Raw genomic sequence first — 283,985 nt, 5'->3', positions numbered from 1 at the left:
ACTGGATTCTTGCCAGGTTAATATTTTAACCACTCCTCTGGGGAGCCCAGTTTACGCTCCCTGTGGGCCAATGAACCCAACCCTTCCACACAGAGCAGCACAGAACTCAGCAGGAGGGACTGGCAAGTGCTCCAGCTGCTCAACTGCACATGGCTTAATGGATGGGAAGGGATGGGTTTCCTCAGCAGCAAAAGGACTTTGGCATGGTGTTACCCATCCTTGATGGATGCTCTAAGGCATGTAAAAGGACAGAAAAGACGGCACCACCAAGTCTGGTTTTGAAAGAAAAAGAAATTTTATTTTAAAACTGAGCAGATGTTTTAGGGCTCCCAAATCTGGAGGTAGACATCTACATCTGTCCCACTTCATATATTAGCTAAATAATTTTTCTGCAACCATATCAGAGCGCCTTTCTCAGACCTAGAGCTGATTTTACTTGTCTTCAATATATAGCATTACTAGTCCTTTAGTTTCTGCTGAGTGAAATTTGGGAAATAGTTTTAACCTACTACAGCAGTTTTCTCTCTGAAATGCTTTTCAGGCAGCTTGTAGAGTTCCTGGATTGCTTTAGTCTTATGCTCTTAATTCCTTCCTTCCTTTCCTTCCTTTCCTTTCTCTGACCCTCTCCAGCAACTTCTGCGTTCATCTTCCCAGCACTACCTTTTCTTTTTTTGTTAATTTTCCTACCAAATATGGCATTAAGATGAGCAAGTAGAAATATTTTGGCAAGACTGTATGCATGTATGTATGAGAAAGCAAATGGAATAAATAGTCTATTACAATGTAGGAATGCTTCAATTAGTGTGATTTAGCTACTCAAGGGCAAGTTCATGCCCTTTGTTTAAACCTTTTCAAATTAAACTTAGGAGCAAATTAATTGCAGTTATCACAGCTATCATATGTTTGACCTTTAGGGCATATTTATTAACCCTTTCATCAGTATTCTATATGTAGTGATGTTGAGTTGTTTTGTATTTTAGGACACAGTATTTCAAATTAACCTCACTGGAGTATTTTACACATTCAGTAAAGCCCAGGGTTTAATAGTATTACTTACCTGAATGACAGTAGGCAGAATTGCAACCCTGAGTCTTGTAAAGAATGTAAATCTGATAGTTACAATACTTCTATTGTAGAATAGTTTGTTGAAATTTAAAAAGAACCCACTGTATTAAACAAAAAGCTGTATATCTGATCTGTTGTCTTGGTTCTAATTCAGGTGGATAACGCTTTAGAGGAGGGTAATTTGCAATCATTGTGAATTGTCCATAGGAAGAATCATAAATGTTGTTCCTTATCGGTTTTTATTCCAGCTAGTGTAATTATTCAGGATAGCATTCACAGAAACATCTAATCATTTCTGAATCCCACTAAGCCCTGTTACTAAGGCTGTTTTTGCAAACTACTGCAGATTAGTTATGAGTTGCCAATAAATATATTTCCCTTATCTGCTGGAAATTCTTACCGGGACTTTAATTTCATTGCAACAGCCAACTGCTCTCCAATTAAAAAAATGCACCAGGAATAACTTGGTATCTTTTGTAAATATATTGGTATTTCTGGGGGCTTGTTTTTCATATTTTCAAAGAAATTCATCACTAGTTGCTCAGAGTTATCCCGTGATTCACTGTACAGCTGGTTTAGCACTTGGATCTTTTTGTTCTCAGAATAGGTTCCTACACTGTAGGCAATACTGTATTTGTTTTGGGCTCCAATTACATGGGTTTTTACTTTTAATATTAAATGCGATTTCATTCCAGCCTATTAAGACAATTCAGTTTTCCTTCTGATCTCTTTCATACTGGTAATACTTACCTACTTCAGCTTATGGGCAAACAGAGCAACTCAACAGGAGTAGGTCTGTGCTTGGTGCCAAGGGCCTGTTTCCCATACTGGTTGCATTTCAGAAGGTTTGTTTGACTAGGTCCCACCTGGGCCAGTTGGACTGAACATCCACTGGCAACTAGAATGTGTTATATGCTCCTGGAGGACATCTCCCCTTTTATTTTCCTCTGAAGGGAGTCCAGTGTGTGCTATGAGATTGCTCTTTGACATGAACTGAAGTGTGGTACACAAGGCTGACCTGGTTTGTTTCAAAGGAACACCTCCAACCTGGAAAAAAGGTGCTTCTTTAGCCACACCTGTAGTGATTTCTGAGAATTGCATCAGCACGAATGTACATTTTTCTTAAACCTGATAATAAATGCTATTTGGTAAGATTAGTTTCATGTCAGATCCTTGAAAAACTCTACTAATCTGAAGCCTTATACATCCCCTACCAGCCCAACTTGTCACCTCTTCATTTGATGCTTAAAAATCAGCATATTTTTCCTCCTGATTCTCTTCTCCAGCTTGGCTAGTAATTGCACATGTGCTACTGTATGAAATAACTTTGCTGAAGTCAGAGCAGATGAGATCTAATGCATATTTTGTCTAGAAGATTATTATTTCAAAAAGACATGTCAGTTCAGTGTGGTGTGATCTGTCTTTGCCACATCTACTCAGCAGCTTATCCTGTTTCCCATTTCCATTCTTATGTTTAGTGCCTTGAAATTTTTTTTTCTTCTGAAGTTTTCCATATTACCTGGATCTTACTGACATGATTCAAGTGGACAGGTAATTCCTTCTTTCCTTCTTTCTGGCATTTCAAAAATACAGTTTAAAAGATTACAAAGCTGGGAGGAGTGGCTGATGCAGCAGAAGGCTGTGCTGCCATTCAGCGAGACCTGGACAGGCTGGAGAGCTGGGGGTGAGGAACCTCAGGAAGTTCCATAAAGGCACGTGCAGGGTCCTGCACCTGGGGAGGGACAGCCCCACGCACCAGTACAGGCTGGGGGCTGACTTGCTGGGAGGCAGCTCTGCGGAGAAGGACCTGAGAGTTCTGGTGGGCACAGCAAGTTGCCCATGAGCCAGCAGTGTGTCCTGGTGGCCAAGAAGGCTGGTGGGATCCTGGGGTGCATTAGGAGGAATGTGGCCAGCAGGTCGAGGGAGGTGATCCTCCCCTGCTACTCTGCCCTGCTGGGGCTGCATCTGGAGTGCTGTGTCCAGTTCTGGGCTCTCCAGTTCCAGAGAGACGGGGAACTGCTGGAGAGGGTCCAGCGGAGGGCTACAGAGATGATGAGGGAAATGGAGCATCTCCCTTACAAGGAAAGGTTGAGAGAGCCGGGCCTCCTTAGCCTGGAGAAGAGAAGACTGAGAGGGGACCTTATCAATGCCTACAAATATCTTGGGGGTGAGTGTCAGGAGGATGTGTCTGGGCTCTTTTCAGTGGTGCCCAGCAACAGGAAAAGGGGCAATGGGCACAAAATGGAAAACACAGAAAGTTCCACCTGAACAGGAGGAAAAACTTCTTTACCTTGAGGGTGACAGAGCCCTGGCACAGGCTGCCCAGAGAGGCTGTGGGTCCTACTTCTCTGGAGACATTCAAAACCTGCCTGAATGTGACTCTGCAACCTGCTGTAGGTGAACCTGCTTTGGCAGGGGGTTGGACTAGATGATCTCCAGAGGTGCCTTCCAACCCTCACCATTCTGTGATCCTGCGGTCACTACTCTTAATACTCATTGCCTTCCCTCTCTCTGTCAGCTCAGTAGATTTATCGAGATGCCTTGCTATGATGTGTTTCACATGCCAATATTTTCAGGTTACTATAACGGAGATTATGTGCCCCCATGCTGTGACAGCATTAAGGGCTTGAATTTAGCTTTTTCATTGGCGAGGATTTACAGCTTCCATTTTCACACTTTCTTTCTTTCATTTTCCACACTTTATCTCCCATTTCCAGATTTTTTTCTTTTTCTACTAGTCACCTTACCTTTCCCCTGTTTCTAATATAGTTAACTTAGCTGAAAAATGAGGCAAAGTATTCACTTAGTATATAGGCTTAATCTGGAATGAACCCGTCACTTTTAGTGGGTTTCAGGGGGGTGTTTAATTTTAAAATGGGTTAAAGGGAGCTGAATGTGACACCACACTTCACAGTGTGTTCCCACATTCACTCTCTGCTCCATTACATATGATTCCCCACAGTGTTGTCTCGTTTGTGGGGGTTTTTAATTTTGTTTTGGTGATGCTGTCATTAATCCAGCTGGGTCTGAAATTATCTCCAGAAGCTTCATACAGTCGAGGTACACGTTTTTTTTGTGCTTTGGTTTATAAAAAAGGTCTGCCGTACCTGAAAGTGAAATCACCAGCCATCTTGCTTGGTCAATGTCAATAACTACTTTTTGTTCAGGGATGAATTCAGCACTTTACTTGGAGTGCTACTGTAGTTTATCCTTTTTGTGTGAAGTTCATTGGTTCAGCTCATGAGCACTTGAGTTTCTAGGAGCATCTTATCTATGGCACACACACTACTTAACAAAAGCCAGACGTCAGGAAAGCGTATAACAGTGAAGAAGTTCTGTATTTTCAGATATGCTGATAATCAGTCTTCCGCAGCTTGAAAGGCATTTAAATGCACATATATTATAATAGAACAATGATTTGCAACATAAAAATTGGTATTTATGTAAGAAGTAGCCATGTAAGCCTCAGGTGTAGTTGTTGCTTTCAAATGTGATTTGCCAGATGAAAAGCATCAGGTAAGGACGAGGTATCAGCTTCACCTGACACAGGCCAGGTAGGTTGCTTGCAAAACTCTGTGACATGCAGTATAGTAGCCTGCATCACAGCTACAAACTTGGTTTGGGGAAAGAAAGACTGTGCTATGCACTGAACTGAACAAATGATTAATTAATATAGTTAATCTTATTTGCAAGGATATTATTCACATCTGATTTTGGTAATATCAATGCTTAAAATTGCTTTCACCAGAAGTGCCAGGATAAGCAACGCATGAGTACTTGTGGCAAACACATACACAGATCATGACCACAGCCCAACTAACCTTAATTTTCAAATTAAGCATCTTCAGAAAAAAAGCCACCTACCTTTCATTCAGCTTAGAGTTCTTCATGTTATCTCAGAAAAGCTTTTATATTTCATAAAATACAGATTCAGCATAAAGAAGCACATGCAATGGGAGACAAAAGGACACGTGTTATTTAAACCCTGGGCATAGCAAGATGTGAAGAGGATACTGACTTTCTTGAAAGGGGAAATTCAGTCTGCTGAAGTTGATAGATCTCTGCAGCTACTTAAGATCATCCAGGTTGAGTGCAATGAGAAGCCTGACAGGTAATTTCTAGGAATCCAAAAAGCTCAGCTCAGCTATAACTGCAAAAATGTTTACCTGAATGTTCCCCTAAGCAGCCCAGGGCCTGGTTTAGTGAAATACTTTGGTTTTGTTGTCTATAGATGGCTTTCTTCATGAATGAATAACAGTGTCTGCTAGTATAAAAAGGTAAGTTATCAGTCAATTTAAAAGTGTAGACATTTGGAAGACAAACATAGTCATTTTTTTTTCATTGCCTTTCCTAATTTCTCCCCTTAAACTACTGTAGTCTTTTGTCTTACTTTTTCAAGGGTGTAGAAGCAAATGATGTCATATAGGAATAAAAATTAAGTAACTTTCAAAACCAGCTTCTCTGTGATAAAGCTCTGTCACAGAACCTGTAGAAACTGAATGAAAATGGTTTTGAAAGACTCTTGCCTTCTGTCAAAAGCCACAAACCTGAACGAACTCTGAATAGATTGGGTATTGTGGAAAGATGTAAATATCACCAGCTGACAGAATTAGATCCATGCTGGTTTAGAGACTGCATAAAGTATATGGACAAGTTTGAAATAATGATTTTTCTCCTTTTTCTATTTATAGAACAGAAACTGTTGAAGAAACATGTCCTGCCCAGCTCTTTGCTGCATACAACTGCCAGGAATATATTTCTTTGTAGATTTTTGGGGCTGGTCAGAAGAGTTATAATGGCAGTATCTCTTCATAAAGGTGTAGACCTCTCCATATCTGTTCAACAGACATCTGCTCTATTTAAAAGAAAGTATCCCCAGAATATAAAAACAACTGAAGTATTCCGGTTTTTTTAATGCCTCTCTAATAGTAGAAAAAACATTAATAACTGAGGTTAGGGGTAACATCAGTGTGATAAGAGAGTCTAAACCAGATTGAAGACCCCTTAGTTATTTCATATATGCTGCTAAACTGCAAGGTGTAATAATGTTGCATTATCTTAGGAACATTAGATACATTGGGAACTTTGCCAAGGTGAAAGAAGCTTCTATTCAGTATCAGGTTTTTTGATAATAAGGTTTGCATCAGTATTGGGTACAGGTCTTCATGTAGTCAACTATATCTCCTGCAAATCCGGTAGCTTATACTACAAATGATTCAGTTATTTTAAAGTGATGTTTAGTGTCTAGTGGAATTGATGGAAATGTCAGTTTCTGGACTTCTAGCTAATAACATGGGAAAAGATGAACAGTATCAGAAAAGGCAATCAACAATAGGACTAGCAGGATCCAGACCCTGAAATTATCAGTAAGTTTCCACTTAAGCTTGTCTCTCTCTTTGAATCCGGTTAGTTCAATTTACAATAATTTCCGTCAGGATTCTTTCATTGCTCAAGCCTGTGGGCATCATTCTAAAGCTCAGAATGTAGTACTTGCCTTTTTCAGTATGAAGGAACCATCTGTTTTTTCTCCTACACAAGTAATACTGACAAAGGACATATATAACTGCTGTAACATTATCTAAAAGGAAAACAACATTTGCTTCCTCCAAAGAACATAAATAACATATTGAAAAGTATATGAACATCCACAGCATGTATGTGGTAGGATATAGCAGAAATTAACTAGTTATAGTAACAAAAATTCAATTTTCTATTGGTAGGAATTGAGGTTTATATTGCCTTTTCTCTTAGCCCTGTTACCACTCTGTGTCTCCTGTCACAGTGTATGATGGCTTTAACAGATAAGAAAATAAAAGGGAATAATTTTGCCCAGCAGACTGTCTAAATCCTTCCTATTTCAGCCACTTGTCGTTCCAATTTCTATCCTTAAATTAACTGAGTTTTTCTCCTGACTTTGTCCATCCTTTTCAAACTATGGCTATTTTCAGTAGGAACAACAGCGTCCTTAGTTGCTCATGGGGAGAAAGGATTTACTGGGTACTTAAGGAAATGCAGCAAAATCAGGCTCATGGCATAAAGCTCAAAGCAGTGTGCCTGACATGCTCCTTCGTGCAGTGAAGAACGTATGTCCAATTCACTCTGTTTTCTCCATTATACATTTTCCCTTGGAAAAATTCCTCATTTCACTCACATGCAGACTCAAGGGTGGAAAAAGAAAATTAGGTGTCCTTAACCAACATTACTTCCAATTATACAGTGCACTTCGCATCCCAGTGTTACTCTATGCAGATACTGGAGTTTCCATTCTACTTCTAATATTTGCTGTCTTCGTACCCCTGCAGACTGTTTCTTTCCTGCAACCTTTCCATTGCAAGAACAGCTAAATTATTTTTTTTTCTATGTCATTCTACCTCTGTTGCAGTGTCTTTGCTTGTCCTTCATAGTCTGTACCTTACAACAGTGAGATCACAAGCCTCAGGCTACAGATTTCCTTAGCTCAAAGGTACCACCAAAGGCAACGCATGCTACAGAGCACATCAGTCCTTGTCAAAGATCTCTTTGCAGAGTCCCAAATATAAGTCCATTTTGCAAACATAGGAATAAGGAAAGGAAGAAATGTGGCTTCACAGCACCTCTAGAAAGTTAAACCCAATAGTGTTTGTTGGCTTCACAGAACTGTATTGCTATGAACACTCATAAAAGCAAGAACTGATGTTACTGGGAATATTTCTATATTTCACAGCCACAAAAAGAAAGTTTATATACACACAACAGGGTGTTGCTCATATTTGAGATTAAAAAGACAGAAACCTCTTTGATTCATTTTGTCTTCGTTTACTTTTGCTTGGTTTAAATGTTGCACGTGGGACGGAAAGTGGTTTGCTTAGTGTTTAAGAGATCCGTTGCAGATACCTGTCTGCCATTGAATGATGTCCTGAAAGAAAAACCCAACCCAAACCTCAGTAATAGTCACAAGGAAGGTGGCCACAGAACAGTCTTCCCTCCACCATGGGGAGTCTTAGCAGTGCGGGGCCGGGGCCACAATCTGACCTCAATTTGATCATCCAGTCTTGATTATAAATATAACAAAGATCAAACAAATAAAAAGAAAATTTACCGGACTCTTTGGAGCGTGATCACAGCTCTGAATATACCGGCATCAGGAGACAGAGGGAGGCCAGTTGCTTCAGTAGTGCGTTTCCTTTTTGGTGGAATCATCCTTACTCTTCCACATGCAATATGTTTATTCTCCTTCACTCCTTTGATGAAAATAAGACAATAATAAAATATTGAATAGGAATGAAAATAAGAGAAATAAATAATAAGATCTCACAGTGGAGTAACTGAAAGTTGAAGTTTCTGTGAATATTTATTTTCAAAGAGAAAAGAATGGAGGTGAATTTCTATTTTTAGTTTCAGACAAAACTATTAAATAAAGGGGTACCTAACATTTTTCTTGCTTTTCTTTCACTTTTTGAAAGGGCACAGGAGCTGCACTCCTCTGGTCTCTCACATCCTCTTCTTCAGACAATACATTTGCTTAGTTTGATACACATTTTCCTATAAATGCTGTAGCAGGTGACAAACAGAGCTGGCCATGAAATGCTGTGGCAGCCAGCCGAGGAGCAAGCAGCTTGTTGTGTGGGGAAAGTGCCAAGGAAAATGGAGGGAAAATTGGCAGAAAGTATCAGGAGTAATGGAAAAATGAATAATTGACCTACCAGAGAAAACGTTTCACTTAAAGGAGGTGACATCCTTCAAGAGAGAAAACTGGCAACTGAGAAAAAAAGGAAGGTAAGATAGCCCTCCTCCCAGCCCCTGTATCCCAGAAGCTCAGTGACAAACAACAACGGCAACTGCATCTATGCTTTGGACACCAGGAGATGGACTTTAAGGCAAGAGTGCCTGACAGACATATTTTTGTAAACAGTCAGACACTAGTTTGCCTCCAAGTCTTGCATAAAGGAAATCACCCACCACCCAGTTTGTCTAATGTTCCCTGAACCCAAGAGGCTGAAGCTCTGCATGCTGTTGTTTCGGCTCTGCATCCAGATCTGAGTTGAAGCGCTATGGTTTCCCTACCCAGGCAGTAAGCCTGGGGAATCAGCAAAGATAACAGCAGATTATTGCAGAAGCTTAGCCTGAAAAAAGTCAGCATCAGCATATGATTTCAAGCCTAGAGATAGCAGAAGTGCCTGAGATCTCGACTGCCCTAGATTATGAACTGGGTAGGAGTTTGGTGACAATAAACTGGACAGGTTGTTGAGCAAGCAAGAAAGCTGTCAGAGGAGTGGCTCTCCACAGAAGTGGTACAAGCTGGCCTAGAACAGAGCTACAGGGGCTCTGCCAAAGAAAGTGACCTAGTACAGAGTTGGAAATTGCTTTTTTGGGGAAGCTGGGGGTCAAGGGCCACTGGAAAGAGTCCTGGAAAGCAGTAGGAGCCAAATAACTGTGTGCTGTAACTGATCTTACCATACTACCCATTGTCATGATGTGATTGTAAATCTTGAGATATTTGGACACTAATTTTCTTGCTGTTTGTGGAAATATGTGTTCTCACTGAAGGGGGAAACAAACCCTAGACAACCTCTCCTTTCTTTACCCTCCATCCTGCAAAAACTCCTGGAAGTGTGGCTTGAGCATATTCTGCATACTCAGAAGTCAGAAAATGATGGGAAAAGCTTAAATTGGTAAATTTAAGAAGTGATTTGTAAAATATCTAAACATTTTTGAAGGGAGGCTCTTGACATTTTTGGACTTAACCCAGTTTTGAAGATGGGGGCCTGGGCAGAATTGGGGCTGGCTGTAAGAGCTCTGCTTCAGTAGGTTAGCTCCTTGCGGAAACAGGGAGCTTCCTGTAGAGCTGCGTGTGCCCAAAGAAAACATACATGTTCATCTGAAATGGAAAAGGCTATAGGTGTCCCAGCAACGAGTCTGAATCTGTCTTGTGGCTGCACATGGAGCTGACAGGTGGGATTTGTAATGTCTGGCTGGGTGGATAAGTCCAACACAACTGCAGATGTATGTGGAGAGGTTCCTACTATAATACCTTTGTCCCCAGTTCTTGCTATTTTTTCTTTAGTGTCCTTACAAAAGAACATGGAAGAGAGAACAGAAAAGAAAAGCTACATTTCAAAATGTAGTTTCTGTGCTTTCATGTAGAGATAGGGAAAAGTGGTGTTTCTCACAGCACTGTATTTCAAGATTGGTTTTCAGAATGATCTGGTTCTTTACTCTGAAGTGACTTCTGACAGGATTTGGCGGGAAAGGAGACCATTTAATTCAGTGAGTGCCAAATGAAAAAAACAGAGCTGGTGAACAGAAGAAGGTGAAAGCTGAGAATTTCCTAGATGTGTAAGCTTTTCTCATTCTCTTTCTTTGACTTCTTGATTCCTTATTTATTGAACCTCTTTTTGAAACAAAGCAGTGTGAAAAGGGGTCATTTGACTTGTGGGCTAGGAAAAAGGAAGAGCATTGACTTCCCGTGTGCAGGTTTGTCTGCATGACTCCAAAGATTAGCAGATACATTTAAGTATCTACAGACCCTTTGCTCATCAATTTTTCAAACACCGTCGCTCAGTGTTTGGTTTAACACTACCTGGCCTGCAGGAACCTGCAGGGACCCTATAGACTTATATGCCTATAACATTTTGTGGGGTAAATTCTGCCTGGGACCAGACGTGTGACCCTTGGAGGCTGCCACAATGCATTCTTGATGCATACACCAGATATATGAAGGATGCCAGCCTGCACAGGGGCTACATCCTAAGGAAACAAGAGGCTGTGTTCTGCTTCTCTCCTAGCTTACAAGTCAAATGTCTGTTTCAGCTGGTGCCGGTAGCTGGAGGCTGATGTGAATGGAGTAAGCACCCAGAAATAGATGCATTTACTGCCATTTCTGTCTACACTGCTCTGAAACCTGGCCCTCCTTTGCACTTGACAGACAGAGTGGCTCCTAAACAACTGCTGCTTGATGGCTAAATATACATTCTTACCCACACAGAGTGCCATCCTGCCTTGCAGGCTGTAGCAGAGCCTTCAGCCCTGTGTGGATGGGGAAAACAACACCACACAGAGGCATCACATAGACGGTAAAAATAGTTGAGAGACACCAGGGCCGAGAGGATTACGTATGTGCTGACTGTCGTGGCAACCAGCATTGGAAAGGATGGTTCTTATGTAAGAAGCATAACTTACAGGATAAATTAATTTGTATTTTGATTTCCCCTGCAAATACAGAATGCAAGAAAGCACCATTTACAAAAGTCTACTGTCATCATTTGGAGAGTGTAACAGCAAACACATCCCAAAGCGAGGCACAGAATGGGAGCTGCTTTCCTGCCTGGCAGAGCCCAGCAGGGCTCCTATGCTCTTGCAGGACCCAGAGGAAAACCCCCTCAGGGTGATGTTCCCTGCAAACAGTCATCTTCCTGGGGCTGATTCTCCTGCAGGCTGAAGAAAAAGTCATAAGAATGAGGGTAAAGCATAATTTTTATTTTTTAAATGAATGGAAGATTAAAAGGTGAAGAGGAAGAATGCTTTAACCAACCAAAAGGGACAGTTGTTTTCTGTTAAGCGTATGCGTGCCTTTTACATCTTGTTCTCATGACGAAGGCAAGTGAGGAATTCTAGTGAGATACTAAAAGCTTCAAGGGAGAAACCAGTTTCAGCCTGTCAGTCAAGGCAGAAGTCTATTTAAAAGGTCATATTCAAGATTGGGGTAAGGAATAATATGATGAGCTGACTGATAGCATATCAATCACCCATTCCGGTAGTGAATTGCCTTTCTGTTTTTAGGAATGGAGCTGCTGGGTTCCTTTCTCAAAAGGTTCCCTCTCACTGCTGTTCTTCAGTGTTTACCTGTGTTTCTCCATCAGTGACCTTATATCTTAGGTGGATGTACGTGCTGAATCTGCTATCTAGTTACTGACCCTATTTGCCAATTTTCCTAACTATGACTAGGCAGCATCTACAGCATCCTAACCACTAATCTTAAGCAACAAGAAACAAGTGCTATTCCTCTCTTTCTCTGTGTTGTTTCAAACAAAGGAAAGTTTTGTACCACTTTGACCTCTGTGAACATGAGAATTTTCATGACTCAGACACAAAGTTTAATGCTGGTAAGACAAAGAATTGAGCTATACTTTTGTTATTCCCAGCAGAGGCCAAAGATCTGTTCTTAACCCATGGAAGGATGTTTGATGTGGAAGTGCTACAGTACAACTGCAATGGAGTCTTTTCCATTTTATTAGTATCTTTTATCAGAAGCCTTTCTACAGTGCTGAGCCTCTGGGAATACAGCTGGAAATTACAGACATACCACTGGAAATTTGCCTACAGATCTGATGTCATATAAGCACAGGAAGCAACTTTGCCTGTATATGGGTGAAGCCAAATTTACAGTGTTCACTGTAGATTTTTTTTAAGGCAGAAATGGGAGACAGGCACCTCTTGGTCAAATTTTGTTATTTAAACTGTGCTCCAGAATTTGAGCATAGGCTTTGCAAAAGTAGGTGGGAAGATTTACTCTGACTCTTTAGCCAGGCTGCCTGTGTATAGTAAAGACAGTATTAATGATGATTCTGCTCCTGCACAAGAATTGTTGTGGTCTGTACCTGACCAATATTAAAGACTGGTGCAACCACCTACAGAAAGGTATGTAGTTACGCCTTTATGCTCAGGTCTGAGGTAGCATGAGCTTGATGCAGTTCATGGGAGAGACTCTCTACAACTACCTGAAAGGAGGTTGTAATGTGGTGGATGTCAAGTCTCTTCTCCCAAGCAACAAGCGATAGGAGGAGAGGAAATGGCCTCAAGTTGTGCCAGGGGAGGTCCAGATCAGATATTAGGAAGAATTTCTTCACCAAAAGGTTTGTCAAGCATTGGAACAGGCTGCCCAGGGAAGTGATTGAGTCACCATCACTGGAGGTATTTAAAAGATGTATAGATGTACATTTAGGGACATGGTTTAGTGGTGACCTTGGTAGTGTTAAGTTTATGGTTGGACTCGATGATTTTAAGGGTCTTTTCCAACTTAAATGGTTCTATGATTCTATGTGACAGTATAAAGGACACTGGAACTTGCTGCCTTGCTGCCGAGGTTCCCCATTGCTTCTGATATTAGTTTATTGTTGATAACATACTTATTAAAAAATGAAAAGCACCATGCTGAGGCAGAATTTTAAAGAAAGCTGGAAGGATCGTACACTGCTGGGTGGATTTTACCACTCAAGCTATATGCGGGTAACAGCTGGCAGTGGGTAGTATGCAGCAACCGACGTTTACATCGATGAATACTGTACCAGAATGTTCATTGGTGAGAGCTCTGCTCTCATTAAGCAGTAGGAACTGTTTCTTGCTGTTTTGAGAAAAAAGGTTTTATATAATTAGAGTTGTAATTAGAAATGCCAGACCTAATGTTCTGTTGCCTACTTTGGTTTGAGGACTACAGAAAAATATTCAATTCTGACAGAAATTTGCACCCACTAATTACTTGTGAAAAGATTTGGATGGAAAGCAGAGCCTCAATCTTTCAGTAAAAGGAAAAGCAATTAAAAGAAAAAGCAAGCCATTACGTTACTCATTTCTCTGGATGATCTGTGCCATTACTGCATTGTTATCACTCTGACAACATTCTCTTATTAGTAACATTCAGTCTGACTATTATTTATTCTATTGCCCCTGAACATAGCTCTGTAATAAAAGTGCTGAAATGTGGGGAAAAATTACATTATAATGAAAATAAGACTTAGATCCCAACTAACCAATAATTCTGTCCATCTTTTTGCAAATGATCCACAGGGGTTAGATAAGACAGATTTGAGGGTTACTTTCCTTGAGAAACATTCACAGATTTGTCATCTCCTCTTGAATCAATAGCTCCTTCTGACCCCTGCACACGTTAGTTAACATACCTGTCATACAAAACTATTGCAACTTATTAGTCATGCAGAAGAGTTTGAAACCTTTTCCTTTCCCTTCCATGTAAACATATACACACATATCAGCTATACTTGAAACAAACTTGAAAGTGAGGTGAAGTCACTCAATGCCTTCTTTACATTTAATAAATAAATGAAAAAAAAAAATCTTTACAGTAGGTGATCCAGCATATCTAAAACCCCAATAACTTTCTGGAGGGGCTTCTTTCTCTCTGCTGGTAGGGAAGGGAACCTTGGGGAATGACTCTCCCAAATTAAGCAGTGCAGGAATTTAAAACTTATTGGAAGTCAGAGCATACCTGATAGTCTAACCATTGAGGATAGCACTGGGACAAGAGTTCCGTCCATCTACCAGTAATATCACATCGGCTTTATCCATCTGAAAGTGTAGTGACATACTGTATATAGGTCATAGCACTGCATTTTTTACTAGGATTTAGAGTGACCTACACTGCTACAGTGACAGTGGAAGCAGGTTTCTTCAGCAGTGACCTGGCTTCTTCCATTGTACATCTGCTTACATCTTTACTGAAAAAATGTACAAAATTAAGCTAGCTATATATGATTGATTATTAGGATACAATCTTAAGCTATAAGTCAATGTACTGGCCTTAAACTAATATACTAAATTTAATAATGAAATCTTCTGTGGTAATTTTAATTTATTTGACCAGTTCTTTGAGTTCTTTCTTCAAACAGCAGCATACTGCTGCTTTAAAACTTTGTCCTGAAAGGTAAGCCTCACACAAGACTCCACAAGAAATTTTGCCCAGCTCTCTTCTCCCAGAAGGCAAGGAGGAGGGAGATAGGTACAACCTCAGGTTTTGCCTGAGGGCAAACAGATCTTTAAACTTGCTGATGTTAAAACATGACTCGTTTGCCTGTAGAAGTACTTCACAAGTTACAATCTTCTGCAGCTTCATGGCATTACAGAGAGCGCAGGCATTGCTGTCGAGGTGGTTGCACGAAGAGCTGGGGTCATTAGGCACTTCACAGGGTGAGCACCTTGCCCAGGTGAAGCAGGCAGCTGAGTTCACCAGGCTGTCTTCAGCTTAGTTTTCCTGCTTCTTCAAATTGACATTCATTGTAATGCAAAACTGGTCTTTAGTGAGAACAGTGAATGTTGCATTCCTGTGGAGGGAAGGAATCCGAATGGAAGACTTATATCTGAGCTGTCTTACTGCACATGCAGAGCATTTAATGTGTTTATTTTCATTTCTAGCATGGTTGCTTATCATGGGGTTAATTTTCCATTTGGTACTTATTCAGCACAGTTCCACTTATGGAGCTGAAATGACGTATCCATCCATCTTTTCAGCTCTTGGCTGATAAAAATACAATCAGAAAAGCAAATCTTATGTTAATTTTCTGTCATGAACAGCTATGCTAAAGCATAACTCCTCCTTCCCCTGCCACCAAAAGCCCTGTTATCATACAAACACTTACTACAGGCTTCCTGGTAGGATTTAAACAACGTTCCACTTTTTTTCCCAAAAAATTTTCAGCTTTTATATTCAAAATGTGTTTCCTGCAATGAGAAATATTAAGTGTTTCATAAAATATGATTTTATTATAAAATAATGATTTGGAAAAGAAATACCCAGAGAAATACTCAAACTTACAGCAGTCAGCTATTCACCTGGTTAGCCCTAAATGTAAAAGTAGGCTAGTCCCAATTAAATTCTGTTTGTACCTTTGTGTTTAGCCCCAAAGGGGTTTCTGCAACCTGATTATTCTTTATGTCGCTGGTTGTTATACAATAGTTAAGACATTTGAATGCTCATCCAAGTTGGCATTCTTAATAGAGCTCATGAGAATTTGCAGACTTCCACGTCAGTCAAACAGTTAACTGCTGAGGTGCCTTCAGAAACTGCAGCCCAACATTTTATAATGTTTCCTTTATTGTCTGCTTAGGTGAAAGAAGCTTTTTAAACAGAAGAGCAATGAAAAGCAAATATGGAATAATCTTTTTACACAAGAGTTTTTTCTGTATGTGGAGATACTGGCATTCATGAAGAAAGTAACTCCCAAACATTTATGCATCAAAAAGCTAGTTTTAACAGATATTGGCCTGGTATCACTGCATTAGCCACCAGAACAGATTTCAAATGTCTATACTAAATTTCATAGTTATTACTAGTTTTGCTATCGGCACACTACTGGAAACTGCAGTGTCCCTTATGTGAGCTGCAGGAAAGCAAGCTGACTACCCCTGAAGATGACAGAGGAAAGAAAGCGTGGCTGGATGGAGATTGAACTGCCCTGTTGTCTTTAAAGATGCTTCTTCTGAAAGCAAGGCACACTGCCAGATCCCCGTGGAGAAGTTTGGCTATACCTGTGATGCAGGTGGACAGTTCCGAAGACCTTTTCATATGATACATTTCACGAGTACTTAATTCATTATGAAAGTGTTAAGCAGCTTGGCTATCATCTCCCTTACAGCAGTTTCTTTCCCTGAAGACCCAGGAAAAGGGTGCTTTTCATAAGGGTGCCTTGCAGGAGCAATGCACAGAGAGTGGTCATACCCTGTGGACAACACAAATTTTAAAAATGTTGTGACACCAGGACTGCCTTTCTTCCATAACTACCTCTAAACTAGACGGAGCTGGTGCTCCTCAAAGGAACATGAACTAATTTCAGTCTCATCGTTATTCATGTACTATGCCCTTTCATTTTTGATGAGGAAAGATATCCTCTTAAATGAGTTTTGAATCTCTGTGAGTATTTTACTGAACACATGCATAAAATATGGGAGGCTGAGGAGAGAATAACCCAAATTCCTAATTCGTATTGGGTGGAAACTTGAAAATGAGTTTGTTTTTCTTGTTAAATTTTGCTTTGATTTATGGCATGTTCAGTGTGACTAAGGATCTTAATTAATTCCAGCTTAATCATATCTACATGTCTGACTCACATACTGTATCTAAATTTAGAGTAGCTACTACTGGGGTGAAGTACTGATGTTGAGAATACATTGGTATAAACCTTTGGTGCCTGCCTGTATGGCTATTGCTTTTTTAATCTTTGGAAAGCTCCTTCTCCAAGGAACAAGGCAAATTAAATCAAACTTCTTTTGATAAAAGTTTATTTTAACGGAAAAGACAAAAAAGGAAGACTACAATTATGAATGTTTGACAATATAAAATAACCTTTCTGATGAATATTTCAAAGGAGTAAAGAACAGCCTCCATAGAATGTGACAGAGATCATTGGAGAAGTGTAAATTATGTATTTAGAAACTCCACAACATTGTTTACTCCTGGTAATAGATCTATGGTTTTGATGATAATTTATTTCAGTTCTCTGTGATATGCAAAGGAACAGTATTCTCAGAACCCTGGTAGTATTTATTGGCTTTGCAAATAATGTAAAAGTTTCCATGGCTGATATTTTTATCAATTAATTCACGAGTTATTTTCCTTGTATCTGTGAAATTGTAATTGATTATGGTTTTTCCTGTCATGCTACAAAGTTAACGTAAACATTTGCAGTGATTCTTACTGAATGTCACTTCATATATTTTCACATTAAGATATTCAGAAAGGTTTGAATTTGAGAGAATGGAGAGAAAGAATGGAGAGACTTTTTGTGCTAGATTTTCAATATCAGATGCTTTGACAAATTTACCCTCTGTTAAGAACCGGGAAAGTTTATTCTGAATGAAAATTTCTATTTTTTGATTTCTGATTTTTTTTCTACAGAATAATGTTAAAAGTGTTCTCATGTTTTCACAAGAATATTTTTATAGATTCATTTTTCGGTCTCATTTTTCAATGAAATTCTTTGTCTTCCTTGTTATAGAATATATCAATTTTATTTATGTTGTAATAAGGTTTCTCGTTGTATTCAAAATGTATAGTGGAATAGTCATACTTTGAAGAGTTTCTAGCATAATATAAATCATGCACACTTTCTAACACCGTATTTCTGGGATTCCTGTATGTGGGTTTTTTTCAGGTGATACAGGTTGTTCAGGTTAATTAACCTGCTAGTACAGGTTTTCAGATGTTCAGACTTCAAAATTTTCTTTCAGATGGCTCTAAACACTTGACTGATTCTTCCTTAGCATTCTCCCATCTTGTGTTCAGATAACATTTTGGAAGACAGCACTGTTTAAAATGGAGATGCAAATTCCTCAGCACAAACTAATGCTGCCAATGAACTTGTTCGGCTAAAGCAAAACATCAGCAACAAAGTTCAGATGAAATTCTGCACTTTGCTTAGAAGAGCTCTCCTCTAGATCAGCCTGGAAGGTCTCCTAGCTTGTCCTCCCCAGCTTCTGTATGTTCTCTTACTTCTTTTGTCATCCTGTCTGGACTAATTTCAGTATTATCACTAAGGCCCCATTCCTGCAAAAAGTCCTTATGGTGAGCTCCTGAACTTCTCCTGTTCTTGGCTCAGATCAATTGAAAGTCTGAAGTAAGGTTTAGATATGGGTGCTGAAACAGACCCTTTAAAAGAAAAAAAGAAAGAAGAGGGAAAAAAGAGAACGGGCAGTATGGTAGCAACATCTTCAGGATAAGCATGTCTTTGTAGAACAAAAGATGTACATGAACAGCAGGTACTGTGATACCTCCATACCTTGCCATTACAATAAAGGTGCCTTTGAGAGTTTATATTGCTTCACAGTGAAGTGAGATCAGATTTTCTGCATGATTCAAGTGGAACTGACTTTAGAAGGGCTGTCCACTTACCTCCTGTCAACATAAAAAGGGAAGCAAAGTCTGGCATCTATACGAAGGAAAGATATCCACCGAAGCAGAAAAATATTTCTAGAAGTCACAGGAAAAAAGGCATGGCAAGGAATTTACACATTTTTGAAAGAAGAGCTTAGAGAGTGAAAAAATGATTTTTTGCTTGACAAAATCCAAAGGTGTTTAAACAGCTTGGTTACAAAAGGGCAGGTTTAGCTTAGACAACCTTTCCCATCTGAACACAGAGTAGGATTTATTAATTAGTAATCATTTCTGTAAAGGACAGATTCATATTGACAGCATTAATGAAAAATTCATGATGGAGACTTAACATTCTAATCTGCTGGATTACTATAAGGAGGCTGCCAAACTTGGGCGACCAGCCAGTGCTAAGAACACAAATAAATATCATAGTTCCCATAGTAACTGGGATCACCTTGGAGATGATTAATACCAGTCTGACTTACAACAGGCGTTCCAGAGATATCACTCTCTGCTGATTTAATTATGACCTGGTGTAACATATCTGAAGAAATACCGAAAACATCTCTGGAGAAAAAATAACTTTATATTTCTCTGTTTTTTTCTTCCTACCCCTTGATGGTGGTCCAAGAAGGATATTCATTTGTTTGGGGTATTTTGCTATTAAGGGAAAACAAAACACCATATAGCACCCATCCCAGAGTCATGCATGCCACACTGGAATGTAAACAGATATGCTGAAGACAATTTAGGAATATTTAGAAACATCTTCCTTTTGGGTTTTTGGTTTGGTTTTTTTTGGGGGGGGGTGTTGTTAGTTTCTAGTCTTGTAAAATCATATATTGCACCTAATTCATGGTACTCTGAGCAAAACAAACCATGAACAGTTTTCATACTTCATCAGAGTACATCAGCTGGTGCTAGGAGAATTTTTTACAATCCGTTACAAAGAAGGAACTTTATGAACAGAATCCTATTCCAAGGTTTTACAGTTTTAGCCAAAGTAAAATGCTAATTTCACAAGAGTCTGTGAAAAAAATATTGTAAAATTTTTTAAAAAAATTTAGATCTTGTTAGCACTACCATCAGAGAATTTAGGTATTCTATGAATAAAACACTCTGTGCCTCAGCCACCATTCTAACACTTGTGGTGTCATTCAGTCTCTCAGTTTCTCCATGAATAAAAAGGGAATATCAAACCTGGTACATTAACACATTTTTCTAAAACACAGAAATTGCCTGAAAGTGCTAGATTTGTACAAAGAACTTCTACTATTATAATTGAACTAGCATAAAATTCAGTTTTCCTTCAATTTGTTCTTGAGGATCAGTTTTCATGTGCTTTCCTGATACATGAGAGGTTTAAAATTTAACAGTGACTTGCAAGAGATATGACGTTTGGCAAAATGATCTCTTATCTCATATTTACATGAAGCATTGTTATTGACACCAGTAGTCGATTTGGTTTGAGATACTCTAAACTTTTCATCAGTGCTGAGCAAAATTAGTAGCTTCAATGGTTTCAGATAAATATTCACAATGTATTTTATTCTTTTTTAATGTTGAAAATGTTTCCATGCTTACCTGCTTGTAGAGAGTTGAAAAGAATGAAAATATTTCTCCCCATTCATGAGTACAATTGGAGAACATGTTCCCATCCAGAATCAGAAGCACTGGCTTTCCTCTGCCTCTGGACATGGTCTTAAATGTGTCCAGTGGAAAAAAAATGGATGGAGAAGTAATAACATATCAGAATATCTATGATGACTTTCAGCTTGAATTCTTCATGTGTGAAGCTGCTGGATTGACCAGATTCTGGGAAACTGACTGTTCCAGAAAGCGAGCACTGCCTCAATGAGAGGAGCAATGGAAAGGTACTGGAAGACTAAGTGAACTATACTGATAACTCTGCAATGGTTTCACAGGAAAAAAGAGAAAGTGTAGATAAAGCAGAAACAACACCCGCTTTGAAAGATGCATTGCAAAGATAAATTATTGTAGTGTACAAAGGAAAAATGGAAGGATATGAAAGGCTATGCAAAGAGAAAGGCGAAGAAAAGGTAAAAATATTTAGAAGTATGTTAAGTCCTAAGAAGAAGACAAAATATTTGCCAGCCATTCAACAGTGGATGAGATTAACAGATGAAGGAAAGAATTCTGAAGTGGCTAATATCTTTTTGAAAGACTAAGCATAACCAGTCAACCTCTATAAATAAAGTACAAAACCAGGCTAAGTTTTGGACAAGAAGTTTAGGTGCATGGATTGGTTTCTTTAAGATGTTTTCAAATTGTTTAGCAATTCTCAGATGAGCCACTAGACAGGCTATTTCAGGACAAAAGGTGGTAATCTGAAAAACTGATGATGGGTAAGCTTGTGAAAGGATGGAGAATTCTAGATGTAGTAATCCTTAAAAAAAGAGGAAAAAGGACAGCCAGAGTTTTGGCTCTGGCCAAGTAAGCTTCTATTCTTGAAAATTTTGGAATAGATAAAGCAAACATGGGTGAGAATTAGCAGATAATGAGGAAAAAAGATTTTTCAAGAACAAATCACAAATAGGACAAGATAATATATTTTGTGAGTGGGAGAAAAGTAGTAGATATCTTGTATGTTTTGAAGTTGTTTCATTACATGTTCATACAACCCATCCAAGAAAATATATTCTCACCGAAACTAGTAGACAGCTATATGAAAAACTGTTTCCAAGTCCATACTGCATATCCATGGTTCAATAGACATGAAGAACAATTAAAATTAATTCAGCAGTGAGAATGCTTACCAGGAAAGACTGGAGGCATGGTGGGATAAAAACCAATAGGTTTAAACTGAAGCAAGTAAGATCTGTGTTGCAATTAAGAGGAAAAGGATGGCTAGCAATTCAAATAGAAAATAGATACCAAAACCAGTGTTCCTCCAGCTCTTTGGAAGGGTGAGTTCCTTCTGGATCATTTGCTTCCATGTGATGCCTCGCATTGAAAGCATTCATTATTCCTCAGGAAGAATTGCTACGTGCTTGTGTTTAACGTTCATTACCAGCTCTCTGCTTCCCGTGAATATCACAGCCAGTGGTCACAACCCATTCTCGCTTCCAGGTGCAAAAGAGCTGCTGCTCACTGCTTTGTGGTCTTCTTGGCACCTTTTCATGAATCTCCCACTTTCCTCCCTGCCTCTGTATCCAAGGGACACTGCTTGAAGGTTTTCAGCAGATGGCAATTTTAAGAAAAGGTTACTCAATTTTTGCCATTAATGATGCTGGTATACCTGTTTGTACTACGGAGCAGGGAGGCAGATGCCACTGTCTGAAAATCCCTTCCACCCCTGTTTTTCTGTAGTTCCATGTGAACAAGATGAACCGGAGGATATAATTTACATTTAATTGGAAAGCTCACCGATGTATAAGTAAACACATATCTTAGGAAAGGCTGTAGGTCTCTGAGTTGTCTCTTTCTTCTGCCTATCAATTTTTAAATATAATTCTATGCAAAATGCTGGATAATTTGGAGGAGACCGAGTTCTTCCTGTACTAAAAATTTTCTAAGTTCTTAAATTTAGTTGTTAGCACAGGTACCCCTGCTCTCACCAAAATTTCCAACTAATAAAATGTTTTATGGCAAGAATGAAGGTCAGATTTTTTTCAAGAGAATAGAGTGCCTATCCGGAATATTTTGGTGAATGTCTACATGTTATTATGAATTTTAACAGATGGCTTCTACATAAATGTTTTTCGCTAATGCAACCATTGATCTAATTTTGCAGTTGGGCATGGGAGAAGGGGATGGAAGATCACTTCTGATTGCTTTTTTATATGCACTGGTCTTACTTCATTTATTTCAGCAGAGTTGCTCCAATGCATGCTAGCATCATGACCCAGCCGTGTGCTCCACACCTGGAGCTATATTTAGATATGGTTTTGCTAATTTAAGATCTCTAAGCATGCCTGGAGGCTTGCAATTTATTCTTCAAATGCCTCACATTTTCTTAGCTATATAATAAATGGATAGGATCCCACACAGAGATATGTATGCACCGCTGTATTTTGTTGGAGGCATAGAGTCAGAGGACAAGAAAGTCTACACAAGAGTCTACTCTTACTTCTTTCAGCTTCCACTGGAACAAATCAGAATTATCCTAGCTTTATGAAGGCCTGAGCATCTTTTCATCCCCCCAAAATGAGAAGTCTATCTCCTTGCAAAATCAAACTTTTATGATTTCATCCTCCAGTACAGAGAATCCTTCCCTTTGAGTACAGAGAATCTCCTTCCCTTTCATATTTCAGAAAGAACACTCCTTTCCCTTTCCTCTCTGTTTTTGAAAATCATAATTTATCTTCATAACTTGCTAAATGTTTTTCTTGAGGCGTACAAAGGCAGTATTCAGTGTTGTTGCAAATACTTTTTTTGAGCTGAAAGTCAGAATGTAATTCCAAACCTATTTCTGACTAGAAAGTATGATACCTTTTGACAGCTGTATTCTAAGCTCATCCCAAACCCCATTCAGGTCTTATCTGAATCTAACTGCAGGCTGGATCCCGGTTACCATTTACATTTTTGTGCCTGTTTAACTTTTCTGATGAGAACAGCTTCACTGGCTTCAGTGGGGCCACTTGTGGCAGAAAATTAAGTACATGCATAAACATTTCTAAGCTTGCTGCAACTTATGCTCTTCTCAATAGTGCCTGAACAGCAAATTCTGGCTTGGTTAGGAGTTTAATGGTGATGTTGCACACTTTGCAAAGCAATAAATAGCAGAAGTTTTGTTCATACTTTGCATGCAAAGAGTTGAAACACAAATAATTTTATACTTTAATCAACAGAGACTAAAACAGATGAAAACTGGAGTTCTCCAAACCTTATATCAACAAAATTCCCATCCTGACCCTCTGACATTGATCTTATGGAGAGATCAGTTTTTGGAAAGTCAGTGCATATAATGTCAAATCTTCAAAGGTTTGTGTTAATGTATGTGTACTTTAATGTATTACTAAAGAAAGGTTTTCTCTAGTTTCTCCCTGCCCCAACTGACATGAATGTATTTACTTGTCTTCTGTAGCATTTCTGTGCAAAATTATGCTAAATAGCGGAAATGCCATAGAAAAATTCAGTAATCTGCTCATATGTTCCTGATAGCTCCCTTGCTGAGTAATGGGATGAGACTATATTGATAGTAATTCAAATTATATAACAAAGGGATATGTAGCATATTGAAAATAAATCAAGGCCTCGTGCACTGTTCTGTTTTTCCTAATGCCATCCTTGAATTCACACCAATGACAAAGACAAACAGGAAGCAATTTGTTGGATTCTGTGTATTATTTTGAAAAATAGAAGGAAAACTCCTTAAATAAATAAAACCATATGCCAATATGAAAATGTATCCTAAAGGCATCTAACTTTTTCCATGTAAGTATGATTTATCAACTGAAAGTTGAATGAATCTTCTCTGTTCCAAGAATACCATCAACTGATGCTTTGAACGCTCCAAAGAGCAGTCCCCAGCTGCTTTCAAAGGGGTTTAAATAGATGCTGTGGTCCACTAATGAGAAGCCTCACTGACTTTAATGAAGATAAGCTGTACTGAGGCAGATGCCAGTGCTCAAACCATGGTTTCTACAGGGTGAATTTTTATCGACAGATCACTCGGATGCAGAAAGAATTTGTTCGTGTTTTTTTCTTCATGAAAATTATTTTCTCAAAGTATTTTCCATTCTTTTGTGTCCTGATACTGTCTACAGCAAAGATTGTTTATTCACTGATAGAGCTGATAAGGACTAGGAGTAATTAGTTGAGCATGTCTAAATGTGTGGATTCTACTGACTGAAATCTTAAAAATATATTTTCCTGGGTATCTTTTATCCATGGGTTGAGAGCACTGAACTGAAAATGTAAACATAAATAATCTTAATGAAACCACAGTCCAGTAAAAAATATTATTGTGCTTATAATGCCTATCCAGGTACAGAATAACAAGCACATGTGCGTGTGAGGGGTTAAAGACCTGTTTTGCAGAAGAAATGACTGCACATGGTGCCAGGCATATCTGGTGGGATTCCACTGTGAATCAGTGCCACAGCAGAAAGCAGAACCCAGTACTCCTCTCTCTGGCTTCCTGGATTTCTTGCATTTGACTGCTGTTCTAGGACAGCAAACAAAAATATGCTGGGTATCATAGTGAACCATTTCTAAGTACATACAGTCTGGCTTCAGGCCAGGGTTTTGATCACTCATTCTTTCTTCTGGAGATACATAGTGGTAACCAGCTTTTGGCTTTGCTGCTTAAGCTAGCAACAGATACCCAGCACTAGATGTGCAGTAATCATCATATGGACTAACAGATGAATACACAAGTGAAAGCACATTTAGAAAGGAGAAGATAAAGGATGATGACTATTCTTTGCAATTACAGAGTTGTTAATATAGGTATTCTCTTAAGCTGGCAGGGAGATTCTTTTCCTTCTATACGTACAGGGTTCATTCACTTGCACAAACTGTGATTATTGGTTTTAGCAGGGAGGTATGTATTTCACACTGCATTACTTTTATCATACGTAAAATCTCATGGAAACTTTGGTGCCGATAACAAGAAACCCCATTACAGGAACGTTAATAAGATTTCTGAGATGTTAAAGCTATATGCATTATTCATACACTACAAATGGAAGCACTGAGGCCCTCAGCTGACTGTGGAAGCCTTGGAAGCTCTAACAGACAGAATGGTTAAATTTTTTACACAGCAATCGGGGGTTAGAAGCGTCAAATGAAATCAGTAAATTTTCACAAAAGTGTGACACTGATGGTATAAGAAAGAGGTACTGCAGCAGATTCCTTAACAAAGACCACTTTACCAGTTAGATTCCTATTACCTGCACCTGGTTCCCCAGATCAGCAGTGGCAGTTCTGCATGCATTTGCCTCTCTCTTCACCCATCTCCTGCTCCTCATTCACCTTAATGGTCCTTAGAGAGTAAAGTGTCCTAAATTTCTGTGCTGGAAGAGATGATTGATGACCATGAAAATTGTCAGTACTCGGTACTTCACAGAAGACACTTAGAAACTTAAAGAACTGCATCATTTAAGAAATGTTTCAGAAAAATAGCTGGGGACAACTGGGTTGGGTTTGTATTTAAAATATTTTCTGGACAAAAGCTACTTGAAATGCCTTTACCTGAGGGATTATCAACAGTGTAAACCATGTTGGTAATCTTGGTCATGGTTCACATTCTCCATACAGTCCCACCTCAGAATTGCAATGAGTGCAGTATGAATTCATCCTAATGCATCTCATTGTAACTGTTGTCTTTATTTGCAGGGCTTTGACTAAGAAGGGATTACTCAAGGAGTAATGGAGGTACATTTTTCCTAAAGGAAGGGTGATGGAATTTGTCTCACTCTTTCCTAGAAGAAATAATGCACAGCCCATGACAAATGTGCTGTTTGAGGTGATATGACCCTGGGAGTAATAAGATAATACACTGCCCCATATGTTAGTCTATTCTGCTTCCAAACTATGTAACATACTTCCAGAACACTCTTTATTACTCTTTTCCTACCCTTTTAAATCAACATATATTCCGATCCTGATTTCTGATACAAGGGCACATTTTAAGGCTCCAAATATATCTTTGAAGATCAATTTGTATTATTTGATAACATCAATCAACTGTATTTGTCATAACTAGTGGCATAAAACTTTTGACTGATGACTAAGAGACAATGTCTCCAGGGAGTGGGGTATTATTTGTTGCACTCGGACTAATTTAGGCTACCATTTCAGGGGATATCTGGGGCCTTAAGCAGCTCTGTTTTAAGGTACTTAGACCACTAAAGCTGGAAGCTGATGGAATTGAGACACACAACTTCAGATCATGGAGCTGGTAACTCCTTCCATGTTTGAACTCTGGGTTCTTTGGCCTGATGGGCATCAGGAGGATCACTGGAGTGAATCTGCTATGTAAGGCGCTGGGTGAGAGGATCAGAGTCACTGTGTTCCTCACTGGACAGAGTTCAAACGTCAGAGAAGTTTGAGGGAGAACAACATTTGGGAAGTCACTAAGGTCTTCTCGCCCCTCGCCAGAGTAGAAAAAGTAAAGGCGTCTAGTGACCAGGTCAGGTGGGCAGGGAGTGGTGGGATGTTCCCTGGCTGCTCCTGCGCTGCCTGGCCACCCCCAGCCAGGGAGCAGGGCAGGACTGGGGGCAGCACCAGTCCCAGGCATCTTTGTTTAGTAGTAATCTGCTGTTTTCCTGCTATGTTTGTGTCACTTCTTTTACATCTTCCTCTTCTTTTGCTGCATGGGATCTTGTAGCTTTCCTCAAAGAGAAAATTGACAGAGTACTTGCCCTTCCTCTCATCTAATCCTCTGGTTGACTTCCCCTACTGCAACCCTCTTCGTTCACTTTCTGACAGAGATGGAGTGATTTCTGGTTGCTTTCCTTTGCTTGGGTCTTCTTCACTTGCACAGTAACTTTCATTTCCCTTTGCTACTTGTTGACAGTTTTTGTTCATGAGTCAAATCTAAGTAAAAATGACCAGGGAGTCTGCTTCCCCCTCCAGCCCCTTCTGCACTTCTCCCATTCATGTATCAGTTCCTTGGCTGTCCTTTGTGCTGCTGTCCTGGTCCTCACACCTCTCCATTTGGCTTCTTTTTCTTGCTGAAGTTACTTCCTGTAAAGATTATAAAAATTTTACTGAACAGAGCGGGACAACACAGTTCTCATTCAGTACTGTGGTGGGTACACGTGCCCATTGCCACCTTACCTTATATGTTTAAACTAGTTTTCTTTGCTGTGTTGTCATGATTGACCCTCCTGCCTGACAAGCAAAGATCCACAGGATCACTGTGAAAGCCTCTCTATAGTCTCCTTTGCCATGATGCCTCCAAACCAATCTTGACAGTGGTTTGGCTGTTGGTGTACTGAAATCGCTGTCTTCTGTGGTAAATAATATTTCCTCATATGTTCAATATACTTTCCCATACTCAAAGCCTGTTGTTGTGGTTGTCATGAGGCAAGGATGGTCGTTTTTATGCATTTGCAAAGCATATAACACCACGGACCATTTCCAGTCCTTCATGAGGGCTCCTGAGCGCTGCAGAAGCACAGTCTGCACTTAAGGGTAAGTGATTCATGTCAGCTCTTCGTTTAACGTAGCCTAAGGAGGCAGTTCCTGTCCTTGAGATTTTGTCTTGTTGTGGGGAGATGCTGCTGCAATGCTTCCCAAAATCTGGATCTGAAGGTAAGCAGGTATTTTTATTATTGAAATCCTTAAACTGCCATTAACTACACTACATCCTTCGTAGTCACAGCTGCTTCCTTTGAACTATTCAAGAGTAAACCAAACCTAATTTACAAACAAGAAACCTTTCAGGCTGCTTGCTCGTTAGTGCAGAATTAGTTCCTTTTGAAATGTTGACAATGAGAATTCGAAGTAACTAAACACGACTGTGATTTCTGAAAGAGCGCTTGTGCTCATATTGATCATACAAGAGAACAAAGTGTGTTTAAGCCCTCAGTTCATTATGGAAGTCTATGAAACTTTGAAATTTATTACTCCCATGTTAGCTAATTAGTTTGTACACTGCATTTCAGCTTTCATTTCTGTCTTCTTAGACACCAGTTTGCCTTACCACAACGGCCATACTAAGTGGATTTTGTAATGCTCGACTACAAATAGGGCATTTCCTTATTTATGCTTCTGTCTTTAAACATTTGCCCAGCACTAATTAACACAGTATGATTTTACCAGTATCTTTCTAGAAGTTTAGCCAATTCCAGGCCATTATTCAAAGCATTTACTTTTTCAGCTAAGCATAGTGAAAGTACACAAAGAGAAGAGAAGCAGGGATCCAGTGAGAACTGTTTCTAAATGGTTTGCAATGCTTTGAAGACAGTTGCCTCCTGTGGAATCCCATGTGAAGAGCATCTGAGAGGGTGACAGACACATACAGCCTTCTTGTACAATTTCTAGCTCACCCTCTTCTCTAGGTTCCTCCCCGTTTACTTTCCTGACTGGTTCCAGGATTCTCAAAAAACACTTCGGGCAGAACTGAATGTCTGCAGTCTCCTCCCAGCTGCAGCAGTATTAAAACAGGCAAGCCAAAATAATGCAGTTACCAGCAGGCCACTTTCTGTAGCATTTGCATTTTCCATATACTATGCCTGATTCCTCTCATTTTGTGATTATTAAGGCTTGGCCCTGCAGACATTTCATTTTAGAAGTGAAAGGCTTTCTAATTTTGCTGGGAGTTAGTCAGATGTGGGTGTCAGGATCAAATCTGCTCCATCATCTCATGGCTATCTGGGAAAAGAAACTTATTTTGAGAGCAACATCTTCAGGCACGCAGGTATTACAGCTGCAAGTGCCAGCTTCTGCACTCCTGCACTTGACACTGTAGGCAAGTGAGAATACTCATGCTTGTTGGAACAAAATGGAAAGAAACCTACATTATTTTTTTTTGTTCAAAGGAACATAAAACTTTGTTGTCTCAAGTTCTTTGTTTATTTTGGGAATAAGCTGCAACATTTACTTTATGCTTTGGTCTTGCTTTTAAACAAACTTACTTAGCAAAACCGTAGTATTAGTAGTATTGTTCTAACATTTAAGTGGCCTATTCCTATAGACAGAGTAAAATCAGGGAAACGATGAAAGCTAGTGCTGGAGTTTGTTTAATAAATCACCTACTGAAACAACTAAGAAATACAGTTAGTAGAAATGTTAAGTATAAGCCAGTGTTAAGCAATTTCTGGCATTAACCCAGTCTGAAGCAAAGACTTATTAATGGACATTATGGTGTGGTATTTCAAGTCTTAAACAGATAATCACCAGCATTAATGTGAGGAAGACTATTACTGACACATCTTTCAATAGTGGTTCAAATCTGACCTCCTAAAAATCAAATTGTTTCTAGCTTGGGGAATAGGTTGTCTCATAAGAAAAATAAAATAATTATAAATAAATGGTTGAAGAAAGATCTCTTTCAGTGAGAGACCACCATCACTGTGTGCGTGCTTGTAGCATCTGGCATAGCAAAGTCCCAGTCCTGAATAAGAACCTGCAAACACTCCATTAATATTAATATTATTAATAACAAAACAAGCACCACCAACATCTTTGGACAGAAGATCTAATTCTATCATTATCAATATGCATATAATTTAGTGATTAAAACGTTAATTCTTTGCAATTCAAATGATCTGTTGCATTTCTTGTGTTAAACTGTGCCCTGTCTCTCATGGGACAATGGCTTTAGTGACTTGTTCCCTTTCCTGCATGATGAAAAGATATACATAATGAGTGCAAGGTCTTGTAATATAGTCATGTTCTACTTTGCATACTTTTTTTTTAATCAGGTGAAACCTTTCATAGTTAATGTCATGTTCAGGAAAGAAACTATGGAACACTGGGTCAAACATGTTCTTCATGTAGTTAATTTAGTAAACGAAGACTTCATAACCAGAATCACACTAACAACCTCTGATCAGAATTCTTCAGAATTTTAGCCAGGATATTTTGTTTCTGCAAAGTGATATGTGTACATTTTACTTACATTAACTGTAAGTCAAAAGTGTTACTTTTCATAACTAGTAGAAATGTTTCACTAACACTGAGCCAGAAGTACTGCAGACTGTGTTATGCCATATACTAAATTAACTGTCTGCCTTAATTTATAGTGGGTTGTCCAATCTGTTGTGTCCAAATTTTTTTCTTTGCTGAAAATGCCCAAGAATTCTCTCTATATTTTCCCTCACTACTATAAACTGACCACACATACATAGCTAATTTCTTAGCATAAAGCCTCTCTCAGGTAGCCAAGTGATGTGAAACATTTATTTTTCACTCCCACAGACAATAGATGCAATACCTTTAAAATTTAAAAGGTGCACGTACAGTTGCCTAGCAAAAACTGAAACCTTATGGAGCAAGACTTAGCTCTAAGCTGCTCGCTGCCAGTGTAGCTGTGTCATTTCAGACCTAGTTTGCTGTGAATTAATATTTAATTTTCTGCTTTAGGAACTATTATCATAAGCAGCTACTGGTTTATGTTTTCAGGGTGAGGATGGATGCAAGAGGCTTACCACTTTTGTTTTGTTTTTCCTTAAATAACACTGTCAAGATTTTCTTGAAACATACTCTTGTTGCATAAGGCAATTCTCTTTGACATTAAGCAAAGTATGGTTTTAGCAAGGGCTACAAACACTCATTCTGTCCAACTTAGGCAGTAATTGGACACAGGCAAAACACAGACATGAACTTGACTTTTTTTGTTTCTACTGATATCATTGTTGACGCAGCACAATATGTATAGCTGGCTTTTCTATAAATGTGTCTTACTGTGGGATATACTTTCTCACATGTGGGTGTGCATTTATGTCAAAATGGAGAAAAATATATTTGAAATTAGTCTGTGAAGTCTTCAAAGTTAAATAATCTAAAAATTCCCCTTTGTACAACTGCAATGAAGGAGTACCATATTTCCTTAAATTGAGCATATGGCAGGGCTAAACCAGCAAAATGAGACTTGTCACAACAAAACATACCTTCCTCTTCTTTGATTTAATATGGTTACCAGAATTCCCTATGAAGTTTACTTTGACAATCTCTGGGCAGACCACCATATGTGGAGGGAACATACTATAAAGATTACAGAAACCTGGCACTAAATGTTGCTTGATGTCGGAAGAATTTTTTCAGACTGATATTAGAAATCAGTAGCCATTGCAACTTCAGTTAAAATGTTTCTGAAAGGTTTCGATAGGACTCTTCTGAACATTGTTGCTTTGCAGATATGAGGGAGTTTGATAAAAATACAGACGACATACAAAGAGATATGTTCAATGGCTTTCCCCCTCAAATTTCAGTGATAGTAAAAGCAGATTTTAATTATGCATTTCCCATTCCTCATCTCTTGGTGGAAAAGTTAAGGTAGGTCAAGATGTGAAAATGAAACACTGCCTTGATTCAGAAAGAAATACTGCAGCTGTGTTCTTGTTTGCTCTACACATCAACACACCTCAAGGCTTTGCTACACTGCAGCTTTCTTTATAACCTTGCTGGAACAGTGACATATATAACAAAGTACGAAAGGCATTACAGACACTGAAAGTGTCATTTACATTGTATGGTAGACTGTCTGGTTTTATAAAAGGGGCAAATCAATTACCAGGTTGCTCTCTATGACTTTATTATACCAAAAAAAGTCTTAAACAGGGAAGCAGTCCTTGGCACCAGGCACAGATAAAACACAACATGACCTGTTTTTTTGATGTTTGCTGTCATGTAGGAGTCTGATCCAAAGGCTTCCAAAGTTCATGAACATTTTTACTTTATCTTTAGTGCTCTCTGACTGGGTTCTAAGTGTAGAAAGTAACTACATTTTCCCTTAAAACAGATTGTAACTGTGTATTAAGTATCTGAAACACATGCTGAGCACATCCTTTGTCCCAAAAATAGTAACACGTGACGTGTCCTTGCATGCTTCAGAGTGCTAATCCTTTTGACTCTTGGAGCTGTAGTCTCTTTTCGTGCAGGCTGCTTATTTAAGACTTTGTTGGGCAAGGTACCTACAACCTCCCTTTTTCAGGTATCTGCCTTTTGGAGATGAAGACAAAGCTGTATCTTCAGCCTTAACGCTGACAACACTACAGTACATCGGCGTCTAGACAGCTGGTGGAATTCACAGCCCTAAGTTTGGTGGTCAGACTGCTCAGTGGTTAGAGTGGGAGAGGTATCTGCAAGTTAGATCTTCAAAAGCTGTTGTAGACAAGGTTTATCATTATTGTAGAAGTTTCTGGTGTGTTAGGAGAGCCAAACTGCAGTGTATCATTTATTTTCTGGGGCAGGTAAAGATTTTCATTTTATTTGATCCAAAGAGGTGGGTGCAATGTATGAAAATGACTGAACGTACATTTCTCTGCCCAAAAGACCAAATATATGTTTTACTCAGGCACAGACTGAATTGTAAAGCTGATTCTGTGTTAAGAACAGGCCATCATGGCAGAGTACAAGTTTGTATGCAATGAATGAAAACAGAACTTCCCACTTCTATGCTAACAATGCATAAATACAATTACTTGACCAGTTCATCTAATGGATATGTGGAAATGTCATTTTTCCTTTTCTGTGGCAGATTTTAGATTTTCTAAAGCAAAGCCAATCATAAAACTTATTTTCAGAACGGCCTGTGAGGAAAAATGAAACAAACCATTAAACCAACTGAATGAAAATGTTTCAAAAGCTGAAAATACCTGGTATCCCTCAGTACTTATAAAAAAAAAAATAAATTACAGGGGTCTTTGAATCATCCTGCCACAGTACAGCTATTCCAGAAAAATGTCTGCTCATCTTTCCCCTCCAGCTGTTACTGTTTTGACTAGTTGCATAGAGAATCTGAATGATCACCTGAGCCAAATTTAGTTCAAATGCAGAGAGATTATGTGGTGCAAACATAAGAAGACACAATTTCATTAAACTATCCTGTCTCCAGAGCAATTGCTGTTACAATAAGTTAATACGGGGACAAAAAATGTTTAGTACTTCTCCCTGTGCATTGACATAGCTCCCACCTTCCTCCTGCTGTGACTGATGTTCGTACTGGCTCAACAAAAGGGACGCCCTGTTTTCAAGAAATAAGCTAAAGTAGGAAAGAGAGAGGCCCTTTGCCTTTGGCCTAAACATCCAGGTGATGACTACTTATAGTCATTAGGATAGTTCCAACTGGAATGAAATTTGTATTTTACAAGAATAATTTTGCTGTAAGGCTTCTGGATTAAGCAGGCAAGGGAGATCCAGGGATGCATAAGGTTGGTTTGAGAATGTTCTTTTAAGAAATTTGTACATGTATAGCTGTATTTCCCTGTTGCCTTTCTCAGAACCTCTGGCCAGGTGTTGGTTAATAACTGCTACTGATGATTTTGCCCTAAAAAAACCCAAAAACCCCTCCTTGTCTGTCAGGAATACCACCTTTCAGTCCATGCTTACAAGTCTGAAACTTCCAGGGAGAAGCATCAAAGCCACTGAAAATTGGTAGCAGCTGTAAACTTCTATCTGCTCTAGTGTGATCTCTCTCAGATCTTGAGGACTACTTACAGGCCATTCAGGCTTTCTCTTCCACTGCTACCACTTTTGCTTTCTGCATGCCCACATGGATTGGCATGCATGTATGCAGAGGTTTTTTCCATTCTGTTTCTCTGGTTTCCTTCTATTCAATTGTATGAGTAAGAATTTTCTAATGATATCAGACCAAAAGCTTCTGAACCTTTATACATCCTCTGAAGATTCCTAGTCCTCTCTCATTGTTACGTTTCCCAACACACAATTAATTTTGATGGAGACAAAATTGCACTGACCTCAAGTCATCTTGTCTCTATAGAAATGCTCATCACTTACATGCCTTAATTTCAGAACTAACCCAAATAACACTCCTGAAAGCCTTTTTGAAATGCAAAAAGTTCTTTCAACAATATGTTTGGAGAATTGATTTCTTTCAATAATAACAGATACATATAAGCACCAAGAGAGTCAGGTATGGCTGGTCCAAATAATTTTTAGAACACAAATAATTGAAGTGATACCTTGTGATAGTAGCGGTTTTGTGTAAAATTATCTCACATTTGCAGCTTGTCTCTAATACTTACTGTTCCCTATCACTGCTCTCCTCTTGTTTCAGTGCTGCAGTGGTACCTCACTCCATTTCCTGGAGGAAAAGCAACCACATGGTCAAAACCGTCACCACAATTTGCACTAATTGGGAACCCTTGTGAAAGTTTGAGCAGAAACCAATGTTTTAATAAGCAAGGAGTTAGAAACACCCACTCAACACCTTGTACTGGGCTTCTCCATGGCAGTGTTAGACACATTGTCATGGCAATTGGGAAAGTTTGCACTGTGGTGCTTTAGATAATTAGAAGACTTGATTCCCTGGAATTGCTATTCTGGAACCCTGCACTAAATTCTAATTTTTCTTAACTCTTTTTCTAAGGGGTAAAAAAGAAAGGCAATGTTCTTCTGTCAGAAATAACTACAATACAAAATTCAGCAGTGGCAGTGCATTGGAGACTGCTAATTAAATAATCGATATCACCACTCAGTATTAACTAGTGAGTTTCAACATCTATAGATTAACGAGCCAAATCAAACCTTCAGTCAATTCCTGCTCTGACTCTCTTGTGTCCTGCAAGTTGTTGAGTGTTTTCTGCCTATGAATTCATTACAATTAAATTACTTCCCAGCAAAAGATTTTAAAATTAAAGTGCAGCAGTTGTCTCAGAAGCATAGTAGACCCCACAAGGATGCTCTTCTACACCAAACACTGCAGGATCCAGTCACAGTGAGCTCTACTGCATTAGGCGAGTGGATTTACATGGAAAACTATTGGACCTGAAACTTCCTTTTCTCCTCCCCCTAAGCATTGCTTCTTGTTGCATGAAAAAGGAATGGTATTGCTCCTGTAAAGACATCAACCCAGTGACGAGGTGGACCATGGCATTTCTAATATTACCTGAACAGAGTCAAAAAGAGAGTGCAAGGACAAGAAGTAGCAACCAGTTGTCCTCCACTGTGGTGTGGGAGGGCTGACTGGGAAGGGTAGGAGAGTATTTAGAGTATTTTAAAAAAATAGTATGACTGACTAGCTGGGGGATATTGTTGGCTTTGTTGGCTGTATAAATATGCTTTTTTTTAAGCAGCAATTCAAGTGCAAGCTTTTTAAAAACATGTCTTAACTATTCTTGGTTTGTGCATGTGTGTGGCTAATAGCTCTTGGCAGACAGAAAAGGAAGCAGAAGAGACTTATAAGTCCTGGAGTTCCCGACTACCATACAATCTGCTATTCTCATCTCAGGGATGTGGCATCCTCACCTTCTGGACAAGACAGGAGCTTGGCTCCTTTCAACAACAGTGTCTCCAAGCTCCAAATTTTCCCCCACATCCTATTACACTGCCATTTGTCCATAGAGACATCCTGAGTGTTATTTATTTGTGTACTCACATAACTTAGACACAGGCTCTGCCTCCAAAAGGATCCAAGTCCAAAAATGCTCCTATACATCAGTAAACAAAAAGCCTAGGAACAGAAGGAGAAAGACAGCAGTTACTAAATTGGTAACAAAAACTGGTCATACAAGTAGAGTTTTGTTTAAGATTTTTTTTAAGGTAAATCAGACATTTTTTGATTACAGTGGTTCTTTCATGTTACCCTTTTTAATTACTGTTTCCATTCTTCCAGGGGTGTGTCTGCATACTTTAATGCATGCATTGTAAGAAAACTTACAATAGAACTTTTTTCCTCTTTAACAATAGGAAGAACAATGTATGGAATAATACCTGATTATTTTTCTCCGTGCACCTATGTTCATACCTCCCACATGAGCTGGCTAAAGTGGGTGCAGGAGATTTAGCTATCATCAGGTACATCACACCCAATTAGGACTCATGTGCTGCGCTGGGGGGGAGCCACACTGATTCAGCATGCTACGCAGCAGCTGGCATTTGCCTTTTCTAAGCTGGTCTGTGAGGGAGATTTGAGGAGGGAAGCATAGACACAGGTTTTCTTTGGAGGAACTTTTTGTTCTTGCCAGTTCTGTCCAGGATTTTGCTTTTTCTCTTTGATCCCATGGCACTGGTGCTAGATATTGATACAGAGACAAGAAACACCAGCAGTTCACATCAAATCCAATCAACTATGTTTGGATTCATGACATGGGTCATGAAGCTTGGCAGGAAAGATGGGATGGGTATAGAGGAAGTTATTTAAACTAAAAGAAGGTAGATTAAGGCCAGATCTAAAGAAGAAATCTTTTTTAATGAGGATGGTAAAACACTGGAACAGGTTGTCCGCGGAGGCGGTAAATGCCCCGTCCCTGGAAACATTCAAAGTCAGGTTGGATGGGGCTCTGAGCAATCTGATCTAGTTGAAGATGTCCCTGTTTATTGCAGGGGGCTGGACTTTTAAAGGTTTCTTCCAAGCCAAACTATTCTATGATTCTATGATTTTCATTTTTGCAGCTATTTCTTGTTTCTCTTAGTTCCGTGTAGTAGCCATGGCAAGTGGTGAGTCTTTTAACTCTACTTTGTCTTTAACAATAACCATACATAAAATGCAGTGATCCTTCTACAGCAATATAGCAATCAATCCAATGAAGTGTAAAATCAACATTATAGAGCCAGATACTGTTCCAGATAAAGTTAATTGCAAAAGTGCTTTCTGCTGATTAAATAAAATGTTCTTAACTCTTTTGCCCTACACATACACAAATAAAGACAATCTTGGCACAGTACCAGTAATAGAGTTTAAGCTTATTAAAAATATTTTTTCTCTTCCCAGACAGATCCTTGACTCTATCTTGTGCCTTTGTGTCATGAAATCAGGTGGAGAAAAACTAGAACTTCTTTAATTCCTCCCTTCTCTTGTGACAGAGATCAGCTAAGAGGCAAAAGCTGCATCAGGTGGAATCCACCTCTCTGGCTGCAGGCAATAGGGCCCTGCTGAGTCCAGACTTATGTCTCCTGCGTGTTGCAATTGCCAGGCAGGTGGCAAAAGTGAGAGCGGGTCTGACACTGCCTTAATTGTATGCAAAAAATATCTAAATCTTTCCAGATCATTCACAAGATCTTCAGGATTATACGTACTGCCCTACAATCATTTTTGTCCCTTCCAGCCCCTCCAGCCTTTATCTATTTATTATGAGGCCCTGCAGCAGATTTGGTTAGGAATTGTCTGAGCGCTGCTTCTCCTGACCAGCCAGCTTCAGTGACATGAGGATTTTCAGCCTCTTGATTATGGGATATCCATCTGGGCAGCCCAGTCCTGCTGGAGCTCCACAGGCTGCCTGCTCTCCCGGCGGTTAATATACCACTGCTCCCATGCAGCTCAGGAACACTGGATTTGTTACTAAAAATACTATCTTGACTTTTTTCCTAAACAATTCCACTCTGTGTCCTCTTTTTCTGGAAAAAATCTTTCCCACTGAAATTCAAAAACCTGGACTAAATAGAAGAGACTTAATTAGACACCATGCAAACTCTTAGGAAACGCAGGGAAACAAAGATGGTTTTAAGTGAGAGGTGTGCAATCCAGCATTCATTGTATTGTGACCACCGTTTATAGAGGTGTGACTTAGCCCAGGTACTGACAATAATCATAAACTAAAATTTTTGAAATCAGATGAACAGCAGGAGTTCAGTAAAATACAATTTGATTTATACAATATGAAAAACAGGAAACCTGGATTGTTTTGTAGCCCACCATCTTCATAGTAAAATGAACTGGATACTATGATTTCACTAACAAAGTTTTAAATAACAAAATACCAAAATATTTAAAAGGATATCTATACTACTGGTGATTATCAATTCGTGCTGCTCAGGCAGTATACGGCAATAGTGAGAGCACTTGCTGTGCTGGCCATCTCCTGCTCTGCCCTTATGGTTGGTACAAACCCCATCCTCCTTGGTTGTCCTGTCTGGATGATTGTTGCAGTTCCCCAACAAGTATTTACAAATCCAGAACTGGTGTCATAAGCATGACAGTAGTACTGCAGATAAGAAGAGGGGCGTTTCCTATTGCTTTGTGTGTATGCAATTGCTTACACATAGATTGGATACAAGGTGAGGAATTCAGGCAACAGGTAAGAGCTGAGTAGCTGTGGTCTTCCAAACAGTGGTGTATGAAATGGATGAATGAAGAAATGCAGACATTGCCAAGCTTAGATGTGCAGGGTAACACTTCAAGTGGTTGTTCCTTCTAGGGAAAATCAGATTTCCCTGCAGTCCTGCAGTGCTGGTAAAACTGGTAACTTCAGATCGCATTCCTGACCCAACAAAAATGGTAGAGAGTGCTTGTGATGGTGCTGGCTGCTGAGCTGCAGTAAAACCAATCACAAACCATGTATCATGGTCTACAGCCCCTTCAAAACTGCAGTTTCCATGTAGGCTTCCTAGACCTGCTAGGTCTGAGATGTTTGGGAGTGCTTTGGTGTAGAGGAATGAAGCTGGGTTAATTATCATTGATAATATACAGCTGCGGGCTGGCTTTGGGGGCGGTGGGTTGGCTGATGTAGACAAGGTGCAGCTGTGGCTGGTTCTGTTAAGTGGTTGAGAGCCAATGGAGAGGGAGCAGCTGAGGAAGAAGTGGGGAGAATGTGCTCTGGATGAGAGGGGAGAGGAGGGACTGTATGAAGAGCATGCTGGTATGAGGTGCTAAAAGACCTTGTTGCAGCTGGTTAGTTTGGAGAGTGCTGTGACACGTTGGGTTTAGCTGTTCTAAGCAAATCAACCTGATCTGGCTCTAACTCTCAGTGCTTCCAGGACTGGTGGTTGTTAGAGGAGCTTTTCTATCATTAAATGCTTATCAAGGTTATGGTCATTTGGTAACTCTTTTATTCTCCCAGGTCTCTTTTCTGGTGTCCCTCTGGCAGCAGGGCTGCAATACAAATATTAACAAGTATGAAGAAACAGTCTTGTAAGAACAAAACTAAACTAATTTATTGAGACTGCATCTGTGAAATTGCTTTCCAAAGCAGGTTAGCAGCCTTGACAATTCCCAGAGATGCAATGACTGACTGAAATCAGAACTGAAAGGCACATCCTACGAGGCACATTCAGCATCAGGATTCATTTCCCTTCAGTTCTTCCCCCAAGAATATGTGTTAAATTTTCCAAGAATAAACACATTGTGTGTGTTGTCTTTTGAAGGCAGGAAGTGAAGAGAGGATTTGAAGATTTAGGATTGCTCCTGTACCGGATTTAGGATAATGATCTGTTCATCTATTAGAAATGTATTTATTCTTTGAAAGGAAAAGAGAAAACTCCCAAGTCAAATTAGACATTATTTTATCCTGGAGAATATTATGCTACTGATATGATGAGTGCCTGGAGATAGCTGGAAAATATACAGTTATTGAAAGTATTATAAGCTCATAAATAAAACACCGATCTGCTTGGTGACAAAGCCTATGCTTGGTTTTTCAGCCGTGCTTGACTGTGGGAATTCCAGAGCGGCTGGGAGGGTAGGAGGCGCTGATGGCTTTTTGTAGTTCTCCACTGAGTACCAAATATGAGAAATATAAACATTAAACAGTAAATCAAATGTTGAAAAAATAAATAAATATGGAACAGATGGGAAAAAGATGTGTCCAGCTGGCTCATGACACTCATTTTTTTCTTGTTTGAGCAATAGCCACATGCAAAGTAGGTTGGGTATTATGCTGAAACTGTATTTTTCAATGTTACGCTGCATTCATTTTCTCACAAAGGCTTTTTTAGAAAAAATGGAGGAAAAGTTTCTCTGATAAGTTTATATGCAAGCAGTCAAATAGATAGGGTCTTTCCCACATCTCACTTGCTTATGAGAATCGTCAGGGCCCGTTGCATCGCTGGTGACTTACACATGTCATCATCGTTTGTGGGCTGCACAGCTCTGTGCCCCATATCATGAGCCTCTTGACTGTTTCTCTTGATGCATTCTGCAAACTCATGATGATGCGCATACCCTTTCAGCAGGTATCACATGGAGCTGCTCTTGACACATTAGCAGGCAAACACACTAACCAGGTGATGGTCACTGCGGCATCTCTTTGAGGATGAGTCTCTTCCTCTACAACTTTTGGTGGTGTGTGCATTTTGAGGGCTAGAGAATTCTGAGGGCAACACCTTCAGAGGAACACCATGGGTTTGATGAAGCCTTGAACTAAATCTGATATTTCAAGTTCTGAAGTATAAATACTGTTTTTCTGTGGCTGATTTCACAGCATTATGCAGGAGGGCAAGGAACTACTTAAAAAAGACCAGCGGTTTCTAGTTTGTGGTACTGTATAGTCCACTACCAATTATGATTCCACTTCTTTCTTTTAAGCCAGTTTTCAAAATTTAAATTCAAAAATTAAATGGTACTTTTTGGTAAAATGGTAAATTCTCATTCCAAATGCAGCTAAGTATATAGAGTGCAACTGATACTAACATTTGGCCTAGTACTCTTGGAAATGAATGGAATGGTCCTAGTAAGCATGTGATCTATTTATTGATCCCAAGTTCAACTGCTAAAAAAGTTTGTTCCGATGAAGCTTTTTCCTGTGTGTAGAGGAACTGAAAACAAACACTCTAACTATTTTCATGACATTTGAAAATGTCATTCTGTATTTTTTTATCAAGAAGAATACAACACAATATAGCTGCAGAGATCCCTTCTAACCTAAATTATTCTATGATATCATGATTGGTACATCAACAAAGATCCTGGGAAATTAAATTAGAAAAATACAAGGTCAACAGTAAGAAAAGCACAACTACAGTGCAAGAATTGCCTGCTGCAGTGCTCACCCCAGCACTTTCATTTCCCTCATCTGTCACTTTAAGATGTGATTTGTGTTTGTCTTGATCAACTACTGGAAAGTATGATCTTTATCAAATGTGTTAATTGATTAGTCTTCTATTAAATTAAGACCTGTAGGCCATTTATGTTGAGTGATAAACAATTGCAGAGAAAGATTTGGAGACAGACATGGTACATGCGGCTTCAGAGCAGGTATAGCAAAGGAACAAAAATACAGACACAAACAGACCACAAGGCGTGTGTCCAGCCTGGCTGCAAGCCACGCTCCGCGCTGGTGAGGAAGCACTCCTAAAACCCCTTCTATCTTGCTATATCCACCAGGCGCAAATGTACAGCAGGTGACCCATGCAAAAAACACCCGTGCTTTTGACTTCATAAACATCCATTCTGGCCTCTTTCCTATGAGCTGAAACTGATCCAACCTTCTGTGGCTTGTGAAGTCAAACCAGCGCTCCAAGATGAGGAGTACTTGGCCCACAGTCTGTGATTCAAATCCAGCCCTTGATAAAATTCATCACCTGGCCCATTGGTCCTCTTTCCAGCTGCCTCCTTTAGACATTCAGCTTCAGGCAGGATAAATTAATCTGGCAGATACGGTATCTTGCTGCTGATTGACATTTTCCCTCAACAGCCTTTGTATGTGGGGCAGGGGCTACACAGTACGTGTAAAGCTGTGCATCCCTACACTGAACCCCTAGACTTTCTCCATCTGATCTTCTGCTCCTGCATCCTCACTTTTTAATGGGAGTCCTGTCAATACCTGCCACTAGCTGACCAGCTAACAGACCTGTCTTAGCCTATGTTAAGCACAAAGCTTTCATCCTTTCTTTAAGCATTTCATATGTTTTGGTGCCATTTAAAGAATAAAAATAGATAGGAACAACGCTCTAACCCTCTGAAGAGAATATATGTAGGGGAGAAAAAAAAAACACAAAGAAAACAAGACGTACAAATGCACAAAGCCAAAATGAGTCAACACTTTTTTTTTTTCCTTGCTGATACAAATAGTGCTTTTAAGATTTATAACTGCACGTAGAAAATTATTTCATGTTTATGGCGTTCCACTTTCTCCCCAATACATACTTAGTAATACACTTAGTAATAAATCTGCAACTTCAGTTTTGGGATTTACTTTGCATTCTGAGTCAAATTGTGCTGAGTTTTCCTTTCTGAGTTTATGCTTTTACAGTCAAACTGAGAAACTGGTAATTAAAAATAAATAAATAAATAAATAAGTTAGTCTGCAAATGATTTAGGAAAAAACAGTTAGCCGTTGCTTTGAAAAACCCATTTCCTCTCAATTTCTAGTGGAAAAGGATATGTAAAAATAACATTTATATTTGTGGACAAAATCATGGAGTCTTACATTTGCTTCTAAACCTACAGCAATAAATGTTGCTTCATAGAGTGAATTTTATTTTCCTGATTGACGTATCAACTTTTACACTTCTATTTTGCTTTGAAACATTTGCATCTGTTTGTTTCATATTTTCTCAGGCTGTTTCAACAACATTTTTCAAAACTTCTAGTGCCAGAGTATCTCAGAACAGCTTCTTGCATTGACATAAACTTCTTTCTCTTTATAATCTTATTATCAGAAGATATTGGCAAGACAAGTGGAATGATCCTCTGTGCATTTCTTGCAGAATTACAATTTCTCATAGCAGAGTAAGCTCACCTCTGGCTGTGGTGATGCCTACTATGCACCATAGGTCTCTCTTGCCTCTGTTAGCCATTGCAATGAGGAAGACCCCGTTCTTCCAGGTTCAATGCATTGATTATACTTTACTATGTGTTCTCTATCAGAAATTTGGGTTGCATGGTCTCCCTCATATTTGCCAGTGGCGTTTTGTTGGCAAAGGCAGATGACTTCTGAAGGAGGGCTCCCCATGAGGGGCTTGGCAGGCAGCAGGGATCCATGCCTACAGGGAAGGGCTATGAGTCTCTCAGGTCATTGTAGGTGGGGAACTTCCTGGTCTATCTGTTCAGAGACTCATCAAAAGGAATAGTGTAACCTTGTCAAAAGAAGTAATATTAATGTAAGCATGGTGATCCAGAACATTTTCAGGGCAGAACTGCCTTCTGAAAGACAGCATATGATAGAGAAATGAGAATGAAGAGCAGGACAGCTGCTCTGTGTGGGTGGCTGTTCGTATCCATAGGCTGGAGGAAGGCTACAGTGAGATGAACATTAAACAGGTGTCTAATCTGAGCTTGAGCTATTGCATATAACGGATACTCTTTTCCATGGATTGCCCAGTCCTTTGAATTATGAGGTGCTAGCAGTACTGCAAGTATATCCTTTGTGTTCCCACTGGAAAGTCCCCTGGTTGTGAGGATGCCCAGATTTCACATGGATCAGGTACTGCTCAGGCAGCTGAAGCTCTTAGGCTCAGGTTATGTAGCTGGGGCACCTGGAGGTGGAAGAGGTCACAAAGTGAACAGCCACTTGTACTGCTCACCTGTGTGCTGTGGAACAGCAGCAATACAGTGTTTCCTGCTGGAAAGTATTTTGAGACACAGACTGCTTACAGGCGAGGCTAGCTTGTCTCATGATAAAAATCACTGTGATGAATGTCTCACTGATGGCTTGCTGGGGACTCTTTCCTGCAGAAAAGTCCACCAAGTAGGACATTCATGTAATAGGATGTCACGACACCAGGCTTCGAAACAGAATGACAGCAATAACATGGTAGCCATTACATGCAATGCTCAAAATTCTTCAGTGTCATGCAATTACAGCATGGAATGGTCAAATAGTTTAATGCTATAATTCCAACCATTTTGTGAAGTGACTGGCATTTGTAATCAATGGGCAACATATACAGTACAAGCACATTGCAAACACAATCATTCATAAAATTGCTGTTCCACGCCCTCAGTTCAGGCAAATCTGATCATTCCCATGGACTGCAAAGCAGACAGTTCCCTACTGCTGTTCCTGTAGATACCATCCATACTGCCACTGAGCAAAACACGGGCCCTCCATAACAGCCCAGCCAAACTGGTGGTGCTACTGGTTTGTTCTGGTTCCAACGATCTAAACCCAGGGTCCTTCCCCAGAGTCCCCAGGAGGCTGGTGCTGAGTAGCCATCCTTCCTTTTAAAAACACAAAGAAAACCTACGTATGCCTACAAGCTGTGTAGTAAGCAGAGGTTTTTGTGGTCACAGCAAGCTGTAGACACCTCATCTTTCCAGTGGCCACAGAGATCTGTACATTGTATCACAACAGAACTGGCTGTGTTCAATGACAGTTTTGGTAGCAGACACTGTGTCAGTAGTGGTGGCTTTTAGCTTGAAGACCTCTAGGTCTTCCTCCAGGTAAGCTAAAAGAGATTTTATTGCTTGGAAGCACTTACTTACAATGAGAATGCTTACATGATCAAACATCCACAGAAGATGAGTTTTTTTCTCTGCCATTAGCATGCTTCAGGATACATTTTCATGGCATCCTGAGTTACCCATTCAAGATAATGACACATCATCATGGGAAAAGATTGATAATGATCAACAGACCAGGTGCTGTGAAAAATGAAGCACTGCCTGGGCTGTGCTTTGGGAACCAACTTAAGTTCGCTGTAGCCACATGCATTAAGTCTTTTGGGTTTACTGTGCAGTACAGAATCCTTAAGTACACAGGAATGTGCTCTTTATTTACATAAAATTTCTGAGTTGGGAACTGGATGAAATCCTCAGTGATTGTGTTCCTCAGGACAGAGCCAGCTGTATATGGAGGGATGGGGGTAGAATGCCTCAGTTAGGTTCTTTTTTGCTCATCTAATTGACTTACCTGTCAGAGATGATTTTCCTGTGGTCAGCTGCCAAAAAAAAAGAAATTATGGAAACATAATAAGGCACATACAGAGCTACTATTTTCTTCCTGATTTTGTGAAACAGGTGGTAAAAATTTAAAATCAATCTGACCCAATTTGAGCTACTATAACTGCATTTGAATAGAATGCTAAATACTGGGAGAATTCCTCAAACTTGGATTTGTATTGGTAGTCCTCAACAGGACAGTCATTTAGAAGAAATTAGGATCTTAAATGAAGATTTTTAAAGTTTAACTGACATTTGGGTTAAGATAATCTAGATATAATGGCGCTGGTTGCATGTTTTCTACTAACAGTCCCATTCCTACAGTGGTTAAAGGAAGAAAAATAGCATGTTGGAAGAATAACATATTCATTGGTATGACAAACTTAAAAGTTGCTTTTTTCCCCCATAGATTTAAGCAGATCTCATGCAGTGCATAAAGGAGAATTTTCTGTACAGAAAGTAGTTCACTTATGCATAAATTAGAAAAGTCATAACTTGGAATGGTGCCAAGAGATTTCACATTATTTTACTATTGTAAACTGAGGGAGATACAAAAAGGCACATTGGTAGTATACTAGTGGTAAGGCTTTACAGCTCTTTAAAATAAAAAGTACTGAGGGAATATTATGTCATTTATATTAGCCATGATATAAAGCATCAAAAAACCTGTAACATGAAAAATTGTTGATTTGTTTGCTGTATTAAACACTAACCAGCATAACCAGCTGCATGTTTTAAATCACAAAGTAATTTTGAGTATTTAAATAAATGGGATCTGATTAAGTCTATAAAGCCAAGAAATCAAAAGTAATGACTGAAAAATAATCAGCAACTCATTTCCCCATGTTTAAATATTAAAGCACTACACTCTAAGAAAGTGAATCATGCACTGAAGTGTGTTTCATCTCAAGGTACTGAGCCTGAGATGTACAATTACCATAAACACCTGAAATAATGGAACAGTTAAAGAATACATAGACACCTTGTGAAGGATCATCTATTGTAAGTATGCCTCCAGCTAGATTGTATGAATTAGATGTATACAATATCCTTAAGCTGATAGGAAAACATACCCCCCACATACTATTAAGTATGTAAAAAGGCAAAGCCTCCCTAATATTCATTCATTTACTGTACAGCTCAGTCTTTTCACAGTTTATTTGAAAGCAAAAACCATTTTCAATAATTTTTTCAGTTACAGAATTGTCTTATTACATAGCTCCACGTTTATGCTGAACATAGTAGCTGGTATTGTGGTTAAGAGAAAGAAAGATACTACAAAAGGAGGTGGTGAAAAACTGGCTATGTGCTGGACCTCTGCAGACAGTACCAGACTGTGCAGGCACTGTGGGACTAACAGTGTGTGCCTTTCAGAAGTTATGTTAGATTACAATTTGATGTATTTTGAATTTACATGTTTTACTATTTTTCAGCTTCTTCCTCACCAGCTGCCATTACCTCAGCCAGAGCATTTCTGCTTTTGTCCTGAGCAGACTCTTGCCTGACCTCTTGCCAGCCCTCCTTATGCCTTTCCCTGCAACAAACCACCTCCCTGGCATAACAACTGAGTCATGAGGATGCAGAGAGGCCAAATCTTCTGGTCCACTCCCTCTCTTCCTTACTGCTGATAGATTGCTGTGTACTTATCTCAGACATTTTTATTCCGCCTCCTACTTAAAGCTTTCAAGTCTTGTGCCCTGATGAGCTCAAACACTTTTAACCTTTCCTAATGAATTACAAGTCCTGGAAGCAATCATGAGGGTGGAATGGAGGCAAATCCAACGCTAGTAAATCCAAAGTTGGTGAAGGAGCTTGGAACGTTTAAGGGTTTCAAATCAAATGTTTGTAGTCAAAGATTCAACCATGACCTATCTGGAACTTCAGTCAAACAAAAAGGGGAAATATTTACATAAAATCTTTAAGCCATCTCACACACACAAAAAAAAAATGTGTAAGAACACAAAGAGAGCTTACAGAACAGGGGAAAGGACTGATATAAAAACTGGGACACTGGGATAAAGTCTAGGTGAATAAAGGGAATGAGAATGACCCAGCCTGAGGTGGAAAAAAAGTCTGATTTTAAGTCAGGGACCCCATAAAGTCAACAGCTTATTGTGTCAGAAAGGAATATATTTGGTTGCAAATGCTTTAATTCAGTTTTCTAGACTAAGAAATTAGGAGGTTTTAGCCCAAGAACCATTTTGGGAAAGTCTCCCAATGCACGAAATATCTAAGTGCATCTAGCTTTAAGACAGTACTTAGACAATTATTAAAAGAGCATGTGATGTGATTACCTGAGACTGCAGACAAAGCAGAGGACTGGCCTCAATGAATCAGGAGGTCTGTTCTGACTTTGTATTCCCACAGGAAATCTAGTCTGAAATAAATCTAATGCTTTGAAATTATGCTTTTAGAGAAAGCTAGTCGAAATCCTCCCTGTAGAAAAGTTTCCTGCTTTTCTTTCAGGATGGCAAAAGGAGCAGCAGAGCCAACAAGTTGAAGGTGCATAGCCAGGTCCCCACTTATCTCTGGGCTTTACCAGTCTCTGATAAAATTATATGATTATCCTATCCTTAAAAGCAGGGATCCTGTCAATTTTTACTAGAAAGCATGTAATAAGCATAGCCTCAATCCCTTACTGCAAATTCTAGTCTCTGGCAAGTCTATTCTATGTAGGTGATAATAAAACCTCCCTTTCCTTTATTCCTTTTACGTACACTGAGAAGGTAAGATTGAAGCAATTATACTGATTAACATTGGTAAAGAATTATAATTAGGGATGCAAGAGAAATCTGATTGCTAACATTGGTGACCTGGCTTAAAAGAAAACTTGAATGGTTTGTTTCAGTTTCTCATTAAGAAGCTGTTCAGCCAGAAATGGCATTCTAGAAGCATTGCACTTTTACAGGTGTTTGCACAGGTTAGTAGAAAAAAAAAACAGATTTTTAAATCATATCAACATGAAACCAGAGATTTTAAAGAGATAAACTAGGCAAATCAGAGAACAAATATGATGAGTATCTGAACAAATAGCAAAACCACATCTACAATTTTTTGCCTGTGGGCTTAGAACCAGACTTTGATTCACAGGTGAAATGCCAGTGGTTGGATTTCTATATGAAAAAATATAAATTTCCCTGCACAAGTACCTACAGTTATGTTTTGACATCATTCTTGGTTTTCATTCTGCCTATCCTGGAAGCTGGAATGCTGATGATGAAAACTCAAGATGTCAGAGCCTGTGACAGGAAGGTTTAGTACACACACACACCTCCGGAGGCATACACAAACACATGTACACACTATGTCCCAGTTTTCATGGGATTCATAGTGGTCAGCAAAGTAGTACTGAATTTTCTTTCACTTCTTCAGCACTATTTCACAGACAAAAATGTACAGACTTATGGAAAACACTAATTCTGAAAAAAAATTAAGCGATGAGTGAGTGCAATTCACTAACATAAGACCTTTCCTTGTATTTTAGAAAATACAGAAAAGAGTTTATAGATTTCTAATAAAATATAAAATTTTTAAAATAAAAAAAAAAGAAAGAAAATGTCCATAAAGTTAAACTTTTCACAGTTCAACTGATTATCCAGCTGGTCTAGGTTTAACTGGTGTGTCTCTGGGACTACAGTATATTAGCCAAACTGCAAGTCCTATGGATTGGCACAACAAACTTCAAGAGAAAAGCTTTTCAGCTGGCCTTTTCACACTCCCTCCTTTTACCTCAGCTGAATCTGTACATGGGACTCTAGAGAAAGGGATAAAAAAACCAGACATTATTTTGATTTTTGGTATGTGTTAAGCTCTGCTCTTCCAACCAAGGAAGAACAAAGAGAATCATTATGGTTTTGTTTGGAGAATGGCAGCACTCAAGTCAGTTTTATTTCATCCGACATTTTTATACTTCTGTACTGTCACTGATCACTACCACAATTCCTTATTAATTTGTTACCTTGAAAGGTTTCCGTATTATTCTTTCTGGTTTCTCCCTCTTAAAATCCTAGTGCTTGCTCAGTCACTACCTGTCCCTAGCTAGGCTAAATACTAAGTAGTGCCACAAAACTTGCACTGGAAAACTTTAGTGAAAAAAGAAGAACAACTGAAGAATAGAACTGCAGATCTAGCTGCTTGGTTGCGTTTGCTGGACATAGGAAGCAGCAGTGACTGTCATGGCTTTTGTCTGGATCTTCTTTTTATTAAGTTCACAGCTTGCTCACTGCACCACTTTGACATTTAGCTTTGGTAGTTTCTGCTGAGCTGCATCTGATGGTTTAAATGAGATTCAGGGACAGGGATTTTTATTCTAAGTTGCCTGAGACAGCAGAAACCTACTGGGATTTGTGATATTGTTTTATGTAGTCCAGTCTATAAAACCAAATGAGGACTGAATGGACCACCTATATTACAAGATCTATGTTGAAGGGTCTTCAAGAGTGTGGAAAATAATTATAGTCTGAAAGATTTTAGAAATGGGAGAAATCTTGTGGTGACATTATTAGAATGTATTTGAAACAGTTTATTTTAACTAGATCATACTCTTGTGCTTGAACATTGTTTATCTGTTGGCCACTGAAAAGGAGAAGAAGAGAAGGCTGGAAGGAGCAACCTTTCTCTCCACCACTCCCCATGCCTACTCTGCTTCTCGTACTAGAGTTTCTAGAAATGTTCTTTGGCTCAGTGCTATGATGCTGTAGCCAGAAAGGCAACCTCAAAGTGAACATGGCAGCACTGCTAAAAGGCTTTCCTGTTTCAGAATAATTTTAAGGAAGTGCAATAGCAGGTGATGTCCTTGCAAATCATCCCATACCTTTCACATACCTCAAAGGAAAAGGAAAAGAGAAAATTATTAAAATGAGAGAAATCTGTATTTTAATGCTTCATCAGTGCTTTCTCCCTTCACCTTCCTTTCTTATCTTCAATTAAAATTATGGGTTTGATAATGTTTTTTACAATGGAAGTTGCCCTTTATATGTTGGTGTATAACACTGATGATGCTTTAATGCTGCAAGTAATAAAAAATCCTTTTTCCTCAGCTTGTTTTTTGGTGAAGGTAAGTGCAGAAATCTCCTCCTTTTCCTTGCTGAAGTATGTGTTGGAATCATGTTTGATCACCGATGGGGTCCAGTTTCTAAACTACCATTACAGGTTCTCAGCTGTGCCACAGTCCATGGATGGCACAAACAGCTATTACTACAGTTACTGGAGTATAACCAAACATTGTCATATCATGTCATACAATTTGTAGAGGTTTAAGAAAATAAAGAGGATTTTAAATATGAAAAGAAGTCCTTACAGTGCTGTAATTGTTACCTGAGAGTGAACAAGTAATATTGACATTAACCATGTAAGAAAGATTGATTTCCAAATAGACATACCTAATGGGTTTCAGCATGAATTTGTATTTACTGGATTAATCTTCCTGGTTTACCTTAATCAAGAGATTGACAATCACAGTATCTTTTGGTGTTAAAAACAATAACTTTGTGAAACCTCGGATGAAAAATTTGATTGTGTATCAGAACCTGCATGCCAGACTTTCAAAATTTGCTGAGGATCAACAAACTGAAAGGAATAATTTAACAATTACAGCCTAGAATATTTCTCCATGACATTTACGTTTTTACATTTTACCATATTCCTTCTTCTGTTTATTGAAAAATATTAACTCAGAGGCTTACATTTTTCAACAGCTGGAGCCAAGTATTTTACTCTGGCTATTGCTGATGAGAGAAAAGCATTTTTTTTACCTGTGTTTTCTCCTTCTGCACCCAGTCCTGACTTTTTAAAGTTATTGGAGAGGAAAGAGTGGGAAGGAGAGTGCTCTCTAACAGCGTGGGTACCAGCAGAGAATCTGTCAGCTCACTAAACACCAGTTTGGGCGCAACATTTGGACTGCTATAGATGTGCTAGAAAAGATGATATACAGTCTGTCAATGCCCGTTATGTCAGAGGGATACATGGCCAAAGGGGAACAGGACATGCCACCAGCAAAGGAGCTGCTGCAGTGAGGGACAGCAGGGACGTCCGAGGTGCAGGATCAGGCAGGGAGTGCTCTCCTGCGTGAGGAGAGAGATCACTCTGTGTGCAGATCCACCCTCCTGCAGCATCGTTTGTTTTGTTTGCAAGGTATAAATTGCGTGTCTGTGTTGCTCTAATGTTTTAGGTTCTGCTTGTTGAACATAAAAGCGCTGGCCCTGCCTGTTGCATTTATCTGTTTAATAGATAGCTAGAGGTCCAGAGGTGGTGTGCTGTACAAGTCACACAACCCTTCCTAGCACTCTATGACAAAGAAAGCTGAAAAAAAAGATAGGAAGAGAACAGGGCAATTCAAAAGGCACATTGATGGTCTGTATTCCCCAGCACAGAACTACACAGAAATGCCCGGATGATTCCAGAAAATACTTTTATTCAAACAGAAGCTAAAAATGGAGAGGCCTAAAGATCCTATTATAGACTTAAAAGTTGCTTCAAGAAGTAGCTTGGAATTATGTGGAATTGGGGGTTAAAGTAGCTATGAGGAATTGACTAAAAAAGTTTGTGGTATCTCTACCCATTTAATCAACAGTTTCAGCTGTAATGGAGACAGATCCTGTGTGTCTTTGAAAGCTCATACTAAAATTTTTCTTTGTAAAGGGAAGACCCAGAGAAATAGTGTAGAACAAGGCAGAGGGAAAGATGACTCATCTTAGGAGAAAATTACTGTGTGTTTCATACAAAACCTTTTCAACTCTAGTGAAAATATTCTCCTTTAAATGACAGTGCACCATATTGATCAATAGAGAACTGAAAATTCTACAGTAGTAAGAGATGAAGTACAATTTAGCACAATAGGAGCAGATAGGAAAATGCAGATCTTCACAAATTAGCTAAGGAGCAGTATCATTTAACTAACAGGCAAGGAATTTCATTGAAGTAATGAAATACACAGAAAAACTCCGAGAAGTACTAGAGGAGCAGAAGTATCAAAAGCTTTCTGTAAAACTTACGTATATTTTCCACAAGAGAAAGACAGAGACATTTGGTTTTCTACCAGGCATGCCTGTATTGTGAATCAAGTGAGTTAATTTATAGATTTCATAAACCCTTCATCTGAACTTGGCAATGCTCTATAGCATCTGAGATTTTTTTCTCTCACTCCAACCTATATTCACAATGCTGTTTTTTAAGTTGAGTATGCAAATTATTCTTTTATACTTGGCTTACGGGCACTGAAGAAAGTCCCCGTCAATGAAAGTAGCTTGCTGAGTGAGAAATATAAGATCGAATCTCTTCCATACTTCAAAAAGTGGTATTCAAATACCATATGAAGTGTTGTATGAAATACGTTTGATTTGTCTTTCTTTAAACCTTGAATAACTCTTCTTTTTTATTTTTTAATTTTTAAACGGATTAGACTGGTTTGCTTTGATTTCAGTTACGACACCAGCTTGCTCTCTCCATGGCCTACTGCAAAGGTCGGTCTGTGTTTCACTAGGTGTTTGAAAGTGCTGCTGCTGAAGCGGGGTTGTGCTAATGCCATTTTTTCAGGAAGATGTCTTTTTGTTATATTATGTGAGAGTCAGATGCCAGCCAGAATTCCATTCTTCTCTTCCCAAACACAATCTGCTTTTGAGCTGCAAATCAATCCAACATGCTTCAGATGTCTGCTTCCAGCTGACTTCTCCCTTTAAACGTAAACAGTGCAGATTCCCAAGGCCTGTTACTCTGACAACCCTATAATGCCATCCTTTTGACTGTCCAAGCTCTGTAAATCTTCATTCCATCACAGCTTGAAACAGACCAGTCTATTTTCACTGCTCAAGATATGGGAAGCTATAAAAACAGCTTCAATGGTAAACTCATCAGATTATAAAATTGTTTCAGTATGATCTAAGCATCCATCAATGACATAGACAATCGCAGCTTTTAACATCTTATTTTATTTGCAATATAATTACCCAGTGCTGCTTCGTATCTGTAATTTGGGAGGAAAACCCCATTTATTTCAGTAGTGACTCAGGCTGAAAAACTGATGGCCCAGTGCAGGCACAGGGAAGTACATACACACATATGTGACACCTTAGGTATTTGACAGATGGTCTTTTAGCATCTTTAAGTATCTAGCAATATAAAGAGCAAGCACTTTCAATGTGTAGTGGTGCAAATCACCACATATGCCAAATTCTGGCATATGGAAAAGCATGCAGGGGAGTATGCACTTAATGGAGCCAAACAGTCACCATTATTAACAGGATAACATTTGTTTTTAGCCACATTTCCAAAATTTCCAATGCCCTGCCATAAAGCAGTGAGCTATCCATTGTTCTTAGAAACAGTAACCTAAGAAAAGGCCATTATTTCTCACAAGGATTATCAATGACAGGCTATACATCCAATGTATTTTTATTTAGAGGGGAAGGAGAGGCATTAATAATTTGGTGTGTTGGAAGCAGAGTGCTTCTTTCAGTCTCAAAAACAATGTAAAGAGAGCACAGTTTATTTTAAAAGGGGCTAAAAACATGTCTTGCAAGCAGCAAACATGATGTGATGTTTCCATAGAAACAGAGGTTGGTATTATTAAAAGAAGTGAGGTGTTCTGTGGCTGGTTCTCCTGAGGGACCCTCATTTACAGCTAGTATCGGGCAAACTAGGTAAGTGAGTTTTACCACCAGTTGTTAAAGATCATTAGATATGCCTCTTTAAAGCCTTATGAACTCTGCTAATTTGTGAAGAAAGCGTGAGGAAAAACACTACCCCCTACCTCTAGGTTCTTCTGGAGTTTGTTTTACATTCAAAATCAAACCCAAAGCCTCCTTTAACTGAGTTGATCTTGAAGGATGCTTCTTGCCCCTATCCTGAAAGAACAGAGAAATCATTTTGGCTCTGTCTCACAACCAAAAGCATTTGCCCCCTGTTGAAGCCTTGAAAGACTATATAGCTGAATAAAGAGAGCAAGAGGAACTTCTGAAATTAGAAGAATCTAGTAGCACCAAACAGATAAAGCATTATTTCAGAAAGTTACTGAAGCTTTAAAATTAAAATTATAGATGTGGCTATCTACTCATGTCTCCTGTGCTTAATCAAACTTATTAATGCTATGAGATACTTTTATTCATGATCAAGTTGAAGTCTTTATTTTCGTCAGTGCTCATTGATTTCTGTACAACGATGCTGCTAAGGTCATTGCTTCTCTTGGCCTTCTCAGCTTTCAGTACTGACAGAGTAAATGGCATGTTGGGTCAGGTAAGAAAAAGACTTCCCATCTCTGTGCTCTGAATACAATACATTAGGTACAAAAAAGCCAGCTACTCATGTCATAACATCATGTTGTGCTACATAAAAATTATAAGGCTGGTTTAGTAAGAGGGGGCTGGAGCTGTACATGTTTCATTATCACTTTTCTATCAATTTTGAAGCATCATTTTTCTTTATTTTCTGCAAATCCAAAACTGAGCTGCCCATTTTTTCCAATTCCACCTGAGCCCATAGGAAACTGAGCTTGTTAAACTAGACATTTTTACAAACTATGGACTTTACCACACAAGGAGATGGGCTACTTTTGCCAAATAAAGGAGCCACATGGTCATTATGCTGTGGTTACTGTGTCAGAATCTGCACATAATCCAGATATAAATAGTTTGAAAGGCTTGATATAAAACACAGGTCTGGGTTTAAAGATGTCAAAAAATCTTAAAGCTGGTGTGGGACACTTCATAAACTGCAATACTCCTTTGATTCCCCGTTTTTTATTTGCCAGCTTAAATGATGGTTTTTTATTAATTCTTCTAGGAGTTAGGAAGGGTTGGCTTTACTCAGTCAGCCCACTGATTATGGTCCATGGACTTCACATCTTGATGTTGCTTCTGAAAGCTTTGTTCCAGTGTGTTTCAGGCAGAGGAAGAGCTACTCTGAATTATCTGCTACAGATACCAGATTATCACTGGTTTTCTGTTTGCTGTCACAGCTTGAAAAAGAAATTCATAGAAAGACAAGTTAATTGCATATATCCAAGCTTCTGCTTTTTAGTGGCAAACAGAAGGTCAATGTGCATGCAGGAAGGACATATAAAACTATTTGTTCCTTCTTCCTCTGTTGCTCTGAAAGAGCTACTCTTTTCCATCAGTTTCCCAGGGCAGTTAGCCAACACTGTTCTAAAGCTGCCTGTTGCAGAGGAGTCATCTCTTAAGTTCTACATCAGCATGACAGCCTTAAAAGGGAACCACACTGAGCTCTTCAAAATGTTAATTAAAGTTCACAAAGGCCAGAGCCTGGGTATGCTGATGCAAAATGGTAAAGCTTTCAGTGCAAAATAATTTGATTAGATAATGTAACTATGGAAAGAAGCTGAGACCTGCACTTGCTCTGCATTATAAAGTCTGCCCAGACTGGAGGAATTCAGTGAGTTTTGTAAGGCTGTTCACGGTATCTGCTGGTTCCTGCTCTGAGACTGCCAGGTGTGGGTTGGAGGGATGAACAACACAAATGAGGGTCCTTCAGGGAGCAAGAAGAGAGTGAGTTATCAGAAAACACCTACTTGCTTGCTCTGAGGTATACAAGCTGAGGTCAAATAGAAGTTCAAATGCCATTCTGAAAAAAAAAAATAAAGGTGACAAAAGAAAAAGAAGGTGAGCAAGCAGCAGTAATTTGGGAAAAGGTAGGTGCATACATACATGCATACATACATACATGTATATATATATATATAAAAAAACATATATAAAACCCTGAGATATATGTAGTGTTCTCAGCAGGAATGGAGAGTGAGTTGGGACTTAGCTGTGTGTGCTTGAGACAGCTGGACATCTGTCTAAGCTCTAGAAAAGGTAGGCAGGATGCAAATTAGCAGATGTGTGTGTTTTAACACTTTTCTGCCTGCTCTGTGTCTGTGGGTAAAGGAACAACACCTCCACCTGGCAGAAACTGCTCTGATCTGCTCCAACCAGCTGCTGCTTAGAGACATGCAGAGAGGAGAGCATCACACATCCACCAGAGGCAGCTGCTCTGCACACTCCTGCATGGGGAGCAATAGAGGAGCTGGCCCACAGGAATCTGTGGGTGTCCCCAGGCTGCAGGGTGCACATCTGATAAATTATGGGTTGGTATCAGGGGTAGTGGTCACAGCAGCCTGGTGATCCAAGTGAGCATAATGTGAAACACGGCGTTCCAGCAGGGGGCCTGTCCATGCAGGTCTGCCCTAGAGAAAGGTGGCACACAAATAGAAAAAGAGAATGAAAGAAATCAGCCCATCCCTTCAACAGGATGCCCTTCAGGTTTACTTTTACATAAGAAAGTTATCGTAGGACAAAGTGAGGAAAAGCTCTTTAGGGAAATACAAGACTTCTTTTTCAAAGAAAAACGCTGTATATATACACACCAGAACAAAATTCAAAATATTAAAAAGCAAGCATTTGACATTTAGGGGAAGGCTGTAAAACCTGAATTATTTCACCAAATTATGACACACTTTTAGGATATACTGGGGTTTTTAACATCCATGCTGTTCAGCACAAGATTCTCATGCAGCTAGCAACTATTTAATATTTGCTTTCCCCTTGTTTTTCACCGTGCAGCTCACCAAATGTCATTTATCAAACTCTGTAATTTCTTCTGAAGTTGGAGTTAGCCTCTATAGGCTTTTCTGCATTTCCCCCCACTATGGTATCTGAGTGATTCTTAGACCTGAATGCAATTCTTCAGCACCCATGCAAGGTAGGAGGAACTAGTTACCCATGTTCAAAACAGAACCAGGACATGGGAATTAGTTTCCTAGGAGGATTTAGGATGTAATTTGTAGCATCTACTTTTAAGATACCCTGCCATTTAGTGCCTTGCCCACTGCAAACAGAGTAAAGAACATCATTAGCTAGCCAAGGAAAAATACTGTCAAGAGGGGTACAGAGTCAGCACTGTTTTTCCAAGAGCAGAAGACCTCCATTCCCCTCAAGATTCACAGCCAAGGTTCTACCTCTGGGATTAGATGAGAGCGCACTGGGGTGATGGAGTCAGTGTCATTATTCTTGTGCTTTGTAGTCTGTAGGTAATAGCTTTTATCTACGTTACAGAAAATAGATTCAAATCCTTCTTCTGCCTAACTAGATTTAATTTGGATCAATCTTAATTTGATATGACAGTACTGAAATGGAAAAAAAATGCATCATGTCATAACACTATGAGGTATTACCGTACTTGTAGGTTTGTGTGAGACAGGGTTTCAGAGGGTGTTTCTCTTCTCCTCACTCCCCCACTACTTTCCCAGTGTTCTTGCTGTGGAGCTAGGATCTGACTGTGGATTTTTTGCTGGGAAACTCTGCCCTTCTCCTCTCCTCAAAGACATGGGATTTTCAGACTGAGCAGAGACATTTTCTGGACTCCCCACACTGTGGGTTCAGGAGAGGAGAGCCCTGTGCTCTGACGGTGCAGCAGCACTGCATTGACTACATCTGGAAAAACAAAGGGTTGAAATCAGGAGCCAGCAGGTGTGGGCAGTGCAGGGCTGAGCTGGGCCCCCAGCACAGTGCATCCAGCTAGCATGGCTGACAGTTCAGCATCACAGCACAATACAATACGTTTACTACCAGCAAACATTTCTTACTACGGTATTGGTATAGCATCCATGATTAATGTGAGCTGTCGCTTTCCCTGTGAAGCTCACTTTATAGAAGTACCCCTTCACCAGATCAGGAACTTCAACCTACCTTTCCTGTGTCCCTGATGCCCAGCCTCATTATCCAGAACCTCTCCCTTTTTATTAGAAATTCAGAGTTGAGCCTGTTTTGTGAACCCAGCTGAGGCTAACCTGTGGAGGAGGACTCATGCATCTCAGAGATGTCAAGATGTAATTGGTTCTCTGCATAAACATAGCAAAAGGTAGAAGGTCTAGCTATGCATATCGGCTGGATATTACACCTCTGGATATCTTCCTGGACATTCCCCTTACAGATGTAGGCCAGATATTTTAAAGTCAAGAGTATTTAGTAACCCTGAATGGCCACACTATAATATCTACGATCTGTGTTTTTAATGTTTGGCATTATATATAGAACACCAGCCCCTACTGACTTCACTTGTGCCTTTACTTGGTACATAAACCTGGAGTAACCATGGTGAAATAAGCAGAGTTACAGGTGGAGCTGAGAAGAACAAGCAATTGGGAGTCTCATGCAAATTCTCACAAATTATTCCATCTGATGACTTTGGAGACAAAAATAGATGTGTGAAAAATTGCCTTCAATACAAGCCGAAGCTTTGAACTCTGCAGCAATACTTGTTGCAGAGCAAAGATCTTGTTTGGATAGTGTATTTTGAGTTTTAGAACTTGTAATGTAAAGACTCTTGAAGAGGATACTTGAAAAGGAATGAATTAAAATTGGAAGGTATTAAAGCATGACTACAAATCTGAGACCTGGGACATGGCATCATAAGGTATGTCATGAAACTGAGAAAATTACTCTGGTTTTAAAAGACAGCTATTAAATGTAGAATTTGAAGATTTTCTGCAGACTATTACATGACACTGAGATGGGCTTTACCTTGGAAGAGACCCTCCTTGGACGGTGGGCTGAAGGAAGAAACCAACAGACATTTTAAGAAAGGTCTTGGTGTGGGAAATGCCACTTGTCCTGAATATTTCCAGTCACCTCTTTACATCAGTGCTTTTACACTAAAGCAAAAATGGTTTCATTAGTAGAAATGTGCTAGAACAGGGGGAGGCAGCCTTCCAGAAAAAAGAAGTGGTAAAACACTGTGTTTGGAAAAGTATTTCCATGCCAGTCTTATATAGCAAAGAGTGAGATGCAACTAAGACTCCTCCTGGTCATAGCATGGAAAGGCAAACAGAGTAAAAGCCCTGTTCATAGGTAATAGAATCTTGTTAAAGTGCAAAAATGGTGTAAACTGTCATTCAAAAATAGCATCTTCTTCCTCACCCAAATTGCTGCATGTGTGGTTTCTGCTGATTTCAGTGGCATTTTAGAAAGTTTTTGGCTTCTTTTTTTCAGAGCATACAAGCAGCATGAGCACAAAATGCTCTCTCCCAGTAATAATCCGTCATGGATGCAGGCAGGGGCATGCTCTACCACAGCCAAGGGAGGAGTTTGTCTATGATCCCTTGGTGCCACACCTGGCTGATCTTGACCACTGTTGGGTCTCCTCCGATCCGAGGTTCATGCAATAACTGTACCAAGCAAAGCCAGTTTAGTAAATCCCACTCTGTAAACTGTTCAATCTAGCTTATTCTGAATGAAGCAAATTAAGGTGCAGTTTACACAACAAGCAATTTACACAACAAGCAGAAAACACGCAGTTCAGCCACCAAGTCTGACGGGCAGTAACTTCTCATAAAGGAACAGATGAAAGAAGTGAGGGATAAGTGGCCCTTCCACTTCTCCCACTGCCACAGCTGGATTCAGATCAGAGCAGCTGCTGGCAGCCAGATCATCAACTGTCCCTTGCAAAAAGACCTGTGCTTTAAGATCCTGAGTTAGGGGCTTAAGGCTACCAATTAGGCAATTTGGAGAAATATTTTTTAATGCTATGATTATACTTGAGTCACTGAATAACAAAGCCCCCATATCTTCCTATGTCATTTTTACGCCACAAATCTCTATTTTGCTACCATCAGAAATGTTCAGAGAGCTAATGTGGTGTGACAGCAGCCCAAATGAAATTAATCTGCTAACTGAGATAGTATCTTGAGGTTGACAAGAATTTCTTCCCAGTTGGAAAACCTGTTAGCGAGAGCTTCACAGCTCACTTGGTCAGCTTTATGCCCCATTAAGCATCACTGACAGGTATCAGTGAAGGCTTATCAATCACTAGAGTCTCAGAGACTGTGAAGAGATTAGGAGTAGTACAGTTTAGTATGGAAAATAAAAATCCTTGGGGGTTTTCTACATCCACCAGTCTGCTTTACTTTGTGGTGACATTTTAATAGAAGTTGAAGGAAAAAAGATAGAGATGGGGTGACAGTGCATTTCTGTGTCTTTTGTCATCTGATTCCCTCTCTAATACTGTAGGAAAATGCTAGCACAACCACCTTATCAGAGCAACTGTTCCATAATTGCAACTCACCCTGTAGTAAAGACATCATACTTTGGTATGAAACAAATGCTCTCCTTCCATTACCACAGACAGATGTGGCTGTAACCTTGCCCTGATTTCACGTGTCAGGAGATGAAGGCAGAAAATGCTGCTGTGATGCTCTAGGTGTTTCACCTGGCCATAAAGACTAAAATTAACATAAAACCCTCCTATCCGCTGATTGAAAATGACAATTCTTTTTCTGATGCTCTCATAGATAAGCTGTCAATGATTTTAGTTTCTGTGTCAGCAACAAGTTAAGACCATTTTATTTCCCAATGAAAAGCTTTCATGTTTAAGCACACACTAAAATATTGATTACTGTACTGTTTGCAAATTATAGTTGAGGCAGAAAACTAAAATGAAAAGAAACCAAAACCCAGATGTTTCACAAATACAAAACGAAACACTTCCTTCCACTTTTTTACTGTTTTCAGTCCTACTTTCACATTTCTCAGACATTCAGACCAAAGCCAAAAGCCAAAAGAAGTTAAAATAACAGATTCTAAATATACAGCAATGAAACACTAATCTCATGTTTAGAAAAGGTCAGAATTCTTAAAACTCCCTAAGCTATCTATCGGTTTTCTGCTTGGAAATGAGTTTAAACCTGGGACTCTCCATTTGCGTGCCTGCAATATGGACTGTTAATTTCAGAACAAGAATAGAAACATGAACTCCTAAGATGCAGCTGTCAGGTGAATGCCATTCTGTATCAGTGACAGCAGCTCCATTGGGAAAATTAAGCTGTGTTCCATGTCAGCAATCAGAATGACCATTGACCCATTACTGAGTTAGTTTACATTGTGGACTAAAGCTATCCAGGCTTTCTAGCAAGACTAACAGAGAAAACATGCTGAGTGAAAGCGAGTGAATTCTAATGCCAGTAACTGATCTGCATATTATAAGTATCTTTTCAATCACTGCTTAGGCAACATTTTCTTATCTACAAAGTGTCTGGTTTGCATACTGGCACAGCTGCATATCTTTGAATCTCAGCAACGTATCATTTTATCATTCCGAAACAAAAACAAGTAGGAGTTATTAAAAAAAATCCACCCAAACTTGCAGATATCAGGTCCAATAAAAATGCATGTAACTGAACTGGTTGAATTTTTATATAGAGAGTGAATTTCTAATACCATTCCTAGTTTCAGTTCAAATTTCATGCTTCAGAATATTTTCATCAATATCTGTGTACTCAAAATCAGAATGATTTCCAATTTAAGTCAGCTGGGAGGGAAGAAGTCTTAACAAATGTCAGATCTCTCAAGATGAAGATGAAGCATGTTTTAAAGATCAGTCTAGAAAAGCTGAATAAATGAGCACCCTGAAGTACCTACCTATTCCTATTGATTTTACTGTTACTTCTGAAGGTACCTTCTTTCCGCAAAGGGGGGAGGCTGTGTAAGCATTAATGCAAATAGCATAAGAAGGTGCAGTACCTGATGTAATTCTATTTCCATATCAAATGTGGAAGTCCATCCGTTTCAAGAACTGACACACAGTCTCACCATTTGAAACATGTTACTTCTATGCTTGATATTGCACAGTGACAGCATCTGGCCCAACGATTTTAATTATAAGGCAGAGAGATTTCTCTCCTTCACAACACACAAGAGAATGGAAGAGAAACTGAACCAACTTGCCCTCAAGTTTTCATGACAATAATCACTTCAGAAAGTTTTGACCAGATTTTTTCAAAGCAATCTGACATGATTGTGCTTCTAACTTCAACTCCAAATGAGCTCACCTCAGGAAATTGTGAACAAGTGAACAATAGAAGTTAAAATTCATATGACTGCCTGATAAAGTAACGCATGATTGCCATGAAGAAAGCAGCCAGTCTGAGCGTTCATTTGATGTAATTTAGATATACTATAAAAGTATTTTTTAAAGGGTCCTTTTTCTCCCTAAAAATGTATAACTGAGAAAAACTTAAAAACGTAGCTTCAAGCATGACATTACATTTTGCTGCAGAGATAATACATTGCAGAGGTTCTTGAAATTTCTAAAATGCACACATAGCTTTCTGGTGTGGATTGCAGAAGTATGCTTGATATTGGAAAAGATCTACCAAACAGATATACTCTGATAAAAGGCATTTCTAAAAGATAATTAAATTTAAAATATTCTTAGGAGCTATTTCCCCATTTTTCAAGTTCTCTTTAGGCAGTAGAATGTCATTTACATCTTCATAATAAAGGCAATATAGTATTCCTATGTATAACAGTACTTTTCAGTTTTTCAGAACTAAATCTCCTGTCATGTTGAAGGAAATATTCATCATAATTGAAACACAGCCATAATCTGACCTATTTTTTCTTGCTTTAATTGATTTAGTAAAAAATAATTGGGCAGCTCCAGGGTAATTGGCTAGTTAATAGACAGGTATCTGGAAAAAGGCCTGGAATCATCAACCTTTGGTGCCTGGGCAGCTCTAGGTACATGTAGGAAGCAACAGCAGTGACACTGCATGATTACACCTGGAGAAGGCCAATCATACATATTTACATGTGGGAAACAGCAGAGCAAACTGAAGGAGTTCTGTGTGCCCCTTGGGGCCTGATGAGTGTGTCTGCAGTGCTTCACTTGGGTCTCTCTTGCAGAGTAAGGGCATAGGTACAGCACAATTTTTGCCTGTTCCTGTCAAAAAGTGTAGAAATGCAGTATTTCCACATTCTTGTAGAGGGATCAAAAAATTTTGCCTTATATAATAAAAATCCCTGTAAAGATGTACTGTTCATCTTTGCCTACTATTCCCTCAGTCCCTATTTAAAAACTGTCTGAGAAGAAAGAAAAAAACAAACCAGGAGACTGCCTTTTACTTCAAGATAACAATAGAAATTATAGGACGCATTTGAATTTCAGTCGCTTTGGCACTAATCTGGAAAAACTTCATTGACTAATGGAATTACAGTGGATTTGTATCAGCATAATTGAGTGGAATCTAGTCTTGTGATTACAATGTAGGCTGATCTTATTTTTCCTAAGTCATAAATTAGGATTCATCCAATTACACTCTAACAGAATACCAAGTATTTTCTTCTTTCTATAAACGAGTTAATGGCAGGTAGACTTGCATACACTGCAAATCAGTAAGAGTTAGTAAAAATTTGCTACAAGAGGATTATTCAGTGTCTCTTCAGCAAATATTTGGAGCCAGTTGCTAAGTTTAATACCAAGTGAAACATGCCCAGTTACAGTCTGGGTGAAAATGTTAGGCTATACTGAACAGAATTATTATACCATCCATCGTTATGCTTACAGTTGGGTTTATAACATTTTGTATATGCTTGTTACATAGCATTTAGCTGGAAGCTTTTTTTGGGCAGTGCTGAGAATGGGCTCCATAGTGCAATAGCCACTTGACCCTCACTGCACCATACAGAAGACAAGGGCAGTGTAGGAAGAAAAGAAAGGACTGGAATTATTTCTGTATGAAAGAGTGCCAAATGTTAAAACTATAATTGTATGAACTTCACCTGTTCTATTCTAAGGACATATTAAATACCCTGACTGAATCTCTGCTGTCTCGCATGTGTAAATTATTGAGTGAACCTTTAATTATTAAAGATCAGCACCTTTATTAACCTTGCTTTATAATAAATTATTTCTTATTTACCTACTGAGTGCTTAAGACAAAATAATATATGCACATTAAGTCACACAGACACAGAAATGTAAGAACTATACAGGCACACAGAAATCTTTACTTTCACTGAAATTTGTGTTGTACAAAATATTGGTAAATTATTGTGCATGTTCGAATAATTTTATTAAAAGACTCTACATCTATCAGGGTAAGTACAAAAAAGATCTCTTTCTGCTCAGGCTTTGGACTTTCTCTGAAGACTTTTTGTTAAAATGTTAATTATATTTAACTGAAATAATCAATAAAATATTCATCATCCAGTGGGCTGTGGCCTAGGCAGCCTGTTATTCACACAAGTGAAGGAAACCTTAAGTAAGACTGCTTAAGTATGTGCAAATGCAGAAGATGAGATCCTCAGAGTTAACTATTTTGCTCAAACCCTTAAAATCAGCATTTAGATAGGATGTGGCAAGATACGAGAACAATTTCATGTGTGCTGATCTCAAATATGTGGACAAATCACATCTTGCTGAAAATGTATTTACTGAATATTTTTTTCAATGACTGAGTCAAGGAATTAGCCAGTCTGTGCTGCCCAAGAAGACTTTGAAATATAGCTGGAAAACAAAACATCCACATGAATACTCAGAATGAGAACTGTTAGTGTTTGGATAATTTTCAGTCTGTTTCTTTCAAAACAAATTTAAAATACAATGCAGAAAGTCCTCTTGTTTTCCCACCAGTTCCAGTTAGTAGCATGAATAATAGAAATAGTCTTGATTCAGCTTGTGCCATGTCAGCAGGTATATTCCAAAAAGCACAGAGGAGTGGAAGAGGCAGCATTATCTACCTGAAAATAGGAAAAATTCCATATTTTGCATACTTAAATATGCATTTTTGTACAAACATATTATAGTATACTACACCTAGAATGATACTTATATCTGTAGCCCTCTGCACCTAAACTTAGGTGCTGTACATTACAAAATGTAGGCTGAATTAATTGCACTGAACATTTGAATGTGCAACCAGTCATCTGGCAGACACCCGTCACAGAACTGGATGCACGAAATCCTAAGAAAACTACTTAAGCCCTCCCAGAAGGAAACCCTAAACCAAGGCTATTTCACACTACCCATAGGCACTGACATCAAAGTTGTGGGAACTTGGTGTGCCCGCGTCATCCAAAGACTGTGAAGAAGTCACTTATGCGAGGAGCAGGTTTGATAGTTGATTGCAGTTCCTGCGGGCCCACACAAAGCCTTAAAAATGCAAAACTTGCACCATGTAGCAATGGAAGAAGTCTTTATTTATTCAAGACCGTCTCTTCTTCCATCCCTGCATGAAAGATGAAATGAAGAAATAAAAAAAACAAACCCAAACGCAAACAAGAAAGAAAACATTACAACACATTCAAAAAGTGTTTTGAGAGCTCTGTCAAAGTAGCTTCCATATGGCTTCCACAACAGTTGAACTTTCCTGAAGGAACTCCACCTTCCGCTTCCTCTTACAGATGTATATTGAAAGTCTTTGAAACCAGTAGGGGTGTGACCTTCCACATGTGGATGCACACACACACACCCCCCCACGTGGGTGTGCACACACACACACACACACACACAGAGTGATCACTTTAAAGCATCATACAGATGGCAGAGGTGAAGGTAAATCATTCTACCACTGTTGGCTCTGCATTGAGGATTCTGGTCTGAAAAATACACAGGAGTAATCTGTGTCCCCCCAAATCCTTGACATACATGTTTATTAAAAAACTTCTTTCCTAACAACTAACAACATTTCTTACACACCAGTTCAATGACTCTAGTGTTTTATACATAATTAGTAAAAGAAAATAAATATAGTTTCAGATGCGCATTACCTTTTTGGCATTTACTTGGAGCACCTTAAAAAATTATTTCAGTTCTTGTTGATGATATGGTATTTCAGATGTAGCCGCTGGAGCTCATGTGTCTGTCCTACACTCTTCTCTAGTGCTCATTTCTGCAGCTCACATCACAAGTTCATCTGTTGTGAATTGAAGTGATTTAATTTTTGAAAACACTGCTCTGTATAACTGGATACCGATGATCCTGTTTAATCAGTCTCCAGATGTTACAGGCACAGTATAAATTCTAGGAGCTTTTCTAAATGTTATGATTTGATGAGGGATTTCACTCCTGAGCAGGAGCTATATCAGCAGGCTGGCTAGTAGCTTTGTTAATCTTCTATATCCTGATACAGTTCAGGAATCATCTTGGATTAAGAAAAAGCATACCAACTTTTTTTGTATGTGCAGCCTCCTCAAAACTAATCTGCTCACCTCCTTTGTTCTACTGCTTTCGTGCCTTTTTTCAGGTCCTTCCCTTGGGTACATCTAGCTTAGCCATGTAGCCTACGCATGGTCTGTGGAAGCTATTCCCAACAGCCCACAAAAACTTGTATACTTTTTTTCTTGATTTATCAGATTCACAGTAATCCCAAGTGAAACTGTATGTTAAAGATCTTTTTTGAAAATTTGAGCTACAAATGATGGTGATTTGGGTGTTGGAGATAGAGTATGGGTAAATGAATAGGAAATAACAAAACTTTTCTTATTCTAGGTTTGGTGTTTACTTATTTCTCAACATTTTACTCCTTTTTCCTCTTTCTTCCCTCCTTGCTTTTTCCTATAACCACTAAAGTCTTCTTCATCTTACTTTCCTCTAACCTGTCAAAATGCAGTCCTTCTACCTCTCCTTTCCTTACTTCTGTAAAACACTCATTTACACGTTACACATTATGTCTATTCCCCTGCTATGAGCCCTTGTCACCCAGTGCTTATACCACGACTGAACACAAAGCTACGCTTCACCTCCACAACCAAACTTTGGCTCTGCTGAAGGCTCCATGGAGACATTTCTGACCCTATATCCACCTTTCTGAGTTTCTTGGATCTGCCATTCCCCTTTACTTTGATTAAGCAAGACTCAGACCAGGACAGATGACTATCAGGTTAAAGGGGTTAGTATGGACATCTGCTTTCAGAGACCGTAGTTTCTGTTATTTACTTCATTCTTATAAACAGGACCACTGTCACATTTAGCTACAAGAGTCTCATGATGCTCAAGATCAGCAGTGGTTAGTGGGGCTGCTGTCAATCCATCAAGAATGTCAGGTATCTTGCTTGTTCTTATCCATTATTTATATATGATATTTCATGCTGTGTCAAATCTACAAAAGACTGGATAAATATATGGATGACAAAGATATGCATCAGTGTGAAAAAGAAATGCTAGATAAAATATTTAAATACCTGGAGGAAAAATTCTAAAGCCTTTTTCATGATCCTGTTAAATAGTTCTGATAACAAATCAGTTCAGACTGTGAGGCATTTGCCTTCATCTGATTAGGTAACATAAATGTTTGAACTGCTGTAATGATGAATCACTAAGTGATATAGCTGTGTTCATTCAAAAATTGTAAAAGCATATGCTGCTCACTCACCTTCAGTATGTCAGTACTTCATAGCTACACTGTAACTGCAAGCCAACGTTAATAGTACTCCTGGGAGCTACAGGAAATGTTTAACAGGTAACTTTCACTACATAATATCTATGATGTGGTTTCAAAGCCCAATGTTAATGCTCTGAGAGATCCCCAAGAAACCAGGTCTGACCTGAGGCAGTTAAATGAATCAGGAATTGCAGTTGCCTATAATACGGTGAAGTAAACCGCTCATCTTGCATGGTCCTCCCGTCTGTTCTAGAAGGTGTGATCAGCTCATTTGTACAGCGATCCTCGAGTTGCCTAAAATGCCATTTCTAAGGTTCTGGTCAGCTGCAAACCAGGTTCTTGCTAGAAGTAATTTTGGTGTAAACAGTCTCTCTATAATTGCAGCTAACACATGCCCACTGCATAACAATGCCAACTTGAGCCCATGCCATTGCAAGGTACAGCTATTTTGTAAGAAGAAATGCCATAAGACAAATGAACCACTAGTGATAATTAACAAAACTTCAGTTAACTAAATTGTAATTTGGCTGTAACTTATAGTGTCCCTACTGCAAAAGGAAGTTTAATAGCCAGACCTGCAGTAAACATCACCATTCTTTACTAAACATCCTGTCTTTGCTGCAAAAGGACCTTTATAACTCCTCAGTATTCCAACAGCTTATTGAGCAACAGTTGCTTTTTTAATATAAAATAATTTATTTTTCATTTGAAGTCTTGAGTTGGAGGAATCCATACAGATAGTTTATGCAGAAAAAGATTTCTGTTTCCAACCTATTATCAGCAGACATGTACTTCCTAACTTTATCCATTAACCTGGTTATGTCATAGGAGTTGCTTTTGCTAACATACCCTGAATATTTTCTTCTTCATTACTCCATTTCCAGTTCCACAGAACAAATCAAAGACATTGAATTAATTTCATTTGTAGTCATTCATAAAAGTATGGGCACATTATGAGTCTGTTTGAGTCTACAGACTATTTTTGGCTGCATGTGTATCCAATCAGCCATTACAGAGACTAAGATAATTTTTAAAAGATTGGACAAAGTTGTTGTTGTCCTTTGGGGAGATATTTTCTACTTTGAATTTCTTCTAGATTGAGGTCAGACTGTTTGCAAATTTTTTTTATGTAGAATAAATTGAAATCAGACATAAGAAACTTTATTTCTGCCTAAATCAATTTTAGACGGGTCAAAGAGAATATTTGGCATACAGTGCATGAGTCAAGCTTCCTGCCATTCTCAAAGCAATAGAATAATTGCACTGCTATAAACGTCAGGAAAGGAAACATCAGCACAAGGATCAGCAATCACAAGAGTTTCTACCTTTTGTTTTAACTGTTTGTTTTCATTTTTTATATTCCATGCGCTTTAGTACTAACGTGTGTCTTACGAAGGTAAATTCTGAAAAATAGACTTCTGATGAACACTGCCTTCTTCCCCAGGACAGATAACTCCAAGTCATGGAGATAACATTAGAGGTGGCTTTAACAAAGATATCTAATACAGCAAAATATCTGCTGTATTAAGTGTAGCAGTCATCACTAACAGTGGTCAACAACCTTTTTTTTTGAAAAAAAGGGAAGTGACTTTCTGTACCACGCAAGGTTGAAAACAGATAAACTGGTGCATGCTTATGGTGCTTAGAGCACTTCAAGATACCATAAATGTCTTGTCCTTTTCCTTCTCTTCTTGGAGTAGCACAAGATAGATTAGCTAAAAAGATAGTCTCACAAAAGAAGTGACCATCTGACTTTTTTTTCAAGAGCAACACTATCACTGACACACAGTCACCATTAGCAACAAAGACTTGGACTGGTTAAGCTGAAGAGCATGCTTCAGAGTCAGCCTCTGGAAAATGTGAATGGTTTCTGACCTACTGATATTCTTCATAGATTACAAGATTTGATTTTCATAATCCTGGCCAAGTGTTGTGAACACACTCTTGTGTCTTCCAGTACCCCTCACAGACAGCTGCTTTCAATCTTCATCAGCCGTTGTCAGGAACTAATTGTGGCAGCAGACTTGACAGCCGAGGCAGATCAACAGGCTTTCTATGCAAGTCTCCTGCCTCTCAGAGTTCCATCCTCATTTTCCTGCTTGAGATGATGAAGGCTTTGTCTCTTTGCAGCCTCTGACACTGCCAATGTTGAAGGACAAGCCTGTGCTATTGCCCAGAAATATCCTGCAACCTAATTCTGGTGCAATAAAGGCTACCGTATCAGTGTGATGCTCCACCTACATATATTCTCAGTGGAGTTGATTAACGTAAACAGCTTGCTGTGTTAATGTTGCTATACCACCTTTCGTGCCCAAGGTAGCCTGGATTCACTTCCAAGGCACTGCACTACGTTCTGTAGATCCAAAGACAAAATCTGAGAAAATACATGAGAGAAAGGAATTACAAGGGATGAAGGTTCATTTTGCTTCCAAATGCCATGATCAACATCATTCAACAAAACCAGGAACAAGAAATATAGTCTTCCATTGTCACACCCACCACAATTTTCAGACAGATGAATGACTGTCTCACTCAATAGAACTGCGAAGAGATGCGGTTTGGAAGGAAATATTTCAAACTGGTTGAATCAGGTTGAGGGCAAGGTATGACCTTCAGGAAAAGGTTTTTAAGTCTATAAGAAAACAAATTAAACTTTTATCATATAGGTTTTGTAGGCTTCTACAGAAAATAAAATTATAAGTTCACACTTCAAGAATTGCAATTAGGAGTTCAATTTTACTTCTAAAACTAACAACTGAATGTGACAATTGGGATTTCTCAAATGAGGAACTTAACTGTTTTTCATTTGATGTCTATTTTTCACTCTAAGTAGAAATAAAATTGCTCTTCATATGGAATGATTTTTCAGTGAGAAATAAGTAATGGATAGAAAATGCATTTCACTTCCCAAAACTATGTGTTACAGTGAAAGATCATTCAAACTCAATTTTAAAGTGTTATAATCTGTCAAAGAGTTCAGGGCCCAATGATGTAAGTTCTTACTCATTCTAGCAATCCCATCTGCTTTCTCAAGTGAATACAGAGCAGCAGGATATGGGATTTTACCTGTAGATTGAGAGGGAGGCTTTTAATTCCAGAAAATGAGAACTGCCATAAAGGAGCTCATATTTTTTTGTTAGCATTTTACAGGCACAGTTACTATCTTTCCTTTCCTAAGGTGGTCAGGTGTGTGATTTAGTAAATATCTGGAGAGAAACTTTTTTCTTTCTGAAGATTTTGGCACTCAAAATGTAAATACTACTTGATTTCATATAGCACTTAGCATTTTTGAGGTATTCATTTTTGTACAATAATGAGTCACATTGTGGCAGGGTCATGGCTGGGTTAAAGCAGCTATTCTTCATTAAATTACAGATTACATATATTCTTGGATAATACAGGCTTCACCCTGCTTTTTTTAACATTATTTAAATCCATCTGAAGACCATTTGAAACCTGCTTTGGAATCTGTTATTTCCATCAACTCATCAGCTAAAGAACTTTCTCATATATTTCATGTAAAGATTAACTTTCCTCAGAGTTCTTTTCCTTTCCATCTTAATACTATCAAAACTTTCATTGTGGTACTTAAACATCAATTCTTTTTTGCTTAGACTATGATGATTATACTACTAATAAATGATGGCTATTTATTAATAGAAAATTTTTGCATTTCAATACTGCCTTCAACCAAAAGATACCACTCACACATTTTAAGGCCAGTATTAGTAGTCATAGGGAGTAAGTGCAAAAAGGGGCTTTCAACAGCTAATCTGTGGGAAAAAAAAAAAAAAAAAGCCCATACGAAAAGCCCAAAACCACAGAAAGACATCAGACCATTTTATTTACAGTTCTTTGGTTTGAGTTAAAATGCTTTCACATTCTTTTAAATACATATATATGCACACTCATTATCTTCCTAGCTCCACCTGCTCTGACATATTAAAAAGTAAGAAAAGAAAGATTCTGCATGTGATCTATAGTCCAAAAAAGAATATGTGAACACTTTACCCTGCACAGAACACATTCTGGTTTTGGTTTGGGGTGAGCTGATTAGTTTTGTAGTTTAATTTTAATTTCATAGGCTAAGACTCAAGTTTCTAACCACACCATTTCCCTAACTTACTTATCAAGGTTATAAGAAGACTTGAAAATACATACTGGTCATTAAAAAAAAAATAAAATTAGTATAGGAGTTCACTGAGCTTTCCAAGATCTTGTGTAGTTCCAAATAGCGTCAAAATGGGTTTTATTTGTTTTTATGAAATTAAGACACATTTAAGATTCACTTAACATATGTTTGGTTTTAGAATTTATTCCCAGGCAGTCTGTCCCTTGTGTCAACATGGACACACACTGGGTTTATTCTAAATGCCTGTGGGTGTTCCTACTTAATTCTTTGGCCTTGAAAGCTCTGATAACTGAAAGCAGCCTGGAAAAACCCATGGGTCCTTATTGGAATTAATATTAATATTGAAAGAGGGAACAGTCTAGGAGAGGAAAATTTCTGGCAAGAAAAATCTCAGGAGAACAACAAAAATTCCCAGATGGCGTGCAAAAATTCCACCAGAATTTTCAAACCATAGCATGTCTTTCCTCATTTGCATATTCTTAGAAAGCAGTAATAATTATTATTTACAAATTCCTTTTGAACAGTATATTTAACAAACATATACAAATACCAGGATGACTTCTTTAGTAAGTTTGCAACAATTTCAGCCTATGGCCTAAATAAAGACCAAGCCACATTACTTGTACTGTGGAAAGCAACCTACTGCGGGCAATAACACCCACATTAAAAGAACACCCACCCTCATTGTCCATTGCCCATATATGATTAAGGAACTCATTCCAGTTTTCAAACATTCTTTGATTTATTGACAATTTAATCCTAAAATAAATTTTCTCATACTTTCTCCACACTACAGAGAGCTTTGCCTGCAATTATTTATTCTCTTGCAATGTGGCCACAGTTATTTCTCTTGGTCTGTTGTTTCTATCTGTGATTCCTCATAATGGTTTCATGCCATTAAAAGAAATTCTGTATCCAGTAAGAATGGTGAGGAATTTGCAAATGGATGTTCTTTGATCCACAATGCCTGCAAGCAAAATGTGCCGGTCAAATGCATCATTCATAGTCTACATGACAGTATGAAAACTGAACACAGGAATAGAATAGTTTAATGGTTATAAAGGAAAATGTAACAAATGTTTCAAAACAGATTACCAACCTGTAAGTAATAGAATTAACTATTTGAAAAGACCCTTGAGTGCAGGCATTATAAGTAACTCCTGACATTAATTCCAGGTGTTAGTCTTATAACAGGATCGTGATCTGAAATAATTCCTACTTTCCTAAACTTGATACTGCTTATGTTTTACCTGTCTATTTTTTTTTTTCTATTAGTGTGTTCTTATTCCCCTGATTAACTGTTAATTTACAGGTCGAATATATAAAATTAGCTGAAAACCATCTGGCCAAAACCCACACCCAGAATTCTGTTATTACTTTGATGATTCCCAATGAGCCCATAAAAACTTTTAAAATCAGTTTCTCTGTGATCTTACTGTCTAACTTATCATTCTAACCACAGAAGTTATACCTATCGATCAGGACTTAGATTCATCTCACAGCAGTAACCCATGCATATCCAGTACTCCCAAATACTCTAAGCATTAATATTGCCTTTGACCACATAGGTTTTAGTATGAATTAAACTCAATACACAATGTGTTTATGATCTCTAGAAAATAATTGTAGGAGTGATGTAGGCCTAGTTCAGTTTTGAAACAATTGCCTAATAAATTGCTGTTTCATAAAGCTATGCATAGATCCTGTTAATTATAGCAGTACTATAAAGACATATGCACTTATCACGCAGTGAGTGCTGTGTTAGTAAAAAATAACTAACTGGTCCCCTAAGAAGTGTAAGTTATGAAGCCATGGGAGAAGAAAAAGCTGACAAAACAGGACTGATGTTGAACATACAGAGAGAGATAAGCATGAGAATTTTAAAGTGTATTGTATAACTCTGGTGGGTTGACCCTGGCTTGGATGCCATGTTCCCACCAAAGCAGCTCTATCACTCCCCTTCTCAGATGGACAGGGGAGGGAAAATACAACAAAAAGCTCATGGGGCGAGCTAAGGGCAGCGCTGATCACTCAGAAATTACTGTCACAGGCAAAACAGAATCAAATTGGGAAAATTAGTTTAATTTATTACCATTCAAATCACAGTAGGATGATGAGAAATAAAACCAAACCTTAAAAACACCTTTGCCCCATACCTCCCCTCTTCCTGGGATCAACTTCACTCCCAATTTTCTCTCTGTCCTCCCCCCAAGCAGCACAGGGGGATGGGGAATGGGGGTTCTGGTCAGTTCATCACATGTTGTCTCTGCCGCTCCTTCCTCCTCACAGGGAGGACTCCTCACATTCTTCCCCTGCTCCAGCGTGGGGTCCTTCCCACTGGAGTCAGCTCTCCATGAACTTCTCCAACGTGAGACCTTCCCATGGGCTGCAATTCTTCATGAACTGGTTCAGTGTGCGTCCCTTCCATGGGGTACGGTCCTTCAGGACCAGACTGCTTCCAGCATGGGTCTCCTGTGGTGTCACAAGTCCTGTGAGCAAACCTGCTCCAGCACATGCTTCCCACGGGGTCACAGTGTCCTTTGGGCATTCGCCTGCTCTGATGTGGGATCCTCCACAGGCTGCAGGTGGCTATCTGCTCCACCATGGACCTCCATGGGCTGACGGGCACAGCCTGCCTCACCATGGCCTTCACCACAGGCTGCAGGGGCATCTCTGCTCTGGCACCTCGAGCACCTCCTGTCCCTCCTTCTTTACTGGCCTGGGTGCCTGCAGGGCTGTTGGGCTCACGTAGCCTCACTCCTCTTTGCTGCTGCAATTTCTTGAACAGGTTTTCCCCCCTCTCAAATACATTATCCCAGAGGTGCTACCACCATTGCTGATGGGCTCAGCCTTGGACAGCCGTGGGTCTGTCTTGGAGCCGGCTGGCATTGGTTTCATCAGATGTAGGGGAAACTTCTGGCATCTTCTCACAGAAGCCACCCCTGTAGCTCCCCACTACCAAAACTTTGCCATGCAATACAATAACATGATACTCAGAAATGTTTTCACTGTGAAGAGAGAAGAAGTTACTGAGGGTGTCTGTTTAGGTAAAATGGGTGGAATGAAAGGAGGTGTAATAAGGCCAAGTAAAATGAGAAATGAAGTAGGTTTTGAGAGGCTCAAAGAGGAATTTCGCACTCATCTGCTATTATCCTTTAGTAGGAGACAGTTGCCTTGTTTTTTAATGCTTTCTTTTTTATTACACTGAAAGTATCCTCACTTTGTCTAGGGTTTCTACATAAGCTACAAACACATCTGTATTTCTGTATATGTTTTCTTTTTCACCCCAGAAATGTTGTTCACATAGAAAGTGAACTTTGGCCAATTGTCTGGAATTTCCAGATGTCCAGCAGCCCTGTTGAATGAGTAGCTTTGGTCAGGCTCCAGACATCTGGCAATCCCAAATGGACAGATACTGAACATGCAGAAATGAATAGAAGAAACGTTTTGGAGTTTAATGTGTCCTGGATGCACTGAACTCACTGCACAATGCTGTTTGACACATGCATGTTCATTTATGTTTAAGAAATACAAAGAGATATGAAAGCACTACTTTTGTATTAATGAAGTATGGTAGAGGTTTTACGGAGGTAATTCTGGGAGTATATAAGCATTTCAGGGAATATGTGGTCCTCTACTGAGCAAGAAAAAGCATAAATAAATTTGTCAATGTTGTAATTCACAGTAATACTCCTAGTTAGAATGAACTGCATTTCTAAAGTGTGGGTGAGGAATGAGGACCAGTACCCTGCTTTTATTAAAGTCAGAGGACTAGCTGCAGCCCAAGGGACTTACTGGTACTCTTACTAATGTAAAAAGAAGAAATCTTTTCTGTAAGTGCTGGACTGGTTCTCGGTGATGAAGAAGGAAGATAAGTGAGCTGAGGAAGACCATACCTTCACTCATGACTGCTTGGAGCATCTGTATTCACCAATACTGTCAATGTATCACACAGAAACTGCAGCATTTTCAACCACAAAGTAAAACACTTGAAAAGTGTTGACTGACTTGGTTGGGGTGGAGCGTGGGGAGCATGGGGAAGGTGAGAGCACAAAGAGGGCAATCATCTGTCAGCCCCTGGCATCTGCAAACCAGGAAGATTTGACACCAAGAACGGGAAAGCTGGAGAACCAAATGGTAAGGCCCACCCCCAGGGAACAGATAAAATGAGCAGAGAGCAGGTTATCTGCAGGCAGCAGAAGGAAGCTGTGGGAAAGACATGATATCACTCGGTGGACGAGACAGAAACAACACTCAGCCAAGCAGGGGAGTGCATGTTCCCAAGGCTCCAAAATGTTCTTGGCATGCCTGGAACAAGCCACCTGTTTCCTTTTTTCTTTCTTTCTCTCTCTCATCCCCCCCTCCCCCCTCCTTTAAAGTCGCCTTCCTATTTAACATTGTTGGGTTTTGCCAGCACAGGGACTTATCCACATTGTTTATTTTCAGTATACCACTTGCAGAACACATCATTCCTGGGCACTTCCTTGCAGAAACAGCTACACATATATATGTGTATTTTTATTGTAGCCTTGTGGTTTTTTTTTAAATACTGGACTTACTAATCTAGGAATAGACATAGGGGAAACCTGGAACTTTTTTGAAGTGCTGTTTACTTATCAGGGAGGTTAACTGGACTTTTCTCTCAAGATTGTTTCAGGTCAGGGGCAGTCAGGACATGGTGCAGAGGCAAATGCAAGCAGAAGATCTCTCATGTGCCATTAGGTAATTAGAAATGCAATTGTAATTTTGTTCTTTGGCTCTTTGTAGAAATGTTCAGTGAAGCATGATGTAAAAATTCAGGGAAGTTTTAGAAGATTCAATTTCAGAGAACTGCAAAGGAGAGAATACTCAAAAATGACAACAAAAGTCAGACTAAGGAAAAACATTACCTGATCTTGTCTGCAACCTCCTTTGGCTTCCTCCATAGATTTATTCCATATGCATATTTTTCCGGACCAGTCCACAAGGGGATAAAGGCTTTCCACTTCTCAGGCTTTTCATTTAAGAAACATGTTTGGGGTCCCTGAAATGCCTTCCAAGCAGAAAGAAGAATTTATAGAAAAACAATTTGTTTGAGATTGTGCCTCATGTTAGAAAAAGGCAGAATTGCTACATAAACAGTGGGGTGACCTTGACCACCAGGAGCCCCTGAGTTCAAAACCAGTTTTACCTGCTCTGTAAAGGTCATTTTAGGACCTTTCCCTGAATCCTTTAATTTGCTCTGACCTCAATTGTGGAGTATAAACTATTGTGAGAACTTGGGAGCTTCAGCCTGTGACGTGTCCATTTTATCTTCTGTTATGGGTTGTTTATGCTTTGGTCCAAAGCACAGGCTCCGGATGCGAAAATGTTCATTGCCTTGCTGAGGAGACAGGGCAGAACAAGAGGGAAATAGATGGAGGGGCCAGGCCCTGCAATCCCCATAGCATGGGAAGCTGGAAACCATCTGCCTTGAGAGACACAGCCCCCCAGCACTACCTAAATCCCCCTGCGAGCCCCTGCAGCCCCAGGGGCAGCTCAAGATGTGGGAAATGGTCATGACTTGCTCAGCAGTGTTGCAAGGAAAAAGCAGGGCAGTCTCATGCTGGGAAGGGGGTCTGTCCTCTCCCACCCTGGGGATGACTGCCCAGGGCTTCTTGCAACATGTAGCTCAGGCACAGCCCTGAACCCCCCTTTCACACAGACCTGGTGGGAGTCAAACTGCCACAAACCGACCTGCTGTCTGGCTGGTCTGCTGCTTGCTGCGGGTGTTATAATGTAAAGGGAGGTATGTACCTATATCTATCCACCAGTACATCCAGCCCCTGTGTGTAGTTAAGAGCAAATTCAAGCTTTGCTTTAAACAGTGCAATAAATTAGCACAGCTGTTTGATTCAAAACAATCTGTTTACTTGCCCACATATGACTGTGTAAAGATTACAGGAAATTAAAACATCTAGAAGTAGAATGAGTGTCAGGGAAGAAAGGAATTTAAATGAGCCATGTGGGCCAGTGCTGGCTATTTACGCGACCTCCAAACCACACAGGGCTGTTCCTGCTTCTGTCCTGCCACTCCCACTGCCCAGCTGCTCTCAAAAGGAGAGCTTGGCATCAAAATCAGCGTATCTCCTTTCCCCTCTTCTGATGAGAGCAGCAGAAACAACCCTGCAACCTGCCAGTCTGTGCCTGCCATGCTGTGCCTCCCTACCACCAAAGCCATCCTGCATGAAGACAGAGGGTCTGTGTCACCCTGCAGGTATCTGCTGTACTCTGGGCTCCATGGGAAGGCTTGCTTAGGCTGACCTGGGAGAACCTGAAGAGTCCTGTGATCACAGGACAGAGCCAAGCCTGTCTTATTTACCACTGCAGCTCTTCAAGAAAGCAAGCTGTTATGAATTCGCAGCAAATCTTTACCCCTCCATCATTTTGTGTGGTAGGTAAAAGTGGTGTTGGCATGTAATGGTGTTTGTGGGTCTCCTCTCCAGTTAGAGGCACACGTCCTGAGAGACATCGAGGCACTTGGTGCCTCCAGGTTACATTCAGTGTCTTTAATCCAGAGAGAAGTGCCTGCATCCAGAGTCCCGGCACAGGCTATGGAGGGGCTCTGCTGGGGGATGAATCTTCCAGCACAAAGTAAGGAAGATGCGAAGATGCCAGACACTCCTAATGTAGCCTGGGAGCCAGGAGCTTGGCAAGGGTGGGGCAAGAGAGTGTGTTTAGGAAGGATATAGCACCTGTCCTGAGGGTGCTTCAAACAGTGCTGCTGACCTTCGACAACCAGTGAATGTCCAGTTTTAATTCTCAGAGCTATCTGGACTTCTCAGGCCAAGCTTCACTTCTCAGGCTTTATCTAGATGATACAGTTTATTCATTTAACAGAACATTCCCACACTGGAAGGATATGAAAGTAATTTCAAGGCTGTTGTAGCTGCTGGGACGTGAGCTCTGAGTTTCATCTCCAGTGGTAGGTTTCTCCTCGCATGTTTTACAAGCCAGGCAATGTGATCTGTGAACTCCATTTTCTTACTGACTGTACCTCTTTCCTGAGTGAAGCCTGATGCAAAAAATTATCAAATACAAAGATACCACAGTTTTTGTGAAAACATTCACATTTCTTATGGGATGGGAAATAGAGAAAAAAGGATATCTTGTGGAAAGTATTTTGTAAACAGTATACTTGGATGTTGACTTTCGCCATGAATACTCAGCACATCCACCACCCTTCTGAAAAATAACAAAAACTCCAGTGGTACCTTTCTTTTCTTTCTTCTATTTTAATCACATCTGTTTCTCCCTCAGCTTGTTAGCAGTACAGTCTTGGTGTGCCCTATATGAACACTTGTTATAAGAATAAAGTGAGAAACTCTTGCAAGGAGAAGCTTGTACCATTATCACTGTAAGAGTAACAATAACTAGGACAGGATGATATTTTAGACACTGGTTTCAGGCATGTATGATCCCTACTGGAATGGTAGCTCTCTGTCCTTCAACGATAGAGGACCTTAGAATATAAACAAACTAAAGTGTAGGCCTTTGATCTAACAAAGATCTAGATGAATAACATTGTTCCTAAATTTTCCTTCTTTCCCCCTGACTAAAGCTGAACAACACTTGAATTTAATTTCTAAATTGCCTTTTTTTCCTTCATTTTGTCTTCACCAATTGCTCCTCAAACTGATTTCTTCTGTTATCTACCTTTATGGTTTATTTAACTGTTAGCTCTTCTCAGGAGTTGCTTTAGTACCCCACTCTACAGGCCTGGTGTAACCTTGGAGGCAAGGAAAATATTTCAGTATTTTTAAACTGCTTCTGTTGTTATAATAACTATTTTTCTACTAAATATCTAAGATGCACATGATGCTATTTAAAGACCCATATATTTTACTTGCATTGAATAAAACTTTTAATAATACTAAGATATTAGTGTTGTGTGGACCATATAAGATGGACACTGATTTATAAACCAGTAAAATGAGGTATGAGGTACAGATTAGCAAGCTGGGGAGTTAAGTGATGTCATACTCCTATGAGACATCATTCTAATAATCTATAAACAGCCCCAATGCTGCATTATAATCGTGTAACTTAAGCTTTTGCTTCAGTAAGAACTATTCACATGCTTATGGTAAGCAACATGCACAACCGTAATCAGGCCAAGGACCACAATGGTGTGTGTGTGAGGTGGACATCCTAATAATTCATACAGGAGAAAGACAAGTTCAGCAAACAAGAGCAGTGTTTTTCAACTGCAGAATACAAGTCACTTAGATTGTACAGAGGATGAACTGAACTTCAGGTAATTTTCATTCAATTAAACAGTGGAAGGAAAGTAGCAAAGCCATGTAAATACATGACATAATCCACCATGCTAAACTAGGCTAAGGACAGGGACAGCACACATTGGGCTATGAATATCTGACCCCATCCAAAGGAAAACACAGGTCAGTCCTCATTAACACTTAAGAAAAAAACCAGGGTCAGCGACAATCAGAGTAAGGACAAGAGGTGGATGAGGATCACCTTTTCTCTGTCCAAGACAGTAGTTCTCCCCCACTAATACCTGAAAGAAATGAATGTACACAGCAGGAGGGAGTAGCAGCAGCAAAGCCTCAGCTGTGGTATCAGGGGACAACTTCAGCAGCTGACCCAATTTGCATTCAAAGAAAAAGCATCTGAGTTCCTTCATGCAGACTGTGCACTGCCAGAAACAGCAGCACATGGCTCCCTAGGAATCCCTCTTCTCTGCTTTTGCACATCTAGGGCAGGTGATGCTAGCCCTTACCTGTACATCCAAGCGCATCACATGACTCGAGGAAAGGGACAAAGATGCCAATGCAACACAGGGCAATGAAACGACACTTTAAGCGCAAACTGTCTTTCAGTGTTAAAACTGTATTATTCTGGTTCTGAGAGAATATTAGAAAAAGACAAGAACAGATCAACATTTCTTAACATAACAGTCTTTCAAGTGAACTTCTTTTTGGAGTCCTGAAGTATTTCATAAATACCAATGAGTTAAAGTCTTGTATGGTAGTCCTGTCAAATCAGTACTATTCTCATTTTACTTATGAGAGGACAAAGTTAGAGGGGCTTTGGGCGTGTTACTTTTTGCCATTCACAGGGCTGCCATTGAGATCTTCAGTGGATCTTGAAAGTTTTTGCTATAAACACAAATGTACTGTCAGTTGAATTCTGGCACTTGAAACTTACTTTTAATACAGCAGGTAACTAAATCAACAAAGGCAGATGGAGGACTATTTTTGTTGAAAAGAACATTTTAGAATGGATGTAATTTGCATGTGGTTCCATATAAATGAAGGTGAAATTTGTTTCAGAAGGTGAATTTTAAAAGATAAAATACGGTTTACTTGTGTTCCCATAAGAGGTAATCCCTGCCCCAGACTCCTTTAAAACCCAAAAGGAAGACATGGGTCTGATGGAAGCATACATATCAGTTGGGAAAAAAATGAAGAAATAATAAAGTAATGCTGGTCAGCATGTCAGACAGATGCTGGTCAGCATGTCCAACAGTTACCTGAACATGCTTTTCACCCAGATACTGAATCCCTAACTCTTGTGAATTTTGCACTTTACTTGGGAGTCTGCACATAAAGAAGTGTGGAAGTCTGGTTGGAAGCATATGATGCTTTTTTTTCTTTTCTTTTCTTTTCTTTCCTCCCTTATTTAAAAGAATTAGAGAGTCTATCTTGTCAGGAAAGAAACCAAACACTACAGCAATCATCCCTTGAAAGCTCCAGATGCTAATCTTGTTTTCATTAAGAGTACATCAGTGATATGGGGATTCAACCAAAATTACTGTGATGATTTCATGTTAATGGGTATTTAAGTAAAAGGTAAGACATTAATCAAAAATTAGAGAAATGTATGTTAAATTATTGCGATATATCTATAACTGAAAAGAAGTATTGAAAGGGAAAGACATTTCTGCCTTGGAAGAACAAAAATTAAAACCTAGAACAAGACAGATTCAAAGTAAAATATGTCTGAAGATGCTCTGAATGAATGCTTTTATTTTCTTTCTCTGTATTTTTCTTCTCCCGGTGGGAAATAAGCAATTTGTCTGGAACAAATTTGCAATTTGATGCTGTAAATGGAGGATCCAAAGGAAAGTTAGCCAGTCAGGGTAGGCTTGGTAACTTCTAGGGCAAGAATTATTTTCCAGGTTAGAAGAATTACTTATAAGTCCTCTTTAATAAAGCTCCAGGTTTGCAAATATAGCTGTGATGGACAGTAACATTGAAACCTGACTTCAAATTCAGTTCATATGTAAGTTTCTTTTAGGAGCCATGCACAAAGAAATCAGCTGATGCAATGCAAAAGGGTAATTTTGGACAGACTCTGTAGTGCCTTTGGCTGTTTCTGTACTGGGAGAGATCTGACTTAAATTATTCCTCTGTGGATTCAAGTCCTTTTGCTGGAAGGGAGATGAGTGACAGCCACGGCCCGATGTCCCACTGATCCCTGAGGATCAGCATGGGTTACTGAGGGCCAAAGCAAAACAGAACAGCTTGAAACTTTTTCTCTCCTGTGTAAGACAAAGATCGTCTTTGGATCACAGAGCTGTAAAAATAGTTTCAACCTACTTCTGCTTTCTTAACTCCCTGATCTTATGATACAGCCTATTTGGGCCCGAAGCTAAGTCACTCTGGGAAGGAAAAGCTCTTGCCTGAAAGCTCCCCATAGGCCTGAGATATGCTGGGCTTCAAGCAGAGGGACAAGCCGGTCAGACATGAAGCAAAAGGCCTTGTTTTGCAGTCAGCCTGTGCCCCCAGCACCAGCACTTAGAGCCACCTCCCTTTTCCGAACAAATGTTTTCCATGAAAACTCATAATCCATCTCTAGTTTTCTGTCAGGTCTCCTTCCTAACAAACTTGTTACCTGAGTAGAAAACCTGTGGAAACCACCCGGTCACCAGCATGTCTGTGTGTGGTAGCTGGTGACTCTGAAACCTTCTTAGCAAGTTCACTGTAGGTGGAAAATTGAGGGTTTACTTCCACCTTTGGGAAATATCTTAGAAAAACAAAGATTTGGTGTCACTGCTGAAAAATACATAGGGTATTTTTCAATGCTTTCTAAATTTCATTGCTAAATTGATAATCCACTTCAGGCAAATTAATGGCTGCTGTTTTGTTTACCAGGCTTGAAAGGACTGAGAGCCTGCAGTGACACACTGGATTATGTCAATCTCATTAGCATTTCATTAGTCCTCTACTTCTTCTCATTAAAATCTCAACCTCATGTAATTTCTCTGCCTCTCTACACAGATAAGTAAGAAAGCTCAGATGCACAGAGTTAATGGAGCCAGGCTTTTTCCCTGTTTCTGAGGTACGCTTGCTACAGGCCCTTGCTGAGCCCTGTCAAGCTGATATTTTTAATAATACACTATGTTCTTATTAGTCCTCATGCCTGCAAATCACATTGAGCTGAAAGAAATTTCCAGCAGTTGCAGGCACCATGCACAGCTTGGTATAACTTCCCTAGCAACAGGGATCCAATGTGACATGGCTTTGTGCAAAATGCATGCCTCGAAAAACTTCCTTGACCTTTTGAAACTTTTGTGTCTCTTGGGGTGACAACTGTAGGGCTGTGCTGGCTCTTGAGGGTCCCATCCCACTGACAGACATCAAGGGGAGGTTTGCCCTCCGATTCAGCTGGCAGGGAGGGCAGGTGCTGCCCACCAGATGATGACAGCTGTTCTAATTTCTGGAAGGATACGAGAATCCCCCATTCTCCCAATGTCCTCCACATCCCACAAGCAAGATATTCAAATGTGAAACATCAGACTATTCAGAGAGGCAGCACAATTAATCCACTGGCTATTGTAAAGTGAGTAATAACTACAGTCCCTCTTAAGAAAAGACATTTCAATAAAGAGAAGAAGAAATTTTCCCCAGAAAAAGAAAAGGCACTGTGAGGAAAATAGTGTTCTTGTCTTCCATATGATGTCTGAATATCTGGAAGTTCTTGCTTATGAAAACAAGAATATTGTAGATTCCTTTTGAAGCAATGCACAGCATCCAGTAAAACTGAATGTAGGGGGAAAAATTAAAAGGGCTTTACTGGGCCGGGTTAGGATAGAATTAATTTTCTTCATAGCAGCTCATATGGTTCTGTGCTTTAGATTTTTGATCAAAACAGTACTGATAACACATTAATGTTCTAGCTTCTGCTGAACAGTGTTTGCACAGCATCAAGGCCCCCTCTGTTTTTCACTCTGCCCCCACTGAATAGATTGTGGGTGTGCAATAGGCTGGGAGGGGACACAACCAGGCAGATGGCCCAAACTGACCAAAGAGAGGAAGTAACCAAAGAGCTATTTCATACCATATAATGTCACGCTCAGCAATAAAAGAAAAAAAGGAAAAGAGGAGGCTTTAGGAGTGTTAGTCATCTTTTGCTCAGGAACTGGCTGAGCATCAGTCTAACCACAGGAGGCGGTGAGTGATTGCATCTGCATCGTTTGTTTTGTTTTCTTCTCCCTTCTTCCACTTATCCTTCAGTTATTAAACTTCTGTTTGCTTGTTTGTTTGTTTTATCTTGACCCCAAGTTTTCTTGCATTTGTTCTTCTTTTCCTCTTCCCCTGTCCCACTGAGGGAGGGTGAAGTGAGCAAGTGGCTGTGTGGTGCTTAGCTGTGCCACTGGGGTTAACCCACAACAAGGATGTTAAACACTTGGCAGATTTTCTTCTTTTGGTAAATATTTCTTGTGGCTTATGAGCGTGCCTGCCATCTTTGCTGATTTTTCTGTAAGAAAAGATACCGTGCTGTTTCCTAACCATTGTAATAAATTGTGGTCTGGTTGGTACTGAACAGTAGGTTTCATGAAGAAAAATGGCTTCAGACTTGTTCTTTGGATAAGAACCTATAGATCATTATCTAACATACTCCATACCAGAAAAAATTTGTGGAGTTAGAAGAACATTATTTTGTGTAAATCTCTCAGAGGTATATGCTTTTTAGCCTTTAAGGAGCCAGTTACAAATAAGCAGTGAATATTTTACTACAGGCTAGTTTTCTTACCTCATATTTTGATGACCACATGCTTGCAACCTCCACATCGGGTCTTTCAAATGTAAAGTCTCTGGAACAGAAACTGTTTATATCTAGTGAGGACAGATTTTGGTACAAAAAGATCCTGATCTTTAATAGGGCTTTAAAGTGCTTCCACAATAACATTAACAACAACAACAACAACAACAAATAAAGCTCCCATGGTTATGATCGTAAATAATCATAAAATAGTAGTTATTTACATTACTCAGTAGGGAGTCATATCATAAACATGTACACATTTAAAAGACGGGAAATTGGAACAGAATAATGACTTAACATCACACGATGAAACATCTATCTGCACTTATATTTGTTTTCTTTAGTCTGCTGCAAATGAGTTGGCGATAGATCTGAAATACAGAAAGATCAGAATTGGTTCAAGCTGTTAGTACTTAAAAAATGGTAAACAATTTTTCTAAGTTTCTGGTGGTTGTTCCATCAGTCTTTATAAGGAGGTCATTTTCCCCCAAGTGAGTAATATTTTAATTCACAGACTGCCACTGATTTCATATTTCTATATAAATAAAAGGCTTTAAACTTCAAGGCAGAGTTGGAAAGACCCACATGACAGCATCTGACAAAGGAGTATGAAAAGCCATCAATGTTACAAAATTGTATTGCTAATTGTGGTAACTGAAGGGTAGCTGGAATTTTTTATATGAACATTTTTTATGGATGTATGTGTACATATATACATATAAAATATAAGCCCTTTGTGGGCTCCTAATTATACAAAAGTATTTCTGTGACCTTGAATAGAACAGTGTAGAGACTGATAAATGGTTGTTCTCCATTAAAGCCAACCGTACTGCCATTTCTGCTGTTTAACAATAGTTTGACAAATTAATGCCAGCTGATTTTTAATTCCATAAGATTTACAATATTAATAAACATTATGGCTCTATGTATGTGTTGGATGAGACACTCAAAATTATTCTCATACAAGATCGTTGTCCCTCACATGGAGTAAGGATCTTCAATCATACTACTTAACTGCCTAGTCCCAGCATGACTGAAGTAGTTGAAATAAATTCTTTTAACTTCAGTGGGACTCAAAACAAGCCTTAAGCAAGTAATCATCTGCAAATGGTTCAACATCTGACCCATAAAATTTGTCTAGAATTCAGCTTAATGGAGTACTTAATTAAAAAGCACCATTAAGGTGCAAAATAAGGAATATTTATTGTTAACTGGCTGTATTTCATCGGACAAAATATAAAATCAAATTTGAAAAATATTGTCTCTTCTGGTTGATAACTAAGCTTAAAGATTATTTTCTTCCTCGATTGATGCCAAAAATGTAGTAAGCCTCATCAGTCAGTCCAGAAATACTCATCAACATAAATCTTTTAATGTGGCATAATTTTCATGACAGTCTTCAACCATCCATTACGGTGATTTGACTAAAGATCTTGCACAGTAGAAAAAAGATGAAATATGATGTTTGAACACCTTCTATTTAATTTTACAAAGTTTACAAATTAGCTTTCCTGTCTACAATGAGAACAAGTGCTAACCCAGGGAGATCCCCTTGGTTTCAGCAGTGCAAGAGGGGCATGACAGACATACCCATAGAAACTGGTCCAGGACCAACCATCCCTATCAGTACATCTGAGCAGCCCTGCTACTGCCCATCCCAAAGAAAAACAGAAGCAAATTGAATCAAGGGAGCCATAGACAGAGTTGGGGTTTGCCACCCCAGTGGTGCAGGTAGTTGAGCTGGTGACACTGGTTCTACTGCCTCTCCCCAGTTTGCTCTGTGTGGGGAACACCAGGCTGTAAGTCTTGGTGCCCCATGCTTCTAAACATACCCTGCCAGGAAGAGCTATATAGGGTCACCATCTGCTTTCTGCTAGCCACAGGTCTTTGATAAATTAAGCATTTGGTGTACATATCCCCCTTGTTGGCTTAAAATGTGGGAAATTATGGGTCAAGTTGAATCCCGACCATTTCATTCACATCAACAGTCTTAATGAAGGCAGTGAGCAAGGCCTGAAAGGAGGCAGCTTGTTGTCTTGGTTTCTGAAGCCTGGAAACTGACAGGACTTACCTTGCTTACTCCCTGGTGTTTCTTTACCTTGAAGTAGGATGGCTTTAGCAGTGCTGAAATTAAAAAGTCTGCAGCGTCTTTCATTCTTACGTGTGCATACACACTCACATGTAGTCTCTCAGGGTCAGACCCATGAATAGAAAGATGCAGTGATCTTGTAAATCTTCACATCTAACTTCCAAACACCTAGTTTCCTGAATTCTTGGTATCAAGAGAGGTTCCCAGATCAAAAGGATTCCAGGCAACCATTCTGTAGGTATTAGCAGAGGAGGAAAGGGACCACCTTCTCAGTCTCATCACTTCTAGCAGGGGGAGCAGTCCTGTGGACCTAGTTTATAATGTGGGACTGAACCCTTTCAGGCTATGGACTTCCCAGGTCATGGCTGAGTACCCTAGATACTATGCCAATATATAAAAGGGGCCTGTGTAGGAGCGTCAGCCCTTCAGGATATATTTTGAGGGCAAATGGCTGCAAAGTGACAAGCCCTGGGCACAAATGCTATAGATGACTTGTGCTGTGATGCAGCTACTGAATAAGGCTTCAGGACAGGTAGTGACCAGGTTGTCAGCCATAAACTGGTATAAGCAGGAAATAAACAATGAGAGACTCCACAGTACCAGTCCAGAGGCATTTGTGGGCAGCACTCAGAAATCCCAAGCACTTGCAAGGCTTAAGGGTTGAAGTGTGAGTTATGGGAACTGTGTGCCTATATGTTGGACTCCAGCCTCCACCTACCTGTAGCACTTGTATCCAAATTGGTCCCTAAAATTGAAGAATGAGTCCCAGTTTCAAAGAACAGGGATTTTACATGTTTCATGCTATTCTTCCTCTCTGTGGGCTGTGTTTGATACGTATAATTGTTCTTTAGTGAGGCTGCTACAAATCACAAAAGGCAGAAAGCTGTGTCTAAGCCTGACCATTAATGAAACCAGTTCATTGATTTCTGGTGGTACACAGTGTTCCTGAATGCAATTAATTTATATGAACAGTACAATGGATTTTGTTCTCTAATCTTATTCTGTTGTTTCATGAAAGGCTAATGTGATAGAATAGATGAGACCAATGTTAGCTCAAGGAAGAATACTTCAATTTCTGAGTATTTTAGGTCATCATCAGACTTGATGTAGGTTTTAATAAATGGAAGAAGTTAGGATCCATTTAAAATGCTTCTTCAGTTCCTGCATCTAAAACAGTTGCTCAACTAACAGATAGCTGTTGTTTCTGCTAGTAATACTCACCAAGGTTCCTGTTCCAGCCGTACTGAACTGGAAAGGTTGTTCTTTTAACTTAGCTCACATACTCAACTGGGGCAGCTCCTGGGAACTGCTTTGCATCTAATGGCAGTGATGTGACAGTGATGGAGGCTTAATTAAGACATAGCATGGATTCCACTTAAACAGTATCTCTTCAGATGCTGTTACCACCATAACTGATGCTTCAGCAGGTTTGAACACTAAGCTTCAGTCTACACTGCCAAATAAAGTTTTAGACCTGCCTAGACTAAGAAGATTGCTAAACAAATGATGATTGTAATTAATGCTTTTTTTCCTGCTTTTTTATTTCTTTAATCCTCATTTTTGGCATATTAAGACTTTTCATGTTCTGTTTAAACAATCTCCTTCTTAGGAGATTTGGCACAATAGAAGGCTTTAGAACAACTAACCATTGGCTAAGGTGACAACAAAAAGCTCATGTTGCTGTAGTAAACTGAGACACCTGAGTTCATCATTAAGGGCAGGATTTCACTGTGATTGACTATGAAGGAAACTCACTTGTGCGAGTTTTGGTTTTATTTTGTTAAGGTTCTACATAGCAATGTGTCTAAAGAAACTGCAGCTAATCCCGTTGTAAGATGTTACACATTTCCACTGTACAGGGAACCCCTCTCAAATATGAGTACTCCAGCATGCATGCACAAACAGGCACATTCCCAAATCTGTAGCTTACTTTTTCATTCTTGCTATCAGTATAAGAATGGGCTGCATGAAAAAAATGTGTGCCTGGCATGATGTTTGTTGCCACTGCAGAAAATTGCTTCTACCCTATGATCCTAATTGGTCTGCAGTACTCCCTCCAACCATGCACTGCCTGATATCACATTGAAGTGGGAGGGTTTTTTCTGCCTCTGCATTTGGGGATGCACTCACAACCTCTGCAGGCTCTGCGGACTAGATGGATGCCTTTTTTCCAACCACTCAGCTAGCAGCCTCCTTGCATTGGGCTGCATGGGGATCTTTCTGCTGCGAGTCCTGCTCCAGCCTGTATGAGCCCACCTGCAGACACAGTCCTCCTGTGGGAGCAGATCCTGCATGAAACATACTGCACCAAAAGCAACACCTCTCTGGAAATCTCCCTGGGCCATATCAAAAGGGATGAATTAAATTCCCTGTGCCTATTCCCCATGGAGCTCTCTCCTCTAGCATGATCGCAGGCTAAAAAGATCTCAGAAAGACGTTGCAACTAGCACCTCCCTTCCTTTTTCACACAACAGACATAAATACCGTGTGAAAAGGGAACCAAAGACGCATATAATGATCAAGAGTTTGCAGTCCTCATCCAAATGTAGGATGGGATCATTTGTTTTCTGATTCATCTCCCTTCCTGAGTGCAAGCTGTCACACCCAAATCATTTTGACAATTGATCATCCAATCTATTTTTTTTCTAACCACCATTACTGGAGATTTTATAATTTCATTCAGTAAATTTCAGGGCTTCATTCTCCTAAAATGCAATTTAAGTTATAGATAATTACAGCTTTCTCATCATGCAATAAATTTTCTAATAACTGATCCCAGGCTGCAAACCCACCTGGAGAGCTTTCAGTGCAATGGGAATTTTACTTGGACAGCTCATGTAGAGTTTTCTTCTTTTATTGAGGTATTTTGCAATAGACTAATCTAAAATAATCCTCAGGAAAACTTTAATTTTTCTCTTTCCTCAGACATTACTCCAGAGATCTGAAATCTCACAAGCTTCATTCTATTGAGCAATTTTGCAGCCTAGGTGGGCAAAAGGATGGAAGGGAAAGAAAAGAAAAACTATGCTGACTTATAATGTACCTACCAAATAACTTCAAATGGAATTTAGAAGATAACACTAATTATTAAATTTTCTGACAGAAAAAAAATGAGAGAATTAATGAAAGAGGCATAGAAAAAGAAATGTATATCAAAAGGAAAGGAAAAAGGAGCATAAGGCTCCCTTATGAGACATAAAAAAGGAAAGAAGGGAGAAACAGAACATTGCCCCCCCCAAAAAATGAGAAAACAAGGGAGGAAAATCAGACTTTTCATGAAAAAATGAACATGGTCTCCACAATGAAGAGGAAAGGCAAGCACTGAAGGAAGATGGCAGGTTCATAAAACAGATGGAATTAACTTCTGTGCTGGTGGTATTCAAAAGTTTCTCTTACTACTCATGGAATACAAAATTCTTTAGAAAACAATTTAAGAACTAAGGATGGAAAAATATTCTAAAAATAGCACCTATGTGTTTTATATCTAAAATCTATATATTTTTATTATTGCTATAGAACGCAATGAAATTGAGGCAAAAAGAGATTTAATGGCTTCTCAGGAAATGCGTTGTAGAATTGTAAGCTTCTCAGTTCCCAATATTATGTTCCTTCTAAAAGACCAGAATGCTGTTCCTATTTAATCAGTAGGCATTCATCCATGAGCTTCAACATGAAAAGATGAGATCCTAGGAATAACACATGAAAACACAGGGTGTATCCCATGCACAGGTATTCCACCAGGTTAGACATTCAGTTAAATTACTATTAAATGGGAGCAAAACGCCATTGGCAATAGGACATTGCAGTGATCTTTGCAAGCATTACATGCATCTTTGTTGTGGTTTAACCCCAGCTGGCAACTAAGCACCACACAGCCACTTGCTCATCCCCTCACAGTGGGATCGGGGAGAGGATCAGAAGAGTAAAATTGAGAAAACTCATGGGTTGAGATAAAGACAGTTTAATAGGGAAAGCCAAAGGCGCATGCACAAGCAAAGCAAAACAAGGAATTCATTCACCACTTCCCATTGGCGGGCAGGTGTTCAGCCATCCCCAGGAAAGCAGGGCTCCATCATGCATAAGAGTTACTTAGTAAGACAAATGCCATCACTCTAAATGTCTCCCCCCCTCCTTCTTCCCTCAGCTTTGTGTACTTAGCATGACGTTATATGGTGTGGAATATCCCTTTGGCTAGTTCAGGTCAGCTGTCCTGGCTGTGTCCCCTCCCAGTTTCCCGTGCCCCTCCAGCCCTCTTGCTGGCAGGGCCTGAGAAACTGAAGAGTCCTTGAGTTTATATAAACATCACCCAGCAACAACCAAAAGCATCAGTGTGCTATCAACATTGTTCTTACACAAAATGCAAAACACAGCACTGCACCAGCTACTAAGAAGAAAATTACCTTTACCCCAGCTGAAACCAGGACAATCTTCTACCTCCTGATTTTCTCAGGCTGATTATAGGACTTGCATGCCAAACACTCAAGAGTCCTTTAATTCTCAGTGGGAGACTGTCATCTAAAAAATCAAATCATGAGCACCACATATTCTAATATAAAGTGCTGAAGGAAAATGTCGGCAGTGTCATCTTCTCAAAATGAATCACTTAAAGACATTTAAGAGTGTCCATATCTGGGATTAACTTTGGCTTCTAGTACTTATCAGTGATGAAATAAATGACAATTTGAAAATGAGAGAGGGAGAGAAACACAGGCAGAAGAAAGGAGTTACAGCACTACCATATGCAGCTCAGACACAAAAAGCAGTGATGGTGCCACACAGGGCAGTATGAAGAGGGTAGACAGATCAGATGTAAAACCAGATATGAAGAACTTTATATATTATTAAAATTTGGATGGTAAAAGCTTCTGCTTAGATTAATATGCCTTTGAAAGGGGGGTTATTAGTCACAGGAAATAGTTACTGAAGCAACTCCTGTTAGAGAAAAAAAAATACTAGGAGAGAAAGAGCATCCCTCCTGTCATTCTGCTCAACCCCAATGTTTCCCTGGGCACAAAGGCCCCATGGGGGCCAGGTCCCCTCTGATCCCTGTAGGATTTTTTAACTTATATTTTTAGCACTGAGGGTATGGCTCACAGTTTTTGCAGTTACCATCTGGTAATTTTTTCTTGTTTCCAGTGATGACATAGTCCCACCTTTCATTGAGCCCTCAGAAAAATGAGAAATAAAGATTCCAGTAGTGCAGTTCCAGTTATTACCTGTTAGTTGTTTCTGCGTTTCTTAATTTATAGTAGTTACCATTAAAGACTTTTTAATAGCCACCATTATCTTTATGTACACAATTAACTTTATTAGTTACAGAGAATCACTGTGCAGAATATAATAATGTAATGGACAGATGTTGTCACTTTCATAGCAACCACTGTATTGTTTTGGAGATTATAATGTGTGGATCCCAACAGAATTTTGTTCTAAAATATTTCACTATTTTTCCCCTCTTTTCTCATTCCTGGAGACACTCCTGTCTGTGTAGGTTATCTAACAGCCAGAGGCATCCTGTTAAATACATTGTTTTCCTTACTGAGGAAACCAGGCTTTCTCCTGTTTTGATTTTCTTTAGGGTTTTTTTGTGTGTGAGATAAATTGAGAGGAGTTCACATGGGAGCCAGAAGGTGTGATAGGCAAAGTCAAGGTGGGTAGGCAGTTGTCTGATTCCACCAAAAATGCCTTCAAGCTACTCCAACCATCACCTATTGGCAGAACTCCCATTCATCTCAAATTCAAAGTGTCTTGAAAAGCTATCATCGCTGGATGTTATTGGAGGCAGAACGTCTAGTACGTAAAACAAATCTCCAGAGCCAAAAAAGCTATTAGCTTTTTAATTTTTAAGGGATTTTCACTGTGTCAGAATTGATGTAGTTTTGTTCGGTAGTTTTATAAACCAGCTGTAAAAAGAAAAACCAGAAAATCCTCCCCACTATAATGTGTCTACAATAAAATTTTCATGCTTTTGCCAGACATAGGGATTTGCTACAAAAGCAGTTTGGTGGCTTCCTGCAGGTATCCTGCTCTGCCACAGTTCTGTGGCATGTACCCCACACCAAAGGGAATGGTGCAGAGGGATTCTCCACCTCCCTCTGCCATGTGCACACACTCACTGGTGGGATGGGCGAGCATGCCATAAGGGAGCACCAGTGAGGGGCCCAGGAATGGTGCCACTGGCACATGGTGAGGTCCTGACAGTCAGTATCTGGTCTCACATTAGGGTTGGTTGTTTTTTTTTATTTTTCTTTGTTGAATGTTATATATAAAATTAGACCCAGACGTCCACTAAAACCTGAGTCAACAAATAACTGAAGAAAATGCTTTCGTAATAAATGCTGAGACTAAATTTCTGGCATGGCTCTAAAGAGCTTAGCTTGAGTCTGCACCATCGTCAGTGACACAGGTCACTAGAAGCAAAGAGAATTGCTGAAATGGATCACTTGAGGTAGTCAAGGGAATAGGCTGCACAGAGTATATATATTACCCTCCTCCCAATCCTCGGCTCAGTCTTTGTCAGAATAGCTGATGCCTAGTTTGGAGAGGCTTGACTAAGTATTATGAAGAATGAAAAATCAATATTAGAATAGCAGATACTATTTATTTCCCAGGAAGTGGTGAACATAAGGCTCTCAGAGAACATTACCATTCTGCTGGAGACTGCTCAAGTATACTTTTTCTTTTATTTTGTAATATTTGCAAGCTTAAAAAATGTTTGATATCTTTGTCTCCTGGCATATATATGAGAAACAGATAATTTACCTGAATTAGGTCACTTCATTCTTCCACCCAAATATGTAAAATATAGAACTGCAGATGTAGACCAGACAGAACAGTCATAAATCAGTATGATCTCACTAATATGAAGAACAATACCCTTACATCAACTGATATAAATTATCTTGACTCAGCAGACGTCACTCCTTGGCCCTATTTCATATTTTCCCAGTCTGCCAATACTTCAGCTTCCATGTTGGGGAATGCTCTGCTGGTTGCTATTTTTCCAAGCTAGCTGTTTTAGGCTGATGAATTTAGATCTAGGTCTCTGCAAGCCCACTGTATGCATTACTACGCACATTTGCTCTATTAAATGGATTTCTTTAATGGCTACAGTCACTGACTGTTTGTGCTTGTTTAGAATGGACGAATTTCATTTGCCTTTGCCTTTGCATAGAGGAGGCCTACCACCTGCCTGGCCGCAGGAGCTGTGCTGAAGCGTGGCTCAGAGAAGGTGCTAGTCTCCCTGGAGCACTGGTCCCAGTGCATCGGTCCCATGGAAGCTCTGCCAACTTGTTGACCCAGTTGTGCAGTTTTGTCAGAGTCATAAGCAAGGAAGACTGGAGCAGGCACAATGTGATCCAGATAAGGCTGGAATAAGAGAATTGAGGACAGTATAGCCTGTAAACAACAGTTCAGATGGAATGTAATATTCTGTGTTGTTTGATCCTACTGTAAAAGAGGACCAAGATGTGGCAGTGACCGCAGTGGGTTAAGGGAACACCGTTAGATGTTATGCAAACGATGCTGTCACAGGAACAGGGGCTTATTTCTTGACCTGATAATTATTAGGCTAAACATACTGATCTGGGTCTGATGACGTAATCCTGGTTAAAACTTTGCCACAGAACAAAGCCTGAGGCCATTTAGAGCAATCTAAATGTTGAGATCTCTTCATGTACATTTTCTAACACTATTCTTGATACCTCTACACTGAAGCCTGAGTGGCACCTGACAGGGACAACACCAAGAGTGATGTGGACCATAGTGATCTCTGTCCTTGGTGACCACTGATTGCCTATTACAGGTGAGTGTTCTCTTCTATGTAAATTGCACAGTAACACGATGGATATAGCTGTGGATGTATTTGAAGGAAATAATGAACTTGTCAGTAATATTCCAGTAGAAGACAAGAAGAACAAACTTGCAGATTATTTGTCCAGCTCTATTGTACAGCCATGAAAACAGCAATAAAATATTTGCTGACCTAAACAAACTACTTTGCCTCAGCAGTACTCACAGTATTATTAAAGGCAAGAAGACATTTCCTTTATATCAGATATATTATATGGGGGTCATATTTTCATTTTTTAAGTACCTCTGAGACAAACATTTCCTTGTGCTGTCCCCTAAGAAAAATTATTGATTAGATAGCCCATAGGCCTCACTTAGCCTAGCACTGTTCACGGCATTTAGCTGCTCATCTGTCCTGGGCTAGCTGTGTGTGTTGTCAGCTGAATTGAATGCCATGGCAGCTTGCCCACTCAAGTCATGAAGGCCAGTCCTATACAGAAAAATATGTGCAACTCAAAAGGAACCCAAAGTATAGGTGAGGAAATACCTGAACCTGTTTCTTCCAAAACATTTTAAATTATAAGCATACTCAGAGACACGGCAACGTTAAAATCAGCAGTGCTATAAAAGGAACATACATGCTAAGTGCTACTATTTTGATGTGTCTCCCCCCAAAACTGCAGACCAAAATAGCTTCTCATAGGTATGCTCATTTTGTGCTCTGTTACATTTTCCTCTTCACTGATTTGTTTTAATAATTATGTTTTGTTTTGACATTTTGAATCATTTCCATGACATTCAGCTTATCATCTGAATTAAAAACGCGTTAAAAGCTGTCACTGAAAATGTGCTCTGCAGTTAAAGTTAGATCTGAGGTGACAAGAACCGAGGTGTTTTTTTACCTATAAACTTCAGCTTTATGAAAACCTCATTTCTCACTGCGTAAAGCTCTTGACAACAGATTGCTGTTGTGAATGTATGGCAAACCTTTGAGTTTTCCCATGGCCTTAACGGTTATATAAAAAAAGCATTAGTCAGAGCCAGCTTTTACTTTCCACTAAACATCCAAGATCACCACTGGGTTTCCCTATCAGTTTTCAATCTGAAAATGTAAAGTGCAGAACTGTTAGCCCATTGTTTTGGTATGTAATGAACACTTAAATGCCTTGTTTTTTAGCGTTAACAGTGTACAAACTTTTTCTTGAGACACAAGGCTTGATTGAAAGCTCATTCAAATGGATGAAAAGCCTCATTACTTTCAGAGGGCTTTGGATTAGACTGTGGGATAACATTTGGGCAGCTGTGAGGCAGCTGTCAGTCTTTGATCATAAATCCAGCAATCAAGGTTTTATTTTCATATTTGACCATCAGGTGCCTTTCCTCTAAATAACATACATAATTGCCACAAGATAGTCTATCCACTTTTACTGCTCCTTTTGGGTTTCTTGGAGGGAAATGTCCATAATATGTTGTGTGGATTTTGTACAGACACAAGCCACCAGCATGTGGGTTCTATTCCATGCCCCTCACCACTCTTACCTCAGTTACCTTCTTGAAAGATCAGTTTAAATTTGCAAAGGGGAGGTTTAATACAATAAGAATATAGGTGGACAGGAGTTTTCACAGCTGTAAATTTTGCATTTGCAGTTTGTCAATTTGATTATTCTTATCTCATTTTTATAATCCTCATTTTTTCTGTTAACAATATACTGTATCTCTCTCAGAAAGTTTTGCACCTTGCTTGAAATACACTTTTTCACTTACAAAAAATTAACCCAAGCTTTCCTTCAATCATTTATTGAAATTTATTCGTTTACCTTTATTGTCTAGCACACTGAGCTCAATTTTCTATGTAATTACTTTCTGTGATTTAAACCTATTCCCTTGCACTTTTCCTATCTCTATTCCAAGGCGAGACTTTCCCAGTACAGTTATCTTTCCTTCAGACTAACAGATCTGACTACCCAAATCTTTTAACACATTTGTCTTTCCCCTGTCAGCCTGTGAACTTGTCATTCGTCAATCTACATGTCATTTAATAAAGCAGACACTTGGTTTTGGGCAGCTCATAATGAAAGAGCTGATTAAAGAATATAACTACATCAGACAGGAAACTTTTTCTGACGTTTTTGAGCTTAAAGGAAAAGAAGAAAAACCTGTTGTGAATCCAAAGGAAACCAAGGCCAACTAAAAAGCTAGGAAAAAGAGGTTACTTGATGTTCAAAGGACTTTGGAGGCATGTCTGTCTCACAGGAAGACTTTCCAAGGTAATTTCCTGAAACTTAGACTACCAGTCTTTGATCAGAATTTTACCAATTTTCCAAATAAAATAATCCAATACATTTTTGCAAAAACATCTTGACACTTTAGTATTAAAATAAGAACACAGCAACTGAGCTAGACTGCCTATAATGCTATTTTTCAGGTTATTTCTGTGAAATACCTACAGTTCTAATTCAAATAAAGATTATACGAAGAAAAAATATGATAACTTGTAAGGAAATTCCCTTTCATAGAGATGCCTTCCAAAACACAACTTTTGCCCTTATTTTCCATCTTGCAAGAGATTTAAGATGCTAGAAAAAGAGCTAGCTTGGCCTGTCTTGTTGCATTGCTGCAGGCAAGATGAAATGCAGCTGTTGAAGAAGCAGATTTGCCTAAAAAATTTGAAGTACCATATTTTGGCAGCTAGAGCTCAACAGCTGGCTGCAGCTGGCACAAGTGAGCTGGAGGGTTACAGAGGGGACAGTCCTCCCTCCTCCTTTCCCCTGTTCCTGCTACAAGCAGCAGCAGCAACTCTGCAGTCTGTGGTAGAAGGGCACATTCAAAGGCTGCTCTTAGTGAGGTTTCTACTGCCACAGGGATGATCATGTGTCCCTAGATCCTGCTGTTGTTGATGCTGAGCACAGCAGTGGTACCCTATAAATCTGTGTGCAGGTTTCTGCGACGAGGTGAACGTCATCCTTTATAGATCCTGTAGAGATTTTTCTTTTCAGTGTCCAGATGCCTGGATCTGTTTCTTCTTTATCTGTTCTGTACAGGATAAGATGAATTCTTAGTGGAAGAGTTTGTGCTCCAATTACTGTCCTACTGAAGAAATAAAATCTTATATTGATTTGATGAAAAAACTTAAGATCTTGTGTTAAGAAAAGTCTATTAACTGAGTCTTTCATTTCATGACAGTTAAGTTAAAGCATCAACAGGGCAGGGAAAAAAAGAGGAGAAAACATGAGAGAGAATCATCAAGAGACTGTGGAGCATCGCACTGCCCTGCAGAGCTAACTCATGAAATACAAGTAGCATACTTATCCAAGCAATGGCATTCTTCTGGTCTTTCCTAAATGGCAAAGAAGTTTGCCCTTTGTTCATCAGGCAATCTCCCAGAGAAGAAAAAACAGCCAGGCTCCTCACAAGCAATGCTTATTTGAAATGGAACTGGTAGGTGGCAAAGTAGACCACAGCCATCACCCACAGAACGCCTGGGAGCGGGAGTGACTTCTATGTTCATTTAAACCCCCATTGCCCTCATTTCCCCCTCCTCCATGTCAATTGCTGCCACTACTGGCCTTTAACTCCAAATGTGAAACACCTGTCATAAGAAGAGTTTTTTGGAAAATAACAATAACACCTTAGCCTGATACTTGGATAAATGTGGCACATGAATGTCACCAATGTGAATATAATTGATGCATAAAAAGAAAAAAGAACAGTCATTACGCATTAAAAATATACCCTAAAGATTATCATGGAAAGTGATTTTATTTTAAGAACAGAATTTGCTTGTGATCTTCCTGAGTTATTATTAGGTTTAGCCCCAGAAAGAAAGTGTGGTTCAGAAGTGGTGTAATTTGGTACATATGCATAGCTACACAGTCAATAGCTGCAAAACTAAATCAGTCTTCTTAGTAACCCGAAGTAAATAGGGTAATTAGTACGTAATTGATTTATGAAAAAGGGATCCAAGATGGTTGTTCCTAGTAGGTTTTGAAGGAGAGATTGTAAATGAGAAGGAAATATCCCAGCTTAGACTCATAGCTAAATGTAATGCACTATATTAATTTTTATTTTTATTTGATTTCTTAAATCTGAGAAAAGATACTCTTGGAAAGAATGACAGAGGTAATATTTTCTGTAATCAAGAGAAATGCGATTGTTCTCATTAAGGTATCAATTATCCAGAAGAAATAAAAAAAATTGCTCCTGTTCTTTCACATGGTCTATCTTGTGATTGTATAATACCCAAGATTATGTCAAGGCTGGACAAAAGCTGTACACTAGAAAGTTTTCCGTAAGGAAACTTGCATTGCTATTTTAATTAGCACAACATATGACACAGCTCTTTCTGGTGTAGAGTACTGACTTATCACAACTTTGCCTCTTTTTTTCCAGTTGCCAAAGAGCTTTATTTTCAATAATAGTTCAATAATAACTTTTATAATTGGCAACATCAGTGATTTCCACAGATTTCCACAGATTTCCCCCTCAGTAGAAACACAGAATCATTTAGGTTGGAAAAGACCTTTAAGATCACCAAGTCCAACTGTTAACCCAGGACTGTCAAATCCACCACTAAACCATGTCACTAAGCACCACATCTACACATTTTTTGAACACTTCCAGGGACGGTAATTCCACCAAGTCCCTGGGCAGCCTGTTCCAATGCTTGACCACCACTTCAGTGAAGAAATTTTTCCTAACATCCCATCTAAACTCCCTCTGATGCAGCTTGGTGCCATTTCCTCTTGTCCTATATTGCTTGTTACCTGGGAAAAAAGAGCTACCCCCCTCCCTGTGTCTACAAGCTCCTTTCAGGTACTCGCAGAGAGATATGAGGAGTCCCTCAGCCTCCTTTTCTCCAGACTAAACCTCCCCAGTTCCCTCAGCTGCTACTCTTAAGACTTGTTCTCTAAACCCTTCACCAGCCAGTACATCCAGTTGCCCCACACAAAGGGATCAAACATGATTAAGAGAACAAGTTTCCAAGAAAAAACATTCCTATGAGCACATGGGGGTCAAACTAAAAATAAAATTAAGCATCCCTGTTTTAACACATTATAGGGATCAGATTGCATTGATTAAATTTTCAGAAATCCATATATATGGTTGACACATCAGTCCCTGGGGCTCTGACAAACTCCCTTGCTCTAGAAAGCAAAAATAATTAAATAATAGAAAATCTAAACAGCTTTTGTTTATTTATTTATCTTAGCAATGTTATGCAACTTCAGCAGAATTCACAGTTGGCTGGTGGAGAAGCACTGATTATCCTAGGTCACTGGGGATAATTTTTACTCCTAGTGAAACACCCCCTGATGAATCATCCTTCAGTTTATCACCTTTTTCAGACCAGGGTTTCCCTGAGCTTTTTGTGATTGTCTCTTTGGTTGCCTGCAATCCAGTCTGTCTGAGAAAGCCTGTAACCTTCTTGCCTATGCGTCCATTGGCAGGGCTGCAACCCCTTGAATGAAAAAGCTTGTATTCTTTTGGTTTTGAATCTGCTCCTGGCTGGAGTCATGTGATGGCCCCCAATTCTACTAGAAAAGACAGGAAACAATTGACCCCTATCTTTCTTCTCCATGGCACTCATAATTCTGCAGACCTCTCTCATTTCCTCCTGAAATTTGTTCTCCTTTTCTTCCTAAATGACTCAATCATTTCTCATGTGGAAAATGTTTAGTTCTTCTGATCATGCCTGTGGACTTTCTCTAAAATTTGTCTAGTTCTTTTTTATCTTTTCAGAGGCAAGGTGACCAGAGCTGCCTACTTTATTCATGGTGTGAGGAAAACATTAATTTATGCAGTGGCAGAATGACACTTTGTTCTCTATTTCTTTCCCAATAATTCCTAATAATTGAGTAAATTTTCAGACTGCTGTTGAGCACTGACTCCATGTTGTCATTGATCAGTTGACCCTAAATACCGAAGTTTTCAACACAGAGCCCTTTTGATACCCCATGAAGTTATGCCCAAGGCCCTGCAAGGCTATACTAACTGTTTCTGGACAAATGCTAACCCTTTCCTTTCTGGCAGATATTGTCTGAGGTCTATTGCATTGGAGCGAAAGAGACTGAGAGTTTGCAATCATGTGAATATGAGTGGAAGTTTTTTGTATGGAATGGATTGTTCTGTCAGAAACTTGCATGTTCATGCTAAAACAGAAAACTGAATTCCATATTTTTCTCACTGTTCTTTGTGAATTGTTTCTTTTTCATCAGCTATAAAATCAGTTATAATTATATGACTTCTATTCTTATTCCACTTTTACCTGCAATTTGAGGAAATGCCAAAGGAGCTAAGGAAATATCCTATCATTTGCCTTGTATTACTCAGCCATCAGGACATGAAGATCTAACTTCCTCACAAAAGGAAAATTTTCCCTCTAAAACACACAGGCTAAATCCTTATGAATACATCCTAGAGCACTATCAGCTGAAAGTATCTATATTGCCAAGAGTAGAAAGGGAAGGTACTGCTGTACTTGGCAGTCAGTTTTAGTTTCATCCTCCAAGCTGCTTTAAGGCATCCCTCTATCTTCTCCCTAGAGAAATTTCATAGTGGTTAATGCAGGTTAAAACCACTACTCCTCATTTGCAATCATTAATAAATATATTGAAGCTAAGTCAGTAATGGCATTTCGAGTTCATAAGTTTTGTAAATTTCACTTACTTCACACTTCATGAGAATAGTTCCCTTTTAGAAAGATACAACGATTATTTATAGTCCTTAAAGAATTAAGGCAAGATTAACCCCCTTCAGCTTAAATATATATTTATACTAAACTATTGTCCCGTCGCGCTTCTCAGAAAAAGAATGGCAGCGGCATCACTAATCTATGTGGATAGTGTCTTCTAAACAGAATGCAATTTATGCTGTGCTCATCAACTCAATCGATAAACTAGTTAAAAACAAAGACATGCAATGTTTCCAACATCATCTATCAGCTGTGGCTACCTCAGATGTCCACTTTCAGCTGAAACACAGAGTAGACTCTGTGCTTGTTTTTGTACCTGTGATGAGATCTCCCACCCAAAATAAGTATATGTTGCTGGATCTGTTCATATCAATAAATTACAGCTATTTGTCAAAAAAATAAAGCTCTAAGAAGCTTTAGACATCAGCAGAAATGCCCTGAAACCTGAATTCCTGCTTTCAAATGAAACCCAGAACACTGTTGTGGGCAAACTGTGTCATTTATTACCACAGCGTTCAGTTTGATCTTCCCAGCCTGTTTGAAGCCCTGAAGAGATGAACTGCCAAAATACCAGTTTTGGTATTTTCACTGCCAATGGAGATCCACAACTTCATTGTATCAAAAATAAACAGCATCATCTTTCAGATTACTCAAAATTTAGCAATGATTCATATGAAGGAACAGTACATCTAAGCTGGGCTTTTAACAGGCAAAATAGGAGAAATTCTGATAGGAAGGAAAACCTGTGGAATAATTTTTCTCTTTTATGATATCCCTTGTTATCAAAACTCTCTGTCTGCATGAATACAGGAGTTTCAAAGTTATCAAAATTTATAGCTTAGACCAATTTCTATGAGTCATGTAATTAATAATTTAAATCAAAATCTCCCTGATGTCACCAGAAATTTTAGATTTAGTCTTCTCAGAAATGAACAACTGCTTATCTCAGTTGTGTAATTATCTTCCCAAGATAACAGAAACAAACTGTATTTCTCAACAGGACATAAAAATTTTCAGCTACCGTATGCTGACACCCTGCTACAAGTGACCAAAGCAACAGTCCATATATTTTCACAGCACCTAAGAAACCAGAAGAAACCATTGTGTCATCTACTCTGGCCACCTCAGCATTAAATCTCATTACATTTGTGGTAGATTGACCCTGTCTGAATGTCAGGTGCCCACCAAAACAGCTCTATCACTCCCCTTCTCAGATGGACATGGGAGAGAAAATACAACAAAAAGCTCATGGGGCGAGCTAAGGGCAGCGCTGATCACTCAGAAATTACTGTCACGGGCAAAACAGAATCAAATTGGGAAAATTAGTTTAATTTATTACCATTCAAATCACAGTAGGATGATGAGAAATAAAACCAAACCTTAAAAACACCTTTGCCCCATACCTCCCCTCTTCCTGGGATCAACTTCACTCCCAATTTTCTCTCCGTCCTCCCCCCAAGCAGCACAGGGGGATGGGGAATGGGGGTTCTGGTCAGTTCATCACATGTTGTCTCTGCCGCTCCTTCCTCCTCACAGGGAGGACTCCTCACATTCTTCCCCTGCTCCAGCGTGGGGTCCTTCCCACTGGAGTCAGCTCTCCATGAACTTCTCCAACGTGAGACCTTCCCATGGGCTGCAATTTTTCATGAACTGGTTCAGTGTGCGTCCCTTCCATGGGGTACGGTCCTTCAGGACCAGACTGCTTCCAGCATGGGTCTCCTGCGGAGTCACAAATCCTGCCAGCAAACCCACTCCAGTATGGGATCCTCTCTCTACATGTCCACAGGTCCTGCCAGGAGCCTGCTCCAGCACGTGCTTCCCACGGGGTCACAGTGTCCTTTGGGCATTCGCCTGCTCTGATGTGGGATCCTCCATAGGCTGCAGGTGGCTATCTGCTCCACCATGGACCTCCATGGGCTGAGGGGCACAGCCTGCCTCACCATGGCCTTCACCACAGGCTGCAGGGGCATCTCTGCTCTGGCACCTCGAGCACCTCCTGTCCCTCCTTCTTTACTGGCCTGGGTGCCTGCAGGGCTGTTGGGCTCACGTAGCCTCACTCCTCTTTGCTGCTGCAATTTCTTGAACAGGTTTTCCCCCCTCTCAAATACGTTATCCCAGAGGTGCTACCACCATTGCTGATGGGCTCAGCCTTGGCCACTGGCGGGTCCCTCTTGGAGCCGTCTGGTATTGGTTTCATCAGACATGGGGGAAGCTTTTGGCATCTTCTCAGAGAAGCCACCCCTGTAGCCCTCTGCTACTAAAATCTTGCTACACAAACCCAATACAGCACTTCACTTGGTCACCATTTTGCCAGACCTCATAATCAGTGTTTGTCTTAACGTCTCTACCCTGAGAGGCACTGAAACATCAATATAACTTCAGCTTCTGTCAAGTGGTTCTTATTAAGCTTTTTCTCAATGAATAACATAAACTTCTGGCACCTGCAATTTTCTCGCGAGACTAAGCTTCACTCTATTTAAATTAGGGGAGTTCTATGTATTTTATATTCAAATTCTTTTTCTCATAGCAGCCTTGATTGTCATTACAGGCTCTTGTAGCATGTTTTCTAGCTGCACAACAGCAAGTTGTCCTTAAATTTCCTGTCCTAAACCTCATACAAAACCAAAAGCTAAAAATATGTACTGCGGGGAAGGAACAGCAAGCCATACACTGCTTATCATGATTCTTTTCCCACATAGTACGTAACTTTGCCATCCCAGCCACTGGAGGCATCTGAGGGACTGATGCATTGGGATGCATCCAGAGAGTCAACAGAGCCACTGGTGAAGCTCAGTGGAAGAAACCCCACAGTGTTTTATACAGAAGCTTGTGAATCACATAAAGTCATATTTTTCCACTGCAGCTCAATCATTATAAAACAGAATGGCACCTTTTCCTTGCAGTGAGGCTCCCTATCTGCCCATGTCACTGCCAATGTCACCTTCTGGCAAGATAACTGTCTGTAACAATAAGATTCAGAGAAAAACCTAGCTTTTAAGCACACTTCAGAATTAATGTGAGGCAAAATTGTCTCCTTCCACGTGGGTTTTCAGAGTGATATGCCGATTAGCATGAGCATGGCTTTCTTTTTAATGGGAAGCCTGATGTTTCCCCCATTCACAGAATTTGCATTAAATAGATGTGTCCAACAGGAGATAAAAAGGAGGGAGAACAGTCAGCTTAAGACATGTGCAAAATGTGGAACAAATACTTGGGAGATCCATTTGAAGGCATGGAAAGGCAGCTTTATAGATAAATTTATTTATGTGTTTAATTTTTGAAACAGGTTAGTGGGAAATATCATCATCTATAATTTATAATAGTTCATTATGAAATATTTCTGAGTGCATAATGAGTATTTGCCATACCTAAATATCCTCAGAGTGTCACTCCACATTCCTCCCACACATACCATTTCAATTCAGGGCAATAACTTGGCAAAATTCCTGTCAGCTACAGAGGAAAAGTGACTTGCATAAGAATACAGGATTTGACCATTGGAGTGTGAGTACTGTAGAGACCCAAATGCACTCTCTCATATTCCTGGTGCAAGTAGTCTGTAAGGACAAATTCCCATTATTCCCAAAAGTCCGTTACCAAAGAGAGCAAAGTAAATGCTAGAGGTTATGTTCTGCCATGGGTTTCATCTTTTCTTTAGACACAATGAAGTGAATTTTGGTACAGGACTCCAGTTTTGAACTTTTTCCTCCATTTTGCAAAAGAGCCTCATGTTTTAATGGGATTCAGGATTTTTCTTTTTGGTCTCCTCCTGTCAACACACGTGCAGAGGGGTGCAAATTACTGCAGGCAAAATGCCTCTTTAGGCACCACTGGAGGTGGTAAAGGAAACAGGGATGAGGAAAAACAGGAGATGGGGAGATAGGAGTAAAAATGAGACTTTTTTTCTGAAGTGGGGTTGAGAGAAAGTCAGTGTTGTGACTCAGAATTTTTTCTTGTTTCTTCATCTGCGAAGATTGGGGAGATGAATCACATTTGCCTTGTACCTGAAGATAAAACATGTATGGTGGCGCATCCTGGGGAAACACATGACATTCAGATAAAAGACGAAAAGGAAGATCCCAGGCTTCAAATCCCTTTGCCTACTTCTGCCTAGTTTTAGGGTATTCGGATTCAACAATTTTATCTGTTTTGCCGCAAGGTAAATTGAAAGTAGCCAGAAGGTCAGCACTCTTTGAACCTCCTGGTTTGGTTCTTGTTCCTTCCAGCACAGACACGCTGAAGACAAAAAAGCAAAGAACTTAAATATTGTTTTTGATAATACCCAGAAATAAAGGTTCACGTGTCAGCTGTAATGATCCATCAGTATGATACACACATGCACACAGATAACTGAAGGTGTCTTAGGCTAACAATTGCACTCTAACAGGGGATTTAGCATAATACAAGGCACAAAGACACAGATTGATTTAACCTGTTTGGAATATAACATACAAATCATGGGACGTGAATGTTATCTCCAGTCAGAGGGAAAACCCTTCCATAAATGGGGGGTGAATGCTAAATTTTCCAGTTGTCTAAAATGCAGGTTCCTCAAAGTATTTTAAATTCATAGCTGAAATCTACAGTGCCCTGTACCTTTAGTAACAGATATGCTAGTAACATTATAAGCTACAAAAAGTTACAAAGAATAAAAATTGAACAGGTTTAGGCCCATCCTAGAACAACAGCAAGATTGTCTTGGGCACTATAAAAGAGATATAAAACTGTCAACTAGAATTTCAAGGGTTTAGCAGCAAAAAACATTGAAAACCACAGTCCTGGAAATGGCAGATACCTGAGCAGTAAGGCAGTAATTACAGAATAGTGTAACTCCCATTCCTGAAAATCCTTGGTGTGTGGTATCCTATTTAATGCAGCCTGAGATTATGAAAGATAAAAACAAATACAGGTTTCATTTCTTTCTAGCAAGGTTGCTTCTCTTACCACCTAGATGCATAACATTACTTAGAAAAACCCAACCAACCAAAAAAAAACCCCACCAAAACACCAAGAAAAAACCAATATGAAGTTTGATACATCTGCTCACCCTGCAGTGAGCGGAAATGACCACAGGGTAAATGCAACCTGAAGATTTCCAAGATGAATAAACAGAAGTCAGGATTCTTGACTACCCTTAGTTTTGCAAAAAACTGTCATGTTCTTGGCTAAAATGTAGATTCAGGACCCTGTGAGTGTCCATACTGTTTCAGTTAAAGGTCTGCCTGTAGCCTGTTGTCAAAGGGAAGGTACTGAGGGAAGCAGCATATGGTTAGACCCTTAGAGAAAGACTACAATAGGCAGGATACATAGTAATGTATCCACCACTTCTAGACCCTTGCTAGCCCCTGTTTGGAGGCTTCCAGAGTTGGAGCATGTATCATGGTTATGAACAGCCTCTGATAAACTTCCTTCCGTGAATTTGACTAATCAGTTTTCTGAGTCCATTTAATCTTTCAGCCTCCAAAACCTCCTGTGCCAATGAGTTCAGCAATGGACTAATATTGGATGAAAAACATTTCCTTCTCCTTCTTTTAAATTTGCTTCCAAACTATTTAATTTAGTGTCTTTCTAACTTTGTGCTGTGGGGAAAGGTGTATGGTTTCCTGCTCACATTCTTTATACCAGTCTTGTTCTAATAAATATCTGACCTATTCTGTCTGAGAGAGAATCTTTCTAAGATGAAAGGATTTAAGTTCAGCATCCACAGAAGAAATTCCTTACCTCTAAACACTATTACGTTTTTTCTCTGTCTTAGAAGTGACAGTAACTAGAATTGTGTACAACACCCAAGGCATAAGAAATACATGGGATTTCTATACTGGCATAAAGGTAATTTCTATTTCTGCTTCTCATCTTTTCCTACCAATTAATCAGTCTGTGTTTGTCCTTTTGGCTACTGCTGAGTGATGAGCTGGTGTTTTCAGAAGCTTTCACAACGATGACAAGATCCCTTTTCTGACTGGTAATAGCTAACAAAGTCTGTCATCACAAATGCATCATTTCTCCCTCCATCTGTATCACTTTATGTTTCATCTGGCATTTCTTTTTACCCAGTCATTCAGTATTGAGTGAATTTTCTGTAGCAGTTTACAATCAGTTTTAGTTTAGATTACTCTAATTTTTCCAGAGTAAAAAATGTCAGAATGTCTATCTCTATTCACTCCCTCTTCAAGAACATTTACAACATACGTTGCAGCATATACACATGGCAAACTCTTGAAGCAATTCTATTGTTATTCTATGCCCCTGCAAAAATCTATTCTTTATATTATTATGGTTTCATCTAGCTTTGCTGGTATGTAAGTCAGACTTAGTGACCTTGGATTTGTTGTTGTTTTAAAGTATTGTCATACTTCTCACCTTCCATTCCTTTCATATTGAAGCTTCTGGTACCTTGGAACCAGTGGCATTGTGACACAGTTTTGGGTATGAGCAGGATCAGGATGTTAAGTTATTAATTTTTCATCTATTAATTGGATGCTCTGTAGAGAATGATGTGACGTATAATTGGCGTTTGTAAGTTCACAACAATTACCTATAGCATTTTCTGAGAGTTGATTTTAGCATTAACCTTTACATGACTGTCAATTAACTGGAAAAAAAATGTATCTTTGTTAATGCATTTCCTATAGTACTTCTGTCTGGAGACTGCTCCATCTTTTCTGGTGGCCATTATAAAGAAGGGCTGTGCCTGTTCCCACATTTTGTTTGAGCAACTGTGATGGAGCAAGGGTGACTGTCCTTAGTTTCTGATGATGATACACTGGTGCCGAGATCTGTTGAGGATAATGATGGATTTTGGTTACAGCGGAGTGGATGTAATCTTGTAGTTTATCTTGTAATTCTTGAAATTTCCGTCATCAGTAACAAAAAGGAGGAAGGGAGTTTGCACAGCAAGCATCTTCTCTTTGGTGGTCTGCTTGCTATTTTTGTGTGGTCACGCAGTGACGTGAACCCCTCCAACATATAAAACTGTCTGTTTTGAAGTTTACACAAAGGCATGGTACACATTTGATTTCCGACGTAAATGAGACATAAATCAAATGTAAACGAGAAGCAAGTCACTGGAGAAAGTCACAGCCCAAGTATACAAGATGAAATTTCATGCTTAGTGAACATCAAATGTTAGAAAGTTTCAATTATTATTTTTTTCCCCATGGAAGGTACTGCCAAATAACCATTGATTTGAATGGCTGTCTGCTTTAAAGAGGAATGTGTTGTTTTAATGAGACCCCTCCTGCTGTTTCACTGCTTTTGACTACTAAAGATAGTTTGTGCTACTAACATGGTGCTTGGCAAAGTGATTGCCTCAGCTTTTGTTTATGACCAAGTAAACCTGCTACTGCATGAGCATGGCAGAGGAATAACTTACAGCAATTCTGCTTTTGCTGCATGAATAATTCTAATGGATATTTTTCTCTGGCTTTTATTTCTAAAGTGTGATTTTTACAATGTGTTGGTTATTTTTCGTAGTGTCAGCAGTACATAGTAAATTTAACCTCTTAAAGGACCTTTTTTAAACGTCATTTTTCTTTTAGCTAATATTTGGTGCCGACAGTGATATAGCCTATTGTGGTAAAACTCAAAAAATGAGTTTTTAATAGTACTTAGCAGCCAGACACTGACACTCCAGAAACGTACCCAGGAGTCATAACTTCCTGTCTATATTTCATTTATATCACCATCTTTCTGACATGATATTTGTTATTGGTATAGTCTGTTGTGGTGGGCTATGTAAAAGCCACTAATGAACAAATGAATGAAGTGACTAACCACTAAATCTCCCCAAGACTGCAGATCTTTTGCAAGAATGCTTTCACTCAGTTATTGCTTGTTAGAAGAATAACATGGATCTGATTGTTTTTATTTAGCCTCAAATGTCTATATCGTAAAAACTTTGAGCTGCCATGGGTGAGGTTCCAGCTTGCCAGGTGCTCTAAAAACCAAATGATGATGGCTGTTTCTGCAGAGACTCACTGGGGTCTCAGAGAGATTATTCTCATTACCTTTGAGTCATCCCTATTTTCAACTTCAGTGGTTCTGTACAGATACAGCTTTTCCTAGCCCGGCATTTACCTGTCAGGGTAAAGGTTCCCCCAACTTTCAAGCCAAGGGTGGCAAAAACTGATTTTTCTGGTTTAACATGCCATCTGCCTTCTCAATCCCTACTTAACTGTGTTCACCTATCACCATGACTCCTGTCCCTGTCCTTCCTTGAGTCTGACAACTCTACAGTCTCATCTCTGGCTCTTCCAATTTCCAAATATTTTTCCAGGACATCCAAAACACAGAAATCTGCTTCCTAGCATGGGCTGGAGCACTGCCAGCAGCACTTGCTATGTATTACATGGGCACCATCCTCCCGGACCAGTTGTATTAACTCAGCCAGACACTCACTTATGTGCTGGCCTTAACTTCCAGTCACCACAGATAGGTTTAAATCATTGATGAAGAATAATTTCTGTCAGTAATAAACTCCCAGGCCAGCCTAGTTCATTATCCTCACTAATGTATTTTGCCAGCAGCAATTTGCCATTCCATTGCATCGCCCACAACCTGAGAGGCACGAGAGGGAATTTGGCACTTGTCTCAGAGAACAGAAGCAGTTTTGTTTGGCTTGGGAGGCCACATCTGTGGCAAATGTCCCAGGGACCTTCACTTGCTGGCCTCCCATTCACGCCGCTGAGCAGCACGGGAGGGCAGGGATTGGACTCCTCCTGAACCAAATCCACCTGAGAGGTGTGTTCCTTCCACAGGGCAGACCTGAGCTGCAGCTCACAGCCTCTGAAAGGTATGAGGGGTGCACACCAAGTCCTCAGCACCAACTCCTTTGCTCTATAAACATGCTCTGATTTGACCGTACTATTTAATAACATAGGCATAGCGTTAATTTTGGAAATAAAGGGAAATTAAATAAGGACAATGCTTTTCAGATGCCTGTTCCCTTTTTATTGCAAGAGTCTTTTCCACCCTGAAAACTTCTCCCTGTTTAAAAGGCTGGGACTAATTATTATTTTATTTTATTTTTAATAGGAACTTTAATAGGACTCAAAGACACACTACAAGGAGAACTGACAGAAGAAAAAAGAAATCAGCCAGAAAACCAGCTCTCAGTTCAGAGAATCACAGACTCGTAGGTGGTTTGGGTTGGAAGGGACCTTAACGATCATCTAGTTCCAACTCCCTGCCATGGGCAGGGACACCTTCCACCAGACCAGGTTGCCCGGAGCCCCATCCAGCCTGGCCTGGAACACTGCCAGGGATGGGTCATCCACAGCTCCTCTGGGCAGCCTGTGCCAGTGTCTCACCAAACTCATTGTGAAGAATTTCTTCCTAATGTCTAATCTAAATCTACCCTCTTTTATTTTAAAACCATTCCCTGCTGTTCTATCACTACATGCCCTTGTAAAAAGCTCTGAATAACTAACCACAGCAAGAAAAACCTTGGGCATGGGGAAAGAGAAAAACAATATTTCAGTTCAGATCTGAAAGAAGAGCTGCACCAAGCAGAGGGAATGTAACCACAAATGAAATCAGTTCCTAGGACACTTGACCTTTACTGGGTATTATCGACCAAGATGCAAAATAACATGGATAAATGCTGGGTCCAGTTTTTTTCATTTTCTGTACTAGCAGTGCTTCCAAGTCAGTCAAATCATACACAAACACACACACACACACACACACACACAGATACACATACATCCTGGAGCAAGTTTATTCCTTACATGGCTTTGCTGTGCCTCCTCTAACCAAGCAGGCAATAATATTTACACTGGAAGGCTCCCTAGGGAGATTCATGCAAATCTCATTGTCCAAGAGGAACTCTCCAGCAATGCCTGAATTAAAGCACTGGAAACGAAGGCTTTGTGACTTCCTCCTCCTCAATATGCAGCAAACCCCCTCCTATTTAGGTAGAGCTACCTGAACTAGCAAATGTGAGAGGAGTACAGAACACCTGCCATCAGAGCCAAGAGCGAGGGAAGGGACTTGCTGTGCGCATCTAAGTGCAGAAGTAGCATCCCAGCGGGCATGCTCTGTGCTGAAAACCTACTAACATCTGCAGCAACCAAAACAGCTATAGGATTTCTGTTTACTTGATGTCTTCCCTTCCGAGGGCCACTGGGCTCCTTCATCATCAGCCACTTGGCCATGTTTGACAGCAACGTTCTCAAGGACAGTTGTGTTATTTTTTAGTGCCACCAAGTGGCAAAATTTAATAGTACTGTCTTCGGTGGTCACTTCCAACCAATGAAGAAACGAGTAAACATTAGTGCCAGCAGGACAGCAAAAAAGCTTTCAAACAGGCTAAGGCGCCAAGATTTTGCAAATTAGAGTAAGAATGAGTGTTATCTGTTTCAAATGCTAAATGATCCAAGTAAGGGACGAGTTCACAACAGAGCAAAACTTTAAATGCATGTAAATCTGTAAGAGTCTATCCAGTGTAACATCATCAAGTGCATGCTAAAAACTACTGAATGGAGCAAGAGGACTTAAGCATATGTTTAATTTTAAGATCAATTATCTTCAATGCCTTGCTCAACAGGTGCTGCTTGCTGAGCTGGAGCCAACTATAATTAACTCCGAGAATCAATGTGGGGAAGCTGAAATTTCCCATAGGCTGATGGTAATTTCTGTTATATTTTAATGGGAGGAAAAAGATTCACCTCTTCCTGGTACAATGTAATTGTGAAATAGTCTTAAACCATGGATGCAGTTTAATAAAGTACTGAATTCTTTTTTGTAAGCATATGAACTACACCAGTCCCCAAGAGGTCACCATGGGAGATATTGAAAAGCAACAGTACAATGTATCCATCTGAAACAAGCATTTTCCGAACTTTTAAAGGTTTCTTTTAGATTTGCCTGTAAATAAAGGGACAGTGGTACAGATCTTAGTGCTACATCAGCTTTCTCCTGGGCTGATTCTCCTTCAGTTTTCCTCTAGATATATGGAGAAATAAACACAGATACATTTCTGGAACATGAATTTATATTTGGAGTATTCTCCAGATGGAATTAGCTGGAGTATAAAACAATGACTTGCATTCTTAAAACAAACAAACAAACAAAAATGTTAGTGTTTTAGTGCAACACACTACATCCATCAAGCTAACTGAAAATGTTAGTATCAGAGGAGGAATCTCCTAGTATAAAAATTGAAGTGAAGTCTTATTGGAAGCGCCTAAGCAACCTTTAGGAACAGGAGGGCTTCTGTATAAAATGTTTTGAGAAAGAAAGAGCAATGCAGTCAGGCTGGCTGGAGCTGCAGTAAGGGCTGGGAACATGGGTGCAAACAGGTAGCCTTTTCTCAGTGGTATAAAAGCTTTTGCTCATTTCAGAGGAATCTGGGTAACACAGTTTCCTTTCAAAGCCATTCTTCATGTAAAGCATTGGAAAATGGCACACTCAGTCCAACTGTTCATTCGGAGAGCTTGGGGGCAGCACACTCTTTGTAAATAGTGGTATAAAATGAAAGCTGAAAATAGGTTAACTATCTTCCTGTTTACTAATATGACAATAAAATGTATCACTATATAAAACCAGCCCATAAGCACCGTTTAAGGATAGGTCACAGGGCTGAGAGCAGCTTGAGCACTTATCCATCACGCCTGATGCATCTCAGGCTCCAAGTGTGATGCCTGTGGCTAACAGGTCCAGCGAGAGGGCACATTCATCCTGTCCACTTCAAGGGTCAGCAGCAAGTACTTCTGGCTCCCCTTGCTTCTCTGGGCCATTTTTCTTCTCCCATTCCTACAACACTATGCAAGATTTGTTCCCAAGGGATACCATAGCTCCACTGCCAAGCTAGATCACTGCGAAGGCATCAGCACTAAGAGACTCTTGTGCTAGGTATGGCCTTTTGAGCAGCCAGTTGTACTGGAGACCAGTGAACAGCTGAGACCTCTCAAACTGAAGGTCTGCATCAATGCTACCATTTTTATAAGGCTAGGTTTGCAGAGTGTTTAGATACCCACTACTAAATGATTAGACCATACAGTTATTACGATAACATGTTAAAGACGTGTCTGAGGGAGAAAAAAAATGTTTACTTTTAATTTAAATCAGGGCATATTAACATTAGGAGCAGTTCATTATCTTTTCTAGGAATTTAGTCAAGAATTGCAAGACTAACACTGTGTTTATACACTCAGTTTAGCATCAAATATTTTTTCAGTAAGTTGATCATAGAAACAAGCCTTCCCAGATCTGCAGCCATAACAGTGAGACATAACAGATGGAGAATGTATCTTCTTTTGCCTGTTATACCTCTGTTACTTCAGTGGTGACACAAGAAACCAACCAACTCCCCTGTCTAGAGTGCAGAAGGGCTAAAGAGGAGCTGAAACGTAAGATGAAAAAGAAACCACGAAAGCCACAATAATCTTCAGGGAATTCATCTATTTTGTATTTCATCCATTCTAGATTAAAAGATCCATTGTAGTTACATGGCAGCCTTACACATTTCCCACACAGGTATCTTCCTACCCTTTTCCTCATGCATTTATCATACGCCTTCATAAACTGTGCAAGTTTATCCTGAGGAAATTTTTCTACTGAAGTGCAATCTATTCAGCTAAATCTCCGTTAACCTGACAGCATCTTCCAATTAGTCCTTCCTATTCAAGCACATGCCCTGTGTGCTACTTCAGGCACATTCAATTAAGAGGAAGAAAAAAGTTCAGTAGACAAGCTTGACATTAATATAAACAAATTAGTGTAATTTCTTCATGCACAAAGATACCACAGTTCAGCTTTCAATATAGCTTTCAGTTCAAAGGGATTTAAATACAGATAAACTTGCATGGGTACAAGTTCAGGAAGTAGAAGAAAGGTGACGTTAACAAAAAAGTAAAAATGTCTCTGAAAATCATGGACCTTTATCTGGATCACTAGGATAATAAAATTAAGAGTGATTTCAGCGTCTTCTAATGACACTGAATTTTTTATACTGACAACACTGTAAAAAGAGACAACCAATTTGATGGCAAGCATGGATTGCATACTTGCTCAGAGAAACACAAAGCTATAGTGAGCTTGGTCTTCTGCAAGATCAGAGAGCTGTAGTCTGCTCTCCTCCCTGCCCAGAGAGCACTGCACACCATCAATCTGGCTCTGTGTAAAACAACAAAACCAGTTTTATACATAAAATTCTATTAGGACAGATTCTTCTTAGCCATCTACCATGAGTGCTTCTGCCATTTATTTCTCTCCATGCCAGTCTCTCACTCTGTTCCATTGCCTCAACTAGTTTCTCTCTCAAGCGGTCCAAGAGACAACATACTCAAGCTGAAGCTGCAGCAATTTGTCCTCAAAGAGTATTTAAACAATGATCACCTGTTTCCGTTCTGGGAAAGAGTTTCTCTTACTAGCAGCTTTTCTGGTCTTTAGTTTGATGAAATGATACAGCTGAGAAAAAAAAACCAAACCAAAACAAAACAACAAACCAAAACGATTTTTCTTTCAAGCTTCAGCTGGGATGTCTAAAACACAAGAGACTATACCAAAGCACACAGAAATGTTAAAACCCATACTTTGTTATAGAGTAGATTATCTCTAATTGCATTTATTTGTCTGTTTAAGAAAGCACAGGTTTCCTCAGCTGAAGTAGTGCTTTCCAGTGCAAAGCATTTGCTTCATGTCGAAAACCTTGGTTGACTAGCACAGAGTTCAGCTGAGGGACCAATCCCTTCTGCAACAGTAATTATAACTATTTCCGAGAAGGCTAATTATGCTCCCTGTTAATTAGGATCTAGTCAGTGAGACACGCTTATAGGTGTTCCTCAAGGATAAGACACATAATACGAAACATTATTGCAATGATACTAATGGGCAACTACTAGACTATTAGGCTGTTCAGACCTCAGTTGAGAAAACTGTATTTCTACCTTAAGATCATCAGGAACTTTCAAGTTATTAGAAGCTGGCCATTCACTTCCACAGTTCACCATATATGATCAAGACAGGAAAATATTGGCTTTACATAAGCAAGAAAGAACATCCAACCCTCTTTACATGTCACTGTATCATAACCTAATGTATCAAAACCTGGAAAAATTGAAGATACATGTAACAAGCATTATGAATCTTGTAAACATAGAAGCCAAAAATTGTAAGTTGAAAGAGTCCCAGAAAAGGCATTTTAATAGTTTCAGAGCAAATCACGTGTGTCCTGATTTAAATCAAGCATTGACCTACTTTTTATAAACATACACATTAGTTATGCTTTTTGCCATATGCTTACTTAGCTAACTATATCAAAATCTAGTTATTTATAAAGAAATAGACTGTGGACTGTTGAGCGTCATGATAAAACAAAAAGCAAGAGTTTACCCACACAAGTAACAGAAAACATCTTGTAAATGGCAAAACCAGAATAAAATTTAATTTGAGCAAGAAAAAAATCCAGAAAACCAAGGACACAGAGAGGCTTACAAACTCTTCATGACTTGAAATACGCTAACATGGGGTTTGGAAGAATTTCCACCACACTGAAAAAGTAAAAAATTATGAGAAACAACTGCCCTTGAGCGTTGGGAGCAGAAAGGGAAGACCTGTATTCATGGATGTAATTCATATTTTGAGTAATTTGCCTTGCTTTCAGCAAAAAAGGGAATTCAGCCAACGACATATGTTTGATCTCACTGCTAAGCACGTAGATAATCTGATTTTCATGCGGGTTGTGTTTTAAAAGGTCTCATGCGCCCGTTGAGCGTTGGTAATGCCTGAAACACTGCTCCCTGTAAGAACAGTGGTGGTCACTGCAACAACCAGGTCAGGAGGTGGATAGCTAGAGCAAAGCACACTTCCCAGTTTTATCAAGCTTTCATTTTCTGGTGTCTTTCTTCACTCTGAGATGCCTCTGAATGTCAGAGATAAAATTCCCACTTTGAAAGCTGTCTCAAAACCCACAAAGTTAAACACTGCAAAACCAACCACAACCACCATCCCATCTCTTGACATTTTGGTATCTAGCACCTTAGTAGTGTTCAGGAGTTTAATACAGATGAAGTGTATTTGGACTTTGTCAAATTAGAGGTCATGCAAAAAAAACCCAAGAAAATGTGCGTGATTGTCATCTCAACTTTTTTGCTTTGCTGGCTAGGTAAACATGGACTGGAGTGCGCTAAAGGGAGGTGTGATTTAAAAATAGAATTAATATGTTAAGAATATGAATACTTTTCTTGGGAGAAAACTTGAGTATCACTTAGTTTGTGCAATGTTTGCTTTAAAACTTAAGGCTTATTCAAAACCAGCACACTGTGAGTGTAATTCACCTCTTGACAGTAAAGCCACTGCCTTGGGTGATTTCAGCTAGCCCATTTTACTTCCCAGCTGAGGCATACACAGCCTGATATCACAGTTCAGCTGATATTGGGGAGGCAATTCTAACTCAGTCATTTATGACCCCGAGAAAGCACTTGCCTCCTGCACTGGCTTAGACACACTGACGTCTGGGAAGATGGACTGGAGTGCAATCTGTGCTGCCCAGTCTGAGCAGCGCTGCAGGTCATTTGGGGGCAGAAGGCTGCAAATCACTGCAGATCTACTTCAAAGCATAATGCAAATCTGTTTAAAGCAAAATAACCAGGTTAGCTTCTTGGACAGCTGCAAATTCTAGCAGAATTACACCCTGGACATTTTAACTAATGCAAATGTCTCCTTGAGGATTTGAGCTTAGGAGGGTTGGGCATGGGGGCACTTACAACCTGGAGTTGGTTTCATGCATGGATCAGAGCTGAAATTGAGGAGACACATCAGTCTGCTTTACCTCTCATGCAGGACTTTAACTAGGGTAATGACAGGAGGAGTGAAACTGTTTTGGATGGTTGTGCTTGCCCGAGCAGCCTTCCCACAGTGGCCACCATGTTCATCTGCGTATAGGCCCATAACTTGAAGTTGCATTGGGAGCATTTTAGGCGGTTTTAAAAACAACTCAGAAAATATAAACTGTCTTGTTTGTGTTTTTCTCTGGCTGAGCTCCTGTCCAGACACCTGCATACACAGAGGTGGCCTAAATTACATTTTTCCTTATATTTAAATAATTCAGAAACACTGAGCAGAGGGAGTGAATATTAAGTATTTTGAAGGTCTTTCAAGGGTCCCTGAGAGAGAATTAAAGGATACTGCTTTCAGTCAAAGTGGAGATGGCACTTTCTCAAAACTGAGAGGAGGTAGAGCTTGAGAACAAACGTTCCAGTAACAAAATATTTAAAATAACTGCACTCTTCACTGAAAATGTATATCCTGTTCTCCAGAAGTAAAAAAAGAAAGACCATGTTTTCTTGGTCTTGTATAATAAGATGGTTTTATGTATTTCTTCTTGTATATCATTCATATATAAGACACTCCATGCTGTAGAGGTTTCTATAGCAACGGAATAAAATCTTTTACCATAGTAGCTGTTCTTTTCCCAGGTATACTTATCAGCTGGTTATAGTTCAGCCTTTGAAATTAAATTTCTTGTCTTTATGGAGCTGTACATCTCATATTAGAAACTATTATCCACTTAGCTTACATGAGTAAATACTGATGCCTCAACTCCAATTAACAAAGGCAGAAATGAATGCAGGAATTTGAGTGGCAGAGAACACATTGCTGTGTCTGAGTGCTTGTTGTAAGGTGCTGGTTTTCCAGGGCCTGGAAGGCTGAGTACAGACAAGCCCCAAAATCTGGCACACAACAAGCAGAACTGTCCAGCAGGAGGAAGACCTCCCTCCAGGGAGCCATGGCACTACCATTCTTCAGGAGGCTATCCTAAAGAAAGCACGACTGATAGGACCTACCCAGCCTGGCCCAGAGGCTTTAAACCAACCTTAAGTTCCAATTTTAGCTGGCTTCTCTGTTTAAAAGTACTTTTTCCAAAGCTGTGATGTAACCTTGAGTGGAGATTGTTTCAAAGCAACCCACTCTGTGCCATGAAACATATTTGGTCTCTTAGCTGTAAGTCTCCAGGTTAGAGCTTCCCAGCCCCAGCCCAGTGGCTGAGCTGCAACCTCATTCACTTCCCTGAAAACCACAGCAAAATCAACCACAGACCCAGGAGGGGCATGATGAATCTGAAAGTATATTGATTTTGCTTTATGGGCTATCACAGCAGGTACTTTCACGTTACCATTCTTACCACAAATATTCACTCTAATTTAACTCAGTTTCTCTTCTGTAATTCAATAGAAGATCAATCACTCAGCAGAACAAGGCACTGAAGCAGCAAGTAAATAAAGGAGACAGGTTCTGCTGCTGCCACATTACTTCTGTTTCGTCATGCTGCATGTGTCACCAGGGAACAAGGATTACTTTAATTACCAACTGCTTTAATGTCAAATAGTTATTAAGGAAAATTGTGAATCACATTAATTTACTTTGGCAGCATGACAATGGGATCACTTTTAGTCCTTGGCAGCGGCTTGGGGAGGCCGGTGGGGATGGAGGAAGGGATGGAAGGAAGGCACTTCACAGATTTCAGAGGGGGTGTTCTCATTCAAAAGAAAGTATGCGATGGCTTTCAAACTGATGTTAAGCTGAGAATGAGCTGGGGCCACAACACAGTCTATCAGAACTTCTACACTGACGATCAGCAGTCCAGAAATGTTCATTATCTTCCATTTCAGCAGTTCATCATTGACGCAGCTGGCAATAAAGGTTTGTTCCTTTGACTTCTGCTTTTCCAAACGCGCCTGTGAACTTTCAAAATCCCCGATAGGTTAACATGGAAAGTGTACCCTGCCCTAGCCCAGACACTTGGGAACACCATTGGAGAGGTATAACTAGATATACTTAACGATTAGAATCTTTTTGAGACTTCTGAGTTTGAGACCTCTTGGTGACAAGATAGTGAGCCTAGACAAGCTTAAAAGGTGTGACGCAGTACTGCAGTGCTATTTTGTGTTGCATGCCTCTTTTCCCCTCTACCCTGGTGTCTCTCTTTAAAGGTCAAAGGAAGATCTAAATTCAGGCAGTTTTATGTACCTTCTCCTTGGCTGCAAAACGTCCTGCCTCCTCTCTGCTCCCTGCTGCCCAAAGCTAAACACTAATTGTTCCATCTCCACTATACAGAAAAAACCGATAAAACTCAGTTTTGACTTATTTCTTGGTTGGTTGGTTGGGGTTATTTTTCGTTTTGTTTTGTTTGTTTTTAAACTCAGATGATCTCAGCGATCCACTTTCCTGTTCAGTCTCATGGAGAGCTGAATCAGCTCAAGCAAGGAAACTGTTAATAAATGATAGAGGTCAAAAATTTCTTAACTGCATTTCTGTGCCCAGATAATGTACAGAGAGCTGTATGATAGACCATAAATTGCAAATTAATATCTCTTGAGATTACAGAGCATGCAGTGACTTTCTGCACTGGTACAAGTAGCATTTTTCAGGCTAAAAAAACCTCAAACAAGAGAAGTCACTAATAAGGATTTTTCTTACCTTTCAGACCTTGAAGAAACAAAGCAAGTCCATATTTCATCCCCTATAACTCCTCTGAGTTAATGGCTATTTCCAACTAATTTAAACTTATGCTGAATCTGTTGGGGACTGAGGGAAGGTCAGCCTCCAGAAGCGCTCTCAAGCTTTCTTTTTTATTCCTGGCTAGAAGTGGGAATACATGAGGGTACATGCTAATAGCTGTTCCAGGAGACCGTTGTCACAGCCTCTGAGATAAGACCAGGACACTGGCTGTCATGTCCTCTTTGCCTGTGGCACCAAAACCACCTTTCTGTTCATCCAGGGCTCTGACAAAACCCATATAAAGTCCTGGTGGCAGATGGTGTGGACTTTGGTTGTGTGTTCCCAGCAATTTCGTTAGGAAGAGGAATGGTGCGATGTGGTGTGAAACCCCCTGAGGGTAAGGGGTTGACCTGAGCCATGCAGAGGAAGACCTGACAGTCCTGTGGAGAGGGTAGTGGTCAGGCAGTGAGAGACACAGGTTTAGCAGGGAGGTTGCTGAGAGAGACAGAGATAAGATGCCACCTCACAGGTGACAGGAACAACTTCCCTAGGGGCCACAAAGGACTCACAGAGTTTGCTACAATCAGAAATCCACTGAGCTGGCTGAAATGAGAGCAGAAGGCATCAGCGCTGCAGAGGGCAGAGAGACAGTGGCATATAAACCCTTTATTTATGTTATTTCCTCCCTAGCCCCAGCGTTTTCTCTAAACTAAATGTTACTGACCATGGCTTGTTTTCTAATAGCACCCGGCTTGTTAAAGCTTGAAACCTTTTTGGTCTTTTAGGGACGCTCACAGCACAGGGAAGCCCTGGCAGGTCCAGTGCAAAGCACTGGCCCAAACCCTCCCAGATCTGCTAAAAATTCAACTCCTTCAAGGGAATTATACCAGCAATAAGTACTGAATGCTGCCTTCACAACACTCAGCAGGTATTTTCACTTAAGTACTTCAGTAAGGCAAAGCTTGTTATCCTCTCAGTCTTCTGTCTCCCTGGGTGGATGCTCCAGGCATTTCGGGGGATGGTAGCTCAGTAGCCAGTCTGCATGGCCAAGGCTGGGCAGGGCACACTGCCTTGCAGAGCTCCAGGCCCATTTGTGCTTGGTGTGCTCTTGAAAAGGTGGTGCAATGCCACTGTGCATTTGATAATCTGGTCCACAGATCCAGTCCCTATCAGCTGGCCCTATTTTGGTATGGGAACTGCTGGGGTTTTACAGCATAGTTTCAAAAAGGTCCATATCTCTTAAAGTCCTACGAAATCTGCCGTTTCTGAAGAGCTGCTATGACAATCACTTCAATTCCACTGTCATAAAAAGGTTTCCTGGTTGGCTGGTTTGTTTCTTTCTTAAACTGTTGCTGTAATGGCAATGAGCATGTTTGTTTTCTGTAGTTTGGGTTTTTTTTTTCTTTTTCAAAGGAGAAATAAAAAAAATACCAGAAGTATTTCAGAAATGATAACAAAATGCATTTCAGAAAACACATTTACATTTTAAGGCACCACTTTGCAGGGAAAATGTTCCCCTGAGATTTCAAAACCAGAGGCAATGTAAGTTATATGACAAATGACACAAATGCAAGCCACAGGTATGCTTAACATTTTCTGTGTCATTTTTGAGACAGTTTTGAAGGCTGGCTATTCTTTTATTTGGATTCCTCAAAATAGCTTCAGGCAATCATAAATGTAAATTGAACCCTGCCTTCCAAGAAAACGAGTTGGAATCAATAACTTAAAATATTACTCTCGTTTCAAGCAAGGGTAGATTGCAAGGAAATGATGTGCCAAATATGCTGTCTTCATTCTCTACATCTATTGTCTTCTGAAGATTTTTCAAGATTATATTAACCAGAAATACATCCCTGGAAAACATTTGTGTTTTAATAAGCACTGCAATGTCTTAGCAGTGTTCATTTTCCCTTTTTTTTCTCCCAAGTATCCAGATGCTTTTGTATATAAGAGTCCTAGAAATAATTTAATTTCAAGAATGCCTTTTTTTGCTCAAACTGCCAGATACCACAAGGAAAACTGGATTACAACAGACTAAGCAGCTGTGTGTATTTAATCCAAAAGCAGCTTTTTTTTAACTCTGAGATTTATGCTAATTTAATAAGTTATTTTAAAAACTTGTTTAGAAGGTTGACATCTTCAGTTTGTTGAATAGCTGTGGCTGCACTGTGATATCTTGAAAATAAGCCTTGAAAAGAAGAAAAGCGGTTTGAGACACAGCTTTGTACGATGACTACGCCTGACATCGTTCCACTAAGAGAGGCAGCGATGGTAAGGTTACTGGACAGGCCACTTCAGGATCTGGGAACAGGACCTTCTCTACCTCTGCACATGGTTGTGCCTTGACCCAAACTTAGGGACCATCATTAGGGAATGTACATTCAGTCCTTCTTGTTGAGTCAACACACAAGACTACAGACACCTGCCTGGTTCACAATGGTTTTTGTAAGGGAGAGCCCTCTGTGGAAATGCTCCCTTCCAGAAAGCAGTACTATCATCTCCTGATCCAAGAAAAGGTTTTGCATTAGTTTGGGACTGCATTTGATCACATACACATGGTAAATTGTCTGACTTACCCCAGCACTAGGATGTCAATGTGTTAATGCTTCTCTAAGAATTTATTTAAAGCATAAGAACAACCATTAAATTTTGCTAAATTGCTCTAGATTTTATGACCTGTTTGCCTAGAAGCACTAAAAGAAAATTTGCGATGTGGTCATTGCAAGGAAACTATAACAGTATCTAATCCTTTTAGTATTTCCTATGCTCCTTAATGTTGACAAATCACATAACCCCCTGAAGCCACCATACCCAACAGCATGCCTGGAAGACGTATTACATGCAGTCATGGAAAAACTTGGCAAGTCAGAGCACAAACACACTGGAAATGCATAGCAGCTTTTTAAAGACAGGGCCCTACATTCCCTCTGGAAAAAGTTAGAGTTATTCTCAGCAGTTCAAGTGTCTGTTGCTATTTTTAGCACTCACTAGTGACAGCAGCAGAATAAATTCCCCTTCCTCAGTCTTCAGAGCACAGTGTGAGACTCATCTTTTTGCTAAGACAATATCCTGATGGATTTGAAAGGTCACTCGGACTCCTCTCAGGGTCTGAGCCTTCTGAGCAAGAGCTTCTGAAAGAGACCAAAGTTGTTGCTCACGTACTGCCCCCACACACACATACCATGCCATGCAGCATCTCTGGTTCATAAAGAGACCACAGAGATGGCAGGGATGGGCTGTCCCATTTTTTTGTGGCAGTAAACCTGTTGAGATCTGCTATCATCATGCATACAGCACAACTATCTGCTGTATGGGCTACAATTTATCTAGGGCTGACGAGCTTCAACTTTCATTGCAGTCATGAAAAAAACAAACGGATTATTCACTAATTCAGGAAGCATCTGTTTAATAGCAACTTATCAAGCAAAATAAATCTCCTTTATAAGACAAACTCTAGTCCTTTACTTAATTGTCTGTGAATAACCTTGCTTGCTCTTCAGGAGATATACCAGAAGAATGAGGTAAGCTAATAGTGTAATGGCTAACACCTGTCTGAGGCAAAGAGTATTAATTAATCACTGAAAATACTGGTTTTTTTCTTTACATGTAAAAAATACAAAGGTGATAGAGGTAAGAAAGGTTCTGCAGCAGTTACATTATTGCTAAAGACAGTTGTATTTCCCTTTAAATAGTGAACTATAAATAATATTTATACAGTGTCAGTGGCATGAATTTATTGTTTTATTAATTTAAAAGTACTTGTATTGCAGTAATTCATGGGTTTTGGACCACAGACCAAAAGAATTTAGCACCCCACAGCTCTGTACCCAGAAATATGAGTGTGAAGTAAATAAGATATTTTAGAGGCAATGAAAGGAGATCTTGGCATTCAAAGGACAGAAAAGGTAAGGAAGTTGTAGAAGGCATGATAAGGACAAAGGCATGAAACACTTTTCATGCAAGTCTTGATGTTAGTGTTAAGGCCAATTCCCTGTATTGGTAGTAAAGACAAAGCAACCATTAGAGCACATCTCAATTCTAGATCCTCAAAGGCTTTGTGGAGGAAGGTTCTTGTTCTGCAAATTTAGAAACTGTACCTGACAAAGGCAATTTTCCTAAGACAAGCCTACAAACAAAAAAACCTTCAGGGTCTCATCCCTACCCAGGAAACCACATAGCTTTCCACTAGCCATCACTATGATGTGAAAGGCAAACAGTGGTTGAAGAGGAAAAGAACTACAAGAACTGGAAAAAAAAACCAGAAAAAGAAAGGAAAGTTTCGGGGCTAATGTTACCCAACAAGCAGGGATATCCAGTTCTTCCTGAAGTCTGGCAGTGAGAGAAAGAATGCAATGCTGTCATGTTACATCCCTTAGGGAAGTCCTGCCAGGAGCAGCTCAGATGAAAAGGATCAATAGGAATGGCAAATGAGTGGCTAATATTATGCAGTAGCCTTTCACGCCAGATGCTGCTCTCAAACATAGCAACTCATCAGTACATCTCCCTCATAACTGGCTTCTTGCCCTTTATCCTGTCCCTCTGGAAAAGCAGTCTGCCTTGGAATTACATTCCAGAACTTGCTATGGCATTTCTGATGACTAACAACAGAAGTGAGGGTGTTTTGAGATAAAGCAGGAAAACTGAGCTGGAAACCTACCAATGAGCCAGGAGCTTTTGCTTCGTCATGGAACAGCACAAGTCAGGCTCAGCACGTAGCAGTCTCTGGTTTCTACGTCCTGCAGCAGGATCTGATTGCTAGCTCACGCTGGCCTGAAACTGAGACTCATTGGGATGAAATAACCTCTCCTCCCTCAAACCATCAGGATGTCTTGGACAAGAGCAGTCAGTACTTCTTTCTAAGCCAAGGAAGGCAACAGCTCACCAAAGAGGTTCTGGGCTAGGGGAAGTGCTCAAGATTTTGGCTGGGATGTCATCTCCTTTAGGGGAGAGGATTGGATGCTACTTGAGGACTGAAAAAGTTTCAAGAGGCAGAGCAGAGTCTCAATTTCTCTGTGCAGAGCCCTTTTTCTCTGCTTTGCCACTGCCTTGTGCTTGTTGCCACAGCTCTAGCCCTTGGAGGCCAACCCAGGAAAGGGGGCAGCTGGTAGCACAGAAACTCAGAGGTGACTAACATTTTAGTCCTTTCAAAAATTTCAAAATTATTAAAAGAATTTTTAAAAGTTACATCATAGAGCTAATTTTCCACAGAGCTTCAACAAAATTCTCCCCCCTTTTTTTACAAGGTGTCTGATATTGCTCTCTGACACTGAATTCAGAAATCTAAGTTGTGGACAAGTGTTTGTCACCAGTTAGAAATCAGCAATCACTAACCACATGGAAGCACCCAAGACCCCGCCCACCCCAGCAACAGCTTTTCATTACAATATGTAACGATTATTATAAATATTTGATGCCATTTGACAAATAATCTCAATACCTTTTTTCAGAGGCACCTTGAACAATTCATTGCCTCAGATAAGTATAATGGTAATTTTCCTCATTTTCAGTTAAGTTTATAAGTGCAAAGAACTTGCACTTGCAGACTTCCAACAAGAGATTGTTGCAAGTACAAATGAAGCTATAACTAGTATCAAACCAACATATATTTAAGTTGAACCACACTAGATGTCAGTACCCAACAACAGCCCTATGTATACACACATAATACACACACGCAACTGGAAGGTTGTCAAAAATGAAGAGAGAATCTGGCTCTGCTGAAATTATGGACCTATGTTCTGCTCAGAATTGCTCTTGAATAAGTCCACTTTTAATCCACCTAAATAAATGGAACTCCTTTGGATGCCTATGAACTTAGCTCAGGAGCCAAATGGCTTAGATTGTTTTATCTCTATTAACTTTCCAGGGGAAGAGAAACACTTAAGCTCTATTTTATTGCAGGAGATAGCAGTTTTGGTTAATGACAGCAGTATAACAAACAATTTTGGGGGAAGGAACGCAGAGAGGAAACAGAAGCAGACAACTTACTCTAAACGAAAAGCATTGAGGATGAAGTTCTTGGCATGGTCTGAATTGTGATTTGCAGCTCTACTAAGAAAGTACTGGGAAAAGCTCTTGTGAATATAATTCCCTTAATCTTAGTTTGACAGTAAAATATTCTGCAGAATTAAAAAAATACAGTTGCAAAATCTTTTGTATCAGTAAAAATACTGCTTGAAAGTATGACAGTTTCCCTAGTAAAGCTAGTAAAGTACATTTAAATATCACATGGACTACAAAAGAATTATTTTCTAGCATGCTTGGACAGAGTAAAACTATTATTATTAATGTGGAAAGAATGCCTGAACTGGTTCACAGTAATAGAAGGATGCCAGAAGCCTTGAAAGCACCTGAAAACCCTGGCTAGTTCCCCCGTAAATTCCATTTAGTTCGGAAATTAGATTGGTCTGCAATATGGTCTAATTTACCACGTAAATAACATTTTATCCCAAATTTCATTACTTTTCAGGGTTTTTTCCCCACAGCTTTAAAATAATTATAAAGGTGTCCTTACCCTTGGCTGCATTAGGCTTGGCACATGAACCTACATTAAAAAACCAATGCATGTATATCACTATTGAAGTTCTCAAGCACAGCATGTTTTCCCCAAGAGAAATGCTGAAATTAGGAAGTACCTTTGTACAGTTTTTACCAAGCTCAGAAAGATTCAGAACTGTAGTAATTAATTATTATAATGGACACACAGGGATTAATTAAAATTCCATGGACCTCCTCATTCTTGCACATTGGATTTTGTAACTTTTATATTCTGTGTATGGGTTGTACATTCATATGGGGCAGACAAACGTTATCCCCAGTTTTACAAAACCTGAGTTATGGAGCTGCAATCTAACTTTCAAGTGGTCATCAGGTGGACAGGTCACCATGCACAGAACTCTTTCTGCTACTTGAGCTAATGGAGAGACTAATGAGAATAGACACTTAGCCTCTCAGAGGTATGCTAAGCCAGGTCATGGCTCAAATAGCTGTGGACTGGGAATCTCAGGTTTCATTCCAGCTGTGAGATAGGACAGCTCGGGTGGGCAGAGATTCTTCCGCTTATTCTTCAGAAGTCCAGCTTTTGCTGCCTGACCCTTCTCAGAGCTCTTGAAGGTTTTTATTCTCTCCATATCCTATTTCATTCAGGACTGGTATCTATGGCCCAAACCATTTCATGTTTGTGAAGTTTAAGCAAGTGAGAACAGGGTCTGTGTAATGGGAAGTTCTTAGTGTTGTTAGCATTGAATAGTAGCACCAGCCTGTTACAACTTATCACAGAGACAGGCTGTGAATACCTGCAATGAACCTCTAAGCATATCCAGTATAAATAAATCTTCCCAGAAGACAGAGCCAAATCAAACCGAACAAAGCCTCTGTGTTGCTAATGAAAGTGCTGTCTTTTCTACTGCCAAATCCGACCTCACTACTTATTAAACATTACACATGATTTACTATATCTATTATCATAAACATACCATTTTTAAATGTTTTTAATAACACATTCACAAACAAGCACTTTAGTCGTTTCAGAGATTACAGGAACTGGAGCTCTTTGCCAGCAGTTTTTTAGGCACACAGTCCATGCAAAACATCTCTTTTCTGATTGTTTCAATTCTAATGCACATGGAAGTAATTGAATTTGGGTTTTTTCCAGTGCAAGGGGAAGTGAAAAAGAGGAACCAGAGTGACTTGCACCAAAACCAGCCAGATCAAATCATATTGGGATTTGCAAGTTAATTTATTTGCTTGAAGTTATCTTTCATTTTCATCCCTCTTAGTGCTTGCTTCCAACAGGAATTTAAAATACAGAAACATATTAAAAAAAGTTCTTGTAAGACATCCATTTTGCAGGCTCAGAGGAGTCATAGAGTTTGTGTTAGGCTGAGATAAGCACTCAGAAGAATGAGTGCTTATCTGAACCAAACTTTCTGAGGTTTGTCATGTTCTAAACAAGCATCCTATAGCTGCAATCAGGGATATACGAGAGCAGGGCTCGTCTTGGGACCAGCCATCATGCTTCTTTTTCTGACTCTAACAAAGTCCATCCACCTGACCTTTGGCCAGTCATTTAGCCTCCCTCCTCCAGTGCACTGCACATAAAGTGGAGATAGCAATACTTCCTTTTCCTTCAAATATTGGTCTCTGCTGTCTGTTCATAATGCAACCAGAATGGGAACAGCAGTTAACTGCTTAATATGGAGCATTCCTTAACTCTGTTGGACCCCAAGACATTGTTGTAACATTAAAAACATAATTAGTTCTTAGTGTGGGATACTGCAAACCCATTCTCTTCCTTGAGAATTTCCTTCATTTCCTTCTCAAGTTTGTTTACAAAATGCTTTAAAGTGACAAACTATATGTAATATTTAGAAAGACATATTTAATTAGAAGGCTTTGGTGGAAATAAATTGTTGATAATGTTAAGCACTGATGTTTTGCAAAGGAAAATATTGAATATGCTAGTGCATATATCTAGTGGTACTAGATTGTGTAGTATCTTTTCAATTCATCTGATCATTTCATATATGCAAGCTCATGTCTCAGTCAAAGCAGTGTTTGGCAAAAATTGAGAGAAGTCCAAAGACTGGCCTGAATGCCCGACTTGTAAGAACATCAATTAGACAAGATGTGTGTTGAATTTCCTTGCCACTGAATTCCTACCAAGTTTTACTGAAAATTTTGTCTTTATATCTTTTAAGTGCTTTGGAAGCCAACACAAATAACTAGCAATTTAAGCCAAATGGAGCTTAACAGCAAGTTTTCACACTGCCTTTTGATTAGACAGATGTTATGATATCATTAGAAGAAAGATTCATATTAAGCCCTTTAAGACTGATGCAACAATGATGGGAGTAGTTGTTCAAATTCACATACTCAAGATTTTGGGGTAGGGATTTTGTACTGTATCCAGGTCAATAATCTGAGACAGTATATGTATTCATTCAAAAATGCATAGCTGGAATAATTGTCAACGTAGACCTTCAGAGAGGTGTTTGTTTTAAGGACAAGGCCTTGGAAAAAAGAAAGAAATAATTGGGGGGGGGCAGGGGGGAGCAGCCTTTGTTACCAATTACGTGTATCAATATGAATTTTGGTGTTAACTGTGGTGCATTTTCCACTTAGAGGTAGTAAAGTAGGTTGATGCCACTGGAATAAAGAAAAAAGCACTTTCTCAGAGATCTATAATTTACTGTCAGCTTCTTTGCATGGCAATGGAAAGTTCTGCTGGTGGTTGAAAGCAATATGCACATCATGTGGGAGCTGACAAAATTACCCAAATAAAACCAGATAACAAGAATTTAAATAGAAGTTCTACTTAACAACAAATTTCCTTTAATTCTCAGGTTTTCATTCCAAAGCATTTTGAAAAGAGGTTGTTTTCACAGACTGGGCAGCTTCAGTGAGCAGAGAGGGAGTGCTCTGTTACAGCACGGTAGTTGGTGAATTTTCATGGACAAGTGCAATGAGGAATTAACCCTTCTCATTCCAGGGGGTGCCAAAACCCATCTTATCAGTAGACTTCATCCAGAAAACTTTGTGAGTTCTGAACTGTAAGTATGTGTGCAGGACTGGAGTGAAAGGCTTTCATCTCCATGCACCTGTTTCTGCAGCCTCCTCCCTGGCTCAGACAGGCGCAACCATGCTGTCTTCCCCACCTGCTCTCATTCATTCAGAGCACATCTGCAAAGAGTACTTTTCTAAACCATCAATTTGCTATCTCGTCTTGCAATCTACCCATACTGCTTCTTCCATATGCTATAGAGCATCCAGTCTTGGCTACTCCTTTTCTCTTCCAAGTATCCCATATTCTGTCCCACCTCCTTGACCTATTTTTCTGGACAATACCAAAAGACTGATAGGCTCATCACAGAATCACAGAACAGTCAGGGTTGGAAGGCACCTCTGGAGACCTTTTAATCCAACCACCTGCCAAAGCAGGTTCACCTACAGCAGGTTGCACAGGAACATGTCCAGGTGGATTTTGAATATCTTCAGAGAAGGAGGAGAGGCAGAGAAGGAGACTCCACGGCCTCTCCGGGCAGCCTGTGCCAGGGCTCTGTCACCCTCAAGGTAAAGAAGTTTTTCCTCCTGTTCAGGTGGAACTTCCTGTGCTGCAGTTTGTGCCCATTGCCCCTTGTCCTGTCACTGGGCACCACTGAAAAGAGCCTGGCCCTGTCATCTTGATACTCACCCTTAAGATATTTGTAGGCATTGATAAGGTCCCGTCCCCTTTCCCACCAGCTAAAAAGGCCCGGCTCTCTCAGCCTTTCCTCATAAGGGAGCTGCTCTGTTTCCTCAGTCATCTCTGTAGCCCTCCACTGGACCCTCTCCAGTAGTTCCCTGTGTCTCTTGAACTGGGGAGCACAGAAAGGGACACAGCACTCCAGATGCAGCCTCAGCAGGGCAGACCAGTGGGGCAGGATAACCTCTCTTGACCTGCTGGCCACGATCCTCCTAACGCACCTGTATCCTGGGATCCCATTGGCCTTTGCCACCAGGACACACTGCTGGCTCATGGGCAACTTGCTGTGCCCACCAGGACTCCCAGCTCCTTCTCCACAGAGCTGCCTCCCAGCAGGTCGGCCCCCAGCCTGTACTGGTGCGTGGGGCTGTCCCTCCCCAGGTGCAGGACCCTGCACGTGCCTTTATGGAACTTCCTGAGGTTCCTTGCCCCCCAGCTCTCCAGCCTGTCCAGGTCTCGCTGAATGGCAGCACAGCCTTCTAGTGTTAACAGCTGATCCTCCCAGTTTTGTTTCATCAACAAACTTGCTGAGGGTACACTCTGTCCCTCACCCAGGTCATTGAAGAACAAGTTGAACAAGTGCCAGTTTGCATCACATACCCACAGAGTTTCAAGTTACTACATTTTTATGTATGGAAGATGACCAAGAAGACAGCACCTTATAAATGGCCTTAGTAACTCCATTCAGACTATTTAAAACTTGCTGTGGCATCTACCAAAAGTCATGATTACGGTGCTAATTCTGTTGCTTATTACATTGACTACTGTGGTCTTTTGTTTCTTTGATAGATCTAATTGTTGGTTGTCTTGCTGTGTACTTGGGTTATACAGTCTCTGAGGCAGGCTTTTCTGTTTAGCTCTGTTTAAAACTTCCAGGACAACGTATGTATACTCCATGATGGGCAGTAGATTAACGCAACACATCAAAATGTTTTCAAGTAACATTGCATGCTGTGTTATAGGTGTTGGTGTCAAAAAGCAGCATGACACACCTATGAAGTTTTTAAAAATAAAGCTTTGCTCTTTCTTGGTAATTCTTCTCTTTGCAATACTAGAAAGGAAAACAAACTACTCCATTTTTCACAGTAGGTATTTCAAGAAGAGAGGAAAACAAGAACTGAGAAGGGAATCACTCCATACACAGAAAACAACCCAATAAAGAAAAATAAACAATAAAAAAATACTACATTATTGCTTGGAGTTTTTCCAGATGTTGGATATCGTGGCCATGATTCAGCTCAAAACTGTCTCGTACTTGGTTTTTAATAGAAGGCAACCATTTGTCTATATAGTGGTACCCAGCTGATTTTTTTTATTTACAAGGAAAGGCAGGCTTCCACTCCAAGATTCAAATTTGCTGAACTTTGCAAGCTACATCACGTAGTTCCATTATTATGCTTTCAGGTTCTATTTTTTTGCACCTAGCGTATTAGGAAAAAAGCCTTCTGACTTCCTGATGATGCATTTAAATTAATAAAGGAAGACATGGAGGATAGCTGAGGCCTAAAAACTAGTGCACACTCCATGCTTTTGTGAATACTTTAATTAAAGAGCACCATATGCCATCAAAAGTATTGTTGGCTGGGTAATGTCCCTTCTAACAGATGTGATTACAGACAAAAGGTAAATATTTTGCAGGAAGACATACTAGTAGCTCAACCTATTGGGAAAGGAGAAACCCAGCAACAGGAAAGCTACTCCAAGGAGCAGTGTGCTATTTGGCAAGAGTATAGGCTTGCTCTGGAACATACCTATCTTTCAGCCTTGTGTAGAAAAGTTCATGAGCTATCCAAGCTTCATCCCTTAAGCTTATGTTGAAAACACACAGTGATCCCCTCCAAAGCACACAAACACACTGTGGGCCTTATATTTTACTTCAGAATGAGGTTGGGTAGAAGTACAATCGACTTTTAGTGCAAAATTACATGTATCAAATACTTCCAGTCCACTCACTCACCCTTGCAACACAGACCCCTGCCCAGCTGGCTCTCATGTCCACCAGGAATGAGAAAGCCCCTGCTAGGAACCAGTCTCTGCACCAGGAATAGGCAGAAAAAGTTTTACCAGGCAGTCACCAGCTTCTTCAGAGCTGTGTGCATCCCAACACCACGTAAAAGAGCATTTGGGCTCTTCCATACTCCGCTGGGTATAGTATAAAACTTGCTACCTTACTGTCTGGCTCCTGGTACTTCCTTCCTTTCACTGTGCCAGGCTGGCAATGGACCACAGCCAAACTATTTAACTGAAAAGCAAGAGGATGAGAAAATAGCAGAAGGGAAGCAAAACAAAACAAACAAAAATACCCACGGAGGGGGAAAAAAAAAAAAAAGGTGAATGGAAGAGAAATGAGAAAGGAAGCATACTGGGAAATTATTTAACAGCTGACTGAGCTTTAATGTTACGTCTTGCCATGCAAACTGGACAGCAAGTGCTGTTTTTTGTATGTGCTAATTGAAAACAGGAAAGGTGTGTAAAGATGCTTCAATTCCTTGATTACTTGTTTTTATTGCTAGAATATCTATACTATAAAAAATAAAGTTTTGTCTCATTTGTATTATTTATGCAGTTTAATATCAAGGACAAAATAGCCTTATAACGACCTTAATTACTGCAATATAAAATAACTGCTAACTGGACCGGTATAGTCTAAAATAGACTTGAGCTACAGGGTTCAGACGCTGTCAGCTGCAACTGCCAGGATGTAATATTTGCTGCATGTAATTATTCTTTCCTGCTGGCACAGAAACATGCTTTCAACTGGTTTTGGCTGCAGTTCGTTAGGGCCCTGGCCAATTAAGGCAATAGAAAATCCCCCATTAACGTCAATGGGATAGCTAACATATTCAGAAGATGGATTTAGTTCAGCTAGTATACACATACGACAAGAAATTAAGCTGAAAAAGGATGTCAAAACCACATCTGTGCAAAGATATGGGTGGAAAAAAGCTACCGACTACCAAGAAAGCTGATGCTCCACCATTTTGACTGATGTCATTGCAGAGTTTCCAACCCTGAAAGCAGGTCCTTCCTCAACAACACTATACTTGTCAGGAACAAGCTGTAAGAAATCTTTTCATCTCTCTCTGAAAAGATGACTAGCGTCATGTAGGGGAAGAAACTACTGATGCAGCACATCTTGATGTTAGTAAGCCTTTGATACAGTCCCACTTCTGTTCTCAGAAAAGAGTTTGAAAGAAAGCCTAGAAGGTAAATGCACATTAATATGTCAGCCTACCTGCTTCAAATGAGAAAGTCATTCAAGTCAGGTCACATAGTTTGTCCCAAGACTAATCTACTTCATCTCTTTATCAATGATGTAGATGATAGGTTAGCATGTAGGTCCTGCCAAGATGAAAAGATTAACATTTAAAATTAATTTGGACAACTGGAGGAATAGTCTGCAAATGATAAAATTCAAAGCACAAAGGGCAATGCTAGAAGCAAAAAAAGGCACACATACAGAATGGGGAAAAGTCAAGAGATGTCTCAGCATTGTGGGGGGTTGTAGCTTAAAAACTGAAAGCGAAGAGATAGTGTTGCACAGTGTTATCTACTGAAAGTCACCAGCACCACCTTTCCTTCTTTCCTTCTCTCAGATATGGGGGCAGTGACTGTGCTTGTCTGTTCTTCCACACTTTCCTGCCTGTTATTTCTTCTCCAACCCACTCTATAGCTACAACTTGTCAGTTTTGATCAGGAAAAAAAACCCCAACTGTTCCTCTCCATAGGAATTCTTCTAGAAGAGCTCCTTTTCCAAGAGTTGTAGGGAAACCCAGACCTACTACTAATCCCAGCAAGACTCCTCCCACAAATTTAAACAAGTCTGGCTTTCTGTAAAACTCGCACCACTTCCTTAGACTTTCTCCTACTTAACCTGTTCCTGAAAGTAATGTCTTTCTATTTGTTCTCTTTCCATTTTGCATGGAATGATCCCAGTTACTAAGACATTTTCCCTTTCTGAGCTTTCAAGATCTCCATTTCTGAAGACAGAGCCACCCCCTTTTGCTGCTCCATAACTTACTTCCCAGATAGTTTAAGGTCCCTTAGCACTTCCTTAATATTCAGGCCACTTCCCTCTTCTAGGGTCCTTGTTGATCTGCCTTGTGGAATCAACCTAAATGTTCTGCTCCTTAGCCTGTTTTCTGCTACCAGGCTCATTCTTTTTGATGGCCAACACTTGGCAGACGTGGCAGGCACACCTAAACAAACAGTTGTGGCCAGGCTAAGGCATATATGAGCGAAAAAAATTGCAATACAGAGAAAATTATTATACTCTAGAGTGTACTTGAAGCCTCCAGCTGGAGTTTGAGCATTCTCAAAAAGTTATAGAAAGGCTGAATATAATTCAATGAATAGCCACAATTATAAAGTTTCCAAAAAGGAGGTATACAAACAGACAAAAGAATTCCTGGCTTATTCTAAAACTGGAATGAAAGGATGCATAAAGCAGACTGCAAAATCATGGAGTGTGTCAAACAAGGATGGCAATCGACTGTTGCTGATAGAACAATAATACAATTAATTTGCAACAAGAGACGTTTAGGTTAGATAGTAGGGAAGTCCCAGCATACTACTCATTACATGGTACCCAGGGAGGCACTACCTCAGGAGGTTACTGGAACCTGTCTCAGAGGGCATTAAGGATAGGTTATTTTGACATGTTCAAGAAACACAGATGCTCCCGACCCTGTCTCAGAGGAGAGATATTGGTTAGATAGTTTCTTCAAAACTTTTCCAGTGCCATTTCTTTGATTTCTTAATATAACTCTCAAAGACTGGCAACAATACTTAGGATGAGAGTTATAGCTGTCCAGAAATCGTACCTATGTGATAATCAATGTACAATGACAGTGAGTGACATAGGCCATAAGGCCTTGGGGGGGGATAGGGGGAGGAGTTAAAGGAGGAAATTTTTTTAGGCAGAGAAAAAGAATAATTCACCAAATAAAAAGAGCAGACCTCCACCTGGTAACCAGAGAAACTGAATGTCCATCTCAGCCCCCCTTCAGCAGTTACTTGCATAAAATGGTTGATGCCATAGGGGGAGGAGTCCATCTTCTTCACTTCAGCACAAAAAATGAATTCATAAACAGAGAAGAGTATTTCATATTCACTGGGACAAGCCAGCAAGAAGGTCATAGTATCAACTTCTAAGAGTATTTTAAAATAAGCCTAACTTTTCTGAGTAAAATTTTCCTAGAAGGTATGCTTTTACCCTGAAAGCTTCTCAATACACTGTGAACTTTTATAAAGGCACAGAAAATTATTCAATTAAGTCTTTTTTTAGCCTCGCAATCCTAACTTGGTTTCATTAAACACAATCAACAGTGACAGAAGACCTGGTATGTAGGTAAATTCCCCTGAATTGTGCTGGAATACTGTTAATATCTGAGATAGAGTAGTCCACCTGCATTATTTTTAGTATCACTTCTCCCAGTCAGATATATCCGAAGCAGTAAGCTGAGTGTTTAAGATTTGCTTTCACAATTACCTCCTTGTAAATTTGACTAAAAGTGTTTAAACTTAGTTTTCTTACTCCCAGTAATCAGAGAGTTAGCTTAATGGAAGCAGCATATGCACTCCTCCCCCTCTTTTACCACAGTAGGCTCTAGGAGCCATTCTTTTCCTCCTTTTCCACTTCAGCTGGTAGTGAATCATCTAACCTACATTATTATTTAGAGAAGTGAAATAGGGAGAGGAGTGCCTGTTTGTTTCTGAGAAATATGACTTTATAGTAATCAAAAGATAGGACACTTCTTAGCTTTCCCGGCTTCTCAGTAGCCAGCTGTGCCATGAACACAATTTCTCTTAGGCCTGAGCCACCAAGACTTCTTCCACTCCATCTCCCTGACTGTCTTGTGTATTCCACTTTTGCTTCTTCCTTGCTCCGACACAGGCCCATTAAACTACAGCCATTGCCTTCCCTTGTGTTCAGAGTCCAGAGAAAGCCCCTCTAATCTTCTCTCAGTGTGTCATCCCACTCTTTCCACACCGATTTGTGACATGGGAGATGTTTCTTAGTTCTTCGGGTATGACCAAATAAAGATACACTGTTACTCTGCCACTCTGATTAAATGAGATTCATCTCTGCTTCCTACCAGCTCCAGGAAAATCTGCCAGATGCAGCCACCCTGTGTGCCCTCCATCAAGGGAACCTCAGGAAATGCTTAGAGTATGAAGAAGTTTTTTCTTACTATAAATTTGTTAAGACAAGGTAAAATCCTAGTTTTGTTGCTGTAAAATAGGAATTGCAAACCCCAGCGCTCCCAGCAGGTGCTGAAGTCCCCAGTACATCTGAAGGAGCAAATCCATCAGTGCTTTGCACAGTACTTGGGGACCTTTAAATAGAAAGCCCTATTACAACTTCAAATGTTGGTATTATGACTCTCTGCCAAATGCAGAAATAAGCACTACAGAAAGATAGGAGAACATGTCTCTGTAATGTCACTGACTGTAACCCATTAGCGCACCATGCTCCTGTGATGCACCGATTGAAGAAGAGTGCTAGATAACAAATGCTGTTGGAAGCCACTGAAAACTCAGCAGGTTGCTGTCACACGGCTAACTATAAGTGAATACAGATAACGTTACCAAGATAAAAACAGCACAAATGGAAGAAACAGTGTGGGGGAGAGAGATTTGTATAGGTGCTGGGGGAAGAAAATTAATGAGAAGACTTAAAAATGTGTATTTTCACTGATTTCTCCCCAGCCTTTTACTCTACCAGAGGAGAAGCATGCTGCAATAATAATTATAGATGATTGTAGCTCTGCAGATGCCATGTTGTTTCTGGTTTTGTTAAACAATAAAAATGCTCACACACTCAAGACTGAAAAATCAGTCTTCAGATCCATGCATGCATACACACATACACAGAAATAGGTCACCAGGTACAGCAGCCCACGAATTCACAGCTACTCCCCGATTACCACCCAGCCACACACTCACAAGAAGAGTGATTAATCACCACATATTGACAGGACAGGTAAAAATCTGCCTGGGGGCACATATCCACCGAGTAGCCAGAGTGTTGCTCTGCATCCATACCCTTTCCAATCCATATGAACTACATTTTGCTTGATAGCACATGGTGAGCTGGAGTCCTCGCTGTGTTTAGTACATTAAACATATCTGCAGCTCTTCCTTCTCATCCTTCTTGTTTGATTTTCTTGACATTTGTGACTTCTATTCCTCTGAGGAGTCAAAGTACTTAAGGTATTTTTTGAATAAAGATCAGACATCTCTACGAGGGCAGCCCCTGGACAAGTCACTGCAGGGAAGCTAAATGAATCACTTTTTAAGTACCCACTCTGGAAGAAACTGGAAAGACTCCTGTGCTGGAACTCCTTGGTGGAGAGTAAGGGGGCAGCAAATATCTGAAATTGTAAGCGGCTGTAGAACAACTTCCTGACCAAACTGTGAAAATGAACACTAGTACATCCCCGTTATTCCCTGAGAAGTTCTAAGAGAAGTCAAGGATGAAATAGGTGAGGTACCAACAGTCGTGTGTAACTGACTAAAATTGCCTTGCTATCTCAGGGCTTGGTGGTGCAAAAAAGACATTTAGTTTTAAGAGAGACCTTGGGAACTCCAGGGTAAAGAACTGGTAAAGCTGATGTCTGTATTAGGAAAATTAGTAGAATCTAAGGAGTAAGGAATAAAAAGACAGGATTCTCAATTCTCAGGTAAATACAGCCTGATTTGGAAGAGCCTGCATGGCTTCTGCAAAGGCACGTATTCTCTTACAGCCTTCTGAGGTGGCCAAACAAACATGGGAAGAGTTTTTGTGGTTTCTGCTTGACCTGCAAGTCAATGTCTCTGAACATCTGGCTTGGCAACAGTAAGAGATCATTAAGGGAATGAAGGACCGAAATAGGGGTGGACTGCATTTTTTTAGTCACAACCAAGCCAATTGCAATTCAATGTAAGGTTTTTAAGTAGGTTCGGAAGCCCCATAGGCTGAGTTTCTGGTGCGTCAAAATTCATCACTATTTTGTCACAAATTAATGCTCATATCATCACCAGGTTACTGCTAAGTTCTAGTCTAAAAGTAACATTAAAAAGAGTGGAAAAAAGTACATTCATGACCTTCAGATTTTACAAGATAAGAAAACTATGTCCTCACCATCCCCTAGTCCTGAGTCATTAAGTATTTTACTGCAATTTAAAGCAAAAGAGATCTCATTTCCCTTCACTGTCGTCGTTCAGAATCAACTATTCAATCAGTGTCTTGAAGCACCTGTACAAATCAGGTAAATAGTCTTGCCCCCTGTTACAGCTATATTTGCTGTTATATTGATCAGGTCTTACAGGGCCTATCAGCATTTTCCATATAAATTGGACCCACAATCTGGAAAGTCAGCAAGATAGGGCAATAGATCCTTAAAGCAGCGTACCTTTTACAAACAGAAAGCATTTGTCTCAGTTATTTCCCCTTTCTATTTTATCAGTTTGCAGTTCCTGCGTCCTACTGCCACAGCTCTATGTGGTTTAATATTCATGCTAGAGAAGCTGCTGCCTATATCGCAGTTTTCTGATGAGGATGGAGTACATTTACCTTATCACTCTAATGAGTAAAAGACCTTAGAGTGCATTCATCATTCAAAGAAAAAATGCAGATGTAGCCCTCTTAAAACACCACATGAAACCTCCCCAAGGCAAACCATTCACAGTAACCATTTTAAATTATCGAACAATGTAGGGTTAAAAGCTCTTTCCTTGGTCTTACATAGTTGCATGTGTAAATTAGCATTTGTTGATGCCACTGTCAGGGTTAAGCATAAGGTTTTCTGGGTATGTTACAGTATAAGGAAAAACACGAAGGGCCATCTGCCTTTCTCCTTTCTGGGGAGAGGAGAAAAAAAAAAAAAAGATCAATTCATGCCAGCAGATGGCTACAACTCATTACTGTGTAAATGTACAGCATGGAAAGTGAAACGAGAAATTAATTAACATTCACCAGGAATACATAACATAGAATGATATGTGCTTATGCCATTTTATTTCATGTCACACTAATCGAGTACTAGATAACTGACAAAATACATTAAACTAACCATAGCTTTCCCTAGCAGTAGCAGATAAGCTGAAAATTTCTCTCACGCAGAGGTTTTGTTTCCTTGCAGACACTGTAACAGAGGAGGTAGCTGTGCACACACACGCACCTTTCCAGCATTACTTACTAACTTACTGTGCTGTTCATTTCACTGTAAATTATTTTCACCCAAGGTTACATTAGGCCTTCACCCAGTAAGTTTCTGATGCAAGTGCAGCTGAGCCCTGTGGCCCATCAGCTTGCTTCCCCGGGACCTGGCTGCAGCCGGAGTCTCCTCTTCCTCCAGGGAGACAGTCCGTGCAGCAGGAGGGGGCCACGGTTCGGCTAGCCATGTGGGAATCTCACAGGGAAAACCTACATAAAATGTCTGCTGCCCTTTTGATGAATAACTAAAAGACAAGTTACTGGCAACAGTGACACAGGCACTTTTAATGTGGATCTTGTGTTTTCTACAGCTCTATCACCTCTATGAAAACCTGGACTTCTTTTCAAGTATGTTTAAGGGTGTTGAAACTGAGACACTGCAAAATTCTCAGCCGCCCTGAAAAGCAGCTGAGGCATCATGGCTCAAGTCACTTTTATGGCACAGAAGTAAGCACAAGTAAGCTAACACGTCTCAAAAAGCGCTCTGATTTGCCACTTTTTTCCCTTTGCAGAGCTGTGCCTCAAACCTAATACAGCTGCATCACTGTGCATGTTTAGCCATTGCACAAAATGCAGCTTTTGCATTAGTGCCACCCAGCGTAGCTTTTTCACAGGGGTTAAAATCAAGCTGTGGCACTGGGCAGCCTTCCTCGCCACCCGTGCTGTGGCTGTCCCAGCCAGGTACCACTGCAGCAGCTCAGTCCTGTGCTGGATTAGCCAGGGCTGGGGCCAGGCTGCATGAGGAGAGGTGCAGGAGACGGCTGGGGCATATCCAGTTCAGCCTCTTGAGCCAGCAGGGCACAACTGTAAGTCTTGCCCCTGTAGCCCAGTCCCCATCCTCTTTTATTGGGGGAAGTGGGAAGAGAAAATGTGCATTGCACTACAGCTATATGGTGACTCAACACTGTCTGAGGTACGGTAGGGTAGCAACACTAGGGTAGCAGCGGTGTTGCACAGTAATGCCAAGAAGTATTAGCTAACCAAGAGGCAATAAATGGCATAACACATCTGAAAGCAGGCCAGCTAAAAAAAAAAAAAAAAAAAAAAAAAATCAGCTTAGTTTTTATAATTGCTTAGAACACTCCTGTGAACCTTTACACAGCGGTTTCAGGATCAGTTACAAATTGGGGCACCAGATGAATGTTGAATCTGTCCCAGTTTCTAGAAGCACATCTTGTTGCTTTGCTGCTAGGTGAAAAATGACCTGTCAGTAAGCAAATGCTAATACAGCAAACTGCAATCGTAGCCCGAGCCGTGGGTTATGGGTGAGACAGAAAGACAGCACTGTGCTATCGCTGCACAGATATTCCCAGTTCAACTTTGCTCTGCCTTTCTGGGGTACCAGAGCATCAGTTTTTCACCACTCATCTACACTGTCTAAATGTTACATTGATTTCCTTTTTACTAATCAAGGAGTAAAGCACACAGAGGCAGCTGTGAGCCATCCAAGAGGTGGAATGAGATTTGGGTTGTTTTGCTGTGTTTAAAAAGATAAAGGTAACCTTCCATTTAGTACACTGCTGCTTCAAGTTTCACGCAGAGACCATTCGTCACGTGGATTCTAAAGGTCTACAATCTTCCAACAGAAATGGGATTCAGTTGTAGGGAAGGACCTTGCAGGACTGGGTTATGCTGAGGTACAGGTGAAATAACCCCTGCGCCGGGACTGGTGAAGAGCAGCTGTTTACAGAGCAGTCACCGGATTTCTAATCAGCAGTCTTACTCGATACAGGTCAACAGTGGGTAACTAACAAGAAACTACATACACACCCTAAAATGGGTATTAGAAATCAACATATTTCCTAAATTTTTAGCAAAATTCCTTGATGCAAAAGAATAAATATTTATTAACTTTAATAAAAAATCCATCATACTTAATAAATATGTCTTTAAAAGAAATACAAATAAGAACTCTTAAAGAAACATTTACTGACTCTTTGTGGGGTCATATTTCTAGCCAAGGACAAGCTTGACTTCGAATAAAATTCCCTATCGGTTAAACAGGAAAGGCAGGAGCTAGAAATGTTTTCCCCACGAGAAGCAGAAGTAGTAAAGCCTAGTTTCCTATGAGCTTGTACCTTCTGCTACTATTCCTTTTGTCATTGTAATAACTCTGCTGCTGGCCCCATGCCCCTTGTGATACCATTATGGGGGGAGTGGCCATGCATACTGGTGTGGTGTGGCCGATGGGTACAGAGGGTTGGTGTTCTGCTCCCAAACTGAAAACGAGGGAGCTGACCCTTCCATTTTGGCCCTAACAGCAAGTTTTATTGTTTTCTTCTACTGAGCCACTTATTTTCACAGTACTGATAAATAACTTGCTTTGAGTTTTCTATGCCTCAACTTATTTTTGGTGTTGGCTTAGAGTTATTAGGAAGGACAAACATTGTGATTCCATAAACTTATTTTCTTGGGGAAAAGAAAAAAAAAAAAAAAAAAGGCAGGCAACGAACACATCTGAAGCTACGACTACAGAAAATGGACACTATCAGCTCCTTCACCATGGAAAATGCTGTGGTCAAAGAACTAGGAACAATCAGATTTTATTTTTTCATTCTTTTAAAATAATACTCGCAGCAAAAGCGATGTTCACGGCAGCCCATATCAAGATGGTTTAAAAAATAATGTGCAGGAAGTATTCCTGCTCAATAAATACTTTGGTTTGTATTTGAAAAGAAGGCTTATCCACTGGTACCACTGCCATGTGCCTCTGCACAAGTAGATTAATATTGACCTGTACAGGTGATTAATAACAAAGCTGAAATTTAAATAACCTGTACTTCTTGAAAATCAAGAAGACTGGAAGAGGGTTAGAAGTTGGCCAAGCACGTTTTTACTACATTTATGCTAATTTTTTATAAAACTTAAGCATGATATCAAGGAGATTAGAAACCCCTTATTTTCATGCCAACACTCAAATGATTTGTCCTAGTTATAGGTAAGAAAAATAAAAGTAAGGCAGGAAAAATGCAGATTGTTTAAACAGATAGAGAATTGGAAAATAAATAATCTACCTAGCATGGTTTATGCAAAATAGCTGTTACTTTTTTAAAGAGATTACAAGTCTGTTTGATAAAGGCAAGCACAGCTTCAATACACTTAGATGTCCTAAGGCACTTGAATTAGTAGAACACAATGTGTTCATTAAAAACATAATCACTTTTCTAGATCAATAAAACACATTGAGTAACGAATTAGGAGTTGCTGCAAGGATCTTAAAAGCCATATCCACGGGGGAGTGAACAGCAGAGTAGCAAGTGGGAATAAAACACAATTTTACCTTTAGGAGTGTCACAGGTGACACTGTTACGAGACTGCACCCTTTGGTATGCTCACGTTTCAAAAGGTATCTTTAAAAATTAGAGAACACAGAAAACCTGCAAGGATGTTTCAGGGATAGGGAAAAAAGATGTCCTGCTCCAAAGAATTAAAAGGCTGGTGTGTGTAGTTTAAAACAGGAAAGAGACTGAAAAGTGACATTGCAAAAGTAAGTACTTTCACATGGAAAAAATACTAGGTCCACAAATTCTTCCTGACCCACCAAGGAAGGGGCAAGCAGAACGAGCAGCAAGAAGCAGAAGCATGGCAAGCCCTAAACCAGACACGAGGTGAGTGGTTTACACCATGAACAAGCCATGGAAAGGGACAGATGATTCTCCATCTCCTCATGTTTTCAAATGAAGGCTAAATGTTTTTCAGGAAAACAAGCCCTAAACAATCAATTTATTGGATTCTACAAAGGACATGGAAGGAAATGAAATTGCCTGTAATAATAAAGATATTAAACTACCTGGTCTAATAGCCTTTATCGGATTTAGGGTAAACAGGAAAATAAAGGATTTTGGTGTTCTAGCAGAACATCCAGGAGAAAGACGAGACCTAAATACTCATTTAGCATTTAAAATCAACAAAATTGATACACTTTTCAGGAAGCCTTTTAGCTTGGTAGCCCAGGAAACTAAAGCCCTTTTTCCATTCAAAATGTGTCTCCTGAGCAGTGGACCCAGCCTACCATCACCCCTCCTGGGCCCGGGGAGACCTCTGGGAATACCCAGCCCCATGGGGCCAGTTTCAAGCCTGGCCCAGGGAGAAAAAGGGCTCTGCACCTGACCTGCTGGTCTGTGCTGGAAGGCTCCATCCTTACTGAGCCCAGACGAAACCACCACCTCCTCTTTCCACCATAATTACAGAAATACTGGGGTTTTTTTAAAAAAGTTTCAGTTTTGCAGCAACCTTTTCAGTGTTTTCCCTGAGGAAGAGCAACCTCAGCTCTGCCGGTTCAGCTGCCATGCACATTGGCAATTTGCCTTTACGGAATATGTGCTTCTTGGGTACTGCCCGAAAGGCTCTCAAACAGCTGCAATAGCTAGGGGTTATTTGTATTTATTGTGGTTGAGCCTTCACAAGCAGATCTCACTCGTTCCTCTCAGCTCCAATAGGCATTCTTTGCCTTTTTATATTCCCTAGTAAAAAAAAAAAAAAAAATAAAATCTAGAAATTTTAAGAGAAAATTTTCCTTTAGAAACTGTGATTGAATCAAAATATTAAACAAGAATGTGTTGCTTAACACACATACACACACCCCCCCCACAAAGATGAGAAGTTAAAGTAATTCCTTCCAACAAGGTAGGCGTGATGTGGGCCATTTCTAATGTCAGTTGGCAGGCTTTGAAAATAGAAGTATTTTAAAGTTTGAATCAATTCATTTGTATTCATTTTTTGTGTAAATAATCAAAATTCTACCGCTGAAATAAGAGTTCTATTGGCTCTAAAAGTAATGTTCCTTAAATTCCATTTCACAGGAAATCAGGTTTCTGATTCAAGCCAAAAGGAAAATTTTGAAATGGCTGAATTTGCTGTGAACCAGAAAGTGAGCTTTGGGCAGGTCCGCCCTGTACCGCCGGGGGCTGATGTGCTAGCAGTTGCTTCTTTCCAACTGGTAAGAAGTCAGTGAATTTTCACAAAGCTCAGGAATCCATCTGTTTTCCCAAATACACCCAAGCTTCACAGATCATCCAGGAAACCATATGTTCCTGTGTTACTAATCCATGCCTGGCCCACATTTCCCAGTTTTCCTTTGGCTGTGGTAGCTGTGATCGCACTGCACAGACACGCAAGGCATTGCCACTGTGGGCTGGGGCTTGCCGGGGTGTGGATCCCTGCTCTGCCAGATGCTGCTGCCCGTGTGGCAGCAGAGCTCCCCTCAGCTTTCTGCACACCCGCCGCCATCCCAGTCAACTCAGGCAGAAAATGAAGTCCCTTCATGGTAAAAATATGTTTAACCTTGTTTCTACCTGCATTTGTCCTGCTTCAGTATGGAAACTTGCTTTACGTGTGGAAACTTGCTGCTGCGCTGAACAGCCAATAGCCAAGTTTTGTTCCTTGTGTAACTGCTGTGATCAGAGCTGACACCTGCCACCTCACAAGGAGGTTGTACAAATGTGGAGGGTTGAGAATTTTCTTATTTTTTCTGGGCAGAAACTAACTAACCACTTCCAAGCTGTCTGCTCTGCATCCATCAGCTGTCTGGCCCCACAACAGTCAGGTGTGACAAGCAAGGCAGCTACATACTCCATCATCTCCCCTGACTCACATTTGACAGAAAGAACTAATATCTCAGGCACAGAAGGAAAACCAGTTAAAAAATCCAAATGACTGTTTTTCCCCTGTATGCAGGTAGCTAGTTCCCATTAGTGTCACCGTGAGCCGTGCACAGGTATCAAAGAGAAATGCCCCCTTGGCCCATTTTGTAACATCACAGAGTTTGGAATGAGTCACAGACCATTTTCACAGATTGAGCTCTCCAATTGCTCAAGTTTGGTGGTTTTTTTTTTGAAAAAAAAAAAAAAACAGTTAGAAAGGAATTTTTAAAAAGATCCAGAAAAGGGCTCATTAAAATACTGTGACTGTTTTGTAGACCTGAACACTAACATTCGTGATAGCCTAAAAAAAAATCGGAATTAAATATTTATGTGCAAAAAAAAGAAAAGCTTTAAGGAATTTATTGATCACAGCTGACAGGTATCCATGCAAGGAAGGAATTATCTGGCAACAGATGGGCCTATAATAATATTAATATCCTCACCACCTGGCTTTTAATCCATGCTTTTCATCAGCAGATCATAAAGCACATTACGAATGAGGTCAAACATCTAGTGGGAAAAGGCAGAATAAGACGTAATGGTTAGAAACTGAAGCCAAACAAATATAAGCAATAAATGAGGCATGCTCCATTTGTTCTTTTATTAACCACAACAGCAGGTGATTAACAAAACCGGGAATTTGTCTGCAAACCTGATATTCTCCATCATTTGTCACAAAGGGAGGTTCTCAAATATGTTACCATTCCAAAAAAATTACAAACTTAAAATAATTGTTAGGTGAAGTTGTTTTCTTCACCTACTGTATTCAAAAGGCAAACAAGGTGAACACAGAAATATCTCTTTGCCCTGAAAATCCTCAAATCTACTGTGTTTCCCATTAGCTCCAGCCTACCCACCTACCAATTAGTCAAACAAATCTTGTACATCCTTTCTAGATGCTCAGACAGAACTGCTCTCAAAATGGTTGTTTTCACCTTGAGGTGAAAGCTCAAGCTTTCAGATTTTTGTTCAGCTTGGTAGGTATTAAGAAAAAATCCTTACCATCTCTCAAATGCACATTAAATGAGCCAGATTTTCTTTTTCGTGTCATAACGAGCTGATGGAGCCACAAAGCCACAACGCCTAATGTAACCTGAGGCCTTCATTAGGCATCAGATTTGATAAGCCAAAGACTGAACGTTCAGGTAGACTAACCTGATCTCCAACAACCTGAAGCATGTCTCTGCTGGAACACAAGTACACGGGCAGGTCAAACAGTGAGATTCTGCATTGCCCCCAAGTGAAGTCAATGCAGCCTGCATGCAATAGCACTTCGGAGGTGTCAGGTCTACTGACCAGATGTTTTTACAAACCTGAAGGTGGAGGGGAGGGCTATAAAATGACTAATCGTCTTTTCAAACCGTTCAGTGCTTCCTAGACTCAGTTCTGCCATAGGCTGGTGGCCAGGTGGGAAAAACTGAAAATACTGAACACCTCAAGCCCAGTTATTTGAATGTTTAAAGGATTCTTGAATTCTTTGGCACATCTTGCCCCCCCCCCCCCCCCCCCCAGACCACATATTTTCAACTTTGCTAAAAAAAGAAACCTTCCTGAATGTCACTGTTCCGCAGCTGCTCTTAGGAAAAACTGCTGTTGGTACAGCAGCCACTCGGTCACTTGCTGCTTGCCTCAACGGTCTGGTCTGAAAATTCTTCAGAGCAGAGACCACGTGTGCCTGTGTGGTATGTGTAACAGGGTCTTGACCCTCAGAGAGCATGTGAGGTCTACTGTAAAATTAATAATGTATCTAGGAGGAGGATGCTTATTGTTCAGAATGGCCTGTACAACATTAGCAGATGACAGAACCCATATTGCTCTTAAGGCAGCAGCCTTATGTGTATTGAGCCCTGCCCGGCCCAGCATACCCAAAGGTTTCAAAGTCCTACATTACTTCAATATACACTTTTAAACTTTGTGGTTGAGTAACTTTGCAAGTGAACTCCAGTCCTACTGGGAATCACAGGCCTACACAAACAAACCAAAGTCCAAAAAGAGATAACGGTCTGAGCAAAGGGCAGAACGTGGACACAGGGGGAAAAAGGAAGAAAGCAGGGTAAGTAAGATCCACACTTGGAGATCTTAAGGATCTTGCTTAGCACGGTTGTTGCTGAGGAAAATGAGCATGAGTTACATCTTTTCGGTGTTTGTGAGGGAGCTGCCTGGCTACATTATCTTTGCTTGGATCTTTATGCCCGTGACTTTACTCCTGCTGCTGCTAATTGCCTACTTCAGGATCAAACTATTAGAAGGTGAGTCAGGATGTGGGGGCAATGAGTGGGTAGGCAGGCAAAAATTCTCATTCCACAGGCTACTGCTAGGCTTGTATCAGTAAGTAAACTGAAGAGAACTATAACCATAAACAATTTTATGAAGTTGCACTACATTTTAGACCATTTTCAATTTGAAAAATGTTAGAGGAATTTGTTTAGAACTTGGATTGAACCCTCACTTAAAACTCCATAGTTTTACATACCACACTATGGAATATTTTACTATACTACATTATAGAAGGGGCAACTAAGATGGAGAAAAAGAATAGGGTAGTTAAAGTATGGATCATTTTCTTCTGTGCTTTTACTGTGCAAGTCTTCGGTGAGACAGGTAACAGCGGTTACACCCTATAAGCAGTTGCTTATTGAGTACATGTCTGTGTTCTTTCAAAGGTATGTGTTTGCTTTTACTTTGTACCTAAATGTACATTTGTCGTGTTGCCTTTTCTACTTTAAAAGCAATTTATGCTCACTTCAAAAATCTGTCTTCAGAGTAATACCAAAACAAGCAACGCCTCCACCTAACTAAATGCACGGTGAGTGCAATGCACTGGGGTACTGCAAACTGAGGATGCTCGCAGACCCTGACTGGTGCTGCCCAGAGAAGACACTGGGATACAACTGTAACAAAAGGGAGTTTCCTTTAGAGGAGAAACCCCTGTATGTCAGACCATCCAGTTTTAATGGGATGATCTTCATGCCTTCCATGTTTGGGTGCCAGCTGCAGCAGGAGATTCACACGTGCTCTGCTGTTGTTTTAGGCTCCCAGCTGCCAAGGCCAGCCCTGGTGCACATTGAGAGTCCTTGGCCTTTCTTTTCCTCAGCCCTTCCAAAACACATTTTAAACAGATGCTGGGCTAAGCTTGTTCCTCAAATTAGCTGCCTTTTGAACCTCTTCTCCACAGGGAGTGTTGGGGGAGCTAAGATGACATCCTGGATTTCCTGTGTAAACTTCAGATGCTTCTCGGTACAGCTTGGTGAGGACCGTCTGGGACAATGGTCCACAATGCACACACTACAGGTTTCAGCTCCAGCAGCTCACCCATGATGTCAAAAGCAGACACTTGGCTGGGGCAGGCAGGACAGTCCTGACCACAGGGCTCAGCAGGTGGCAGAGCTCACCCCAAGCTGGCCCGAGGTGCACAGCCCAACAGCAGAAGGCTGGGTTTTCCCACCCCGGTGCGAGGCTAAGGAAGAACCCTTACCTGGATACCTAGATGCCAGATCAAGCACTGCAATGTGTACATTCGTTAAGTTTGCTGTATCCTGCAGTCTTCTGAAATCCTGAAAACTGGCCAACTTAACACAGTTCTAAAAGTAAGAAAAGCCACACATACCCAGAAACATAGAATGAGTTCACTTGCTATTTTGTATAACATCCAGACATTTAGACCCGAGGCTTTGACAGAGAGGGTGTTTGTTTCCTTACAAGTGTACACCACAAGTTACCTTCAGGCTGCTAAAACTCAAACATTTCCTGTTCAAGATGCTTCTAGATGCTGAATTAATCAGCGAGGGAAGCCTGTTCCGCATGCCTAACCCAGCTCTGCCTTCAGTTATAAATTATCCTTAAGGCAAGGTGGTGACAGTTTTTCACACACTAATAAACAACCACCAAAAAACAGTGTGGTGCCAAAGCATTGTACAATTCAGTATCTGTGAGAGGACAGGAAGGCTAGAGTACTGAGAGCGCTCTCTTGAAAACAGTTGAAATGGAAACTAATGAAATTATTGCACTAGACTTTGGATAGAAGCAGGGATTTTCCCTTTCAGGAAATAATCATGTGGTACTTAGACCATTAGTTTATTACAAAATAATACTAAGATGCTACTGAACTCATTCTTACCTGGCAATGCTCTTCCTTTCCTATTCCAGCTAGGATCAAGCAAAGCAGGAAAAGCAGGTGGGTTACAGATCCCATCAGATCAGGTATTTTGCTGGGGCTCAGACAGTAATTTCATTAAGCCAAAAGAGCCCACCTGAAAAAAACCACAGATGTTGGCATTCCTCCTGCAGGATCAACTGCTGAAACAAACTGGCCTGCTCCCTTCTGCAGTGCCCATCTCCTCCTTAGCTGTGCTTTTTGCAGGCCTGTAAATAATCTGCAGAACAAGATGCTAAATACTGCTTCTCTTAAAGCGTGGAATTTTTAGCTTTGATTTATAGTGAAGTGTAAGTAACGATTTCCTAAATTTTCTGAGATTAGCAATCAAGGCTCTAAGAGAGGTGAATGAAGTAGTTGGCAGACTAATTTGCAAAACAAATATTTCTTCTGTGCTTCTCATAACTAAGAAGGATGCTTGCAGGGACTCATCTGGCTGTTTAGTGCCTCAGGGAAGGAGATTCTCAGTCTGCAGATCACAGGTGTTTTGGCTGGAACTCTCAAGAGGATGTGAGATGAATTTCTGTCTGTTTAATACTTTGGGCATCACAGTCCCAGCTCTCCCTCCAAGCCCTTCTTTTGCTTGATCTGAAACTGCTACAGTCCAGCCTAGCACTTAGGCCTCCAGCCAACTAACACAAATCCTGAGCAGCTCTCCCTGTACAGGCAAGCAGAGACAGCTTCAGCTTGACCATCAGGTGAGCAAAGCAACTAAGAGAAAGGAGTCTGAGAACAGACTCCTTTAAACACCAACCTTCCCTCTGACAGAACTCAGCAATTCAGCAGGCTTTAGGTGCCTATTTCCTTAGATGTCTTTTAAAAAAATTTTTAAAAATAAATATCAAATTTGCATTACTAAAAGCAAGGCTGCTTTCTTTCATCGTCAAATAAGAATTTGATTTTCCTCTGTGCATCGAGACTCCATGTAAATATATCAAAACTCATTTTAGTATCAGCCCTTCAAGATTCCTTAAAAACAAAACTAAACCAAATAAACAAAACAGCACACATTTCTCCTGAACAGCTAATGATGACAAGGGAAGCTAATACCCTGTGACAAACTGTTTTATTCTAACTGGGCTTCTTTTTTATTTTTATTTTTTATTATTATTTTCAAGTACAAGCTAACTGCTCTCCTTGCTTTTGTTTAAGGATTTTATTCTGATTGAAAGCTGGTGGAGGAAAATGAGAATAGAGTATTTCTGTTGACGTCAATAGTTTGTGTCAGTACTTCGCTGGGCACGGGCACAGTCCCCATCTCACACTCGGAAGACTTTCTCCTAGGAACGTGGGCAAACTGATACTAACGTGCTGTTGAGGCACCTTCAATTTAGTAAGATTAGTTCTTACTAATATATGCCAGCTCTTTTTCTTTGTGAAAATTCACCACAGGAAATGAGCATGTTCTTATGGATTTTTGTGTTGTTTGGTCTATTTTTCAGTTAATGAGGAACTGGCCAAGGCACAAGACCCTGGCAATGTCCTCCTGAATTACCATGGCCGGTGGCAGCAACCCAGGAGATCTGGACAAAAAGAGAACAAATGCAAGAACCAAAGGACATTTAAGGGAGTCTCGTGTCTCAGGAAGCAAACTTAAAGCCAGTACTCAGCTCTGCAGATTTAAAAATCACCACCTGTAGGTAAATACCACAGAGAAAAGCAAAACAAAGAGAAGAAATTAGTTCTGTGCCATACAAATGAAACAGCTGCTGCCTTCAAAAAGGTCTTGTAACAGTCTGACTTTCTCACATGAGGCCAAGTAAGCCGTACTTTATGCAACTCATCGGACACCAGAGACCTCCTGCAACATACTGGATTAGTTCCCTTACATGACACAGGATTTGTGGGGAGGGAAAGCACTTTGCTCACTAGCCCTCCCCTAGCCTAGAGAAGAAAGCTATACGACAAGCTCCTGAGAGAGCTGAGCTGGTGTATACAAGGCAGGCAGTCTTACTAAATTGAAGATGCATAAACAGCAAATTCATATTGAGCACTGACATCTAGGAAATTGAGAAGGGCGGTGAAGGGAAACTGCCTTTTTTATTTGCTTGTATACTTTGGGAAATATTATAGGTTTTGTAAAGTATGCTTTCCACAGAATTTGGAAGCAAAATATAAGAGTGATGGGAAACAAAAGGACTTCTCTGCTGACTTGACCATGTCAAATTTTGAAACCATGAAAAGATTGTCAGTATTCTGTAAACCAGTTATTATTCTAGTTTATAGGACAAATGGATCATTTTTCAAATAAAAAAAAAAAACATAAGTATGGAGTTTTCTTTTTTTTGTGTGTCATTTGTCACACATTAAAAAAATCTACACACACACACACCTGCCCCCATTAGCTGTAGATGTACAATTTTTAGTTCATCTCAGATTGGCTGTGGCAGATGGCCTACAAAAAAGCAACTCAAACTGTTTGAAAGTATTATTGCCTTTTGGCTTCTCTGTTTCTGGCTCTCAAGGTTAAACCCAAACTGAGGAAGAATGAGAAGTGACTATCATTGCTGTCCCCGATATTAACTGTCCCTAACTGCCAGCAATTGCTGTCTGCAATTACCTTTCATTATAGCTGTTTGTCATTACCCACCCTGCAAGAACAGAGTGGATAATGCCTTGTCTGAGATTATGTGTGGTTTTGCAAAATTTCAGTTCTCATAGACTTTTAAGAACTCTTTTGAATCATTTTATAAAACACAAATAAGGCCATGACCACAGGTTTAAGGAACACTGTAATTTATCAAAATCTATGAGAGGAAAACAGGAGTCAAACCAGCAAGTACCTTTACTATATGTAACAGTCCTCTCTCACATTTTAATACTATCCGATTTTTAAAAATAGGTGATTCATCACAGTGGTTTACATTTATGCAAATCACATAGAATAATACATTGTACTGAAGAGGTGAAGAGCCAGTTGTTTGTTACCTGGAAAGAGCTGCCTCTACACTTGTATAATAAAAGTAAAGGTTAGGATGTTTAAATGCAAATACCTCTAATTAGATCTAGTAGTCTCTATTTAGGTTCCCAAAAGAATTACCTATGCCTGAAACTGCAAAGTACTTTGTAGTTCCATTTGAAATCAGCAGAAGGTGCTGAGTGGGAAAAGCCAGGGATTAGAAATCTCAGCACTAACATAAACAGCAAAAGCTAAATACAAGATATACATGCGGACTTTGACTTCAAAGGTTTGCTGTAAGAGAACCACAGCAAAACCCAGACGAGCAAAGATAGTAAAAACAAGTTTATCTCAGCCAGCTGGCAGGGCAATTTGCAGATCAATTGCAGGGCTCTCTGCCTCCAGCTGGCAATTCACGCCAGATGCCCATTAACGTGTTCTCTGTGTGTTTCAGGATGTCCCATCTGCAATGGTGCCAGAAGTGCTTTTCCAATATTTTGCAATCAAAAGGCTGAAAACACTTCTGATTTTACTTCATATAAACTTGTTCTTCCCAGTAAGAGAAAAGCGTGCAGTCCTTTAGCTCTTCAACTGCACACCAGAAATGTCATTTGACTAGCAACAAGCCTGATGTGTTTCAGACAGCAAAAGGAATGAAGCACTCCAGAGGCAGCTCTCAGGTTGGCACTCACCACAGCTCCCTGCCACCCGGCTGCTGAGTGGCTACTCGGGACACTGGGGAGCCCCTGCTCCCCGAGCTCCTGTCATACCTGGGCTTCTACATTGCCTGGCACGCCTAGTACAGCACAGTCCAAAGCAGTACACACTTTCTTTACATCTAGTACAGCCAGAGCTAACTGTAAAGTCTCAAAAGGTCTTAATATTGGCCTGCTCCTACCTCTACTCAACTCTGTTTTTCTACTCTAAGCGCTGGCACTAAGCAAACAAAATACAGCTGCTCTCATTGAAAGATCCATTATGATCCCATGAAAGCAGTGATGATGGGAAAGAATGTGATGCTTTGTTTCATTTTTAATGCTTCTAAGCTTAGATCTATGCCATTATATAAAGAATTCAAGGTTTACTGAAAAAATAATAAGACAGTTATTATGCAGTGTCAGAAGTGTATTTATGAATACTTACGTGACACAGCGACTGACACACCAAGATGTAACACATGAAGATTGTTAAGAAAAATGGTCTCATGTAGCTATTATTAACAGACATAAAGTTCTGTTCTTCTGGTTACACAGTTTCTTCAATGTCAATGTTCCTGTAGGCTGTGATGTTAAAGATCAAAACCACCGCAGACAGTAGAGATCCAAAAGTTAAAGCCAGGTATAACATGGTATCTAAGGAAAGAGATCTGAAAGTTTGATTTTAATGATCCAACCCTGCTTACAGCTGCCCAGCCTAGAAAAAACGTCGTACAGAATCAGTGAGCCTGACCTACTGGCTTCCTGCCACGACTCTGCTCCGTACCTCGCCAGAGGTAGGTTATTTCATCATTTGCTGTGTAAGTGTCCAACAGCTTCCTCAGAAGCAGCTGGTATAGAACCTTGCAACACACAGGACTGACTGCCAAATGATCTGGTATCCTGTGCTATGGAACAGTTCATGTTTTCCCACATATTTCTTAGAGAACAAATTTTTGCTTTCTAAATAGACCAGCAGCTTTGAAGAGAAAGTGTGTGTTCTTCAGCCACACCGTTACCTGAGTACATGAACTTCTGTGATATTGATATCTTTTAAGAAAACTTCTAAATACTTTCTGTAATATATTCTTTCCTCTTCTTTTATTAACTACAATCTACACAATCCTTTGCAGGGAAGTTAGATAGCTGCTGCAGAGATTTGACTTTTTACATTTAAGGAAGTGCTGCCAACAGAAAAGTGGTGATCTTGGATACTGTCAGAATTGTAACACCTTCTGACATCCTCCCCCCTCAGTTCCAAACACCCATTGCACCACCACCCAAGAAAAGATTGGCCTGGGCCACATGTAAAGATAGAGAACTGAAGTTCAGCAAGGCTTACCACAGCATAAAACTGATTTTGTTGATTTCACAAAATGACTGAGAATAGAGAGATTTAAAATGTTGAAAGGTGATACCATTCTTTAACAGCACTTTACTGTAAAATGGTGGTATGGATTCCAAAGACGACACTATATAGATACTCTGGATGCCTTTCACGCAACTACTTACTGAGCCGTACTTGCCAAGATGTAGGAGGATCTGATGTTCAAGACTCAGTAACAGGTAATGAAAACCCTCAGGCCTTGCTGTTTTCAGTTCTGTTAATGAATAATGTCAAGGAATACCTCTGTTTTCATGCCATTAGCATGAATTATACCATGGTATCTTGCATAATTCCTTCACAAAGCAAAAAATATATATTTAAATAACACCATAGAACTAAGCCTTTGTCTAGATAAATTTTAAAAACTCTTTCTAAATATATATGAAAACAGTGATTGCAAGGAAATAACTTGTCTTCAATTATTGTTATCACTAAGGAGTCATCTGTCTTCCTGTCACCAGCAATAAATAATACCAAGCCAGGGTTCCAATCCATCTACAACCAGGAAACCTGTTTAAAACCTTCCTGCCTATCTATGATTGCTTCCTTCTCACTTTCCAGAACAGAATATAAAGTCTCAACACTTAAGTAGGAAAGGTGCAGAGAAAGATGATAAGAATGATAAAGAATTGTGGAACAGCTTTTGGCTGGGGAATGACTTAAGAGAATTACTGTTAGGTCTCTTCTAATATCTGCACTGGTGCTATCAAATGAAGCTTGCAGACGCAGGTAAAAGAAAAGAAAGGTGTTTTTTCCTTAAGACACATGGAATAGTGAAAATGCCTGCCAGATGGATTTTTTAAAAAGGAGTTAGCCAAAAATCCACAGAGGCCAATAAATATGAAAGACTGATAGATCAGTACGTCTTTGAAAATTGCTGAAAACTGGAAGAATATTTGGGCAAGTACTACTTTCCAGACAGCACTTATTCTTGCACACCCCTCTAGGCAACTACCAGTGGCTTCAGAGGCATGAATCTGGGAGCGTTAGTCACTGAGCCTGGCCCACTATGGCCACTCATAGATACTTACCTCCAAAAACGCTTGTAGGATTTGCTTCATGCCAGAGTAATTTAACACTTACAGGTACCAGCAGTATTTCTAATGCTTGTAATTCATACTAATATCACTAACCCAAGTGCAGTATATAAAAACCCCAAACAACTGAGCAGCCTGAAAGTCAAAATAGTTTCAAACCTTCCAGAAGTATAGTCAGGTTAACCAGTGCAGGATACCAACTGCTCCAAGAGGCCCACTTCCATGGTTAACGTGCCCAAAAGCAAGAAAGCTTCCACTGCATCCTGGCCAAGGGTACAGTTAGTTGTTGTTCTGGTCACTATTAAATCTCTCAAACTCTGACCTCTGTCATAGTATTTCGTTTATTTTATTCCATCTATTTCAGTTCTACTGTGGCCAAACCAAAAGCTGCCACTTAGCCTGAGTCGTCAAATAGAATACTTCAAGAAACATTTTGCATTGTAGTTGCTCATTACTTTGAAAAAGAATTTTTTTTTTTTTTTAAGTCTGTCACCAGAGTTGCTTTTTTGTCCTTTATGAAACCTTAATCTAGGAAACAATCTGTAAAACAATTCCAACATTATTATGAATCCTTAGGTAATCATGATTAAAAAGAAAGACGTATTAAGTATTTTTGTGTAGGATCCACATCACTCACTTTTCTAATCATTTAAGCAGAATTAATTACTGGAATATCTTCTTATTAAATGAGATTGTAATTGTATTTGAAATTGCCTATTTATTATAAAGCCAGCTTGTGAAGTGCCTTGAGAACAACTGCTGCATGTTGCAGTTTTTGTTACAGATACATAATGTAAAAAAAAAAAAGTAACAATGAAAACTCATCAGAATTGCACAATATTACAGAACGTTTGAATAATTACATACAACCAGAATCTGTAAAAACTTGCCTGGTTTTAGGACTGATCACACTTAGGGCTTATGTTTTTCTGCATGACAATGTTTGTTTAATTAGCACATGTGTAATCAATGGAAGTGATAGTTATGCACAAGCTATGCTAACCTGAAAGCACTATTAATTTTTCCCTGACAAAAGGTTCTGACTAGTATTTGAAGAAATACAGCTCTCAGCAGAAGTAATATTATTTTCAAGAACATTATATTTGCAGTTTTTAGAATTAAATACAATTGCAATAAAACCCAATATTGATCTAGTGTCTAACATATCAGAAACATCCAAATCAGTAAGGAATTGAAGCAACACTCTTTCCCCCACCCCATCAAACAAGTTCTGCAACTAATACTACACCCATATCAGAAATACCTAAAAGATTTCATAGAGCTGCTTCTTACACACTTTTGCATGAAATACCTATTAAGACATCTCCCTAAATGCACGTACCTCTATTTTGACCTCCACTAACATATCCCAAACTTGCCGCTTCCTTGACAACCTCCTTACTCATGCACAGTGTTGTGGCAGTGTTCTTAAGTTATTAAGCTGGGTGAGGTCCTCTATCCCCTTTTGAAAGGCAGAATGTCTCTGGTTTTGAAGATAAGCAAGTAAGATTTTTATCTGGTATTTTTCTGGGTAACACGGGATGGAGTTGAGAATGCCTATATGCACACAGAAATCAGTATCTTGGTTACTGTTGTCTTGTGTTACCCAAATTCTATGAAGCCGAAACTAATATGAATTTCTGTTAAGCAAGCATGCTGACAGATGGCAGCAATCTAAACTGAGAATAGCACCAAAAATATATCACTCAGAAGTGAAAAAGAACGTCGTGATTTGTTCTGTTACTTGAAGACCATAGCACATCCTAACTCCATGACTACTTCCAGACTGAGGGGCATTTTAACTTGCGCTGTGCTGTCCAAATCTTGTCTATTTTGGCATCTGAAGATTTGCTCTCTGAACCAGGATGCTTTGGAAGATGTCTAAAAAACACTGATACTTTAGTATCAGTATTAGGAGCCAGGCAATTGGGCCACCCTTCTGGTAACCCTGGAGACTACTTGTATTAATCCCTGCTTTTCAAGGTCCTGTGGCCTCTAGAACTGCACTTCTCATAAGTGATTTGCTCACTTTAAGTATCTTCCAAGTTCATGTCTGAGTGCCAAAAGTCATACAGAGAATAAACAACTTTATTTTATAACAGAATTACAGAAAGCAAAATATCACTTAATACAACTTCAAGCTGCTATAAATCTAATTTGGCTTTTTAACTATACACAGAGTTGACAGCAAAAAAACCCCCACAAACATACAACCCCCCCGTGAGAACAAAATAAAAATAAAATCCAAAATAATTAACAGGTTTTTTCAATGGCAGTCTCAAATGATGGTACTGTCTTATTACTTCATGAATGGAGTCCATTGAACACTTTCACTCAGTATCCTAAAAACCTGCGATAACCATTAGATGAAGCATCTGAAACATATACCTTCTCAATAACAGAAAAGTCAGTTTTAACATGGAGACAGTGAGGTTTAATAGAAAGCAAGCATCCTACATGTGTTCAAATTATGGAAGTGTTGAAGTTGGGACACAGTAAGAAAAAAAGCACTAAGGTTTTAAGCTGCCTAGATCATCTCTTGTTGGAAGACGAGAAAGACATTTTGTTCTTCCTTCTTTCCTTATCTGGAATGCTGCAGACAGCAAAACGTCTGCAAAAAGTTGAGCATTGGCACCAAAGTGCATAAAGAACACAGTGCTCAGTCAGAAGAAATGTGTCTGCAACTCCTTCTCCTCTATAGACTGCTACACCATCTCTGCTCCACAGAGAGGAGACCCTTAGAACAGAAAGAGTTACAGAGATATCAGTATAAAATGTATCCAAAGAAATATATTTTTTCAAATTTTAGGAAATGTTGTATATTTATAAAAATCTTTGTTATGTGATACCATATATTTACCTGAATAATCTGAAAAAAAATAATCTGTAAATTACTCCTGTAAGAGATTTCACTTGAGATATTTTGAAAAAACTATATCTAAATTAGTAAAGATCTCCCTTTCTGCACAATTACCACCAGTTCCAGTGAACAATACTTTCCAGACTTTTTTTGTCCACTTTCATACAATTAAGAATCAGCTTCAGAAGTACAAGTATTTGTGCAAAAGAAGATCACACCCTCTAAAACTTCATGTAAAAAAAAAAAATATCTAAGATTGTTAAGAAGTGGTTATAAAAATAAACAAGAAAGATTGTAAGGGAATATAGACCAAAGATGTTAAAATGGAGTTTGGTATTGGCATGTAAGTCTTGAACATCTGGTCATCATTGCTAGTCTTGGTGAATTCGGTAAAGTAGTGATGACTTGGAATGATTACAGTTCTTCATGGTCACGATCACGGTCAGTATCATTTTTACTTCTGGAAGAAAAAGGAGGGGGAAGATTACATAAGCTTTCATAATGGATACTATGTGACTGTCACATCAGAGTCAAGAAGTCTTTTTTTCCATATAGGTATTTTGGGGGAAGGTTATTTCCTAAAAACATGTTCCATTAACTGAAGCCCCCTTCGATCACGAGGTAAATAGTAATTCAGTTTCTGTCAGTGTTTTCCTTGTTTTAGTGTATTTATTCCCTCCCCAAAATTATCACTGTATTTTAAAAGTCAACTCTTGCACAGTTTACTGAAAATTTTAATCCACAATCTAGTGCATAAATAAAAAAATAAGTTCAATTGTTCAATTAATCCTTCAGAATCAGAGTGTAATGTGTCTCACTTTAATTTAGAGAAAAAAAGTCTGCAAAAACAATGCTACCATAGTCATCAGGGCAGAGCTTTCATCACCTTAGAAACAACTAATCAAAATCCATGGCATGAATCCATTGCCCAGACACAACTGCCTAGAGCTGTTTCTGCAGTCCCACCTGCCCCTCACTGATACAGGAGGGCATAGGGCCCTTGATCAGGGGTCCTCAAACTGTTTAACCAGGGGGCCGGCGCGCGGATGCAGTGGCAGGCAGCCATCTGCGGCTGCTTGGTTTCCCCCCCCAACCCCCGGCGGGGGGGGCAGGGGGGTCTGTAAATCCCGGGGGCCGGATTGAGGACCCTGGGGGGCCGTATCCAGCCCTTGGGCCGTAGTTTGAGGACCCCTGCCTTTGATGGTCCAAGCTGCAGACAGATATTCAAGGCACTTCAGGTGGCCCGTGTATAGACAGCTAAACTTTTTCCTTCACGTTTAACTATAAGGCATTATCAAAGTCACCAGATCTCAAATACAAGAGCAGCGTGGTGAAATGCCTTCATATTAGTCCTCTTTAACTCTCTCACAAGCATTTCAGACCAAGAGCTATAAAGCAATCGGCAAACTCACATAACATCTGACACTCCGATATATTGCAAACAACATTCCACAACCTACATATTTCTCAGAAAAAACACCCTCAGCAGAATTATTTGATTGTTTTTTCTGAATAAAATCTTTACATAGTTAAACATTTGATGAAGGAACAGAATCAACTTTACAGCTGGTCACTAATACAGAAATGTGGTGCAAACCTGCTAAGATTGTTTCTTCCTCCCATGACACAGTCCCTTTATGAAAGATGGAATTAAATATATGGGATAGATTATGTTGAAGATCAATTTGAAAGATATTTTTCTGGATTAAGGTAGCATGAAGAAACTGGCACACTCTGCACAAATATAACAGAAGAGGCAATCCCTGCTCCCAAGTCCTTTAAATTCATACTGATTAATAATAAATGAAAAATGTGATGGTAGCGCATATTATAATAGCAAATCCTTGCAAATCAAAATGATCTGTTCTGCTGTCACAGTGTATCTTTCTGCCCTAGATTCTGCTATGTAAATGCTGAAAATACAAGAAGGATGGTTTGAGCGTACGTGTTTAACGTTGTTGTGTACCAAGGGACCAGAGAAATTACTGAAACCGCAGGCATTCTCCTTGCTACAAACTAAAAGCTCTCTCAAAAGAGATGTGGATCTTTCCAAGCCCTTCTGGAGCATTTATGCGATGTAAGGACTCATCCACGCTTCCCTACCTCACAATTCAGTAGAATTCCATGTCCTCTTTTGTGATTTAAAAACAAAGCTGAAGCATATATGCTATACCCATTTTCAGTGTCACTAAGCAACAAAGCTACAAAACAAATCCAATGGAACAGTGAAATAAAGGTACAGTGAAAAAACATACTGAGATTTGTGCAGAGTCCCTAATTTTCGTTACATTTCCTCAATCCACCCTCATAAACAATCTCCCCTTTGTTATTTCTACAGTTTATAACATTACATGTTAAATAAATTTAAAAAGTATTAGTTATTAATATCCAGGTGAGTGTTGACCTAGCACTTCCAAAATTGATCCATGTTGTTTTCCTGGTTTGTACAGTTGTAAGCAAAAGTTATTCATTCCACTTTCAAACACACAATAATCTGACCAAAACTGAAGACTTTTTCAGGGGGCAGCTCAAACTTAGCTCCACTGTGATGTAAGACTTCCAGCATTAGTTTCTCAGCAATCTCAGAGGAAACTGGCTAAAAGGTAATTTATAAACTTCCATAACTAGGAAGAAATTCTTCACTGTGAGGCTGGTGAGGCACTGGAAGGGGTTTCCCAGAGGAGCTGTGGGATGCCCCATCCCTGGCAGTGTTCCAGGCCAGGCTGGATGGGGCTGTGAGCAACCTGGTCTAGTGGAAGGTGTCCCTGTCCATGGCAGGGGTATTGGAACTAGATGATCTTTAAGGTCCCTTCCAACCCAAACCATTCTGTGGTTGTATGATTCTATAATATCTAGAAGCCTCCTGAAGCTGCAGGATGAAGTTTATGACAGGTATCTTACCTTTGGTAAAAAACTTCATTGATACTAAGGGAATGCATGCCTGTACAGGACCTAGAAGTCTTTTTTACATGGGCTGCAACCACCGTTGTATAAATTACTGAACCAAGGAAATAAGAATCATGACAACTCTAATTTCTTTAAAAAATAGAAAATGTGTTTCTTTTACCTTTTCTCCCCCTACATTAACATTGATCAAAATGCATATTAAAAGCTTAAATTTGTACTAAAACCAGTTCTCCCTCTCAAAATGCGCCAGTAGCACCTCTGCTCTTTAGCCAAATACACTCATCAGCAGAAACTAAGATGTCTCCCAACAAAGACTTGAAACATTGCTTTTTAAACTATTTATTTTTTAATCTCTCCCATTGTTAATTAACCATTCCAAATGAAGCCTTTTCCTTCAATATGAATCTACAGTTAAAAAAACCATCAAGTTTGAAAAATCTGAAGTTTCAGTTTCATGACATCAATCAGTGTGACAAGCAAAAGAAATCTGAAGCTTTATACATCCGAATAGTTATTGAGCTTTAAGACATAAGCCTATAACCAGTGCAACAGCAAATTTATTCAGTGTTCATTCTGATCTATCTATTGAATACATCAAGTAAAGCGTGTGTGTGTGTGTGTGTGTGTGTGTTTGTTTTTAGTTTTTTTATTTCTAGAAATGAGGGCCTGAAACTGACATTCCTTCAAATACCGCTTTCAACTGCTAAGAGGCTTTAAAACTTGAGTTTGCAGTGCATTTACCTCCTTGCCTGGGAATATGATAAAAGGTTAATTATTTCATTGTGCTTAGGATCAAGAATTAGCTGATTAAGTTAAAATGCCCAAGTGTGCCCTTTTCGCTACTGAGAACTTCACATAGTCTTCCCACTAAACAAGCAAGATTTAAGGCAAGGACTGTAATTGTACATGTAAACACAAAAATGTGACACATTCTTCACATTTTGCAGAAAATGCCCAAACTCACATCAATATAAACAACTTGACCAAACATGGTAGGAAATGCCAAGAGAGCACTGTGACAAAACTGGGAGACATATACAGGAAAATTTGCAATTAAAATTAATGTCAGATTGGACTTAAGATAAGCATTCTTACACTAACAGCCTACTGTTAGCACCTCTTTCAACTCACCATTTTGTGACAGTACATATCAAAGACACTCCATATTTTTTCAAGCCTTTTATTACAGTATGCAACAAAAAACTGATGCTTCATTTTCCTACATTAATTATACACATAAGCTTACCTGAAGTATTTGCTTCAGGGCATTTTTGATTTTACTTTTCATCTTCCTCAGCAAGTTCAGTTTCTTTGTGCACCACCACTCTTGTGACAGACATGTCAGGGTGCTGTTCTTTGGCTTCTTTGATTGCCTGTGCCAGGGCCTGCAAATGTATTCGAAATATGTAACTCAACACCAGCAAAAGGACATTCATGTGGGGTCAAGAGAATGAGAGAGTAGTATTGGAAATTTTGGTTATAATTGTTCAGAACTTTAAAGTCTTGAACTTCAGAGGGCTCAGGGGTAAAAAAAACCACAACCAAACACCCAATAAAAACCCAAAACCAATCAACCCCCAAACCACAAAAAAACAACCAAAAAAGAAGAAAGAATCCACTATGCTAAAAATTAACCTAAATTTCCAGGAAGTAACAAATAACCATAAAGTTATTCTGTAACTTTTCTAGCTCATTCCAGGATACAGTAAGTTTTCTTACATCGCAGAAGTTTTTGAGCTTCTGCAACAGATCTAGCAAATAAAGACTTCACAAAAAAGACTTCAGAAAAATAACAGTTCCCTTCTGTTTCCAGAGTAAAATGGAAAGATAATTTGGAACATATAATTATGGTACTGAAACTCTGAAAGAAGGTCATAACAGAAATTTCTTCCTTAGCCCCAGAATCTCCATTTTCTCCTTTTACTAGTTTAAGAGAACCTTCTCTAGCTTAACTCAGGGAAGCGTAAATGCAAGTATTATTAAGTCTCTCATAATCGCTCTTCCACATTTTATGAAATTTTATCTTCTTAAGAGACGTACCAATATACACAGCTGGCAGTTGCACTAGATGATTGTTGTAACTCCCTTCCAACTTAAATGTTCTGTTCTATTCTGTTCTACACAAGGCTTTACAGTCAACCACAGAAGAGCACTCTCTGAGGCAGAACGGGAGAAAGAGCACCTGGGACCTTCTGTTCCTTCCCCTGATCTAAATCTTATTTCACAGAGCTATTTACTGTTGGAACCCAACACAAGAAAAAAATAGAAGAAACTGGAAGGCATTCTGAGACAACAGTAATCTCAGTGTTCACCTTAATATCAACCAGAACTGAAAACCCCTGAATATACTATAAGGAGCCAGAAAAATATAATGCAACAAAAAGGATTATCTTAATTTAGAAAACTGACAATTTCCCCGAGCCACAGGTGGTAAGTGGGAGAAGAAATAACTAACTCTGAAGAGAGACTGGAAACACCAACATTAGCCACCTTATATATTACATGATAATGAGTTTGAAATCCTATTAAGAAAATAGGTACAGAAGAACACACAGTGTGCATTGGTACAATACTGATGTTTGTTGATGTATTAATCCTGAAAATTCTTTATTAGTTTGTCTTTTACAATATGCCAAGTGCAATCTCTGTAGTAAAATGAGGATTTAAAAGAAAGCGGCTGTTGAGATTTAAGAATTAGCATTTATAATCAAACCATAAACGATGAAAAACCTTAAGTCTCTAACTGTTAAATTACAAGTAATACAAGCATTTGTATTCTGAAACTCAAAAATAAAATACTATTTTCCTGTTCAAAACTGTTCTAGTGATGTAGAAAGCTAAAAGAATAAACATCCAGCATGTAGTTTGTGCATTTAAAGCGCTCCACACCCACTGAAGAAAAAGTGGTAGAGATTTCTTTAAATCTCTTAAAAGCTGCTCACTGCTGCTTTAAACGTCAGTGATTGAAATAATATTTTGTACTTCCTTTTTTATAATTTCATTTTTTTACTTCACTACCCACTTATAACAAAGAAGGGCTTAGAGAATTGTCTGGTATACTAAAAGTATCGTGTGACCTTTCCAGATGTCAGAAGTGCACTGAACGTGTGACAAGGCAAACAAGAGCCATTCCTGATGATGAACAGCCCTGTCATTTAATTATGAGTTTCAAGAAGAGATTCAAGTTGTCAAGAGCCACTTTCTGGAGGTAAATCAAAATGTGAGATTAAATTCCCCGAGAGCTCTCAGTATATTACAATTAAGAAGTTAAATTAAATCTTGTTATGTTGATTTGTCTAACTTTTATAAAGTTAGAATTAGATTCAATGCAACTTTATGTAGAAGGTAGGCTTTTCTATTTGAATTACCCAGTGACTGTTGATCAACTTTGTTACTGTAGTTTCTTAGATGAAAAACAAAAAAAATTGTGTAATCATCACTGCAAAAAATAGATAATTACAATTTCTCAATTATTTTCCCATGTACTGCTTAAATTCAGCCTTCTTAATTGGGCAAATAGAAGTGATTTTAACCTCAGTTTCTGAGACATCGTAAAATACTGCTTTGGTATTGATAGAGGTGAAAGGTACTTACATAAGATTCCACAGATCAGCAATTACTTCTGTTATACATAATTCAATAAATACAAGTAAAAAACTATTTTTTAAATTTAAGCAGCTGATGCTTTAATGTATTTCAAAGCTTTCAGTCAAAATGAGTGCTGTATTCGATGTTGCTGACACAACACAGTAGAGACTCCCATCTATCCAGATTAATGTATCAAAATAAGATTATTTTAGTAATGCTTTTCCTTCCAAATGGCAAAAGCGGCACTAAATAAACTGTGTCTTCCAAAAAAAGCAATCCCTTTAAAAATAATAAGAAATCCATTCACATGATCTATGCTGCAAAGTTACAAATGCTGGGTTTCTTTCAGTTATATTCTAAATGCTCCTTACTCACAAAACACAACTGCTTAACTATTTTGCCACAATTAACAGTCTCAGGGTCCTTCTATGTCCTCTTATTCGACTTCTCTACGTTTCTCTTATTTCAGGTTTCTGAAACACTGCCTAGATCTCACTGAACTACAAAAAGCACATGGTATTAACAGCTTACATACCTCATCATGGTCAATATCTGCATCTCCAGTAATGACAATGCGCTTCTCAATTCTTGTTTCTGATACTCCACCTTTTACCATCTAGAGATGGTACAAAAAAGGGAAGAAACATTCTTGTAATTATTCCATATAGCCAGAAAGCACTCATTTCTATTGCACTGAAGCACATAAATTTCTATGACTGAGTTGCAATTAGTAGTAAATATTCTCAGTGCTAAATCACCCTTGCATTTTTCAGTTATGCAGTTAGTCACATTCTAGAAATTGCTAAACTTGGTAAAACCAAGCAATAGAGAATTCATTCTGTTACGGGAGCCCAAGTTTGAACAGATCTAGATATGCGGACAAACTGGAATTCCAGCTTCTTCCGACATATAAATCTGACAACAAGGACATTCCAGGAAGCTTTTCTTTGATTTCAACCCATCCATCATGGGCCTCTTCTCAGTCTCTGAAGAATTATAAGCCATTAAATAAAAAGATGATCTGGTTTTCAGTTCCGTTGTTCATAGGCATTAGTCAGATATTTTCAACATATTTCAAACTGCTGATGGAAATGATTTTGTGCTTTGTTTCTTCGTTTCTTACTGTAATGATTAAACCAGTTTAGCTTACAGAAAAAGTCTCACAGAAATAACATTATATGCTTTTTTTTTTTTAATCAGCCTGTAAAAGATAAAAGAACAAGCTTCTACTGAAGACACACTAACCATATTAGAAAAGATCCAAGATGACTCTGCTAAGAACACCACTAGAATATTCAAACTATCTTGGCAGGTCTCTTTATCAATAATGAACAGTTTGGGATGTAAAATAGAAAGTTTAGAAAATTCAGAGTCTTTTGAATTGACAATAAGCAGTCAGTAAGAAAATATAAGGATCTGCTGCATTATGGTAATTCCAGAATTTTCTAGTAGCAGACAAGACTGAAACCATTTTCTTTAATGGTTCCTTCTAAAAAGCAGCACTATTTGACATCTGAACTTGACAAGTAAATGTACACTATCTACCCCACCCCCTGCCCAGCTGTGGTAGCACAATTTATTGAATAAAGACTTTTTTCTAAAATGGTGGTTGCTTAATGATTCCAAAAGGGAACAGGAAACTGAAAAGGACCTGTTGACTACTCTGTATAACAAAGCATGCAGACTTTAAATTCTGAACTTTATTTTGTGTGACTTTCATCTGACAACTTTCCAACATCATCCTTCCACTGTCATTCTGTGAAAACAACTTTCAATCATAAAAGTATTTTAATTTTTAGAATATATATATTGAATATATATCCAGTGAACAGTGAATTACTGTTCCATTCTGCAATGACGTGAAACTTCTTGGGGAGGAAAAAAAATCTCAGACTCAGACCTTACTCTTCGCTCTTCCCTTTTGCTTTACCCTAAATAATGCTTTCTGTAATTTTCTTGGAAACTATGTGAAGAGTTCAAAGACAAGAGTTCAAAACTGTGTTGTTAGGGCACATCTAAAATTTTATGAATATTTACATAAAGTAATAATAACAACAACCATCATCATCACACTTCGGCAGTTCTAACATACTCTGGCATGAAACATTACATGAGAGTGAAACAGGCGTGAGGTCCTGTTAACATCAACTTTTCCTTTTCTTTTCAAGCATGGAATGGAGAACAAATAATTCAGTTCCAAAATATGCTTGTAATCTAGTGGTATGATACATTTTTCATATGCTCTAAACCTAGCAGCACAAGGTTCATCAACACAAAGGTTGAGTAAACATTGCTTCAGTTCACGCTTATAACTGATGCCATTAGCAGGGCTCCCGTGGACCTCAGACAAATCAGTTATATTAACTGTAATGTAATAACAGAAAAGATTCTCTAAGATATCACTAACTGAAGACAGGATGTAAACTGTAAAAATTTAGGTACATACTCATTTGTCAAACACAGAAATAAGACCTATATGAAGTACTAAAAAACCTAATCATATTTTTCTCCCTTTCCCTGTCCTGATCCCATACATTCCTGCTTATTCATTAGGACTTCTCTGTTCAGAATCTGTGTACAGAAAGATTAACTCTCACACACGCCCGAAATGAATCCAATCCATTTCAAGTCAAGTCTTCTTCAATAAATTAGCAGATATGTGAGAAACTTCATATCAGACTATTTTGAGGGCTTGTTTTGTTTTGTTTTTATTTGAGAGAGACATTATTATATTTCACCTTTGTGATGTGTGTAGTTGTGGTAGTGGAAATTGACTCTGATGTAATTGTCTGTGCACTCAGCAGCACACCAGCATTGCCACCAGCACTGCCATCAAACTGTAAGGAAAAAAAAAATTAATATTTTTGTATTTTGGCATTTAAAAGCTTTGTTTTCACAGAAGAAAAGCATTTTTCTTTACTAAACACGTTATTGAGTTCAGTTAGAACTGAAATCTAAATAGAAACCATCAAAGTTTACCAAGTCATGTAAGACCATTGTTATGGCTCATTCTTGTGGAAAATTTATGATCAAAGTTACATGTTCCTTTCAGGAGCAATGAGATATTTTAATCAAGTTTCCAAAATAAAAAATGAGTTATACCTTTGCAGACAGCAACTAAGTCCTTATATAAAAAAACCAAACACTTAGAACTTCAGAAGTAATACTGCTTTGTCTACAAACATTTCACTTACCTAATTCATAGCCAAAGTATCATCTTAGATGCTAGAAAAACGTATAGGTTTTTGAAAAGCATTTTTTGGACATTATCTATTTTGATCTGCAAGTAAATGGAATAAAATCAACTTGCAAATAATGTAATAACCCAGCCACTGTACCTGTGGAGATTCATAGGTGATAGTTTTAGTTTCTGTTTGAACAATTGGAACTTCTTTAGTGGAGATTTCAGTTCTCTGTGTGGCATCTGAAATGGTTACCATCTCTGTTTTCACTACTGGAGGCTGTGGTGCAAGAAATAACCAATCAATTTGAAAGAAGAAGGTTTGTAAAGTGGACCAAGAAAATGCAACCAAAAGCTCAAGAAAACCATAACAGTAAGATATCCATTTGACTGTCTCTCCAATCAAAAAGCATGCAATAAATAAGCAGAGTAAAATAAAGACTAATACAGTAGTCCTCTAGTATCTACATAACATGGTACAAAAATTTAACCTCCTGATAACCTCGCCAAAGTTGTGTATTTCAGCCAACAGTACATACCACAGAAGGCAACTGCTAAAACCAAGCTGCAACACATCCATTGAAAATGTGTAAAAGAGAATTGATAGCAAGGAAAAAAAACACAACAAAGTCTTAGTTTGCACAAAGCTGATAGCTAGTTCAGATGGATAAGCTTCATATTAGAATTAACCTGGGAAAATACTTATCATTGCTCAATTAAACTGCAAATATGGACTAGAAATTCCAAGGAAATGGCATAAAAGTTCAATGTCTTACTATGTAGTACTTCCGGAATGGAAAATCGACTTTGACAACTGGATGTTAAACAGTATATATTCAATGTAATATTTCTGGAAGTCAATGGATTCTTTTGACAACAATCCTCAAAAAAAACATTTAGAGTTAGCCAGTGGCATCCTCTCCAATATCACAAAGAAAATAATTAACCAGGGGCCTGTAAACCAGTGAACTTGTAACTTATCTTATTGGAGCAGATTTTCGATATATTTAAGCACTTCAAACCCAAAATCTAGTAAAGCCTTTTGACATTTTTCTAGATGCATCAGTTGCTATCTCCCACTGATTTTGGATGCACATGGAGGAAATCCAAGGAAAAAAAAAAAATCTTTTCTTTCCCTCACGCACACTTGCACACACAGCAGCCTTTCTTCCCTTCCTCCAAACCAGCTATGTTTTAAGGAAGTGTGGGTGTCTGCAACTTCTAAAGGTCTTATAAACTAATTCTTTCACATCATTAATCAGAACACCTGTGTATGCAAAAGACAACAAAAGAAAGAAGGTAATTTGTTTGGATTTAAGTGCAAATAATAATTAAAACCAAAATGCCACCATTACAAGAACAAACAGGTATATAACTAGGAAAAAAACCACCCAACCTTTGATAAACTGCAGATCATGCCAACTTTACAAAGAGATGCATCCCTGTGCTTCATTTTTGCCCCTTTCTGCTTCTTTATAAAGTTTGCCTAGTAATGAGCTCTTCAGTCTTGTTTGGCTTAAAACAACTGATTGTGACTGGAACCCAAGCATGCCCCCCTAAATAGCTTTTTCACTAAAAGACTTCATAGTAAGATTGTGATAAATGTCTTATCCCTTTACAATGCAGTGCTCTCACTGATGCAACTTCTAGCCATACTTACTCTAGTCTAGAAATCCATAAAATTTATATTAAAAAAAATGGGGGGGGGGGGGGGGGGCAAGAAAAGCAGTGAGTAATAAAGGGGGAAAAAGGAACAAAAATTTGTGATGGGTGTTTTCTAATTTAAATTGCCAATAGCTTTCCAATCACAATTACATGTCATGGACGTGTCAAAAACAATTGACAAATAGACAAGACAAGACTTAAAAACACCGGAAACATGTAAATAATATATATATATATTATGTATATGCATATAAAATAAGGGGGAGACAAAAAGGCGATGTCAGTCTTCGGAAGGTTTGCCTTACTGGTGATTCTCACTCAGCTCTAGCAAAAAGTCAGAAACCATAACTGAAGGAGACAGAATTTCACTGCTCATCAATGGTTTCCCCTTCCAAATGATCTGAATCTTGTTGGTGCCTGAAGAGCTGGAGGAATAGGAGAAGAAGAAAGGCGGGTATATTTTCACCCCATGAAATATCTCTGCTTAATCTAGTTGTCAAACTGTTCTACCATTTACCTCAGAACAACAAATTATTTGTGGTGCAACATCAATGTCAACATGAGACACATCTCCATTGAGTTTGAGCTGTTCTTCCTCTTTTTCTTCACCTAAATCTTGCTTAATTTCCTCTGACAAATTCTTCTCTTCTGTAGCTATGGTAACTGCATTTTCCTGGACCAAATTTTCAGCTGTAACTTGTGTGTGCTCAACTGGTACTTTTAGTTTACTGCCTTCTGGTATGGCTTCCACACGCTGTGTTTTTTCTTCATGTTCTTTCCTTTTCATGTCATCATCTTCTTCCTGTTCTTCCCTGATGACTTCCTCAATTGCCCTGTGATGTGGCTGGTATTCTCCCACCTCTTCATCCTCACTCTCACTACTACTGCTGCTGCTGCTACTATCTGGTGGCAATGATGAAGAGTCCTTTTTTGAGAGATGCTCCACCTTACATGTTTCCCCAGCATCAGTGGCAACTTGCATTTTCCCTTTGTTGGTTTCGTCTACGACTAGTGTGTCTTCTATCTCAACCTCTGCCTGCTTCTTCTCCTCCACTATGTTCAGAGTCTCATGTGAACTCTGCACAAAAACATGGATGAGGAAAAAAAAAGTAGAGTATATGAATAAATTAAAATGATGGAAACAAAATTAGCTGATGGCTGGCTCATGTCATGTAGAGACAAAAGATGGTTGTGATGGTTAACTGAAAAAGGAAGGAAAGAAGAATGAGGATGGATTGGAAGAGTTAGAGCCAAATTTAACTATGGAAAAAATCAGTAGAACCTTAGCAGCATCGCTGACTCCAGTACAAGGCCCTTCTGCTCTGGAAGCATGTCTCTGTGAAACAAAAAGCAATCAGAGGATACAAATCAATGCATAACCCTTTTCAACAGCGCAACACCCTCCAAACAAGCTTTTAAGAATCTATGTACATCACGCTAGACAGGTACTGTATATTCACTGCAAGATGCACAAAGAACTATGCTCATTTCCTTCTACTTCATTGAAAAATTCCATTCAAAAGTAAGTAAGAATTATGGACATTATTAATTGGGATAAGAATTTAATTATGAAAGACTGAAAATAAAAGTATGAATGCACTGGCCAGTGATGCTACTGCAGCAGTTATTTCTCTCAGTTAAATCAGGAATTAAGAATAAATATTAAGGGAAAGCAAAAAAAAACCACAAACAAAAAAAAAGACCAAAAACCCCACACCAACCTATTTAGCATTTTACTATCAGATTATCATAATACAAAAGAAAAAAAAAAAAGACTTTATTAGTTGTTTGTCTTTGGCCAGTTACTTCATGAAACTTAATAGATAACAAGACAACGACTGTTCAGGGTGGTATGTTGTCAGAACAGCAATACATGATTAGCCAGATGATCCCATTAGGATCCAGTCCGGAGCCCAAATGATGAGATTAAAGCAGTTATATTAGTATTTGTTCTGTAACAAAATGATCTGTGATGGATGTTCCAGAAAGCTCACAGTAAATTATGTATGGGGTAGTTTTCATTATCTAATGTAGGTTTAGTGAAGTTAGCAGCAAAATTTGAGTTTGAATGATACAAATACAAAAATTCACACATCATCTGTGACTTAATCCTAGCTTTTACTGCTGTTTACCGAGCAAAGCACTATAGAGTGTAAGGCTGCATTCCTGGCGATGCTTGAACAAGCACCAATTGGTATTTCTTTGGCGCTGCAAATACAGAACTGAGCTCTCTAGCCGGATTGCGCTCCCCTCTGATACAAGCAACCAGCTTACCGGCTCCGGTAGCAAGCCTCAGGCCACCTTTCAGGCATTTCTAAGGCCTCGGGGTCGGAGGGGATGGCAGCCTAAGCCCCGCGCCCACGCAGCCCGCCCGGCCCGTACCGTTGCGCGGCGGGGGCAGCACCTGGGGCGGCGGCGCGGCCGAGGCGGCGGTCTCTTCCCCCGCAGCGCCCTCTGCTGGCCACACGCTGGCGGCGGCGGTGAAGGGCCCTCTCGTGCCCGCGCAAAAGCCCTCCTTACTAAATAAAATGGACGTTATCTCCTCTTCTAGGCTCTAGACGAGTTAGAAAAGGGAAAGGAAAGAATTAAACAGTGACGGACGGAGAGGCAGCGGCCTACAAAGGAGAGGTCTGGCAGGAGAAAACGTGGCAAAGTGCAGGGCTCGGCACCGGCTGCCGCCGGGTGAAATGAGGACAGACAGGACAACATCTGCGGGCACCACACACAGTCGTACAATGCATACTGCATCTCCCCACCATGCATGTCACGTTATAAAAGTTTGAAACATTAACATTTCCGTGGATTTTCCAAACAGAACAGTTTACTTTGGCAGTAATTCCGCATTTACTATTGGGATCCTTGCCTTTTAAAAATCCATTTTTAACACCTTCTAATGCCTGATGAGCTCAGAGCTTCAGGGTACCGGTCAGATACATTTGCTTTGAACAATACATACCCACAACACTGAAACGAGGTTTTCTTTATATGTTATATATATGTTTTTCAAAGGCTTAAATAACCTAAGGAAATTAGTTTCTATTAAAGAACCTGTTTTTAAAAAGCCTTGACCATCTGACCGGGCAACTTGTTTTATTCAGACATACATAAAAGGGCACATTGCTTTAAAGCATAAATTACGTTCATAGTCTGGTCTATTTTCTGTATTACTGTATTATAAATCTGTATGGTAAAGCAAACTTTTAAAATTCATGTGCGTACAAGCCTCTGGAAAAGGCTAAAATTATTCCAGTTTTCCTTCCACGAGCACTGGTATTAAGTTAGAAGTAAAACCAGTTAACATAAAAAGCCAATAATGAAACAAATACGTAACACGGACATAACACACATTTTGACAACATTCAGTACATTTCTGTCTTAGAAAATGGTGCTACAGAGAATCATGGCAGAAGCACATGCCAGAGGAAAGCCAAGGTGCCATGCAGATGACTACAGTTTGTGTGGACTCACCGTGTAAGCAACATAGAATCTGAACTGACTTAAAGTTATACCATGCTACTGTGCATATACTACAACACATATGGCATGCAGAAGAACACAGAAGGAAAAGGAAAAGAACCCCTATAGGTTTTTTTCCCTACAATAAATCTAAAGTATATTTCAAAGGTGGCTAAGAAAGGTTAACATGGATGCAAGTTATTAAATCTGTCCTCATGCAGCATCCACCAGGGAAACGTGTTCCTCACCCCCACTCTCTTTCCCTAGTTTATTGCACCAAATAAATGTTCATCTATTAATAGATTACATCAAAAGGCAAAGATGTTCATGACACTCCTACTGTACTCTGGCACCACATGTTTTCTAACCACTCAAAGCAGTAAAAAAAGAAAAAAGTGGGTGAAAAACTATCTTTATGTAGTATGTGGTCAGACTGTGTGCACATCTCTCTCTCTCCTCACATATGTGTATAATTAAAGACTGGCACATCTTTTTGCCTTTTACCACCTTCAAATTTTTAGGTCTTCTGATCTTTTAAAAGGAAAACTCCAATCACACAATTTGTTTCATAATACAACCCCTGTTCCCTGAGGAGGCATTTAGTAAAAACGATTACATGTACAGAGAAAATTGGTGTTTTTCATCAAATTACTGTGGTTACAACAATGTATCAACCTGTGAAGGTGTTTAAATTCCTGGCAAATCCCTACTGGTACATAGTCCCATACATTAATATGAAATTGTATTTACAAGTAGAAAGGAGGTTGGGGTGTGGATTAAAAAAAACCAACAAAACCAAACAGTGGGTATCCATAACATAACAACATTTCATATAGTTATTTGTGACATACATATCAATGTGTCATAATTTCTATTATAATTAAGTCACAGATGCTGTGTATTTGTAGGAGTAGAGGGACACAGAAGTATAGTGGCACAAATGAGATGTACCCAAAATAACATTTTTCAAACACAGAAAATGACTTATTTGCAAATATTTTCACAGGAGCAAAGGAAGGAGGAAAAGAAAGAATATTAGCAGTGGTACCTTGCTTGTCCAACTGTCCTAAAAGACAGGCAAGGAAACATACAGTCCAGGAACAGGACTGAGCAATGTGTTAGTCTATTAATACCAGCAAGTATATAAATTGGCGGTAACAAAACACTTGAACACAAACTTCTCTACATCCATCAACAAATAATTCAGGATGGAAATACACTGTTTCCCAAATGTTGTATTTTTATCTGTTACTGAAATAGGACTGATAGCTTCACATTAACCTACTTATGCCCCAGTTCCTAGGTGGTAGAAAATAGTCCAAAAGTAACGTAAAAAAGCAACATCACAATTGCTACCCATTATCACTATCACGGTGCCAGCAGTCCCTCTAGTTATATAGTGCTTTTCACTGCACAGATGTTAAGCTAGCTTACTGGGGAGAAACCCCCTCTCTTTTGGTGGATAAAAATTGAGGAACAGAAGCATGGAGGTACTCAGAATCAGGCTGCCATTGAAATTATGCTGCTTCTTCACCATTACGGACTTGAATAATAATTACATACATGTAGAGCAAAAGTTCTTGTGTTAAGTGTCAAATAACTGCAGAAAATTATTTCCATATAGACTGGAAATAATATGTTTAGATGTCATCCTAGTCACATCAGATACAGTAATTTTCTGGTGAAAATCTGGTTTTCAAATAATAGCCATTCAGAACTTCACAGCTAGTTTGGTGTTTAAGCAAAATGTTACTGGCATTCATATATGTGTGTGTGTATATATATACACACACACAGATCCTGCTTTACAACTCAACCTTTTCACTTCAGTACTGCCTTAAAAGAAGTTATTTCCATCAGGGAAAAAAAAAAAAAAGAAAAAGAAAGAAGTCTCAAGCTAGCCCACAGCAGATACAGCAAAAAAGCAGTAGGTTTCAGGGCGGCCACCTTATTGGTTTCCTCTGGTTTTGCTCCAGCAATCCATGGCATTGTAGTCCATTGCTTCTCCTTCCCAGGCAGCGTTTTCACTTGGAAAATGTGGTCTCCTTTTTTCTATTTGGTTTTCATTTTATAAAACCAGTGTAAATCAACAAGCAATGAGACAGACACATACTATACATAAACATAAACCCAAACCATCTGAAAGTGACAGAACATACTAGATGAGGAAAAAAAAAAACCAACCCAGAGATAAAATAACTTGGAGGGGCCTCAACTTCAATACAAAGAAATCAACACAGAAAATACACACAACCACATAATAAAAGGTAAGTTACACTTTTCCATAAATGTCTTTTTTGACCAAAAAGATATTTATAGCTATTAAATGAACCAATGTGTTGTCAACATTTGAAAATTTGACCAACATTTGCACCTACGCATATACCACCATGTGTAGAAATATACAGGTACTACTCAGAAATTGGAGGAATAATTTCTTGGCAGTAACCATAAATTAACAAAATAGTCATTAAAGAAGCGATCCATACAGTCAGTGCCTAGATTACCTCTATGCACATATTCACAGTTCAGATTACTTAAGTATCTTGCTGAAATAATGTCCTATTAACAAAAATAATTTGGTAGCATCAAGCAAACTTAATTGAAAAGTTCACCTCTCTGGAGACTGAAGAGAACACTTAAGAATTTAATGGGATAGGATAAGAATACATTTAGGAGGGAAGGTTAGGAACAATGATGAAAGAAAAGGATAACAATAGGAGAGAAACTGATTGCTTTTGAAGACTGATTTGCTCTTCTACTCTATGAAAGAAGTAGCAAATACCTCCACATAAAACTAAAATTTTTACAACAGGAAGAGAAATTTATTTGGGTAGCTTTTTTGCCACAAGCATTCAGGATGATATTTGTAGAAAATCGCTTTCCAAACTGCTGTTTTAAGGTTCAGTCAGGAAGGAGGTATACAGAAAAAGTAGACAAATTCACATTACAGACTTTTGGAGATTGAGTAAATTGTAGCTATATTAAATACATCCTGAAGAGGTCAACAGTGTAAATTAACTGATCACGTAAGGTCATTCTGAAACAGCGCACAGGCTGTGTGTGTATGCACAAGCTGTCCGTGAAGAGTTAAAGAGAGGGAAAAGGAGGGACATGTTCTGCTGTCACTGAAAAGCTATCTTCATCAATCTGTGTAAATCAAGAGTGAAATTTAAGCTGTCCTTAACACACAGGAAAATACTGCCATCACCTCCATTTTTTTCTAATGATTCTAATTCAGTTTTCTTGTTGAAGAATAAAATTCCACACATCATTTAAAGTCAGGTCTAATGTTAAAAGGTGAAAAGTTAATGTATACTTAGTATCAACGAATACTACATTAGCCAAAGAAAGTGTTAATCTAAAGGACAAACTGTATTTACTGTATTACATACAGGGCTGTATGGAAACGCATGCAGACAAGTGTCTGCAGTGACATACCCCTTGTGTCTGTAGGGACAGAGGTGTGATACGCCGCTTTTCCCACTCATTTGGGCGTGGTTCAGGTGTGGATTCCATGAAATTGCGCTTGAGCTCACTAATGCTAGCCTGGTGTTTCAGTAAGTCGTCCTGGGTCTTATCCAGGTCCTAGCAACCCACAACGTAAAACAAAGAGGACAAAACACGACAACAAAAGCAAACTTAACTAGAAAAAAAAAAAAAAAAAAGGGAAAGAAAAGAAACCAAACCAAGGAAAGTGCCTTGTGTCTGAAGGGCTACTCTTCTTTGGGGTGCCTTAAAATAAAAGAGTTTAAGGCTATAAGAGAACCAAGAATTTTTGGGTTTTAATTTTGTAATGTAGGGCCACTCATATAGTGTTTCTTCCATATTTTAAGGCAAAGGAAAAATAATGCTGTGCAAAGTTATTTAAGAGAGAGCTATTTTTATCCAAACATGAAACTACTATCCCTACGAAACAGTAACAATTTCCAGTAGTTGCTTGCTTTCATCTAAAATTTGCTAGCATAAAAGCAAACATAACATTACTGAAGGCAATGAAAGAACAGTCTAACCCAAGAAGCATTATAAACCTGCATCTTTCTTGATACTACAAGCTCCATGAAAAATACTTATTTCTGTGAAGAAAATACTACAGGGCCAAATATGCAAGCAACTAACACCTGCTTAACTTCAGAGAGACTACTCATTGTGTCTGTCACGTAGGCTTAAACTTACTGGAAGAATCAAGACTTAAAGCCTTAAAGCCCGGTATCTATCAATTTTACATTTAAGAACCTGATAGCAGACAGCATGCAGCTAGGGATACTTTTTGTGCATGCCAATACTAAAGAGATGCTCTTTCTAAATTGCACCTACATAAGCAAGTGCCAACGAGGACACCTCAGAGTGAATATTGAATGAGGTCTTGTGATGACACATTGAGGCTAAGCTGCAGCACCTTGGATCAAATAACTAACTACATGCTAGTCTTTCACTTTATACTGGATACAGGAACAGGCATAAGGATCAGGAGTTATATTTCTGCATAACTGCTCCGGTAAGCAGGCAAAAATCTATCTGCTTAGATCTCTTGGAAATTCATTAACCTTTAAATACAATGCTGGGCTTTGGTGGGAAGAGCAGTTTTCACTCTGCTTTCATAATCTGTCCTCCTTCCAGTATGTCAGGTCTTGAGAAAAGCCTATGTTGGTTATGTACATTCTAACACAAGAATATTTTTTTCAGTATATTATGGTGAAATTCAAGTTTAAACTTCAGATCCATTTTTAGTACTGAATTAAAAGACTGAAGATTAAAATGGAACAGTATAAATTTAGACATTATTATTAACCAAGTTTTATCAAAAGAATGTAAATCAGATACAAGAATTCAGGTAAAGCATCTGAGTTTTGTACAAAGATTTTATGTACTTTGTAACAGAACATTTTTAAGTTGTACTTTAACATTTTGGTTAGGATTTTTCCAGTCAGTGCTCACAATGCAAAGACTGTCAATGACAGTAATGAAAAATCTAAACCCAATACAAACTCATTAGTTTCTAATTTCTTTTCACTTGCATGTTCAGCCCCAGTAATAGTTCGGTGCTGTACATCTATTTCCTAATTCTGCAAATATTCACACATGCACTTTGACCACTAAGAACCTATCCCCTCTGCAACTCAGTAGGTTCATATTGTCACAGGACCAGTACTTCACTTTTAATCTAGGACTAACAAATGAGACATTAAATTTGTCCCCCTAAAGTATGTTTTTTCTAAGTGAAGGAAAACCTCATGCCAAAGGCATTCTATTACACAACTGAAGCTCGTAACAATCATGTTATAATTTTAAAACCTGTCTTGGCTTGACATAAGGCACGTTTCTTGGACTTGATCAAAGCACAGTTACGCAATGCACGCTTTCAGTGCTTTAGTAAGTTATACACAAGCAAAGTTTCAATAGTGGTCAAAAGCTGCAAAAAGCCAAAAAACATATTAGTTGGGTTAATGTGAGCCATACATCACCTTATTATTGAACAAAACCTATGATTTTTAGAAAGACAGTTTTTGTGACAAATGGAATTATTTATAGCCCCATCTGGATGAATAAAAAAAATTTAAAGATAGCAGTAGGGTTTTTAAAATTTCTTCAGTTACTAGCTTACGTTATTAACCACAAGTTAAATGATATTGATTATAAATACAGACAGTCTTTGATAAAACAATCCAGATTAACAGACTATATGGAAATTTTTATAATAAAAACCCCCTCTACTTCAGTGACAAAGCATTATGCATTAACATACTGTTCAAAGCTCGTTTCTGTTGCTCATCTTCAATGAAGACCAACCTTTAGGAAGCAAGAATTACTTCCATTTGAAAAGAAAAAAAATATCAAAGATTTCAGAAGCATTGTCTAAACATTCCCTTTAAAAACCCAATCCTCACATACATTTCTCAAAGCTCCCAAAATCAGCGAGCATCAGAACCAGAATTAGTTTTTCCTACCAACTTTTCTACCACTGCTTGTGCCTTACTAACTCCATTTTTTCAGATAATGTATTTAATAGAGATTGATTAAACTGCCTAAAACTAGAAACCCTACTCAACAGAAGATGCACATATTGATAAGCAAAATATAAAAATCCCATTTAGGATTATGAATTGGACCCATCTGTTTGCTTTATCTAAATAGGGCTATTATTCCCAATTGCCACCTTGAAAACATGTAGCAAAAATATACAAAATATACAGTCAACGTTCAGGCTGAGGAGTTTTGGTTTTGTTTGTTTGGATCTTTTTTGTGGTTCTGTGGGTTTTTTTGTTTTGTTTTGGGTTTTGTTTTAATTTAAACAATGATAACATGCAACATTTTCAAGCTGTTTTTCCCCCATGCACTTCATGCACTGTGCCTGTAACAGCCTGCAAGTGACCTCCCATCCCATGCAGCCTGGCAGCCCGTGAGAAGAGAAAGTGTTTCTTATATTATATACAAACCTCCAACATTAAATTGCTATGTCTGACATAAATATTTTCCCCGTCTACTCTCAAGGAATTGGTCTGTGAAATTAAGCCACACACACACACACAAATTAAAAAAAATAATAAAAATCAAAACGAACATAAAATGTACCAGCAAGTAAATAAAAAAACACCCTTACAATGAGGCAGTTAAATAAAGGAAATAAAATGGTAAGGTGAAAAGCCACTATTCAGACTAAATCCACTAAACTAAAGCAAGTTTAGGGTGCTAACAAGGCAGGCAGCTACAGCCAGATTAAATTGTAAAAAAACAATCATGCACCTTCTGCTGTGCTTCCTCCTCTTCATATTCGACCTACGTAAGCACACGGCAAATTACCAAGAAAAGGCACTGTTGACATACACTTACATACTAAGAGAGGTTCATCTTTTTGTAAATGCTGCAAAGCTTGCTATATTTACAGACCTTTACTGTTTCGGCCCCAGATGTTGAAATTATTAAGCGACTTTGGTCTTCCTTCACCTACATTGTTGTAGAATGGCTGAAGTAATATTGGCATAAGTGGCATGAAAAATGGAAGTTTCACACTGTGTCCCTTTCTTGCTGTACATTTCAGTGTTTTCCCAGATGAAAATTTAAGAATGAGTAAAGAAAAAAAAATGATGTGAAATTTCTATGGTAAGCACCTTGAACTCTGCAACAAGTTGATGGGAAAATGGAATCTAATGCATGAGTTCTTCTGGTAGGAGAATCTAGGATTCAAGTCAAACACCTACATACTTTATTTACAAACTGTCTGAACTATTTTAAGAATAATGTTGCTGTCTTGGGATGAGTTATTTGCACCCTTTTTAGGTGAATATAATCTTCCTGAAACTGCAATGCACTCTGTTGGAAATGATAGCTAATCTTCCTATCTTACCTACAAGTGCACTGAATGCCTTTAAAGGAACAGCATTCTTTAAAAAGCTAACCACTTCCTAGTGTTTCCACAGGTACAAATATCAACTGCTAATCTCAGGAAAAGATGCATTTAGAAGTCCACACTGTGCAAGTACATAAATTTGAAGATGGGTTTACTTACTGCACATACTGTTGCATTTTGGATTCTGAGTGAATGCACACATAATGTGGTACACAACACATTTTTATTCATTTCTCGGTTATCTGGGGTTCTACTTTCTGCAACTTTATGTTACAAATGATGGACTGAATTAGGTTACAGAGAAATTGAGAAATTCTTTAAAGTCACGTTTTTCATTATTTTAAACTTAGATTGGTGTTTTTAATGACGTCATATTCAGCATGTTTTTAATATGTACATTGTATTGATTTTATCAGTTTAACAATCTTTGTTAAATGTAATATTGAACAGGCCCTCCCCCTTTTTGAGTCTATAAAATTTGGTTTAATATTTCCTTTGAAGATCAAAATAAACCACCTTTTTCTAGTGGTATTGCTGTAACGTACACAGCAGACATAAGGAAAGAAGGCATTTTGTCAACCACTCCAAATGATCAGAGCAACGTATTAGCATGACTAAGGCTTCTGTACTGAATTTCAGCAGTGCATTTCAAAGAATGTTCAGACTTCAGTGATTAAAGTCTGATACAACCTGCGATCCCAGCTAATGAATGAAATCAGTCTCCACCTTAACTGTTGCTAGAGATTAATCAAAGTAGTTTACAAACGAAAAAAAGTGCCTTGGACAGACTCAGCTTTGCACACAGCCTTGTAGAGCAGAACCATCTGGAATAACAAAAAAGCTGATTTTAAAGCATTCACAGCTTTCTGAATTCAGCTTTTAGGAATTTTACTTCTCAGATCTAAATGGAACTTTGGAGATGTGCACTCCAGTCAATGCACACAAGAGACATGCATTTTAACAAAAACTGATAGTGCAAGTAGCACAATTTGTAAATAGTATCAAGTAATAATATATCTATTATTACACAGCACTTTCAGTATTCAGATTTATGTGCTCGTAAACATTTTGAACTACAAAAAACCTCTACCTGCAGCTCCATATCTGTGGAATCTAATGAAATTATGCATGCTGTAGGAATTCAGGCAGAAAAACCACCAGCTATCTATTGACTAAAAATACTGCAATGGAAATTTTTCATAAATGAGAAAGGTTAGAAAGATACAGATATATATATGTGTGTGTGTGTATTTATATATGTCTACAGGCACGTACATACACATTTTCCTATACTAGGAAGTGTGCAAAATTGAGCAAGCCGCTGGGAGAACAAGCATAGAAGCTATGTGCAAGTATCAATGTTTAAGCAACAAAATTACACACCTCCTCTTCCTCTGCTTTGTCATTCAGGTCATTGTCATTAGAAGCACTAAAGGAAGTCACCTTAGGCTCCAGATAGCAGAGGGACAGAGCAAGAGGAAGGGAAAATGTGAGTGAAAAAGGAATAGACTGGAAAGCAGACAGAAGCAGCACAAAGATAAGGAGAAAAGAGGGGATGAAGGAAGGAGAGGTAATAGGAATATAGTGCTGAAGGCCAGGCGGCAGGAAAGAGATGCAAACATCAGGAAGGCTAGGAAAAGTAATATAACCATTGTAATCAAGCAGCGAACGGAAACTAAAAGAAAAGCATCTGATAAAGCCAAATGAGACACAAAACTCAGTGCTTTTGTAGTCATTTGTATGGACTTTTCCCTCCACAGCAGGGGAGCCTCGACTAGCTATGGGTCTCATAGATTCAAAGATACTATTCGGTGAAGCTATTTTATTATGATCTGGTGTTTCTTTCATGGAATTGCACTCTGAGATGTCTGAGATGGTAAGAAGGGGCTCCCCAAAGGGATCTTCCTCTGAAATATCTGAAAGCATGTCCATCTCAGGGATGGGTGACAGGCCTGTGAGATGGCATGACACAGAATGGATGGGTAGTGATGATGGGTGTATGTGAGTGAGCTGAAAAAAATTCTGTGCACAGTGGAAAATGAAAGCACAACAAAATGCAAGTTTGAAGGCACAAGAAGAGGGAAAAAAGAGAAATTATTAGTTAGTGAAATTTTTTTCTTAGAAGCAGGGATAGCTCTACTAACGCAATAGAAATGCCAAATAAAAATAGAAATCCCCTTGTGTTTTACAAGCAGCCAACTTGTTTAGTTTTGTGGATTATGAAAGGATCCCATTACGAATGTTTTGTTCTCAGGCTGTAAAGAACTGTGCACTTTTGAACCATAATAGTCACAACAGATGGAAGTAGACAGACATTCAAAGCTTTGGCAGAAAGGTCAGGGGACAGTGCAGTACACGAAAGACAGGCTGGCACTTTGATTCTTGGGTTTATAACCATTTCCTCTAAGGCTTAAAGACAGCCAGAAAGGAAAAGAAGTATCTGCGCTAGGGGGGATAGAAAGCTGTTCACACAATTGGCATGTATAACAAAACCTTACTGAACAGCTTCCTGGAACGACTTCCCACAATACTGCTTTTTTCCCCCCTTCTTTTGGTTAAAGCATTGAAAGAGACTGCCACTTTGAAAACAAAGGAATATCACCATTTTACCAAGCCCAAAGTAAAAACATAGTAATTTTACCATTTTTCTCCCATAAAGAAACTCTGTATGTGCCTTTTTGCTAGGCTAATTCAAAATTATTTCAACTTGCCAGCAAACAAACAAACAAAAAAAGCAACCGTTGGTATTTCTTCCCTTCCTGCACTTGAATGTAGTCGGAACATGTGAACCACACAGAGAAACTCAGTGGTCCCCCTAGGAATCAAATGGATAGCTAACTTGCAAAAATGTTTGAAAACAAAATAACTCTTTAAATACAAAAGAAAGTTCTGGACAACTGCCCAAAAAAGAAATATCTCCAAGAGAGAAAAGCAGCAATTTTTAGCTGACACTTTGAAAGGAAATTTTAACATCAAATCACACAAGACCTAAATTTATTTTTTTGACCTATTGCTCCAGTAGCTCAAACAAACAAGACAAGTAAATGGTTGTTTGCAACAGAAACAGACTAAAGTACTCAAGTTTTCACAGAAATCTACACCTCAGTCAACATACAGGTTTTTAAAGGATGAAATAATTCTGGAAATGCTACTAACACAATACTGTTAACTATGGTAATTAAACGCAGTCATAATAGACCCAGCTTTGTAGATTGTACACAAATGTGCATATACTAACAATTTTTTTAAAAGTCTACACAAACTAAGGAAATTAATGAAACATTATTTACCCTTTTAAGCTTTTTTTCCAAGAACTCATGCAAGCTTACTGAGAATTCAAATTAAATTTACATCAAAAGAAGAAACCCTAGGTCAAAGCCATTCAGTATTCTCCTTTGCTTACATACACTTACATTAATTTAAACCTACAGAAAACACTTGACAATTTTCCTTTAATATTTTACTATGGTGTTCTGTATGATGCTTAGAAGTGAGAAGAACTAAATAACTACACATGGACACACATCACATGAACAAATAATTGTGGTGTGAAAGTCAGCCATACCTTTCCATCCTGAGTCAATTCTAATTGTGGAGTTTTAACTGGGCTTCCGTCATCTTCTCTGCCACCTTCTTTTAACTTGGCCTGACCAGCAGCTTCAATGTCAATGATTTTATCTCCAGCAGTCTGCCCTCCAGTAGCAGGGAAGTCTCTTAGAAGACCTTGGTCTGAGATACCCATGGGAGCTATTCGAGAACAAAGTAATTTTGGTTAATTGGGGTAAGTCAGAACGTATTAATACTTTTTAACAGAATGAATTTATGTTGATGTCAGCAATGAGCAATACAGGCTAGTTACTGAGTGATACAATATTTTTCAGCTTCTTGGCTTTGCAAAAAGTCTATGGTTCTCATTGCATTGGTATGAACAGCTATGTACCCTTGCCATATAATATGCACTTACTATGCAAGGGAAGAAACCTCACAGTATCAGGTAGGTATGTAATTATTAACTTTCTAATTAGTCTTGGAAGACAAATTGAAGCTACTGTTCTTGTGACTGCGTAAGTCACCATAACAAAAGAGAGAAGTAGGCAACAGTGTTCTGTGGAAATTCAATGTTTTCAGAGGGCTGTTTTAATGCAGTATAGAAATAGCTATGCATGTAACTGTCACAGTATTTTTATTCTGAAACCTTACCAAACTACAGAAACAACAGCTCACTGAAAGTAAGACTTTTCCTCCCTAAATGCTTGCAAAAAATGTAAGGGGGGAAAATACTGAATATGTATACTTGAATATAGTCAAAGCACAAGAGAGTGAAAGGCCTTAAATTAATGTTTTTTTTCAAATCAGGATGACTGGCTCAGTCAAAATAGTAGTAATGAAATACAGGAGAATTCATTAAATTAGCCAGCTTTAATAAACACAACTTTGATATAAACTTATATTCATTATAGTAGTCTTCTGTAGTACCTCCATATGACTTTGCTTTACAAAGCCAAGGTGCAGAAAGTTGACAGGAAGATGTTTCTTGGAGTACCTTTGAGGGATATCCTCTTCTGAAAACAGTCTCAGCTCCACATCAGAGACTCCCTTAAGCTGCTGAGAAGCCAAGGCCAGCTAATGGCAAATGCCGGATTTGTGATGTTAGTCTTTCAGGGCCTCTCTAAGTAGTAAGTTTTTGCAACTTAAGCTTCTGATCCTTTCTTGGGTGACAAATAGAGCATTTCTTGGGTATACATCCCTCAAGTTCTACAAGTCACTTTTGAGAAATCACAGAACAATTTAGGTTGGAAGGATCATCTGGAGGTCAGCTAGTCCAGCCCCTTGCTCAGGCAGGTCCCATTACACCAGGCTGCTCAGGAACCCGTCTAGTTTAGTTTTGAACATATCCAAGGACACTTAAAACAAGCAAACAACAAGTTTTCTTATTTCTACTGAATTTTGCTGTGTCTCAACTTGCAGGCACTCCCCAATTGCCTTATCACTGGGCATCTCTGAGAAAAGTGTGGCTCTGTCTGTTCCGTCCCTCCTCTCTGGGTAGCTGTAGACAGCAATATCTCACTACAAGCCTTTTCTTCTTAAATAAAGCTGAAGGACCACAGTTCCCTCATCCTCTCCTCATATATTATATAGGCTCCCAGACCTCTGGTCAGCTTGGTGGCCCTTACGGGGCTCACTGCAATATATCAAATGCCCATCTAATACTGGGGAGCCCAAAGACACAGTATTCCAGATATGGTCTTCACAGAGTACTGCATAGAGGGGAATAATAATTTCTCCTAATGTGCTGGTTATGCTCTTGCTCATACAGCCCAGGATACAGTTGGCCTTCTTAGCTGTAAGGGCACACTGTTGGCGCATGTTCAGCAGGAGTCCCCAGACCCTTTTCTGCAAGCCTGCTTTCACTGCAGGTGGTCCCCCAGCATGTACTGGTGTATGGTGTTACTCCTCCTCAGATGCAGGACTTTGCATTTATTTTTGTTGAATTTCATATGGTTCTTTTCAGCTCGTTCCTGCAGCATGCTGCAGTCCCTCTAGTAAGGGTGTGGTGGGAGTTGAGCAAGAGTACCTTTACGAAGATGAGAACACAACTCTAGGTATTTGGGAGGAGCAATGGCACTGGACACGCTGTTCACAAAGGAGATGCAGAGTGCAAGCGCACCCTCTACAGAATTTCTGGTTTCCAGTGTACACTCACAGTATGAACCTACATCGGGACTACTGCCTCAAGAAAGAGCAATATTAAGTTTGACTTTCAATGAACACAGTTTAAAACTATTTCAGCCTGCAAGATGCCTTAAATGCTGCCAGGAATTGCTGGTTTCATTTGAGAGGAAACCAAAGATGTTTAAGGGAGAAAAACAAAACCCAAGAGCAATGTTTTATCATGCTCAAAATTTTGAATGTAATGGTTCTTTAAGAGTGAAAGTTTGGGCCTGAACACACATGCATACACACCTGTATTCTGCAGATGATGCACTAGAAGAAACAACTTGTTCTGCCTTTTCTGTTGTACAGAGACACAACCAGGCAAACCCAGAGCCCAATTATTTTTTTTTTTTGGTTTGCTGACCAAACAATTCTAATCAACAGCATATAGCACATGCCTATACTGTAAAACAGGTATCACTAGTCAACACAGATGCTACATGTTCAATACAGAAACCTCCATATAATCACAGCAGTGTCATACAATTTAGACAGTGACTTAACTTACTGTTTAGGTCACTTAAATTCGACAAGTAACTAAAGTGGCTACTCCTTACATTACACGTCAGAAACTGAAATTAAAAAAATTTGTCAGTTGACATTCTGCCATTCATAATGTCAACATTTTTGAATGTTTGTTGGATCAGAGTGACAACACATAATGTAATCATTACACTGAAGAAATAAGTTAAACTTCATACCTCCATCAAGGCTTCTGGAAACACGTTTGCTTGAAGTGCGTTCAAAGTACGGAGCTGGTCTGTCTATGAGGTTGCTAGCTTGTCGTGTCTGTGCTTGCGTACGTCCACTGTAGCGGAACTTGGAACCCAAGGTTAGAAACTTTGCTTTTGGAGGCTGTTCTGGTGATACAAGCCTAAAAAGTAAATATGAGGGAAGTCAGTTAAAAATAAATATTTTATATATTTAATGAGGTACTTTAAAGCTACTTATTATATTTCAACTTCAGTTCACCATGCGTGATTTGTGCACTCCAAAAAAGTATTCTACCATAAGCTCTCAGAACTTCTAAAACAATGCATATTGTTTATTATTTGCAGTTGGAGTTGAAGCGATGCTGATAACCATCACATTTTCCACAGCATGATTAAGCATGTGTGATCCTTATATTTTGGTGCTACTTTGGTTAAATTTTATTTTTTGTAGAAAGCTGAGGCCGTTATAAGTCCAGGTAGAATACCTCCCACATCTCCCTCCTTAGAATGTTACTTGTAGTAGAAATTATATATCTCCCACTTCCACTGTTTCTCCTATATTCTGAGGTACCAATACAGCAGCTGCCATTCTTCAAAGTTAGGGAATGGCATCTCAAAACGGCGCAGAAGGATGTATGAAATGAAAAAAAGACTGAGATAGCTGGAGAGTTGTGACCCAACAGTGACAAGTTTAACAAGCTAGATTCAGACTCAAGTTTCTTTACAGTCATTTATAGATTTATATGAGTTTATGTTTGCTGGATATAAGGAGGAGAAAAAAACATATCATGACAAGGATAAAGAGATTCAGTTACGAGTACTATTAATGCTCGGTTCTGTGCTGGGTATGTACATTTGTACCTCAGTGTTGGCATCAATGTCAGAAAGTCTAAGGAACAATGTGGTAGAATTTGCTATGAGGGATTCTGCTTTGTTTCCCCAGTTTTTTGGTATCACATGAGTTTAAAGAGACAGATCTTCTATACCTCCCTGAATTTCCTTCAATGAGGACTTCTTGAGCCACCAGCTTAATTACTGAGGGTACTGTTTGTTCCAGTGCCATACTCGCTGATAGGATAAACAGTCATCACTGCAGGAACTCTTCCCAGTCTCTGCTTCTCTAGAAAGGTCTTTGATGTTACTTCCTGGATCAACGTAGCGCTGCAAATACACGCACATCCAGCATACCAGTCTCCATGGCCTACTCTCCCTCCAAGTAAAACCCATCAGGCTATTCCAAACATAGCTTTTTGATTTGTAGATCTTCAAAGAGAAACCCACCGAACACCGGTTTCTTTCCCGCAGAAGCAGCAACTACTGTGCCCTTTGTACTTAGGATGGCACACATAGGCAAGCGAGACTTAAGAGTATGCTGACTTTGTTTTCCTCTTCTGAAGCATTTACACAGGGAATATCTGTGTCAGTGGAATCCAAACCAACATACATTAAGGCAGTACCCAGTGGTGGGTTCTGAAAACTGACAGTCATTCTAAAGATATTTCAGCAAAACTGAAGAATTTTCAGATACTTAGCAAAAAGAATGGTGAGCTAATGTGGTGGGTTGACCTTGGCTGGATGCCAGGTGCCCACCAAAGCTATTCTATCACTCCCCTCAGCTGGACAGGGCAGAGAAGAAAATATAATGAAAAGCTCGTGGGTTGAGGGACAGGGAGAGATCATTCACCAATTACCCATCATGGGCAAAACAGACTCAACGTGGGGAAAAAAATAATTTATTAGCAATCAAATCAGAGTAGGATAATGATACCTAAACCCAAAACCTAAAAACACATTCCCCCCCACCCCTCCCTTCTTCTTGAACTCAACTTCTCTCTTGAATTCCCTACTGCCTCCCATGGAGCAGCAATGGGGGACATGGAATGGGGGTTTGTGGTCAGTTCATCACACATTTCTGCCACTCCTTTCTTCTCTGTGGGAGGCCTCCTCACACTCTTCCCCTGCTCCAGCATGGGGTCCCTCTCATGTGAGACAGTCTTCCATGAACTTCTCCAATGTGAGTCCTTCTCACAGGCTACGGTTCTTCAGCAACTGCTCCAGCGTGGGTCCCCCGTGGAGTCACAAGTCCTGCCACCAAACATGCTCCAGCATGGGATCCTCTGTTTACAAGTTCACAGCTCCTTCCAGGAGCCTGCTACAGCCTGGACTTCCCATGGAGTCACAGCCTCCTTTGGGCATCCATCTGCTCCAGCATGGGATCCTCCACAGGCTGCAGGTGGCTATCTGCTCCAGCGTTACCCTCCATGGGCTGAGGGGCACAGCCTGCCTCACCATGGCCTTCACCACAGGCTGCAAGGGCATCTCTTCACCGGTGCCTGGAGCATCTCCTGTCCCTCCTTCTTCACTGACCTTGATGTCTGCAGAACTGTTGCTCTCACATAGTCTCAACTCCTCTCGCCGGCTGTTGTTGCACAGAACTCCTTTCCCTTCTTAAATACATTATCCCAGAGGTGCTACCACTGTCACTGATGGGCTTGGCCTTGGTCAGTGGTGGGTCTGTCTTGGAGCTGGCTGCCATTGGCTCTATTGGATGTGCGGGAAGCTTCTCACAGAAGCCACCTCTATAGCCCTCCACTTACCAAAACCTTGCCTGCAAACCCAATACAGCTAGATAGAAAGTTACCATTTTCACTAACAGAGGATGTTTATGGCTTTGACAGAGCACTAGCCAGGAGGATCCAATCCTGCATGCCTAAGAGGCATAAGCACACACCTGAATCTTAATCTGTTGCAACATATTTTTAAAGAAAATAAAATTCAAGACAGACTAATTCACCCTTCTGTGCTAAGGACGCTTATGCAATAAAATCACAAGTATCTGGAGCTTCACTTCCATTGCTTCTATAAAACAGCCTTATGCAATCTTTGTGACAATTTATTTCTCCACATTTATTTCCAAGAGAGAGTGCATTATGCACTAAGAGGAAGAAGGCTAAGAGGGTTTTTCCAAGGTTCTTCCTGTTTATTTTCCAGTCTTGGCAAGGCTACAGCATTAACTGCCATTTTTATCTTCCAACCTGCTGAGACAAACTTTTAATCTTTTAATGTGGAAAAAACAAGAGAACTAATTACTTCCTGATTAAGGGCATTTGAATGGATTTTTTTGTATTACAAGCTTAATTACACAAAATAACTGAAGATTATGCTTTTACCATTTTAAAACATTCTGGGGAGATGCTGATTCAATCATTAAAATTTCAAATAAAACATCATAAAGCAGAATTGTAAGCAGTTTTCTGCAGCCATTGGTTAACATCCAGAGTTGCAGACTAAGTTTACCTCAAAAGATTAATGTAGATATAATCTGACTGTATTTCTTAAAGTAGATTGTTGCTCTTCGGAAATGGTACTGGAATCCTATAAGGTTGAGCTGATACAAGCGAATCTAATGCCTCTTGGTTGTCATTTTCAATATAGCTCATACAAGTTTTTATAAATAACTTCATATACTGGCTCAATTTCCCATACGTTGTAAGAAGATGGATCTTCATGTTACAATTTGAGAAAAACAAACATTGCAAGAGACAACACAAGGAATCTTACAATGTTATATAGGGCATGCTAAGGGGTCTGGAAACTAAAAACGTACACCTAGACTGAATACTATTTACTGTGGTATCATACACAAGCTTTACACATTCTTTGAAAGAGTACAGTCTTTTGGACTGTAGCATTGCTTTTCTGCTTTTTATCTTTGGAAAAAAATAGAGCTGGACTTATTTTACTGTTTTTAAATCAGGATAAGAGGTTCTAAGGATTTTCTGTCTGATGACATCAGTGGAGTACGTGGAATTTACAGTATAGTTCAAGTATTTGTTACATAATACTCATTATAATACCATTCCTGGTTAGGAAAAGCCACTTCTGAGTGGAATAAAATCCAATTATTTTTATTAGGTCAGAATTTTTGCAGTAAGATTATCTAATATGCATTAATGCTCCTGAAAGCTTTCATATTTGCACATTGTAGTTTCTCAGTTTAGGATTTTTGACTTCCATAAGGTTTGTTTTTTCACTATTCGGGTCCATTTTATTACTATAATATTAGGAAATACAGTTTCCCAGCAAAGCAAATCACTTCATAATTTATTTGAAGAATGTTGATAAACCTCTCATTGCAGACGGAACTGCATGCTGTTTCTGGTAACGGACATCACCCCCCAGAGCAGACTTTACATTTTAGAGAGGAATAGAATGGTGGATGATATATTTTAGTAAATTTGTCTAATGAATTCTATCAAAAATGAAAAAAAAATAATCTTTGATCAGATTTTTAAAAATATGTGCTTCTCAATGAAACATTTTGAGAGTGACTGCCGATCTCAGCACAAATTCTAACATTGCATTCAAAAATATTCTACATTAAATGAAAATCTGAATACTGAAAAGCATCCAATAAGACAGTTCCAGTAATGAACTGCTTAGGTCTCATGGTCCTCAAGTTCTCTGAGGGTCTCAGTCTAGCAAGTACATTCAGCTACAGGATTGCATCTACCTTAGAACACAACTGATTTTTAAAAATAAAACACAGGTTACTGAAGGAGAAAGCTTACCTTCTACATATCCTAGTTACTGAGCTCATTTGAAGCAAGAAACTTTGATTCAACGCCTATTCAATGCATAAGAGATTTGACTTAAATCTGTGACTTTCAGACTGCATGGGGCAGAGGGACTCCCTCATGGAGTTTGAAAAATCTTCACTTGATTTTTATAATAGCAGAAACTCCTTTTCAGTGGAGGAAGCAGAAAGCGAAATAACTCTGTGGCCTATCGTTAAAGTGCTCATTTACAAAAAGACCATAGGTTCAATGACCAATTCAGAATTTTATGTTTGTCAGTTGCTGGGGAAAAAATGCAGAGAAAGTTACAGATTATTATGTAAACAAATAGTAGCCTGTTTTTAAAGTGATTCTCTGATTTTTAAAGAATGACTGTAAACTCAGCCCAGTTGATAAATAAGGAAAAAATCAGCTGTAAACTATGAAAGTTTAAATAAAGCAGTTAACTGTACTTGAGACCCAGAACTAGTAATTTGGGCTCAATGATTGTTAGGGTGTCTTCTAAGAGGTATTAGTGGACTGAGAAATTAGGGGCAAAAAAGGGCTGAAATCTTCTTTACTTTCCTCATATCCTTTAAAAGAAAGATATGAGCATACCTGGCAAAGTGGAAGAAGCGCAGAATTATCATTTACCTGAAGAAAGTATGGTGCTCCACACAAACCTTCCATAACCTTTTAGCAGCCCGATGGTTTGGCAGTTTGAACCCAATAGTGCTCTCAAACTGTTCCAGCTGGAAAGAATCCACAAATTAACCCATTTCATTAAGCTGGCTATTAACTAGCAAGCAGTTTAGATAGTACTATTACTGTAACAAGCTGTAATTCTCCTCTCGTATGACTTCATAAGATTTTTAAAAAAATATTAAAAAAATCAGAATTTCCAGCCTTTTAATAAAATCCTACTTGTCAGGCTAGTGATGATGGGCAATAACCATAGTATCACTTCCTATCTATATTAATGGCTCTTTTGAGAAATCCAATAATACTGTAGTGTTCCTTGCTGATTTTCTGACTAGCTGCCCGAAGTATTTATTTTTAAACTGCATGAAGTAATTGTACTGCAAGTTGTGCTGCACACTTTCCTTGGATTTAATAATAGTCTGATATCCATACTGCAGTGTTAAGCTTACCTGATCTGTTTCACTATATAATAGTTTCTTAGCAAAAATATTACGTCTATGCACCATCAACACCTGCAAGAACAATACACGTGTGTTCCAAAACTTACAAAACCACAATGTTGGTATTGCGCTACTGGTATTTAGACTTCTCTTTTGTTTTATTTATCTACACAGTAAAAGCTACCTTAAACATTTTTCAGTGTAATCTAAAAAAGCATTACAATTTTGACATTTTGGTTTTTGTTAAATTTCCAGTTACAATGTGTTCAAAATGTACACACACACACCACACCCCTTCAGAAACTCCCACAAACTTATATTGGCATCAAGCAAGAAAGTTGAATCCATTATTTTCAGAGCAGCTAACAGAAAGAGTTATAATGTTCTACAGGGCAAATCAAGCCTTTGGCAACAGCCATAAACTAGATGCATGGCACATTTAGTGAACAATTACACTCAAAGAGGAAGAGAAGCTGGCTCTCTCCCAGAACTGCAAGTCTCTATAGACAGTTAAGAACATGGCCAGTATAACTAGCTTTCCCTGTGAAGAAAAAAAAAAAGATGGCATCTATTAACAAAAGAAAATAGATTTTCTTCTTGGTTTGCATGTACTGATCAAGAGGAGTGTTTAATACAATCAGTAAAATCTGAAGAGGAAAACAAAATGCTCTTAAGTGCTACTTAAATCTAGGATAAGCCTGTGAGGACATATGGGGAAAAAAACGATGGTGTTTTCATGTTACTGGATAGAAATGATTTCACAAAAGAAACAAAGACAGCAAGGTGCTACTCACTTCTGCCGGCCTGACTTTGATGTAGAAATTACTTCGCTTATAGGAAATCTTCAGAATTTTTGGCCAAGCAAAGCGGTTGATCCGGAGTCTATCTTTGTAAATGAGCAGTCCATTAGCACATACACCCAGCATGATATCCACACCTTCAGAATCCTATCATGTGTGAGATAATTTCATAAAAATCAGTTTAATAACATTCCAAACAAGTAATTATCGCTAGCGTACCTTGGGGGAATAATGCAGCTGAGACCTTTCTCATATTCAAACCTACAAGACCCTGATAATAAGATTCTTAAAGCAGAAATGGCCAAGTATATTGATTTTATAGGAAAGGCCTTGGACTATTTGTAATAGTTTTGGCACTCATATGCCATTGCATATGCCACAGTTCTGGGAAATTAGTCCCTATTGCCAGAATATTGAAGAAGTCAACAACTTACAAGTAAGGAAAGGTATGGTGGGTGTGCTACCATTAATTTCAATATTAAAAGAAGAAAATTTTAAAACAGGCCTTTCCAACTTAAAACAGTTGGTGAAAGTCTCAACAAGTTGGTGATCTTTTACAGTCTCCTACTATTCCAATAAAGATATAGGAAGTAATGGAAAGCTGGCTGGAAATGTCAACATAACATTTCAAGAGTGCTGGTGGGCTGGGTTTCTGAGCATTCTGTTCCACTGACAGCAATTGATGCAAGTTTTACAGGCTACAAAATTAATCACTTACTGACAAGGCTTTGATACACTGTACCACTATATAGTACAGTAGAATCACATGCCCTCCCTAACAATAAATAACTACATCAAATTCCCACACTGTCATTAAAAGTTGCTTCACTGGCATAAATAACAGGCTGCAAGCAGAGCTTGTCAAACAGTAGCAGTTCTAATGCTTGCAGTTACTTTAGTGCAGCAAAAGAAAGCTCCAATAACACTAAAAAACCCTAACTTCCTTAAAACACTACAGACTAAGTGAACTGCCATGCTGTATTGTATTGAAAAAGTAACAAATGATACATAGTTAATATATGTGAATAAAAATTTCGGTATATTTCTTTCATGTTCTAACAGAACACAGGCAAAAGTTTATGGAAAACTGCAAAAACAAGCGTACATTGTTTCCATATGAAACAGAACTAAACAATGCTTCTCCAGTACTTGAAAGACTTAGTTAACTTTTTAAAATATAGGACTGATATGCTTACAATGCATTGATTTTCCTATTGATTTGAGACTGGATTTGTGCAAGCTGTGGGAGGGGTTGGTTAGGTGATTTGTTGGGTTTTTTAACTAAAAGCAGCCCACTAGAAATGCAAATCTGATTTGATCTATCCAGAGGAGTTTAAAAAGCACCAAAACCCACCCTCCCCCAAGACCCCCACACCGTTCAATTTTTAACTCTCATGTTATTAACAATAACATGTTCTTTTAGGCTTTACTTTATGGCCCCACATTTTCTTGGCATCAAAAATCTGTCATTTAAAAAAACATTTAGCCATTTTTATGAATAAAGCATTATTTCCAAGCTGCATGTATGTCTATGCTTTAAATAAACTTAGATTTAAAGTAAATTCTAAGGATGTTAGAGCTGTAAACTGAGTAATTATCGTGACCAAGAGATAAAAGGCTTATACCTAAGAACTGAGGGCATGACTTTTACAATAAAACACATATATGCTGTGTTCTTCAATACTAAGCATGTCTATAATTTTGGTTATGCTTAAAACAAAAGGAAAACCAAACCAATCCCCAATACCTTGGCATGATGTAAATCCACTCCATACATGGAGAGTCTCTTAGCATTTTCTAGGAACTGGGAATCCGCCTGTGCTGGAGTCAAGCCCCTAAAACCATTGAATAAGCCTTGAGTTTATTGACAAAAGAACTGAGTATCAAAACTGAGTGGAATCCTGGAATTCAGACACAGAAAAAGCTCAGTTTGTAAGGTATCAACAATATTTTTGCCCTAAAGGGAAAGTGTTTTTTCAGAGCATATTATATGCTTTTAGTAGAGATTTCCACCTCCACTCTTTCAAAATATTCTAGCTGTATGTTGCTTAAACTAATTCATATGCTTAGATACAAATATTTTCTCCAAAAGTTCTCTTCTGAAATCTTAGTGAAACTACAATTTTCAAATTGAATTTTTTAAACACATGGAAGTAAGAGGTTCTAGTTGCATAGCAAAAGATTTCCGAAGTAATAGTAACTTCAGCTTAGCAGTTTGACACCTCATCTTAAAAGAATTGACATAAATGTGACAAAGCATGATGATTTTATTTAATCCTACTGTATTTAGACACACCTGTGTGTTTTGTGTAGCTCAGCTACTTTCTCTTCCATTTCTTGAGTTTGATTGGGTGCAAATTGGAATTCACTGATATAATCACTGCGGTGCTCCTCTGGGTCATGATCACCCAGCTCAGCCTGGAGGGTATATGAACCAAGGAGGGCGTGAGTCACAAAAGAACATGGTAGTCGACCAGAAGCAATATCCTGACGAAGCTGTAGGCACAAGAAATATCTGCAAGACAACGGAAAGGGGAAAAAGCCGAACAATCAAACAAAAATAACAACAGAGAAACTATTACCAATGGCAAGTTTATAAGAGATATGGCAGAATTTATCGAGATGTATATAATCATATAATCACACTCTAAAATAAATCAATGTATTAATAATTTGTTAACATCTTACATTATTAGAGCATTATTGTCACACAGTAAATTCCACTTCCATTTTTAAGAGTTGATTTTGCTTCCATAAATAATGTAAAGAGCAGGAAAAATTCTGATTTCCAATATAAATGAATGAAAAACTGTATCTAGTTTGTGACAAAAGCTGACTCAGGAACTACTTCATTTCATATTGTAGCCTGCAGGTATCTAAGGTTTACAAATAAAAGCTCATGCACTTCCTTTGACATTTCCTTTTGGGTTTAAAATTCTAACTTTTACATTTCTTGCAGTTACTGAGCTAATTAAGTCATGTAATAAACAAAAGAAATTTAGTTTACTATTGAACTCATAATTGCCTTCCTTAGATTGTGTATGTAGAATTTAATATTTCAGGTACTGCATACAGCCTTCTACCAAATTTAATGTTAACAATCAGTAGACATCCTACCCTAGCACAGATTTTTAATGTAAATTTTAAAAAAAGTTTTACAAGTGAAGCTTAAATTTTAAGGAATTTAGCTTTAAGCTATAACCATAAAAATGCTTTATCAGTTGAACACACAATTGAAAAGCCAATCAACTCACTGAAAATTTTCAAAGAAAACACAGACAGCTTCTCTTAAATACACTACAGAATAAATGTCTTAGATTATTTGTAGTAATATATCGGCTACACACTTGTGTAGCTGTCTTATTTTGTGCAGAAGACCGACCTGATATGACATGAAGCAACATATATCCTGCCTCAGCAGAGTCAGCCAACTCCAAACCAAAAATAAGTGTTTAGGTTTTCCGTAACTCCTGAAGAAATGAGTATTAATTCCCCATACTCCATCTACTATGTTAGTCTTGCAATGCTACCTTTTAGGTTCCTAATATCCAATGCATTCCATGTATTTTCTAAGAACTTTGGAAGAGAATTATGTTCAGGCTTTATTATGTTTTATGGTATGCACATGTATAAAACTACATTTTCACCAACTTAGCCTAGCTTATTGCTGAGTACCTTGGAGCCCTAGAGTTTTGCTCTTAATATCAATACCCTCACATCCTCATTTGCTATATAATAAATCAGTAGCCCTAAAATAAAGCACTGTCTCCTTTGAAATATAATCATTTGCATCTTACTTCCTACCCAAATCATATCCCCACTTATCATTACTTTCTTTCTCAGGTTTCTTCCTTAAGTTTTCACTTTGCGTTTTCGACCTTGTTCCAAAAAGCACTGGATGTAAGAACATCTATAGTGTCTACAGTAACAGCCAAACGTTACAGCATCCAGGAACTGAAGAAGAATTTTTACATGCTCTTCAAATTAAACTAACAGTAATTTTCAAGTTTAAAATAAGGAACTATGCATACCTCGTGATGTCTTCAGTCAACTGTGAAGGATCAGGTGGATAAAACTTCACATTAAAGGTGAATATCCAAGGTAAACCTAAATGTGGGAAATGTCCAGTTGTTAACCTCAAACAAGTTGAGGCAAGCAAAGGAAGAACCTTACTAAAAATGAAATGTCATGCAGTCATATAAATCTTAGATCACTGAAAACAAGAAGGTTTTTTCCCTTTTTTTTTTTTTCAGTACATTACTAAAAAGCATACATTATTTTCATTATCAGGTGGTAACTTATATATACATACAGTGAAAGACCAGCATGTAAAATTATTTCTACAGAACGTTTTACAGTGAGTAACTTAAGTATCAGAAGACATCTAATTTGAAAACTACCAAATATATTTGAAAACTACCAAATATATTAACACTTTTAAGATAGTCTGTGTTCAAAGACATTTGCACTTGTGTTTATTTCCAACTCCTCCAAGTTTGAGAGACCGTATTGCTATGAATGTGAGATGTCAAAATGAGGTCTGCATTGCATACAACAGAAAGATAATATGCCAATTACTCATATTCATACAGAATGCATGTAAGACAAAAAAATATTAGCCATTCCTCCTTTAAAATATTATTTTGAGAAACAATATCTTTAGCAACTCTAATATCAATGGTATTTTAAATTCCTATATGTTAGAATTGTTAAGACCACATGCATTTTTTTGAGCAAAAGCATGCTGGAAACCAGATTAATAATTTGACAGAGCATAAAGTGTTGCCTTTAGTCATAGTTCTAGTTTTAAATTTAATAACTTGACAAAATGTAGAACTTGCCTAATTCAAACAGATTTTATTAAGTACATTGCAAACATACATATGTAATAGAAAATCCCAAAACAGAAGTCTAGAAAAAGAATTTAATACTTGGTTTTGCATGCTGCTTGAAAGTAAATGCAGTTGAGCTTTATCATATCTTGCCAAACATAAACACTACAATGCAGATCTGTTAGAAATTATGAAGAAAGACAAAAATAAAAATATCAAAACAATTCAGTAGCCATTTATGTCTGTCTCTTGACCCTATTCTCCTAAGGCAAATAATATTTTGGTGAAAGACCTAGCAGAAAAAATATTCGGTAAAAAAAGGTAATCATTTTATAAAGCTTATTAATGAAGAATTTTGGAACGTAAACAATTTTAAATCTCTGTCATACACAGATAACTCATACTTTGAAAAACTTGTATTTTAACAACAAAAAAGACTGAAATGCTGTTTTCAGCATAATGCTAGAAAACTGACTTCTTTTTTAGGGTTATTTTCTTAAAAAAAATCCTGTTTTAAAATTTCACAGCTATTAAAGGTGAAGGGGTGCTTTGTGTAAAAATTTCTAATGTCTTTCAACATTTCAAAATTAATTCAGGTTTTCAGACATGACTATTCATTGGAGCACTTCAAGTTCTGCTTAAGTGTGAACCTCATTCTTCACCTGGCTGCTAAGTCACTGTTTCCTTTTGAGAGCTCAGAGTTTTAGTGTACCTTTGTGTTCCCAGTTATCAATTATTTGCTAGAACAGAACAATAACTTTGCTTATAAAATAAGGCAGGACTCCTTAAATGAAAAGCCTAAAATACCTTTAAAAAATGTCTAACACTAATTAATATATATAGCATGACAAACAGAATTAAAGCTGGAATAGATAAGCCCACTTCTACCATTTATCTCCCAGGGAATTAGCATCATTTAATGAAAAGCTGCTGATAATGAGTAAGCCAAACTGATGATGAGAAGCAATTGGGTCAAAATATCTAGGCAAACTGTGTTCAGGGAGAGTGGTTATGTTACCAGGGTTGTGGAACGGGGAGAAATGGATGAAGTATGTGTCCTTCCACACAGGTAAACCAAAAATAAATCAGTCTTCAAGTTTTCCTGGAAGTATGCGATTTTTCCTGGTATGAAGCAATTTTTCCTCATCTAAAACTGCAGTTAAACTAGTCACAGATGAATTCCTTTCTCCTTCTTGTCAGCATTTCTACAGTTAGCTTTCAGAAAGCACTGTAGCCAGAAGACCAAGACAGCATGTGAAAAAAAAAAAAAAAAAAAAAAAAAAAGGAAAAAACCCTATATTCTCTATAAAAACCTAAAAAGAGCAAAAATACTCCAAACGTATCAACTGTGAAAAATTTCACATGTCTCCTCATACTAATTCCATAGCTAATCTATTGAAAGAATGTTGCAGTTGACTTCACTAAGTATTTTCTGGACAGTTGGTGACCTTATATTTTGCCCAATTACTGAAAGTACATTTATCCCCTGAATGTCGACTAGCAGGTATATTACAGTGTGCACAGTCTATATACTTCTCGCTGCAGCATACTGTTTATAGCTGCATAACAGAGGCATACAAACATAACTGTCTTCACACAATAATGCACACTATTACTGGTGCTTTAAACTGGTGGTCAAGACAAAAAAAACCCAGTAAATCTGATATTTAAAATTATATTTAACATTCTGTCCCTGATAAGGCTCTCTGTTTCGATGCTTAATAATATGGGCTACAGAAATGTCAAAATTTTTTCTAGCCAGCTTGTTACCTCAAAAATGCTTTTGTGGAAACTTTAAGCACATTCTTAGAAAAAAAGAATGCAATGTAGCCAACCAGCTAACAGCATACAATTAACATGATTCATCCCATTTAAACTGGGAAATCAGTGAGGGTTTTTTTTCCAGTAACTGCTTTTTCTGGCTTTCACTCATGAGATCTTTTGTGTCTTAGCTAGGATTTTTATGGCACTGTGTGACAAGGACAGTTACACTAGTCACAGGTAGATGTAAAAGAGCCCCATAAAATTAAGAAAATTGCTTCTATAATTTTTCTTAAATTATTGTCAGGAAAATCAAAGAAATAAGGAAGATCTATATCCAGTCCACATTTTCAAAAATGCATAAAAAGCAGACTATAGACAGTCCTGGCTGGACTGACAAGATTCAGCTCACAAACTCAGGCATCTCCAAACTGTAAAATCATTCCTCATAATTAGTAGACATACAGAAGCAGTCCTGCAGGATAACTCTTCCCTTGTCACAGGTACTTAGCTCTCTTCACCAAGTACAAGCTCAACTTTAGTGTGATTAGTTTAGACCAAAATTAGCTACAGCCTTTACAGATATATGGTTATTTACATAAAGTGACCCCCATATTTTGATGCCTGAGCATAATTTTGTTAGCATTAATATCAGACAGCCAGAACTGTACATTCAAAATGCAAGCTTTTTCATAAATTAATTCTAACCTTCCTTAGCACTTTAAATACAAACTTTGGATTGCTCAAATATTTTAGAACGCTGTGCTGTAAAATTCTCACAGAACTATATTTGTGTATTTATCATATTTTTGTCTACTGTGTAATTGGAAAATATACCTATTTAACCATATAACTATTCTTCTGTATCATCCTCTTTCCTGAGCAGTTTAGGCTGTGTTGCAGAATATCCCACAGAACCAAGAATGTAAAAAACTCCATTTCAACTACATGACATTCCTAGAACTACTTTAATTGCTAGCTAAATATGCCTCAAAGACTAGGCTAGTATTGGATTTGGCTGTTTCTGAATTCCCCAATCTGAATGAGTGGATGCCCATTAACATAAGGATACTGAGAACAGTCTTCAGCATGAATAAGAATAAAGGTTTAAACTTACAGCCCAAGATTTATCACCTGCTACCTTACCTATTGTACAATTTCATCTGTTCTAATGCACTTCCATAGAATTACAGATGATTTCCCTCAAACCCCTCAATAGTTAATGTCTTCTGTCCTCAGTCCTTCAGATACTCATTCCTTTCTAAAAAGAAAACAACTTTTCTAGCACCATAACCATTAACTCCTTTCAGCCCTAGACTGCTGAGATTTAATTATATGCATGACACCACTGACACCCTTCAGAGCCAATGGAAGGAAAAGGACGTTTGGTTTGGTTTCCCTCTCAGGCACCTGTTTCAGAATGCACTCACTCACCTCCTGAAAGTGCTGGTTCCTTCAAAAAAGAAGTGCATTTACTTTAGGTGGACACAGTAAACCTAAATTAGATCAGATTAGTCATATCTTGGATATAGGGATGAGTTTCTAGAATCTCTCTGGCTAAATAAGAATTCTCTTGACAAAAGACAGTAACACAATTTACAGCTAATTTCAAGAACAAAACCAGTTAAATGTATCCTTTATCAGGTGAGAATGCACAAAAAACCCTATAGCAGTCTATTCTGCCCTCAGAATATCCAAATCCTCTCCATGTCTTATAAGACAAACAACACAGGATATGCAATGTGGAAGTATTTTTTTGCAATAAAAATACTAATTGTGCTGCAGACTAGAAATAGATTTAATTGACATAACATTGCCTTGGATTTAAACTATTCTGCACAGCATACAAACCTAATTTCTGTTAGGAAGAGAATTAATTACATCCACACTAAAACCAGGTTATATCCCAAAAATAGTTTCAGAATTTGTGTGAAGAGAAAGATAACCAGGTTTATAGCTCAGTTTCATAACCTTTCATTACAAAAACAACAAAAGCAAGTAATTAGGTTTGCCAAAACAGAGGGTTTATACATTGACATCTCTGATATTCATCCATAACTGTGAACATTTAAATTGCAGGTAAAAGGCTGATCTTCAGTTGCACTAAACCCTATGACGAAACCAGGTTGACGTAGCTTACTCATTCAATTATTTTACACTGAGAATGAGAGTTAAGAAAATACCTGTAGACAAAACTGAGTAGAATATCATGTGTTCTAGACTAACTGCATGTACATCTCATGCAGATAAATCCTCAAATTACATTTTATACAAGAGTGAACGAACGTACCCTTTGTAAAGTCTGGGATTTGACTATTCCAAGGTCAGTTGCTACTGATCGTATCATCCCAATTTTCAAACTAAAGTTCTCAATTTTGCAAATGCCTGAATCTACTAGATGTAGCAATTTTCAAGAATATAGTGACAGAAATGTAAATAACCCACCTGTCCCTGACTGAATTAATTAGAGGTTTTAACACATGCCAGTAGATGTCCAATTACAGAGTTTAAAAAAGTATTAATCTTCCTGAAGATCAGGCTGGCTGCAAGCAAACAAGGTTTTTGCCACCTTTGCAGCCCTGAGTACAGAATAATCTGTGGATCATGTTCGTTAGCCAAAGTAACATCCGTAATTGCTGGCATCCAACATAACTGCCCTGCCAAAAGCCAACCTGAACAAATAAGAGATCACACAGAAGGCCTGAGGACCCTGATTTAGCAACAGCCAGCCTGATGCAGAACACAGCTTGGGGGAAACTACAGGATTCTCACTTTATCTTCCCCACTCACAGGTGGTACATACACGCCCAATGTTTAGAGTATTGGTATTGCTCACATGTAAGGGAGAGACAGAGATTGTTATACATATTAACTTGCAACTGACATTCTGAACTCCACTTCCAAATTTGTCACTTTTGTGTGTTCAGACGAACGTATTTGTCCAGATATGCCTATCTAGCATGCTAGTGCTTCATTTTGTGCTGTACAAGAGAAAAAGAAATTTTCTTCATTTTGAATGTTCAAATGGACCAGTAGGTTTTACAGATACCTTAAATTTATTATAATTTACTATTTTTGTACACAAGATTTCCACTCTTGATTCAAAATATATTTAGAACAAAGAAAAGCCTCATTACTTGATACTTATGTAGCCAGGGGATAAAATCTGTCTTTGCATTAAGACAGTAAAAATAAGTATCAATGTCCTCAATCTTTTGTCAAATATTAAAACCAAACAGCCCTTAGCCCACATATTTGGACAACTAATAGGTTTTTACTGAAGACCTGAAAAATAAGAAGTTACAATACCAGTAACTTTTCCTTTAATTAAAAGGATGGCCTCTAATTGCATAAGTATATTAGTATATTCGCCATTTTAATAGCTCTAGTTTGCTTATACAAGAGCATGTGAGACAAAAAAAAAAGTTTCCAAGGAAGTTTCTGTGACTGTCATTTCTTTACTGAAAATATAAACCACACTTTCTTAGTAAGAGATCTCATCAATTGGGAAAGGTCTAAAGAAAACTAACTTAACACCACTATGATTTCTGGAAAATGTGAGTATTGCCTTAAAAAAGGGAAGTTAATAGTAAAGAAACGACCCATTTATCATTGTAAATAACACACTGCTGTTGTTAATTACAAGTTAGAATCAGTTTCTTAAATAACTTAAATTCCTGTTGTGCTGGAAGTGTAGACATGTAGATCTTACTTTCATCATCTCCTCCCCGCTTGTATTTCCTATCAGGTGCTACCAAAAGAAGGTTTCCATCAAAAACAAAACAACAACAAAAAAACCCTGCATTGGCCACATATAAGTAAAGCAATGACAAGAATTTCAGGAAAGGTGAGGGCTGTCTAGCACTTCTTAGTGGTTACTTATTTTGCGTCACGTAGACTCAGGACAAGTATCTTCTAAATTTACTCTCCATTCACTCCCCTATCTGCTACAAAAGCTACCTGGCAAGTGAAGAGTTTTGGCAAGTTTTATGCAAACAGAGTAAAATAAATTATTCTGTGTATTGAGATTTTTCTCATATAATATATAAAGATTTTTCACACAGATTCAGTCTGAAAACCACTGTAGTGAGACGTTCCAAGATTATGCTCTCTATTCCATTTCCATTCTGGAAACTATGGACACATCAAAAAAAGCCAATGCTTTGATCAATCCTGATCAGTATGGAAAAATACCAATGTTCTGTATTGATTCTCTTTTTATAGTTTCATGTTCTTCAGGTGAGTTTTTGAAGTTATAAAGCCCTGTAGCAACAACCATGACCAGATGCAAGATGACATTCTCCATCCCATAACCCAAATATCAGCACAAAGTTGAAAAACATCTACTGTTTCAGGATGCAAAAAGGTCAACTATTAGTCAGATAAATCAGAGGAAAATTTTGGGGCAGCAGCCAGTATAATAATTAACTTCTACAGCACACGGCTGAGTGATTCTTTCTCCCCTTCTTGGACAGTGGACAGAAATAGAAGCTTAGCTTTCCGTTCTAAGGCTGAATATGTCTTTATCAGATACAAGTTATTTTAATGTTGTAAGTATACAATTTAGTCAACATCCAGGCTACTGAGTTTATGAAGAATATTTCTGTGAGGAAATAAAAGGAGCATAATATCTGAATACAGTACTTACTTCGAATTTGTCTCTTAATTTCCTTCGAAGAATCTAGCCAGTTCTGAAAAAAACCCACAACCAGCATTTAAAATCACTTCAGACTGAAGACGGTGAAGTAATTTCATACAATGCAGTTAAAGTTTGTATTGTTCAGACATCTGTTCCATTTTAAAATAACCCAGAGAATTCTAAGATTGAACTTGTGACTTGCTAGCAGGTCTCCCCACCCATGCACATAGATGAAACTGTGTAATGCCACTCCCTTCATGGTTGTCTTATTACTTTAGACTATTAATGCCCTGTAATTTTAAAAAGTCTTCAAGTGAAGGTGGTCTAGCAATTTACGTTTGACAAATACAATTTTCTCTTGTATTCCTCTTATTGACATAAGCAGACTTCTCAGAAATGGCTATGTAGCCTCTACATGTCTGTGCTTAAACACCCACGTAGAGCTACTTAAGGCAACGTTTCTCGTGAACTCCAGAGACTTATTATTCCCATCACTTCCCTTAAGGCATATATATTTTAGTTCTGATAACGTTCAAAGGTGCTTGGAAAAACTTAATCAATTTTCATGCTTTTTACCTGAGATTCCCCAAAGCAAAGTTCTCTATGAACATGTATTACGTTAATACTGATACGCTGGTAACATTCAAATCTAGATACTCAGCTCTATTTTAGGCAGTGCAAATAAAGTCACTTTTTCATATTCAGAAGCCTCAACATTAAATGTGCTCTATCCCCAATACCAAAAATATTTTGATATAATCTGTTCAACCTGTTAAATAGCTCATAGCATTTCAGTTACTATTGATATGTGCAATGAGACTTTTTTGTGACTGATCATCCAAAAATATAATTTCGGGAAGTGAGACTAAGAAATCAGTGATGTATATTCATCAGTAACTCAGACAATTCAGTTTACTAATGTCACCCATAGATGTTAGACTGAATGAGACACTAGCAACACAAGCCTTTTAACTGCAGTTACTGAGAATTTACTTTATACAGTGTTTGAACCTTTATTTCCCATGGCCAGACACACATACACAAGCATATCGATAGAAGAAACAGATGCACACAACCAGCCTGCCAGCAGGACCTAACACATTTCAAAGACAAAGATGTTCAAAGTAGGGAAGAATTAGCAACTGACTTGTAAGGTCAAGGACAACCTTTGTATTTCTACAAATTACTGCACCTATTAGCAGCTTTAAACTCAGAGGGGACCTCAGCGCCAGCAGAAACATTACTTAGAGACATACCTGTACCAATTTTTCTTGCCTAACCTAGGCAAGCAGTGGATATTGGGTATGATGTGACTCACCTTTCAGTCTACACTACCAAACTCCAAATGCAACAATTATTTTCCAATACCATCTCCCTCAGTCTTTATTACAGGCTTTTCCACCCAAAGTTAAATTTATTTCAAGGAGGCAAAACATGCCAGGCTGGGTCTGTATAGATTAGGAAAATGTGGAACTACATGTTTCTGCACTAGTGCAAATCCTTAATGTAGGTGACCTTTGCTGATAAAGGATGTGGCTTGTATGAATATGACCCAAAATACTAAGTTCCCTGTTGTAAAAAAACCTTGGTGCAATTTGATTTCATCACAAATGCAGGATCTGTATATGTCCTGGTTTGGGCTGGGATAGAGTTATTTTTAATTCCCAGTAGCTGGTATAGTGCTGTGTTTTGGATTTAGTATGAGAATAATGTTGATCACACACTGATGTTTTAAGTTGTTGCTAAGTAATGTTTATGCTAGGTCAAGGAGTTTTCAGTTTATTAGGCCCTGCCAGCAAAAAGGCTGGGGGGGGGCACAAGAGTTGCAAGGGGACACAGCCAGGACAGCTGACCTGAAGTAGCCAAAGCGATACTGCATACCATAGAACATCATGTTTAATATATAAACTGCAGGGATTCACCCAGGGCCTGCCGATCGCTGCTCGGGGCCTTGCTGGGCATCGGTCAGGGAGTGGTAAGCAATTGTGTTGTGCATCATTTGTTTTTTTCCCTTCCCTTTGGATTTTTATTTTTCTCTGCTTCTCCTTCCTTTTCATCATCATCATCATTATTATTATGAATGATTTTATCTCAACCCTAGAGTTCTACCTTTTTCATGATTCTCTTCCCCAGCCCACTAGGGGTGGCAGGGGAGAGTGAGCGAGTGACTGCGTGGTACTTAATTGACAGCTGAGGTTAAACCATGACAAGGTATTAGACAAATACTGCTTACAAAATAAAGGCAAAGTCCACTTTTTATCATTTTTACAGATGTAACTTAAAAAGAACAATTTCACATTTCTTGCTTTAAGGAATCTGTGATCTCTACATTTCATAGCTACTATAATTCTTCCAGAGATGTACAGTCCATAACATTGTTACGAAGGAAGAGATATAAAACACCTCTCCAAAAAATCTGTATTACCACTTATTCTGCTTAAATCAGAAATACTGTTATCTGCTGGAAGACCTTTGACATGGAAATGCCTTGGAAGACAACAGAAGTCTTCACATAATTTTGGCTCAGACTCAGGTCAGCTACAGTTATCATCCTAGGTTTTCAGTTTTGGCATGACTTCCATTCCAAAATGATACACAGCCATATTCATCCAATTACAAAGGTAACTAGAAGTAGCTTAAACTCTTAGATTTTATACAAAGTATAGTACAAAGTAAGTAAGTCTAGAATAGAGCATGGCATAACTGCAGCAGAAAACGAGGATTCTTGAGTATGTTTCTTTCAGTGCTTTATCTTCTATCACTATAAAGTAGGAGAAAAGAACTTACAGTACAGAATATGCTGCAAGATTAGAAGACTAATCCTTTCTTTAAAGAAGTTGTACAGTTCATTTTCTGATTTTCCAAACCTGGAGTAAGCTTACTGGAAGCAGACTTTGCTACCAACTTTCATTACCATTCTGTCAAATAAAATCAGATGCTTATATTCTATTTATAGGCATAATTACAGGGGTGGTTTTTTTTTTTTTTTTTGCATCTGTGCCTTTTGTTATGGATAAAGCAAACACTAATGAAAGAATCTACCCTGAAACAGACCTCAATGCAGAATAGACAGGTCTGTCTCTCAAAACAAAAGACAAAGTGTATACACGCTACTTTGCTCCAGTAGGCAGAAATCTATTTGTTTGATTTGTGAATGGTAAGGTTATAGATGAGACAAAGTAATGAATTGTCACAGAACAACAAAATGTTCTCTACCAGTACAAAAGTATTTTGTACAGATCCAGAAAAGCAGCATTTCCAGCTGGTGCCCAGAATATAAGAGCAGAAGCTTTCTAACACTTCTGCAGACCAATTACAGTGTGAATGGAGCATTCATGAACTTTTGAGGGTGTAATGCAGTGAAATCGCTAACTAAATTTTAGACTAATAAAATTAACATTTGCAAAACAAGAAGTCATTAATGAGTAATTTGACCTAAATAGCTTTAAAATGTGTATTAAAGCTAACAAAAATCAGTCTGACCTGAAGACCTAACATCTCTCACAGCTGCACAGAATACTCCTAGATAAAAGTTAATGGGACTCCTCCTCCAATGGTACCCCGATGGTGCATTAGGGAGCAGCTCTAATTCACAAGAGTGCCTGGCATTCAGTTTCCACACCCCACAGCTGCCATTGAGTTCAACAGCTGGCTCATAAATGGGTAGCTGTGATGGGTGCACAAGAATGAGAAAAACACATAATAATTCAGCATTTACTACTGACTAGTCTGGACGTCAGAGATTTATGGCATTTTAATCTGAAGAGGCAACAGTCATAACAGGAGAAAAAAGTGCATCAGAATGAACTGGTACTGAGCTAAAAAAAGAATTCAAACTTATTACAGAGGTGAACAAAAGAGAGGGAGCTTTTCCTGGGTTTAGGGCCAAGTCCCCAAGCTTTCTTTGGCAGCTATTGCTGAACACAGCTGTTCAGCACCACCCACTTCCATCTATTGATTAAATTAAAACATAACACATTAAATGTTTTCTTCTTTTTTTTTAAAGAATGAAAAAAGTTCAGACACTTTAAAGTCCTAAAACAGAAGCATTCATTAAAAACATACCACAAATATTTAACATGCTGAAGACAATTTAAATGGTCTTCATCCATGTATTAAAAAATTCCCTTTAACAACAAAAATCAGCGCTACAGTCTTACTGAGCACATTCTGTGAAGCTATATGATTTCAAACTTACCAGCACAAAAGAAAAGGCAGTTGGGGAGGGGGAAACTTTCTCAGAACACAACTAATAATTCTGCCATATTAAGACACTGCAGTAGCTACCCTTCATGTTACCAGGATAAGTTTGTAACATAACCGGTGTAAGAACTTCCAAACGTCATGTTATACAACTGCAGTAGCTTTGAATTATGTAACTTGAGTAACAATAGCAGAAAAAAAAAATAAGCAAGCCTATAGAAATATGCATGTTGCAGTACAGCCTGTCCAACCCATAAAAGACCATAAACATTTAGCCAAGTGACTAGATTCATGCCAAAGCCCACATTTCCAAATTCTTTGAAAACCTAGGTATTCTCACTCACCTAGTAATCACAACTCGGAGTTGAACCAGAGGCATAGCACCATCCATGTAATGGCACTTTGGGTACAATCTAGAGCAAATGGGCTATCCAGCCAGCAAATATCTAAAAAAAAAAACCCTCCTTCACTGTTACTCACTGGCATTCAAAATCTTGTAGTTCCTGCAGTTCACCAGAAATTAGGATTAATTCTGCAATAGGAAGCGGGAGGTAGGAAATGCAAATATGCTAGGGAAGACTCCTCTTTAAGTTTCTCCAGATAACACTGAACTTTCTTGTATGAAGATGTCAAAATCCAGCAACTGTGGTTTTTTAGCCTTCATAGAAAATTGGACCAGACCCCTCCAGAAATTTTAAAATAAAAGCCTGCTGCTGTCCATAATTCAGGTGACAAGTGATCTACTCTTCCGAATAGAGTGCTACACTTAGCCTGCCTATATAAATTATCAAACCACAGGGACGCTATTACCCAGATATTTCTCATTTAATTTTTGTAAATTCCTCATTTATGAGTGTTGCTACAGTAGCACCTCCATAGTCAATAAATAGGGAGCTCAAGGACCCATTCAGGCTGTAATGGACTTCTGGAGATAACTGGTCCAACTTTGATTCAAAGCAGAGACAGCTCTGAATTACATGAGGTTGCCCAGGTTCACATCCAGTTAAGTTTTTGTATCTCCGTGGAGAAAGATATATGAAAAAACAGATGGACTCTTTTTAAAGTATGGTGCTCTGTTCCTCCATTCACATGACTGAGGAATGCCATGAAATCCTAGTCTGACTAGAAGCACATTAAAAAAGACAAAAAAAAAAAAAAAAAAAAAAAAAAAGAAGAAGAGGACCTAAATACACCAGTCCAGACTTTCCTGCTCTACTTTCAGAAGCCAAAGACTCCCTATTCCACCTCCTAGGATCTACTCAGCTGGGCTATTTCCTGGTATAGTTCAAGCATACCAGGTCTGCTATTAGACGTTTTCTCTCTTGCCAGAGATCAGACTGCTCTTTTATGGTTATTTTGCTGTGCGTGTACAGTACAGATTTTCAATAGTGAGAAGCACAAGTAAAGGGACAACATGCAATAATAACAAATAACAATTAAGATTACAATATTACTCAGAAGATCAACTGAGATGCTCTTCATTCTTACACCAAAGAAGTTCTCATTTCTACATATGCTTTGGAAATTAAGAACAAAAATAAAATATCAAAGTAAAAATACCTCAAATCCATTTTATATATGAGGATCTTTAACACAGAGTGACTGAGCATTTTGCTTGATGCTGCACAGAAGGTCTTGCAACAAGGCAAATAACTCTAGAAAACAATTGTACTTGAATGGAAGTTGACAGAAATTCAGATTTACTGAGACCCTAAATTAGATGAGAAAGATGACAGAAAAAAAGCAAAAGCTTCTAGACTATGTATAGTACTTGTGTAATGATGTTCCCTGCTACAAATACAGAGATTTAAAAGGAACATAATTTTTTCCACTTCAATATGCAATTATTAGTCTGGGTTTTTTATGAAGGAAAAGATGACTGCAGGTATATCTTTAGTTCATGGGCAAAGCAACAGCCAGCAGCCACCTGGTCAGCTGCCAGCAATACCCAACTGTAAATGTTTAGATGCTGGGAAAAGCTAGATTTGCTTTTGGTAATTAGTTGAATGTATGCCACTGACTGATTTAAGATTTGTCTTAGCTCAGCAGCCTAGATGTACTTGACCATCTAACATGTAAGCATGGCGTACTGTTTTACAATACTATTCTACTGTTTTACTACAAAGCCTAGTAATTAATCAGTTTTCTCAAAAATGCAGATATTTTAAATATTCCCTTACTCTAAATAAAATGGGCACTTTCTTAGGTATCAACATGTACATCAGTATCCTGCATGTTGCAAGTCTACAGCAGACTAAAATTGACGTTTTGCAAGTTTCCTCAAATGTTTGTAATGGTATACATCTAATACAATATGCCTCACTAAACTACTTATGTCAGTAGTAATATAGCAAAACAAAGAAACAAAACTTCGATACAGGTTTACCTTCTGTTCTGAATTCTCATAAAACAACAGCCCAAAATAGTCCTTTTCCAGTAAATTGAGATGTTCACACACTTTGTCAAACAGCACTTGACCTTTTGCTCTTTTCTGGGGAAAAAAAGAAAAAAGAAAAAGAAAAAAGAGAAAAGTACTATCAGTAAATTGGTAAAATCCTTAATTACAGATATGGCTATTTGATGGTATTAGTCAGGAAAATTTATAATCAATAAAATAGATTATAAATCTGTAGCTTTCTTACGATATACTGTTCACCATATATATTCATCACATATGTTCATCATAAGCTTTACATATCACTGACAAAAATAAAGACATTTCAATACTTTTCAATTCACCAAAAAAATTTACTTGGCTTCACAATGAAAATTCAGTACCTAAATTGATTTATTAAATGTTTTGCACCATGAAGTTTCACTAAATAGTTCTTAGTTTTTCTGGATCTTTACTTTTAAAATAATTGAAGACTACTTCATGCAAACCAACTTTTCCTGTATTATTATCTTCTAAAAATTAATATACTTCCTATAGTGTTAATGTCTGTTAACTTCTGCATTTCTAGCATTTTAGCACACATCTCAACGACTTATGAATCACGAGATGAACTCCCAAGAAAAATAAAGCACATTATCATCTGCAAGAGACAAACAGAACAAGCAGGCCACTACAATTCAGCAAACAGACAAGTAGAAGTAGCACACAAGTGTAAGCAGAACATAAGCAACATGTCTAGCTGTCTATACTGTAGAGGTTTTGAGGGGCAGAAAATAAGAGGGCTGCCTTCTATCTGTAGATTTACAAACTCTCTCAGTATCCAACCAGCCTTAAAGAAGTTTAATCTTCCTAAAAATAATATCTGTGGAAGTCAGTAAAAACAACATTTCACTTTTTTAATTTAAGGTTAGTTTCAATGTCATAGTCTGGTACTTTATAATAGTAATCAAAGAGTGATCATCATTTTAATACACTCTTAAAAAAGGCTGCTTCCTGTGGCTCAGTATTACTGCAGCTTAAGCAAATGGCAATTAGTCCTGAAGTTTTATCTGTTCTTGTATCTGGAACTGGGAATGTAAATAAGGGCATCCCATATCTTCCAAGCACTGGCAATAAAAGCAGGCCCAGACCCTGCTTCTGTGGACCAGGTTTTAGGGAAAAGATTTGTTGTACAGGAGATGGCAGCTGACAGGAGAGAAAGTTTTAGAGCAGACAGCTCACAAAATGTACTCGGGGTGAAGATGAGATTTTTTTTTTTTCCATAGTTAAAATCTGAACATGAATGGCATGCAGTCTCCCCGTTTTAACCAACTCCTTCATGACTGTTCTGCTATTTGTGGCATTTCTCAATGAAGCCACAACATGGCATTTTCAGAGGCCTGGCAGCTTAATGGAATTTTTGCATTTGCCTATCCTACAGATTTCAGCAGATGCCACACACCACTGCAATTCCACAAAATGCCATCAACTGCCCCTGTGTAGGCCCTTGCAACACTGCAGCCATTGTCCCCCACAGACAGTGGCAGAGCGTTCACAATATGCCCCAGCACGGCATTTGCCTGCAGCTCAGCTCCATGGCACAAAACATTAAGTCTGGGAGGGAAGGGAAGGGGGAGAAAAGAAGGTATGCACTGAGCAAACAGTGAAGGCATTGTTGGTTTATTCCCAAAGAATCCAAAGCTTTATTTATTCAAGATCCCATTGTTCAGCACACACTACAGTCCCGATGACCAGAACATTTTCAAAGAGATACACCTCTAAAATGAGCACATTTAGTAGTACAAGCATCAGAGAGGCAGTGGAACTTAGAAGTCAGGGTCACTATTGAAAAGGGGAGCTGGGAATCTCAAGTCTGTTTGGTACTTTCAAAAAATTTACTCTTCAGAAAGACAAATGAGTATTTCCCCTCAGAGTCTGAAGTAACCACTTAGTTTTCTTGACAGCCTTACCTTCAGCTTCATAAAAAATTTGGCAATATAGAGAAAAGCTAAATCAAAAGCAGAAAAAGTATAAGCAAGAGATGGTCTGAAGAATCTTAGGCTGGTTAGATGCATGTAATAGTTATCATTTTTCTCCCTAAATCATTGTGCACATCAACGATCAGACCTTGCAAAGGCAGGTTCCAGGTATACGTATTTCAGTAAAGGAAATTTACAGATTAGTGCAGAAATAATATATGCTATCATTAAATCCGTATCTGGAGTCAATTGCTAATTACACAGCTTTTTATAAAGTTCATAAACTGAAAACCAGAGTTAATATTAAGTCTTTGACATAGAGAAACATAAAGCAGCCAAACTTCCAGGAAATATGTTGCAACTGTAACAGTAAAACATTGCACAGCTTCCTCTTAGGAAGTCTTAGTGAACACAGAACTTGGATATACTACTAATCTCCGCTGTATCTTTAAAGATCTTTTTGGAAGTCTATAGCTTTTCCACATGAGGAAAAACATCCCATTGCCATGAAGGACAAGTTATGTTAGTCTACGTTCTAGACAGCAACATGAAACAAAGAAGTTACAGCATCAGAAAGTGACATTTATAGAGCTCTGCTGGGGATTCAAAAAGCATAAGCAGTCTCTCAGTATCAGCAACAGTTCTCATTTTAAAATCCGACTTGTAAAATTGAAGACTCCTAGTTCTTTAATACTGTTTCTTTACATTGTGATATAGTTTTAAAAATCTGCAAAAGTATTTAATTTCCAAAACTAAACTTTTCAAGTGCAATTTCTTTGTAATCCTTTGGGGACAGGCATTACTACACAGATTTAAATTACATGATAATTTACAAGTTTTCTGGAAAACACCATGTTCCTAGGAGAATGTCTCTAAACAAGAACTTAAGTTACACAGCGAAGACAACTACTGTGATCCAGTCATTTCAGAAGTTAGAAAGTTTTTAGTGGAAGAACAGGGGACTCTAAGAAGACAGCATCATGGTTTGCACAGTTCAACATTACTCTTTAAACGGGATTCTATTTCTTTTTCTATGAGTTGGTTGAGGTCTCAAGTGATAGTTACAACCAACATGTAAAAATATAACTGTTAACCTTATATATATGTGTGTGTGTGTCTATATACCTATACATGCATATCTATCTATACATATATATATGTATAAAGCACAGCAAACATTAGCACTGAAAACAAGGAAATCTTATTCCAGATTCTAATGCTGAAATAGCTGTAAAAGTGTAAGTCCATTTTATGCCCCACAAGAAGGCCTAGCTGTACAAAGAGGCTGAGAAGTAAGGACAGGCTAAAGCCAGTAGTTTAAAACACAACAGTACTCAGAACAGCAGTATTCTGTATAGCCCCCAAGTTATGTGTTTGGTTTGTTGTTGGTTTTTTTTAAGTGAGAACATCGAACGAACGTACATAGCGAGGGTTACTCCAGTACCAAGTCTGTGATGACACTTCATAACCACTTCACAAAACCAGGGGTAACAAGGTTTCTGCCCTTTACCTCCTTCCACACAAGAGCAGCAAAGCAGAGCAAAGCAATTGCAGTAGACGCACAGAATGGAAACTTCTGAATTAGAATAGGATATTATGGATCTGTTTGGCTATAAAAGAGTTGCCAGCTACAAATGCAATATATACACTACTGATGTTCCTCACAGCTACCAGTTCTGTTCAATATTTTTATCAATGATCTGTATGCAGGAGTTGAATGAACCATTAGCAAGTTTGCTGATGATACTAAACTGGGAGGTGCTGTTGACTCTCTCAAAGGACAAGATCTCTTGCGGACGGATCTAGATTGACTGCACCACTGAGCAATCATCAGTGGCATGAAATTTAACAAAAACAAGTGCCAGATCCTGCACCTAGGACAGAGTAATGCCAGGCACAAGTATAAATCAAGAGAGGAGAGGCTGGAGAGCAGCCCTGCAGAAAGGGAACTGGGGATGCTGGTCAACAGCAGGCTCAGTGTGAGTCAGCAGTGTGCCCTGGCACCCAAGAGGACAAACCACATCCTGGGGTGCATCAAACACATCTTAACCAGAGAGTCAAAAGAGGTGATTATCCCACTGCATTCAGCATTGACACCTCATCTTAAGTGAGTTTTGAGTCCCACAATTTAAAATGGATGTGAAGGTCCCTGAATGGTATGTACATTCAGACTATATAAATAATGGCATTTATACTATACAAATTCATTTTTTTGTGATGATGCCATAGGGGAAAGAAAGGGTTTTGATGGTTCCTTCTGTATGAACTTGGCCGAGAGATAGAGGGCATCTCTTGGACTTGAGATGACTTCACACATAAACATTACTTTCAGTGGTTTCTGTTGAATCTAGACTGATATTTTAAAAATACATCAGATTTAATGCCATCCCTATATTATTATTATTTTTTTTTAAATAAAAGATATCATACTTTAAACAGCCTCCTTAGGTTTACTCAAACACTAGTCTACACATCAGAGCAGTCAGGAAATAAAAATTTGCAAATCAAAACTCAACTACAATAAACAAATTATCAAGTTCATCCAGACTTTTCCTATTTCAGGGCAAAAAACCTGATCTAAATCGTACATTAAGCAAACATATTTTGACTTTGTACTAGTAAACTGTAAGTAACCATAATAACTTATGTCAACTCCAATATATTTCACTTGTTCATACGTGCATACAATATGGTCAGTGTTGGCATCCTTTAAATGCCTTTTGTTACAAGTATTTAATTAGACCACTAACTGAATCCAGTAAACAAACCCAATAGGATCTTCATTTGCTTCTAACTAGTAATCATTATGCAGTTAGCACTGCTTTTTGTTTGTTTAAACTGTGTTATCCCCTACGAAAACCCAGATTACCCTTAGAGAAGAAAATGTGAACAAGTCTTTATGGCAGATCCCAAATTTAATGACAAAATTTCCTCTTGACTACCTAAGAAACTACGGAAACAATAGGGGAAAAAAAACCCCAAGTTGATTTCCCCACCTGCCTCACGAAAACCAGAGGCACAGGTAGATCACCCTACAAGATAAACAACTTACACCTTCTCGCAGAGATGTCAATTATCAGGAAAGAAGCAGGTCAAAATTGTGTTATTTGCTCTGTGATAAAAAATTAAAATTGCTTGTTGAAATTAAATATCAAACATTCCAACAGTCTGCTCACTCAAGGTATTAAAACTCAACTGCCATTACATCTCATAAATGTTATACTATTGAATCACAAACCTAAGTAATTTTATCCTTTAATATGGTTCTGTCATTTCAAGTAAGCACAAAGATTCAGTCATTTACAATTTTTGGCAAATACCACTCAACACCTTGCGTCCTCACATACCTTGACAAGTCTCTCTGATACATTTACATGTTGTTACCCCATAAGTGAACTGAACTCTATTTAAAGCAATAAAAGGTAACTGAAAGTTTGTAACAGTTCACAGCTTGTGAAAGTTGTTCTAAGTCATGCTCTTCCAAAACTATTTAAATAGTTTCTTCCTCTTTCCTGCTCTCCAGGCATTCATACATTACTCTGAAGAGTCTGAGGCTATGTGGACATAATCTCTATGAGTATTTTTAAGGTTAAAATAAATTGAGTTAATTGCTCATGTTCTGTGTATGCACATATTGTGTACACATACCTCATCTTCTTTAGTATAATACTTCCCACACAATATTATTTTGTAATATATTTCAGAAGTTTCCTAGAGATAAGAAGCTTTGGACATTTTTACTTTAAAGCTATGGAACGCAGAAAATCAATCTATTTTGTTAATATGGAATCTCTGGACTTAAGGAACTTTATATATTTTGACTAAAAGTTAAAAGGGCTTAAATACAACATTTCAAAGAAGGTTATTTTGCTTCCTTACGAAACTTTCCAGGCTCCTGAAACACATACACACACACACACAAATTCGAAGAATGGCAAGTATCAAAGTTTAAAACACTACTCAAACTTGAAGTTTTTAATTCCTCAGAGCAAGTAGCCAAGATATAGAGTAATCATTTACAGACCACAAAGGCATATTTTATGAACTATCCAAGATACCAATGTAGATATGTCGATGGCAGAATTCACTACAGTTAATTCCTGGGAAAAACAAATCACTACAGTAAGATATTCAAATTACAATGAAGTGAGGCATATTTCATGTGGTAACAAGGCTTAGCTTCATTATGCTGACAGGTCATAGACTTTTCTGGGCAATAGCAGAGTACCTTAAATATATTTAACACTGGCGTTCAGACAAGCATATTTGGAGAAGCTATACTCAGGAAAAAGACTAAACCAGATCCTTCAAATTTGCCTCTACAAAAGAGAAGTAACAAAAGTACAAAGATAGATGAGAATAAAACTGAAGGAAATCATTACAAAAGAAACTGAAATACTTGTTTCAACAGCTCTGTAGAAAAAAATTATTGACTTAAAAGTTCAAACTGGCAAGTTGACACCAGTCAGAACATCTATTAAGGCAAAATATAGAGTTCTAAGGGCAAAAGAACAGACAAATTACTCTCAGAGGTGATAAATTAATTTACAAAGTAACTTTCAAAAAAGAGAAATATCTGACTTGTGCTTTATGTTGAAAGCCAAACATCAACCATGCCAGGCATGCCCTGGGCAACAGGAAAGACATGCAAAAACAAGCCAGAAGAAATAATTCCATGGTCAAACAACACTATGTTGCTTCAAAAAAAAAAAAAAGCTTAAAGTAATTAGCAATATACAAAGCATCCAAGTGGCAAAGAAACAAAAAGGGTACAAATGTACCTGTACTCCTACAGCAACATTTGATGACAAATTCTGAACTATGAGAGAACAGCATCAAATCATAGTCAGTTGCAAAGATGTCTCTATATCACAATAAAAACATGCTGATTCACCATTAGTGAACTGGTGGTTGTTTTTTTTCCCCACAAACTATTTCATATATAAGCTTGCTATCTCAACTTGTTAAAACTATTTTTCACTAACTGAGCATCTATCAGTTTTTATTCTGTGGCACTGACCAACAAACGACACAACATGTCAGAGAGAAGACACCCGCAGGAATTAACTTTCAGAAACATTTTGTCACAGAAACCAATTTCTGTTTACCCTGAAATATCTCTCAATGCATTCTGCATATCACATAAAAATATACTCTTTTTTTCAAAAAAGTGCTTTGACTCAATATAGTTTCTAAGATAATGTCTTGTTATGCAGAAGTTACATCAATTTGATTTTAACTAGACTTAAAATTGTAATAAATCCCAACTGTATTCATACAATACAGGCTAAGATTGCACATTTACCTAATCCATTCAGAAGCAACTGAAATAATTCCAGTAAGAACAAAGTGAATATCCATGCAAATTTTGTACTGATATAACTAAGTTTGTAATTGCATTGCAACTTGTGCTGGATTATCTATTTATTATTTTTTTTTGATAGTACACATATTCATCGGGGTTCCTTGTAAATATTTGTTCCCAAAATTCAACACCTTTATGAAGATTCTAGGAAGGGGGGTGCAATGTGATGTGTGTGGGAGAAGTGACAAGATATATCAAGTCCATTATGCAAAACCTACTTTACCTTTTCAGTTGACAATAATATAGAATTAAACCTTAGTTACAGGGAATAGGGATAAGAAGCCCTAGAGCACTGCTATTTTTCCTGTATAAACAGAAAAAAGTTTTACATTGGTAATTGTAACCCTGCTTTACACAGCCAACAAATATTTGCTAAAGATTATTATTTTCTCAATCTTGCCTTGAAAATTCTTTTTCCTCACTCCCTCAGTTAAAAACAAAGCCACTGCCACACACATAATCACACAGCTCTCAACTACCAAGACAAGATCTTTGAGCAACATCAGGATTATTACAAAAACCAGTGTGTGGTAACCAGGACAGAAAACAGATATCTCAACATAAAGTGACCTCAGTTATAACACAATTACAGGACTGCACATATTCATTTAAATTAATCCCTCTACCTGTCTCAGCTTCATAATAAAGAATTCAAGTGCTTAAGAGTATAGCTGAACTCAATTTCCAGCATGTTAGGATATCTAGTTGTCACATGATAAATACTAAATTTATTAAAATGTTTAGTGAAGCATGGTGAGCCCAGTCCAGGCCAACCTCTATAGAGCTTTTCCTGCTTAGTCTAAATATCAAAGATACACTTTTAAATTAAAACTAATGCCAGATGAACTTCTTTTGGTATAAACCAACTTAACCAAGAACTGAAGCCTCCTTTCCAATTATTTTATGTATTCCATGAAGGTTACTAGCATCTTATTGAATTGAAATGTCCACTTATTTTGAGTTTGAAGAAAAATCTTTCTATATCCAGTCAAATTTGTTTGAAAAATTAATCTAATTTACTTTGTACCAAACATGTCACTTTTCAAAATAAAGAACAAACCAGCTTCAACAGTTGTGGGGGAAGAAAAAAACTGTCTTTTGTAAAAGATGTTATATGAAACAAGGTTCAACTCTTTTTATATGCAAAATCCATGTTATAAAAAATAAAGTATATTGAAGTATTTCAAAGCACTGGAGCTGAAGAAATGTAGCCACAAATATGCCTAGAACTGAATTAAGATCACAAAGCAAAGAGGAATATAAGCAGGATAGAAATCTAACTACCACGTGGACAGCAGCTTAGAAAGCAGTTTCTGGTCTACTGAAATTGCATTTCTTCCTAAGCATACAGACTATTGTCAGTGGATATTCTGTTCTTTCAGGAAAACTGAAAAACAAGATGAACAGAAAAAAAAGAATGGAAATTAAAGGAAAAAACCTGTCAGAACTGTGGCACAGGAAGACAGGTAGCCCCTGAATCTATACTAAGATTACTTTTTAAAATAAAGGAAAATAGAGGGAAATAAAAAGATAGGGATCAGAGCAAACAACTGGCCTAGAACATGGAATTCACAGAGCATTAACAAAAGAGCACTGCTGTTTTAGAAGCAGTTTAATAGGGATTGCTAGGGATATTATGCCTGAACTCATCTGTACTCCCAGACAGTGCAAAGTCTCCAAGTGTAGTCTTCCAATTGTACAAGTGTTGAACAAGCCTACCATTATTCTTCATTATTTAGAGATTTATCGTCTTGCTTAAAAAAAGCTGAAGAAAAACAGGCACTTGGACAGCAGTGATAAAACTGATGAGAATTTATGGAACTGCTTTTTCCTGCAAGTGAAAAAAATGTGAGAAGTGACCATCTTGCTAAGAGGACCACATATGAAACCATTAATTTTGAGAACCTAAGAAAACATAAAAAAAAGAAAAAAGTTCCCCTTCATAGTTTAAATTAAAAAAAAAAGAAAAATATTTTATAAAGAATTATGTTGTTTCTCCATTTACACTTTCTCAGTAAACTGCAAATTATTACAACGGTATGTTTTTAAAGTAAAAACTGTAGAACACAGCTAAGTATTGCTGTCACAAGGATTAATATTTCACCAAGTGCCCAGGTCAGAATCATCATTTCATCTCAGTGATATGCCACACCACAACAGGTAATAGGTGCTAATCCTCCAACATAATAGAGACTCAATTCACCAAGACTAGGTATGGGAAGAACGGTTACCAGACTAGCTCATTCATTAGACAGCTCCTTGAAAATGTTGAGATGGTAGCATCAATGAGGGATCATTGCAATGTCTTTGGAGGCAGTTTGCATATAGGCACTGCAATTGTTATTAGTCAACTTCATGGATTTACAGCTATGCCATTGGTTTTATTCCTTTAATAAAAACTGTATGTTCATACTATCCATCCTACCATCAGTTTTTAGAGAATCATAGAATCATTTAGGTGGAAGATGACCTTTGAGATCATCAAGTCCAACCATTAACCCAGGACTGCCAAGTCCACATCTAAACCATGCCCCTAAAAGAAGCATCTACTAGTTTTTTGAACACTGCCAGGGATGGTGATTCCACCACCCCCAAGGGCAGCCCATTCAAATGTTTGACAACCCTTTCCACAAGGAAATTTCTCCTAATATCCAATCTAGACCTCCCCTGGCACAACTTGAAGCAGTTTCCTCTTGTCCTGTCACTTGTTATCTGGGAGAAGAGACCTACTCTCATCTGCTACGACCTTTCAGGTAGCTGTAGAAAGCAGTAAGATACACCCCGAGCCTCCTTTTCTCCAGACCAAACAGCCCCAGTTTCTCAGCTGCTCTTCATAAGACTTGCTCTCCAGACCCTTCACCAGCTCTGTTGCCCTTCTCTGGACACGCTCCAGCACCTCAATGTCTGTCTTGCAAAACTGAACACAGTGTTTGAGGTGTGGCCCCACTAGTCCCAAGCACAAGGGGACAAACACTTCCCTTGTCCTGCTGATCACACTGTTTCTGATACAAGCCAAGATGCTGTTGGCCTTGGCCACCTGGGCATGCTGCTGGCTCATGTTCAGACAGCTGTCAACCAGCACCCCCAGGTCTTTTTCCACTGAGCAGCTTTCCAGCCTGTAGCATGCAAAGCTGCTTTCCTCGAGCCTGTAGCATTGCATGGGGTTGTTGTGACCCAAGTGTAGGACCTGGCATTTATTTTAATTGACAGAGTATGTGTGTAATGTTCATTATATAGTCTAAATTAAATTATTAACACAGCTAACATGTTTAGAGTAATTCCTGGATTACACTCCTCCAAGGGTGAAATATATAGCAATAATTATGTAAATTAGCTGATGTTTGAAAGGACCTCTAGCGGTCACCTAGTCTATCACCCCTGCTCACAACAGGTTGAGTCAAGGCCTTGTTTAGTCAGATTTTGAATATTTCAAAGGGTGGTGACTCCACAATCTATCTAGACAATCTGTTCTGGTGTTTGATCCACCCTCAATGGATATACCCTCACACTGATGTTTCAGTGGAGTTCCCTGTATTTCAGTTTGGGCTCATCTCATTCTACCACTGAGCACCACTGAAAAGAGCCTGGCTCCATCTTCTTTACTTACGCCCCAGGCAAGTATTTGTACACAGTGCTATAATGTCCCTAAGCCGCCTCCTCTCCAGGCTGAACACCTCCACCTGTCAGTCCCTCCTCCTACATCAGGCACTTGAGACCTTTAATGAATATTGTAGTCCTTTGCTGGACTCTCTCCAGTACTTGGCAGCTGAGAACTTGACCCAGCACTCTAACTACTGAGCAGAGGGGAAGGACCATCTCTCTCGAACTGCTGCCAACATCCTACTGCAGGCCAGGTAGCTGTTGTCCTCCTTTGCTGCAAGGGCCCACTGCTGGTTCATGGTCCCCTTGTCCATTAGGACACCCCACCCCACCCCAGTTCTTTCCATGCAAAGCTGCTTTCCAGCTAACCACTCCAGCCTGTATTTCTCTTTGTGAAACTTCATGAGATTCTTGTCTGCCCAACTGTCCAGGTCCCTCTGACGTATCAGCCACTCTTCCCAGTTTCATCATCTACAAAATTGCTGAGGATGCACTTTGTGCCATCATCCAGGTAGATTGCCTTGGCATGAATGCCTTTAGTATAGCATTAGTGACCAGCCTCCAGCTACACTTCAGGCTGCTGAATGTAGCAGTTGAGCCAGTTTCTGGTCCACATCACTGTCCACTTACCTAGCCTATACATCACCTGTTGTCTAGAACAACCACGGGAAAACATCAAAAGCCTTGCTAAAGCTGAGATTACATCCACAGCTTGCCACTTATCCAGAGAGCCGGTCACCACATTACAGAAGGTACAGCTTCCCCTTTGTGAATCCATGCTGACTACTCCCCAAACACCTTGTCCTGAAGAAGTTTAGGAAGGATTATTTGTACTATAACCTTCCCAAGGATTGAGGTGAGGCAGATCAAGCTGACATTTCTCACATCTTCCTCTTGAAAACAGGAATTACATATTCCCCCATCCCTACCCGCCCCCACCCCCCCCCCCCCACGCCACCCCCCCCCAATCCCAGGAACTTCCCCTGACTTCTGGGACCTTTCAAAGATGATCAAGAACAGCCTTGCAGTAATACCAGCCAGCTCATTTAACGCTCATCAGTGCATCCCAAAAGGTCCCATGGGACTTGCATCTCTAGTTAACATGACCCTCCCTTCTTCCATTAATTGCCAAATTCCATCTTCAGGCTTTTGCCATTCACTGATAAGATGATTAAGTTGGAAAAATAAACTTTTTCTGACTAAAACAGCTTATGGACTAAGAACAGTGCAGCAATACTTTTTATCATAATTTTTTTTTTTTTTTTTTTTTTTCAGAAACAGGGCATTACTATCCAAAATTATCTATTAAGTTTCTACTGAATCTAAGGTATATAAGGGTATATAATATCTTAATTCGAAAATATGAAGTCCACTTATATTACAATTACACCAGTGTTACAAATTAATTGTATAGTATTGTATGCACTAATTGGACATAAAAGTTTCAGTATTTAGTTACTGTTGAGAATTTGATCAGCTTATACTAACTACAGCATTGACCTGCATGATGACACTGAAGCTACTGCATCATAGCTTTATCTCCTTTTATGCTATTGCCAGATATTGTCTTTATGTGGACACATGAAATAGGAACGAACAATTACAATATTTTAACACACAATAAGTTGCTGCGTCATATTTTGTTTTCTTTCACGCTCCTTTTAAGTTATGTGCATACAAATCGATGCAATTCTACAACAAAAAAGGAAAGTTATTGTAAACTCAAACAGAAACAACCCCAAGAAACAATGTATTATCTCAGATTTTATTACTGATTTATCATGAATGTTTAAGGAGGCAATTAGAAAGAGACAGGGTTCTACCAAAAGCTGTCTGTAAAATAACAGCAATGAAAACAAGTTATTTTTTATTTTTACTTCCTTATTGGCAAGTATATATATTTAAAGAAGTCTCTAATGTAAATAAAATATAATGATGTTGGACTACTGTGCAGAGTAAAATCTAGAAGCAGCATCAGGAATGTCTCAACCATGGAAATTCCTCCAAATGAAAACCCAATTTACTAGAAAGTCAACCAAGGTAAACTGTGCTTTGCAAGTTGTGCTTAGACCGCAGATTCTTTGTTTATTTCCTTTTTAAATCTTGTATAATTTCTGTTACTTTGTAAAGCAGAAATAAGCCAACATTTACTCAAACACTAAAGGAAGACTGAAGAAAAGGCCAGTGTCAGAAATTGATGTACTAGGATCCACTGCAGTGAGCACAAACTGAAATTTCAGTTATCAGTTGAAGCAGCCTTCTGAGGCTTAATATTTTGGTACAGTAGTAAAGCATAAAAAGGTCTACCTGTATTGAAGAACATTAATTTAGAAAATTGCAGTCAGCAGTGCTTATGTCCTATGAATGATTCAAATGAACATATAAAACAGATTGATTCTATTCCACTTTGTCCCCCTCCTTAATTTTTGTTCTTCTGTTCTTACAGCGAACTCTTGCTTATTTCAAATAATTAGAAAGCATATTTCCTGCCAAACAACTTAACTCAATCATAATAGACTTAAAGTACTGCAGAATAGAATTTTTCAGTGGCAAATACAAGATGGTATCTTTTTAAATCTGTAGAAAGCCACAAATTCATTTTAAGTCTTATTTTTGGATGACAAAAAAGCCCAGGAAGATAAAATTCATATAGCCTTCAATTAATACAGATACCATTCATATTTAAACATCCTGATTTTTGTGAAAAATCAAAAAAGAACTCCAGGGTTACTACACTGTTTATGTTTTGGTTTAATTGTGTCTAATTTTTTGTTTATATATATTTTCTATATATATTTCTCCATACATACTGATGCATGATACAATAATATATAAATAAAAATACTTTTCAAGAACTTTTAAGTGACAAAATTCCTGCAACTTTAGACAGTGATTATGCACAGCCCTATGCAATGTGTTCTGGAGAGCAATTATTTTGTAGTATATTTTCCATGTTCTTGTTTTGTTTATTCTGATAAATCTTTTTCTTCTGTAAACACAGCATAAAAAGTAAGCAGATTTAACTAATATTAACAAAGGTTTCACTATTGCTTTTTGCAGTTGACTTAATTTACAGTGAAGTGGTCTACATCTGACATCATTGGGGAAAGATCCCTGTAGGACTAAAATATTGTAAAGAAACATACACTGAAATTGTTCAGTTTTAACATCAAAAATAGGAATTATTTAGCAAATGGAGGCTTCAGAAAGCTAGTATTACTAACCACTATAAATCACAAACTTTAGAAATTCCAGAAAACTGCAACAAAACATTCCCAAGGAGTATGTCATATTGGTAACAAATACAAATTTCTTAGCTGATAGGAAGAGTTTTATTAAGAGAACAGGTTCGAAGCAAGCTGCACTACTCATGCATAAAGAAAGACTTAAATTGTGATGGAACTTCTCAAAGTCTTAAGAACAGGTAGGGTTTTTTTACTTTTCTCTAACTATTAGTTCTGCAAGACATTGAAGAACAAGTGAGCAGTATACATCCAGTATTATATTACAGTACACAGCAAGACTTATGCATAATAAGCAATTAAACTACTAGGAAGTCTAACGCAATTCACAATCAAACGGTGGAGGGACTGACTGACACACTGGAAAATGAAAGAACACAAGAGAAGACAAAGAAGCCTGCACTACCGCATGATTTGTAGTGTGTGTACTATGCCAAAATCAAACAATTTGCATTAGACAAAAATAGGAATATTTTCAAAAATCAGATGGGTCTAGGAAATGCTGTAACATTGTCACTGTTCTGTCCTTGGGATATATCTAGATGTCTAGGTTTAGAAAAGGTGCAAATTTTAACCACTCTTCATAACTCAGTCTAGGCATCACAGCTAATCAGTTAATTACATCACATAAAATGTACTTTCACAAGTGTAGTCCAGAACAACTGTTTTTCCCCCATTCCAAGCAAACGGGTATTCTAGGGCCAAGCTTAAGACAGAAATGTAAGAGAGTTGACTTTAGTGATGAAACCTATCACCTTTATAACAAATATTAATTCTCCACATATCTACCAATGCATTGTGGTTCTAATACTCAAAGGTCTACTTGCTGTGGGTGTCCTACTAGCTATCATTAGGTATCAGCAGAACATGCTGAATCATATCATGTTGCCTGGCCACATCTTTAGCTTATGGGACCCATAAATGACAATTGTGATATTCTGAACTAGCAGCTTATATGGCTATAGAAACTTCTCATTAACTTACAGCCATCTCGTATGACTAGAATAGCAATGAGACAAATTTCATGAAAAGGAATGACTATGACTGGAAGCCACAAGTAGAAGTGAAGCATCAGAAAGCCAAATAGACTTAATCAGCTGTTTAATTTACTGGATTCCTTTTTTCACAGAAGTTTACAAATAATTGAACACAGGGATTTCTAGGATTAGAAGGCAGCTGTGCAAGGGAACCAAGAACTTTCAAAAATACCACCTGCACAACCTTTGCAATACAAAGCTAAAGTCTTCAGGTACTATGAACACAGTTGCCAAGTGTTTACAAAGTTTATTGGAATTACAAAATAGAACTAAGCAAATTTTAATGTGTGTTACAACTGACTGGCTAGAAGTATGGTTTCCAAATATAAACTGTTCTACAAGGAACACTGTCTTCTTTCCAAGGGGACACCATATCCCAGTATTAAATAAATGAGCTTATTTATGCGGTATCCATCAATCCAGCATGAAATAGGGAGTTTCTAGTTAAAAAAATTCCCAACCCTTCAGAAAGTGTGCCTAAAGAAGTCATGCAGTTTATAATGGTGTTGCATCTTCTACTGGCAAAAGTGATTGCAATTGAACTTTCCAATAGAGAACAGCCTCTCACACTTCTGTACTGAAGTGACGGGTATCTTTTGGGAGACAGTACTAGCTTGAAGCAATCTGCTGATAAGATCTACTTACAACCTTACTCATATAAAAACTCTCATAATAAATCAAACCAAAGGTTATTTCACTGAAATTAAGACTTGGAATGCAACTTTTTTCACCCCCTTTCATGTAATTACATGTTTCATAATTCAATCTTGATCTACAACATTAAGCAACCACTATTTGACTTCAAACTTGGACACTATGGTCAGACTGAAAGAGTGTGTGTGTATGTATACGGAAAGGATATTAAAGCCAGAAAAACCAAGTAGCTATTTCCCATTTAGCTCACAATCTCTATTTCTGTTAGTGATCTTAAGTCAGACTTAACAGACAAATATACACAATATTTAACCCAGCAATTTATAGTTGTAAACAAGCAATCCATGCAACCATGAAAATTTGGAACTAGAACTTAACTTTAAATACAAATAAGTATTTTATACCTGCACCAAATTTTTTCTTTGAAGCAAACTTTTTTTAAACTTTAGTTCTCCAGCTGAGATAACTTAAAAAACCAATAACTTAATGAACTCAAGACAACTTCATTAGTACATGTGACACTACCTTCAAGAAAACCTTAATCTTTTTTTTTGCAGGGGGGTGGGGAGAATCAAGTTTGAGCTGTCAAACAATCACCATTGAAAGGATTTGTATACTGCATTTTACCTTATTTGCTAGTGTACCTCAGAGAACATTTTTAAAGATAAACTGATAAGGTCTTAACATTCCATTTTAAAACTCCATCTTTAACTGGCCCCTAATGATATTGTCCTGGTTCCAGCTGGGATAGAGTTCTTTTTTTCCCTGGTAGCCAGTACAGTGCTGTGGTCTGGATTTAGGATGAGAGTAACATTGATAACAAACTGATGTTCTAGTTGTTGCCAAGCAGTGCTTACATTAATCAAGGACTCTTCAGCTTCTCATACCACCCTACGAGTGAGGAGGCCGGGGGGGCACACAAGAAGCTGGGAAGAGACACAGCAAGGACAGTTACCCAAACTGGCCAAAGGGATATTCCACACCATATGATGTCATGCTCAGTATATAAACTAGGGGGAAAGCTGGCCAGGGGCTGCTGCTTGGGAACAGCTGGGCATCAGTCAGTGGGTGGTGAGCAACTGCATTGTACATCACTTGTTTTGTATATTCTAATATTTTAGTAGTAGTAGTAGTAATATGTTCCTTTCCCTTTCTGTTCTGTTAAACTGTCTTTACTTCAGTCTATGCATTTTACTTTTTCTTCCTATTCTCTCCCCTATCCCACTGGGGCACAGGGAGTAAACAAGCAGCTGTATGGCGTTTAGCTGCCTGCTGGGTTAAACCATGACAGATAGGAATGTGAATGTAACATTGTAACGAGCTCACTAGATATAGAAAAATTTATTTGTTAACCTCTCAGTGCAATGAAAACAAATTTTCTTTCTCTCCATAGAAAAAAAGCTCTTTATACAGAGACTTGATGCCTTACCTCTAGGTCACAGGTGTATTCCGTGCCATCAAGAAGCATCACTTTACACTGCACAGTTTTAATTTTCTTGGGAGACTTCTGAGGAATGATTTCTGTTTTAATTTCAGCTGTTTGCACTTCTTTTGTCTCCCTTTTTTCTTTTTCTTCTTGTGTTTCTTCCTTTCCTGTTGCAACTTTCTCTACTTCCATTTCTTTACCATCTTCTTTGGCAGGCTATATAAAATACAGTTAAACAATGATAAAAACTCAGCGAGATGAATGCTTTTAACTTGTTCATTTCTTTTATAAGCTACTAATAAATAAGACATTAAGTTATGTATATTACATGCACATTCATTAAAGTCATGCACAATAAAGAAGCACAATAACCAGTGTAAGCATTAAGATCTTCCTTTAGGGACCAGATATTTTTGCTTTTAAACCACAAAAGTTACTTTTCTTTTTTCTCCTTTCCTTGAAATGAGATAATTTTTGAATGTTTTATTGGCTTTTTTTTTTTTTCCCCTAACAGAAACAAATTTAACAAGAAGCTCCAGGAATTATACAAAACTAAAAAAACAGTGTTTACAAAAGTCAAGTTATAAAGAATCACAGAACAGTTGAGATTGGAAGGGATCTCTAGAGATCATCTAGTTCAATGCCCCTAGGGCCCCTCTAGGGCCACCTACACCAGCTTGCCCAGGAATATATGTCCAGTTGGGTTTTTAATATCTTCACAGATGGGACTCCACAACCTCTCTGGGCAACCTGTTTCAATGTTTGACCCACCATCACAGTACAATCTTTTATTTGTGATTTGAGATGAAATTTCATATTTTTAATTTGTGCTCATTGCCTTTTGTCATTTAACTGTATGACACTGAGAAGCATCTGGCTCCTTTTCATTCTCTCCCTTCAGGTATTTATATACATTGATTAGATTCCACTTAACCTTTCTCTTCTCCAGGCTGAACAGCACCAACTCTCTTCACCCTTCCTTATATGAAAGATTCTCCACACCCTTAATCAGCTTCCCCATGCTAGATTGTGAGACTTGAGTGTTAAGAAGTGATATGTAACTTTTCAAAAAGCAAGACCAGAGCACTGCTGAAGGTGCCTTGGAACTTAGCACCAGCCTCCTGGAATGAATCAATAAGGACCATGACCGCAAGCATGGTTTCTAGAGAAAGGATAACAAATGTTGAGATTGTAAGGACTCAGAGATAATCCATTTGTTATTTGTTGTGGTTAAGTCACTAAGGAGGTATTCGTGCAATCCAATGACTTCAGAGTCAAAGCTGACTTAAGAAGCTTCTACTCTTATCCCTGCTCATTTCTAGCATGATACAGTTCAATGTTCCTTTGAACTATGCCAAAGTGTGAGATTACACTAAAATTAGACATCTAAAACGACCGGCACAAAAAATGGTCTGCCACAAGAGCAGGAACCTTTAAACCCAGCTATGCTACTTGTAACTATATCAACTCAACTGTACAAGAGGCCAGAAAGTAGCTGTCATTTTTCCCCCCTATATGATCCTAACAAAGTCTTAACATGAACTACATAAATCTTGAATCAGGTCTCATTAAAATGACTCCAAAGCATCTATTAGCCTTCTCACACATACCTGTGTTTCAGGACTAGGAACAGAGTGTTTTTCTTTGTCATCTGCTTTAGCATTACGCTGACTTTCAGCCCCTGCTTCTTCTAAGCTCTTTTTTGGCTGAGCCACACCCTCTGGTGTTTGGCATTCACTTTCTTCAACTACTTGTTCTTCCTCTGTGGTCCTTTTCTTGGTCTCATCTTTGGGCTCTGCCAAGGTGTATGATTTTTGTTTCTTAAGCCAGGGGGGAAGGAAACGAGAAATACCCTTGCTTTCAGGTGAAGCTTTTTCCTTCTTCTGGCTACTTGGACTACTTTGGCTAGTTGGTGCTGGGGCAGAGGAAGAATCTTGAGCTTCTTCAGAGGATGCTTCCCTGGACTTCTGATTTTCTGGAGTCTCTGATGCTTCTTCAGGCTTGTCCTTGCCTTTGTCTGGTCCCAGCTGCTCAGAATCTTTCTTTACTTCAGTCTCTGAGCCAACTTCAGTTGTCATTGTCACAACTTACACTAAAAGAAGCAACAATAAAAATAGTTTTGTTGTGTAGTATCGCTACTTTTATTGACTCTCACATTATTTGCAGTAATAATCTACAAGTTTCTAAATTAAATTTGTTGGGGTTAAAAAACCAGTTATTTTAAAATTCTCAGCTCACAAGTAAAATCAGTAAACCAAAACTTAGTGCTCTGCAGATAAAGATTTTTCAAAAACACTACGCCCTAGGGAGATAAATTTTTATCAAGAAAGAAACTATTGGTAGATCTAAGTGTGCTCACTGAAATTAATTTTTCTTATCATAAGCTACTCCTAATGTTATTGGTCAAGATTATTTCATGAGTAACTTCAGTTCTTTTTCTACTGGGCTCCTTGGTTGACTCACAAGCTTAAATTTCAGAAGAGCATGCACTTAGTTAAATTGGTAGATACAACCCCCTTACTATTCAGTGACACTTACCAATATAATACCAGTTTTATACAGAAAGTCTTTTTAAAATCAAGAAAGAGTGCATGCTTCTAGTTGTTCCTTTTTACATTAAGAAACACCATTCTTGCCTTAAAAGAGACTCAGGTGAAATATCTGTACTCTTACACTTTATATAACTCTTCCATCCTCCTTATCAACCATATCTTTTCAGCAAAGAAGCAACCAGTAGGCTTACAGTTGTTAGTACCAGAAGACGACACTGATTTTTAGATGGGAAGTCACAGCTTTAGTATTTAAATTCTAGTTTATAGTCTAATCTGTTGCATTTAAAGTTAAGAGTATTTTCACAATTCCCTTATCTCAGTCCACAGTGAGCCAGTAATGGGGATGGAGGAAAATGAAAGAGCAAGCTTACCAAAGAATAGGAAAAAAGAACGGTGAGCATGACGCCGAGTATAAAAAAAAAAATAATTAGAAATTGTACTGTTGAAATTAATAATAACACTAGGAAGCATACATTTTTAGTTTTTTAAAAAGTAAGATTGGGTTCTTAATCACAAGTTCACACCAATCAACAAAACCATATATAACTCTCAGCACTTCTACCTGCTCTTGCTTCAGTGAAATTAAAGACAAATCATAATACTACAACAACAAAGTATGCAATAACAATCTTTAATCTTAACATTATTGTTATTTCTTGAAAAAAATAACTAGAATAAACAAATTTTGTTAGCTGTGCCACACTAGATTTTGCTGCACTACTCTGCAAATGTAACATAATTATTTTTTCTGATTTATTGAAGTGAGCCAACAAAAGTAAGCACAACAGGCTCCAACAAAGTTTAAAATGGTTAGATGCCATTAGAAGTCACTGGTATTTATTTACAGCCTTCTTAGAACAATTAGTTTTAAACTGATAGTGTGTCTGGCCTAAAGGTTAGTAGGTTAGTTACTATCACATTTAGAGCTTTAAAACATTGGGCCCTCTCCATTAAAATTGATTGTCATCAGTGTCTGCCATTAGAGTCAGTAGGCTATTAGTTCAGGACTCCTGCTGAACTCAACAGCTTCTGCGCCCACCCCTGCCCAAAAAAGTATCAAGGAGAAGCTTATCTAGTTCAGGCTTGATGCAGTTAGCTTGCACAACACTTAAACAGCACTTGACACCAACTGGAAACTAGTGTATATCACAAGGCGGCAGCAATGCCTTGCCTCCAGGTTTCCAAAGCACATTCATAAGTAGTCAGAAATTAAGTTAAACTAAGTCATTCCCAAGGAGAAAAAGAAGTAGGGGGAGTGGGGGTGGGGGGGGCACTAATTGATGTTCAAATATATGAGAAGCCCTTCCAGTAAAAGAAGTTGACAGTATTGAGCCAAAGGAAACAAACTTGATAGTTATCTTAAGAAGCTTAGACATAGGAGCCTTGAATTATCTACAGGCAATTTCATATTAAGCAAGCATCTTGAGATCAAAAGTAACTACATGTTGTAGGTGTTTCTTTGTTACTTCAAACTTCACTATCTAAACCAAAACATTCACCAATGGGACAATTAAAGGAAAAGTTGGTATCTTTACTGCTATACTAGAGACTATTGAATACACTTCAAGCTTCAATATTACTGTTATGTAGCCATTTATTTCACTTTTATGAAATCCTTCAAGTTTTAATACTATTAATAAAGCTATTTAAGATAGAATATTAATATTTCTATAATTATTATTTACCTCAGAGGTAACAGGCCCCTGAAAGGCAGGTTTCTATTTGACTAGCTGTTGACATTAAAATATTTGCTATTTAAAGCCACATATTAGTGTGCTAGTTTTAAAGCTGCTACTAGTCAAATTACATTTTGCTATCACCTTCATATCTTACACAGAATTGCTGCTGTTCTTACCTAATTGTAGGTATGAAACTTACACATTTATTAGGATTATTATCAAAATGAACAGTATATATAAACCCAAAAACAGCTTTCCTCAAGAGAAAAGTCCAAACTTCTGCTAATATGAGAATACCAATGCACTCTGCTTAATAAAGTAAAAATGCAGGTTTCATTATTAACAGATGGTGGTGATTTTTGCTCATGCATCTTTAAGAATGAACTAATTTCTTCTCTGAAAGTAGCTAAGAAATTTTAGAGGACTTGATAAACAAATCTTCAAAGCAGCTACAGGAAAAGGAAAATCACTATATTTCCTGCATGCTTTTTTTACTTTTCAAAATATGCAGAAATGCATGCAATACATGTACACACTAACTAAAATCATTATATACCACTCTCAAAATTAAGATAATATTTTTCTTATACAGTCAAATAGGAGGAACCTACAGAAAATTCCTTAGAACTGAGCAAAATAGATTACCCTCTAAGCATGTTCTTATGATACTGTTCTAACAATAAAAGGAACTGAGGATACCAAGTTACACATCTTAACTGACTAAATTTAGGCAGGATAGCAGTGGGTGGTACAAACTTGCTCAGTGTGAAATAAGAGAGGTTCTGCATCTCCAGGAGTACAGTTTTTCATAATCAAAGTTATAGTTAAAAGGAGAATTTGGCTTTATACTGCAGAAGAAAGGGAAACTTGTTACAGCCCCTGTCTGAATAGATCTGTCCATGTTCATTTAATGCCTTCATTTGATGCCCTCAGCAGGAGATGATTCCTTTCATGAGCTCAATTTCCTATAAGCTTGTAACTTCAGTGCATTTTCGGCAGGGGGGGGGGGAAGTGGAATAGAGGGGGAAAACCACAAAACAAAACCCACCTCTTAGCTAAGCCTACAGATTTCTTTATATTCCCAGTAGTCTTTGAATGAGCTGTTGAGAGGTGGATGAATTTACTGAACAAGGGCATTGACAAAGAGCATAAGGGATAGATAGCCTTCCCAAAGTATCTACCTTCTCTACCACATGAGCCTAATACATTTCTTTTTTCTGAAGCTTCATTTTGGCACAAGAATTAGGCACCCCTTGAGAAAGAGAAAGTCAGGTCTACCTGCCCCCTTCCCTGCACTCCCTTCCCTTGTTTTCAGTATTTCAATGCTCTGTCAGATCCCCCAGTGCTGTAGTTCACAGGAAAAACAGATGTACTGGGGGACAAAACACCAGAGTTCTGCAATCAAAGTCTACTGCTGCACATTGTAAAGTCTCTGATGTTACCTTCATTACAGCCAAGCAGATAAGTAGCCAGGTTACCTGGAAATGGCTTTTTCCTGATCCCCTTCTGCACTGACAGGGAAGACCTTGCACTGACAGGAGGACCTGCTCAGTCCTGCATCTTAACGGTCAAGGTGTCAGAAAGAAAAAGAAATAAGAGGCAGACAGCATTTGTCTCAAAGTGAGACTGGGAAGAAGTAAACCAAATCAGGTTGAAAATTTACATTTCTAAACTTTTAGCTGCATCTTTTCTTCCCCTCCTGTCTCCAAGTAAACTCTCATTTGCTCGCACTACATAGCATAAGCACACTATGTATTTTTGCCCCTTTAAGTTTTGTTTTAAGCTCTGTAACAGCTGCAGCAGGATAGGGTTCTTCTTATGTCTCTTCTTTCATATTGCAAGGTAACATTACATCTATATTTCATTTTGAAATGAGAAAGGTCAATAGGAGTAAGAACCTTGCAGCAAGAATAGATAACAGAGAGGGAGATGCTCAAATGGAAGGATTACCAAGGTCTGAGCAAAGAAAAAAAAAATCTTGCTAGATTTTGCAGTTGGCTTAAACCCATGCACATTAAACTACCACTGATAACATCTGTATCTTTTGTAATCCTGCTGAAAACTTGTCTCATTCAGATTCAATGTGTACCCAATCTGCAGGGACAAAGGTGGGGGCAGAAAGGCAGCAAGTATTGAAAACAACCTTGCAATTTCTGAAGAGGAATTAAATTTGTTAAAACAGGTCCCACTTACAAGGAGAGGATGTCTTGCCCTAATCCTAATTCTACCAACTTCTCCAAGCAAGGGTGCTGGCCAGGAAGCAACTGAAGACAACAGGTATTCTCTAGCCCCTCCATTCACCCCTTCTCCCTTTTTATTTCACTGAGGGGAAACTAATGGTGGCCAGAGTTCACACCTGAAAGCAGGGCAGAACACTGTATTCTTTCCTAACCACTCTCTTCTCAAATAAAGATTTGTAAGTTGGTTAATACCTTACTTCCAGCTCCTAGCATAAATTCTTGAAATGTAGTTGTCTGCCAAGAGGAATTCCTGCCACCATAGAGCATGAAGTCAATTAACAAAAAAAAAACAACAACAAGAAAAAGTGGCTCAAAGATCAACGACAACATTACAACATTGAACTAATACCATAGAACGCTTTTCACTGAAATTCACTGCCATCTTAATTCACTGTTTCTGTTATGGTGTTTCTTATTCATCAGCACAGATTAACAATTCAAAAATCACAGAATCATAGAATCATTTCGGTTGGAAATTACCTTTGAGCTCAAGTCAAACCATTAGCCCAGGACTGCCAAGTCCACATCTAAACCATATCACCAAGAGATGTTTTTTTTGAACAATTCCAGGGATGGTGACTCCACCACCATGCCTCTGGGCAGCCTGTTCCAATGTTTGACAACACTTTCCATAAGGAAATTTCTCCTAATATCCAATCTAGACCTCCCCTGGCACAACTTGAAGCAGTTTCCTCTTGTCCTGTCACTTGTTATCTGGGAGAAGAGACCTACTCTCATCTGCTACGACCTTTCAGGTAGCTGTAGAAAGCAGTAAGATACACCCCGAGCCTCCTTTTCTCCAGACCAAACAGCCCCAGTTCCCTCAGCTGCTCCTCATAAGACTTGCTCTCCAGACCCTTCACCAGCTTTGTTGCCCTTCTCTGGACACGCTCCAGCACCTCAATGTCTTTCTTGCAGTGAGGGCCCCAAAACTGAACACAGTATTCAAGGTGAGGCTTCACCAGTGCTGGGTAGAGGGGGACAATCCCTTCAATCATCCTGCTGGCCACACTGTTTCTGATACAGGCCACAATGCTGTTGGCCTTTTGGCCACCTGGGCATGCAGCTGACTGCCAGCCAGCACCCCCAGGTCCTTTCCCACCAGGCAGCTTTCCAGCCACTCTTCTTACTCTACACTCAACCCCTGTAGCGCTGCGTGGGGTTGTTACAAACCGAGTGCAGGACCTGGCACTTCTTGTTGAACCTCACACAGCTGGCCTCAGCCCATCGGTCCAGCCTGTCCAGATCCCTCTGCAGAGCCTTCCTGCCCTCCAGCAGATCAACACTCCCACCCAACTTGGTGTCATTTGGAAATTTACTGAGGGTGCACTCAATCCCCTTGTCCAGACTGTTGGTACAGATATTAAATAGAACTGGCCCCAGCACTGAGCCCTGGGGAACACCACTTGTGACCGGCCACCAGCTGGATGTAACTCCATTTGCTACCACTCTTTGGGCCTGGCCATCCAGCCAGCTTTTAACGCAGCGTAGATCCTTCTTCTATATATTTCTGGATGTCATGTTACTAATTTCCTTAGTACATAAAATTAGGAAAAGGCAGTCCTAAACTTGGGGTTTTTTTTTCAGTTTGTCACTGAAATTCATAGCAAACTGAAGAAATCAGAGTCGGTTTAATAGTTTTATCTCTACCAGTCTACCAGGATTCACAGAGAAACTATCCTGTTGTAGAAGCAAAACCATAAAATAAAATAAAAAAATTACAACTCAGTTCACTAAAAGCCAACATGGGTGTCTATGCAAGTCATGCAATTTTCTGGATCATAAAAAAAAAATCATTAAAATTATTACAATTCATAAAAATTAACTAATTTCACACTTGCAGTTCCAAATATTAATGCTCACATAGGCTACACATAAAACTAGAAAAGGAAAGCAAAGAAAATTTATGTCTAAAAAATATACATGAAAACCTGAAACAAGCTCGTGTGTATGTCAACTGCTTATTTGGGAGTTATTTTTGTTTTGTTTTAAAGGAACTGTTTTATGTCTTGTCATACTGATTTGAAGCACAGCAGAAGGCTGCTCTGCATTTCACAGTTGATTAGGGCAGGTCATTTAAGAACAACATGCTTGCTGGTTTCGACACATAAAATTTGTTGACATAAAAAGCATAAAGAAGTTAAATTCTAGTTGGAACAGTCATTCAAATTTTACATAGTGTAAAGGGGTCTTGTTTAACTAGTAGGTAATACCTGAGGAACCTGGTACACCAAGGGTTTTTTTAAAAGCATAAATCAATTATTTTCTGTAGAATAATATAAATTATATTCCAAATCAGTACTAACGAAGAAACCCCCAAACTTTCTTTTACATTTCTGTTAAAGCTTGCATTTTATCATTGGCATGTAAGCAAGTAAACTCACGGCATAACATGGTTCTGTACAGTATTATTTTGCTGCAGGAGCCAATATAACCTGAACACATGCTATTAGCAGATGAAAGAAAAAGTAAATCTGATTTCACCTTTTAGTCATTATTTAGGTGGATTACTACAAAGACATGGAGCTCTCTGAATGCAAAGGAATAAATTAACAACTAAAGAATACAGTTTTCAACTTTGAGATCCTTAAGGAAGCAAAAACATCTGTAAAATTGGCTTAGTTACATCAATCTGCAACATTTACATTGTATGGCTTCCAACAAAATACTGATCTGCAGTCAAACTAACTCAAAGCACCAGTTCTCCCATAGGAACCTGCATCCTTTTCCATATTTATACATACACAGGACTGTATATACACACAAACAGACATACTTTTGAATCTCATAGTTTGGATTAAGTTCATTGTTAAGCACACTCGTGAAAAAAAACAGATGAGACTAAAGTCAAAGATCAACAGTTTAGCACATTACTGAACATGTTTTAAAAAGTTACAGCATAGAATCCCCAGGAAAACATATTTTGTATGTATGAAATCTAATCACCTGTTTTCAAACGAGTAAGAGGACCCCTAGCAATTGAACCCAAACCTAAGTATTTACACACTGAATGCAACCAGGACTGTTTCAGTTTTCTCTTTTTCTGATCACTGTGCACAAAAATCAAGGTTAATTGCAGAGGCTGAAGAGATGACTGCAGACTCTGCTTTTTTGTGAGCCTCAGCAGTAGCCACAGGGCAGATGCCTGTCAGAGACCATCAGTTTCCCACGCTGTGACCAGACCACCAGAGCTGGGGTCTGAACTGATCTAGTGCTGCTACGGCTCATCTTTGTAGGCTTAGAAGGTAAGACATTGATAAACAGACTACCAAGAACAATCCTATGCCACATATAGCCAAAAAAGCATCCAAAATTATTTCTTTTAAAGCTTCACAGTTCATGGAGGAGCTTTATGCAATAATCCAGGTGACTAGTCAATTAAAGCTGTTATGGTTCAGACTTTTGCCATTGCAATAATATTTCCCACGAAAAATAATAATCCTAAACATAAGCCAAATAAAAATCACCCCTCTTCCTTATGATTTTGCTCCAACTGCCTCCTAAACTGGAAGTTTATTTGCAAGGACGTAACAAAGTAAGCAAACTGTCACTGCCAGCCTGTACATTGGTCAGCAGATGGTGCCATAATAGCTCTAAAATTCAGTGGCACGTTTCAAAGGTCAAACTTTAAACGGCAACAATACTTCAATTTCAAGTGTAATTCCCAAATTCTGACAAGTAATTGAATGCTTTCACAGAAGCATGAACATAACATTTTAACAAACATCACTTCAGAGCCAGTTAATTATTATTCCATGACAATAAAAGTTAGTTACATGTGTACATGAAAACATGTGTGTTTAAGTAAGTATATACACATATTCACACAGCGTCTAAACTTACCTCCAAAAGGAGAAATGACACAAAATGGTGTCTTCCTAAAGCATCCTATGTCTATCAAATCCAGTTTCCAGAGAATTCCAGGCATGTCAAGGTGGCTAGCAGCCCTGTTAGTTCAGAGTTAATGGCAACCACACCCACAAAGCACCCAGACAGTGAAGTCACTATTCAAAATAGCAGCTGTTTTGTCAGCCTTCATGTTTACATACATGCCATCATACAGCTGTATAATTGCAAGCATCCAATGTTTCCCTCCCAAATACAGCAGCCTACCTGCACAAATAGGAAGACAGTTTTGTCCTTCTATAAATACTGAAATGTCATCAGGACTAATTCTATGTCATATTCTAAATCTAATGTCATCTAGAACTAATTCTTACAGTGCTACAAAATTATTGTGTCATCTTTCCCTGCAATAAACAGAATACACAGGACTTGCCAGAAAATACACTGACAAGCCCCTACATAGGATGTTGTGAACTTAAAAGATACTTAAGTACTAGAATAATTCTGACGATAAATGTGAAGACCAAAAAAAAATTTTATATATATATATATATACACAAAAAAAAAAAAAAAAATCAAGGATACAGGCAGCAAGTGAAATGAGACAGAGAAAGCTATTTCTGTCTAAAATTGTGAAGGGAGTATCTGCAGTCTAGATAATTTTATTGTAGAAATATTCCATTATGCTGACAAATTTCCAAGGAAGTTACCTCAAGTCTTTGCAAAGTCAAAGTAGAATCCAGGAACTTTACTATTTCTCAAAATATTTTTCCTGTTAAAGCAGCACAACAACATATATCTATTCCCTATCACTCAAGTGCTCTCAACTTTTCATAAAACACCTGCTGCAGGCCATCTTTATTTTGTCTACTGAATAACTTGGTTACTGCAATCCATATACAACTTTAAAGGATTAGTTTTAAAGGGTAATTCAGTTGAAGGGATACAAATCTCCAGAAAGGAAAAGTAATACTATGAGACATGAAAACAAGTGAGAATTCTTTAAACACGATTTTGTTAAAATTAGTCTCCTGACACTAGGTAGCAGCCTAAAAATGTATAATGAAAAAAAAAAAAAAAGAAAATAATGTTAGAAAGTGCCTTTTCTCACACTAAATGAAACACATTGAAAAATGCATCTATATTACAGCACCCATACAACACAGAGCTCATAACGAAAAAAAACACCACCAAAGCTTTCAGTAAAATCAGAACACAAATACCTTTCAAGCGCTACACATAGCCAAGTTGATGACCACATAAAAATTTCTTTGAGATTACATTTAAATAAACATACATCCTGCAGCATTTTCAGTGCTATCTATACCATATCCAGAGATAACAAGAATCTGTTCCTTTTGTATTTTCAATCTACAAATACTCTGATAAAGGCAAAAGTCCCAAAGCTTACAAACACAAACTCAAAGAGCAACTTAATTCAAATCAAGAAATCTCTTTGCCAGAGTACATATGTACATATATAATTTGTTTATCAAGCTAGTTGTCTGCTGTTCCCCAGCACTAAAAAAAATATGTTGTAAGCTGATGAGAATCCAACAGTCTTTTTCAAAAGCTGTATTGAACAAGAGTGACCGCACCCAAGCCCTGACACTGCTAGAGAAGGGCATGCTCAGTGGAAAACTGGGATTTAGTTCCAAATTCATTCCAGCAGCCAGAACATGAACATGGGTCAAGAGACAGCTCTGTTTTCCTGTTATCTGTCCAACAAACTAATAACAACACAGTTTGAGAAAAATCTCTGCCCTATCTTTAAAAACAGTGTTGCAAGCTTACAGTAGGTTTTGACTGTTCACATCAAACACTCATGATAACCACAATTTTAGAGATTAAAAACAGTGAGCATTCATTTGTTCAGAACAATGCCCCTCCAGTCATCATTCCCTTCCTTCCACCCTGTCCTACCTCACTGAATGGCTGTTTCTAAAACATTGCCACAATTCCACAGAAGCACAGGTAAACATTTCATTTTTTCCAATTCCTATTTAAGAAAAGGGGGGGAGGGGGGAGGGGAGAGCAGGGGGTGGCACAGGGAGAGCCTAGTTGGTTTCTGTAAATTTAGCTTGTTCTGATTTGGAGGTGATTGATTTCTAGATGCCACAAGTTTTCATTTCCAACTTTCACTCTTTCTACTTATAATGGCAAGATTAAAAATGGTTTCTTCTTATACTTACAACATTAATATTACTCTTGCATAAAGTATGCATCCAAGGCACTTACAATAATATGGTTAATCAAAACACTTTCTAACTCAAAGTGAAAAATAATGTGCTAGCACCCGAGAATTTTTTTTTACTGCAAACTGAGAGGCCCCAGTGTAACGAAGCTCCTGGATGCTGGAATCCCAGACACACATCATTGTTTTGACAAGCATCCATTTCCTCTTCAGTGGAAGTCATATAGACAATTATTACTAACTCACACGTTTAGGAAATGTACAACAGCACGCAAAAGAGGGAAATAACCACAGTAGCAGGATTCAAGGTCAGAAAAAAGAAATGAGAGGCAACTAATCTGTGCTTTTGGTAGAACACCAGTGACAGACCCGTACAAGCAGAACACATTTGCAAGTAATTTTCATAAGCAGATACAACCATTAACCTTATTTCACCAGTATGTTGAAGCTGAATGTCATACAGATGCAGACACTACTGAGATCACATTCAAAATGCCTGTTTTTTATTTCAGCTATTCCAACTCAGGAACAGTGGCCAGAAATCAACTAACATGCATTAAGAGTTTGCTCTGTCACATAAAAGAATAGAGTTCAATAGACAAATGCTGTTTACAAAGCTTCAGGGTGTAAACATAGCCATAGAAGTGTCTTTTCTGGCAGCAGCATCAGTTCTGTACTTCAACTTTACAGTACACTGCATTTCTGCTGTTGTCAAATATAAGCACTATAGAGAGAACAGTTCTCCTTGGCAAGCCACGTTATAAATACTGGTTGATGTTTACACATTACTGGGGGAAACAAAAACTTGGAAAAAGTGACATTAAAATTATAAATTATTTTATATAGGTGACAGATGCAGAATCTTCTCCTGCTACTATTTTTTTAAATGTATTTTTTTCCAAATCAGGATGCAAGTTGAAATAAAATAAAAGGATACTACCACCACTTCCTACCGATAATGAAGTCTGTTTTCAATACTTGGTTAAATAGCATCCCTAGCAATTAATCTTAGACAAGCTTAATCCAAATTCCAAATAAGTGCAAAGTTTCAAGCTATAAAGTGAAGCTTTCCTGGATTTCTGCAGGTAAGCTGCAGCTGTCTTTTTGCTGAGTATGTTGATACCAGTATGCAAATCAGCTTTTGAAGGACCTGCAGAGATCGTGACACACATGCAAGTAAACAAACCCAGGCTATTAATTGTCAGTATACTTTATTAAAAAAAAAAAAAAACAACAAAAGAATAGTGAAAAAGATGATAATTCCCAACTGCTGCTGTAATGAATAAATGCTATTCCATATTCCTGCCAGCTATTCCACATTCCCCAAATCTTCAAGGTTAGTTACCCAAGATGTCTTGTGTTGTGTTTTAATTTCTATGTTTGCAGCTAGCACAAAGATAACAGAGTCTTTCATGTGCTACTGGAACAGAAGTATTCTTTAGTGAGCAGAACCAATTTACTCAGTGGGTTGTTTATTTTTTTCCCCCTCTCCCTGAATAATTATAATGTACCTAAAACAATATACGTAAAGTATAACACTGCAAACATTATCCTACACTGTTATGTTTAGTGGAACATTTAATGAAACTAATGAAATATATATCAAAACTACAGATAATACTGCTCTTCGGGAAAATATGCATCTACAACTCCTGTGGGAGCATAACATTGCCAATCCGAAGCAACAGAAAGCAATGAAGGAGGGATGCTTCTTAGCTGAGCAAATAAAATTGGCAGCCAAAACTGCATCACTCCCATAGGCTCTTCCGAATACTGATACTTGATGAGAAGAGTGAAAATACCAACAACTTCTAGAAAGTTTCCCGCTTTTTCATGGCAATGGCTTCACTGCTAACAACATTTCAACCACTGCAACATCTCTGGGCTAGACAAATTAAAATGATGCCCTAGAGGTCCGAAACAAGTCTAATAATAAGAAGTGAAAGAATTTTATGCTAATAATGCTGGTTTTGTGCCTGGACTTCAGCACTTAACATGTTTCTTTGTCATCTGAGTGCTTTAGTTGTTTTGTGCTTTTGGGAAGAACATTCCCAGCATGAAAGATTGTAATATAAAACAGCTAACAGGATATGCATGAAAGTCCCAAGGGAGTAAGTATTTAAACAAAGTTTTCTTTGGAGAGTTAGGGAAAGACAACAGATAAGAAAGATTTAAAAGAACAATTTATTTATGAACACCAAGAACAAGGTGGGGGGGGGGGGGATACAGAACTGTTCTGCAGCAAGGCAAAAAGGGCAGTGATTTGCCAAACCATGAGTGCAATGACATTCCCATGTAAATATACATCACAAACTATAGTTTACCAAAGCAGCCTCACCCATTGCAGAAAAGACTTTTAATGACCACATACAAATGGGGATGGTGTGTTATTACAGTAAGATTTCAAGCCAAATTAAATAGACACTTTATTCTGCATTCTTGGGCCACATATTCAGTTCTTATTCTATATATCCAGAAAAGTTTCAAAGCTTTGAAACAGTCCTAGTCCTAACAGTCCTGCTAACAAATCCAAGTTAACAGCAATTTATCATCTAACAGTTTTATTACACAAACACGTACAGCATGACATTATGAACTCCACATCAAAACTGTTTGAATGAAACTCCCAACCTGCATTGGTTTGGGGGTTTCTTTGCCTCTTTTTGGGCTCATCAGTTTAGCTGCTGATTGAACAAATGCTTGGAAGCTTATTTACCCCGCTGTTCTCTAACAGCGGGTACACTCCTCTTGCATTTAATCTTAAATCAAAGACCATGTTTGAGCACACAGTCGTGGATTTCCCTCATCCTATCTAAATTTTCCTTAACTCTGAAGTACTTTAAAATATGAAGCAAAGGAAAAATTGGTATAAGCATATAAACAGACCAAACTAATCTCAGATTTTTCTTGACCATAGTATACTGGTTAGCAACTGTTCTTTTTTTACATGAGCATATTCCTGTGTGGAAGCAATAGGAAGCATATACTAATAAAAAGGACAAAAGACTCTGACTCTTGTTTAAAATTACATTGTGTTCTCTCAGAAATCAAGATCGCTTGATCAATAGTTCCTGAAGTGAGATGTCAGAAACCAAGATTTGGTAATCTGGTCCAGATGAAGCCCGGGTCTGGGTCCCCCAGTGTAACGACATGGACCTGTTGCAGCAAGTCTACAGGAGGGGCACAAAAATGATCTGGAGCATTCCAGCACAAAAAGGCTGGAGAGGCTGAGAGAGCTGGGGTGGTTCAGCCTGGACAAGAGAAGGGTTCAGGGAGACCTTGTAGCAGCCTTCCAGTACCTAAAATGGACATATAGGAAAGCTGGAGAGGGCCTTTTTACAAGGGCATGTAGTGATAGAACAAGGGGGAATGGCTTTAAACTGAAAGAGGGTAGATTTAATTTGATATTAGGAAGAAAATATTTACTGTGAGGGTGGTGAGGCACTGGAAGGGGTTGCCCAGAGGAGCTGTGGATGCCCCATCCCTGGCAGTGTTCCAGGCCAGGCTGGATGGGGCTTTGAGCAACCTGCTCTAGTGGAAGGTGTCTCTGCCCACAGCAGGAGGTTGGAACTAGATGATCTTTAAGGTGCCTTCCAACGCAAACCATTCTATGATGTTTCTTTTAGTTTGGGGTGTGCTAGTCTAAGAAGTCTGCCTAAACATATGAGCCTCAATAAATAAAAGGCTGAAAACTTCTAGCACTTAGAAAACATGTACATCTGTGTGTCTGTGTGCAGATGGGAGAAACGCATCCATATGATAGACTTAAGTTTTGGGAAACAGTATGAATAACATGCAAATTAACATTCAGTAAGTTCAGTAACAAATGTGGATACAGAAATACAGTAAATGGGAAGGACTGATATAGCTCTCAATTCTCTCTTCCTTTCATTATGAACAAAAAGCTTGGGAAAAACAAGCTAACAGTGAAAGAAAGTAAAGACCACTGGAGAGAAAGTCAGGAGTAATAAAACGGAGTGAGGGATGGAAGGAGAAAACAGGAAACAGACATTGAAGACAAATCAGGAAAAAAAGGTTATGATTTGTCTAATAGCCAAAAAACTGCAGTGAGGCCAGAGAGGGGGGCAGGGTGGGAAGACACCAGAATCCCCATATGGATTAAGTTACATTATAGAGGCTACTGGACAGACCACAACATCTCCAAGTGTTAGTCCTTCAAGGGTTAGGCTGCAGGACATCCAGCAACTATCATTTCACCCTCACATATAAAATCCTGCCCAGCAAAGTCACTTAACCACAAAACACTTTGTGCAAGAATGGGCAAATGCAAACCTATAGGACTGAGAAAAGCAAACCCCTTGTATTTGCTGCCCTTATGCCATACTGTTTCCACAGAATTTAAGACCTTAAAATCTCCTTTCTATGCAATCAAATGCCTTGCAAGGGGCAATACTTTTAAGACTTTTCTAGTAGCTTCTTCATTTTTGTACATTAATTTCATGACCTGGACCTGTATTGCAAGATTTAAACAGAGTGTTCCTTCCTTTGCACCTGTAATTATATATGTATTTATTTTTAAGCAGCAAATGCTTGCCTTGGATTATCTAATGGATTAAGTGAAAATTTGTACTTCCTCGATAAAATAGGTTACTGTATCCCCAAATCCCTTAAATAACGATTAGTTCACTTTGTTTTTCAGGCATATCTACGCATCCAAAAGTGTTTCAGTTCCATTCAGTACCAGGATTTGAGGCACAATATTTCAACAATTTTACTGCATCTTTGGCTCACCACTGCCTACACAGTAAGCTTCCTGCTGGTTTTAAAACACATCGTTAATTATATCCCATTTACTTTTTGTTGAAGAGCTCAAAGACCAAACACCTGTCTAAAATACCTATCTGAATACATGACTCAAGTGTTTTGTGGCAGTTATAAAATCAGCTAATCTATAAAAATACTTCTGATTTTGGCAGAAAGTAATTTTACAAATAGAGAAACTTTGACACTATGAGAAGAAAGTGACACATGGAACATTCTCACTAGGACAGTAGTTGAACCAACACAAAAATAGGTCTCAAGACCTCTTCTCTTACATACTGACATCAAGTAGCTCTAGATGTTTCATGAAAGAAGACTACTTCATAGTCTCTAATTTGTTTTCAGCTGAAACCCAGAGGTCACTGGGTATATTTCTCCCCCAAAATATAAGGGTGACAGTCCACAAGAGAAGTTTAGTTTTGCTTAGATAACAGCAATACTTCCAAACTTCACATAGAAAAGAGAGAATGGAGACAAGTCTTTTTAATCTGTTTACATTAGTAGATCCTCCAGACATGCACAAAAATTGTATTACATATATGGACTGTCAGTACTGTGTTACATGGGAGTTATGAAACCTACAAAAAGTTATGAAACAAGCATTTTTGCTTTAAAAATTATGACCCAGAACAGAAGTATTCCCAACTCAATTTCCACTGAAATAATTATTATACAAGTTAAAAGTTTGTTCCTGTCAAGTGATATAACATTTTCCTTTTGAACAATCCAAGCTAGTTCACAATTGTATGCATCACTAAAAATCTGACGTCAAATTAAAGTCTGGAGGAGACACCGTTAACTACACATTCCAGTTCAACAGAATTAGACTTCACCACAGTTATGCACAAGTGAACAAAATTCTCACCCACATCAGGTGAGAGAATTTTGTGTTGGCAGATTCCTTTTATGAGGTACTGCTGTCATCAAGTGATTCCCTGTAACTTCATTAATCACTATGACCACATTTACACAGAAACAATTAAATACTTGAAGCAAAATGAATATGTGGTCTTTTTTCTGTGGAAAAATGGCAGCATTTCTCATGCATTACTTATGCCAATTAAAACAATGTTTCATTGCCTTCTTTAACAAAGGAGAATAGATTTTAGACTGCATGTATCTACAAAATATACAATTTGTATCTCAAGTGTTGCAGTAAAGATTAAAGTAAACTTAATGCAAAAGGGAAGCAGAGAAAACAATGAATTCTTTTTAAAACATACTGATAAATAATATAGCATGCTTGGTGTGACTTCCAAATAACAGTTTCAAGTTGTTTAAAAGACAACATAATTTTTCATCCCACAAAGATTATATGAACCAAAATATTGTACCATACTTCACAAAAAATGTAAAGTATGCTAAGCTATCCAAAAAGACTTCAAAGGAAGTTTTCTTTATATAATTCTTACTCTGAAAATGTATTACCAGCTTGTGTTACCCCATGCTAAGATACACAGATAAGCCTTTTAATATATTCATAGCCATACAATAAAGAGATATTTAGATGGAAATGGTGAAAAAAGAATTACATTGGAGCACAGTGTTCCATAATCCTGTAATGGGAAACAGATTCCCTAAAATTCCCAAGACAGCAACAAGGCTGTTTTCATCTGCGGTATGTGGGCTTCACCATTTGCAACACAGAGACACCCTTCTCACCTCCTATTAGTTTCATGTATAAACATCTCCTTCATCCTCTTTTCTCCCTCTCCTCTTGTACCTTCACTTAATCTTATTTGCTTTTTTTAGAATCTTCCTTATTATCAATTAAGTCCCATGCTTAATTCCATCACCATTGCTAGAAAGCCAGGATGCTAAACTGTGTCAAAAGCCCAGCTTACATTCAGACATTAGGATCTCACCTGGGCAAAAAGAACATAAGCAATTCAATATGTAAGCTAGATTTATCTTTCTGTTCATATCCACAGAAGAACAAGCAAAATAAGCTGCTCACAAAATTATGTGAATGCCATTACTTTCCAACTGATCAAAAACAACAAAAAAAATATCTAATGTAATACTTAAAAGCTGTTCAATTAATCACAAATTATGCCACAGGCAAACATAGAATATGAATGAAACTGCTTCAGAAATACAGAATGCATTTCTGCAACTAATTTTTTAGTAAGAACTATACTACTACCTATTACTGGGGATTTCTTTCTGCCCAAAGTAACTGGAAACCAGTATAGCCAGTGTATCACAAAGATATCCTTGGAGGCTGAAACAAAGGGGATTCAGTTCTTCCTTTTCTGTGCATGATAACATATGTTCCAGTTAGTGTTCTCAACATCCCCAATAATTGGGGAAATGACAGAAATCCTCTTAAAACAGAGATAATCAAATCTGAGAATGGTATAAATCACAAGATTTTTCTGCTCTAATCTCCTGAAGTATCTTGGTCTGAAAAACATGGATTGATTATGTTCTTGATCCATAGTCTACCAAGACCTCCACATTCCCTAACCGAAGGGATTACAGGCATCAAAACCCAACACTAGAGCGCCTTTCACAGGGAATCTCTTCCAGAACAGCCCCTGATTAATGAAGATGAAAGTGGAAGGCCTAAATACTTCTGAAAGAATCTGCCTGACAAAAAACCCAAGGCACAGCCTATCTAGAAGAAAAGGATTGTACACTCTGTTGACATTGTCAGTGACCTCCTTTAAACTGTCATGACTGGGATGAATAGCCTAAATCACCAATCCATTTTATGACTGCTCAATCTGAGCCAGGGTTTAAGCAGCACGCTGTGCTGCGCAAGCTACATTAATCTGTCTACAAGTTAAGATACACGGAGAGCTGCAATCTGCTCATGCTCAGCAGACAAAGAATATCCCTCATCTTCACTCTAATCTAAGACTGCATTTATTTAAGGAGTAAATTTCCAGTTCAAAGAATTAATATAAAGATTTCAGGAAAAATATATATCCTGCATTACTCAGTTCAGAGCAGGTTTTACTATTTGCAGGCCTCATGCAGAGGTCATAGAATTATCCCATTCTTTTTCTTCTCAATTTTGACCATGACACTATCTTAAGAATTGGCTCTAGCTAATCCTTAGTATATCCTTTAGTAAATGAAAATAAACCCAGCAGGAACAAAAAATCAATTATCAAAATAAAAACTGTAAGAGGGAGACATGCCATTTGTCTTTTCACTACTTCCTAGCACTATGGGCCTGTAGAAAAAGAAAGAATACTGAAGTCTCTTGGAAGCGGTGCAATATTTCTTCTAGTTAGTGTTTAATCCCTTCAGGAAACACAGCAAGAATAAGAGGAATGCAAACAAATTTTAAGAAGCTGTGCTGGAGAAAGTTTTTATTCTTCTAGCTCTGAGGGCTTTATTGAGAGTGATCCAAGAAAAGCCCTTAACATTTTAAAACAAAGTTGATGGGAAAAAGCTAATATTTATAAATGCTGTTTAGAAAGAAACCAGGTAATTTTGTAAAGAAATAGCTCTGTTTGTATTGCTATGTTTTTAAAATTATTTTTAGTTGCTTTAGTCACAGGTGCTTAAACAGATATAACAGCTAGTTTTAAAATGTTCAAATCTCCAAGTTCATTAATGAAATGACCATAAGACTCTGTAAAGCCACTTTCTAAAAATGTTCAGAGTTGTCATTTGAGACATCTGTGAAGCCATTCAAAAGTATTCAGTCTAATGTTTCAGAAATAAAGGGGTTTGGGTTTTTTTTTCAGAAAGGGGTAACCAGGAACCATAAAGTTCTACATATGGCAAAGCAACAAAAAAACCTAAGTGTTAGAAGCCAACCTTGAGTTATGTTCTAGCCAGAGCTAGAACTGACTGCTTTATGGACTGAAACAGAATTTATTGTCATATTTCTTAACTTAAACAGGTAGACTAAGTATCTCAATATATTATACATCCTACTTCTAAATCAATTACCCTGTAGCCAGTATTCATTGATCAAGTCCATCAATAAGGGGGTGAAAAACTTGTTATCTCTAAGGTCAACACAGCCTGTGGAAGGCCATTATTTCTCAAGATTGCTTAAACCCACAGTTTGTACTAATTTGAGGATAAAGCCATCTCAAAATAATACATCCCCTGATTTCAACTGGTTGGCATTAATGCTCTATCAAATTGTGTGCATATGCCTGCACAGAGATATTTTCAGAATTTTTCAAGAAACATACATTTCTTTTTGTTATTACTTGTTCAAACAGATTGATTTCAGGAGAATGCAATGCTAATATTACATTTGGCATTGCTTTTGTGATAATCAAACAATCACCCACACATTCAAGTTACTATTTACCTTAATGTACCCTTACATTTATTCTTAACTTCACGATGTTGAATAATGATTTTTATTTGTGATTAATATATCATGCTATTTAAAATTAAGTTGAAATTTGTTTTCAAAACATGGCATAAAACACTAAAACTACATCTGTGATATAAAAAGTTTGTGAAGATACCCGGTTTGATTAGACTTGGTGAGTAGAGAATGCATTGCTGTCCTCAAACCTGATTGCAAAACTAATCATGCTTGCTAAGAAATAGTGACCAGCTTTTTAATTTAAGTGTGTCAGGCCCAGCTTCTAAGAGGACTCTGAAAACAACATTCTGTTTCAGGAATTAGGCAGCCCATGGGTCCTCAACTGTTTTTCACCCTGTTAACGTACTTCTATATTAAACCATCTCACCTCACAATCTCTTATTAGTAAACTAGTTTTGATAAACTCAAGAGGTCAAAATCCTAATGCAAGAGCTTTACAATTAGTTCTCTTCTCTCTGCTTTTCAGCCTGATTTTGAAAATTATCATTACTGAAAGTGCTAATAGTGTTTTAATATATGGTCACTTACAGTATACAAAAAAGCAAGGTCTTTTCCCCACTCCTACTCCTTAGTTTGTTGCATACCTGTTTGACAATTCCATCGGTCCTTTACAGCTCTGGCACTGCACTAAGAGTTTGTCACCTTATTTTGAAGGGTAAGATGATGTATTAGATCCTACCTGGCTTGGTAGAAGCTTGACATGGATTAGTTTATTAGTACAGATGTATTCAACAGAACTTTGAGCTATCCCTCTTCTGAATTTAAGTTCTGTGCCCAAATATCTATACTCATGTTAATACTTAACAGGCAGCATTCGGTTCCCAAACAAAACTACACACAGCTGAAGACAGAATATGCTACATCACAATTCACAGTACTATTCTGAACACATACATTGGCACATTAACTTATATTTGGATTGGTACCTAATGAACAGCATCAATATTAAGACAGATTTTTTCTTGATCCAACCATATCTAAAAAAAAATGGTACTGCTGAAAGTGTCAGAACCACAGATTCCTTATCCAAAATTTCCCTTTTTAAAATCACTTACCTCTAGAAAAATGTGTGTTCTCATAGCTGCCTGTCTCCAATGTATCAAAGCAGCACATATGTGCCTGTATACACTCAAATTACTTCAGAAACTAACAATGGCTATGAAGGAAGAACTGTAATACTCAGATACAACTGTTATATTTTGGGGCCAGTAGCCCAAGTTGAAGCATTTTTGATATTTCAGCTAAGTCACCTAGCTACATCAATACAGCTGCAGTCACATTTTTGACTACTGTGCAATACACAGATTCAAAAACCATTTGAAAATAGTGGCCTTGACCACTTGGTTTTATCAAACCTCTTCCCCCTTACACAACTATATTCCTTAACCTTGTAAAACTACAACTTTGTAATCAGCAGACAGGCAATGAGACTAACTCTAAGCAGAAGTAAGAATACTTTGACTCAATATCTTGAGTAAAAAATGCTCTTAGTGATCCAATAGATTTGTTTCCATTATGAACAAGCAGCATGATTACTGTATAGATAACACACCATCCCCAGCTTTAACCTAGATATCACCAATAGGAAATTACATATGCAAACAAAGACACAGCTACCAAAAGAGACACAGCTACCAAAAAAATAAAAAGATCCAAAAAAAAAGATTAAAAAAAAAAAAAACCAAAAGATATCCAAAATCAAATCTTCATATTGTTCTAACCCAAACTTTAACAGAACCAGGCTCTAATATGCATTATTCTATTGATATCTTAGAGAAGTTTAATAAATTGAACAAAACTGCAGATTTTTCCTTAAATTTTTTTCATACTTGAAATCATGTATGTACTCTTGGTGGGCAAGATGTGAAATGAAAAAATAACTACCAGACCAGCACTGAACCAGATTCTCCATTCTGAAAATGTCCCAGTGAGCAAGGTGGCATTTCAACAGACTTTTAACTCTTATTTCCCAGCTAGCGCCTTCCATGCAAATCCCACATGAAAATCCAATGTGTTTTGCTACTTCAGGATCCTAAGTCCTCCAAGAAAACTCTTCATGCAAATCCTGCAGCTGAATGGCATAGAAGTGAAACAAGAATGCTTTTGTCCACGAGCAAGTATGGTAGTTCTATCTTGCAAGAAGACTTCACAAACAAGCGACTCCCTTTGCATCGGACCTGTGTAACCATAGGACTGAACACCATCAACCCTTTATTTTAAGCTGGTATTTTCTCAGCCTCTCACCACTCATTAAGTAAGACTTCTTGGGTTTTTCTGAAAATCAGATAGGTACAGCTAAAAGAATCAACAACCTAGCTGTTCTAGTGCTCTGCACAGTACAGAAGACCAGACGGATTAGAACCTACTGCACATTGCTAGTGGACACAATTTAAATCTTTCCTAACAGTTGTATCAAAATATATTTCAAAATCACCAGATCTATCAATAACAGTAAACATTTCAGACAAAGTTAAAGGGTTCCTTTCCGCTTACTACACCTCCTCCTGCCATTCCTGTCACCTCAGAACCTTGACTCCAACACACCTGTCCACAAGGCTGGTAGCCCCTCTCCACACAGCAGAGCTCTGCTCCAGCACCTGGCTGGAGTGCCGCACACACGCTGCTGCTCAGGAACGTGCAAAAGGGGAAAGAGGGTGCTGGACAGCACAGCCCAGCTCTTGCTTCGTCACTTTTCTTGCCGGAACTGGAAAGTAAAGTGTCAGAAGGGGATGAAAGCTGACACACAGCACAAGGCAGCATATGCAGTGCTGTGCCAGACGTAGCAGGCTTACCCCAAGCAGCACCCAGGAGTGCTGTTTTGTACTGCATACTGTCCATATCATTGGGTGAACTCTGAACCAAATGCATACCATAAACTGGAACAGCCATTTTAGGTGGGACATCTTGTGACAGTCTGTACAAGATCCAGCACATGAAAATATTTATTTATGAAGTTCACTAAACACATTAAGCCTGACACTTAAACAGCATCTACAAAATAGCCACTAAAGATCTGTCAGAAAGCAGCTGCACATATTCTGCTAATTCACTGACAGAAAATATATTGGAAAAGTGATTCACCATGAAAAGAGTCCTTTTCATGTTTTAATCAATACCTGCATCATTTTTGCTTAGAAATGCATGCAAGCACTGCTCTGTTTCTCCCCATCTTCCAAGGTAAAAAACCAGACATGGTACTTACAAATGCTTACTGAGAAGACACAGTCCCATCTGTGCCACTACTCTGGGTATACCGTATCAACCGACTTAGATGTCTACTCCCAAGGTCATGCAAGACTCTATACTAACAGACTACAGCATTTTCCTATTTTGTGCAGAACTCAGTTTGCCCTGTTTCTGTATGGGCAAAGAGAATAAAAACCTATAAAGGATGAATGGCAACTGTCATGTTATTTTTCCACTGGTGACCACAACAATAATTATTAATTACCAGATCATATCTTGTAGTGCCCAAAATAAAACACAATTCCATTTGTGCAAAGAAGGAAAAAAAAAAAAAAAAAATATCAAAGTAGCTCAAGAAGTTTAAGGTGATTAATGTTAACTCTGAATGAAGTCTCTAAATATGTTTGACTTATACAATATTCTGCATCATGTTACTTCTGAACAAAAGTGATACTACCAGAGAAGTAAGAACAGCATGTTATAAACACACACATGCACACATTACATTCATTCTTTTGTTGTAATGCAAAAGCTACAACAGCTTTCAGAGTTCCCCTACCATTGGATGAGGAAACCTGAACTATACAGTAACACTACACTGGAAAGAAATTGTAAACAATTTAATTGAGAAATTCTGATATAAGAATGAATGGATATAAATTTCTGGACTGGCTGTATTAAACACAAGTGAAGTGTTTTTTCATTCAACAAATGCATGAAATTTTGGGGCCACTTTCCCTAAAAAGTAGTGAGATGAAGAAACCAAATCAACTTGCCAATGGTGCATGCAAAGGTCTTAAAAGAGGTGATGTTTTCTTCCAATTCTTGATGATCCAGGGGATCTATTCCAAGTCTTTAATAGCTAACAATTCAAACATCCTAATACTCACCAAAACTGAAACCAGGACTTTGTCGACTTACACTGCTGTCATAGTGCTCAGCATCTCCTTTATGCACCACTTTACTCTTTCAGAGTAGGAACAGAGAAACAAAATGTACTTTCTCTACTGCTTTGAACAGACAACCCTCTTTGTAGCCACTGAAAGGATGTGTTCTGCAACCTCTCATAATTTAATCACTGTCAGTCATAACAGCCTATTGTGACAATTAATCCACTCATTTATTTTATCATCAGTGCACTCAAGCATGGTCAGTTTACAAGCAACATAGTCACATGCATCAGCCACAAGAGATCCGTTACAGAGCTGCTGGGAAGCTTGTGAACAAACAAATTGCTTTCCTCTGATTATCCATAGGCTAAATCTAGAAGTCTAAGTCTTTCATACTATTTTCAAATGAGAAACAAAGGAAAGACTTCAAGCAATAATTCTAGTTCAGCACATGCTCCTACAGACAGTAGGCTAATTACAGCTACTAATATCCCATTCAAATCAGGTGGCTGTGAAAGCAAATGTCATTTTAGTATCATCATATCATAAGCTCACAGGACATCTGATATAAGCAGCATAGCTTTTTGTGCTGAGAGACCAAAAGCACAGTTGCCATTGGAAGTGTAGGAGTTGTTTGGAGCTGCAGAAGGTACGCTAAGGCTTGGGAGCTATCAGGCTGTGCAACAGTTGGGAGTTGAAAAACAGCAGTCAGAACAATACATCTGGCGTGCATTTAACAAGCCCTACTCAAACAGTCAGGTAAATGAAGTCATGCAAGTAGTATCAGTACTAGCTATGAGCACTAAGAGGTCCAGACATTGCTCATTTAAGAATCAGCATTAATAGTTGCTAACATACTAAGGAGCTCCACAGAAGCTACACACACAAGAAACATGCATACACACTTTTTTTTTTTAAATGTTTGCACACACTTGTATTGTACATATACTATAGTCTTATCTCTCTCAATCAGCCAAGGATTCCTCAGGAAATATCCTCCTACAAAAAAAGTCATACAAATTTCTATTATAATAAAGAATAGTCAGAAAATCATTCAGGTGATTATAAATCCTAAAGCTTTGTAAGAATTTTCACCTGATAATTGTTGAAATTGAATGGTTGAAAAACCCCTAAAATTTCACATAGCATAACTCATCGAATCCTATCTTCTTCTGTGTCACCTGCACAATACCCTGCTCCTTAAAGTTCTCTTATCTTTTCCATTTTAAAAAGAGGATATAATTAAAAGCACAATGGTAAAAAAGTGCCCAAATTTCCAGTGTTAATGTTGTAAATTTATCTGCATATCCTGACTGACAAGTGATCTACCACTAAGTTGTTTTTTTTTAAAAAAAAAAAAAAAAACACAAAAAAAACCAACAAAAAAAAACCATCACCGTGAGCACTCAGCCATTAAAGGTCCTTGGCAAACTACAGAAGCCTCACCCACCCATCCTTTTGGCAGTAGTGTGATGCTACAGGGTAACCTACGTGGGAGACATGGCAGACATCACTGTACATCCTGCCAAAGTTCAACATTTATCTGGAGAAAAACTGCAGAAGTACTGCAGATGCTGGCAATTTGGAACACTCTCTGCTTTGTACATTGTGGAACACAACATAATACCTGACTGAAACAGCAATGCAATTCTCACAATGTACAGAGATTAGGTAGTTCTCTAACCGTGCCAGAAAAGACTCCCAGACAACTCAGAAGTTTCTTGTTTATTGCAATAAGATTTGACTATGAGTCAGAGTATAATTAATCCTCCACATGGACAGTCAATAACTTAATACAATACACTCCAGTTAATTAATAGAGCCAACATACTAGGCAGTTGATTAGGTATTGCTTGCCTTGAAGTGAGTTTTTGGCTGCTAGAAGAAAGCCTGCTGTGAATGCATCTGCTTTTACAGTAAAAGTTAATAAGTGACTCCCATAAAAAATCCACAGTATATCAGAGATGTGTAAGAAAGTATATACAGACATCAAAATTGGTATCAAAAGCATCATGCCTCTTCCGCCATTTAAACAGATTTAATTTAACCTTCTAGAAGAGTTTGGTATAATGAAATACAACTTTTTCTAGTTAACTCAAAGTATATAATTTTCAGTTATTTCTTTATAAACAAAAGAAGAACCTTAACATAGCAAAACTCCTGATAACTTTCTCACTAAGCTACAAATCACTATACCGTTCAACTTTTAAGTGTCAAAACTAAAAAGCAATAGACCAGCACTGCAACTACTTGAAGGAACTGAAGTAACTTTAATTCAAGCCAATACTTTACAGAAAACCTTTTCAGCCTCCAAAGGTTACTATTGTTGAATTTTCCAAAGGCATCAATGAGAAGCAATTTTTCATGCTGTGTTCAGTCTTAAAGTCTTCCAAGCACTCAGAAAGAGTCTGAGAACAAAAGCTGGAATTTAATAACCAATTAGGTCAGACACACTAGCGCCTCAATAAGCAAACAGTAGCAAATACACCAAGTCTTTGCCACAGTTAGAATCTCTAGTTCAGAAACATTCATGTTTGGGACTCATGCACTGAAAAGGTAATTCCGCCACTTTTCAATTTGTAGATATAAATTCTGAACAAGACAAAGGAACACAAAAATCCACCTTAGAAACATCATCCACAAAATTAGGCTACATAAAAATCCACCCTAAAAATCTCATCCACAGAATTAGGCTATTGGGTTTCTCTTCAAAAAGAGATGTTTTGTTTGGTTGCTTGTTTAACTTTTTGTGCCCCTGCTACCTCCCTGATTTACAAGCTGATGGCAGCCAGACTATGTACCTCGCTATATACACCTTTTGCAGATACTTAATATAGATTATTTATGAACTCCCAGTTATCACTTCTACAGAAGACTTGAGTTTCAGAATTAAGTCTGAAATGTAATGTTTTTCAGAAATGCCTTTGTGGAATTAAGCATAAGATAACAGTTTTGGTGTGAACCCACAGGACACGGAAATTTACTGTCACTTCAACAGTGGTGCCACTTCAGGATGGCGCTAGACAACCATGAACAATTCAGTTTCCTACTGACTGTTACACCATATCTGTTTCAATGTCTATTTAAAATGATGGGAATTTCTGATATTTGAAAAATTAAAGGAATACTTACAGTAAGGGAAAAAAATAAGAATGTGACTAGACCTGTATTGAAAGTGAGATAGATTCTCCTAATCTACTTTTCAAAATCCTAATAGACTGTCATAATGCAACTGTTTCCATCAGATTTCACAGGACAATAGGAAACTTATTCCACAGAAATAATTTTCAAGGAATACTCATTTTACCCTGGAACACATAGCACCTTGCTTTGCAAAGACTGACTTTTCAATATTTCTAACCTGAGACTGCCTTTGGAATATAATATAGTTCAAGTACATAGCTCCAGTTTGAGATATATTGTATTGCTGAAACTGAGAAATACCTTTCTATGGCACTACATGCATAAAAAGTCACAGTGGATGCATTTGATCATTTCAGAACTCATTGTCAGGGCAACGCCAAGACTGACATCCAAGTAATATGGCAGGCACAACAAATCCTAATCATAAATTCTCTTTAAATGGATGTACTATAGAACAAGTAGAAAACTGCTTTAAAAGGTGAACATTTTGTACCTCTTAGAAATAGGAAGAAGCAAATGTGACAAGAGACATTTTTAGTAGTAAAAAGTTTTCTATTTCATGATACAACCATCTTTATTCCAGTATTAAACTAGTTATTCTGCATTGACTTTTTTCAAGAAACTAAAGACTTTCGTGCTAGTTAACATATTTCTTTGATATAAAGTATTTGTTGAAAGAGGTCTTTTTCCAGAATACTGTTTTCTACATAGTGGATTTACTGGTTTGGCTAGTTCATCCAATTCCAACAACAAGCTAGAGCAGTATCATAGGTCAAGCACTACAATTCTCAAATTACCTTAGCTTTAAGTTTTGTACACGTCGTTGAAACACTAAAGCTTTTCAAGGTTCCTTCAATGTTTTATCCTATTTCTAGCTTCTCAATAAGGCAAAGAATTAAAAAGAAACTTATTTTAAAGAAAAGAAAAGCTATCAGAGAAGATGCATGATATCACTTACTATGAATGCATTTTCAAAAGCAAATCACAAAGACACTTTTAAATGTAACTGATATTTAATTTTTCAGGATTTGTCTATTCTGTTAAAAGGCACCAGTCATGTGACTGAGTAAGGACATTAACTATTTAATTCATTTGAAATTTTAGGGACGGCGCCTCGCAAATTCAAGGTTTCTGAGCAGTACTGACGAGACTTACTTTTTCCAGTCCAATGAGTTTTTGCTCCAGCAACAGCACTAGCTCCCACTTCCATCCTTTCTCCCACAGTTTAGGAGCCCTAGTGACCTCCCCAGCTTCATTGCATAGCGACTCCAGTCCTGCTGCTCTCATGCTGTGCTCCTGGTTCCTCTCTGTCCAGATTTCCAACCTTTGACAGCTTCCCAGAAGTCTACCCAGTTTCAGCCAGGAGAACAGAAACAGAGCTAAGGATATTGCAAGAATTAAGTTTTGCTGTAGCTTGCCTCTGCCTCTCACAGCAGAGAGCTATTGCAAAGACATGCTGTTATCTTACCCTCCATCACCATAAATAAATGCCAGTATAGGATGGAGTAAGATGTACAGACCTCACTCAGTCTCAGTGCCTTGAGCCATTCAAGCAGTCCTTGTGCCACAGCACAGAGCCTCCACCCAGAGAATCTCATCCTCTGGTTTTAGGCTGAGGTTTTGCTGCCCTTATCAGCCCCCCATGTTACATACCAATTTTGTGAAAAACAACAGCTAAACAAAGCATATAACAAAGGCAATCTTGGTCTATATTTCCTTCCAAAAACATTAAAACTATTACTTTGCCCCCAGTGTTAACTTCTGCTTAAGAAAGAAAAAAAAAAAAAAAGAAAAGCAGCAGCAACTGTTAGGCAAACTTCCCTATAATCATTCCTATCAGCTCTCATGGGGGTTTACTTTAAGCATTTCAGTTGAACTTCCATGTTTCAGGGGGTGAGGGTAAGTAGAAGAAGAAATCAAGGTAATAGTACTACTGAAACAAAACAAAAAGAAATGAGTTTGTTTCCAGCTACAGCTAAAAATCACTGTGAATTATTTCACTTGAACCTCCTGAAGTGCCTCAGGAGACATCCTGTGTTAAGCTTACAAGTACTTAACAAAGCTATACTATAAAATCGTCCATCCCTTTACAGTTGTCCCTCTGTTTACAGCTATACTTAACTGAACTGCTGCCACCAGCTACCTGCATTTGACACAGACTGAGGCCATATATATTTTAAAAACTATTGTATGACATCTGCATTTCCCATTCAATACTGCTTTTGGTATCTGCAATATCTGCAGCTTGCCAAGCACTTCTCAGCCATAGACTCAGTCTTAAGTGTTTAAAAATTATTCTCCACAATCTGCCCGTCAATAAAAGCTTTGCAATTCAGTCAGAATTATGTCATAGACATAAAGTATTTTCAATAGTAATTTCAGAGAGTTATTTTTGTGTCTTGTTAAAGTAAGAAGCATTGTTACTTCCATTCAGGAATACCAGACAGGTGCATGATTGCACTAGTAGGTAAGATTCACTATTTTTTAAACTATGATATCCCTCTAGTTAATCTTGTACCATCTGATACCTCAAAAAGAAAAAATAAAACAAAAACAACAAAACAAAAAAACCCCACACACAACTAAATCTACAAGGCTCTTTCATTCAAGTTTTCATTGCAGTGCATATTTCTAACTGAGTTTAAATTTAACAAACTGAATGAACAGTAGTCCCATACCTGGAAGAAGGATGTTAGGTACCATCTAGGAAGGCTACAGTTACTCACTACAGTTTTGGTTTGAGATGTGTCTCCCCAGCTGATATCTAAAATGAACTATGTCACATACCTGATTTAGGGAGAAGCCACCTAAACAGTGAACTAAAATAAACATAGGACAATACCTCTGTCTTTGTAGACAGTGTGGAGAAAGTTGAAGCAGCAGTCTTATATGGTAAAGGAATGGGGGGATACAGGGAAAGTGTGTACCGTGGCAGAAGTTTCCTAAAGGAGAACTGCTGCCAAAGGAATTATAACAAGTAATCAAACCTTTCTGTTTGCTTCTATGCTAGAAAAACAATACAGATTTGATCTGCAAGATCAGCAATAACCCTTTTCTGCTAATTAATGCCAACTTAATGAATGAACTATATGATATAATCAAGGCAAACAGTAATAGTAATATATTTTGTCTTGCCTATGCCTACAATCTCTTGTGAAATACGAAGCCCTCAGAGATGAAATTCAAGATCCTTGAATCAAGATAGATATCTAGAGATTAAGATCTAACTTTACAACCTGTGGTACTGGCTGTGGGAATCCACTTTTTGAATGTGTGCAGAGAAATTTAGTATTGTTAATATCTTCAGAAAGCAGCATGGCATATCAGTGATGTCATGAATCCAATTTTCAGATTTAAAACTAGATAAAAAAACAACCCTCCTTTATCTTCATGACTAAGTCACATTCAGTACCTTGAATCTAATAAAATAAAAAACACTTTGCATGTGGCAGATATAATTGAAACTATGGAAGGCTGGAGTTATTTCAACAGTCCTTTTATTGGCAGCACTTCAGTGGTCCCTTGAAGAAAAACAAATACATTGTTGTGTTAATCCAATTCCTTTGAATTACAGAGAATAGCTTCTGTATGCACAGTAACCGAAGTTTTTACTCTTTTTAGCTTCAGCTTTCCTTGTTGCAGACTTAAAAAGCTACATTTGAGATCAAACCACAGACTAATAGATATGTGATAAAACTGAGCTAAGAGCACCAACAATTTGTTACTGTCAGACATTTAACATGACCAAATATGTAGATCGGGAATTTATGTGCCACAAAACCTACTGCAATACATAGCTTATATGAAGCTAAAAAGAATGTCAATAGGTAAGTTCCATTTCACGTTAAGATGCTATTCAAAACCTAAATACCTCCTCAGTATTTGACAATGCTGACTGACTTTAAATGTCTCTCTTAAAAAAAACACAAAATAAAACAATTACCACATTTTAACCAAACCAAATATGTATTTAACTGCTCCATAAAAGCAGTTTATGGTCGAACCAATTACTCAAAATTTTCCTTTGACATTTGTCTCCAGTCCCCCAAAGAAATAACTTAATATTAAAAGGGAGCATCTTAGATTTGAAGATGTAAGCTTTACATATTTTAAAGCAAGTTTTAAATACAATGTAGTTTGCTTGAAGACATAAGTTGGAAAGACATACGCAATTCCATGATTTGGTACTCTTCATATTCTTTCCACAGAATGATAAAATGTATTTGTAGATGGAATGTTCCCATAAAATAACAGAACTGTATTCTAGTCAAATTATTTACAAGAATAAGTTTACATAAAATACTCAAACTGTGTTTATCTAACACTTCAGCTTATTAAGCATACTTATACTAACGATTGGATTTTCTATAAAAAAAATAGAACGCATAAAAAAAGATACTAAACTCTTCTTGAAAAATCAAAGGATAACGGACATCCACCCTTTCCCTCAGAACCTTTCCCATACAAGTGCATTGACTCTCTTGATTTGCTTCCTTTCATACTTCAGAAGTTTTACTTCATTTAAAATATCTAAGCTATTGTAATAGCATGGTTATCTCTATCACACAAAGTCTTAACAGTGCGAATGGGGAAGGCACTGTCACCTCAAATGGTACAAGTTATCAATACAGATCTGATCACTGACTGGGGACTAAAGTTCATGATGCTACATTTGGCCCCAGAAGAACTTTACAAAATATTTAGCCATATATTTAAAAACTGGAAATAATGATCAACTTTGCATTTGATAAGCAAGAAAAGACTGCGCACAAAATTTCTGGAATGCCTGTGTGGGCGATGCCATTTGTAATTCTGGGGGTTGCTGCACTCAAACAATGGTTTATAGAAGATCTTTCAGATACAATTAGATTGCAGACCATTGGTTCCATCACAACAAGCCTGGAATGTCCTCAAATTTAGGCAATATTCACAGGATATTTAACTAGGATGTAGAGGGGGTTACTATCAACATGACTATCTTCTCGCCTTCTCCAGCTAACCCTTACCCTCTCTTTCCCCAGTATGCTAAGGGAAGGAAAAGGAGCCAAGATGACCAAATAGTACCCCATGCCCATGGAGCTTTCTGCCTCGCTCCAGGGACTGGGATTTATAATCAAAACTGTCTGGGACACAGACTGCAGTTAGTGTTGCCTGCAATGCTGGCAGGCTGTTACAAGTTACAAAGAGAGAAGTATGTGCCAAAAATATGTACTCCTGCTTGCCAAGCATATAATCCTGATGCATACTTCCTGATAGGAAAAGGATTTAATAAATATGAGACAATTTCCTTTTCCCTTTGCTTAGAAACTATCTTCTTTCCCATGTGCTTAAGGTCAGAGGAAAAAAAGACATGACAGCTTCCACACTTAAAAGCTCTATTAATTCTCTGCTTGGAATACTCAGCTTCATTTGATCAAGCTTATTCTGCATTTTCATAACAACTCAGATGACAACCACTAGGACAAGTTTTGGAATCTAACACAGAGTCTTTGTCTCCTGTTACTCATGGAACACTTCATAACATGTTGGAGGGTTAGATTTATTTGGTGAATATGGCTCCAGTTGTTGCCAGGCCCTGCTCTACTGTGTGGTCTACTAGTAGATTCTCTCCTGGCCTGAAACAGTAAAGGAATACCTGTGAAGGACTATGGGTTTCAGACCTGAGTCATGGCATGTCCTTGGTTAAAATCAGGAGAAGGGAAGTTTGTAGCAAACTTTCCATTGCCAGAGGTTTTAACTAAATAACAGGATACATACAGGTTGATGGATAGCTTCTGGTACTTAAAAAGGCAACAGAAAGATACTAAGTAGAAAAGCAAAATCCATGGATCGGGGAATCAGTAACAGACATCATTACAGTGCTGAGCACCCAGTTTGCTTCATTACTATAGCATGGCAATGTTATATGGTTAATTTCATATAAAGCCATGTAAGTGATACTAGTAAAATACTAGACAAACCAAGGCTAGGATTTCAAAAGAGTCCTCATTAAGGAAAAACTAAGGGTAGCTAACAATAGATTCAAAAGATTTTGTTGAAGGACAAATGTGTAGGAGGTATTAATGACTATGTTAAAACCTGTGTCAAAAATAATCTTACTGCATTTAAGAAAATTCTTACTTTAGTAACAAGGCTTCCAAAGAAGCATCAGTTGTCATTTAGGTCTAACAGAGAAGAGTTTCCCACATACTGAAAGATGACCAGCAAATGACTTAAGTGTTACTGAGGTAATGCTCATGACTATTTTCCCTAACTTGCAACATCCTTCTGCTAGTTAACATCTTTTCCTATTTGAAAAAAGGGAGGAAATAAGACCTTTCACTCATAACAAGCTGTCAGATATTTCAGTTGCTAAATAAGATATATTCAGCTGAGTGAACTTAAAAGCTTACAGACCATACAGCAAAACAATTGACATGGTTTTTGGAACAAAAGTCAACACCACACAGAGTGAGTTTATGTAGCAGCAAGATTTGCCTGACAGCAAAAGGCAGTCTACAAATACTCAGTTTTACAAGAAGTATTAACCATTTCTGAAGCAAAATGCAGGCAGAAAGGTAAAATATTTCAGAGGGGGAAAAGTCTGCTAAAATAAATCAGAAGTCTCAAATGTAATTTGAAACATTAACTTCTGCCTCCTAGTCATAAGATTTGCATAACTGCCAGAAGTCGAACTACTTTGCCTCACATACAGAGTTTAAGCCCTATCTGACATCTTCTCAAGACCTATCTGTACAAATAAATAACGATCAAAATGAAACAAAACAAATCTGTTGCCTTTGCTTTACAAGATGAATCATGTGACTTTTCATTTTTAACCATAAGTTTACAAATCACAAGCTAGGCAAACTTTCTATGTCTGTACGTAGGTACATACACACTTAAGTGTAAAACTTGTTCTCTGTAGTGATCCTTTTTTGACTAATCCTGTCCTACCCTATTAATACCATCTGAAACACCTTACACAAGCCTGGAAGCTGGTCTTCAGAATCAAATATGAACTCTATGCTCTTATAAGGAGTGCCAAGGTAATCACTGGTGAAATGTACACAGACCATATGTGACAGAGCATTACAAGACAAAACTAGCAGGACCCTCTCCCATATCGAACAGATGCCTAGGGATTCACAATAGACTGTTGTCTAGCACTATGTCCCTGCTGCACATTATGGTTTGCAGGTTCATCCAGTTTTAGGCCCCCCAGTACAATACAGCTGAGGACATACTGGTGCAAGTCCAGCAATGATGGTTAAAGGCTTGCAGCATCTACTGTATGAGGAAAAACTGAGAAAGCTGGAATTGTTTAGACTTGGAAAAAGAAGGCCTGGGGTCAGGGGATCTTATCACAGTGTATAAATATCTGATGGGGTAGTAAAGAAAAACAGAGCCAGTCTCTAGACAGTGGTAACTAGTGAAATGATACAAAGCAATGGGGACAAACCAAACAAAGAATATTCTACTTAAAATGTAAGGGGTGGGGTGAGGATATTTTCTTTACTCTGAGGGTCAAACAGTGGAACAGGTTGCCCAAAGAATTTGTAGAGTCTCCATCCCCAGAAGCATTCAAATCTGACTGGACAAGGTTCTGTGACCCTGCACTGAGCCGGAGAAGGGGTTGCACTGGACAGTCTCCAGAGGTCCCTTCAACCTCAACAATTCTGTACCTCCTGGCACAAATAATGTAACTAATTGTGTTCTCCAAAGGAGGCAGGGAAAAAAAACCCCAAACAAAAAACAAAGTAAAGACAAGAATGCCTTTATGTTCTTCTATAACAGATGCCAAGTACTTCACAAAAAACAAACCAGAATGCCTACCTCAAACCAGCTAACAATCTAACCAAACTGAGACCAAGAGATACCAGCCATCACCACATGCGTGAAGAATAGGATGACAAAGACTATTTTGACCTCCAACGAGAATGCTGTTTGAAACATTACAGTTGTTGACCAGGTTTCCTACCGAAGTAAGACCTATGCTATCATACGGCCTGTTCATCTCTGTTATCCTTCTCTAGTAATGTTTAAGTTCAATGGTCAATTTTAAGCAAATTTAGCAGTGACCCAGAGGTCTCAATACTACTTAATTTCTACAAGACTCACAAAATCAGGAAAAACTCACAAACCAGGTTTGGCAGGAAAGAAACCCAAATTAGTGAAATTAGTATGAACCCGTAAGTAGCCTATTCTATTTGGCTTACTAGCTTTACAGTCAGCACTTACCAGCCAGACAAAATACATACTTCCCTAGCAATATTTGGATGGTTCTGCACCAGGTATTATTTAGGCAACAAAAGAATAAAACAAAGGAAAGAGGTACTGACAGCACAGAAACATTTCTTAGTGACAGGAAGAAAGCTGACATTTTATTATAAAGGAGATCAAGACAAAGTCATAGAAAACAATGTTTCATGAGTTCTTCCACTAGAACTTAGTTTTCAGTATTTAAAGTCCTGATGCGTTCTGGTAAACTTGAAATTAATTCTGAGGAGGATTACAAGGAGGATAACAACATATTTGTCACCACTAGCTAGGAGAGGCTAGTATTTCATCTAGAGAGGCATCAGAGCACAAGGAGAGGAAAAAGAAGAAAAAACATTAAGTGGAGCAATACTTCAAATGCATGAAAAAATGGTTAATACCTAAGAATTCTACTGCTCATATCCTGCTTTTACCACACTACTACCACATTCATTAGAAAGTTTTGAAAGGAGTTGGCAGAAGCAAGTCCAGCAATGTAAGCCAATTTCAGCTGATAGTAGATAGGTAGGATCTCTAAATTCAGTGTATTCAACTTGCAGGACTCATGATGAGAGTTTTGCATTCTGGGTTTCTTCCCTCCCCCCTTTTCCCACTCACCACCACTGCACTCAGAATGCAAACTAATTTGTGTCTTTAGCCCAAAGAATCTGCACTCAGAAACAAGTGGACAGTTAGTTGATCATAAAAGCACAAAGAGGGAGCTACAGAGCTCTGCCTGCTGCAGGTATTTGAACTGATAATGCAAAGAGAATGATGCAGATAAAAATAAGAAATAAATCTGTCTCCCAAATTGCTAGTTGATAATTTTGGTCAAATATTCATGATGGTTTTGCAAGTAATCCGACTGAGCTGGTTCACACTGATTACCAATGTACCTCAACTGCTGCAGATGACAAATCTGAGAAAACAAAAGTTCAGACAGTCATCCTAGAATTTTGGCAGCAGCAATTCCTCAGACTACAAATAACGCATGGCGCCACTTCTGCACTCCTGCCACATGGACACAGAATTTGTTCCAGTTGACTTTACTGGGCATGGTGACCTCTTAGACTGAAAGCAGAGAGCACAACCACTATGTATGGAAACAGAAGTGTCATGTCCTGTATCAAAAGGTTACCCTTACAGCTGGGTAGTCCATCTACTTCCAATCTGAGCACTAATGGACAGTTGCAATGGTAGTTTAGACATAAGCAATATATAAAGCACTTTGGTCTCACCCATGGAACTGATTATACCAACTTCCATATGTTTTTATTTTGAAGAACACACCATGTTCAGTAGGCTGTGTTAGAGGTATCTATCATAAAATACATCAGAGAAGTTCATTTGCAGCCTGCATAGAGCTTAAGTTTCTTAATTAAGTTTCTTGACTTGGAGGAAGATAAAACAAAAGTATAAATCAAGTTACAATACTCTTGAGAGTCTACAGGGAAGAGAAAAAAAAAAAGTGAAGGGTCTTTGGCTTCTTATTACAAGAACTCAGCAGATCTGATTTAGAGCTCTCATAATGGCATCTCAACCTTTTCTGAAAGGTCAGGAGATACCTCCTTTAATAACACTCTAGTCTCCTAATGCTTATGTAAGCTACAGAACATAGATACAATAGTCATAAGACCACCAAAAATGAAATAATTTTTAAAAATTCATAAATCTCCTAATGCATCTATCTTTGCATTTTAGAGAGAAAATTCACTACAAAAAATTCCCTCCCAAAACCCGTATTTTCTGCCTGCCTATCAACTGCAACAGTTCAACACCCTCTTCTTGTGCAAACTGCTCATAGTGATTTTAGAAAGTCACTCTAACTACCATTTTTGATGCAAGGACTTTTTTAACTGAGAAGTCACACGGTTTAAAAATACAGTATTACTGTAGGCAATGACAGTCTATCAGAATCAGAAGCAATTAGTTCTGCTAATACTCCTGTTATTTCTTATATATATTCTTTAAGGCAACAGCAACAACAGTCAGTGAAGTTGTTTTAGAAATATTTTAGCTTTATAAACTGAATTAAACATTTAAGTCAAAATTCCCTACAGAAGAGGAAATAAAACCATTCACAGGAAACAAGGCAGGATCTTACTGATAATACATTGCTATGCTGACTCAAATGTCTTGTGAGCACAAAACCACAATAATAGTCACTGCATTACATCAGACTACAAGTCTCTTCACTTCTTACTCTCTCTGCTTTATGCCATTCAAGAACTAGCTGCTAGTCAGGCCTTTAAATATCACCATTTGCACTATGATGCTAGAAGAACAGTCACAAAGCCCACTGCCTGTAAGAAGAAAAAGACTAGCAGCATTTACCCATGAGGTGGAATATGCACAGCTTATCCTAAAAGGGTGGGTAAAAAAAGGCTGCAGAACAAAAAAAAAAAAAAAAAAAAAACACACCAAAAAACCACATAGGTGAATTTTAAACACAAAATAAAACAGAAAGAAAAATCGTGCAACTTTAGATTCCTCCTTTTCTCTTATTTCTCACCCCAAAAGTTATGCCCTCTTTAGCACATCAATCAGAAGTGGAAAGCTATTTGAAGTAAAAGCTCAGGTGCTTGTACCTATGTGTTAGTGATTTTTCTTTCGCTATCACTTCTCCCTGTGCAGCAGCAAGCAAAGAATTTAGTTTAATCTTTCTGCTCAGTTCCTCAAAACTTCTACACTAAAGTTTACAAGTATGTTTTGAAGCAAAACAACAAAGCATACACATGATTCAAAACCAACCAAATCAGTGGATCAAACTGGAAAACTGAATATAGTACACATGCTCTTTCAGCTGAAAAGCATTGAATTGCTGGCAAAACTCTTGCAGAATATTTTAGCCCTTTGTAGAATTACCAGCCCTTCAGGGTATCAGCATCAAAGACAGTTTTGTCATGTGAATGACTGCATACTCTTGAAAAGTAAGTGTAGCCTATGGCAGTGCTTTTCAAGCATACAGACATATTCATAAACTGAAAGGTTTTCCATGTGAAGGAAGTTACACCTCAAAAGATAACAAGGCATCTCCCTTAGTCTCACAGGGTGAAAGGAGCAACAACAGTTTTTAAAACAAAAGGTTAGACATGGAGCATGGGAGCATATTCAGGTTAGTCTGATTTTGCAGGAAAAGAGTCTTTATATTGTAAGCATGTTGATGTAAGGTCTATGTTAATTATCTTGTTTGCAGCAATAGTTACATTGCCTAGTTTTAAATGAAGAATTCTGAGGTGGCTGCTTCAATTTCAGCTAAAGCCCTGAATGTGATCACCTCCACAGAAGGCAAGAAGAAGCCTTCCATATTGATGTAGTGTGGCATTTAAAAGTGCCAGCTCTGGATCAGGTAACATTTTGCTGCTCACAGCAGAGACAAAAAGTTTTGCATACCTTTGGAATGTATCACCATCAGACCACTCATTACAAATGCTCCTTTAAGGATGGCTAGCAGAGCAAAAGCCATCTTCAGATCCTCAGTAGTACATGACTTTGTAAACCACAGTAGTGTTTACTTTAGAATTAATTCAAGGGGAGACAGAAAAAGACAGGAAAACAGAAAAAAAATAAAGTGAGGAGGAGAGCTTACAAAAGTCTTGCCTGGAGGTGCAAGGATGAAAGGCAGAGAAAATACGTGGAACTACACCTTTAGAGGATAAACTGAAATGGACAGGAGGGAAAAGAAATCATACTCAAAACAGCACATCTACTGCTGAAAACTGAAGCCCAGTAAGCAAACAGTTGCTTAATGTAACCTACACACAGGATACTCAGCCTCCTACTTCAAAGGCATCTCCATGAGTACATTCTTGTTTTAAAGGTCCCATGTTAGTAGCAATAGTTCAAAAGTACTATCTTTGAATGATCCATGGATACAGAGTTGCCAACTGATATCACTACTTTTATAAGCTCAGATTCAGTACTGAAGAAGAAAATTTACAGTCTAGTTAGTGGCCAAATCTGCTGTTCAAATGTTCGCACATACAAGATACATATGATCAAAGATACAAAAGTCACATTCTACTCAAAGCTCACCAAACCAGACAAAGAAATTCAGTCAGAAATGTCTCGAGTATCTCCAGTTCCAATTAACTCCTACACAGTGGTACATGTTCCCTCCATGCCATCATAATTTACATACCACTTCAGACTATTAATGCTCTGCAAAAATATGTTTAAAGAAAATTTATTTCTGTAATTTTACCTTACGCTACTGAAAAGTAGAACTATTTATAATTTTAAGCTTGTAAAAATGTAGTGGCAAAACATGGTTTGTCTTCTACAAAAAAAAAAACAAAAAACAAAAAACAACTGCTAATACCCTAACGGCTGCAAGCAAACAACTAGAAAAATGGTACAGATGGAACTCCCATTACAGCAGAATCTTGCTGTTCTAATAAGAATATTTAATACTCATTAAGTTTTGTTTTGACAGATGTCAGTTGTTATTTTACGATTGTTTCTCTTTTATAGAGGCAGTATACACTGCAAAACCTTCCAACTGTTTCTATACAGAAATCAAACTAACATTGTTCCATCATGTGAGAAAGTTACTCAAGCCTCTACAACACCAAGAAATTTCAGTAAGAGAATTTCCCCACAATTATCCAAGTATCAGTTACGTTCTTGAACTATCAGAGAATAATATTATGCCTGAAAGCATCTGGGAAAGTAAAAAAACCTTAACTGCACAGATCAGATATTTTGCATCGATGTAACAAAATTAGATTAATCCAAGTCGTATTTGTCATGAAACACCGTTGCTTTGCATAGATACACAAGAACCCTCATCCTCAAATCAGGAGATACTTTCAAGAATGTAACTGTCATCGGACAGCAGACCAAAGCCATCACAAGACAGACATGTCCTGCAGACTGTCCCCTCACACAGCAGCAACACATTTGGAGGTAAGTGATTGGCTCCAACACATTGGCAGGAGGCAGAACCTGAAGCTAGTCAGCAGAAGTTTCTCTTCTGTAAAAGAAATAAAAAAACTTTGTAAAAAAAAAAAAACAAACCACACCAAAACCAAAAAAAACCACGAACAACTTTGTTTCCAAAAAAAAGAGGAATCATCTTTATTCCATTTTATACAAAAAGGAAAAAAAAAAAAAAAGGATGATTGAAGAACAAGCAAGAATTGACAAGTTACAGAAACAATGGGCAACACAGAAAAACCTGTGTAACTCAGAAGTGTTGATAAGGCAGGATATTCTTCTTCTAGAAGCTAGTAGTGCCTGCTGCACTACTAAGTTTCAGCTCAACTAATTGCATATTAAAAATCATCTAACTTCACTAAAATTAAAAAACAACTACCTTCTCTACTAAAAGTTACCTCAAAGAGGAAACTGCAAAATTTAATTAAAAATGGATTAAAATTTAAGAGAGAACATCATCCAACAATAAATAAAAGGTAGACCAAAAGAAAATAGCACTCAAGAAAAATACAGTCAATTCCTAATTAAAAAAAAAGACATATGTCTACAATAAGGTTAGACACATCCAAAAAAATACCATTACAACAGCAATGTATTTTATAATACTGTCTTGCACTAGCTCCTGATGCTTAAAACTTAAAGCACTTTCCCTATTACAAGAACTAGGATAACTTCTTCATATTCATTGTAGTACAAGTTCTAACACACAAAATCCAAGTACTTCAGTCCAGCTTTGATTTTTATCATTGCTGAAAATACAACAATTTCAGCTCTGAAGTGGTAGTTGATCAAAAGCACAGTCCAACATCAGAGGAGTATGGTCAGAGAAAAGAATTCACCTTCAACATGAACATGCAAAGTTAAAAAAAAAAAAAGCAACCAACCAAAAACCACAGCCATAGCCCAACAAAAACATTCAACAACAAAACTGTAAAATATTTCATGTATTCCTATAAGATGTTTTTAATCAACCCCATTTTGATGTCAGCCAGCCTACCTTTAAGTTCTTAAATAAAAGTACTAGTTAACTACCTCTCCAAATGATGACCCATGAAATAAGGTATTGTAAATCTTTTGTATTGTCTAATTGACTTATTTTTGTTAGGTTCCTGTTCACTCTGAACTGCAGGAAAGTTGTTTGCCATACACCTCAATGACAATTTTTCCTCTACAATTTTTCTGAATCACCAAGAACTTCCTGAGACTTACCTCAAAATTTAAAAGCATTCCTCAAGAACAGTATCTCCTAGAAACTGATAGCCAGGAACAGCACTAACCATCACATAACTCTACTATGCTAACCTACCCATAGCTCTGGATGAAGCTAGTTTTGTTTTTGTTTTGTTTGTTGGGCTTTTTTTGTTTTGTTTTTAAGCAATGAATAAAGTTACATTGAATGGGATCTCTGAGAACATGAGCTTCGCTTTGATTTGACTTGCTACCTACATGATCAGTTTACCAAGACACACCTATGAACATACTGGTCTATCTGAAAAAAAAACCCCAAAACTTCAGTGAGGAAGATTAAAAAAAAAAAGCACCACCAAAAACCCAATAAGAATCAGGAAGAAACTGCATTCTTCCAAAAGAAATACTTATGCTTTTACCTTCTTGACATAACCAAAGGTCTGAAAATATTTACAGAATATGAAATCATTTGTTGTGACTTGTGCAGTTAATTGAACTGTTTTTATATTGATCCTTCCTGCCATCATCATGTACTGTTGTTAACCTTGGGAACAATATAATATAAAAGCCCACTTAGAATTTGAAAACTAACACTTGCAGAAAAATCTCTTTAATGTAACTACTTACATGGAGTCTTAAAACATTTAACCAAAAAAGTCAAAGAAAAGCTGGCTTGTTTTTAAAATGAGTAAAACAAGAATAGCCTTGTGATCTTCTGAAAGGATCCATGGATAGTAAGTACCTTTGCAAGCTAGTAACCATCATTCAGCAGTAAAAGAAAGAAGTAAGTTGACTAACTTCAGTAAGTTTAACATCTAAACTGCAACACAGTAGCTTTTTTCTACCCCCTCTCCTTTTTTGTAAATAACTTCACCAGGCAAATTAATCTTCCCACATCAATAAAGAGCTTATGGATACAAGAAATTTCAAACCAGAAAATTAAGGCTCATGACAGTGACTAAACAGTTCATCCGATATAATAAAAAATAAAAACTGTTTTCATCTGGTCCCATTCCAAATGGTCCAAATGCTACATATGGTGTATGTCTCTTTATCTAAGGCATATGACATACTAAAACAGCACCAACAGCTGAGAAATTTTATGCTAAACCAATCATCTTCATAGTAGGTGTTGTCTTGGAATGCCAGTTAAGAAAATGAAAACAACAGCAGGAAAAAAAAATTAAAAGGTCTGAAACAATGAACAAAAGGTCTGAAAAATGCAGAGAAGCTGCATTTTTATAAAAGAAAAAAAATAATATGGCTGAAGCAAATCTGCTCCCAACATATCAGGAGCATGTTTTGCATTTTTCACATTAGCTTTTAAAAATCCAACTGCAGACAGCAAATAAAACCTTCCATTCTTAGCCCAGTACTTCAAGTCTCATGATTCCTCAAGATAAAGAGTTAAATTATTTAGACTTTCAAACAAGTCAGTGCAGTAAAATATACTTCAGTTAATGTATGGGTATTTTTATAAAGCTACATTATGCTTTCTGAAATAAAAGGAAAAGAAGTCCACAATACATAATGGAAACACAAAGTAATGCAGCTTCTAGCATCATCTTTGCATATGACAGCTGAAATTGCACAAACTTCTCCTCCAGAAAGAACCGCCTCCCATTTAACACCTGGTCTTTAATTAAAACTGCAAATTCTGACAGTATTATTGAGCTTGTAATGGTCTAAGCATGAAAATAAAATGTAGGGTTATGTATCTTTTACTAAATTTGCTAAAACAAGTGTTTACAGGTGTGTATGGGGGAGCAGCAGCGAAGACACTTGTCTTCAGTCCTTTCAGGTCTTCAAAAAGCAAGAATATCCAGTTAAATTTGTTATATATGGTTTCTTAAAACTTGGTTATTTTAATATATCACACTGGCACTCCCCCCCCCCCCCCAAGTCAGAACGCTGTCATTCACTATTGTGTTCTGTAGTAAGATTTCATTTTGATTTCAGATGAGGTTTTTAAACACAGATCTCTCTGGCAATATAAGTCATTTTACAGAACATTTTTATGGAGAAAGCACCTTTTCTCCAAGGGTTTTCTACCCTGTATCATAGGACTGAACTATCCCCAAATTCTTTCTAGTTTAATTTCTGCCACCCCACAAGAACAATGTTCTGGTAATAGTGTAAACTGTTTCTACCCCAATACAGTAGAGACCAAATATTTGAGGTAAGTCATTATTCTATTCTGCAGTTATCCCATGGAACTTAAATAGCATCCTTATTTTCTGAAATGACACTGAGACTAAATTCAACTGTGACAAAGAAAAGCAATGTTTTAATATGCTATGCTTCACCTTTACTACTGGATGGAATTAAAAGATAAAGACTGAAAATACGGATTTCAGTCTTCAGAAATGTGTCTAACCCTTCTGTGTGAAAATGTTTCAATGTATTCCAAAAAAATTACAATGGCCTCATTTTGTAAGTAATTATCATACTCAAGGGCTGTGGGGCAGGATATAAATCTGTAAGTGCATAGATCTCATTAAACATTCATTGCTTTCTATGAGATACATTCTCAGGAACACAAAGAGCAGAGAAAGCTGTAAAAGTGAGCCCAAATATCCAACAGCCTTAATTAATTAACATGAGATAGAGGTCCAAAATAGGTTTAATACTAAAACGACTTGCAATTGGGGTTTGTAAAGAAGGAATAGTAGCAGCAGTCCCTGCCTTGATCTGAGCAGCTGCCTCTGACCATTATGTAGATAATCTCTCATCAAAGACCGCTGCATTACAACTTAAGGTTAAGTAACCTTAAGAGCAAACACAGAGTTAAGTAAGCAGTTTATGGGAGTTTTAGTTGTGGGTTCCCACTGCCTCTTTTCCACCAGATGTTGGATTTCTTTAGATTCACGGTCCAATACTGCAATATCCTATCAGAAAAAGTACCCGAAAACACATATAAGAAAAAGGATCCAGTCCTCTAAAAGATGATTAATGGTATACCAGCTTGCTATTTTGCCACATTTTTTTTAATTGATTGATGATAGAACAACAGCAGCTACAGTATTATTATTATTATTATTTAAGTACAACTTCAAATGAAGTAATCCAAACAGAGTAAGACGGCTTCTTTCAGGTGAGGAAACAGCAAACAATTCATTTACAACTAGTGTCTACACAACACAAAAGACCGTATTTGGAAAATGAATAAGAACTTTCAGATCCAAAATGGAAGTGTTCTTTACTCAGGACATACTCAGTATATTCTAAAATTTTATATTAATTAAAGCTTTGGTTTTGTGAGTAACTGGAAGCAATCAAAATGTTTCAAAAAATGTGAAACCCATGTGCATATTTTTATCATCAAATTTTAGTTTTGGTTTGATTTTCAGAAATAGTAGGATACATGCTGAGTCAATCAGAATTTAAAGGTCGCCTAGTATGAGTTCAAAAGCTTGAAGTATGAATATATATTTTAAATCCCATATACAGGATAACTGAGCATTTCAAATTAGAAAAAGCTGTTCTAATTTTCCCTTGTGGTAAGAGAGCACTTCATGCATTTTAAATACGTACTGACGAATGTTATTAAAAATATAAAGTCTATGTTCTTAAAACATTGTAGTCAAATTCTTATCCAGGCCACTAAAAAGAACACCACAGTTACAGTCCATACTTCTCAAGCCACAGCAATGGGATAGCAGTAATTTACAGTAAAATCTCGTGTTACATTTAGCTGTACAACACTACTAATTACAGAGTAATTTCAACAATAAATATTTGGTTAAACTCTGCTTTGTCATCAGTGCAAGCAATTTAAGATGAAACTGATCTTTCAGAGAGTCCACACTTTTTTTTAGACTCTATTTTTATTTTCTGGTAACTGAACATCTTTTCCTACAGAACATTTCTCCAGAACTACCGCTTTGCAAACAGAAAACCGCATAGACAATGTTAGAAGCACAAGGGAAGATTCAAACCTAAAGCACCAAAGCAATCCACAGTTCCCTTTAAACTGTCCTTAGCTAACCCTGTTTCACTATTCAATGCCAAAGGCTCCTAGCAATGACCTTACAGAGCACACAGGCTGCATCACTTAGTAACAGCAAGGTAAGTTAAAAGACAGGCCATATCACACCCTTCAGAGAGAATCCAGGGAGGAGAAACCAAGACATAGACTATGAGCACCATGCTAGATAAAGTATCAAGGAAAACATCCAGTTAACCCCCTAGACACTGACAAAGAAGTCTCCAGTTTTAAAGAGAGGATCCTCCTGCAATGAACCTTCACAACAAGGTCTCTGAAGAGCCAAGCTACTATTAATAAAGCACTACATAGATGAATGGCAGTAGTACTTCATCTCTCTATTAGGAAAAAAAAAACCACAAACAAACAAAAAAACCCCAACAAAGCACTATTACCTGCATCTGAGAATATTCAGAGCCAGCCAGCCAATCAGTTTTTATACAAAAGGCCAACTTTACTGAAGTCAGCCCTTTAAAGCATCTCATACTTTGAGTCCAGTCTCGAAACATCATGTGATCTGAGGAAATTATAATGTGCACAGCAAAGGGTAGGCATCTGAAATTCTCCTTTATGAGGCCTCATAAACATTACCTATAGTTGAGTCCTCTGCTCTTGTAAGAAAGATAAGAGATCCATCCCCTGCTTTCCTCCAGAACTCAGGAAAAAAACCAGGGTATGGGAACATAGAAGGCAAGAAGGTAAAGAGAGTTATTTGAAAATGGAAATAGAATTTGAGTTTTGTTTTGTTGGGGTTTGAAGTTTTACATATCAAGCCCATAGATTTCTTCCAATTGTTTCTATTTTCATGGTAGTATATCAGATGTAAGGACCTACACAAATATAAAATGGAGAAACCAAACCATGAGCGGTAAAGTGAAATTAGAGTGCACTATTCAGTATTATTGTCAGCAATACCTATACAGTTTGCTGGGCAGGTAGCAGAACTTGCAAAGTTGCTGTAATACAGTGCTTGCATAGTGTCACTAAAACATCAGACACTAATGCAATGGAAACAAACTGTTATCCTCCCTCTAAGTCTGTTAAAATAAACAAGCCGGTAATCTTGCTGAGCAGTCCCACTTGCATTACATACAAGTCTATAACCTCATACCATACACCAAACATACATTTCTCATTTCACTAGCCAAACAGAATGGCTATTTTTGGATTACCCAACAGTAATCAATCAATATTCTGTTGATACGGTCTTCACTTAGTCTGTAAATCTCTACAAAACACTCAAAGACATGGTGAAGTCTATGAAAGAAATGTTACTAGTATTATTAACTTTGCAGAAGAGTTTATATCACAAACTTTTTAATTAAGAATTTAAGACTTGCTAAAAGTCAAAATATTTACTGTATCATTAATATCTTTTCCTGTATAATATTATAAAACTGACAACTCACACCATGTAGATTTATCACATCAACAGCAAAAACATCTGAGAAGTTGAAACAGAACACAGAACTTCACCTATTCAGTAAATTCCTACAGTGAATTTTCTGATATTAAAAAAAAAAAAGACAAGTTACCTTTCACTCCAGTAGAAATCTTGAAGATTAGTAGAAAGCAACCAACTATGACAACTGGATAATAGTGCTGTATCTTCTTTACCTATAAGACAGAGTTAAATTTGGAGTCAAAACACACCAAAAGTTATCCCACCAACTGAGTGAATTAGAAAACCAGGTAAAATGGAGCTATGTTTATATTAGAAGTCTATTTTTTAAACATGAACACCCTTCCAAACAGGAAGGGAAAAAACATACAGTCATTTAACTTGCACATTGATTTTACCTAAAAAAAAAAAAAAAAAAAGCGTGGCAGTTTATAATAAATCTAACACTCCTAAAGTCAAGAGGAGCCTTTTATTTCAATTTAGAAGGCCAGAAATAACCCCTTATGATGCAATTTGACTTCTTGTATAACCCAGACTATAACACAATGACACGCTCCCACATCCCCTTTTCTTGCTCCCATACTCCTTCTCGCATTCAGCCATTGTGCGAGTATACAATGAACAGTTTTCAAACACTGCTTTTCTTGGGTTAACGAGGAAGAAAGCCCACCTTCCCTCTTCCCCACCCCCCAACTTAAGTTCAGTTCCAGAATGAAACTGCCTTCTGTATCAGTACATCTTTCTCAGGAAAGCATTCAATCTTGCTTTAAAAACACCTAACAGCAAATATGCTGTACAGTAAAATATGCTGTACAGTACGACCTTTGGTAAAAGCATTTTTACCTTACTGAAATTTACATGTGGTAAAATAAAATGTACAAAACTTGTCCTCTTTCAGTAATGCTGTATACTACAGACATAACTGTTAACTATGTAAATCATTCAGACTGTTTTCCTGCCATTGAACCCTTTCATAGCCACTATTATCTGCTCTCATCCACATTACAGGTAGATCGATCACCATTTTATTTCGTTTCATCCCTTTATAATCCTTAAATATACCGATCTTCTGTACTGAAACCTGCTTCCCAGTTCTTGTAACTTTTAAATTTTTTTCAGGTTATTACTATCAACTTTCTAAAGTTTAATGCCAAATGTGAACCCAGAATTCAAAAAGGATTGTACCAACTACAGAAAGATTTTATTACCTTGTCATATATTTTCTACATTGTTTATATACCTAGTTTGATTTTTTGAACAATGACTTAAAGAGAACTTATGTTCAAATTATTATTAATCACAACCCACAAAGTCTCCTTTAAATGTCTGTACTTTCCAGAACACTTTCCCATTCTCCACCTATGACCCACGTTCTTCATCCTTAAATATATGAGTCGGTAGTTGGCCACATGAAAAATGCATATTTTGCCTATATCCACACTCACCAAATGATTCAGATCATATTAAATACATTAAGCAATACAATTATTCTTCAGGTTACCCTCTCTAAATGAGAACTATATAGTGTTGTCACTGAAACCCCATTAACAGACCTCAACAAGTCAGAATGGCTTCAGAGAGTTGTCTTTGTTTGCTCATACTTTTTAAGTTATATCAAAAAGTGGTAATAAAATTAGAGATTTCTTATGATTTAACTGCAATTCCTGGAGACTTATCAAATAAGAAGTGGAACAAAAGGTATATTTCCAAAGGAATGAAGCCTGGAAGCCTATTCCATGTGACCCGGGCTGTTAAGTTTGAACTCTTCCCTCTTCTCCACTCTCAACATGTGTGCACACAGAATATGTACATATTTTAAAGTTTTGTGTAGACCATTCAAAATGACATTGTTCCAAGGCAAGCTCATCTGCCAAGGGTACAAACTGTTGATACAAACTTTAAGATCCATAACCTCTGAAAATGCAGAAGTGAAGGTCATATTCTAAGCCCAAAGGGAATCAAACTCAGCAGAATGCTGCAATTTAAGCAAGAGAAAGCAGCTCAACTTCCCACCATAGAGGTTAACACCAGACAAAAAACAGCATGACAAGCAGAAATGGAAACTTGTTGGAAGGGAGGAGAGTAGCAGCTGAAGCAGAACACTTCAGATGAATACCCTTTCAGGGCTGCTCCTGCGTAACCCAGGATGTCACGAAACTGGTTCTGAACTGTTCTATAATTGCTTGTCTCTGTAGCTTACGGACTGAATTTATCTGCTGTTTGAAACTTTAAAATATCCCACCAAAGGATACAGATTTACTTTTTAGATAGTTTCTATTAAAGAAGCACTTTGCCTTTTCAAACTCCCCAGGTCTGGAAACATGCAAGTTTATGAGAATTTGCTGAAGGCTAAGTTATGCAGAACTATGTGCTTATTGCATTTCACTAACACTCTGGAAGCACCCATGCTAGCAGACAGGAAAATGCAGCAGTAAAGCTAAGCAAAGCACTACATGTCAACGAAAAAGCCATAAATTACATGTTTTTAATTAAAAATGGGTCTTAGACAGTTTTACAAGAAGAAAAAAACATCCTAATTGAATTGTTTGCTAGTTGTTACTGGTATCAAAGCACCTTAACCTAAGTTTACTCCCTAGCTGGCTATTACTTGTTCCCTGGCAGTGATTTATTTCAGAAGCTGTTTCTGGAAATCATAATCAATAAGATTACAAATGGTCCGACTCCCTTTATGTCAATCAGTGATCATTCATACAGTAACCTCCTCTAAGCCCACTCTAGCCATGCACATTCATGCACAATACTATTAACATATAAAGGGATTAACTTCAACTCAGTGGGATATTCACCTGTGGAAAAATTTTGCACTAAAAATGTTACCACAGTGTTAATAGCGCTTTTGAGAGTATTCAGACTTCACAGCACTGTAATCAAAGTCTTACAAAAGAACAATAATAGGAAAGGAACTTTGGACTTAAATTCATAAATAACATCTCAAGTTTTTTTAAAGACCTCAGTGCATAATGTTCACGCAGGGGCTAGGTCATTAAATCTTGAAAGGTAGGCTATTTTATTAAAAAATAGCAGCTAAAGAACATACAATATGATTCTACACTGACTCTTCCTGAGGAGAAAGGAAATTAGGAACGTACAGCCTTTCCCAATTTCATCCCCTACCTAATTATTGATAAACAGCTTCAGCGCAGGGTCCTACATTTTTCTGCAGTTGCTCACTTACAGCTGAAAGAAAGAAAGAGCCAAGATGCAAACTGATGAAGTTATCGGAACGAGGAAGGGTGCTCTAACAGGAAAAAAACGTGCAAGTCTCCTCTCCTCGCGCAGTATTCACACAAGGGGTACAGGACAGCAGCCGACAGAAATCCGGGCAGATATTCGGGGGAAAACACCCCTCCCTCTCTCGCCCTGGACCAGGAGGTGGCAGACCCAAAAGCGCAGCTGATGCGGGGACGGCCACGACGCCGGGAGCCCGCCCAGCCCCGGCGCCCTGACGTGCCGCCCCCCGGCGGGGCGGGCCCGCGGGGGACAGGGAGCGGCGGCGGGCGGCGGGCGCTGCCCGCGGGGCTGCCCCGCGAGGGAGATTTGAAACTGAGCGGCGAGGAGCGGCACCGCACGGCTCGCCTCGGCGCCCAAACCTCCGGGGGAAGGAGGGAGGGGTCAGCCCCCTCTGGGGCCCCTGCGCGCCCGCGGAGACGGGAAAAGGCCCCACCGCGCGGAGGGGCCGCGGCAGGGAAGCGATCGCCCCTGCCGCGACCACCGCTCTGGACACGCTTCCTCGGGGCCGCTGCCGCCCCCTGCCGTCCTCGGCTCTGACAGCCCCCGACCTCCCGCCCAGCAGCCGCTCGGGGCCGGGAGGGAGGGGGCAGCTCTGCCCGCAGGATGATGGCCCGGCCCGGCCCCGCCCGCGGCCCCCGCATCCCGCGGCGGACGGAGAGGACCAGGGAAAACGCCGACGGATCCGGGGCAGAGCGGCCCCCAGGCGCACGGCCTTCCCCCCGACCCCGCCGCAGCGCTGCGGCTACCCGGCGCCCTCCTCCCCGCCACTCCCCGCTCCCCATCGCCGGCGGAAGGCCTCGCCCCGAGCCACACTCCCCCAGGGCCCCCCTCCCGCTGCCCGCCGGTACCTGCCGCCCAAACGGCCGCCACCGCCGCTCACGCTCACACACGAAATCGAAGTTCCACAACCGCAGCCGTCAGCCCAGCCCGGGAGAAACCCCCGCCGGCCCCGCCCCCCAGCCAATCCGCGCCCCGGCCGCCCCCGCGCCCCGCCCCGCTCCCCGCCCCCTTCTCCTCCTCAGCCGGGCCTCCCCGGCGCCGGCCCGCCGGCTGCCCGCTCCGCCCCCGCCCTCCCCGCCGAGCCCCGCCCCACCGCCATTGGCTGAGGCGGCCGTCAATCGGCAGAGCGGGCGCATCGCCCCCGCCCCCTCTTCCTGGGCCACCAGAAACGGCAACTGCCCGTCAGGCGCGCGGAGTTCCCGGCCCGGAGTCGGGCTGGGCTTACGGGAGCGCTGCGGGACCGCGGACACGGGACTGGCTGCCCGGCAGCGCCGCGGCCGAGCTGGGGCCCCGGCGAGCGCCGTGCCGTGCCGTGCCGTGCCGTGCCGTGCCGTGCCTCTCCCCTCCCGCGGCTCGTCGGGCACGGCGCCGGCCGGGCGGGCGGTGAGGTGCCGCTGTCCCGCACCTCAGTCTCCACAGACTCGCAACCCGCTGATGTTGCGCGGAACGAGCTCTCGCTGGGCTGCGGGCCGGCGGCGCGGCGGGCTGCGCGGGCGGGGGGCGCGGCAGCAGCCCCGCTCAGGCCCCGCGTAGGGGCTGCCGCCAGCCGCGCCCCGCGTGGGGTGGGCGCGTACGCACCGGACGGAGCTCGGCGGGGTCTGGGCAGGGCTGAGCCGGGTGACCGCCTCCCCTGGGCTGCCGAGCGATCGCACTGCGGGGCTGGCAGCAGCCCCTGGGCACCCGTGGGGAGGGAGGCGGTCGAGGAGACTCAACCAGCCTCTTCGCTGTGCTGCACGGTGGGCGGCAGAGGGGCAGCGGGTGTGGGTCGAAATGAGCGGTTCGGGCTGGGCGTAAGGAAAAGCTTTTCCGTGGCTGAGGACAGCCCGGCAGGACAGGGGCTCCTCGGGGGTTTTCACTCCCGGGTGGCCGCAGCCCTGAGCAGCCTGCCCTCGCTGTTGAGTAGGAGGTTGGACTAGAGACCTTACAACCTGAATTTTCTAGTGATCTACAGTCATGATGGGGGCTGTCCTCCACTTAGCCAAAGGTCTTTCAAATGGCTTTGTGGATGCTGGCTGCTGAAAGGCCTGGCTATGAAAAAACCTGATGGAGTGTAATGGCAACTGCTGTGCTGCACAGGCTGCAGGCCCGGGGAGAACTCCAGGCAGCCTGCTCTTGTCACCTTCTCCACCTAAGGGCAAGTCTATTACCCTAGCCCTTTGAGCTCTCCTTTAAACCATATAGTAGCCTTTTCATTCTCTTTATTTCTTCCAGCATAGGAAAAGTGTGTCAAATCTTGGAGCTAGAGGTGATGCTCTGGCCTGCAATTTGTGCATGTATGTACAAGAAGGAAAGAAAAAGCTGGGAGTGAAATGCAGTGCTAACAGGTGTAAAAAACCAAACCCAAGAAAAAAGAAACAAAATGACTGCCTGGATAAGAATGCAAGGCCTCTTTCAGCTTTAATCTTTTCCCATTGATAAAACTATTTATATTACATGCAGTCATACTGAATTTGCAAAATCCAGCACACAGTATACGTTGCTTGTACTTCATCCCTTTTATGCATTATAACTTAAAAGTTAACTACGGACTTCCCACCTTACTCTCATAGGCACACTGAGCAATGCCTTTTTTTTAGTGCACAGAATAGATTTTTCTACTTTGGAGCAGATCTGTGCAGTAAAATAAACTGTGTTATTTCTAGGAAAATTAGAAAGGAGGGCAGAGAGAGAAGAGCAGGATCATGAGGCTGCTGAGTGTTCTTTACAGAATTCTAAAGAAATTGTAAGATACTAAGTTTTATTTATCAAAATTTTCTGTGTGATGCCATGTGCCACATCGCTTGAATCTGATTTTGTGAAGGGGTTGAAGGATGTGTTTTCACAGTGCCAATCTTAAGGTGCTGGGGTCTCATTTAGAGTAGCTTACTACTGAAAATGGGGTTAACAGGCAATATACCGTAAATATTCTGGGTATTTCATAATGCGTAAGATCAAGAAATCAAATCCTATTAGACACTGATGAATATCTTTTCTTTAATCTTGGTGCTTCAGAAGTAAAAGCAGCCCTGCAGCTCATGGGAGTTCTGTTAAAGGAAATTAATGTAAGCACACAGAGAAGCAATGAGCCGGCAATGAATAGAGAGCAAGCAGTATCAGATATCTGTGCTTAATTCTGCATTGTTTATTCTGCATCCAGTGAAAGAGGTTATGGACCAATAATTAAAGAAGGCATTATAATGCATGAGCAGAAGCAGTTTTAATTCTTACTAGCTATATTGCTGGATGTTGCAATCTTCATGTTTAATTTATATTGTGTATAATCTAAATAAAGCTAATGAAGTATTTTCAGTATCTCTTGCTCCACATTCAAAAACAGCATTAAAACAGCCTTCAACTCTTTCAAAGAAGAGATGGTGTATCATTTTTCTTTTTCAGCAAAACCAGTCACTGTGGTTTTTTTCTTTGATATAGCAGATGCTATAATTATCAGAGCACCAACTGGGTTAGGATTTTACCTCTAGATGCTTTTTATATGCAGAACAGACTGTAAAACTGTGTGTGACCTTCCCTGATTGGTTTCTCAGATGCTTTAACATCTCTAAGCATGAAGGAATGATAGCAGAATATGATCTGGTTTCTCAAGAAAACAATGCAGCAGCTTAACATGCCTGCCTAAAACCAGTAACTACTACTGTAAAAGACTTAATTTACAGACACGACGGGAGACACTTATTCTCTACAGCTTTCTGAGGCTACCTGAGTTCACACTATCCAAACTGCTTTTTCCTATTGCTAGTACTTGTGTGGATGCTAGTATTTACTACCATTGGCCTAAGCAAGTTTAATTGGCACAGTACTAAACCCAGCTGCACCTGCAACAATTTTATCTTCAGTAAGGTTCCGAATGTTACTAAAACCACTGGAAACACCTGTAATGAAATTTCCCCAGATCAGAAAATTCAGGAAGACTTTAAAAGAAACTGCTTCAGACGCTTCTTTTTTTCTCTTTTCCTCTGAGAGACTCAGGCACCCCTGCTGAGAATCCCAGTTAGTGGTGCCTCCAAGTGGTACATTTATTTATGCAGATGTTTCTTCTCACAATGGTTTTAGGCTATTTGTTTCTGGAAAAATCTGTTGCCTTATGACAATCTTCCCTTCCTTTCTGATGCATGGGTTTGGAAAAATAAATAGCCTGGCAGTTTCATTGAATTAAGAAGATATGTTGCTTTTCTTTAAACAATATAAAATGTAATATAATTTTTGGTGTATGCTTTTTCCTTAACTCTCTTATTGTGGGACATACGTGACCTAAAGAGTAGCAGGACATAGACAATTTCCTAAGCAGAGTAATGAAACATTTGGGTAGCCAAATGAAATCTGTGTCATTCTGTCTATAGCATGTCACGTGGTGGTTTTCATAGTCTGACAAATTTTAGATGTGCTGCTGCACTAGCACTAGAGAAATGTCATTAATGCAGTTTCAGATATTCTCCTCCATTTCTTTTCCACTCTTCCAAGTTTATATCTAAATTTTGCATAGGTGCCACAGTGATAAGAACTTTTACTGATCTGTTGATGCACTCAATACACAAGATTTCTTGAAAGTGCTGGTACAGCCAACACAGTGTTTAACAGATAGAAAGATTGCAGCAATGCAATGGAGTGTAAACACAGCAAATTTTGAACCTCATATTAGAACTGCTGTCCGTACGTATTATAAATCTGTAGGCAAAATGGCTGTTTGCTCAACTCCTGTGCCAGCTGGCTTCTTGGCTTTACCTAAATGACACTGATGTAACTCCTCCTTTATAACGTTCAT

The 283,985-nt window shown here is 38.7% G+C and overlaps 2 protein-coding genes and 1 long non-coding RNA gene across 26 annotated transcripts; 2 read left to right on the top strand and 1 right to left on the bottom strand.

Annotated features, from left to right (window-relative positions):
* Window positions 1-146,072: 146,072 nt before the first annotated feature.
* On the top strand, window positions 146,073-164,258 carry LOC130151069 (uncharacterized). Of its 3 annotated transcripts, XR_008822495.1 has the most exons (6): window positions 146,073-146,240; window positions 152,644-152,731; window positions 153,366-153,500; window positions 159,115-159,295; window positions 162,252-163,333; window positions 164,183-164,258. It is a non-coding gene; the product is annotated as an uncharacterized LOC130151069 (long non-coding RNA). The 3 variants fall into 3 exon arrangements; XR_008822493.1 differs by having other exon boundaries at window positions 162,252-164,241; XR_008822494.1 differs by lacking the exon at window positions 159,115-159,295 and having other exon boundaries at window positions 162,252-164,241.
* Window positions 146,208-150,606, top strand: SMLR1 (small leucine rich protein 1). Of its 2 annotated transcripts, XM_056342745.1 has the most exons (3): window positions 146,208-146,436; window positions 147,363-147,434; window positions 149,783-150,606. In XM_056342745.1, exons 1-3 carry the CDS (start codon window positions 146,304-146,306, stop codon window positions 149,935-149,937), a joined length of 360 nt encoding a protein of 119 aa, XP_056198720.1. In that variant the 5' UTR covers window positions 146,208-146,303; the 3' UTR covers window positions 149,938-150,606. The 2 variants fall into 2 exon arrangements, with proteins under 2 accessions (XP_056198720.1, XP_056198721.1); XM_056342746.1 differs by lacking the exon at window positions 147,363-147,434 and having other exon boundaries at window positions 146,215-146,436.
* Window positions 156,429-280,178, bottom strand: EPB41L2 (erythrocyte membrane protein band 4.1 like 2). 21 transcript variants are annotated; one of them, XM_056342723.1, is made up of 25 exons: window positions 280,075-280,178; window positions 276,108-276,189; window positions 229,012-229,493; window positions 227,405-227,617; window positions 210,111-210,215; window positions 203,531-203,573; window positions 196,321-196,396; window positions 194,586-194,804; window positions 194,037-194,124; window positions 192,284-192,436; window positions 191,499-191,561; window positions 191,002-191,099; window positions 185,780-185,952; window positions 182,929-183,110; window positions 178,453-178,515; window positions 175,457-175,603; window positions 173,963-174,067; window positions 170,964-171,113; window positions 169,842-169,895; window positions 169,077-169,637; window positions 167,052-167,174; window positions 166,452-166,550; window positions 164,249-164,329; window positions 161,372-161,510; window positions 156,429-157,678 (listed from the first exon to the last, which is right to left on the bottom strand). In XM_056342723.1, exons 3-24 carry the CDS (start codon window positions 229,477-229,479, stop codon window positions 161,403-161,405), a joined length of 3,372 nt encoding a protein of 1,123 aa, XP_056198698.1. In that variant the 5' UTR covers window positions 229,480-229,493; window positions 276,108-276,189; window positions 280,075-280,178; the 3' UTR covers window positions 156,429-157,678; window positions 161,372-161,402. The 21 variants fall into 21 exon arrangements, with proteins under 21 accessions (XP_056198698.1, XP_056198699.1, XP_056198714.1 ...); XM_056342724.1 differs by lacking the exon at window positions 280,075-280,178 and adding an exon at window positions 279,110-279,172; XM_056342739.1 differs by lacking the exon at window positions 169,077-169,637.
* Between the last annotated feature and the right edge of the window lie 3,807 nt (window positions 280,179-283,985).

Source organism: Falco biarmicus, chromosome 6, assembly GCF_023638135.1.
Source record: "Falco biarmicus isolate bFalBia1 chromosome 6, bFalBia1.pri, whole genome shotgun sequence".
Classification (NCBI taxonomy): Eukaryota; Metazoa; Chordata; class Aves; order Falconiformes; family Falconidae; genus Falco; species Falco biarmicus.
Note: the sequence above shows the minus strand (reverse complement) of the source record. Positions and strands in the feature narration are given on the sequence as shown.

Coding starts and splice junctions, on each gene's coding strand:
- EPB41L2 (XM_056342723.1), bottom strand. CDS start 229,479: ATGACAACTGAAGTTGGCTCAGAGACTGAAGTAAAGAAAGATTCTGAG. Junction 227,618..229,011: donor TTCCTAGTCCTGAAACACAG/GTATGTGTGAGA, acceptor TATTTTATATAG/CCTGCCAAAGAAGATGGTAA. Junction 164,330..166,451: donor CAACTACACACATCACAAAG/GTGAAATATAAT, acceptor TACCATCTCTAG/ATGGTAAAAGGTGGAGTATC.
- SMLR1 (XM_056342745.1), top strand. CDS start 146,304: ATGAGCATGAGTTACATCTTTTCGGTGTTTGTGAGGGAGCTGCCTGGC. Junction 146,437..147,362: donor CAGGATCAAACTATTAGAAG/GTGAGTCAGGAT, acceptor TCTTCTCCACAG/GGAGTGTTGGGGGAGCTAAG. Junction 147,435..149,782: donor ATGCTTCTCGGTACAGCTTG/GTGAGGACCGTC, acceptor TCTATTTTTCAG/TTAATGAGGAACTGGCCAAG.